This window comes from Elephas maximus, chromosome 3, assembly GCF_024166365.1.
Source record: "Elephas maximus indicus isolate mEleMax1 chromosome 3, mEleMax1 primary haplotype, whole genome shotgun sequence".
NCBI classification, from domain to species: Eukaryota; Metazoa; Chordata; class Mammalia; order Proboscidea; family Elephantidae; genus Elephas; species Elephas maximus.
In genome coordinates this window covers 64694697-64983054 of record NC_064821.1, presented here as the reverse complement: position 1 = coordinate 64983054, position 288358 = coordinate 64694697, and the positions used below count along the sequence as shown (strand labels likewise).

At 43.0% G+C, this 288358-nt stretch overlaps 4 protein-coding genes across 5 annotated transcripts; 1 reads left to right on the top strand and 3 right to left on the bottom strand.

Annotated features, from left to right (window-relative positions):
• Positions 1-23699: 23699 nt before the first annotated feature.
• Positions 23700-65446, bottom strand: RCAN3 (RCAN family member 3). Its single transcript, XM_049878274.1, has 5 exons — positions 65189-65446; positions 57282-57537; positions 30509-30682; positions 29298-29463; positions 23700-28126 (listed from the first exon to the last, which is right to left on the bottom strand). Exons 2-5 carry the CDS (start codon positions 57477-57479, stop codon positions 27942-27944), a joined length of 723 nt encoding a protein of 240 aa, XP_049734231.1. The 5' UTR covers positions 57480-57537; positions 65189-65446; the 3' UTR covers positions 23700-27941.
• Positions 65447-81809: 16363 nt separating this feature from the next.
• NIPAL3 (NIPA like domain containing 3) lies at positions 81810-148547 on the bottom strand. The gene is made up of 12 exons (XM_049878269.1): positions 148419-148547; positions 143758-144088; positions 118045-118113; positions 115570-115741; positions 113524-113583; positions 110651-110796; positions 104419-104515; positions 100906-101041; positions 98834-98922; positions 96958-97021; positions 90725-90819; positions 81810-86194 (listed from the first exon to the last, which is right to left on the bottom strand). The coding sequence occupies exons 2-12, from the start codon at positions 143848-143850 to the stop codon at positions 85995-85997; spliced, it is 1221 nt and encodes a 406-aa protein (XP_049734226.1). The 5' UTR covers positions 143851-144088; positions 148419-148547; the 3' UTR covers positions 81810-85994.
• A 1403-nt stretch (positions 148548-149950) lies between these two features.
• Positions 149951-218030, top strand: STPG1 (sperm tail PG-rich repeat containing 1). 2 transcript variants are annotated; one of them, XM_049878270.1, is made up of 9 exons: positions 149951-150001; positions 161965-162099; positions 181056-181174; positions 189136-189237; positions 193506-193676; positions 200101-200209; positions 205597-205762; positions 215849-216039; positions 217947-218030. In XM_049878270.1, the coding sequence occupies exons 2-9, from the start codon at positions 162033-162035 to the stop codon at positions 218021-218023; spliced, it is 1002 nt and encodes a 333-aa protein (XP_049734227.1). In that variant the 5' UTR covers positions 149951-150001; positions 161965-162032; the 3' UTR covers positions 218024-218030. The 2 variants fall into 2 exon arrangements, with proteins under 2 accessions (XP_049734227.1, XP_049734228.1); XM_049878271.1 differs by lacking the exon at positions 193506-193676.
• Positions 218031-236108: 18078 nt separating this feature from the next.
• On the bottom strand, positions 236109-272812 carry GRHL3 (grainyhead like transcription factor 3). The gene is made up of 16 exons (XM_049878273.1): positions 272744-272812; positions 259791-259977; positions 256960-257021; positions 255071-255416; positions 254738-254811; positions 254200-254353; positions 253872-253983; positions 251301-251395; positions 248716-248874; positions 247928-248006; positions 247667-247800; positions 246033-246067; positions 244718-244806; positions 243765-243850; positions 241217-241281; positions 236109-236732 (listed from the first exon to the last, which is right to left on the bottom strand). Exons 1-16 carry the CDS (start codon positions 272758-272760, stop codon positions 236618-236620), a joined length of 1809 nt encoding a protein of 602 aa, XP_049734230.1. The 5' UTR covers positions 272761-272812; the 3' UTR covers positions 236109-236617.
• Between the last annotated feature and the right edge of the window lie 15546 nt (positions 272813-288358).

The window sequence follows — 288358 nt, the reverse complement described above, 5'->3', positions numbered from 1 at the left end:
CATTCAACAAATATTTAATGAGTGCGTGCTATATGCCAGCAGTGAACAAAAAAGATGAATATCCCTGCCCTGAAGAAGCTTACATTGAAACAGGGTATGGTGGTTAATGCTATGTGTCAGCTTGGTTAGGCTATGATTCTCAGTGGTTTGGTGACACTATGTAATCATCTTCCATTTTGTGATCTGATATAAGCTGCCAATCAATTGAAAGTGGAGTTTCGTCAGGGGTAGGGCCTGCCTCCACTAAATAAACAGATGTTCTGGCAAAGTTCAGTCTCTCGATCCTGCACTCTTCACATTGTCTGACCTTTTGTTCTTGGGATGTGAGAAGCCTTCAGCCTGTCACCTGACCTGGGTTATCAGGCCCTACAACCATGTGAACCAGGAGAACCTTCTGCCTGCCACCTGACCTGTGAATTTGAGACTTGCCAGACCCCACAATTGTGTAAGCCATTTCCTTGAAGTAAATTTCTATTTATATCTACAATTCTCTGATTTTGTTCCTCCAGAGAACCCAGACTAAGCTATGGGGGGAGAACAATAAAAATACCAATGATCTGTTATGTTGGAAAGTTATCAGTGCTCTAGACAAAAAAAAAAGTGGGGGGGGGAGGAGGAAGTGGGATAGGAATATCTGTCCACTTCACATCACACATACACATACACACACACAAATAGGAGCCCGGGTAGTGCAATGGTTAAAGCATTCGGCTGCTAACCAAAAGGTCAGAGATTCAAACCCACTAGCTGCTCTGTGGGAGTAAGATGTGGCAATCTGCTTCCGTAAAAATTTGCAGCTTTGGAAACCCTATAGGGTGGCAGTTCTACTCTGTCCTACAGGGTTGCTATGAGTTGGAACTGACTAGAGGACAGTGGGTTTGGTTTGGCCCATCAAGAAGTGTTGTTGTGAGGATTAAATGAGTTAATGCCCATGAAATTACTTCATCAAACAGTTGTGGTCTATGCAAATACAAAGAGTAATTATATAATTGTAGGTGTACACTTTGTTTACTGAAAGAGCTTACAGTGATTCTAAAAGCCCAGAAAATGTGGTGATCCAGAACATTGGCCTGGGCTTAAACCACGGATTCAGGGCTGGAGGGGAGCCTGAATATCCTATATCCCAGGGGATCTCAGCCCTGGCTGCCCCTTAGAATCACCTGGGGGCTTTGAAAACTATCTGCTGCCCTGGCGCCCTGCAGACCCAGTGAACAAGTCTGGGGGTGGGACTAGGCATTCACAGTTTACAAGCTTCCCGAACCAACCGGTTGTCCTCAAGTCCATTCTGACTCCTGACACCCCCACGTGTATCAGAGTAGAACTGTGCTCCATGCGGTTTTCAGTGGCTGATTTTCTGGAAGTGGATCACCATGCCTTTCTTCTGGGTGCCTTTGGGTGAACTTGAACCACTAACCTTTCGGTTAGTAACTGAGTGTGTAACTGTACCACCCAGAGACTCCTACAAGGTGCTCAGGTGATGTTAATGTGCAGCAAGGACTGAGAGCCACTGAGGGCGTCTGTCATCCTGCAGATGAGGAGCCGGAGGCCCACAGAGAAGAAGTGACTTGCCCAGAGCTGACACCCAGGTGCTCTTTCCTCCTCTAGGTTGAATCTGTCCATGTGTGCCCCCTGGTACACATTCCCCACAGTGCTGAGAGCCCCAGCTGGCCTGGATGTCATCTAGTCTTCCTCCCAGATGTCTTTCTTATCTGAGGCGCAAACAACTGACAGTTCTCTTGGACAAATGAAGGGTGTGACTCTTCAGTAATGACAGACTGTTGATTATTACAAATTCAACCTCTTAAATGGTCCTGTCACAGGGCTGGGCCTTTCTGCACTGGAATGAGAAAGCATCTTGACCTGATTCTCCTGGCAGCCTGTGAATCCTATTCACCCTTCAAGGTTCAAGATTCAGGTGAAATATCTGTTCCCAGGGTACTTTGATACCCAAACTGGGGCTTACACTGCTGTGTATTATAGATACAATTGATGTTACTTTTCCTTTTCTAATACATGGTGAGCTTCTCATGTCTTATTCATCTTTAGGTCCTCACAGCATGAAGCACTGCTCTCCAAACACAACAGATTTCCAGTAAAACAATCATGATTACACTTGAACATAATAAAAATGAAAATCCTTACAAATGAACCAATGAACAACATCATGTTAAATGGCAAAGAAATTAAAGTTGTCAAGGATTTCATTCTTCTTGGATCTACAATCAATGCCCAAGAAATTAAAGTTGTCAAGGATTTCATTCTTCTTGGATCTACAATCAATGCCCATGGAAGCAACAGTCAAGAAATCAAATGGTGTATTGTATTGGGGAAATCTGCCGCAAAAGACCTCTTTTAAGTGTTGAAAAGCAAATCTGTCACTTTGAGGACTAAGGTGCAACTTATCTAAGCCGTGGCATTTTCAATCACCTCATATGCATGTGAAAGCTGGACAATGACAAAGGAAGACCAAAGAAGAATTGATGCCTTTGAATTATGGTGTTGGTGAAGAATATTGAATATACCATGGACTACCAGAAGAATGAACAAATCTGTCTCGGAAGAAGTACATCCAAAATGCTCCTTAGAAGCAAGGTTGGAGAGACTTCATCTTGTTTACTTTGGACATGTCATCAGGAGGGACCAATCACTACAGGAAGACATCACACTTGGTACAGGGTCAGCAAAAAAGAGGGAGACCTTCGATGAGATAGATTGACACAGTGGCTGCAACAATGGGCTCAGACATAGCAATGATGGCACAGGTCTGGTCAACGTTTCATTGTTTTATATATAAGGTTTTTATGAGTTGGAGCCAACTCAACAGCACCTAACAACAACAACAAAAACGATCGTGGATGAATCGATAAACTAGCTTTTCATTATCTAGAAGACATCTCCGATTACTAGGTAAGGGTGAATGATAAAATTGAAATTAAAGTTTACTTTTATGGAGCATATATGATGCACATTATCTTATTTAATTGCCCAAACAATCCTATGAGATCGATACTATTATTCATCACATTTTACAGATGAAGAAGCTGAGACTTGAACTAGCCATAGAACTTGCCCAAGGTCATCCAGATAGCCTGGCCCCAGCGCTTTCAGACTTACCCACTATGGAGTTAGTGCTATGGTAGGAGTTCAACCAGAAAGATCCACCACCTTCAGGGAACACATGCCCTAAGCATGAATCCGCTAACACTTGTCCTCTGTCCGTATCCTCCTGGGCATCACTCACTGGCCTTGCCCTCTTTCCCAGCCTTATCTAGACTCCTCCCTCCCCACACCCACCACCACAGCCCCAAGGGCGACTCCTGTTCCTCAAACATGCCTTTGGGTCAGTGCCCATGTCATTTATACTGAGAAACGTGCCTTGTGCCTTCCTGCCTCTCCAATCCACCAGCGGCCCGCTTTCAAGATCCCATGTACAACCAATGTCACTGAACAACTTGTGTAGAAATTGTTGAATGGGAACCTAAACTTCTCTGTAAACCTGAACTGAAAACACAATATTAAAAAAAAAAAAAAAAAATCCCATGTATGTCCTGCTGTGAAGCCACCCAGTCAAAAGTAATGTCCCCCTCAGCACTGAGTCTACACCTGAACCTCCCCCACCCCCCCAAAGACACCCCATTGCTGTCCAGTCGATTCCAACTCATAGTGACCCTATAGGACAGAGTAGAACTGTATCCAAGGAGCGGTTGGAGAATCCAAACTGCCACCTTTTGGTCAGCAGCCATAGCTTGCTGTAGCTCTTAACCACTGTACCACCAGGGCTCCCCACCTGAACCAAAAAACCAAACCTGTTGCCGTTGAGTCAATTCCAACTCATAGTGACACTAAAGGACGGAGGAGAACTGCTCCATAGAGTTCCCAAGAAGCACCTGGTGGATTTGAACTGCCAACCTTTTGGTTAGCAGCCATAGCTCTTAACCACCATGCTGAACAAAAACAGTAGCCCCTAATTCCTGTCTTATACTACAGCTGCTGTCTGCAGATCCCTCTCCCTGGCTGTGTTGTAGGCTCTTGGAGAGCAGGGGCTGGAGTTTATTTTGTATTTCTCAGAGCTCTTAATAGGTTTTTAAATTGTGTTTGATTTGCAAAGTGAACTCACTTGCCTTATAGCAGTGTCTGCCTTTTTTATGGACTGTGACCTTCTCCTCACCTGTGGACATGGCAGGGAGAGGTGGCTAGCAGGATAGGGCTACATGACTCTGGTGCCACTCCTGGGAGTTGCTGATGGCTTCTCTTTTGCCTAGAGTCCTTGGGTGGTGCAGTTGAAGCTCAAATCCACCCAGAGGCACCTTGGAAGAAAGGCCTGATAAACTACTTCTTAAAAATCAGCCACTGAAAACCCTATGGAGCAGTTTTACTCTGACACACACGAGGTCACCATGAGTTGGAATCAACTTGATGGCAACTGTTTATTTTCTCTTTTGCCTAGAATGGCTCTGGCTGGGGACACAAAGTGTCACTCCAGTGAGAGGAAACCCTGGTAGAGGGGTGTCCAATACTCCCAGGATCAAAGGACTTTGCCCGCTTTTTGTTCTGGGATCTACTCACCAGGCACCAAGAGAATTTAGAGGTGGAAATCACCTTTGTCTTCTGTCTTAGTTGTCTACTGCTGTTATAACAGAGATACCGTAAGTGGATGGCTTCAACTAACAGAAGTTTATTGTCTCATAGTCTAGAAAGCTAGAAGTCCGAATTCAGGGTCTCTCTGTCAGCTCTGGAGGAAGGTCCTTGTTATCAATATTCCCTGGTGGAGAAGCTTCTCAGTGCAGCCATCTCAGGTCCAAAGGACACAATATTCTCCTGGTTCTTGTTTCCTGGTGGTATGAGGTCCTCAGGTCTCTCTGCTTGCTTCTCTCTTTTATATCTCAAAAGAGATTGACTCAAGACACAATCTAATCTTGTAGGTTGAATCCTGTCTCATTAACATAACTGCCACTAATCCCATCTCATTAACATCATAGAGATGGGATTTATGACACATAGGAAATTCATGTCAGATGACAAAAAGGTGGGCAATCACACTATACTAGGAATCATGGCCTAGCCAAATTGACACACATATTTATGGGGGATGCAATTCAATCCATAACATCATCCAAGGCTGCTAAAGATCACAGAACCCCTGGCTGCCCCCTGGTGCAGATATTGTGGGATTTTCTGGAATGATCAGTATATCCAGGGGTCTGCTCCCAAGATGGGCAAATCTGAGAATTTGCTTGGATTTAGTACCTTATCCTGCTCGTTATCCCTCCCTACAAGGTGACCTGAGTTCATGCACAGTGCAGGGAGAACCATATCTGCAGCCATCAAACTAAAACCAACCAACAAACAAACAAACCAAACCCATGGCCGTAGAGTTGATTCTGATTCATAGTGACCCCGACTCACAGAACAGAGTAGAACTGCCCCATAAGGTTTCCAAGGAGTGGCTGATGGATTTGAACTGCCAACCTTTTGTTTAGCAGCTGAGCTCTTAACCACTGCACCACCAGGGCTCCGTATCTGCAGCCACCAGCGTGGTTTAAACGAGACCCTCTGCTTCTAGGGCACTTGTGCAACTTAGCCAGCTCTTTCACCCCGTTAGTGTGAAAAGCCGAGGGCTCAGGAGATGGGTCAAGTTCAGAGCTCTCTGACCCTGACCAGCTGTGGTTGCCAAGTGCCTTCTCACTCATGATGTTGTTGATTCTTACCGTTAACCTAGGCGGCAGAGGGGATCATTGCCCTGGATGACACAAAACCATAGCCCACAAAATGGCTTACCGCGATGTCAGGGAGGAGGGGAGACTTTAGTTACAGTGATTTATCCCAATTTCTTTCCATTTTTTTTTTTTTCTTGTGGTGACGATATACACACCAAAACATTCACCAATACAAGTTTCTTCATTTATAATGCAATGACATTGATTGCATTCTTTATGTTGACAATCATTTTATCACTCTCCTTTTCTAAAGTACTCCACCACCATTAACATAAACTCAGTGCCTCCCAAACCAAACTCCCCCTTTCCCCTCCCTCCCACCCCCGGAACCATTAATGATCTTTGGTTTCTATACATTTGCTTATTTCATGTAAGTGAGATCATACAGTATTTGTCCTTTGGGGACAGATATTTTGCTCAGCATAATGTTTTCTAGGTTCATCTGTGTTGTGGCATGCATTAGAACTTCATTTCTCTTTAAGATTGAGTAGTATCCCATTGTATGTATCTACCACATTTTGTTTATTCATTCATGTGTTGGTGGACATCTTTCCAAATTTTATACACACAAATCCACCAGCCTGCTCCTCGCCTTCCCTGCCCCTCAATATCCCCTTAATGCTGTCAGTCCTGCATTTATGGGGAGTCAGCCATTCTTCTAGATGTCTTCTCAGGCTTTGGCATCTAGTCCAGCTTTTTCCATTCTGCAGAGGAGAAAGGTGCCGCCCAGAGGGGACAGGTCCTGGTCACCTAGGAAGCCAGCAGGGCTCAAGGTTAGAACTCGGGCTTCTGGCTGGCTCTTTCCTCCATAGGTGTCGGGGCAAAATCCTATGGCCAACAAAATCAGAGCCTGTACCACGTGTGTCAGAGCAGTACTGGGCTCCATAGGGTTTTCAATGGCTGATTTTTTTAGAAGTAGATCACCAGGCCTTTCTTCCGAGGCACCTCTGGGTGGACTCCAGCCTCTAGAGTGTTTGCAGCCGAGTGCATTAACCTGTCGCACCACCCAGGGACTCCAATCCCTACTTCAAAGTAAACCTTCTTATTCCCATTTTATAAATGAGGAAACAAGACTCACAGAGGTTAGGGTTAAGAATCTTGCCCCAAATCACACAGTGCTGAGTTGGGATCCCTCCCCAGCTCTGACTCCAGAACCTGAGTTCTGTGATCCCCTGCAGCAATTCTTACCACCTCCAGTCCGCTCAGGGATTTATCAGAGTCTCCTGCCTGGGCTCCACCTCCCTTCTCTCCTGGTTGCAGGGCATGGTGCCCACTTCTGCCAGATTAACTGAAGCCCCACCTTGCACACAATCCTCCTTCACTCCCACCCTTCCTGCAAACCGCAACACCCTGCAGGGTAAAGTTCGAACTCTGCCTGACGTTCTGTCCTTTGCAAATGGGGCTCCATCCGTGCACCTCTAGCCTATTTCCCTATTTCCTGGGCAAATTCTCAGCCAGGCCAGTTTAGCGACTCGGCTCAGGCTCTTCTTTCCTGCTCTTTGCAAGATCTTTCCTCTTTATCTCTGCTCACCTGAAGCTTTTTCGTATTTTGAGTGCCTTCCAACCTGAGGGGCTCATCTTCCTGCACTATGTCAGACAATGTTCCACCGCTATTCAAAAGGTTTTCACAGACCAATTTTTCTTAGAAGTAGATCTCCGGGTCCTTCTTCCTAGTCTGTCTTAGTCTGGAAGCTCCGCTGAAACCTGTCCACCATGGGTGGCCCTGCCAATATTTGAAATATCAGTGGCATAGCTTTCAGTATCACAGCAACATGCCAGCCACCACAGTATGACAAACTGACAGGCAAGTGGAACCTACTGGCCTGCACCTAACAACAAGAACAACCTGAAGCTTATGCTTTCTTCACAGCGCATCCCACCCTCCTCTTTCCAGAGGACTTTCTTGCTGAGTTCAGTTCTCAGTATCTCTCTGCCCTCAGGATGGCCATGCCATTCATTCATTCATGCACTCACCATCCAGAGCTGACCTATCGTAGGCAGGGTACAGCCACTGGAGATAGAGACATAGTTTTAACTCTAGAATTAACACAGATAATTATAATGCATTTCAACACGACTTGACAATTTCAAGTGATGATTTGTGCCAAGTACAAAGAGAATATGGTGATGAGTAAGATAGATCACTGATTCTGGCCCCAGTGGGCTGACAGCCTGGAGAGGGAAGCCTCCAGTGCAATTCAGCTAACAGGTGGGAGGGGCCCTAACCTGGCCTGGGGGATCAAGAAAGGCTTTGAGAACCAGGGAATATAACATCTAGCTCTGCCTGGATGGTTCTAAAAAGATTTCTCAGTGTAGACAGCATTTAAGCTGAAAATTAAAGATGAGAAGGAGTTTCCTAGGAGGAGTAGAGGAGGAATTTCATTCTGCGTGGAGGGGGAGGGCATGCCACACAGAGTGACTGCATTTGCAGCTCATGGAGTCAGGGGCAGGCAGGTGAGTGTGGCTGAGGTGACATCAGGGGAGACCAGGTGTGAGAGATGGGTTGAGCTTGGTTGACAAGGAGTCTTGCTTGCACAGTCTGCTAAAACACATGGATTTTATCTTCTAGGCCAAATGGCTGGCAGAGGACATTTCAGTAAGGAAGTAATTTACCAGACTTGTTTTTCAGCAGAGTGATTTTGGTGGCAGGATGGAAGATGTACAGCAGTGGACAGGGGGTGGAGGCAAGGAGAACAGTGTGGAGACAGGATCTGAAACCGAGACAGTGGTAGCAGGTAGCCAGAAAAAGGACAGATATGGTGTAGACATGTGTCTTAGTCTGGGTGCTCCAGAGGAATAAAACCAGTGGGGCTTATATAAATAGAAATATATGTATAAATATATTTGTTGTTGGTGTCGTTGAGTTAGGTTCTGACTCACAGTGGCCCTACATACAACAGAATGAAACACTGCCTTGTCCTGTACCATCCTCACAATTGTTGCTATGTCTGAGCCCATTGTTGCAGCCACTGTGTCAATTCATCTTCTTGAGGGTCTTCCTCTTCTTTGCTGACCCTCTACTTCACCAAGCATGATGTCCTTCTCCAGGTGTGGGTCTTTCCTGATAACATGTCCAAAGTACATGAGAAATTTACTTTAAGGAAATGGCTGATGCAATTGTGGAAGCTGGCAAGGCCCAAATTCGTAGGTCAGGTGACAGGCTGAAGACCTCTGCTGGTTCACAGGGTTGTGGGGGCTGGTGAATCCAAAATCTGCAGGTCAGGTGGCAGGCCAGAGACTTCTGCTTACGTCCTAAGACGTGGAGGTCCACAGATGAGAAGAGTGCAGGGTGGAGAAAGAGAGTGAGCTTTGCCAGAACATCCATTTATATACTGGAGACAGGCCCGACCCCCAATGAAACTCCTATTTCAACTGATGGGCTCCTCACATCATATTGCAAAGTGGAAGGTGATTACATGGTGTCTGCCAAACCACTAAGAATCATAGTCTAGCTAAGTGGACACATAACATCAACGATTGCAGCATGACAAGATTTTGCTTATGAGTTTGAGTTGGAGAGAGAAGTCATAATGGCTAAAAACCACTAAATTATGCACTTTAAAAGGGTGAACTTTATCGTATGTGAATTATATCTGAATTTAAAAAACACTGAAATTGTGAAATCTTTGTTGTTGATAGTTGCCATTGAGTTGGCTCTGACTCACGGTGAGAGCCATTACCCGGTCCTGTGCCATCTTCATGATCATTGGTATGTTTGAGCCCATTGTTGCAGCTATTGTGTCATCTGACCTTCTACTTTACCAAGGATGATATCCTTTTCTAGTGATTGGTCTTTCCTGATGATGTGTCCAAAGTAAACAAGATGAAGTCTCGCCATATTTAGAGGTGATTAATAAATGTCTCCCACATTTGGGCAAATCTGATCTCTTTGAAGCATTAAAAAGCAAAGATTTCACTCTGAGGACTAAGGTGCATCTGATCCAAGCTGTATTTTCAGTCACCTCATTGGCACATGAAAGCTGGAGAATGAATAAGGAAGACTGAAGAACTGATGCCTTTGAATTATGGTAGTGGGAAAGAATATTGAATATACCATGGACTGCCAGAAGAATAAACAAGTCTGTCTTGGAAGAAGTGTAGCCAGTGTGCTCCTTGGAAGTGAGGATGGTTGAGACTTTGTCTCACATACTTTGGATATGTTATCAGGAGGGGTCAGTTTCTGGAGAAGGACACCATGCTTGATAAGGTAGAGGGTCAGTGAAAAAGGGGGAGACCCTTAATGAGATGGGTTGACCCAGTGGCTGCAACAGTGGGCTCAAACATAGCAACAATTGTGAGGACGGTGCAGGACTGGGCAGTATTTCATTCTGTTACACATAGGGTTGCTATGAGTTGGAATCAACACAATGGCACCTAACAACAACAACAATAAATGTCTCAGGCTTCTCCCCTCTATTCTTGCTCTGGCTCTAAGAGAACTGCTGAGAATTGACAGATATGAACTAATGAGCTACAGAGACTTTCAGGTTTCATTGACATTTTATGGTTGTAACTGCAGAATCTTCATGAAGCTCTTATGAACTTTTTTTTTCAAAGCACGTTAGCAACTACAGTAGAGCCAAAGAAATCTCTTCAGAAATCCCCCTTTTTTACCTTCTCCTTGTAAATTTTGGAGCTGTTCATGTTCAAGGCATGTTCATCTATATCCTTTGAAAATGTTCATTTTGATTTGGCACCCCTATATGGGAATTTCTGTTTAATCTATCATAATTTAAGGGTTTTATTTATTTATTTATTATTGAACTTTAGATGAAGGTTTACAGAACTAGTTTCTCATCAAACAGTTAGTACACGTGTGGCATTGGTTAACAACCCCACTACATGCCAATGCTCTCCCTTCTCAACTCTGGGTTCCCTATTACCAGCTTTCCTGTTCTCTCCTGCCTTCCGTAGGCAGGAAAGAGGGGGGAGGTTGTGATAAGCAAAGGAAGAAAGAGAGAGAGAGAAAAAAAGAGTGCTAAGGGAGCTTGCCATTGGAGTGATGAGAAACCGAGAAATGGAGAAAAGCAAAAACGAAAAAAAAGAAAAGAAAAAGGGGGAAAAGAAGAAAGAAAATAACTAGATAAAAATTTGGAAAAGTACAAAAGAAAAGCCCCCAGGAGTCCCAGAGTCCCACTTATGGGGCTGCTAAGACAGGGGAAGTGGCTCCCACTCTGCACAGTATAGCCTGGCTAGAGGGGGTATAGATGTTACACAGTACCAGGTACTTGGGGGACAGGAAAAGAAGATAAGTGTAGAGAGAGAGAACTCAGAAATGAAGACAGACAGAAAGAGGGAAAGAGACAGAGAGAGAAAAAAAAAAAAGAGAGATGCCCCCAGGGATCCCACCTGTGCAGATTCGGGGAGTGGCTCCTAAGCCGTGCAGTGCAGCCTGGCTAGAAGGGGCTCCCAAGCTGCAAAAGGAAAAAGAAAACAAACAAACATAACAGAACAAAACAAAAAAAGGCAAAAAACAAAACAAAACAAAAAAACCCTGGGGGAGTGGTTCCCCAGTCCATTGTGGCTTCACAGTCTTTCAGGAAGAAGCAAAGGTGTCACATGGAGCCAGGTGTTCTAGAGAAAGGAGGGGGAGGTGGAAGGAAGCACAGAAAAAAACCAAAAGAGACAAAAAGAACCAGCACCAGTTCAGGGGCCTGGCCAGTGTGGACAGGGCAAATCCAAGCAACCCGAGGCCAAAGCAGTTGCCCCTGGGCCAAGAGACTGTAGCTGGTGGGAAGGACAGGAGGCTGAAGGGGAGGGGGGAAGAAAGGGGGGGCGTATATCGCTCCTTACCGGGTGCTCTGTCTCCTGCTGGGAACTTCGTGAAACTGCTTTCCTGTACTCCCTGTCCAATGATTTCTGACGTGTGTCGGGTGAGTCCAAGTGGCACCGACGCTGCATTTCCCGGCCAGCCAAGCCACCACAGCCAGCCTGCAAGCTTGGAGATAGAGCAGAAGGGAGAGAATGAGGGGGGCGGAAAGCTTATATCACTGGTTACCCGGTGCTCTGTCACCTGCTGGGAGTTTCAGGAAGCTGCTTTCCCGTGCTCCCTGTCTGCCGATCCCCGACTGGAGTCCAAGATGGTGGGTCCCTGCTGCGTTAGCTGATGGGCCCCTGCGCACGTCTCTCTCCTCGCTTTCTGTCCTCTGTCAGTTTCTTATTCCATTTGGTGCTTTGCTGAGTTCTCCCTCTCTTCATTTGGCATTTCAGGTTCCAGGAATGACCTTTGTCTCTGTTTTACTTAGTTTTTCAGGTCTTTGCTGTGGAGGGAGGGCGTGGTGCTTCTGCCTATGGCGCCATGTTGGCCAGAAATCTCAGTTTTTATGAACTTTTTCCTTAATTTTTTAAGAAAGCCGTGAAAGTGGTACATACTCGTTACAAAAATTCGAGCAAAGTATACACAAAGTAACAAGTGAAAGCTTTCCTCCAAATCACCGTTCCCTCCCACTTCCCAGAAGAATCCTCTGGATTTATTTAATTTTTTTTAAATTCAGTTTTATTGAGTTACTATTTATTTACAATAAAATGCATGTATTTTAAGGTTGTAGTTTGATTTTGACAAATATATACATCTGTGTAAACACTGCCACAATCAAGTTGTAGAACATTTCTGTGACCCCAAAAAGTTTCCTTGTGGCCCTTTGTAATCAACCCCTACCCCCCGCTTCTGGCCCCACTAATCTCTCTGCCACTAAAGATTTGATTTGCCTTTTCTATAATTTTATATAAACAGAATCATACAGTATGTACTCTTTTCTATTTGCCTTTTTCAGACAGAATTTTTGAGATTCATCCATGTTGGGTGTATGAGTACTATTTTAAATTTCAAGTAGCATTCCATTGTATGGATATACCATAATTTGTTTATTCATTCACCTATTGATGGATATTTGAGTGGTTTCCAGTTTTGAGTTAATATGAATAAGGCTGTTATGAACATTTGTGTACATTCATGTACAAGTCTTCATATAGACATATGTTTTCATTTCTCTTGTGTAAATACCTAGGGATAGAACTGCTAGGTCATAACATAGATAATTTTATGCTTAACTCGGTAAGAAATTGTCAAATTGTTTTTCACAGTGGTCATACCATTTTACATTTCCACCAACAGTGTATGAGAATTCCAGTTGCTCCATATCCTTGTCAACACTTGGTATAGTCAATTTTTTTTTATTTTAGCACAAATGATATCTCATTATGATTTTGATTTGCATTTCCCTAATTACTAATGATGATAAGCATCTTTTCACGTGCTTATTGTTCATTTGCATTTCTTCTTTTGTGAAGTGTGTGTTCAAATCTTTGGCCATTTCTTCTTACTTGCTTCTTATCATTGAGGTTGTAAGACTTCTTTATCCATTCTGGATACAAGTCCTTTGTCAGATATATGTATTGTGAATCTTTCTTCTAGTCTGTGGCTTATTTTATTTTATTGACAGGACATTTCAATGGAAGAATTAATGCCTTTGAATTATGGTGTTGGAGGAGAATATTGAATATACAATGGACTGCCAGAAGAACGAACAAATCTGTGTAGGAAGAAGTACAGCCAGAGTGCTCCTTAGAAGCAAGGATGGCGAGACTTGTCTCACATACTTTGGACATGTTATTAGGAGGGACCAGTCCCTGGAGAAGGACATCATGCTCGGTAAAGCAGAAGGTTGGTGAAAGAGGAAGACCGTCAATAAGATGGATTGACACAGTGGCTACAACAATGGGCTCAAGCATAACAAGGATTGCAAGGATGGTGCAGGACTGGGCAGTGTTTCATTCTGTTGTTCAGAGGGTCGCTATGAGTGAAAGCAACTTGATGGCATCTAACAACAACATTTCGATGTGCAGAAACTTTAAATTTCAATTAAAGTTTCCCCACATATTTTGTTCAGTGTTCTAGTTTTTTAACATGGGAAGGAGAGTATGTCTGATCTTAGTTACTCCGTTAGGCCTTAAGTGGGAATCTAACTGTTGGTGGATTTTTTTTTTTTAAATACTGCTGTGATAGAATAAACTGAGCAAAACATTTACCATTTCAACCATTTTTATGTGTGCAACTCAATGACATTAATTACATTTATTGTGTTGTGCAACCATCACCACTATCCATTTCCAAATTTTTCATCACCCTTAATAAAAATTCAGTACCGCTTAAGCAATAGCTCTCCGTTTCTCCCTCCTACATGTCCTTGGTAACTACAAGTAAACTTTGGTCTCTAAGTGTTTTCCCATTCTAGATATTTTGGTGAAATATAGTTCTAGTTCTTTGTCAATTTTTTGATTGGATTGTCTTTTCGTTGTTGAGTTGCAGGAGCTCTTTATATATTCTGGTCAGTAAACCCTCATCAAATACATGGTTCCCAAATATTTTCTCCCATTCTGCAGGTTGTCTCTTCACTTCGTTGATAACGTCCTTTGATGTACAAAAGACCATTGGTGTTTTAATGTATATCTTTCCTGACCTTTTTCTATGCATATCAAACCCAATACATAGAACACTCAATGAAGACACATTTGTTACTTTAAAAAAAAGACTTCATACTATACATATTGTATGCAGCTTGCTTTTTGTTCACTTAATATATCCATGTTTATATTTTCATGTCTGTGTAAGTAGACATAATTCATTTTTATGGCTGCATAGTATTCCACAGATGGAATGCAATAATTGGTTTCAATATTTCCTTATTAATGATATTCAATTTTACACAACACACATTGTGTTTTTAATTATTTTATTGTGTTTTAGGTGAAAGCTGATAGTCCAAATTAGTTTCTCATTCAAAAATCTCTACCCAAATTGTTTTGTGACATTGGTTGCACTCTCTGCAATGTGTCAGCATTCTCCCCCTTTCCCTTTCCATCCTGAGTTCCCCATTTGCATTCATCCAGTTCTCCTGTCCCTTCCTGCCTTCGCCTCTTCGCTTTTGGACAGGTGTTGCCCATTTGGTCTTGTATAGTTGATTGAACTAAGAAGCATGTTCCTCACATGTGTTATTGTTTGTTTCTTAGGCCTGTCTAATCTTTGGGTGACAGGTGGACTTTGGGAGCACATTACTTTCATTAACAGGCTGCAGCGAACCTTCTTCTGTATATATGCCTCTGATACATATATACCTCTGACACTCTTACAGTGCTAGTAGTTTTGTACAAGGACATTTCAGGAGCAAAATAACTAAGACAACAGTTATATACATTTAAAAATGTTGACAAATACAGTACCATCAAATTGTAGAAAGGCTGAACCAATTTATGCTTTTAATAACAGAGGCTCTGCCTCCCCAAACTCTCTCCAACAATGAATCTTATCAATTAAAAAATTTTTTTCTGTACACTTGTTTTGTAATTTTTTAATTTTAATATATTAATATAATTTCAAAATGGTAGAAAAGTTTCAAAAATAGTACAAAGAATACCATATTTTAATAATCTTGATCTGGAGTCACCAGAAATTTTTATTTTGATCCTTTCTTACACACACACACACACACACATACATTGTTCTCTGAACCATTTGAGAGTAAGTTGCACACATCATGCCCCCTTACTACTAAATAATACAGGGTGTATTTCTTAAGAATCAGGACATTCTCTCCTGTAATCACAGTACGATGATTAAATAAGGAGGCTTAACATTGACAGAATACTATTATCAAATCCACAGTTCCCGGAACACTTTGAAATTAAACTCTCTCTCTGCCTGATCTCTTGCTCTGGGGTAAGTCAGCTTCCTTGTCCTGTGAACAGCCCGAGGACTGCTTCCGCATCATGTGGCAAGACGCTGAAGCCTCCTGCCACTGGTCACGTGCAGGAGCTTGGAACCAGGTTCTCCAGCCCCTTCAGGCAATGGTAGCCCTGACCCATGACTCGATAGAAACCCCGAGAGATCCTGAGCCAGGACCACCCAGCTAAGCCACTCCCAGATTCCTGACTCTCAGAAACTGTGAGATAAACGTCTTGTTATTTTAAGCTGCTAAATTTGATGGGTAATTTGCTATGTAGCAATAGATAACTAATACACCCCTAGGTGGTGGAAACGGTTTGCACTCGACTGCTACACTAAAGGTTGCCAGTTCGAGCCCACCCAGCATCACCGAGGAAAAAAGGCCTGGTGGTCTACTTCTGTTGATTGTTGTTGTTGCTATGCGTCGTCAAGGCGGTTCAGACTCATAGCGACCCTATAGGACACAGTAGTAGAACTACCCCATAGGGTTTCCCAAGCTGTAATCTTTATGGGAGTAGATCTCTAGGTCTTTTTTTCTGTGAAGCCGCTGGGTGGGTTCGAACCCCTGACCTTTTGGTTAGCAGCTGAGCACTTAACCATTGCACCACCAGGACTCCTTCCGTTAAGACTACACCCAAGGAAATCCTACGGAGCAGTTTTACTCTGTAATGCATGAGATCGCCGTGAGTCAGCATGAACTTGACAGCATCCAACAACATCAAGGGAAACTGGAGACCTGAAGGGAGTAGGAGAGGGCGGCTCTATGCCCTTCCACGATGGAATTCACTAGCATATCTAAATTAGTGGGTTACAGTGGCAAATCACTCCGTGCCCAAGGCATTGTTGCTTCTCGTTTGCAAAGGAGCCAGGCCTCTATTCCAGACTGTTCAATGGCTGTTAGCAATTTCTACTGGGAGAGAATAAATAGCCTGGGAAATGACTAGTTATCAAGGAAATAAGTAATAGAATACTAGTAAATCTGGCCCATAAAAGACCTTTTTATTCACAAGGCTCACTTGGGCAGCCTCTGAGAAATCCTTTTGGTTTAATTACCTCCCATGGGGATAAGGAGGCTGGATCAAATCTCCCAGGACAGAAAATTGTATAATTTTCCATCAAAGCTCTCAATTATTCAAAAGACATTGAAGAAAGATAGCCTGGGCCAAGGGTAAACTTGATTGCTTCTTTGAAGCAAAAAGGAATGTGAATCTAGAGTCAAACCACACGCGATGCTTATTCCTTTGCAACTTGGAGAAGAGTGAATGGTAGGCATATTTGTCCCATCCATATGTGGGTAAATTTAATAAGCAATCTATTTAACCTTACTTGGAAAAAGCATTTATATATACACGTCTAGCACAGAAAAGGCAAGTCCTTGATACTTTTTCTGAAATACTTGGCCCTCAAATTAAAGGCATAAATATCAGCACTAAAATCTGGATATCATTAAACAAATAACAACAAAATATTTTCCTCTACAACAATAGTAGTGAAAGCTCATTGAGCTCGAGTTGATTCTGACTCATAGTGACCCTATAGGACACAGTAGAACTGCCTCATGGTATTTCCAAGGCCATTTTTTTTTAAATCTTTACTGACTCATGGAAGCAGCAGTTGAGAAATCAAACGACATATCGCCTTGGGCAAATCTGCCACGAAAGATCTCTTTAAAGTGTTAAAAAGCAAAGATGTCACCTTGAAGACTAAGATGTGCCTGACCCAAGCCATGCCATTTTCAATTGCCTCATATACATCAAAAGCTGGACAATGAATAAGGAAGATCAAAAAAGAATTGATGCCTTTGAATTATGGTGTTGGAGAAGAATATTAAATATACCAGGGACTACCAGAAGAATGAATAAACCTGTCTTGGAAGAAGTACAGCCAGAATGCTCCTTAGAAGCGAGGATGGTGAGACTTCGTCTTACATACTTTGGACATGTTATCAGGAGGGACCAGTCCCTGGAGAATGACATCATGCTTGGTAAAGCAAAGGGTCAGCAAAAAAGAGGAAAACCCTCAACAACATGGACTGACACAGTTGTTGCAACAATGGGCTCAAGCATAACAAGGATTGTGAGGATGGCACAGGACTGGACAGTGCTTCGTTCTGTTGTACATAAGGTCACTATGACTCAGCACCAACTCAACGGCACCTAATAACAACAATCTTTAAAGGAGCAGAGTGCCACATCTTTCTCCTGTGGAGTGGCTGGTGGGCTCAAACCCCGAACTTTTCGGTTAGCGGCTGAGTGATTAACCACTTGGCCACCAGGGATCCTTTAACACAGAAAAGTTAGAGAAAAATGACATGTAATTTTTAACTGACATTAACGTAGAATCAAGGAATGAAAGAGATAGACATATTAATAGTTTCTTGAAGTCTATACAAAGTCTAAGGGTCAATCAGACTTCTGAGTTCCTGGTACATTATCATCATTGATCCATGCAAGACATCTTTCGTGGATGTATGAATGTATGTGTTTAATGTTTACCTTTTTGTTTATATATACTCTCGCACACTCTATTACTGCCTTTGTATTTCAATTTACGTAATGCAAGTGTTCCACATCTCACTGATTGTTACTTTCGTCACGCAGGTGTTTTCCAGATTCAATGTTTACAGTTACTCTGCTGCTGCGTAGTTTTCCGCAGTGTTTGACCCCATTCGTGGGCACCCGCTTGTCTCTGTAAATAATGCTGCAATGAACATCCTCAACATGTCTCCTCGTGGACCCGTGAGTTCGTTTTTATTTATACGACTACGTACTGCCAGATTGTTCTTCGGGATGACTGCACCAGTCTACACTCTCGCCAGCAGTACGTAAGTCTCCTGTACCTCCACTCTGTGACAATACTTGGCATTATTCACTTTTCACATTTTGAGATACCAATAGGTGTAAAGTAGCTTCTTTATAAACTATGTTATGCCAGTTGAGCTCGATGTTCCCTGAGACCATGGTCCCCACAGCCCTCAGCCCAGCAATTCCATCCCTCGAGGAGTCTGGATGTGTCTGTGGAGCTTCTATGACCTTGCCTTGTACAAGTTGTGCCGGCTTCCCCAGTATTGTGTACTGTCTTACCCTTCACCAAAGTAGAGTGGCATCTTGTTGTTTAATTTGCACTTGTTTGATTACTGAGTACCAGAGTCTCGTTATAGGCTTTTGTATTTCCTTTCCTGTCAATTGCTATTCATACCCTTTACAGTCCCTTTCCTACTGGGCTGATTCTCCTTGTTGATTTGGTAAAGCTCTCTGTATAATTCTAGCTATTGAACCAACCAATCAGTCTGGAAGAAGTACAGTCAGAATGCTCCTTAGAATGAGGATGGTGAGACTTTGTCATCAGGAAGGGAGCAATCGCTGGAGGGCATCATGCTTGGTAAAGGAGAAGGTTAGTGAAAAAGAGGGGGACCTTCAATGAGATGGGTTGACACAGTGGCTGCAACAATGGGCTCCAACAGCCACAGTTAGGAAGATCATGCAGGATACATAAGGTTGTTATGATTCGGAGCTGACTTGACAGCACCTAACAGCACCCGTATTGCAAGTTATCTTCTCCCTATTGCCTGTTAACATTGTCTATGGCATTCTTCATTGAACATAAATCATTAATTTTGATGTAATCAAATTATAGTTTTTTATCTTATGGCGTATGCTCTTTAAGTTTTATTAAGTCTTTCTCTCCCTCTAGGTTACAATGATTTTCTCCTAGATTTTTTTCTATTAACTTTATAGTTTTACATTTTATATTTAGGTCTTTAATCCATCTGGAGTCCACCTTATATGTGGTGAGGATCCATTTTCACTTATCTACATACACTAAGCCTGTTTTCCCAATACTATCTACTAGACAATCTAGCCTTTCTCCATTTAGTTATGGTGGCACTTTATTGTATATTAAATTCTCATCTAGACATTGGTTGGTCTCTATTGTTTTTCTTTAGTTTGTTATTGCACCCATCTCACATGGTTTTGGAGACTGTCTTAAATTTGGTAGAGCAAGAACTTCATCTTCAATTTTTCAAGATTATCTGAGCTGTTTGTGTTTCCTTTTTCTTCCGTAAACGTTTTAGAATATTAATGAGTTTATTAAAAAAAAAAAAGCAACTGGAATTTTGACAGAGAGTGCATTGGTTTTACAGATTCGGAGAAAATTTGACATCTTTATAGTATTAAGTTACCCCACTCCAGAGCATGGAATCTGCATGTACTCAGATAATTATCTACCTTCTCCATTAGTTTAACAGTTTGTTTCCACTGATGTTTTGTTGCAATTACGAATAGCATCTTATTGCGTATAATTTTGTCAATGATGGTGTAAAGAAATGCTGCTGATATTTCTAAGCTCTTCTTGTGTCTGGCAGATTATAGATTCTAATATTCGATCAACTTGATTTTCTTATTAATGAAACCAGAAAGGCTCCCTCTGGTGGCTTAATCTAACAACTCTACTCTTGCTTAGAGAAATTAATAAAGGAACTTTTATTCACAAGCCTATCCTTTAACTAGACTTCCAAGTTGAGATTGTAGTAGAATATTTCTCTAAATGTTCCCTGAGCACCAGTGCAATGAGATGCTCATGGGTACGAGGGCTCCACGGTTTACAAGATTTGAGGAACACAGTATATCCTCCTGGAGACCTGGAATGTGCATTAGCAAATTAAAAAGTTCCTAGAAAGACTGCAAGACAGAAACTGTTGAACTCTTTCAATCATTTCAGATCACAAGCTTTCCCCCAAATAACATGCTTTGAAATGCCATATTTAAATGTCTACAAATTACTTGTATTTCCATCTTCTACATCTCAGAAGACCAGGGGAAGTCTGTCAAGATTTGAGATCTTTCCTATGTGAATGAGTCCCAATCCTTTCTCCTTCTAGATTAGAACTATGTTATTATTTTAAAAATTGTTTTACTTTTTGTTGTTGAGAATATACACAGCAGAACACACCCCCATTCAATAATTTCTACATGTACAATTCAGTGGCATTGATTACATTCTTCGAGTTGTGCAACCATTCTTCCCTTCCTTTACTGAGCTACTCCTCCCCCATAAACTCAATGCTCCCTAAGTTTCCTATCTAAACTTTCCAGTGCGGTTGTCAGTTTGATCCCATATAGATAGATCTTTAAAGAGCACAATGCTCAAGGCAGATATTCTTTATTAATTAAGCTAAACTGTTGTTTGGTTTTAAGAAGACTTCAGGGAATATTTTTGGTTTAGGTTTAAAGATTATCTCAGGGCAATAGTTTTGGGGTTCATCCAGCCTCAGTGGCTCCAGAAGGCCTGGACTCCATGAGAATTTAAAATTCTGTTCTGTAATTTCACCCTTTTGATCAGATTCTTCTATGGAATCTTTGACCAAAACATAGGACTATGTTTTTTTTTTTTAAATAATTTTTATTGTGGTTTAAGTGAAAGCTTACAAATCAAGTCAGTCTCTCACACAAAAACCCACATACATACCTTGCTACACACTCCCAATTACTCTCCCCCTAATGAGACAGCCTGCTCTCTCCCTCCACTCTCTCTTTTCATGTCCTTTTCACCAGCTTCTAACCCCCCCCACCCTCTCATCTCCCCTCCAGGCAGGAGATGCCAACATAGTCTCAAGTGTCCACCTGATCCAAGAAGCTCATTCCTCAGCGGCATCCCTCTCCAACCCATTGTCCAGTCCCATCCATGTCTGAAAAGTTGGCTTCGGGGATGCTTCCTGTCCTGGGGCAACAGAAGGTCTGGGGGCCATGACCACCGGGGTCCTTCCAGTCTCAGTCAGACCATTAAGTCTGTTCTTATAAGAAATTGGCGTCTGCATCCCACTGCTCTCCTGCTCCCTCATGGGTTCCCTGTCAGGGCAGTCAGCAGTTGTAGCCGGGCACCATCTAGTTTTTCTGGTCTCAGGATGATGTAGTCACTGGTTCAGGTGGCCCTTTCTGTCTCTTGGGCTCGTAACCACCTTGTGTCCTCGGTGTTCTTCATTCTCCTTTGATCCAGGTGGGTTGAGACCAATTGATGCATCTCAGATGGCTGCTTGCTAGCGAGAACTATGTTTTGATGTGTTCACTGAAGGCAGGAAAAATAGTTACTGCTCACTCCTACTACCTATTTTAACATGTTTTAACACGTGTGGTGATAATAGGGCTCTGATATTTAGATTGTTACATTTAACTTTTTCAGTCTAACTTTATAAGGAGTTCCTGGATGATGCAAAAGTTAATGTGCTCGGCTGCTAAGTGAAAGGTTGGAGTCTATCTGGAGGTGCCTCAAAGAAAGGCCTGATTACCTACTTCCAAAATCTCTGCCACTGAAAACCCTATGGAGCACGGTTCTACTCTGACACACATGGGGTTGCCACAAGTCGGAATCAACTTGACTGCAACTTTTTTTTCCTTAATCTTTATAAGGTAAATTACTTAAATCTTTAATCTTGTATTTTCTCTTCTGGACTTGCACCCCCCCTCCCCCCTTAGGTTATTTGCAGTGGTATTTTTTTTTTTTTAAAGCCAAGGATTCCTTAGTTTAAGTGAACTCTTATGCTAAGACCATTATGTTTAAGAAGTCCGAGCAGAGTTGACCCAGGAGTACCAGGCTCCAGTACCCTGGAAGCTCAGCTCCACCTTGAGGCAGCCCCACAGAACAGTTGAGAAAATTATTTCCTGTTAAGATTGGAATGTTCCCAGCCACTCTAACTTGCTACTGAAATAAACAACTTTTGAACCCTAATACACTTTCTCCTGAGAATTAAAGATTCCATTTTACCAGACTAGTGTGGTATAGTGGGAAGAACCTGGGGTAGAGGCAAGAAACCTGAGTTCTAGTTCCAGGTCGGCTACCATGCAGATGGGGGTGAATCTGGCAATGCCTCTCTGGACCAATCTCTTGTTCTGTGGAATAAAGGTGTGCATGTGTGCATGTGTGCGGGTGAGGTGAGGTGGGTGGGTATGGAGACCGCTGAAATCCACTAGCGTGTTCTGAACTGTTCTGAGAAGCCCTGACAGGGGTCGGAGGATAAACAGATGGAAGGAACTTCAGGCCCCCTACTCCTCTCCCACTGCCTTCAATAGCGCAGCTCTGTGTATTTGTTGGTAATCAGTTTTACATTGGGCTTTATGAAAGACTTCGTTTGAATGAAGAGCAGAGCTCCATGGCTCAAAAATAAGTATAAAAAAATTATTCCACTAGGTAATCTCTATAATCATTTGCAGTCATCTCCAGCTTCAAAATTTTAATTTGGAGATTAAAAGTTTCTTTAACCAAGATAAATAATAAACCTTTACCAGGAATAAATCATTTTTCACCGAACAGCAAACCAGGGTAAAACTTTCCTTGGTGAAGAACTCAAATTGTAGGGCTTTTTTTTCCTCCAGTCGGCAGAGAATCACCACCTTGAACTGTGGCACAGTAGCACTAACGCTCCACAGGACTCTTACTAAAGGAACAAACATTTCCCTTTTCTTTTTTGTGTTATTACCTAAATATAAGTGACGCATATTGAAGATACTACACAAAGAACACAAATCAATGGACTGATTTTAAAAAAGAACAGGCTAATTTTATTTTTATGTTTTAAAAACAAAACTTGTTACAAGTAATCACAAAGCTTCCAAAAAATTACATTTTGCTGTTGTCACCTTAATAGGGCAAGGAATGTCCTTGAAACACAGGGTAGTCAAAGCTGACGAATAACAAATGACTACAATCATGGATTGCCACTTCAGCACACTAAAATATGAAATACATGTATATAAATTACAGGCAGTTTTCTGAAGTACCATGAGTATTTACTACAGCTTATAGTACCAGGAAGGTAAAAGGCCCCAAAATATAACACAAGACCACAAACATGTTCAGATAAAATAATAAATTCAACTCCAGGGTTCAATTAAGATTGAGATGAAATGGCTGAGGAAACTTGTTAAACTTAGAGGACACGTACGATACGGTGGATGTCAATCAGTACTCACTATGACTCCCACTTGGGGTTGAGAAACATTGGGAAGAGTCTGGCACAGTAACAAGACTAGCCACTTTTATCCTCCTCAGTCCCCCATTTGAAATAGGAAGACTCGGGAAGTGGGAAGACAACATGTATTATCTGCATAGCTGTAAATCTTCCATTATGACAAGGACGAACATTCAAAGTTCTGCAGGAATTCCAAGAATTAACAGGACACGATTTTGTTTTGAAAGAAAACACAGGTTTACAAGACAGAACACGTATCTAATTTAGTCAAAGGTCCGAACTGTCGCCTTTGTTTAAACAGGTAGAGACCCTCTGACTCAGCCCAAGGTAAGTTCTTCTTGATCTTGGCTGGTAGCTTCTATTTTAAACACGACCATTTTTACCATCTTTTTGGTCTATGAACCTATTAGCTGTTGTAGTTTTCAGTTGCTGCTGCCTGTGTATTTGGCAACAACAGCAATACTCTATTTATTAACATTTTTTTTCTTGATTCACGATTAAAGAAGACAATGGCATTCCTACAAAGATGGCTGCTGACTCTTAACTCCAAAGTGAGTTTAAAAAGCAAACAAGTATCCAACAGGACCATAAATCTTATCTTTAAATTTATTTAACTTTTTAAAAGTATAACTTCTACAACATGGATTTATCTCCCCAACTAGAAGACAGATATTTCCCCAAGTCTCTTGTCCCTTTACACTGTCACACTTATTGTAAGTAATTGGTTTCCTTTAGCACAGGAAGATGTAAATGCAAGAAGTGTGAAAAAGGAGCACGCTGAGAGGGAGAAGGAAACGCTAGCCAAGTTCACCTGTGTGATAGGTATAAGGTACATAACTCTGGGGAAAAGAGAAAAACCCAGCAGACAGTAAACCTCATGCACCACAGAATTTAGTATGTTTTCCATTGCTTAATTATGTTGGAGATGTTTTTTCCCTTTAAAACAATGGTCTGTAAAATACTCTGTAAAAAAGAATGAAGCATAGATCAGTCTTCAATTTTTAATAGGACTCAATTTTACAAGGGCTATAAACTCTTCCCAAGTTATATCAGATCTCATTCTGAGTCACATTTTAAGTATGATTATTTATATTTTAATCCCATTACTATTAAAATCTAAGAAAGCCTACACAGAATGTCAATGCATTTGCTGGCTACCAAGATAACATTATTAAAGCAGATTCCAATTCCAATGGTTTAATGAAAACAGAAGCACAAAATAGGGAACACCAAATTCACTGATTAAAATGACTAAGTCACTGCCTCCATCAGGTAAGATTTTTCTTATTCAGTACATCCTATTAGGGGAAAGAGGATTTTTTTTCTTATGATAGGAGTTAGTATTCAATGCTTTCAAGGTTAAGAGGCCAATGCAAGAACAAGCAGGAAAAGCACTAGCCCGGGAGTTAGGAATGCTAACTCTAGTCCCCAGGCTGCCGCTGCCTTGCTGCAGACTACTAAGTGAGTCACATAACTTCAGTTTTCTAATCTGTGTAACGTAAGGATTGGATTATATAATTTCTAAAGTCGCCTTCAGCTCTGTAACTGAGATTCTAAGAAAACCAAACCTTTTCATTTTATATCATGGCATTTTAAAAGATGGAATATGAATGGGAAACAAACAAGACTGTGTCCTTAAAGAATCAAAGTACCGCATCTGACCTCTACCTCCAGGTACCTCTTCAATCCCAGCATCCCACAACGACTGCAATGCTCTGTTGAAACCTTTACCTACAACTTAAAAAGTTCCTAGTCTTTTTTAACTCTTAATCACTGACAAGTTTTAGTGTATAACACTGAAAAGAAGCAGAATGGGAGAAGACCAGTTTGCTTTTCCCCTGATTTTCAGCTGTCCGAGAGAAGGGAACTGTTCTTACCCATTTCTGCCTCTCAGCACCTTGAACGTAGTGGATGCTCACCAGTACACTTTTTAAATTGATTTATCTTGTTCCATCAGCTGGGTATGTTAAAGAATCTAGAACGTAAGACAATACATTGCAGCTTCTGTCAACTATCCTTATTAAATGTCATGGTTTTCTTTTCTTTCACAGATGTTTTTTCCTAATGCAAAGCATCATTTTCTTTCCTCACAATTTACTGAATAATTTGATTCCCCAAAAAAGGTTATAATTGCTAAGGAAAACATGGTTAGTATATGATGCAAGTTGAATCCAAGTAATAATTCAATTTCAAAGAAGAAAAAAAAGTAGATGAATTTACAAAAAAAAAATGCAAAAAAAAAAATGCATGGAGACTCATCTCTTGCTATATGGTTACATGAACTGGGCATAAAGTAGCCAAAAAAGGATAGAGGCCATAGTACCTGCAGAGATTCTGGTTGATTCCACAATATTAAAAAGTTGATGGGCATTTAGTAGTTTTTCTTTTAGAGTTCACCATATGGAAATATTATACTATAAGGAAAATATTAAACAACTCAATATGTATTTTTCAAATTTTGATTTAAAATTTTCTCCAATTAATTCAATACTCTTAAAAAACAAGCAAACAAAAATAGATTTAAAAAATCAGGTAATTTGCACTGTTTGATTAAAAAAAAGGTTTTATATTTTAGGGTTACAATATTCCTCAATTGGCAGGTAGAAAATGAAAGCCAAACCAGGTAAGACATTACGGGTTTTCATCACTTAGAAAATCATAGTGAATCAACGTTCCCTGATGGAAATTAAAAGAATCCCCAACTGTTGAAAATACGTACATTTCCCGATACACGTGCCCTATTCTGCAATGATAAACTGGTGCGACTAGGTAAGACCAGAAACTAGCACACTGCTGAGTCTGGACCTACAAAATAAATTTATTAAGTGGCTGTCAGGGGAACTAGCAAATCATGATCTGAATTAAAAAAACTGCTTACGGAATGGCAAAGTTCAACTGCATTTACCCTGGGGTTTGCAGTGATGGATATATACAAAGAGAAGAGTTTACCACTTCAGAGTATTTAAGGGCAAGTAAAATACAAAAAAAACTTAAAAGATTTTTGCAATATAGTTTAAACCCAAATAAATAAATTCTACCATACTAAGCACAGCTAAACTACAAAAGCACGTTACCAAAAACATACAAACACCACGGCCTGAATTTCTTTCTTTGCGAGGGCAGCCACATTGGTTTATCAGTCCAAACGCGTATGTACAACTCCTGCCCAGACATGGCCAGGGAGTCCCGGACATTTGCCATACACAGAAAACAGCACAACAAGGAGAGAATCAGCAGACCCACTGGACCAAAAGCAAAGCATTCTAAGTTATGATACATTTCTATAAAATGGACTTCTAAGTCTGAACAGACTACAAAGGGTTAAAAAGATGCTGCTTCTAATTTAGAGGCTCAAGTATACAATCTAAAACACAGGCGAGAAACAATTCTGTTTTAGTGAAAAATGCCAACTGTAAGGGTAAAAAATTGCACCAAAAAGAAAGGTATGACTGATGAAATGATGTCCTCCCTCTTTCCCTAACTCACAGGTGTAGAATACAGGTAACTTGTCTTTCAAAGCAAGCTGAAAATGTTTAAATGGACAATTTAAAAATGGTCTTCAGAAAATCTTACCATTACCTTTTAAATTCTAAAGTCTATGAGTAACATATGGAAATGTACATACAGCATAGAAAAGCTCAAGAACTAGTGGTTGACACAACACTGGAAAAGGTAACAGGATGAAAAACTGGTAGCTAAAGACAGCTCTTTACAAGCTAGAACATGGTCACAAATGGCAGAACACAGGAGCGATATGAAATCATAATCGGCCGAGCTTACTGGTGGTATATCCCACCTTTGAAGCAGCCATTCCTTCCGGGCAGCCTGTCTCTGGAAGGGATGACTGTGGAATGATGGTCTGTGCGTCACTTCCCTCTGACTCCAAGGAAGAGAACAACACGCACACAGATTTGTGCCATTTCATTCTGATAAAGTGATTTGGCAAGTCTTCCCCAAAGCTAAAGAAAAAAATACTTCAGAAAAATCACTTTCTATAGATTTCTCTATTTCAGATTTCTTTTCGTGCGAAAAATTTCATGTATACTGAACAATTAACCTTTGATCAATAGATTAGCTAGAAGCTATTATATCAGTACAAAAATACCCACGCTAGATTATGAAAATTGTAAGTCTATTTTTAAACTCATAAAAATGGGACTGCACTGGATGACTGTAGTTCCAGTTTTTGGTACTCTGTGCTATATGGAATCAGAGAAACTAACAATGGCTGGGGAGAGGGGAGCCATTTCCCCAATATGCTAGTATTTAAAAATGGACCAGAGTTGCCACAACTTTGGGGTTAATCCTTAAATTTAAAGTGCCATTCAGAACATCAGTTAGAATTTGGAACAGGTAAAATCAGCTGCTACTCTGTGCCAGCCCGTCAGCAGCCCAGGCTTGGTGAAAAGGCCTGCGCACAGTGCTTCCTTCACTCCTAGTCTCACCTACATTTAGCAGCAATGTATCTGCAGTGGTCGGGGCCCAGGTCTCCACCGCTGAAGCCCACGGCAGATGCCTCGCACCTCCATCAAAGGCCTCACAGTGCACAATCGAAGGCCTGGGGCTCACTCAGTGCTGTGGTCGGAGGGTCGGGGCGCCTCGTCTGGGTAATTTTCTGTTTGGGGTTTTTTGTTTCTTCTTCCTCTTCAGTTTCACTTTCACAGACGTGAACCACCACGCTTGGTGTCGACTCAGTTCCTGCATGAAGTTCATATTTCTCTCCTGTGGAGGTAAAATAAGACACACAGCAAAAGCCTCGTCTCCAGCAAGAAGTTTTCTGCCTCTTGCAGTTTCTTGTTCCACTTATATTTTAATTACACATTATTATTTTTTAAATCCTCACAACAGAGTACTTTAGCTTGCTTTGGTGTTAGAGGCCTGACACTTTAGGTTCTTATAAAATTTTGCAATCTCAAGAAATTAGCTGGGGAGGAGTACCGAGGTCTTCAGAACTGAAATGTAAATATTAACTACTGTTTTATAAACAACGCAAGTGAACCTACTTAACTTCATAATGGTTTCAGTTTTTCCCTCAGGAGACACTTGTGAAGTCCCAGGCAGCACGGGCAACTTCTCGGCTTTAGGACCTCAGACATCCAAAATACAGAGCTGCTGTGTAAACATGACGCTAAGCCACTTGTAAGCCATGTGAAGACATAATGCTGTCTGGGATGAACAACTAGACTGAATCAGTTTGGTATTAAGTTCTTAAATTATTCTGAAGAGAGAGTTACAGATGTGAAAGAGTGGGAAAAGAAGGAATGGGAAACACATAAAGAAGAATTTGCAAGGGATGAAACAGCGTCATTACCAATCCTTTGAAATACTATTCAACATAGGAGTTGCCCGTCGGTAACCTGAGGAAGCGGAAGAGGAGCCAACTAATATTCACTTACTATGTACTGGTAAAAATTACAGTTGCATTTATTATTATGTATATATATCTTTTAATCCTGAAAAGTTGATATTCTCTAGTTTATAGATGATGAAACTGAGGCTCAGAAAATTGACGCTAAGTAACATACTCAAGATTACAAAGATAACAAATGCCACAGATAGATTTATGTGACTTCGAGCCTTGATGGCACAGTGATTTAGTTTCTTGTCTGCTAACCAAAAGGTCGGCAGTTTGAAACTACCAGCTGCTCCGCAGAAGAAAGATATGGCAGTCTGCTTCCGTAAAGATCGCAGCCTTAGAAACCTTATGGGGGCAGTTCTACTCTGTCCTATAGGGTCGCTATGAGTCGGAATCAACTTGATGGCAGCGGGTTTTGTGAGACTTTACCTGTCACTCTAATCATGCGGCCGCTAGTTGGCTAGAACGCAAATTGCTGAATATGGTCTTCAATACAAAAGTTTCTAGGGGAAAAAAAATAACATGTAAGTTTGTTACCTGGTCCCAACTTGGAAACAGCACAAAGTAAATCATAATTTATCATAGGCATTGCATCTTCACTCTGCTTCCACCCCACTGGAGGGGAGGCTGGGGGCGAGATGAGGAACTGTTTGGCAGGCTGCGGCGGCAGTAAGTACGATTTGTCCCGTGTCTCACTGGACATCTGTACCCGAAGGGAAAGACAGACTCAAAGTCAATTAGCGAACTAGGCTAATTTTTCTTCATTTTTACTTGCTATGGAATTTTTAAAGTAAGCATTACATCTTTTTGGAGAAAATTAAAAATTTCTCTTCAGCAGGCTATAATCTGTAAGAGCACTCAGGTGCTCAGTAAGTACTAGCTAAATTAAAAAAAAGGATGACTAGATGAATGAACAAATGAATGGTAGTAACTATGAAATTCTATTCTTAGAAGGGGTTAGGTTATGCCATCTTATTTCATGCTCCATCTCAAGTGACTCCTCCTGGACACCTCTTTCATTTAGGTTTTCACTTGCAATGCAAGACAACATGCCTCTGCCTTTTTTAATTTGAAAGTTAAGACCAAGGGAAAAAAACACACTCTTTCGAAAATAAAATAGCACAAGTAATACACAAATAGAGGTGTAATAACTCCATTTTGCCAATTCTTCATAGAAGAAATTGGTTTCTCAAAGAGCAACATCAATGTAGGATTAGAATAAATATAGCCAAATTCTTGGTAACCCACAAGGTCCTCTGCAATTTCAAAGTCTCAGACAGCCTTTTTGCACACAGCTCTATGCCACCTCCCTGGCCGTCCCTTCGTGCAGCAGCCATTTTCAACGGGGCTCCTCGTATGAATCACAAAAAATGATCTGAGAAAGTATTTTGTCCATTCACCCAAGGATGGTACATCGCTGGCGCTATCCTAGATGTCCAGAGGTTAATTCACTCATCTTAGGGTGCTAGGGCTTAACCCTCGCGGGACCCCAGTTAAGAAAGGCTGCCAGAGGAGTTAGTTCCTTTAATTATCAGTCTAAGTCCAAGCTTAGGAGGGTGAATATGCTTAATAAAGAAATAAAACTGTACCTGTAAAACAAAAGAAAAACTATTTTTAGGTTATTTGCTGATGGGGATGGTTCATTTCAAAGATCTCCGATAGACAATATAGAAGACGGAGAAGTGAACATGTTTCCAGGTGGAGAACTAATTTAGAAAACAGTGTCATCTGTACTGTGAAATAAATACCTGTGCGAAATACAGCTTCAGCTTCTGCCCGTTGAAGTCTGTTTCGTGGAGTTCTATCCGAGCTCTTGCTGCCGCTTCAGGTTTGCTGAAACTGATTCGGACTCTTCTAAAGCTTTTAAATGACTGAAATGTAACCTGGTCATCATAGACGGTGAAAAGTGCTTCAAATCTCTCCTACACATTGAGGAGCAGCAAGACAGAGAACATGGGCGGGGGGCGGGGGGAGAAAGAAAAACCTTTAGTGGAAGGAAATTCAAATAATAAAATACAAGTAACGGGGTGTGCTAAGTATACCTTCTTGCAGACTTGTTATATAGCCTATTAATCCATATGCTAAATGTGGCAGTTTACATTTATTTTAAAAATAATTGGCTTTGCTCTGTATTGTGTAGACTCGAAAGGTTATAAAATAAATGGAAGGTATAATAAATGATACAGTCATGCTTAACTGTAGAAATAAAACATTACTAAAGTCTTGAAATCCCCCGTGTGCCAGCTGTTTTTCCCCCATCCCATTCCCTTCCTCTTTCAAAGTAGCTATTTCCAAAATTTTGTGCTTATCATTCCCTTGCTTTACTTTATAGTTTTACCACATTTACTTGTATTCCTAAAAATATGGCCATGTTGTATATATTCTACATTTTGCTTTTTCCCTGTAAGATTTTGTTCGTAAGCTTCTTCCTTATGCTGTGTAACCACACGCCATTCTTCTTCACTGCTATATAGTATTCTACCACAGAGCCATACTACAATTTCTCCATTCTCTGTTGCCAGAATCTGGACTGCCTCCAGTTTTTTGCTACTGCAGTGCTTTGATGAACATTCTTGTGCATGCCTATTGCTACCCACTGGCAAGAGCTTCTCTGATGTCTACAACTAAAATTGGAATTCTTTATCCTTATAGTTTGCACATCTTCAACTTTAATTGAATATCAAATAGTTTTTCAAAGTGTTGGTACCAATTTACTAAGAGTATGTAAGTATTTCGGGTGCTTCATATCTTTGCCAACACTTGATATAGTTAGACTTTTAAATTTTTACCAATGGGAGGCAGGGAATATGAAATGGTCTCTTAATTTTGGCTATAATGCACACTTCCCCAAATAATAATAAGGCTGAGTTTCACACTTAGCCGTTTGGGGTTCCTCTTGATCTAATACGCTGTTCATAACTTTTTCCATTTTTCTACTGGGCTCTCTTTTTTACTGATTCATGGGAGCTTTACAGTGACACTAACCAAAACCAAAAAACCAAACCCATTGCTGTCGAGTCACTTCTGACTCATAGCAACCCTATAGGACAGAGCAGAACTGCCCCATAGGGTTTTCAAGGAGCAGCTGGTGGAAATGAACTGCCCACTTTTTGGTTAGCAGCCAAACACTTAACCATTGCATCACCAGGGTTTCTTTTGAGAAATAAATGCTTTAAATTTAGATGTTACTAAATTTATCAATCATCTCCTTTTGTGTTTTTATGTCTTAAGAAAATCTTTCCCTTGCTTTACTCTATAGTTTTACCACATTTACTTGCTAAAAATATGGTCATGTTGTATATATTCTACATTTTGCTTTTTCCCTGTAAGATTATACTCTGAGATTATAGTGTTATCCTAGACAGCCTTCTCAAAGTTTTATGGTTTTGCCTTTCACATTTAAGTCTTTAGTCAACATAAAACACTTTGCAACCACTGATCTTTTGTCACTACAGATTAGGCTGCATTTTCTAGAATTTTATATAGTAGACTCATATAGTACTTTTTTTTTTTTTGGAGGTTGCAGGGGGTCTAACTTCTTTCGCTGAGTGTAATTATTCTGAGATTTATCCATGCTGAAGTGATCCTTTTTTCCTTTTTATTGCCAAGTAGAGCTCCACTGTACGGATGTTTACCCATTCGCCTCCTGATGGGCATTTGAGTTGCTTCTATTTTTGAAGCATTACAAACAAAGCGGCTATGAACATTCATGTACAAGGTTTTACGTGGATACACAATTTCATGTTTTTCAGGTAAATATCTAAGAGTGGAGGGGCTGAATCATATGATAAGCGTATGATTAACTTTATAGGAACTAATCAAACTGTTTTCCAAGATGGCTGTCTCATTTTAAATTTCTAACAATTGTGAATAGATTTCTAGTTGCTCCACATTCTTAACACTTATTATGGACAGTCTTTTTAATTTTAGTCATTCTACTGGTGTGCAGTGTTATCTCACTGTGGTTTTAATTTGCATTTCCTAATAACCACTGACACTGGGCAACTTTTCATGAGCTTATTTACTTCTTTGGCCAAGTATCTGTTCAAATCTTTTGTCCATATTTAAATGAGGCTGTCTTCTTATTACCATATTTTTATACAAATAACGCATGCCTTCTGCATTTCTTTGCCAGCTGCACCCTCCCCCCAGGACGCACCCTCACAAGCACCCCCGAGCCAATTCTCATCCACATGTTGCTGTAAAAAAAAAATTAGCATAGCACGCTTATGAAAAGACCTTGCAGAGGGAGGGCACGGCAGTAAACAAATGCAGAAGGTGTGCGTTATTTGGGTAAAATACGATAAAACTGTAAGAGTTCTTTAAATATTCTAGATACAAGTCATTTGTTGAGTATATAATTTACAAATATTTTCTCCCAGTCTGTAGCTTCCATATTTCATTTCAGGACAGTGTCTTTGAGGAGCAAAAGTTTTTTATCTTGATGAAGACCAATTTGTTGACTTTTTTTATATTTCATGCTTTTTGTGTCATATTTAAGAAAATTCTGCCATACCCAAGGTCACTAAGATGTTCTCAAATTTTTTCTAGATGTTTTATACCTAAGTTCTTATATTTAGGCCTATGATCCACTACAAGTTAATTTTCATTGATGGTATGAAGCAAAGGTCAAAGTTAATTTTTTTCAAATATCTATCCATTGTTCCATCACCAATTATTGAAAAGATTATCCTTTCCCCTGTGTACTGAAAACCATAAAACGTGACTGAGAGAAATTAAAGATGCAAATAAATGGAGAGATACACTTTTCCCCTGGGGAATCATTTTTTGACATTATTGGCCCTCTCTACTGTACATTTTATTTCATTAATTTTGCTATTGTCTTTACTCTTTCCTTTGCATTTGTTCTTTTTCAATATCTTTAAATGGATTATGGTTTATTAATTTATCAGCTTTTCTTCTTTTCTAATACAGCATTTACAGGATATATATTTCCAAGTATCACTTCAGCTGTCCCCCACAAATTTTGATATATATTATTTTCATTATCATTTGATTCTATATATTTTCTAATTTCCATTACGATTTCTTATCTCATGAATGAGAGATGTTTGGTTATCTTTTTAATGTCTAACTTATGTTCACTATGCTCAGAGGAGGCTGTCTATAATAATACCAATCCTTTCACATTTTTGAGACTTGCTTTTGGTTAAGTATGTCATCCATTTTCATAAATCTTCCATGTGTGCTTGAAAAGAATGTGTTTCTGCAGCTGTTGGGTACATGTAAACATGTCTAGTAGATCAGGCTATGTTCTTTGAAAGTTTATATCCTATTTTTTGTTTTGCTTTGTTTTGTTTTTGTCTATTTGAGCTATTGATTACCAAGACAGGTCTATTAAAATCTTCCACTGTTGGTGCTAGCACTACCGGATATCCATTTGTAAAAAAATGAAACAGGACCTGTACCTCACATCATGCACAAAAACTAACTCAAAATGGATCGAAGACCTAAATATAAAATCTAAAACAATAAAGATCGTGGAAGAAAAAATAGGGACAATGCTAGGGGCCCTAATACATGACATAAATAGTACACAAACCATAACTAACAATGCACAAACACCAGAAGAGAAACTAGATAACTGAGAGCTCCTAAAAATCAAACACTTATGCTCATCAAAATACTTCACCGAAAGAGTAAAAAGACAACCTACAGACTGGGAAAAAATTTTTGGCTACGACACATCCGGTAAGGGTCTAATCTCTAAAATCTGTTAAGATGCCGTAACACCTCAACAACAAAAAGACAAACAATCCAATTAAGAAATGGGCAAATGATATGAACAGACATTTCACTGAAGAATACATTCAGGTGGCTAACAGACACATGAGGAAGTGCTCGTGATCACTAGCCATTAGAGAAATGCAAATAAAAATTACAGTGAGATACCATCTCACCCCTACATTACTGGCATGGTTCAAAAAAACAGAAAATAACATGTTGGAGAGGTTGTGGAGGGATAGGAACTTTTATGCACTGCTGGTGGGAATGTAAAATGGCACAACCACTTTGGAAAATGATATGGCACTTCCTTAAAAAGCTAGAAATAGAAATACCATACAATCCAGCAATCCCACTCCTAGGAATATACATAAGAGAAGTGTAAGAGCCATCATATGAATAGACATATGCATACCCATGTTCACTAAAGCACTATTCACAATAATAGAAAGATGGAAACAATCAAAAATGTCCATCAACAGACGAATGGATAAACAAATTATGATACATACACACCATGGAATACTATGCAACAATAAAGAACAATGATGAATCCATGAAACATCTCACAACATGGATGAATCTGGACGGCATTATGCTGAGTGAGGTAAGTCAGTTGCAAAAGGACAAGTACTGTATGAGACCACTATTATAAGAACTCAAGAAAAGGTTTAAACAGAGAAAAAAGCATTCTTTGAAAGTTACCAGGGTTGGGAGGGAGGGGGAGTGGAAATCACTAACTAGATAGTAGACAAGGATCAACTTCAGTGAAGGGAAGGACAACACACAATACAGGGGAAGTCAGCACAACTGGACCAAAGCAAAAGCAAGGAAGTCTCCTGGACACATCCAAACACTCTGAGGGACAGAGTAACTGGGGCTGGGGCCTGGGGACCACAGTTTCAGGTGACACCTAGGTCAACTGATATAGTTTATTAAGAAAATGTTCTAGATCCCACTTTGGTGAGTGGTGTTTGGGGTCTTAAAAGCTTGTGAGCAGCCATCTAAGATACATCAATCAGTCCCATCCCACTCGAAGCAAAGGAGAATGAAGAAATCCAAAGACAGAAGGAAAACACTAGCCCAAAGGACTAAAGAACCAAATGAACCAGAGACTCGAACTCGAGACCAGAAGAATGAGATGGTGCCTGGCTACCATCGGTGATCGCCCTGACAGGCAATACAACAGAGAGTCCCAGATAGAGCAGTAGAAAAATGTGTAACAGAACTCAAATTCATGTAAAACCACCAGACTTAATGGTGTGACAGAGACTGGAGGAGCCCCCAAAACTATGGCCTCTGGATGCACTGTTAACCCAGAACTGAAACCACTTCCAAAGTCCACTCTTCAGCCAAAGATCAGACAGGACTAGAAAACAAAAAATAATATATGTGAGGAATGCACTTCTTAGTTCAATCAGATATATGAGACCAAAAGGGCAGCTCCTGTTCAAAAGCCAGATGAGAAGGCAAGAAGGGACGGGAACTAGTTGAATGGACACAGGGAATCTGGGGTGGAAAGGGGGAGTGTGCTGTCACATTGTGGGGGCTGAAAAAATTTTAAGAATTATATAAAAAAAGATTGTTGGAAGATCTGCTTATATGATTCAGAAGTCAAAATAAATCTATGTTAATCAAAACAAAAAAAACTTCCACTATGAGGTGGATTTGTCTATTTTTCCTTGTAATTTGGTCACCCTTACTTTATACATTTTAAGGCTATGTTACTGTGTGCATACAAATTTAGAATCGTTTTCTCTTCCTGGTGAACTGAACCTTTAATTACTAGGTTCTACTATGTCCTATAGGGTCGCTATGAGTCGGAATCGACTCGATGGCACTGGGTTTTGTGGGTTGTTAACCCTCTTTATCTTAATCTCTCTAGGAATGCCTTTTGCCTTTAAGTCTATTTTGTCTGAAATTAACATAGTGGGTGTAGTTTCCTTTTGGTTTTATATTGCATGGAAATCAATTAACAAAATTTCTGTATTATTTTTTAAAAATGTCTTTCATAAGGAGAAATACATACACATATATACGTGTACACACACAAGTATATACATACTATATATATAAAAATCCAGTTTGACAATCATTGTCTTTTAACTGAAGGAATTAGTCCATTTTTATTTGTTGTGATTGCTGATATTTCTGGATTTTAACCATCTTATTTTATGCTATTTGTTTTTTATTTTGTCTATTTTCTATGTTCATTTTTTCTCTTTTCTTCCTTCTTTTCAATTAATTTCTTTTTCTATTTCCCCCTACTGAATGAATTTTCTATAAAAGATGTTGTCTTACTTATCTAGTGTGCTATAACAGAAATACTAAAAGTAGAAGTCTTTAACAAAGAGAAATTTATTCTCTCTGTTTAAATTTATTCTTCTGTTTAGAAGTCTGAACTCGGTACCAGCTCCAGGGGAAGGTTTTCTCTGTTGGGCCTGGGGGAAGGTCCTTGTCATTAATCTTCCCCTGGACTAGGAGCTTCTCAGCATAGACATACTCTACTCCTGGCACTTTCTTGGTGGTATGAGGCCCCCGTATCTCTGCTTGCTTCTCCCTTTTATATCTCAAAAGAGATTGACTTAACATACAACCTAATCTTATAGATTGAGTCCTGCCTTATTATCAAACTGCTTCTAATCCCGCCTGAATAACATCACAGAGGTAGGATTTATAACATATAGGAAAACCAGATCAGATGACACAATACTGAGAATCATGGCATAGCCAACTTGACACACATTTTTGAGGGACACAATTTAATCCATAACATTCCACTCTTTGGTCCCCCAAAATTCATGTCACTGCCACATGTAAAACACATTTACGCCATCATGTCATAGCAAAAGTCTTAAATTAACTCCAAGTGCAAATTCTATCCTGAAGCCAAATTCCTCTTCATCTGTGAAATCTAGGATACAGGGTTACCTGCTTCCATAGTACAGTGGGCGAAAAGGCATAAGGTAGACACTTCCAGGGAAAAAGGGGTAACAGGTAACAAGCAAGTCAAAAGAACACATTATGTTAGCTCTTAAGGCTCTGTTCTCTGAGACCATTTAGACAATGGCCCTGGCCCTCCAGACTCTGGGTGCTGGCTACACTCTCCAGATCCTGGGTGGAGGTCCCTCAGCCCTGGGGCTCAGCTTTGCCTTCCCGGGCCACTGGAATGGCAACATTTCTCCTGCATATTTGAATGGCCCCATTCTCCTAGTCCATCTGAAAGCCGGCTTTGCCCCCTTGGCCCCGGCAGGCCCCGTTTTTCTGCCTCTTGGGCATGGCAGCCCTGCCCCCTCAGCTTTGGGCAGCAGATCTGGCCCCACCTCACTGGCACTCATGAAAAACCATGCCACACTCTGGAACAGAGTTGGTGAAAATCTGACTTTGAAACCTAGGAGGCTGTGGTCCCACCCTTAGAAACTCTAGAAGCTATGGCTCCACCTTTTGAGACTGGGGCAGCTCTGTATCTTGTGTTCCTTGTTGCTATAGCTTCTGCTTCCTGATTCCTTGGCCTCTTGTCCCCTCGAGCCTCACTGCCCAAGTCTGCCCTGCTGGGGGAAGTTTTCCAAAGCTCTGTAGCACCACCGATAAGTGCCTATTCTGCCAATAAACTTCGGGTGGAAGGCACTCAGCTCTCTCGTTCTGTGGGCTGGCAAGCCTAGCTCCACCGATAAGTGCCCACAGGCATGCCGCTCTGCCAGGAAGCCTCCTGCACAAAGGTACTCAGCTCTCTAGCTCTGTGAGTTGCCTCCAGCGCTGTGTTGCGCTGGTCTCCTGGTTCTACTGCTGCTGTTTCTCTGCTGCTGCTTTTCGCTATCTGCCCCATCTCCAGTGTAACAACTCTCCTCACTTCCTTCTGAGTCCTCACCAGAAATGTCTCTGATGTTCATAATTCCACCAACAGTGTCTTCAAGACAATCTAGACTCTTACCATTAGACACTTTAAAACTCTTCCAACCTCTACCCATTCAGTTTCAAAACTGCTTCCCACATTTTAGGTATCTGTTAGAGCAGCACCCCACCCCTGGTATCAAATTCTGCCTTAGTTTATCTAGTGCTGGTATAAGAGAAATACCACAAGTAGATGGCTTTACCAAAGAAAAATTTATTCTCTCGCAGTCTAGGAGGCTAGAAGTTCGAATTCAGGGTGCCAGCTCCAGGAGGAATGCTTTCTCTCTCTGTTGGCTCTGGGGGAAGATCCTTGTCATCAATCTTCCCCTGGACTAGGAGCTTTTCAGCACAGGGACCCTGGGTCCAACGGGCACACTCTGCTCCTGGCACTCTTCCTTGGTGGTATGAGGTCCCTCTGTCTCTCTGCTTGCTTCTGTCTCTTATATCTCAAAATAGACTGACTTAAGTCACAACCTAATCTTGTAGATGGAGTCCTGCCTCATTAACATAACTGCCTCTAATCCTGCCTCATTAACATCAAAGGTAGGATTTACAACACATAGGAAAACCAGATCAGATGACACAATAATGAGAATCATTGCCTAACCAAATTGACATATATTTTTGGGGGACACAATTCGATCTAAAAGAGATGCTAATGTACATTTAGCACTTTCTGTAAAGATACAATGAGCCCTGGTGGCGCAGTGGCTAAGAGCTCAGGCTACTAACCAAAAGATTGACAGTTCGAATCCACCAGTTGCTCCCTGGAAACCCTATGGGGCAGTTCTCTGTCCTATTGGGTCACTGTGTGTCAGAATCAACTCAATGGCAACGAGTGTTTTTGTTGTTAAAGATACATAATTCCCTATAACCATAGTTCCTCTTTTACAAGGGCAAAACGATAAAACCCTTTGCTCAAAGTTCATATTGGGGTTATGTAATTCCACTAAAAAAAAAAGCATTTTTTTTTTTTTTTTGTAAAAAGTAAAATTAGATGTATACCCTAAGTATTTTGAAGTGGAATAGAGCAGGAAGGTGGGAGAGCAATATTTGGATCATTCTATGAGGCTGAGAAAAACATTTTAAAGACCTGTTCTCTTCCCATTTATTAACGAACGGGGATAATGAAAAACCTTACTTCAATTACCGCAAGAATAGCAACATTAGATTTTCTTTACTGGTCACTTTTATGTAATAGCTTAAGAAATTAAAGGTAACAGAACAGGCCTAAGGAAATTCTCAATACCTTTAGAAATACTCCTTAGGCTTGCCAAGGGTAGTAAGAAGAAAAAAAAAAAAGAAAGTAAGAAAAGGAACCTGTAAATTTGCTTTCTTTTTCCTTGGCCTATCAATTATTCTGGCCTATTAATTACTTTGCTTGGCTTATCAGTTATTTGTTGATATTGAGATAGAAACCATGCACTCCCTCATTTATTAACTCCTCTCAATTTGAACATTTACTTACCATGTTGCAATATTTCTATCTGATAAAATAATTAGTACACAAATATTTATTCTTCTAATGTTCAAATATCCCTCCATTATTTAGTGTCATTTATCCTAAAAGTCATAATATTTTCATCCACTCTTTTTTAAAATACATATATATTTGGCAATCAACTCCAGGCCTTGTTGCTAAGTGCTGAACTTCCAATGTATGACTACAAGCTGCTTCAAAGGGAGGTCAGGTTTAAGATGAATCCTATTTTTTGCTGTATTATTTCTACATATAAAAATAACAGAAATAAGTAAAATATAATATGTATATTAAGAATTTAAAAACAGCATGTCAGTTCTTAAAAAGAAATCTGAAAATATAAATACATTAAATATTAATAATTATTAATACTTATAGGTGCATTTCATAGTTTCCTCAGCATCTATTTCAGTGATGACTGGCTTTGTCACTTTTATAAAAATTAGGATTGAGATTCTATGAGATCACATTCCACTAAATTCTTGGTAGGTATTGTCTTAGAAATGTTCTGAATACTAAGTACATATTAAAATTCCCACATGTGACAATTAAGAAACATCAACACTGAACACAATGGAAATGAAAACTAAGGAAGAACTAATTAAGCATGGTATATAGGTTTTTTTTTTTTAAATAGGTTTATAAAAGATTAGTATTTTGTAATTCTGTATACTAAGAAGCTTTCCTTGCCCAGGGTAAAAGGATCATACATTTACTTATAATTTCCCACCACAATGAACACTTCATGGTAACAATGCACTGTACAGCACGAGCTATCCTGCAAACTAAACAGCTACTTGATAATCATATCCTGCTGCCTATTTCTCTTCAAAACAGTTTTTTTCTGTATTTCACTGTAACTGAATATAACATGCAGATGACAGCAATGGATTAGATGGTTCTCTCTTTCTAAATTCTAATACCTGTGAAGTGATTAGCAATTACACAAAAATAAAGTCATGCAATAGTTGATTAGTGACCTTTTTCTAAGTTTTATGTTAGTCCTTTCCCTCTTTCACACTCAGTTTCTCCCTTGATGTAACATAAATATGGCTTCTAAAATATGTGACTTTCAGCTGTGAGGTACCCTTGAAAGCTATGGCTGTTTTCTCTTTGTGGAAGGAAGTAGGAGCCCTTTGCTGGTAGCTCTGCTCTTCAATGAATCCACATAAATCAGCATGTGCCTTCCTGAAGCTGCCCTGACAAGCTAGCATTAGCACATGAGGGATTCAGAAGACTGCAGACAGGAGGTAGGGGACGTAATCTATGAACATGGACTGAAATAACTTGTGACAAACATTTAAGAACCACGTCCCTGTTCACAATTCACTGAGAAGCCAAATGATTTTTCTCCTCATAATTGTTCCAGAAATAATTCACTGTTAAAAGTTTCTGAATTCTCTAATGATATAAAGAGGTGAACCACCAACTTGTGGGTTAGCAGCTGATCACAAACTGTGCCACCCAGGCTCCTAGGATGAGGAGAAACAATTTCACTGTTGAGATGAAGCAATGCGTCAATCCACTCAGCAGTGAAATTATCTTTGGTGTCCTAAGGCAAGAGATTTTTTACATTCTATGTCTTTCTGTAAATCTGAAATAGAAAATTCCACCTCTCCAGTGCTCAGAAGCTGTAGGTTCACCAATGTCATAGGCAAGTCCTCTGTTTCTGCCTGGCGACAGGCAGAGTGCCCTTGGTTCTCCTCAGTATCACTGCTAACTAAAACAGTCAGAGGGATGGACTTCTTGGACCAGAAAAAAAGCATACATACAGCCTTGTACAGTAACTAAAAAAACTTTACTACGCTAATCTGAGCACTTAAAAAGGTTCTGGGGCCAAAATTCAGAAGTGCTAGAGGGGAGCAGTACCTGCACAAAACTTAAAAAACTTCTAAAACCATTATTATGTTGCCTTCAATACCCTCCCACACCTGAAAGAAGCATGAAACTGAATTAAAGTTCAAGACTATGGATTATCATCTATTCAGTATTGATTTTTATGCTTTAATGTGTTTATAAATACATACTTTGCCTTACTGGAAAATATACATTTTTAAAGGATTATGATTTTTTCCCTCAAATCTGTAATATTCCCTTTACCACGTATAAGAAAAGTGGTCAAATCAGTAAGGTCACTTTTGATGGTAACAAACCACAGATTGGTATACGGGTTGGGGGTTGGTTAAAACTAGCTGTTGTTCAGTTGATTCCAACTCATGGTGACCCCACGTGTGTCAAAGTAGAACTCTGCTCCAGAGAGTTTTCAATGGCTGATTTTTTAGAAGCAAGGCTTGGTGATGGGCTAGAACCTCAAAGCTTTCAGTTAGTTGTTCTTGTTAGGGGCCATCGAGTCGGTTCTGACTCATAGCGACCCTATGCACAACACAACGAAACACTGCCTGGTCCTGCGCCCTCCTTACAATCGTTATGTTTGAGCCCATTGTTGCAGCCACTGTGTCAATCCACCTCGTCAGTTAGTAGCCAAGCACATTAACCATTTGCACCGCCCAGGGACAGAGTGTTGATTACATGGGTATATATTGTCAAAACCCATCAATCTGCACACCTGAAACCTGTACTTTTTAGTACACAGATGAGTTTTGCTAAATTAAAAAAAAAATGTTCAAGGGAAAAAAGAAGGGACGGAATGCACAGCTGAGCAGCCGGCAGCAAAGCTGGAGGTAGTGCATGGGCCCTCACCAACACCAAGCACAGCCTGTGGGGTCAGAGTCCTGCTTTGTGAGTGTCAGCCATGAACCTGGCTGTGAGCACAGTAAGGCTGACTTTGGCCACCTACTATGTTCCATCTTCAGTTAGGACAACACATCCCTAGTTGCTGGTAATAATTTTGGTTATAAAAATTTCCTCCTTTTTCTGTGGCTAAACCAGAAAAGATCTATGATTATGCTTGAACAGAAGATTGCACACAATGCAGAAGACATTCTCTGCAGCTTGGTGGCCAATGCCCTCAAACCCCTAGAAAAAAATTTGCCAGGAGGCAGACACAGGAGGGGAATGAGACATGCAACCACAGCTACCACTCAATTACAACATTAACAATTAAGCTGGTTAGGCAGCAGGCAGGCCTCTACTGGAGTCTCTAGACACACACACACACACACACACACACACACACACACACACGCATGCTCAGTTTTTGAAACAGAAAGCTACTGCACTCAATCAAGGACACTCCTCAAAATCCATCAATAAATACAAATAGTTTTACTTGGATTTTCTGGGGAACACCTGTTGAAAAGGTACAAATCTTTAAAGCCACGCGAGGACTTCTAATGAGATCCCAGCTCTCGACAGTCCCCGAATAGCAGCACTGGCTTTTCTTTCTTTTTTAACCTAAAGCTTGTTTGGCTGTTTACTAAAAAGTGCAGAGAAGTCAGAGGATTAGATTACAAGGCCCCCTGGAGGGAAGAGCAGATGGAACAAAACTGGGGAGAGAGCAGACAAATGGTGGAAAGCAGAGAATTCTCTCTCCTGCTCAACATGTCCTCTTAATCCAAAACCTCGAAATGGCACATGGAAAACTTCAGGCTAGCAAACTCATCCAGGCAGTTGGGCTCAGACACATAGTCTTGCTCTAAGACGTGACAGGTGAGAAAAACCACAAAGGTGAGTTCTCCCTTTGCAAATCATGTGATACGCCCAGGAATAAGTACAACTGTTTCCGTCGTCCAGATTGCTGTTCCAAGTACTCAGGCTTCATCTTTACTTCTTCTGTCTTGTTCTCCCCAACCATGAAGTAGGAAAGATTAGGAAAGCCCAGGCCCAGCTGGAGTTTCATGTCTAGTCATCAGCTTCTACCAGAGTTAGGAGCTACCTGCCGTGTACACTTCTCGCCAGCAGCAGGAGGGCAGTGTAAGCCAGCCTGAAGATGTTCTGATGGCCCAGTCAGAGACAATGTTGCCATTATGGTAATCTCTCTTCTGTGCCTTCGGTGGCTGAGCACTGTCTTTGATGAACAAGTACCCAACCCACCTCTATTCTGAGAAGGGAAATATGAGTAGACAATATTCATTCCTGAGGACCAGAAACTCTCTGTCCTTTGGCCTTTGGCATGGGTAAAATACTCTTTTCTGCATCCAGTAACAGAGACTGTTCACTTCTTCAAACATGGGACCACAAAAGAAAGACTTCAGGAGGAATCCACCACCTGGACACGTAACTTCAAGGAGATCTTATGGCTTCTTCCAGTCATTTGTCTTCTCAAATAACAGAACTCTGAAACCAGATTGCCTGGGTTTGACATCTGGCTGTATTATATAGCTATGTGACCTTGGGTAGTTCAAGTGGTTTGTAATCAGCTACTAAGCAAACAGTTGGCAGTTCAAACCTACCCAGCAGTGCTGCAGAAGGCCAGGTGATCTGCTTCCATGAAGATTACAGCCAAGAAAACACTACGGAGCAGCTCTACTCTGTAACACATGGGTCCCATGAGTAGGAATTGGTTTGATTTTTGGTTTTGGTGACCTCAGTCAAGTTACTTACTCTTGCTGTACTTATACTTCTTTACCCATTAAATGAGGATAATAAAAGCACCCACTTTGTAGGATTGTTGTGAAGACTAAAAGAGTGAATACTTAAAGCTCTTAGAACAGCTCTAATGCACAGAAAGTACTATTACTAACAGAAACAGGGTAGAGCTTTTGCAATAGTGATCACAAAAAAAAAAAAAAAAAGCTGCTCTTCTGTACAATGTGTATTCCCCATGGAGGCGAATGCACGATGACAACACGATATGAGCTAGACAGCAGGCACCATGGAGATCAGTGATGGAAAATCAGATTCTGTACCTCCTGATACTCTTTTACTCATTCAGATCCATTGTACTGCTAGAGCAGCCACCAGGAGACATGTCCTTCCCAGGTGATGCAGAAGTGGTGAGTGACACTTAACTGGAACAGAGAGACACTGCACCATTGATGAAATCTTCCCAGGATTCTTCAGAAAGACTCAACAACCTACGACCTCTAACCCTCTGAAGCAGAGAACACTGCTTCTTTGGTATGACACCAAGGATTCTGTGTTACTCGGCTATTAACTTTGACTTGAATTCAGGGAGAAGATAGCAGGGATTTTTAAAATTATTATTGTAGCTATAGTAAATTCTACATATTGAAAAAATGTACTGTTTTCACTTCAATGGCTTTTAATATTGCTTACTTATTTTATTTTTTGTTTTGTTTTCTATTTGTTAAAATTGGCTGTTGGATGACAGCCTTGAAACTGCTTTGCTATGCATGTATTCATGGTACCCAGCTAGCACAGGAGAATGAAAAGCCACTTAAAACAAAGGGAAGTAGCTGATATGAATTTACTAAAGTATATAAGGAAAATGTGCAGTAGTCAGCCAGAGCTGTCCTTCGTTAGACGCAAACACTTTGCGTTCAACTACTGTCCTAAAAGCTGATGGTCTGAATCACCCAGGGGACTTGTGGGAGAAGGGCCTGGCCATCTGCTTCTGTAAAGATTACAGAAAATCCTAAGGAACCGTTCTGCTCTAACACATGGGGTCATCATCAGCTGGAATCAACTCGATGGCAATGGGTTTGGCTTTTTGTTTTTATGCACAAAGATCAAGAAATGTTTTATGCTTTGACTTGCCCATCTGCTTAGTGGCTGACAGTGACTTGTGAGATAAATTCTATTTCTTTGGTCTCTGCTGGGTGTTTTTATGTATTTTTTAAAATTTCTTCTGAATATCCATCCATTTACTCATTCAGTAAGGCCAGGTATTATTATAGGTGCTAGGAATGGCGACCTTGTGTGTCAGAGTAGAACTGCTCCATAGGGTTTTCAATGGTTGATTTTTGGGAAGTAGAGTGCCAGGCCTTTCTTCTGAAGTGTCTTTGGGTAGATTAGAACCTCCAACCTTTTGGTTAGCAGTTGAGCGCATTAACCATCTGTGTGATTTCGCCCAGGGGAGAAGTGTTCTTTCTTTCTGGTGGTGTTTCTTCATGAGGATTAGTGGGTGAAGGTAATTTTTAAAGTTAAGAACCCATCTTTCCAAAGGCATGTAAACTTTAAAGAAAGTCAAAAACAACCAGGGAAAGGAATATAAATGCACTATTTGTTCTTAAAAACAGAATATGACATCCTTTCTCTACCTGTATATTTTCACCAAAAGCCGTTAGGTGGGGCCGAATAAGAGAGGTGTTATAAAATGGTGGGAGTAGTAGCATGGGAACCTGTCTAATTTCAGTGGGAATAATTCGGATCAAGATCAGCCCAAGGCTGACCCTATGAGGCGGAGGTCAGACATACCTCCACTGTCCAACCTTTTTACCAATTCTGACACCATCCATCTCCCCACAGCACTACTTCTCTTCTGGGTGCGATACTCTGCTGCAAAGGCCACACAGGAATCAGACCATACTTACAGTTAAGTGGCTTAGTAAGGAAGAGGGTACAACTGTGGATCAGGATTACGAAGCATGTAGGCAAAGTCTCCCTTCTTCAGTGCAGGACAGCTCTCTTAGCTCCTCTCGACCTTGCAGGCCTCCTCTCAGCCCCCTCAGGACAGGTTCCTCTTGGCCCTGCCTCCTGTCACTTCCGACTCTGCCGCTGGGCCCCTTCTGCACCTCTAGCTTTCTTCAGTGTTACAGCCCTTGACCTGTGTTACAGCTCCTTTAGGAAGTTCCTTGCTTTCTCTCTCTCTCTGCTTCTTCCTGTCTCTTTCTGTCTGAAAACAACTGTGGGGTTGGCTGTATATATATGCAACTCCCTGTCAATTTCAAGGTCTGGCCCCTCCCAGTGGGGGGCCACAAACTGACCAATCTCCTCTTGGTAGGCCACTGACACTTCAATTGCATAGTAGGCTACAGTCACTTCATTTGCATGACTATATTGGCCAATTCCCACAAGGTGTATGCCAATCACAGGGCATGCTGCAGCCCAGGGTTAGACAAAAGGTACCAAATCAAGTAGTTTACCGCTTACCCAGGAAATGCAACAACGCTGGGGGGGTGGGGGAGGGGTAGAAAACTAGGTGCTAGGGCAAAAATCTCTCAAGTGTTTTTTTTCAAAGAACCAAGGCAAAAGTCTACATAAAGGAACTCATTTCACCATGGGTGTGCATCCTCATGGAGGCTGGGGGCAAGCTGCAGCAGCACAAAGCAGGGTGTTAGGGTCCACATGAGACACAAGTGGGATGAAGAGAGAGGGTATCCCAGCAAAAGGACAGGCTAACACAGTGTCAAAGACCAAACAAGGGGAGCAGGGCAACCACCTAGGGAGGTGGTCTAGTGCATGCCATTAGAGCCTAAAACGGTGAGCAGGGCATTATGTAAGCAGGCAACCCAGGGTGAGTAGGGTGTGTGTGCAGGAGGCCGACGTGGCACAGGATATTGGATCCTGAGCAGGATAAGGACAGCACCAGAGGGGGTTATTAGAACCCAGGTAGGGTGAAGAGGACTTGTGTGTCATGGTTGACCGGGCACAGGGATGCTTCCATGGGAAACGGGGAGGCAGCAGTTACATTCAGGGGGTATGATTGAGTAAGTAAATTTAGTAAGGATAAGGAAAGCTAGTCTTCATTCTAATTTTCTCTGTAGTCTGAGAAAAGAGTTAAAAATTTGAAAAGGAAGAAAACTAGAATCAATCCTTTGGTGGTAGACTGGAGTTGGAAGCATAAGTGTAAACTCATGGCTTTCAATATCTATGTATAGAAATAAATATGGATGTAAATATGTGTATTTATCTATATACTTCCTAGCTCTGTCTACTGAGTGGCCCAGGATCAGTGATACTACAAGAACTATGAGCTCAGCTAACTCCCATATCTTGGTTTCTAAATACCATTCTCCACTGAAAGGAATAAGGGCTCCTTCTTTGGATAAACCACCACCCATCTGTCAGTTTCTTATACTACGGTGGCTTGCATGTTGCTATGAGGCCGGAAGCTATGCCACTGGTATCTGAAAGACCAGCAGGGTCCCCCACAGTGGACAGGTTTCAGCAGAGCTTCCAGACTAAGATAATTAGCAGGGCCTAGTGATCTACTTTCAAAAACTAACCAATGAAAACCTTATAAATCAGAACAGAATACTGTCCGATATAGTGCTGGAAGGTAAGCCCCCAAAGATGAACTCAAAATACACAGTGACTACAACAATGGACTTGAGCATACCAACGATGGTAAAGTTGGCGCAGAACCAGGAAACATTTCATTCTATTATACACGGGGTCAGAAGTGACTCGATGGCAACGAATAACCACGGCCTTGGAGGAACGGCTGATTCCAGGAACGTGGCAGAGGAATATCCTGTTGTGCTACACAGTAAAGAGGTACTCAAAGAATGATGGGTCCATGGTAGACATGGCAAAAAGACACAGACACCATCTCTAAGAGGAACCACGGGACAAATCTGAGCATCAAAATAATGACAGTAACAGATTATAACCAATGAGTAAAATAAAAAAAACATGAACCTCACTGATATAAATAAATGAATACATTAAAAGTCTGATGAGGAACAGAGTGTTTACATAGTTTCAAAGCATCTCCCCACAATATACTTATTAATTACAAAGGGAAATAGAGAAATTTGACAGTGGGGAAACTTGGTGGACACTGCCTTAATCAAGGGATCAAAGTAAACTTCATCAGTCATGGGACAAACTGAAATGCACACCACCTGAAAGAACACAGTGAGAAGACCAGAGGTACTTCTGTGACATTCCTCTCTAGCATGCAGAACCTAATTCTAAGGAAACATTAGACAAACCCAAACTGGGAGACAGGCTACAGAATACTTAGCCTGTAATGTTCAAAACTGTCAAGATCATGAAAGGTAGACTAGGAATTCTTTCAGATTGAAGGAGACTAAATGCCAATATGTGACACTGGATTGGACCTTTTTGCTATAAGGGACAGTACTAAGACAACTGATGAATCCCAAATGGGGTCTGAGCATGAGAAGGGAGTAATGTATCAATGTTAATTTCCTGATTTTTGGTGTTTTTACTTTGGAGAATGCCCTTGTTTGTAGGAAGTACACACTGAAGTACTGGGGGGAGAGTCATCACTGTTGGCCACTTAACTCTTAAAATGGTTCAGGAAAAAAGATTCTTTGAATTAAAAAAAAAAGTGGCAATTGAAACTCACTTCTGAGGGCTCCGCATAAACACTGGGAGTGTTGATATCCTAACCCCTGTAGATTATTTTCCCAATCTTTTATTCAACACACATTTAATGACTAGCAAGGCACGAATGCTGTGCCAGGCAGTGTGACAGTGACACGTACCTACTCCAAGCTCGCTCACTCTCCAGTCACCCCACCCCCACCATGAGAGCACCCTGCTTTGGAGAAGTTAGGAACACATCAGTGTGGGTAATCTAGCTGTTTGGTAGAGCCTAAGAGCTTTGATTCCTACCTTGATTTGGGGAGTGACAGATCTTTTCCAATTGAAGTTGAGCTTATTGGAAAATAAAGCTTTGATGTGGCTTTATTTTCAAAGATGTTTTACCTTTGTTTTGATATATGGAATCTCGATAAATCAAGATTAAAAACTATAAGGCATTTGATGACATAACAGGTATGCATATGTAATATACATACACACTAGAAAAAGTAATTTGAATTACATTAGGATGAATTTCAATCAAGTTATAGGAAGCCAAGGGTTATTAAACTTTATACTGGTTCTTTCTCATTATTCAGATCACCTCAAATGTTACTCCTTCAGACAGGACTTCCCTGACCACCCTAGCTGAAAACTGGCACCCATCAAGCCACTACCTATCTCACTCACTCAACACAAAGGCAGGCTCTTCATCTTGTTCACCACACTGGTCTCTAGAATTTTAACAGTGGCTGGCACAATGCTTAACAAATATTTGCTGACTACATGAATCGAGTGAGAATGTGGAATCTGTAAGCCAATTATCTCTAAGAACACGATGGCCAACCCTATTACCTGGCAATATGTTAATACTGCTGATAATAGGGATCCCCAACTAAATGGCCTAACATCCTTCGACTCTTGATTTTGAGATACAGTACTCACAATGGAAGCTACACATACATTGAAGTAAGGGAAGATAGCTTTTTTTTAAATTTCAACATCTATTAATATATTTCAAAATCCATAATTGTTACATATGATACGGTCTGAAGGCCCAGTGCTAGTCCGTGAACTTTGCTACCGGTCCATGGTTCAGTACAGAAACTGAGAGAAAAGTGCTCAGAAACTTTTATAGCAAGTTTACATGAGATTTTAAAAATATTTTATAAAAGCATTGTCTGTGACAGTCTGGGGGAAATAAACTGGTCCTCCACCAGAGATAAGTATTAGTAAAGCTTTATTTCTTAAATTGGGTAGGTGTTCTTTGTTTTAGTCTTTATCCTTTCTGTATAATCTAAAAATTGCCTTTTTAATATCCAAACTCAGATGTTATTTACCTGTATCTTACCTGGGCTTCCTGGAAAAGCAGAGGCCAAGGCAAGGACACACACACAGACAGTTTGTTTTGGGAAGTGACCCCAGAGACAAGAGTGGAGGCCTGGGAATAATGCAACAGGTAAGGTGGGAAAGCCAGTCTTCCTTCCTTTCACGTTGTGTTGGCAACCTAGTTGCCTCTGTGGGCAACTGGTCCTGCTGGAGTCCTCTGAGGAGCAAAGGAGAGCGCGCCTCGGCTGAGTGTCAGAAGGTGGGGGGACTCATTCACTGGCTTCAGTCTCCAACTTGCCAAAGACTGTCCTATGGGATGTTAACTCCCTCACACTTCCATGTGTGCACATACACCAATATGCCCAAGCAACTTCACACAGGCAGCGCAGCAGCACTGGGCCAGAACGAGAGACCTACACAGTATAGCTGAGGCCAGCTGTTATCAAGTTATACCTGTTCATGGCTAGGTGCTATAGCTACAGTTGGAATGAAACAGTGAGCCAAGAGGATGTAAAGTGGGCAAAAGAGGTGTCCAACACATACATACAAACATATATGTGTGTGTAAATATATAAAATATATTACAGAGAATGTTAAAGTCAAGAAAAATGGGTTCTAGACTAAGCTCTAATACTCAGTGACTCTGAGCTTACAGGATAAAACACAAAGACTTGACTAGTATTTTTTTCTAGTTTGAAAATTCTTCTTCTCTAGTATTTAATCTAGCCTCAAAGCTAAGTAAGTTGTACTAATCCTTGGCCAGAGTGGCACTTGTAAATTCAATTAAGTAAATTCTACTGAAATCTTATTATGTTCCAAAAAAAAAAAAAACCCCAAACCCGTTGCCATCGAGTCAATTCCAACTCATAACAACCCTACAGGACAGAGCAGAACTGCCCCATAGAGTTTCCAAGGAGTGGCTGTTGGATTCAAAGTTCCGGCCTTGTGGTTAGCAGCTGAGCTCTTAACCACTGTGCCACCAGGGCTCTGGGCACTGTTAAGAACATAGTAACAAAAATATTCTTCCTGTAAATCCTTTCAATTCTTAAGTTTAAAACAAATCATTTTTCTCAAAGAATTTTACTTCTTCTGAATCGAAAGTTGTGCCAGAACCATCTAACAATTGATTTAGTCTGAAAACCGGAGAATTAACTCATTCCATTAACTTCCAAATATCATTTGCCTTCTTAAATAATTTTCTCCATTATTTAAATGAAGTTATAGACCCAAATGCTTGAGTGAAAGGCTCAAACAGTGCCTATGATTACACAAACCAGAAATCAGTGTATCTGGGATCACAATTTCAGATTAACTCTGCATACAGACTACTTGAAGCACGTACTAATGAAGATCAAAGACCACGGCCTTCAGTATGGATTGTACCTCAACATAAAGAAAACAAAAATCCTTACAACTGGATCAATAAATGGAGAAAAGACTGACGTCAGAATTTAATTTTATTTGTACTCACAAAGACCATGAAAGCAGCAGTCAAGAAATCGCTAAGATGTATGGCATTGGGCAAATCTGCTGCAAAAGACCTCTTTAAAGTGTTAAACAGCAAAGACGTCATTTTGAGGACTAAGGTGTGCCTGACTCAAGCCACGGTATTTTCTTTTTTTAAATTTTTGTTGTGCTTTAAGTGAAAGTTTACAAATCAAGTCGGTCTCTCACACAAAAACTTATATGCATCTTGCTAAATACTCCCCCCATTGCTCTCCCCCTATTGAGACAGGCTGCTCCCTCCCTCCACTCTGTCTTTTCGTGCCCATTTCGCCAGTTCTAACCCCCTCTACCCTCTCATCTCCCCTCCAGGCAGGAGATGCCAACATAGTCTCAAGTGTCCACCTGACCCAAGAAGCTCACTCCTCACCAGCATCCCTCTCCAATCCATTGTCCAGTCCAATCCCTGTCTGAAGAGTTGACTTTGGGAATAGTTCCTGTCCTGGGCCAACAGAAGGTCTGGGGGCCATGACCACCGGGGTCCTTCTAGTCTCACTCAGACCATTAAGTCTGTTCTTATGAGAATTTGGGGTCTGCATCCCACTGGTGTCCTGCCCCCTCAGGGGTTCTCTGTTGTGTTCAGGGAAGTCATTGGTTGTAGCCAGGTACCATCTAGCTCTTCTGGTCTCAGGCTGATGTAGTCTCTCGTTTATGTGGCCCTTTTTGCCTCTTGGGCTTGTAATTACCTTGCACCCTTGGTGTTCTTCATTCTCCTTTGATCCAAGTGGATTGAGGCCAATTGATGCATCTTAGATGGCCAGTTGCTAGCATTTAAGACCCCAGATGCCACTCTCCAAAGTGGGATGCCGGATATTTTCTTAATAGATGTTATTATGCCAATTGACTTAGACATCCCCTGAAACCATGGTTCCCAAACCCCCGCCCCTGCTACACTGGCCCTCAAGGCATTCAGTTTATTCAGGAAACTTCTTTGCTTTTGGTTTAGTCCAGTTGTGCTGACCTCGCCTGTACGTGTGTTGTACCTTTCCCGTCACCTAAAGTAGTTCTTATCTACTGTCTAATTAGTGAATACCCCTCTCCCACCTTCCCTCCCTCCCCGCTCTCGTAACCATCAAAGAATATTTTCTTCTCTGTTGAAACTATTTCTCGAGTTCTTATAATAGTGGTCTTATACAACATTTGACCTTTTGCAACTGACTAAATTCACTCAGCATAATGTGTTACAGATTCCTCCATGTTATGAAATGTTTCACAGATTCATCACTGTTCTTTATCGAGGTGTAGTATTCCACTGTGTGAATACACCATCATTTATTTACTCATTCATCTGTTGACGGGCACCTCGGTTGCTTCCATCTTTTTGCTATTGTAAACAGTGCTGCAATGAACATGAGTGTGCATATATCTGTTTGTGTAAAGGCTCTTATTTCTCTAGGATATATTCCAAGGAGTGAGATTGCTGGATCGTATGGTAGTTCTATTTTTAGCTTTTTAAGGAAGTGCCAAATTGACTTCCAAAGTGGTGGTACCATTTTACATTCTTACCAGCAGTGTTTAAGTGTTCCAATCTCTCCACAGCCTCTCCAAAATTTATTGTTTTGTGTTTTTTGGATTAATGCCAGCCTTGTTGGAGTGAGATGAAATCTCCTTGTAGTTTTGATTTGCATTTCTCTAATGGCTAATGATCGTGAGCATTTCCTCATGTATCTGTTAGCAGCCTGAATGTCTTCTTTAGTGAAGTGTCTGTTCATATCTTTTGCCCATTTTTTAACTGGGTTATTTGTCTTTTTGTAGTTGAATTTTTGCAGTATCATGTAGGTTTTAGAGTCAAGCACTGATCGGAAATGTCATAGCTAAAAACTTTTTCCAAGTCTGTAGGTAATCTTCTTACTCTTTTGGTGAAGTGTTTGGATGAGCATAGGTGTTTGATTTTAGGAGATCTCAGTTATCTAGTTTTTCTAAGCCATGGTATTTGCAATCACCTCATATAAAAATGAAAGCTGGACAATGCATAAGGAAGACCAAAGATGAATTGATACCTCTGAATTACGGTGGTGGTGAAGAATACTGAATATACTATGGACTAGCAAAAGAATAAACAAGTCTGTCTTGGAAGAAATACAGCCAGAGTGTTTCTTGGAAGAGAGGATGGTGAGACTTCATCTCACATACTTTGGACATGCTAGTAGGAGGGACCATTCCCTGGAGAAAGGCATCATGCTTGGTAGAGGGTCAGCGAAAAACAGAGGAAGACTCTCAAAGAGATGGACTGACACAGTGACTACAACAATGGGCTCAAACCTAACAATGATCATGAGGATGGCATAGGACTGGGCAGTGTTTTATTCTGTTGTACATAGGTCACTATGAGTTGGAACCGACTCAACGGCATGTAACAACATCATCACCATACTCCTTTAGCTTTGTTCAGCTCATTGTTCTGTTCTTGATCACAGCACTACATTACTAATCCTCAACAACCACCCTATAGATCCATTAACCCAACAAATATTTAACAGGTGGTACTCTGCACTGGGAGTTCTATTAGGTACCGAGTGTAAATGATCAAGTGAAGCCCAGGTAAAACACAGGTAAATAACATCCAAGTTTGATTATTAAAAAGAGCAATAAAGATGTCTCAGTATACCCCAACCATTATCGTTAGAAAAACAACTCAAATCACTTGTCCTATGGCAGCAGGTCAGTAGAAACCACTTTCTACACAAAGGCCACACTTTCTGAAGGGACTGTAGCCCAAAAGCCATTTAAAGAATCAGTCCTATCTAGACTATTGCTTCGCATTAAATTTCACCAAGTCCCCTCAGACACACAGACCTATGCAAAGCAGAAAGAAGAAACGGTCCTATTTCTTCTAACACAAAACCTAAATTGTGGTTTGAAAACTCCACATGTTCAAATCAGAGGCAAGCCTTAATTGTCCTTATTTAGGAAAGGGAAAACAACAAACAAGTAAATACAATCACGCTGGGATGAATCCAGGTCTGTCCGAGGAGCTCCTGCAAACCTGAGCATATGGAGAACTAACAGCCATGCTGCTGCAGAAACAGGAACCGCAACGATAAGCCTCTTCCTCACTTGACTGGTTTATTATTCTCTGTTCTGCCTCACTCCACTTTTTGATGGAAGCATAGAACCAAAATCCAGCAACTGAAAATAAAGATTTATCTTTACATGAAAATGGCACCTGCAATCTTTTGTCTACTATTCAGAAGAACGTAAAAGCTTGTTCCATCAATTAGTAATAAAGACCAAAACCTTTTAAAGTCATGGAAAAAACTGAAATTCTTTTGAAAATAAAGTGTTTTAATTGCAATTGGGATTAATCTGCCTATAAACCACCAGATTTTTTTTTTCTTTTTTCACTTATGTGGATGACCTGCATAAAACGGTTATTCCAGGAAAAATCAAAGCAAAATAAGCCACGTACAGTGAGGAAAAAATGTAAAGAAAGCATTTTTGTTCTGCTCATGTTTTATATCTGCTTAATGATCCACAAATAATATTATAAAATAAACCACATTTTATATTTTGCAGTGTCAATATAGCCAAGGCTATTACAAAAAATTTACTATGATTAAGAATTGTACATAACCTAAAAGTCCGAGACCATTTCCAACATAAAGTAGGTTAGATATAACCCTTAAATGGTTTTAAAACTAAAAACCAACAAGAACTAACCCCTGGCAAGTCAAAAATTTTTCTTGGCTACAATTAAAAACAAGAGGGTGAAATAGATAAGACTGTGTAATCTCTGAAAGAATTCTTATGAATACAATTTGAAGATAAACCAGTAGTACATATGGCTTCTAATAATAACAAACAATGAGATTAATTTATTTATAATATGATCACTTAGAGCTCTTTAAAAGTACGAGAAAAGTAGAAGAGTGATTTCAAAAATTCTAAGTTAACGGCTGACTTGAGAAAGAAGATTGCATTTGTAAACAAAAAAACAAGCTCAAAAGGTACAAAATTGCAATCTCCCTCCCATGCTCCACATGGAGGCCTTCAGGTCTTCATCATCTCCAGACAGGTTTACTGCAAGAGCACCATCCTAACTGGCTCCCTGCTTCCCGTCTCGCCTCCCATCACTCTGGCCTACACACGCTGTCAGTCAGCTGGTCTGCCTGACGTGTAGCTCTGATTATCACTCCTTTGCTCGGAAGGGCAAGCTCCAAGCTTAATGTTCAAGGTGCTTTGTAAGACAGCACCACACTCACCTTTCCAGCCTCATTTTGCTTAACTTTTGCTACATATCATCAGTGTGACAGCCACCTGGAACTGCCTGCTTTTCCATGAAATGGCTCATACTCTCTCTATCATTTTGTTCCCTTTGGCGGAAATTTTCTTTCCTTTTCCTGCTACAATCCTACCCAACTTTCACAGCTCTCCTCAAATGTCACCTCCTCCTAAGATCTTTTATTCCAACTAGATGTCATCCTCTCTCCTTTGGTAGCTCACCGTACCTTCAAATGTCTCTAAGGCCATTAATATTCCATCTTATAATTATCTGTCATCTCTCAACAAGACTACACTATCTGAGGCAGAAACCATATGATTCATTCTCTGTCCCCTGAAGCAAGTGGCATAGTGCCTTATATACCACATTGTAGGCACTCAAGTATGTACTGAGTTAAACTATACTGTACTGGGTTCTGCTCCAAGAAAGTCACTGGAAGGAAAACACTCCTAGGGCACAGATAGAAAATCAAAGGGCTCATGATAGTATTTTGAGAAAAAGCCTCGGAACATGTAAAATGTACAACCAATGGCAAAAAAAAAAAAAAAAAGCTTCAGAACATGTAAAATGTATAACCAATGGTAGGACTAAAACCTATAGGCCTTTGTAATGTCATAATGGAAGAAAACACACAAAACATCTCCCTTTCCAGGTAAATAATAAATGAACTAAAGAAGAGTAACCTTTAAAGATAAACTCAACCATTTTTCCCCAGTCAAGTAAGTTACAGACAGCAATATAAGAAATGTTAAAATTCTGTCACAATAAAATCATAAATCGTCCTAACAGGCTATAATATATGTAGTTAGCTCAAGAAAAAAGTTTAGAACAATTCCTTCTTTAAAAAAGCAAATAACTCCTTCTTTTGTGAATTTACTCCCAAGTAATCGGGAGTCAGGCTAAAGATCACTAGCTTCTCTTTAACCACAGACTCCACAAATGAGCAGATGAATGACTAAATGAACGGATTTACTAAGACTTGATTCCGAGTTCGCCACATGCGACTACTTCTCAAAATATTTGTGGAAACCAGTTTTTTAGTCCTATCTGTTGCAGACTGATGCTCTTATAAAATACAATGCATTATTTAAAAAAAAAAAAAAAGGGAGGGATTGCAGCAATGTCTACAGACTGACATGGGCCTTCTGTACTTCACTGTCACGGACCAGTAACGAAGTTCATAAATGGGCACTAGCCTGCTCTGAGCTTTTCCCTGAACCCGCACACATTCAACATGCTACCAAATGACAGGAAAGGTAGGGTCCACGCCTACCTTCTGCTCCTGCACCTCAAACACTGCTTCATGGACACTGCAAGCAAAAAGCGAGGTAGGCAGGTCACTTAAATCCATCATCTCTTCCAAGTCATCTTCATTTTCACCAAAAACCATCTCTTCTTCCTCTTCTTGGTCACTGCTACAGAGATCTGGCTGGTTATCATTCCAAGACTTCACAGTGTCTCTTAGCATCATCCCCTGGAAAGCAGGTCTCTTCTGTTTTTAAAGTTCTAGGATGTCTGCCAGGCACCTACTGTTAACAAAACAAAACACAGAGATAAGGCTTTGATGGCCAAATACTATTCCCATCAATCAAGTTCCCAAGACAGCAATTCATCAAGTGAAGCAATTTTATTCACGAAAGATAAATCAGCATTTAAATCAACTCCTTACAGTTCTCATAAATGAATTCTATATATACTAAGTTGATTTGCTTAGCATATTTTATGTAATATGATTCACTGGCAATAATAATACATTTTTTAAAAGGCAAAAAGTTTTCTAGTGAAATTGGAGAAAAAAAGTATAATACAAAATGAGATGTATCAATATGTACACTAGTTTACTGGTAGTAGGAGGAAAAATGTGAACCAGAATTGCCTTCACATATTTGTTTTGGGTTTCAGGATACAACACTGAAACTGGCGAAGAGAATAAAACCCACACTGATTCACTTACCATCTGTACCCTGAAATATGGTCTGTGATGAACTGACTTCACCTTTCTTAAGCAATTTCTTCATCTTGAATACACTCTGAGAGAATGAAGTGACACAGAACCAAAAGTTCTATATAAAGACTTAGTTAATGTTACAAATACCTACAGTGGGTAAAATTTACATAGAAGGCAATCAAAAAGGTATCCTTTTCTGCTCATTAAAAATCACTAATTTTAACCCTAAGGAATGGAGCTGACAGTGTCCCTCTTGAAATAAAGGAACAGAGTCTGTCTTCTATGGGCTATCTGTGTGCACATCTGTCTCCTCCAGTGAACTGCACACTACACCCACCAAGCAGAGTGTCTTAAATGTAACACTTTTCAAGCTACTGAAAACCGAACTGAAGAAATACCTATCAGGCCCAGAAAAATTAAGTGATCATGATTACCTCAGTATCACATAATTTGTGATTTTCCCTTTTATTTCAAAGAACACAAAGCTGCAAATATATTGCTTATATACAGTACAGAATGACAATCGTAGGATAAAAATGGTTGTGTGTGTGCTTTCCATTATTATACCAATCAGTAGAGACACTAATTCTAAAAAGTAAAATCTTTATACTCGTTCTCATCAACACTTTCTGAATGCCTGCTGCACTGGGGGATTCTGAATGAATAAGACATAGTTATCACCCTCAAGCAGCTCCCATCAAAGCAATAATGTCTCCTTCTCAACAACCATTTCACTCTCCTAAAGGATCTTGCCCCATTGATTGTCTCCTTTACTTTCAATTGGAAACCCTGGTGGTGCAGTGGTTAAGTGCTAGGCTGCTAACCAAAAGGTCAGCAGTTCGAATCCACCAGGCACTCCCAGGTAACTCTATGGGGCAGTTCTATCTGTCCTGTAGGTCACTATGAGTGGGAATCGGCTCGGTGGTAATGGATTTGGTTTTGGGTATACTTTCAATTTTTCCTTGTCCACATTTTCTTTCCCTCAGCTAACACACATATTCAAGACCCACCTCCATCTCAAAAAGAAAACCTTCCATTTGGATTATCTCTTCGCTCAATCTACTTTTCTGTCTCACTTTCACCTTTCCTACCAACTTCCTATATTTGCTGTGTTTACTTCCTCAACTCCAGTCACTCCTGCATTCAGGGCAGTCGGGGTTCCACCACAACTGTTTGGTTGACACTGCCCTTAATACGGATGCAACAGTTTCCTAATAAACGGCACCTAATTTCAGGCCTTGACCTATCTCTGTAGCACACCACCTTGCTGTCCATTCCATTCATTCTCAGGCCTCTCAGTGGCCCTGCCTTCTGGGTCTTGGTTTTCCTCGCTCTCCTTTCTCACCAACTCTGTCTTGTTCACTGGTTCCTCTTTCTCTACTCACCTTTATAACTTAGTCTCTTTGAGGTTTTAATTCCCATCCTCTTTTCCTCATCTTACTCTTCCTGGATGATTTTTATCCACGCCCAAATATTTATCTTTTCCCCTATTTTCCTGCCGTTCACACATACATGCAGATATCACTACCGTCTCTCATTTCACACAATGATTCTTAAGCTGAGAAGGATGTCATTGAAGTTGAGGGGGAAGCACAGCAGAATCTTGGGGAATAAAGCAGAGGGGCAGGTTTGGAAAAGGTAACATGTCAAGAGATTCTGATCTGCCCCTCCGTCTTTTCTGCTTACACTCACTGAAATTTACTAATCCATGTGACTACTTCCAAATTTATATATCCAGACTCACCCTTCTCACCTGAGTTCTACACTTGTATTTTTAGCTTTCTAATGAACATATCTACCTGGGTAGTCCATTGGTACATTAAAAAAAAAAAAAACTTATTCCTTTAAATATTGTGCCAGAAATCTCCAATCTGGAAGAGGGGTATCTGGCGGGAGGGCGGGGGGCACGGCTCTCATTGTAATCTTTTCTTCACGACTAAGTTGTTAGGTAGCATTTAGCTCTTGCAGCACTCTGCTCCTTTCTGTTATATGTTTACATCATGATCATTTGTGTATAATCATTCCCGCTACCAGGGTGCCTCTGAATCCATGGTCCCTGGCACAGTTTCTAGTTTATGCTTAATAAGGGTATTATTAACATTGCTGAGTGAAAGCAGATAGCATTGTGTTTTCGCCACTGATATGGCTGCACAAAGGAAAATTTATTTCTGCATGGGATTAGAAAGAGCTCCCCAAAGAAGGGTATGGTGAGACAACAGCAATTTCAGCAGGAAGAAAGTGGAGTACATTGCAGGCAAAGCAAACAGTACATGAACGAAGGTAGAAAGACAGAAGGATTAGCATGCACAAAGATCATGTGACCTTGTGCAGCTAGAGGGTAAGATGTTTGGTAGGAGTGGCATAAGACAAAGTTAGAAAGGTAGGCATGGGTAGCTTGAAAGCAGGATAACAGAGTTCTGACAAAAAAAATCAGTCAATATCAGCATGCCATTGAAAGTTTTAGGCAGGGAAATAATATAAGCAACCCAATTTAACTTTCAGTGTCAGTAAAAGTGGGTAGTCTTTATGTCTTATCTCTTGGGGCACTAATGTTTTTATCCCCTCCAACCAACCCATTAAGAGGTGAGGAAAATACTGTGCTTAATTTTTAGGAGAGTTGGGGAGCTCTGAATAGGTAGATCTTAAAATTTGAGAGATCCCACCTATTTTTTATAAGATTTTTTTTGTTTGTTTCAAGTTCCTTCCTCCAACCCCTAAAAAGAAACAGAAAAAAAAAAAAAAAAAAATCAGAGCACAGGAAACAAATCCTTCATTTGACTTAAAAAAATAAAATTCTTAGAATGTTATACCCTTGCTTCCTGTTTTCTCTTTTCATTTTTGGGTAGCTTTTCTTTTGCTATCGTTTCAAACAGAAAAGTTGTGAGAATAGTGCAAGAACTCCTGTATACCCTTTACCCAAGGTTATCAAATACTTAGATTCTGCCCCCCTGCTTTATCATTCTATTTTTATACATTTTTTTTAACCATTTGAGAGTATACCTCTTTACTCCCAAATACTTCAGTATGTAATAACAAGATCATTTTCTTACATAACCACAGCACAATGATCAAAACCAGGAAATTTAACATTGATCTAATACCATTATCTAATCCACATTTGACTACATCTAGTACAAATTTGACTATATCCAAATTTTGGCATTTATTCTAGTAATGGCCTTTATAGCTGCCTTCCCTCTAATCATTTTAGATTATTGTTAAAATACTTGCCTTTTGCCTCAAGATATTTCACTAAGCATTAGGCTACAGCATTACTACCTTTTCTTCATTTATACATTATTGTACATTTGTTATACTTTAAAGGGATGGATTGCTGAAATACCGTAGTAGCTACATACATGTCTGAATAATCCTTGAGTATACCCAGAAAGATTGAGGCTCCGTAAGGGACTTTACAGATTTGAATTCTGTCTCCCCTACTACTCTACGTTAAGGAAATTACTTGACCTCTCAGAGTTTCTGTTTCCTCAACTATAAAATAGGGGATAATACTACTACTAACCCAATAAGGATGCTAAGAGGATTAAATGACAAACTACATGCTAAGTACTCACAAAAATGCTTTTCGTGAAGTTGGTGCGCCAACAGTGAATTATTTTTACATAGCATGATCTACATGAATGCTTTGTTGGGTTCAATGAACCTCAATATATCAGAACCATTGGCGGAACTGATGTTAAAACAATACAATGAGAAAAATACACCCCCAAATTATCCAATTCCAAGCAGCAAAAGGGCAACAAAAACAAAACTAACACTTTGTGCCATTTCAAGAAAACTACTCAGCAGCAGACATATCAATAAGATGGGATCCAAAGCAGTAATACAGCTTCCGTATGAAAATATCTCAAGATTTAAATATAGATGTTTAAATAGATTAAAAAAAAATAGATTTAGCTAGATTTAAATAGATTTAGCTAGCTGAATAAAGGCTAAACGCCATGTGCCTTTTTATGGGCCTCATGGAATTTTATGCTGTAATGCAGTGCGTACTTTATTATAGACGTCAAAATTCAGATGATGGTTCTCTTGCTAAAGACGAGCAACTAAATTTTTTTAGATACAGCTTAAGTCAACACTGTCAACTTTTTCATAATTTTCTGACATCATAAATGTAGTTAAATTTGAAGAGAGAGATATAAACATCGGCCAATGGAAATGACAATCCTAGCATGCTTGTAAGAAAGCTAGATTGGCATTTCAAAGGTAACTCAGTTTTACCAGGGCAAAGAAAAAAAATTACGAAAGTACACTGGTCCTATGTAGTTGTTCTTACTGGAGCTTTTGCTGGCTTTGCCCCATCTGGCCCGTAATATCATAACGAGACTAAGCTGTGTAACCCAAGGAAATACCGACTGGTTCAGCAGAAAGGGCTGAACCAATATCCTCCACCTTCTGTAAGCCAAGGTCTGTGCTAATCAGGGTTTAGCATCATCTCCAGCGCAACTGTAGCTGTGGCTGGCTTCTGGCAAATTGTTTCTTCATGGAAACATCAAATGAGTGGAAAAGCTCCAAGTAGCATGACCATCTGCTCTGCTACAATAAGCCTTGTGACAAAAGTAATCCATCAAGGCAAATGCCAGGCACATGGAGTTGACTTTGCATTTTAAGTTCTGATCAGGAAAAGGTAGACTCCTCCTTCTCCAGTATTTTTCTTTAAATAAAATTTCAAAATACTATGCTTCTAAAGTTGGTACATAAAAGCTGCTATGAGTTGGAACCAACCTGACGGCACCTAACAACAACAAACTTGGTAAACATTTCCAAATCCCAAACAGTACTTCAATACCTTACCTAAATACATCTTGTTATTTCTTGATGTGTTCAAAATGCTACTGAATAATCCTGGAAGCAAACAAGTATTTCATTGCCACTCTGCAAGTGTCTTGCTAGATGTCCTTGGAAAAGTCATTGGCTTCTCCATGTTTGTTCCCTCATACATAAAATAAGGAAAATATTCACAGATGCTGTTAAACTGCCAAATTCCTTTAAAAATTTTTTCTAAATTATAAATTTAGACTAAATTTCTCTTTTTAAAAAATCCAAGATTGTCAATGTTGGGGGTTCTGAGTGGCTAACGTGCAAGCTGCTAGCTTCCACTCCCTCATTTCACCACTTATAGGTAGGATTTTACTATTTCTTAGTACCAAAAAAAAAAAAACCAAACCCACAGCTGTGGAGTCGACTCAGATTCATAGCAACTCTACAGCACAGAGTAGAACTGCCCCATAAGGTTTCCAAGGAGCCCCTGGTGGATTCAAACTGCTGACCTTTTAGTTAGCAGCATAGCTCTTAACCACTACGCCACCAGGGTTTCCATTAGTAGTTCTGGTAAAAAGTATGGTACCTCGACAGCAAAGTAAAACAGGTGAAAATTAGATTTTTGTATTCTCTGTGTTTTAATGACCTGCTTCCTATTTTCATAAATAATCTAGAATTGGTCCTATTACAATTACTAAGATCCAATGACTCACCAGGAATACAGTATTTGTTAGCATGAGAAGATAAAAGAAACAAATATAAAAACAACAAATCCACTGTCAGAACACAGGAAAATAATAGACCTTAAACAATAATTGAAGTAGAAATAAAAGCAAAACAAAACAAGAGTTGCCATGGAGTTGATTCCGACTCATAGCGAACCCATGTGTTGCGGAGCACAAATGTGTTCCAGAGGATTTTTCAAAACCATCACCTCTTGGAAGCAGATCGCCAGGCCTTTCTTCTAAGGTGCTAATGGGTGGGTTCAATCCACCATCCTTTAACAATCTGTGCCACCCAGGGACTCCAGAGATATAAAAGTCTGATGCTATTTGTTTTGCTGTATATCCTTTATTTTTCCTCAACACAGCCTCTACATTTTAAGGGGAAAACGGAGATCCACTGTGTGACCTCCACCTTCCATGATTTTTTTTCAGGTCTACCAACAAATGGCATTCAACTTGAGGGCTTCCATTATTTTACGGGCTTCCATTATTTTACGGGCTTCCATTATTTTACAGGCTTCCATTATTTTACAGGCTTCCGCCTAATGGATTCCAACTCACTACTTTTCATGATATTCTGCTTAACTCTTTCAACCCATAGCTCCTCCAGCCACCATACTAAATTTGTTTTCATTTCTGTCACCTCAACATTCACATGTACAAAATGCTTTACAAATGTTACAATAGTGGGAAAAATCTTGTTTTCTTTAAAAGCACTGAAATCTTTCTCTGAGCTAAGAAAGGTCTGTCAATACTGTAAAGCTAATCTCATGGCTAAAGAACGGACTCTTTATTTCAGGCCTTTCACTGTCTTCCTGCATTAAAAGTCCATTTCTAGAATATAAATATAAACTGTCACCAAAAAGAATGAATTTGTGTGATAAACAACTAGAGTCTCAATACTGCGTGGTTTTATAAAACACTGAACCAGAGCTAATGAAAAAGTCTTAAAAGAAATTCTTACTACATGTAATCACTGCTACAGTTGCTTCTCTTACCAAACAGCACATCAGAGACTTTCACGAAATATTTAAATAAATGTGGTGCATTCGGTAACTTTCAGTAAAAGGGAGTGAATATTTTTGGCTTTAAGCACTACACAAAAACATTAATAATCCTAATGTGTATCCGAAAACACGTATCTGACCTGCTCCCTAAAGTAGATTCCTAAAAGGGATGATCAGATTTTGCAGGGAAGCTGGAACTGAGGAACCTGGCGACAGACCGCTGTGGCTACCTGTCGGGGCAGGGCAGCAGATGAAAGCTGATACACAAGTCTCAAAAGTCACAGAATAAGTAAAGCGACGGTGATCCAGTACGGGGGGCGGGGGAGCCAGGCAGAAAGAGAGAGGGGCTTCCAACTTCTGGCCGTGTCTCTGACCCACTGCTCCTTTCCTGCCTGCAGGAACAGGCTGGGCCTGTCGGCTTTTGAAAAAGTCCAACAGCTGGAGAAGATTACTGGTAGGAAGGAGGAAAAATTTTTATTTTGGTTTTGTTTTCCAAGACACCACCCGAGAGGCTGCCAAAGAAGACCCTGGGCGGGAGTGGGGGTGGGCCCGGGGGACAAGCGACGCTGCAGCATCACTGGGGTCTCGGGCATCTCCGGACGGTTTCTTTCTTTTTTTGTTGTTAACTTTCGCACCCCCTTTCCCTTCCCTTCCGAACCGGCTGCAAACCTGCTGCGAGATGCCGGGCGCCGGCCCCACCCTGCCAAGGGGGACTCACCTGTGCGCTTTGCCGCTGCAGGAAGGAAGGAAGGAAGGAGAGAGAGGCCCGGGGCGGCCCGACGGGGCTACGAGGGAAGCGGGCTGCCGCGAGGGCCGGGCTCTCGGGGAGACACAGGGGCGGCGGCCGGGGACGACGGGAGTCGGGCCGCCAGGGGCCGCGGGTAGAGTGGGGTGCGGCGCCGGCGCCAGCAGTCTCACCGCCACGCCCTCGACGCCTGCTGGAGCAGCAACCTCGGCGCGGACGCGAGCGGCGCCTGGGGCCGAGCGAGGCTGCCGGCGTCGCGCGCGCTCCCGAGCCGCGCTCCCGAGCCGCGCTCCCGGCCCTCCTCTGGCGGGGCGCGCGCGGCCGCTCAGTCACCCGAGGCCCGGGCGGGGCGGGGGCGCGCGGGGCGAGCAGGCCCTGACGCCCTGGCAGGAAGCGGCCCGCGGGGCGGGGGTGGGGCCGGGCCGCGCGCGCGCGCTCTTCACGCCGCTCGGCTCGGTGTTAGTCTCTCTCTGCCTGTGAGGAACTTGGGCTGTTCCACTGACGCGGGGGCTTTAGCTACCCCCGGAAACAGGGTCTTCGGCTATCTCCTGGTCTTCCATCGTGACCAAAAATAGATTAGCTCTTTTTCCCGTTAGGCCCATTGTGTCAGTCACAAGAATAGTTAATAGGAATATTATTAACATTTACTGAGGGCCAGTTACTATGTACACTGTGCCGAGTGCTTTGCGAGCTTTACCTCATCTAACCTCACAGTACTCAGCAAACCGGATATTATTATCCCCATTTTATAGATGAGGCGGGGCCTCCATGTGCTTAATTGCCCGAGAAGAGGCAGCGAGTAGGTAGCTGAGCTCTAGACAGCACCCAGGTGTGCGGCTCCATATCCCAGACTCTCCGCCATTGTGGCACACTGCCTCCTCCTATTCACTCTATGCTTTATGTACAATGTTAATGATACTTACATTCTTAAATCCTTATTGTCAGTTTACAAAACACTTGCTCGCACAGTCTTGATCCTCTCAGAAGCCCTGGGAGACGAGTGGGGCATGATTATGCTTATTTTGCAAATGGGAAGAACAAGGGTCTAAGCTGCTAGGTGTTACCTAAAGAACAGTGGTAGGACTGAGGCTTCCGTTGGCAGGCATGGCTGCTACTATTATTTTTACAAGACACCTGAGCCAAGCTTGAAAGGGAGCCGGGACCTTGTCCCTTAGCTCAGGAGAGGGAAACATGAACAGAGCAGGAAAAGGACTTGTCTCAGCTCCCATCTTTAAGGGTGTGCAGTTAGAAGAAAATCAGCTCTCATTACCCTCTCACTGCTCTCTTAGAGGCAAAACAAAGGTTACTGAAGGTCAAAATCAAGGGAACAGTGTTGTCAGGCACTTAGCACCCTATCATGGGGCAGGAAGAAGGACTAAAGTGTGTAGAATATGTCTAGTCTCAGATTTAAACTAAGGAAACTGGGTTGGATTACGATCTCAATCTCTCTCACAATTGACCTCTAGCACCATCATGGAAGGAGCCCTGGTGGTGCAAACTGTTTAGAGCTCAGCTGCTAACCGAAAGGTTGGCAGTTCAAACCCACTCAGCGGCTCCACAGGAAAAACACCTGGCAATCTGATTCCGTAAAGATTACAGCCAGGAAAACCCTATGGGGTAGTTCTACTCTGTCACGTGGGGTTGCTGTGAATACCCAGCAACAACAACACACCATTATGGAGATGTGTCCAATACATCACCCCCTTCGCTTCCAGCTTATTTCATCTGTTGTTTCTGCTGTTCCCTGCTCCCCGTCCTAACCTAAACAAGTTCTTCACTTTGATTCGTTTAACAAATTGAGAGCCATTTCTTTGTCAAGTTCACCCGAAGAGCCACAGCAATTTTTCTTCTCTAAATTCCTCTAACACAGCACTTTTGCAAAAATTGAGTTGTTTGGTCAGATGAGTTTGGGAACTGCTGCATTCTATACCCGTGCTTGGGGATCCACGGTGCACAGTAACACAAAAAGGGCTCTCAGAGGTCCTGAAGTAAAAAAGACCGGATTAGCTGTGCTTAACCCAGAGTTCCCCAAGGTATTAGGCCCTTTCCTGAGCACTGGGCTTGCCAAGGTAAGATCCACACAAATCTGCCATGTGAGGAGCACACTGTTAGGAAAGATAGATAAGCAAGCAACTAATTGTGGTACAATTTTGCATGTACACTAATAGAAGTATTTGCAAAGTGCTGACTGACAAAGCAGAGGAGAGGTAAGCAACTCTACCTTTGGAGGGCAGGGAAGGCTTCACGGTTAGAGGATATTTGAGTAGGAGCTTTATAGGTAGAAAAGATGGGCAGAGCATTCCATATAAATACCAGCATATTTAGAGGTACATACGTACACTTTTGAGTTGGTCTCTGGGGTATTAAGATTTCTTTCTCCTTTTCTTTTTTTTTTTTCATGTAATACACCACTAAAACTGGGTTAGGCAACAAATGGAATTCATTGACTCTTGTAGCAGAAAAGTTTAGGGCTTCAGGCTTGGCTGGATCCAGGGGCTTAATCGATGACATCAAGACTTATTTTCTCCCCATTTCTTCTGTTTTTCTTTGTGTTGACTTGTTCATTTTCAGGCTGCTTTTCCCCATGAGATGGCAGATTGGCTGCTTACATTCTCAAATCACTTCCTTGCCAGCAGAAAGAACCTCTCCCCACCCCCATAGTATCAACAAAAGTCCTGGAACTGCATCTCATTGGTCTAACTCGGATTACTTGTACACCACTAAATCACTCTCATGAGAAGGGTTGTGTTATGTTCTGACAGCCCAGGCCTGGGTCATGTGTACATCTCTGTTGCTGAGATGAGGTCTGCTCCCCTAAAATCTCATGGACTGAGAATTTAGGAGAGGTGGCCTTCTGTACTAGGTATTTTCTTTTCTTTCTTTTTTTTTTCTTGTGCTTTAGATGAAGGTTTACAGAGCAAATTAGTTACTCATTAAACAGTTAATATTGCTTTGTGACGTAGGTTGCCCACACCATGTCAACACTCTCTTGACCTTGGATTGTGCTAGGTATTTTCTGTTGATCCCTCCAGATCTACCTTCCACCCTTTTCCTTTCTGATTTGTGCTTCAGGAGGCTAACCTTTTTGGACTGCTTCAATGGGTCACTTGCCCTCTCACTTCTCAGGTGAATTCATCCATAGAAGACGTCGGAAAGAGATCAGAGGGTTGTAGGAGGATAAAGTTGGGGTATTATTCCACTGGCCTTTTCTCTTGCAGGTCACTGCAGGTTGGCTACATACATTTACTGAAGCTTCTGTCAAGTGATCCTCTTCACATAGATGCTTTTTCCCGGTAAATTCTCCTTTCTTTTGCCCTAGGGGTGGTAATGGCTCCCCTCTGTTGCCACTCTTAGGGTATCATACCATCATTCTTGGTTGTTTCTCTCAGCCTTGCCTGCACATTTGTATATAACTGTTACTACAGTCTCCTCAAATTAACCATGTACTGGGCACCTGATGGTTACATTCACAAAGGATCCCTCGTTCCCACAAAGGAAATCCAAGTTTCAATTAACAGGAGTCCTTGGGTGATGCAAACAGTTAACATTCTGGGCTGATACTCGAAAGGCTGGAGGTTGGAGGTTTGAGTCCACCCAGGGGCATCTCAGGAAAAAAGACTGGTGATCTACTTTGAAAAACTCAGCCATTGAAAACCTTATGGGGCACAGTTCTACTCTGACACATATGGGGTCACCATGAGTCAAAATCAACTCATCGGCAACTTTTTTTTTTTAGCAGAAGAAGGGGACCTGAACAAAGAGCAGGAAAAAGCAATAGGATAGCAATAGTGGTTTGATAGAACTCTTGCAATAATGCAGGCCAGAAATGATAACGGCTTGGACAAAGATATTAGAAGTGATAAAACCAAAAACCAAACCCAGTGCTGTGGAGTCGATTCTGACTCATAGCGACCCTATAGGACAGAGTAGAACTGCCCCATAGAGTTTTCAAGGAGCGCCTGGCGGATTTGAACTGCTGACCCTTTGGTTAGCAGCCATAGCACTTAACCACTATGCCACCAGGGTTTCCTTAGAAGTGATAGTGGGGAGAAATAGTAGGATTCTGGTTGTATTTCAAAGGCAAAGTTAACACGATCTACTGATGAGTTTTATGTAAGTTATGAGCAATAGAGAGAAGCTGAGGATGGAAGCAGTTGGAAAACATAGGTTTGGAGACTAGGAGTGGGCTCAGACTAGGCATGGTGATTTAGGAGGTGGGTATGGTGGTTAGTTGAAATCAAGGGCTCAGATGAGATAACCTAGGAGGAGCATGTAGAATAGAACACAAAAAGGACAAAGGGCAGAATCCAGAAGAACATCAGCTGTTACGTGGCCAGGAAAGGCAGAGGCGACATCTTGTATCTATGAAGTAGATTACGAGCAACTCAAGAACAAGAGCAGAATATTCCACACCCTCCATCTTCATCACCGTGCGCAGCAAAGCGCCAGATACGATGGTGTAATAAATGCTGGTTATGAAGGAACTTTATACAGTTTCATGTTTCTAATACTCCCTCCTTCTCCTTATTACCACTGTGAGGTTTGAGTTATTGCAGAGATAAAAAAGAAAGAGAGAGAGAGAGAAATTGATACCTTGTGGCTTGATCCACTGAAACCTGTGCCAAGACTGATAAGCATTTTTGCTGTCCTGGAAAACTTAGGTAGAAACTGTCAGATGATGCTACCGATCCTGAGTAGCAGTCTCTCTTGACTTTCAGAAGAGTTTCCAGACGGGTGATTTCTTTTCAGCTTTGGTTATTTTCATTTGGGTTGATTTAAAAGTCAGTAAGTTAAAAAGTCCTATTAGGTTTGTGCTGTGAAAGTAATACAAGTGGTGAGAGATTTTGATCACAGACCCATGAGTTGCTGGTGGAATGTAGAAAGATACAACCATTTTCAGAAACTGCTTACCAGTTTATCAGATTAAACCAGTAACCGGTTGCTGTCAAGTTGATTCCAACTCATGGCAAGCCCATGAGCTCTATAGGGTTTTCAATAGCTGATTTTTCGGAAGTAGATCACCAAAACTTTCTCCAAGGGCGTCTCTCGGTTGACTTGAACCACCAACCTTTTGGTTAGCAGCTGAGCATGTTAACCGTTCGCATCACTCAGGATCTCTGCCCCACCCCTACAACCCAACATTTCCACGCCTAGCTATAGCTATATACTCAAGAGAAATGTAAGCAAATGTTCACAAAAAGGCTCATACAAGAATGCTCTTCGAATATTTTATTCATCATAGCCCTGAACTGGAAGTATCCCAAAAGTGTGCCAAGAGGAGAATGGGTAAACAAAGTATGGTATATATAAAAAATGAAATACTACACAGTAAAAAAAAAAAAAAAAAAGAAGAAGAATGAAGAACTGAAGAGTAAAAGAGTTGAACAGAAGATTTCAAAGAGCAGCTTGAGAAGACAAAGAAAGTATTATAATGAAATATGTGAAGACCTGGAATTAGAAAACCAAAAGGGAAGAACTCCCTTGGCATTTCTCATGCTGAAAGAACTGGAGAAAAAATTCAAGCCTCGAGTTGCAATACTGAAAGATTCTGTGGGCAAAATATTGAATGACACAGGAAGCATCAAAAGAAGATGGAAGGAATACACACAGTCACTGTACCAAAAAGAATTGTCTGACGTTCAACTACTTATAGGAGGTAGCATATGATCAAGAACCATGGTCTGAAGGAAGAAGTCCAAGCTGCACTGAAGGCATTGGCAAGAAGCAAGGCTCCAGGAATTGACAGAATATCAGCTGAGATGTTTCAACAAACAGATGCAATGCTAGAAATACTCACTTGTGTCTATGCCAAGAAATTTGGAAGACAGCTACCTGGCCAGTCCACTAGAAGAGATCCATATACATGCCCATTCCAAAGAAAGCTGATCCAACAGAATGCAGAAATTATTGAACAATATCATTAATATCACTCCCAAGCAAAATTTTGCTGAAGATAATTAAAAACTGGTAGCAGCAGTATATTGACAGAGAACTGCTAGAAATTCAAGCCAGTTTCAGAAGAGGACATGGAACCAGGGATATCCTGATGTCAGATAGATCTTGGCTGAAAGCAGAGAATACCAAAAAGATGTTTACCTGTGCTTTATTGACTATGCAAAGGCATTCAACTGTGTGGATCACAACAAATTATGGATAACATTTCGAAGCATGGGCATTCCAGAACACTTAATTGTGCTCATGCAGAATCTGATCATAGACAAAGAGGCAGTCATTTGAACAGAACAAGGAGATACTGTATGGTTAAAAATCAGGAAAGGTGTGTGTCAGGGTTATATCCTTTTACCATACTTATTCAATCTGTGTGCTGAGCAAATAATGCGAGAAGCTGGACTATATGAAGAAGAATGGGGCATCAGGATTGGAGGAAGACTCATTAACAGCTTCTGTTATGCAGATGACATAACCTTGCTTGCTGAAAGTGAAGAAGACTTGAAGCACTTACTTATGGAAATCAAAGACCACAGCCTTCAGTATGGATTACACCTCAACATAAAGAAAACAAAAATCCTCACAACTGGACCAATAAGCAACATCATGATAAATGGAGAAAATTGTGACATTGTCAAGGACTTCATTTTACTTGGATTCACAATCAATGCCCATGAAAGCAGCAGTCAAGAAATCAAAAGATGCGTTGCATTGGGCAAATCTCCTGCAAAAGACCTCTTTAAAGTGTTAAAATGCAAAGATGTCACTTTGAGGATGTCATGGATTGAATTGTGTCCCCCAAAATATGTGTATCAATTTGGCTAGGCCATGATTTCTGGTATTGTGTGATTGTCCACCATTTTGTCATCTGATGTGATTTTCCTATGTGTTGTAAATCCTATCTCTATGATGTTAATGAGATGGGATTAGTGGCAGTTATATTAATGAGATAGGACTCAATCTACAAGATTAGATTGTATTTTAAGTCAAACTCTTTTGAGCTATAAAAGAGAGAAGCAAACAGAAAGACGGGGGGACCTCATACCACCAAGAAAGTAGTGCCAGGAGCAGAGCGTGCCCTTTGGACCCAGAGTCCCTGCTCTGAGAAGCTCCTCGATGAGGGGAAGATTGATGACAAGGGCCTTCCTCAAGAGCGGATAGAGAGAGAAAGCCTTCCCCTGGAGCTGACGCCCTGAATTTGGACTTGTAGCCTACTAGACTGAGAGAATAAATTTCTCTTTGTTAAAGTCATCCACTTGTGGTATTTCTGTTATAGCGGCACTAGATAACAAAGACAAAATTTGGTACCAAGAGAGTGGGGTGCTGCTCTAACAGATACCTAAAATGTGAAAGCAGTTTTGAAACTGAATGGATGGATGCTGAAAGAGTTTTAAAGTGCCTAATAATAAAAGCCTAGATTGCCTCTAAGAAACTGTTGAAGGAATTATGGACGTCAGACAATTCTGGTGAGGACAGGAGGAAGTGAGCGGAGCAGATGGCAAGAAGCAATAGCAGAGAACCAGCAACAGTGGAACCGGGAGACCAGCACAACACAGAGCTGGAGCCGACTCACAGAACTAGAGAGCTGAGTGCCTGTGTTCAGGAAGCTTCCTGGTGGAATGGTGTGCCTCTGGGCACTTATCAGTGGAGCTAGGCTTCCTGACTCATGGAGCAAGAGAGCTGGGTGCTTCTGGCCGAAGTTTACAGGCAGAGTGGGGTGCCTCCAGGCACTTAACAGTGGAGCTGAAGAGCTTTGGAACACTTACCCCAGCAGGGCAGATGTGGGCAGAGAGGCCTGAGGAGCCAAGAGGCCAAGGAACCAGGAAGCAGAAACTGAAGAGACAAGGAACACAGAAAGCAGAGCTGCCTCAGTCTTAAAGGGTAGAGTGAGTTGCCACTCAGATGGACTAGGAAAACGGGGCTGCCCAAAGCCTAAGAAGCAAAGTTGCCATTCCAGTGGGCCTGGAAGGCACAGCTGAAGCCCAGGGCCTAGCAGCCTGAACCCAGAATCAGGAAAATGTGGCCAAGACCCAGAGTCTGGAGGGCAGGGCCATTGCCCAAGTGGTCTCAGAGAACAGGGGATTATTTTCAAGACTTGAGGGCTAATGTAATGTGTTCTGCTAACTTGCTTGGTGCCTGTTATCCCTTCTTTCCTTCCAATTTCTTCCATTTGTAATGGAAATATCTAGCTTGTGCCTGTTCCACCATTGTACTTTGGAAGCATATAACTTGTATTCTAGATTTCACCGTTGAAAAGGAATTTTTGGATTTTGAACTTGGAGTTGAATTAAGACTTTTGCTATGATATGATGGGGAGGATGTGTTTTACATGTGGCCAGGACATGAATTTGGTGGGGGGGGGGGGGAGGGTAGAATTTCATGGATTGAATTGTGTCCCGCTAAAATATGTGTATCAATTTGGCTAGGCCATGATCTCCAGTATTGTCTGATTGTCCACCATTTTGTCATCTGATGTGATTTTCCTACATGTTGTAAATCTTATCTCTAGGATGTTAATGACCCACGCATCTGTCAGTTTGTCATACTGTGGGGGCTTGGGTTTTGCTATGATGCTGGAAGCTTTGCCACCAGTATTCAAATACCAGAAGGGTCACCCATGGAGGACAGGTTTCAGCTGAGCTCCCAGACTAAGACAGACTAGGAAGAAAGACCTGGCAGTTTACTTCTGAAAATAATTGGCCAGTGAAAACATTATGAATAGCAGGGGAACATTGTCTGATATAGTTCTGGAAGATGAACCCCTCGGGTTGGAAGGCACTGAAAATAGAACTGGGGAAGAGTTGCCTCCTCAAAGTAGAGTCAACCTTAATGACATGGATGGAGTCATTCATCTGCTGATGTGGCATGACTCAAAATGAGAAGAAACAGCTGCAAACATCTGTTAATAACCGGAATGTGGAATGTATAAAGTATGAATCTAGGAAAACTGGAAATCGTCAAAAATGAAATGGAACACATAATATCCATGATATCCTAGGCATTAGTGAGCTGAAATGGACAGGCACTGGCCATTTCAAATCGGACAATCATATGGTCTACTACGCCAGGAATAACAACTTGAAGAGGAATGGCGTTTCATTCATCATCAAAAAGAACATTTCAAGATTTATCCTGAAGTACAACACAATCGGTGATAGGATAATATCCCTATGGCTACAAGGAAGACCAGTTAATACGACTATGTTTCAAATTTATGCACCAACCACTAAGGCCAAAGATGAAGAAATTGAAAAATTTCTGCCAACTTCTGCAGTTTGAAATTGACCAAACATGTCATCAGTATGCTTTGGTAATTACTGGTGAATGGAATGTGAAAGTTGGAAACAGAGAAGAAGGAGAGGTAGTTGGAAAATGTGGCCTTGGTGATAGAAACAATGCTTGACAGAATTTTGCAAGACCATTGACTTTCTCACTGCAAATACCTTGTTTCAATGGCGACTATATACATGGACCTCACCACATGGAATATGCAGGAATCAAATTGACTACATTTGTGGGAAGAGACAGCAGAAAAGCTTGATATCATCTGTTAGCTACCTGAACGTCTTCTTTAGTGAAGTGTCCATTCATATCTTTTGCCCATTTTTTAATTGGGTTGTCTTTTTGTAGTTGAGTTTTTGCAGTATCATGTAGATTTTAGAGATCAGACACTGATCAGAAATGTCATAGATAAAAACTTTTTCCCAGTCTGTAGATAGTCTTTTTACTCTTTTGGTGAAGTCTTTGGATGAGCATAGGTGTTTGATTTTTAGGAGCTCCCAGTTATCTAGTTTTTCTTCTACATTCTTTATAATGTTTTGTATACTGTTTATGCCGTGTATTAGGGTTCCTAATGTTGTCCCTATTTTTTCTTCCATGATCTTTATCGTTTTAGATTTTATATTTAGGTCTTTGATCCATTTTGAGTTAGTTTTTGTGATGGAGTGAGGTATGGGTCTTGTTTCATTTTTTTGCAGATGGATATCCAGTTATGCCAGCAGCATTTGTTAAAAAGACTGTCTTTTCCCCATTTAACTGTTTTGGGGCCTTTGTCAAATATCAGCTGCTCATATGTGGATGGATTTATGTCTTGGATTCTCAATTCTGTTCCATTGGTCCATGTATCTGTTGTTGTACCAGTACCAGGCTGTTTTGACTAATGTGGAGGTATGATAGGTTCTAAAATCAGGTAAAGTAAGGCCCTCCACTTTGTTCTTCTTTTTCACTAATGCCTTATTTATCCGGGGCCTCTTTCCCTTCCATATGAAGTTGGTGATTTGTTTCTCCATCTCATTAAAGAATGTTGTTGGGATTTGGGTCAGAATTGCATTAATTGTATAGATTGCTTTTGGTAGAATAGACATTTTTATAATGTTAAGTCTTCCTGTCCATGAGCAAGGTATGTTTTTCCACTTATGTAAGCCTCTTTTGGTTTCTTGCAGAAGTGTACTGTAGTTTTCTTTGTATAAGTCTTTTACATCTCTGGTAAGATTTATTCCTAAGTATTTTGTCTTCTTGGGGGCTACTGTAAATGGCATTGATTTGGTGATTTCCTCTTCGATGTTCCTTTTGTTGGTGTAGAAGAATCCAACTGATTTTTGTATGTTTATCTTGTATCCCAATACTCTGCTGAACTCTTCTATTAGTTTCAGTAGTTCTCTTGAGGATTCCTTAGGGTTTTCTGTGTATAAGATTATGTCATCTGCAAATAGAGATACTGTTACTTCTGGATGCCCTTTATTTCTTTATCTTGCCTAATTGCTCTGGCTAGGACCTCCAGCACAATGTCAAATAAGAGCAGTGATAAAGGGCATCTTTGTCTGGTTCCTGATCTAAGTGGGAATGCTTTCAGGCTCTCTCCATCTAGGGTGATGTTGGCTGTTGGCTTTGTATAAATGCCCTTTATTATGTTGAGGAGTTTTCCTTCTATTCCTATTTTGCTGAGAGTTTTTATCATGAATGAGTGTTGAACTTTGTCAAATGTCTTTTCTGCATCAATTGATAAAGTCATGTGATTCTTGTCTTTTGTTTTATTTATGTGGTGGATTACATTGTTTTTCTAATATTGAACCATCCCTGCATACCTGGTACGAATCCCACTTGGTCATGGTGAATTATTTTTTTGATATGTTGTTGAATTCTATTGGCTAGAATTTTATTGGGGATTTTTGCATCTACGTTCATGAGGGAAATAGGTCTATAATTTTCTTTTCTTGCAGTGTTTTTACCTGGTTTTGGTATCAGGGATATGGTGGCATCATAGAATGAGTTTGGTAGTATTCCATCCTTTTCCATGCTCTGAAATACCTTTAGTAGTAGTGGTGTTAACTCTTCTCTGAAAGTTTGGTAGAACTCTGTAGTGAAGCCGTCCGGACTAGGGTTTTTTTAATTGGGAGTTTTTTGATTACCTTTTCAATCTCTTCTTTTGTTATGGGACTATTTAGTTGTTCTACCTCTGTTTGTGTTAGTTTAGGTAGGTAGTGTGTTTCTAGGAATTCATCCATTTCTTCTAGGTTTTCAAAATTTTTTAGAGTACAGTTTTTCATAGTAATCTGATATGATTCTTTTAATTTCAGTTGGGTCTGTTGTAATATCGCTCACCTCATTTCTTATTCAGGTTATTTCCTTCCTCTCCTGTTTTGCTTTTGTCAGTTTGGCCAGTGGTTTATCAATTTTGTTGACTTTTTCAAAAAACAGCTTTTGGTCTTGTTAATTCTTTCAATTGTTTTTCTGTTTTCTATTTCATTTAGTTCAGTTCTAAATTTTTACTATTTGTTTTCTTCTGGTGCCTGTGGGTTTCTTTTGTTGCTCTCTTTCTATTTGTTCAAGTTGTAGGGATAATTCTTTGATTTTGGCCCTTTCTTCTTTTTGGATGTGTGCATCTTTTGATATAAATTGGCCTCTGAGCACTGCTTTTGCTGTGTCCCAAAGGTTCTGATAGGAAGTGTTTTCATTCTCATTGGAGTCCCTGAATTTCTTTATTCCATCCTTAATATCTTCTATAATCCAGTCTTTTTTGAGCAGGGTATTGTTCAGTTTCCAAGTGTTTGATTTCTTTTCCTGTTATTGATTTCCACTTTTATGGCCTTATGGTCAGAGATGATGCTTTGTAATATTTCAACGTTTTGGATTCTGCTAAGGCTTGCTTTATGACCTAATGTGTGGTCTATTCTAGAGAATGTTCCACGTGCACTAGAAAAGAAAGTATACTTGGTTGCTGTTGGGTGGAGTGTTCTGTGTATGTCTATGAGGTCAAGTTGGTTGATTGTGGCATTTAGATCTTCCGTGTCTTTAATGAGCTTCTTTCTGGATGTCCTGTCCTTCACCGAAAGTGGTGTGTTTGAGTCTCCTACTATTATTGTGGAGCTGTCTATCTCACTTTTCAATGCTGATAGAGTTTGTTTTACGTGTCTTGCAGCCCTGTCATTAACCAAAAGCCAAACCCAGAGCTGTCGAGTCGATTCCGACTCATAGTGACCCTACAGGACAGGGTAGAACTGTCCCAGAGATTTTCCAAGGAGTGCCTGGTGGATTCGAACTGCTGACCCTTTGGTTAGCAACTGTAGCACTTAACCACTACACCACCAGGGTTTTTGCCGTGTCATTGGGTGCATAAATATTTAATATGGTTATATCTTCTTGGTGTATTGTCCCTTTAATCATTATGTAGTGTTCTTCCTTATTTTTTATGATGGATTTAACTTTAAAGTCTATTTTGTCAGAAATTAACATTGCTACTCCTGCTCTTTTTTGATTGTTGTTTGCTTGATATATTTTTTTCCATCCTTTTAGTTTTAGCTTGTGTCTCTAAGTCTAAGCTGTGTCTCTTGTAGGCAGCATATAGACGGATCGTGTATTTTAATCCATTCTGCCACTCTCTGTCTCTTTATTGGCGCATTTATTCCATTTACATTCGGGTGATTATGGATAGGTATGAATTTAGTGCTATCATTCTGGTGTCTTTTTTTGTGTGTTGTTGAGTTTCTTTTTCCCACTTAATTTTATGTGCTGAGTAGATTATCTTTATGTATTGTCCTTTTCTCATATTTGTTGTTGATTTTGTTTCTGCTGAGTCTCTATTTTTTTCTTGTATTTTATTTTGATGAGTAGGATAGCTTGTCTCCTTTGTGGTTACCTTATTATTTACCCCTATTTTTCTAAATTTAAACCTAACTTTTATTTCTTTGTATCATTGTATCTTCCTATCCATATGGAAGGTGTATGATTACATTTCTTAGACCCTCTTTATTATTTTAATGTTGTCTTCTTTTATGTAATAACATCGCTGTTACCCTGTTTTGAGCTTTTTTTTTTTTTTTATAACCTTGCTTTGTTTTTTTGGATTTTCCTGTCTGGGTTGACTTCTGGTTCCTCTGCCCAGTGTTCTAGTCTTGGGTTGATACCTGATATTATTGATTTCCTAACCAAGGAACTCCCTTTAGTAGTTTTGGTTTGGTTTTTATGAATTCCCTAAATTTCTGTTTATCTGGAAATGTCTTAATTTCACCTTCATATTAAAGAGTTTATTTCCTTCAATTTTTTAAGTATGTCATCCCGTTGTCTTCTTGCCTCCATGGTTTCTGCCGAGTAGTCCGAGCGTATTCTTATTGGCTCTCCTTTGTAGGTGACTTTTCGTTTATCCCTTGCTGCTCTTATAATTCTTTCCTTATCTTTGGTTTTGGCAAGTTTGATTATAATATGTCTTGGTGACTTTTTTTTAAGATCTACCTTATGTGGAGTTCGATGAGCATCTTGGATAGATATCTTCTCATCTTTCACGATATCAGGGAAGTTTTCTGCCAACAAATCTTCAACAATTATCTCTGTATTTTCTGTTGTCCCTCCATGTCCTGGTACTCCAATCACTCATAGGTTATTTCTCTTGATAGAGTCTCACATGATTCTTAAGGTTTCTTCATTTTTTAAAATTCTTTTATCTGATTTTTCTTCAAATATATTAGTGCCAATTGATTTATCTTTGAGTTCAGAAATTCTAGCTTCTACTTGTTCAATTCTGCTCTTCTGACTTTCTATTGAGTTGTCTACTTCTATAATTTTATTGTTTATCTTCTGAATTTCTGATTGCTGTTTGTCTACGGATTTTCTAGCTTATTAAACTTTTCATTATGTTCCTGAATAATCTAATTTCTTCAATTGCTTTATCTGTGTGTTCCTTGGCTTGTTCTGCGTATTGTCTCATTTTCTTCCTGATGTCTTGAAGGGTTCTGTATATTAAACTTTTGTACTCTGCATCTGGTAATTCCAGGAATGCACTTTCATCTAGAAGATCCCTGGATTCTTTGTTTTGAGAGCCTGTTGAGGTGATCACGGTCTGTTTCTTTATGTGACTTGATATTGACTGTTGTCTCTGAGCCATCTGTAAGTTATTCTATTAGTTTATGCTTGCTTACTGTGTCATAATTTCTTGCATTGTTTTGTTTTGGTATACCCCTATGGATTGCTTGAGTGAGCTTGCTTGATTATTTTCGCCTTTGGAGCTCTGACGTCCTGTCCCCAGATGGCTAGAGCTGTTATCCGGTATACCAGTCTAGGAGTCCATTCAGTTTTCTTGTATGAATTCAGCTCAGGTTTCCAGGTAGCTGATCATCAAGTGTGTGGTACAGGCTCTGTCCTACAGTCTTAGAGGGGCAGAGATGATTGGCATATATACCAGTATCCGATTGTAGCAGGGGGTCAAGCTCTGAACAAGGCAGGGGGCTGAGAACCGATCCCCAGGTGTCTCTGAGGAAAGCATATCCCTGTTCCCTAGAGCATGCGGGTGGGTGGGTTCTGCAGAGGGACCGTGGGCACCCAAAGTTTTTGGTTGTAAAGACTGGGAGATACCAGTTATCTTTGGACTCCTGTCGCGGGTGGCTGGGTGACCTGAGTGGAGCTACCAGTCCTTGGGTCCCTGATGTGGGTAGGTGAGGACCTTGTTTAATAGGCAAAGCAATGTCAAACATCAAACACCCACCTCTCTACCGCACAGCTGAAATGGTTGGAGTCTGCCAACAAGGGCCTATTCTCCCGAAATAGGCCCACACAGGTCCATGCAGAAGGGAAAGGTGCTCAAAGTCCATGGACGGTTTATGCCTGGATAGGAGCTGCTTCTCTCCTTAGCTCCCTAGGTTAGTGGAGCTAGCGAATTATCTTTTCCTCCAATTGCAAATTTTTTCCTTCCTCAAGGCTGGGAGGATGGCTCTAGGTGCTCAGCAAGGCCTATCTCAGGCCCAGGGAATTCAGCTGCTGAAGCCGGCTTGGGATGGGGGGCTGTGGTAAAATATACACAAGTACTTAGATTTTGCTGAGAGCACCGTTCTTCTAAGGTTTTGGAGGTGTGAGTGGGCTGTGTGGCTGGCTGCTTCTCCCCGAGGAAACTGTGGCCAAATGCTAGTACCAGCCTGCTGCCGCAGCTCCAGGAATGACACCTGAGGCTCCCCACGATTTAGGTCCAGTAACTCCTCTCAGCTTCTGAACGGTCTCTTCCTCCCCCTGCCCCTCAGTTCATTTTCTAAGCTTGCCTGTGAAGCTCAGGGCTCCCAGCTTGTCACAAACATACTCATTTCATTTGTTTTTTTTTTTGGTCTTTGTTGTAAAGAGGGCTCACCGGAAGCGTCTGACTATTCTGCCATCTTGGCTCTGCCTCCCGCTCACAAGCTTTTAAGATCCCAGACACTACTCACCAAAGTAGGATGTAGAACATTTTCTTTATAAACTATGTTATGCCAATTGAGTTAGATGTTCCCAAATACCATGGCCCCCAGCCCTCAACTCAGTAATCTGGTCCTCAGGGAGTTTGGATGTGTCTATGAAGCTTCTATGACTTTGCCTTGGCCAAGTTGTGCTGACTTTTCCATATTTTAAAATTTTACTGTTTCCTGATTTCATAAAGTCTGAGAATCATGGATGATTCTAAAATCCCCTCCAGCTCTATGACAGACTGAATTTTATTTGTCTATCTAGCTGGCAGTTAGAAGTGAAGCCATTGCAAACAAGATCCTCACTCAGTTGATGAGCTTCTGTTCTTCAAGTCTGCATCCTCCCTCAAAGCTACTGCCCTTTCCCTTTCAGCCAAAGGTGAAGTCCTAATGCATGGCAAACCATATCCCCACTGAAATCCCACTCAACCATATTTGGAAAGGCAGCACAGCAGAAGGAGTTACAAGCTTGAGTTTTGAAGTCCGGCAATCTTAGACTCAAATCCTGGCTCTGATGTTTACCAGCTATATGACTTTAGTCTCCGTTTCTTCATCTGTCAAATGGGATAGTATTAGAACTTATCTCATGGAATTGTTATAAAGGAGGATTGAAGTGTACATGATATAGTGTGTGACATACAGTAAGTGCTCAATAAATGCATGCGTATGAGTATGTATATATTATTGTATGTACATATATAAAAATTAAATATAAATTTTTACTAAGTATATATAAATTAAAATATACACGACATATATTTATGTATAAAATGTATTTACATATTTAATATAACTGTATACATTTATATAAATATATAGGCACTATACCACACCCTGCCTTTGTAGATTGGAAACTCAGAATGAAGAGAAACACTTGTGTTCAGAATTGCTCAATTAAGAAAAATCACAAATGTTCATTATAATTAAAAATTAATAAGTAAATAAAGAAGGAAACAATTGGTTCAATATAATACAATGTCCTGATGGGATACTGGACATAGTTTCAAGACTTTGCATCTATTAATTCATCTGATTCTCATAATAGCCCTGAGGTAAATACAATGCCACACAGCTAGTCAATGGTAGAGCCAGGAATCAAGGCCAAGCAGTCTAGCCTATGCTCTCGACCACTGAGGAAAAAGTCCTCAGTTCAGCCTCAGCTGTAACCGTGGGCATCTGTAGCTCTGCAGTGTCAATACGGCAGTCACTAGCTACATGTGGATATTTAGGTTTAAATCAGTCAAAACCAAAAAAAATAGAAAATTCAGTCCCTCAGTTACATTAGCCACATTGTAAGTGCTTGATAGCCACATGTTGATACCATATTAGGCAACACAAAGAGCATTTCCATCATTACAGAAAGTTCTATTGGACAGCGCAATTCTAGATAACTCTAGAAAGTATTAGCCAAACGTAAGACTCAAACTCAACAGGTATCGCAAGAATTTTTTTTTAATTAAATATCACCGCATGTTATTTGCACTAATACACACATTTTTTGAAAAATAAGACATGCCATTATTAGTCACAATGTTAATAAAATACAAGCATCCACATAGAATATATTCTAGGGTGATTTCATTTGTACAGCTTCTCAGAGACACAGGTCAATTTTTGTTGTCTGTCAGTCAGTGTTGGACTAGATTTGGAATTCACAGGGCTGCAGGGCAGGCTTCCCCAACACTACCCAGATGGCTATCACATCTGCACAGAGCCATCAAGCCAGCTGATTTCCACCAAAAAAGCAACGGAGATGCTACTCCTTCCTTCCTTACCCAGCTTTCAGTTCCACACGGCAAGGCCCCCTAGTGTGACCTGAAGCTTAATGTGATGGCATCATCCAACCTGAGGCTTCATGGGAAGGGTTGGGGGCCCAGCACTTGTCAAAACCCATAGGCACAGTCTGCAAAGAGCATGTTCTGATCTCTAATCTGGAGACCAGAATCTCAGCCTTTAGAAGAGGGGAGCAGAGTGGGGTGGAGAGAGGAAGACCAGCAAACAACTGAAAAGTTGAAACCTAAGTTTGGTAACCTTGCTTTAGGTACCTGGTTGCTAGGAAGGAGATGAAGGTGTGTTTTTAATAGTGCTTGGGGCATTCAGCAGGACTTGGGGATGTCAGAGCCATGAGAGAAATAAAGCATCAGGATCATGAGTGGAAAGTTGATTCTCCCTCTCCCATCCTAACAGCAAGTGCTGTTTATCTATCACCAGCAAACTGTTTATTTTGGGGACAAAGACCTGGAGAAGCGACCCCGAGACAGATTCAGAACTCTGGAGACAATGGCTCCATGTGACTTGTTCTTCCCAAGAACCCAAGTGGCCCATCCCTGGCTTCCAGTCAGGAAATCATCATGCAACCTTCTGCTCAGACTTCTTAAAACTCAAGTTTGTAGGATGAGGCCACTGCTCCAAATCTGAAGGAAGGGTCTGCCTGAGTGCCAGCAGCAGGTTCCTGGGCAACACTGCCCCCATGATCTGTAGCAGAACCCATATTGCAAAGCACTTTTATCTTTTTTTTTTTTTTTAATCTACTCATCTAAAGAAAACTGGCTAGTCTGAGTCTAAAGCCTCTTAATAAAGAGAGGAAGTGGGGGCAGAGTAAGGCTGGGAACACATATTATGCCAAATTGCTGCTCACTTGGGTTTGACACATTTAAACGCCCTTCCTGCTCACCTTCCCTTCGTCCACTTTGCCATCACTCTGTGTCTCACAAAAATCACTTGGGAAATGAGGAAAATCTGAATAGCAGTGAAAGCCTGATTTTAATCCCCCCTCTTTTTTGTTCTTGCAAGCTTGGGGCTTAATCTCGAAAGGTGACTTTTAGTACCACTTCTGAAACTTCCTCCACACTGTACACGGGCTCCTTTCCAATCAGTGTTGATCTTGCCATTCTCTCCCTCATGAGCCATCAATGGCTCCCATGCCCTATAGGCATTCAAGGTCCTCCATGATTCGGTCCCTGCATATCTTTCCATATTCATCTCCCACACTTTCCCTGGCTTTCTCCTTTCTCTGTGAAGCTCCTCTCCCCATCTCTGTGTCTTTGCAAATGCTGGTCCCTCTGCCTGGTGCATGTCTACCCTCCCTTCTACACTTTGCTCAAATCCCAGCTAGATCTACCATCTGCCTGTGAGTTGGACCAAAGTCACCTCCAATTCTAAATACCCTGTGCCTGAACCAGGGCCTCTATAACTATCATTTATGGTCAGCCATTGCACTTTACACCGGTCACAGCCTGCCCTGCAATACAGTGCGCTGGGTATTTGTGTCTCCCCCTGCTGGCCTGGAGGGCAAGGACTGGATTGTATTCTTTGTAGCCTTCACCCTCCCAATGTTTAGCACAGAGTGCATGCCTCATAAATATTGTTGAACTGAGCTGATGTCTATCCTAAGGAGAAAAGCTCATGGTCTGTTGCCTTCTTAGGTATTTAAAACACAATACAGAATTGGTTAAAATGTTACACACTTATCACAGGCAACAGACTTTGGAGGTTTTCAAATCAAGGTACTAAATTGGTTCTAAGTACAATCCATAAAGATTAATGATCTATCAACACTGGTCTATTAACACTGTTATCTTGTCTATTAGTGAAAGGCTGCCTGGGGGAGCAGCAAGTGTAGTTCTAGGTAGTAGACACTGGAATGGACAAATGCCACAGATCCTATAGGGATTATCTGACCTACCGAAAGAACTCCAGAGAGGAAACAAGGAAGGCTAATTCCGACTTTCCAACGGTGGTGCGTAGGTCCCTGGGTATTTTAACAGACCATCCTTCTCCATCGTTAGGATTTCTTTGCTTGATCCCTGGACTACCTGCATCAGAATCACCTATGGTGTCAGTTAAGAATGCAGACTCTTGGGCTCCACCCCAGGCCCACTTAGCCAGAGTATCTGAGTTTGGGATATAGGAATCTGCATTTTAAATAAACTCTCTAGGGGATCCTTATGCTCATTAAAGTTTGTGAACCTTTACCTGCCATTCTTAGAAGTATGCGGTCAGGCTCAGGGAAAGACAAACATGTATGCAGCCAGAAAGAATTCAGCAGCCCTATATCCAAGAATGCTTGCTTCCCCCGGACAGATGTGCATGGGGATGCGGACCCAAAGAGTCCCTACTGACATCAAGGAAATAAACAATTCAAGCTTGGCTTGTCTACCTATAGAGGAGAATGTGGAGGAGAGGCGAGTAAGGCCATCCCTGAAATAAGTACCCCCAATTTGCCCCAAGGTAAACTGGGGGGCAGAAAAAAAAGTAACCCAGGAAACAGGCAGATTTTCTGCCAGTCCTTTTGTAAGTGATGCAATCACCTTTTGTAAGATTAAAAGAGATTTTTTATTTTTTTCCTTTGTGGGCTGAAGTATCACCCCACCTCTGCTTCAATTCTTCTTATTCTCCCCCTTTTCTACTTCTTAACTTCCCTGTTCCTTTGGGGAGGGAGAAGGGAAGCGGGAAGTAATCAGGTAGTTCCTGGAATCAAAAAAATTTTCAGAGTAGATGCAATATAAATACACTGAGCATAGCTTCTTTGGAAGAGCACAGACAACTGGAAGGCAGAATTTCACCTCAGGTACATTTCATATGTGGGAACAATAGAATGTTCCACCCAGGGTTGGCCCACGATGCCATGTGAAGGCTACACGAATGTCATCACAAATGCAAAATCATGAGTGTGATGGGCAGAGATCTGCCATGCACTCAAGGTGGAGGAAGACTAGATTTAGAGGTCCCCAGCCTTTCGTTGGATCTGAAAAGTGAGAGCAAAATCTCTGCCTTGCTTTAGCTCTGAAGGATGTGGTAGCCTTTGGTCATTGACAGGGGAAGCTCAGTTATCATCCTCAAATATGCTTTCCACATCCTGTTGGGGTAAACCTGGCAGAGGCTGGGTTCCATGCTGCCTACCTGGAATACTGCTTTCCTCCTTCCCACTCCCCATCATTTGAAATTTTTAAGACCAAGATAAATGTATTCTTTGCCAGAGACAGAGGCCTTCCAAGATCACTTGTCTCTAAGAGTTCTCAGTTTAAAAAAATAAAACTTGAAAGGCAAGTTCTAGAATGAAGGGTGGAACCACTGGGGGCATGGCTTGAGCAGTTATAAATCTAGGAAAGGTAAGTCCCGTCAAGGTAGGCTCATTCCTTCTTGGTGTGCTCCAGTACTCGGTAGGGAACCCCGGAGGCAATTCTGGAGCCATGTTCTTCTTGCATGACGGGTAGTGTGGCAGGAGCATAGATCTCAGAAATGCTGTCGTGGTTTTCCAGGGCCCCGTAGGAAAAAGAAGCTTTGAGGTCGGGCTGGACTGCCATCCCCTTGTCATGCATGTTCTGCATACCTGAAATGAAATCCATTTTCCCCAAATGATTATGTGCTGAGGGGGCCAAAGGAGGTTGCATCTTCTTCTACCCTGCCACAGACTAATTATAGTGCTCAGGAGCTAATCATGTGCATTGTCAATTTCCTGAATGCTTCAGATTTAAAAGAGAACACCCATAAATATACACTAGAAAAATGACTGTTGCTAAGCAACAGGGATGAATGTTCAGGAAATATGCACACAGACCAGCCACTATCAAGAGAAACCATCAGTTGGCCTAGAATGCGGTGGCAATGTCTGTTTGGGCCAAAGGTGGAGTGGAATTAGGGCTGTGTTTTGAACGTGGTAGATGCCAACCAATACTTTGCTGCTGAATTAAGAATCCAGGAAAACCTCATGATACTGTTGAGGAAAGAGGGTAACTTTGGGGTCATGGACACACGGCAGTGACAGATGCATCATGACACTCAGAGGGAATGTCGGCCTTTAACATTTAACACCCCTGACCCACATATAGGTTAGGGTGCCATTTTAAAGGAAAGTTTTATTATTGAATAAGCATTAAACCAAAATGTGATACATCACAGGCAATCCACTACTGCCATAAGGTATGATTTTACTCATTACTTCTGGGCACATCAATGTTGGAGTCCTGCTTACATTGGAGAGGGAGAGCAAAAGCCTTTAATCTTTAATTCCTCTAACCTTATTCTACAATTCTCCTATGTCAGGTGGGACCTGGTTCGCTCTGAGACCGACTCTTCTCTTGCCTGGGAATTAAGACCCTCCAGATTCTCCTGTCCCTAGGCTGAGTCATAAGAAATTGAAAGAGCAGTGTCTTCCATAAAACTGTGTTGATAACACCTGACATCTGACTGCATATGCCCTAGGCACTGGGCTGAGCACTTGAAAGAGTAATAACAACTACAGCAATAATAATAATAAGTAACATGTATTGAGTGTTTAGTTGCTGTGGGTACTGCTCTGAACATTTTTATAGTTTTATCTCATTTGACCCTCACGCCAATCAATGAGAGAAATGAGGTGGCTAGTGGCTAATCAGGAGTCCCTGGGTAGCACAGTTGGTTAAGCAACTGACTACTAACCAAAAGGTTGGCGGTTTGAACCCACTCAGTGGTGAACTGGAAGAAAGACCTGGTGATCTGCTTCTGAAAGGTCACAGCCTTGACAACGCTGCAGAGCTCAGTTCTATTCTCCACACGTGGGGTTGCCAGGCATCGGGGCTGCTTGACAGGAACTGGGTGGTTGGTTGGTTGAAGAATCCATGGTTTGGATTTTTTTTTTTTACCTGAGGTCACAGCTAGTAAGTGGCAATGCCAAGGGTCAAGCCCCGGCGATTTAAACTCCAAAGCCCACACTCTTAAGCAGAATGCTGTGTGGCCTCCCTATATCCCTTCACTTAATTGTCAAAGAATCCATGACAGATGCTTTATTATCTTCATTTTCCAGATAAGAAAACAGATTCAGGGAGGTGAAGTAACCTGCCCAAGGGCACACAGCTAGTGAGAGACAGAGCTGGGATCAGATGCCCATAATCTCATCTGCAAATGGCTCAGGAAGACCATTTCAATGGAAGGCCCTTGGCCTCCATAGTGCATGAGCCTTAGCTGATGGTCATTTGAAGGGCATGATTTAAGAGCCTGGAGTCCCTGGGTAGAGCAAACCCTTAACATTCTTGGCTGCTAACAGAAAGACTGGAGGTTTGTGTTCACCCAGAGGTGCCTCGGAAGAATGGCCTGGTGATCTACTTCTAAAAAAAAACCAACCATCGAAAACCCTATGAAGCACAATTCCACTCTGCACACATGGGGTTGCCACAGTTGGGGGTCGATTTGACAGCAACTGGTTGAAGAGTCTGTGGTTTAGAGTTTTGGGGGCAGTGGGGAGGGAAAAGGGTACTGAGGGGTACCTGGCCCTCAAGGGAAGAAAGTTAGCTTATCAGTCATGATTTAACTTTTGGATTCTGTTAATACCTTCCAGCCAAAGACCACTAGGAATATACCTATAGTTGAATAGATTTGGTTTTATTGACTCATTATAATGAGGAAGATGTACACCAGGAGGAAGCGTGGGTATCTCATAAAGAGAGTGTTAAAAGGACTTACAGGATTTGGGCTTGTTAGTTGATTATGGAGAGGGTTCAAGGAAGTGAGGCTTTCTTTTGGATTAGATGCTGTCAGGAAGTGGTGATAATTCTATTAATTGGGGGATCTTAATACGTCTTATCTAGGAGAGAAGGCTGGACTGAGACTAAAGCTGTGATTAGTGAAGAAAACAGCAGTGACTCATACTAACCAGGATAAGAGGATGGCTGGTCATTTTTGTGGTTTGGACCATGTTCATGTTTTGTCTGTGTTCAAACATGATTACAGAGTGGTCTTGTTTGGGTCTTGATCTGTCACGGTCACAGAGTGGCCTTGGCTGATGCTGGTGATCTGTGAAATTGTTTATGTTCAACCGGAGAACACCAAGGCCCAGCTCTGTTACCAGGGGCTGCTTTTCTGTTTCTCACTTTTTAGGAGTCTTCCAGGTGCTAGAATTACTTAAAGCTTCTCCCAGTCCCATGGAGTGAAATTTTAGAATTTGAAGGCCACTTGAACAGCAACTACTGCTCTGTGGTGAAGCTATCAATCTAGGTAGGCCAAAAGCAAGGTCTTGATGCTGACCAGAAACAGAGGCTAGAAAAGCAACTCTGCTTAAGCATAGATTATGAAGCAGTTCTCGTGTTCATGTCCTACCTGTCATCAGGTCAAATAAGTATTTGAAATTTTCAAAGTATTTTTTTAAATCAAAGGGAAACAAACCCAAATTTAGCAGGCATCTACCGTGTCCCAGACACTGAGCCAGGGGCCTTTACACATATTATCCCACTAACCTACAGGAAGGAATTCCAATTTACATGTGGGGATCAGAGGCCCTGGGAGGTCTTGGCATGTACGCAAGGTCACACAGTGGGTAGGAGATAGAGCTGGGACTTGAACCCAGGTCTATCTGAACTCCAAGCCCAAGCTCTTCACAGTACAGAACACCTGTTTAATCAGAGGTTGTCCCAACAAGCCACAACAGTAGGGCAGGGTCTCCATTCTTCAACATTTGACTTCCCCACTGATCACAAGGTACAAAGAGAGAGCCGAGAGCTACACCCACAAACAGACTACAGAATGTTGATATCTAAGTTACCTTCTATGTCCCACCAGAAAATACATCTTTATATACGTATATACAAGTACTTATACATACACATATGTACACACATACATACATATTTTATAAACACACAAACACACATACACATACCACATACTTGCACACACACAGAGTTGACACCTCACCTATCTGGAATTCAGCTATCCAGCGCCCTCATCTATCCGGGACACAGCCGAGAAACAAGGAAGTAAGCAAAAAAGGCATCTGAGCAGCCAGATTAGATGTTTAAAAAGTTCATGCACTAAAGCTCATGCACTTAACTCGTAGGAGACACCTAAGGCCCCCAACTCAGACCTCATTTATTTTGATTTTACACACACTTCTAGCAAGTTGGGCCAGCTAAGAAGATTGACATGGAGCAGTCTGGCAACAGCAAGAATGACAGACAACAGCTTAATAGCAAGAGATGAGGAAATAAAAAGTAGACACATAAACCCTGGGACCATTTAATGTAGGGGCACCTCAGTCAGCCCTGAGAACAACCTGCATCAAATCCGCAGGAATACCATCTAAAAACTGCCCTTAATTAAGCAGTGCCCTATGGCATCCATGTGTTTACATTTTGTTCATTGCATTGCGTTAATGAAGGGTGAGGCATAAATGTCTTGGGAAGAGTTCCACCATATATATTCAAAATAAAAACTAATTTTGGGTTAGTCAAAGTCAGTGGTCAATAGGAACCTACAGAATTTAAGTCAGCAAATCTAGAAGGGGTCAACTCAGTGTCATAACTTTTCTACATCTGAGTCCCTTTTGCCCGGATAGGCACTCTTCAGTTCTCCACAGGCCCCACCATTCCCTATTGGGTGTCACATATTTATATTACTGTCAGGGCTTGAAGGCATTTGAGTTTGGGCCCCTCAGTGTGAGCCCTTAGCTCCCTGGAAACTTAGGCTTTCCAGAACAATCCACTTCCTGTGGAATCCAAGGAGCAGGGTTATAGCATTTGAATTTCATTAAACGAAATCATTCCATTGCAGCTAGATGAATGGGTTTTCCCTTTTGCAGGCATGAAGCCTGGTGCTGCAGAACACAATTATATCCAGGGTGAATCAGAATTTTCCTGAAGAGGCCCTGAAACAGACATGGAAGCTGTCAAGAAGTGCTCAAAGCCAACCAGGTGCCTCAGCAATAGCCCCTCTTCTACACACGGAGATTAAAAAAAAAAAAAAAAAAGACTGAGAGAACAGTCACACCATAACGGCACAGCACACCTTTCCAGTACCAAGCCCAGGCGTTGATTGTCTGCTTTGAAATGGGAAGTAGCAGTCATTCTATATGGATCGGCTGGCCAGCTGGGCACGGGGGTTTGAACTTTACCTGGCATTGCATCCATGGAAATATAGGGTTCGAATGGAATGGCCTTCTTCCTGTTACGTGTGATTAAGAAGACGCCTAGGAATGCAATGAGGCACCTGAGGAACAGAGATTAAGGAGGAAGAGAAACAAGGTCAGGACAATGTCAGGGAGGGACTTTCAAGCCCAGGTGGTGAGGAAGAGGTACAAGGAAGACTTGCAGGCTGCGGAGGAGGGTTCACGGCCAAGCCCACCTGAGAGGCTGCTGGGCCTGAGGTCAGCAGGGAGCAGCCGCAGTAGCTGAGTAACAACAGCCCACGGAGCCCCACAACCCGCAGCTCTGCACAAGCCCTCATCAGAATGAATTAGACTTTCCCCGACAAAACTCTCAAGGTGCTTCTCTTCCACCTGGTCGGTAGTCTCAGAACCCTGCCTTAAAAAATGTTTTGTTTTACTATGGGTGATGGTTGTACAACATGATTAATGTAATTGATATCACTAAACTGTACACCTGAAAAATGCGGAATTGACAGATGCATTATATATATATATATATTTGGCAACTTTAAAAAAAAAAAAAAAAGCCTTAGGGTGCATAGTTCTACTCTGACAGACATGGGGTTGCTATGAGTCCGAGCCGGGTAGATGGCAACTGGTTTTTGGTTCTACTAAAAAAAAAACAAAAATTATTTTTTAATTAAAAATTCTGTATGCCTCAATTCATTTAACATAGAAGTACAGAAAGTAAACATTAGTAAAAATCGGAAAGGCCTGTACTCCCCCAGTCCCAACCCCCAAAGTGGGTGTATTCTGGAATTTTTTTTTTCCCTCTTGTCTCTCCCTAGCTTCTATAAACATGCACACTTTCCAAAAATTGAGATATAATTTACATGCAGTAAAATGCACAAACCCTATAGCTTGGTGAATTTTACCTGTGCATAGCTCAGGTACTCACTACCCAGGTTAAGACAGAATTATTTCTATCCTCCCAGAATGTTTCCTTATGACCAAACCCATGCCAAGCCATTCCCAAAGATAACCACTATCTGACTTCTATCACCACAGATTAGATTTGTCTGTTTTTTAACTTTTTAACTCCCCATTCCCCATTCCTGACATCTCCTGGTAACCACTAATCTTCTTTCGTCTCAATGGATTTACCTATTCTAGATACAAAAAAAAAATTTTTTTTTTAGATATTTCATATAATGAGATCATACAATACTTGTCTTTTTGTGTTTGGCTTATTTTACTCAGCATAAGGTTCATCCATGTAGTAGCATGAATCAGAACTTAACATTTCTTTTCATAGGTAATAATACTCCATTGAATGAATAGATCACGTTTTGTTTATCCATTCATTTCTGGATGGGCTATTTCCACCTTTTGGTTATTTGTTGTCCTTGAACTTTGTGTAAGTTAAATCATATAGTATGTATTCTTTTGTGTCTGGCTTCTTTCACTGATAAAATGTTTAAGATTCATCCATTTTAATACATGTATTAGTAGTTCACTATTTTTAATTGTTGGGTAGAATTCCATTGTTTGAATATACTACAATTTGTTTTTCTATTCTCCTGTTGATGAACATTTGCATCTATTAAAATAAAGTTACTATAAATATTTATGTAAAAGTCATTTTGCCAACAAATGTATTCACTTCTTTAGGGTACATACCCAGAAGTGGTATTGCTGGATCATAAGGTAGACCACACTTAAAATGAAAAGTTTGCAAGTTTTTTTTCCATTTAAGGTATCCTAGACATGCTTCTATGTGAGTACCTCCAGACTGGCCTCAATTTTTCAAAATGGCAGCATGCTACTTCATTATAGGATATGTTGTTGTTGTTAGGTGCTGTCCAGTTGATTCCAACTCATAGTGACCCTATGTACAACAGAATGAAACACACTCATAGCGACGCTATATACAACGGAATGAAACACTGCCCAGTCCTGAACCATCCTCACAGTCATTGTTATGCTTGAGGCCATTGTTGCAGCCACTGTGTCAATGCATCTCATTGAAGGTTTTCCTCTTTTTCGCTGACCCTCTACTTTACCAAGCATGATGTCCTTGTCTAGGGACTGGTCCCTCCAGATAACATGTCCAAAGTATGTGAGAAGTCTTGCCGTCCTTGCTTCTAGTAAGCATTCCAGCTGTACTTCTTCCAAGACAGATTTGCTCATTCTTTTGGCAGTCCATGGTATATTCAATATTCTTTGCCAACACCATAATTGAAAGACATCAGTTCTTCTCTGATCTTCTTTATTCATTGTCCAGCTTTCACATGCATATGAGGCGAATGAAAACACCATGCCTTGGGTCAGGCACACCTTAGTCCTTAAAGTGACATCTTAGCTTTTTAATACTTTTAAGAGGTCTTTTGCAGCAGATTTGTCCAATGCAATACGTTGATTCCTTGACTGCTACTTCCATGGGCATTGACTGTGTACCCAAGTAAAATGAAATCCTTGACAACTTCAATCTTTGTTCATCGTGATGTTGCTTATTAGTCCAGTTGTGAGGATTTTTGTTTTCTTTATGTTGAGGTGTAATCCGTATCGGTCTGTGGTCATCGATTTTCATCAGTAAGTGCTGCAAATCCTCTTCACTTTCAGCAAGCTAGATTGTGTCATCTGCATATCGCAGGTTGTTGATGGGTCTTCCTCCAATTCTGATGCCATGTTCTTCTTCATGTAGTCCAGTTTCTGAGATTATTTGCTCAGCATACAGATTGAATAAGCACAATAAAAGGATACAACTCTGACACACACCTTTCATAACTTTAAGCCACACAGTATCCTCTTGTTCTGTTCGAACAACTGCCTCTTGATCTATGTGTAGGTTCCTTGTGAGCAGAATTAAGTGTTCTGGAATTCCTGTTCTTCACAATGTCATCCAATAATTTGTCATGATCCACATAGTCGAATGCCTTTGCATAGTCAATAAAACACAGGTAAACATCTTTCTGGTATTCTCTGCTTTTAGGCATGATCCATCTGACATCAGCAATGATATTCCCCATTCCACGTCCTCTTCTGTATCCAGCTTGAATTTCTGGCAGTTCCCTGTTGATGTACTGCTGCAACCACTTTTGAGTGATTTTCAGGAAAATTTTACTTGTGTGTGATATTAATGATATTGTTCAATAATTTCTGCATTCTGTTGGATCACCTTTTTTTGGAATGGGTACAAATATTTATCTCTTCCAGTCGGTTGGCCAGGTAGCTGTCTTCCAAATTTCTTGGCATAGATGAGTGGGCGCTTCCAGTGCTGCATCTGTTTGGTGAAACATCTCAATTGGTATTCCATCAATTCCTGGAGCCTTGTTTTTCACCAATGCCTTCAGTGCAGCTTGGACTTCTTCCTTCAGTACCATCGGTTCTTGATCATATGCAACCTCCCGAAGTGGCTGAACGTCAACCAATTCTTTTTGGTACAGTGACTCTGTGTATTCCTTCCATCTTCTTTTGATGCTTCCTGTGTCATTCAATATTTACCCCAGAGAATCCTTCGATATTGCAACTGGAGGCTTGAATTATTTCTTCAGTTCTTTCAGCTTGCGAAATGCTGAGCATGTTCTTCCCTTTTGGTTTTCTATTTCCAGATACTTGCATATTTCGTTATAATACTTTGTCTTCTTGAGCTGCCTTTTGAAATCTTCTGCTCAACTCTTTTACTTTTCCATTTCTTCCTTTCACTTTAGCTACTGTATGTTCAAGAGCAACTTTCGGAGTCTCTTCTGACATCCATTTTGGTCTTTTCTTTCTTTCCTGTCTTTTTAATGGCTTCTTGTTTTCTTCATGTATGATGTCCTTGATGTCATTCCACAACTTGTCTGGTCTTTGGTAATTAGCATTCAATGAGTCATACCTATTCTTGAGATGGTCTCTAAATTCAGGTGGGATATACTCAAGGTCATACTTTGGCTCCTGTGGACTTACTGTAATTATCTTCAACTTCAACTTGAACTTGCATATGAGCAATTGATGGTCTGTTCCACAGTTGGTCCTGGCTCTTGTTCTGACTGATGATATTGAGCTTCTCCATCACCTCTTTCCACAGATGTAGTTGGTTTGATTCCTGTGTATTCCATCTGGCAAGGTCCATGTGTATAGTCGCTGCTTATGTTGTTGAAAAAGGTGTTCGCGATGAGTAAGTTGTTAGTCTTGCAAAATTCTATTGTGTGATCTCCAGCGGCATTTCTATTACCAAGGCCATATTTTCCGACCACTGATCCTTCTTCATCTCCAACTTTTGTATTCCAATTGCCAGTAATTATCAATGCATCTTAATTGCATGTTTGATCAATTTAAGACTGTAGAAGTTGGTAAATATCTTCAGTTTCCTCATCTTTGGCCTTAGTGGTTGGTGTGTAAATTTGAAAAATAGTCATATTAACTAGTCTTCCTTATAGACGTATGGATATTATCCTATCACTGACAGTGTTGTACCTCAGGATAGATCTTGAAATGTTTGTTTTGACAATGAACGTGATAACATTCCTCTTCATCATTCCTGGTCATGGATTGAATTGTGTTCCTCAAAATATCTGTCAACATGGCTAGGCCATGATTCCTGGTACTCTGTAGTTGCTCACCATTTTGTCATCTGATGTGATTTTCCTATGTGTTGTAAATCCTACCACTATGATATTAATGAAGCAGGATTACAAGCAGTTATGTTAATGAGGCAGGACTCAATTTACAAGATTAGTTGTGTTTTAAGTCAATCTCTTTTGAGATATAAAAGAGAGAAGCGAGCAGAGAGATAGGCAAACCTCATACCACCAAGAAACCAGAGCCAGAATAGCACATCCTTTGGACCCAGGTCCCTGGGCTGAGAAGCTCCGTGACCGGGGAAGATTGACTACAAGGACGTTCCCTCACAGCCAACAGAGAAAGCCTTCCCCTGAAGCTGGCACCCTGAATTCGGACTTTTAACCTCTTAGACTGTGACAGAATAAATTTCCCTTTGTTAAAGCCATCCACTTGTGATATTTCTGTTATAGCAGCACTAGATAACTAAGACACCTGGCATAGTAGACCATATGATTGTCTGGCATAGTAGACCATATGATTGCCTGATTCAAAATGGCCAATACCAGTCCATTTCAGCTTACTAATACCCAGGATATCGATGTTTATGTGTTCAATTTCATTTTTGATGACTTTCAGTTTTCCTAGATTCATACTTTGTACATTCTACCTTTTGATTATTAATGGATGTTTGCAGCTGTTTCTTCTCATTTTGAGTCATGCCATATCAGCAGATGAAGGTCTCCAAAGCTTGACTCCATCTACATCATTAAGGTCGACAGTAGTTTGAGGACGTAGCTCTTCCCCAGTCATATTCTGAGTGCCTTCCAATCTGAGGGGCTCATCTTCTGGCACTATATCAGACAATGTTCCCCTGCTATTCGTAAGATTTTCACTGGCCAATTTTTTTAGAAGTAGACTTCCAGGTACTTCTTCCTAGTGTCTTAGTCTGGAAGCTTAGCTGAAACCTTTCCACCAAGGGTGGTGACCCTGCTGGTATTTGAAATACCGATGGCAAAGCTTCCAGTATCACACAAGCCCCCACCGTATGACCGACTGACAGACATGTGGTGGATTATAGGATATACCATAATTTATTTAACCTGTGTCCTACCACTGGGCATTGATTTAGGGTGCTTCCAATTCTTTGCTAATACAAATTTTAAAATACATAACCTCGTAATGTGTTTTTGTGTCACCATTCAAGTATTCTTCCCAAGACAAATGATTAGAAATGGAATTCTGACTCAAAAAGTATGCTCATTTAAACTTTTTACTAATATTCTGTCTGAAGTGCAGTGCGAAATGTCTCCCCACACTAAAGTGCTGTTAACAGAGTGGCAGAGTGCTGGTCTCCTCACCCTCTTGCTAACATGGAATATTACCAATCCTGTTATTTTTTGGAAAATGAGCTGTGAAAAAAGGCATCTCATGCAGCTTCAATATGCATTTCTTTGATCTGAGTTGAGGTTGAAAGTCTTTTCATGAGTCAAAATGTGATATTTCAGAGATGACTAGGAGCCTGAAGCCCAAAAGAGAATGAGATAAAGCCATTCTGGAAGGGATGCTCACTTCTGGAGACAAAGCTCTAAATCCTAGAAGCCCACTTAGCATTAAAGGATCGTCTGAGGGTTTGAAGCAATAATGGGGAAAGAGAGACAGCCTGCCATGGAATCCCATATAGAATGCCCTGGGGCCAGAGGCAGGAGGGCACTCACCCCAGTGCAAACATGCAGATGTGAAGCGCGTCCTCCCCGATGAAGTCCAGGTAAAATACTGCGCCTGCAGCAGCACATAATAGAAAACACAGGTCAGCCGTTTTCAGATCACCCATTTGCCAGTTTGTCTAGGCTTCAGCTACACTCTCTTCCCTGCAGCAGAACCAAAATTATCAAAAATATTATGACTGTGTCTGCTAAAAATATGAGAAGAATGGAATAAAAGCCATGTGAGAGAAGAGATTATTACCTTTTTTTCTTTCCCCTAGGCTCCTTCTTATCTCCACCTTTCTTTTTAAAATTTTTTAAACCTTTTGTTTTGAAATAACTTTAGACTCACAAAAATAATAAAGAGTTCTAATGTGCCCTTCACCCAGCTTCCTCCAATGACAATGTTAAAACCAGGAAATTGACCGTGGAACAATATTCTTAACTAAACTACAGATCTTATTCACCGGATTTTATCAGCACTCATTTTTCCTTATCCTTCTTAAGATGGATAAATAAGTCTTCATGTTAAAGTGGTTAGCTTTCTAACTTCAGGTGGCCAGCAGACAGTAAGCCTGCAGGTCCATTCCCATGATGTAGAGTGACATGGGCCTGCCACTCACTCCCTGCAGCCAGCCTCTCTCTGGATCATTTCACCTTCATGGGCCTCACGCTCTTGCCTAAGCTCCTGATTCCCTGCCTTAACTTCTGTTTCTGATTCCAGTGTGGTACTTGCTATTCCTTTTAAACTTGAATGGCTTTCACTCTTCTTGGCCATGGCTTTTGACCATGACTTAAATCTCAGCATTAGGTTAGCTTCTGGCTGCTCTGGGTCATTGTGCCACCCGACCCCTGGTACTGTTCACAGTGCTGGCCCTGGAAAAACTGTGTGGCCTGCTTGTTGCTACTTCTGTGAATGGGACCTGGGCATCACTTGTCTAAGTACAGTGTAAAGCATATGGCTTTACAGCCAGGCCTTCTTCAAAGGGAGGCACACTGGTTCTCATCAGCTTTTTACTCTGAAGATTTAGTCATCATTACCAAAAAAAAAAAAAAAAAAAATCAAAAAAACAACAGGAGGTCCTGGACAGAGCAGGAAAAAAATGTAGACCAAAATTTGAATTCACACACACACACAAAAGACCAGATTTGCTGGTCTGACAGAGACTGGAGAAATCCTGAGTATGGCCTCCACACACTTTTTTAACTCATTCCTGGGGTTCATCCTTCAGCCAAAGATTAGACAGGTCTATAGGGCCAACAATAACACACATGAGGGATGTGCTAAGAAAAATTTTTAAAAATTAAGAAAAACAAAACGGAAAAACTCTTTAATATGCCTTCAACCTCAAAGCCACCTCAGAAAAAAATTTTAAAAATTTAGGAGTGAAATAAAAGAAAAGAGGAATAGGATGAAAAATGATTGCTTTTTGAGGGCCTGTTTTGTTGCAGATGCTTCATGCAGTCACGATCTCTGATGATATGTAGAAGAGATTCATAGCCACTTGGCTAGAGGCAACTGTGTAGCTAGCAGATAGTGCCAAAAATTGTTAAAGAAACCTTGCCCAGGACCTACAAGTGATACGGAGTAGGGGACATTAGGATTGTACTTATAGCAATACCAGAAAGTAAGTATTATTAATCTCATTTTATGAATGTGGACTTGAGGCTCAGAGAGGTTAAGTGGTTTTCCCAGAGCCTCACAACTAGTAAGTATCAGTGCTGGGATGCAAACCCAGGTCTGTGTGGTTCTAAAGCCTGCACTTTCTCCATGAAACCACAGGCAGAGCAAGTCAGCAGAACTGGCCTACTGACCTCCCCTTCATACTTGGCTAACGTCCCTGATGGTAACGTAGAAAACAGAGATCTAGCAATTGGCCACTCTTACCTGCTGTGATAGCAACAGTTGTGGATAGAATGTAGCCCACGCTGGCGATCAAAGAGGAGTCATACATCTGTGAGGCTTGACTTAAAAACCTTCAATACAAGAGTGCTCAGGTCAGTGGACTGTAGGGGATGTCAGAAAGGTGAAAATGATGACGGGAGACTTTGGTTTGAAATATGAAGATGCACATGAAGGAATGTTGCTTGGATTTATAAAAGCGCCACCCTCATTACAGGGCACCATGTACTTCTGGGCCTGGGACCCACACTGCTTCCATTTTTCCCCTAGATGCACAGCCTGAGGTGTATTCCCATCCCCAGCAGCCATGCCTTCCTGGTCTCACACCTTTGGCCACATGGTCTTATCCCCTGAAATGCCCTTTTCTTCCCTGAATCCCTACTCCACTAAAGAGCCATGCCTGGTCTCTTACACACACAAAGAAACTCTTCTAGCACATAACACATTATGCCTAGTGCTGTCATTTTTTTTTTTAAAACAAAGTTTCTTCTTAATTAAAAAGATAACGTGATTACAATAATAAATATACAAAAAAAAAAGAGAGAGAAGATCAGTCATTCCTAATCTCTGTATCTAGAGATAAACACTGCCATCTTTTAGGAATGTATTCTTTGTTTTGTCTTTGAGTAGCATTTTAATTATTATTGTATAGTTGCTTACACCATAACAACCTTGACAGCCAGGACTTAACTACTGAATTGTAATCGTCTGTTTGGTTGCTCCACACCCTCCGCCCCACCTCCCCCCCACCCCCACATCACTACTACCAGGGCTGGGGTGCCTCGAGGGCAGTGACTACTGCTGATCATCTCTGTGTCCTGAGGGCCCAGCATGCAGTAGGTCTTCAGTGAATGTGTGCTGAATGGGTGAAGGAGAAGCTCCCAGGAATTGGGCAGGGGCATCTGGTCATCTTTGTAAACCTTGCAGTGCTTGGCCCAGAGCCTTGACTTACCACGGGCTGGGTGGAGATGACTGGAATTGTTGTAGTATGACTAAAAACATTATCATCGGAATAACAATACTAATAACAATGATCATAAAAGAAGCTAATTATTTCCTGAAGGTTATCCTGGGGACTGGGCTGAGAGCTTTACATGGCTCCACTTAGGCAGGGACTGCTATTATCTTTGTAGATGAAGATTCGAGTCTTAGAGAAGGAGACAGTGGAGCACAGTGGTGAGGGGCGTTGGCTGGGAGGCAGATGCCTGGTTCACATCTCAGCTCTGCCACCAGCTAGGCTCTTAACTTCTCTGCCTCAGTTCCTCATATGCAAAATAAGGATAAGATATCTGCTTCAAAAGGGTGTTGTGAGGATCAAATGAGTCAGGTCCTGCCGCGTGCTGAGAAAAGAGCCTGCCTCATACTGAGTATCCAATCAAGAGCAGTTATGCCTATGTTCCTCAAGGCCACATAGTTGGCTGATGGTGAAGCCAGGCCTGAGTGCAGAGCCTGACCTTCCCAGGGTGAATCGGCAAGTCACCCTCCTGTACCCACGCAGGTATGTCACATACAATATTCACGGAGCACCTGCTCTGCTCCTGGCCCCCTGCTGGACACAGGCCTTGCCTAAGGGAGTTCCAGGCCCAGTGAGGGAGACTGGCTATAATCCCCTTTCCTCTACACAGCTGAACCTCAGTATTGCTACTTTTTACTTAACTCTTACGCTGAGACAGTCACCTCGCTTGTCTACTAGGGAAGACTTGAGGGAGATTGTTGGAGGACAAGAGATGTCAACTCATGGTGAAAGCCTGGCTTCTTCTGAGATGCCTGAAATGGAGGCCCGCCTTCCAGAAGATGGGGAACGAGGCTGCCTCTGATCCTGTATTCTCATGCTTTGAGGCAGAGGGAAAAAACACATCCAATCCAGGCTTCGTCTTTCAAGTGGCACGAGGCCCTGCCTGTCACAATTCAGCAAATTAGCAACTCGCCTCTCCACAGTGGATACCACACCCTGGGGGTACACTCCATCTGCGTGTTCAAAAACAAACGGAACCAGGCCCAGTAAGTGGAAGACACCCACCAAGTGAGGCCCAGCAGGAAAACAATTTGCAACTCACGCGGCTTGGTAGATAGCGGTGGCCACCATGCACACAAACATCACGTAGAAGATGGGGTAGTTGAGCTGGAGATTGCCTTGTATTGACAGGACTAGCATCCCGGCCACAGCCTTCACTGTCACTACCGTCATCGAGCCTGCAAACGAGGGCATGTGGAAGCCTCAGGGACATGGAGTGAGTTAGACCCTGAAAGTCAGTTTACAACCCCAAAGAACTTGCTGAAAAAGACAAAGGAACACTGGCAGATTCACCCCTATAACAAAACAGTGAGAAGATGCTGTTTGTACTGGGTCCTTTGTACTTCTCCACAGATCACCCATGATCTGTGCTAATACATCAAAGAAGAGAGGAAAGCAAAGCACTGACAGGTTATTTAGAGAATGTCACTTCTAAACTCTACCAAGAACGGGTGGTAAGTGCGGGCCTCTGAGTCCCAGGGTGCCTAGTACTGTGCTTGGAACACGGTGGGATACAAAACAATCTGTGAATGAATAAATAAACTTCTTGAGTATCACTCTTGTGGCAATCACATGAAAAATGTGTGGCGTATAAAGATCTCAGGTTTTTTCTTTTTTTAATGCTCACGCACTGTGTTTTTAGAAATATTTCTCGAGACCAGAGGTCTCCGAACGTTTTAGAATGCACACCCTTATGCTATGTGCATATATTTCCAATATGTGTGTTTATTTATTTAAAATCCTATTCATGTAATACTGTACTTATATGGTGTACATATTATAAAATATAAGCAGTATATATAATTTAAAAGGTAGAGATAAAAATAAATTAAGTTCTGGTGATGGTTGAACAACATGATGAGTGTAATTAATGTCACTGAACTGTACATGTGGAGATTGTAGAAATAGCAAATGTTTTGTGACCTATGTATTTACTACAAAAAAAAAGTTCTTATATTTTCTTCCCCTACTCTCCAGTAGAAAGGGGCCCTGGCGATGCAAATGGTTAAGCACTCAGCTCCTACCTGCAAGTTTGGCAGTTCGAACCCACCCAGCTGCTCCATGGGAGAAAGACCTGGTGATCTGCTTCCATAAAGATTACAGACAAGAAAACCCTAAGTGGCAGTTCTACTCTGTCGCATGGGGTCACTATGAGTCAGAATTGATCCGACGGCCCCCAAAACAATAATTCTCCGGTAGACCACCCTGTTCACCTCACTTTAGAGACACTGTTTTACCCAGTGGTACTGAAATGACTTTTAATTGTAAGTTGTCAACACCCCTGTCAAAATAGGAGTTAAACAACCCCCCAGGAACAGTACAAATTAAATTCCTGTTTTGGCTATATTGCTCTGCTTTCCTTTTTTTTTTTTTTCCAGCTTCCACTTATTTCGCTTTCTCCTGCCAACAGCCCTTCACACACAGTGACTTCCAGGCCCCTCTGTTTAGCTTGGACAACAGCTACTTTTGGCACAGTTTTCAAACACTGGAAGCCACTTAAGGTAAGACTTTCATCAGGCACTCCTTGTTAGTAAGAAGGAGATAGAAGGGAACCAGCCACTGTGTCTCAGCACCTTCTGACCCCCCTACTCACAAAGAGAAGACATTTTAGGACCTTAATCCTCCCATTCCACTCTGAAAATAAAATCACCAAGGAATGAAATACCGATACATGCCTACAACATGGATAAACCACAAAAACTATGCTAAATGAAAGAAGCCAATCACAAAGGACTGTATTATTGTATTATTTCATTCGTGAGAAACATCCAGAATAGGCAAATCTATAGCGACAGAAAGTAGTTTAGTGGTTGCCGGGGGCTTGGAGAAGGAGCCGTGATGGCATAATTGTTAAGCACTCAGCTGCTAACCGAAAGGGCAGCAGTTTGAACTCACAAGCTGTTTTGCAAGAGAAAAGACCTGGTGATCTCCTGTAAAAGTTATAGCCTTGGAAGCCCTGTGTGGCACTTCCACTCTGTCCTACAGGGTGGCTATGACTTGTAATTGACTCAACGGCACACAGCAACAACAGGGGCTTGAGGACAGGAGAGCAGGGGTGGGGAACAGGGAGTGACTGCTCGTGGGGACAAAGCTTCTTTTTGAGGTGATGAAAATGTCCTAAGATCATAACGATGGTTATAATCTTACAACTCTGCAAATATACTAAAAACCAATGAATTGCTTATTTTTAATGGGTGAATTTTATGGTATAAAAATTATATCTCAATACAGCTCTTTGAAGAAAAAAAAAATGATCCAACTATGTCCTATAGTGACACACATCTGTGTGGTTTTATTACCTGCTGCTGGGGTTGAGGTTTGCCCTGGGAAGGACAAGGGAGAAATAACATGCTTTGGGCACTCGTGTTCATGTCATTTAATCCCTCTGTCTGTCACGTGGTGGGGGCAGTGGTAGAATTCTCACCCACCATGCTGGAGACCTAGATTTGATTCTCGGCCAACGCACCTCATGTGTAGCCATCACCCGTCTGTCTGTCAGTGGAGGCCTGTGTGTTTCTCTGATGCTGAACAGGTTTCAGCAGAGCTTCCAGACTAAGATGAACTAGGAAGAAAGGCCTGGTGACCTACTTGCAAAAATCAGCCATTGAAAACCCTAAGGATCAGCAACTGATCGCGGGGATGGTGCAGGACCAGGCAGCGTTTTGTTCCACTGTGCGTGGGGTCACTACAAATCGGGGCTAACTCCACAGCAACTAATAGCAAGAATCCATCCTGTGATTTGGGTATTCCCATATGACTATTTTTATTTTTTATTATTTTTTTAATGACTATTTTTAGAGAGAAGGGCAGTGTAGCTTAAAGAGGAAGTCACCAGCCCAGGCCACAGAATCACTCAGAGTCACGTCTCACTCCAAGTCTACTTCTCCTCTATCCCACTTCTCTTCCAGCAGAACAGGTGTTTCTCACAGCTCTCTTTACTGTATCAAACTATATGCACGGTTACATCCTTGCCTCAGCCAGATTTAGGAGCCATTTCCCCCATGCCACCCATTTCTCTAAAAGGAAAAAAAAAAAAGAGCAAAGTCAAATCTTGCCTTTGAATCCCTAACCTCTGACAAGTTTTGCATGGATCTCTGAAGGGCTCAATTATTGGGAATCGCTCCATCTGACTTCTCTCTCTGAAATAACCTCTTCAGCCACCTCACCCCCTTGCTCTCCTTTATTCTTACCCATTGTAATCGTGACCGCCCAAAATTGTATTAGTTTTGCAGTGGGCTACTTGTTTCCTCCCCTTGGAATGAAGGCTCTCTGAGGGCAGGGGTTTGTCTGTCTTGTTCCTGCTGTACCCGCAGGGCCTAGCACAGTTCCTGGCACTCAGTAGACTCAGTATCTGAGCAAGAATGTGAACAAAGTCAGCAGCATGATACGACTGACGGGAGATGCCTTCAGTCAGCAGGGACCCGGCTCCCTGCATCTGATGGAGAGAGACCAACCTAAGCAGGCCCAATCTCACCACAGCACCATAATGAAACCCACATTTCTTTTTGGTGCCACTTGGTGATGGCAAAACTCAATCATCCAGACCCCCACTTACCAAGTAACGCCACCAAGAGAAGAATCACGACGATGTTGTTGGCATTCTTCTCCTTGTAGAAGTACAGCAGCAAGCAGAACAGAATGATCTCCACGAGCTACAGAAAGCAGTGGGGCGGGGGACGGGGGGCTCAGTGTGGACCAGAGGAGGCAACACTGGGTAGCCCTGGTGGACTGGGCCAGAGCTTATACTGCTGATTTCATCAAAATCATAGCCCCTCAGAGTTGAAAGGGAATTAAAATACCCAGCATTTCCCAAACTGGTAATAGCTATCATATGGAAAATAAAATGCTGAGTGAAACTTTCTAATCCCTGGACAATACTGAGAAGGAATTCACCGTTCACCTCAGGGTAGAGCTTCACATCCACCCTGTCTTGGATGGATAAGACTCATTGGGCTGAGACAGTCTCTTCCTACTTCACTGCTCCAGGGGTACCCTCATTAAAACTGGGTCAGTCAAAGAGGGAGACCCTTGTTCACCAAGGAGTTTTTTTGTCACGCGTACACATAGCCACACTCCCCTCACCCCACTAAGCAAGCCTTCCATGTATGTGGCTTGGCAGAGTACAAAGAGGATGGCATTTGAAGTTAGGGAGGCCCAGGTTTGAACCTGGATCTGTCTCCAAGCTAGTTGTGTTACCCTGGGCAAGTCACTTAGCTTCTCTAAACCTCAGTTACCTCCTCTGTGAAACAGGGATAATAATTGTTACTTTGCGGAGCCATGGTGAATAATACTAATGGTAGTTTACAATTTTGAACTTTCATGTACACTTATATTCCAGGCACTCTTCTAAGCATTTTGTCACTACAAAACTCATTAAATTAGCACAATAATCCTATGAAGTAGGCACTATCACAATCTTGAGTAAATGGCAGAGTCAGGATTTGAACCTGGGGAGTCTGGCTCCAGGGCCCCTGCACTTTCTCACTACGCTTCACAGAAGAAAGGAGACCCAGTGCCTGGTGTTTAGAAGACACCCAATCAGCAGAAACTTCTTAGACACTGGCAAGTCTGAACTTTGAGAAGCTTCCCCCTTTGCATCAACAGCTTGTCCCTTCTACCCCTTAGCGCTGCAAACATTTGCAAATACTTTCCCAAGAAATTAAGCCAGCCCTAAGCCAGTGAAAGCAGAAAGCTTTGACAATGGCTCACTCCATATGCCTACCCAGCTCCTACCAAAGTTTATTTATTACAACAATGACACAGAAACATTAATGGAATTTTGAAAAGAATTTAAAGAAAATTCCTCATAATCAGAGTACCATAAAACACAGCTGTTTTCATTTTCCTGTTTCTTCCTTGTCTTTGTTCCAGTGAACACATGTTTCATTTAGTTGTCATCAGAGTCAACGTACGATTTTGTATCGGGCCGTTTTTAGTTACCATAAACAATGTTCATGTTTTGTGAAGTGTCATAATGATCTTTAATTGCTGTAGAATGCTCCATCAACCAGATGTATAGTCACTTGTCAACACTGCCAACCACTGGGCATATATTCAGTTGGTCCCAATTTTTTGGCCATTGTTCCTGAGTTCTGTAAGCATGTCTCCTTTATTTTTTCTTTTTATATCCACAGTTTCTGGCACTCAACAGACACTCGATAAATATTTATTGAATTTGGCTTGGCCAAATCTCTCTTGCTGGTAGCAGTGTCTCACAGTCACCATCAAGTAAGATAAACCTAATCACTTACTGAGCATCTATCATGTGCTGGGTGATTCAGGTGTCACCTCATGAATCTCTCTAACAACCTGGGGAAGAAGTCCAGTGATTCTTGCCATTTAATGAGGATTGACTTAACTGGAGCTTCTGGTTCAGTGACTTGGTCAAGGCCACACAGCAGGTAAAGGGTTTGAGCGCAGGACTCCCTGAGTGACAAGCCTGTATTCTGGAGTAAAGCTTTTCCTGAGAAGGTGGGTCTTTAGCTCTGTCTCACTGACACTTCTCCATATCCACCAGGTTCCTTCCAAGGCAGCTCCACAGTAAACTCTGGAGCTGGTTGGTGGTAAGGAGATGGCACAGTCCAATCTTGGGAAAATCAATTCTTTGCTATTGGGCAATCTGAGGAGGAGAAATGTTCTAGGGCCTCTAGATTCCATTAAGGCACAGGCAACTTGTGTCTGAGAGAAGACAGTGAACACCTCCATCAGCGAGGCATGGTGGGAGGAGGGTGGCCCCTGAGGTCAGGTGGGCCTGGCCTTCAAGTCCAGCTCTGCTCCTTATGGGTCCTGCAATTCTGAGCAAGTTACCTAACCTACCTGAGCCCCAGTTCTCTCATCAGAAAATGGGGAGACCTCAACAAAATTCTAGCCAACAGAATTCAACAACATATCAAAAAAATAATTCACTATGAACAAGTGGAATTCATACCAGGTATGCATGGATGGTTTATCATTAGAAAAACAATTAATGTAATACACCATATAAATAAAATAAAAGACAAGAATCACATGATTTTATCAATTGATGCAGAAAAGGCATTTGACAAAGTTCAACACTCATTCATGATAAAAACTCTCAGCAAAGTAGGAACAGAAGGAAAATTCCTCAACATAATAAAGGGCATTTATACAAAGCCAACAGCCAACATCACTCTAGATGGAGAGAGCCTGAAAGCATTCCCACTGAGATCAGGAACCAGACAAAGATGCCCTTTATCACTGCTCTTATTCAGTATTGTGCTGGAGGTCCTAGCCAGAGCAATTAGGCTAGATAAAGAAATAAAAAGCATCCAGATTGGCAAGAAAGAAGTAAAAGTATCTCTATTTGCAGATGACATGATCTTATGCACAGAAAATCCTAAGGAATCCTCAAGAAAACTACCAAAACTAACAGAAGACTTCAGCAAAGTATTGGGATACAAGATAAACATACAAAAAGCAGTTGGATTCCTCTACACCAACAAAAAGAACATCGAAGAGGAAACCACCAAATCAATACCATTTACAGTAGCCCCCAAGAAGATAAAATACTTAGGAATAAATCTTACCAGAGATGTAAAAGTTCTGCAAGACCAAAAGAGGCCTACATAAGTGGAAAAACATACCTTGCTCATGGATAGGAAGATTTAACATTATAAAAATGTCTATTCTACCAAAAGCAATCTATACATTTAATGCAATTCTGATCCAAATTCCAACAATATTTTTTAATGAGATGGAGAAACAAATCATCAACTTCATATGGAAGGGCAAGAGGCCCCAGATAAGTAAAGCGTTACTGAAAAAGAAGAACAGAGTGGGAAGCCTCACTCTACCTGATTTTAGAACCTATCATACCGCCACAGTAGTCAAAACAGCCTGGTACTGGAACAACAACAGATACATAGACCAATGGAACAGAATTGAGAATCCAGACATAAATCCATCCACATAAGAGCAGCTGATATTTGACAAAGGCCCCAAAACAGTTAAATGGGGAAAAGACAGTCTTTTTAACAACTGATGCTGGCATAACTGGATATCCATCTGCAAAAAAATGAAACAAGACCCATACCTCACTCCATGCACAAAAACTAACTCAAAATGGATCAAAGACCTAAACATAAAATCTAAAATGATAAAGACCACGGAAGAAAAAATAGGGACAACACTAGGAGCCCTAATACATGGCATAAAGAGTATACAAAACATTACTAACAATACAGAAGAAAAACTAGATAACTGGGAGCTCCGAAAAATCAAATACCTATGCTCATCCCAAGACTTCACCGAAAGAGTAAAAAGATTACCTACAGACTTGGAAAAAGTTTTTAGCTATGACACTTCCGATCGGCACCTGATCTCTAAAATCTACATGATACGGCAAAAACTCAACTACAAAAAGACAAATAACCCAATTAAAAAATGGGCAAAAGATATGAATAGACATTCACTAAAAAAGACATTCAGGCTGCTAACAAATACATGAAAAAATGCTCACGATCATTAGCCATTAGAGAAATGCAAATCAAAACTACAGTGAGATTCCATGTCACTCCAACAAGGCTGTCACTAATCCAAAAAAGACAAAATAATAAATGTTGGAGAGGTTGTGGAGGGACTGGAACACTTCTACACTGCTGGTGGGAATGTAAAATGGTACAATCACTTTGTAAGCGATTTGGCGCTTCCTTAAAAAGCTAGAAATAGAGCTACCATAGGATCCAGGAATCCCACTCCTTGGAATATATCCTAGAGAAATAAGAGCCTTTACACAAACAGATATATGCACACCCATGTTCATTGCAGCACTGCTTACAATAACAAAAAGATGGAAGCAACCAAGGTGCCCATCAACAGATGAATGGATAAATAAATTATGGTATATTCACACAATGGAATACTACGCATCAATAAACAAAAATGATGAATCTGTGAAACATTTCATAACATGGAGGAATCTGGAAGGCATTATGCTGAGTGACATTAGTCAGTTGCAAAAGGACAAATATTGTTTAAGACCAATATTATAAGAACTCGAGAAATAGTTTAAAGAGAGAAAAAAATATTTTTTGATGGTTATGAGAGGTGGGAGGGAGGGAGGGTGGGAGGGGGTATCCACTAATCAGATAGTAGATAAGAATTACTTTAGGTGATGGGAAAGACAACACACAATACAGGAGAGGACATCACAACTGGACTAAACCAAAAGCAAAGAAGTTTCCTGAATAAACTGAATGCTTTGAAGGCCAGTGTAGCAGGGGTGGGGGTTGGGTGGCCATGGTATCAGGGGACATTTAAGTCAATTGGCATAATAAAATCTATTAAGAAAACATTCTGCATCCCACTTTGGAGAGTTATGTCTGGGGTCTTCAATGCTAGCAAGCGGCCATCTAAGATGCATCAATTGGTCTCAACCCACCTGGACCAAAGGAGAATGAGGAACACCAAGGACATGAGGTAATTATGAGCCCAAGAGACAGAAAGGGCCACATAAACCAGAGACTACATCAGCCTGAGACCAGAAGAACCAGATGGTGTCCAGCTACAACCAGTGACTGCCCTGACAGGGAACACAACAGAAACCCCTGAGGGAGCAGGAGAGCAGTGGGATGCAGACCCCAGATTTTCATAAAAAGACCAGACTTAATGGTCCGAGTTAGGCTAGAAAGACCCTGGTGGTCATGGCCCCCAGACCTTCTGTTGACCCAGGACAGGAACTATTCCCAAAGCCAACTTTTCAAACAAGGATTGGGATGGGCAGTAGGTTGGAGAGGGATGCTGGTGAGGAGTGAGCTTCTTGGATCAGGTGGACACTTGAGACTATGTTGGCATCTCCTTCCTGGAGGGGAGATGAGAGGGTAGAGGGGGTTAGAGGCTGGCGAAATGGACACGAAAAGAGAGAGTGGAGGGAGGGAGTAGGCTGTCTCTTAAGGGGGAGAGCAATTGGGTGTATGTAACAACGTGTATATAAGTTTTTGTGTGAGAGACTGACTTGATTTGTAAACTTTCACTTAAAGCACAATAAAAATTAAAAAAAAAATGGGGAGAAAAACACTTTATAGAGTTGTTGAGGCGATGTGAGGTAAGACTTAAAAAAGTGTTTGGCATGGAACGGGAATATACCAGCAGCTTTATCAAATACCTTAGATATTTTCCTTAATCAATTTATTTGCAGAACTAAAGCAGGATCAGGTTGGGGCAAAGGATGGAACTCCGGCTGGGGCTGGGTGGCGGGGGGCGTGGGGCACAAGAGACAAGGTTTCCATCAGCTTCCTTAGCTCTGTGGTACTAGGCAAAAAAATACAAAATTCTATGCCTGTTTAAAATTTTAACTTTTTTTTCTCACCATTAAACTGTTAAATGATCACTGTAGAAAATACGGATGAAAGGCAAAGAGGGAGTAAAAACACAGTCATAATTCTGTCTCCCAGAAAAGATGACTGGTGGTTATTACTGTGTTTTTCCCTCTAATCCTTTACAGATATGTTCTATATCTGTAGAGGGAACTATATCAGATATGTTCTATACCTATATTTGTATGTTCTATATCTGTTCTATATACACAGTACCTGTACCTCTAAAATAAATAAAATTAGCATCATACTGTATATTCAGTTGCAGACATTACTCACAACATAAGTGAAAAAAGTATTTCCTCATGAACCATGTACTCTTCACAAGCCTGGCCTTCAGGGTCTGTGAAGTATGACACGACTCATGAATCCCCTATTGCTGGATATTCAGGTTTCTAGGACTCGATCCCCCATCCTGCCATCTCAGGCAGAAGGACCAGAAGCTTCTCTTACCATGTACAAGAGAAAAGGCCAGCTCACAAGGTGCCTGGTGATGTTCTCGCCCGTCATCTTCTCGTGGCTGTTGGGTGCAAATGTCACCAGCAAGTATGTGCCCACAACTGCCAAACCACAGCCAACAAAGGACAAGACATAGCGCCCTGCAGGTAGGGCGGAGAGAGGGTGTCACAGGACTCACTGCAGGAGATGTGCTGTTAGCAATCAAAGAACAGGCTTCTGGTTGTTCTTTTTCTTTACTTTAAAAAACAGATTATCTTCCTTAATGTTATTATTTTTTTTAACTTTAATGATGTATAACATACATACAAAAAAGTGCTTGATGAATTCTACAGAGGAAAGACACTCTTGTAATCAACACCCAGAATAAGAAAGAGCACATTACCAGGATCTCAAAAGCCCCGAGGTGCCCTCTTTCGATGCATGCTAAAACCACAATGCAATATCAGAATGGCTAAAATAGAAAAGACAAAATACAACAAGGGCTAACAGCTAACACTATCCTGACTTCTAAAGGCCGTAATAGTTTTGCCTGTTTTCATACTTTAATAGAAATACAGTATGTCGTTTTGTGTCTGTGTTCACTCAACATCATGTTTGTGAGATTCATCTGGGTTGTGGTGTGTAGCGGTAGTTCATTTTCACTGCTGTATTGTGTTCCATTGTGTGAATGTGACGCCATTTATTTATCCATTCTACTACTGATGAGCGTTTGAGCAGTCTCCAGGTTTGGGTTACCACAAATAATGCTGATATGAACATTCTTGTACACGTTTTCTGGAAAACATATGTATGTATTTCTGTTGGGTATAAAACTAAGACTGGAATTGCTGGGCTATAGGATATGTGCATGTTTAGCTTTAATAGTTACTGTCAAATGGTTTTCCAAAGTGGTTGTACTAATTTATATTCCCAACAGCAGAGTCTGAGAGTTCTGGTTGCATCCCTGTCAATACTTGTTAAAAGCTGTCTTTTTGTTTTAGTAATTATGGTATTATATTGTGGTTTTAACATGCATTCCACAGGGAACATTTTAAAGCTATGAGCCATCTTAATAATCAATCAGTCAACGAATAAAACAAAACAGGACAAGCAAAGTTTCAGAGCCTACCATATACCTTTTTAAAAATTACCTAATCCTTTCCCAACTGGCTATTTAACCTACTCCTGAGGGAACTATCTACATACTATCAATATTCCAGAATGACAGAGCTTTCCGAAACTGTTAGTGGCCCAGGAGGCATGCTCCTGAGTGAAGGGTAACAGCCTCCTGCCTCTTCTCTGGGGTCCTCTCACACCCCAGCTCAACCATATCAGTTGATGAAAAGCCTGTCCAACTCAGCCTCAGGAAGTCGAAGAGGGCTGAGAATTCTGAGTTGTACTTATGGGAACCAAAGGCCACTGGACTTTTCTAAAATAGTTCTGACCACACCTATTTTATCCCACTGTCTGCACAAAATACGATACCATATTACATGTCTTTAATTTTTATTCTCAGCACAGGGCCTACATTTATGAGGCCCAGTGCTTAGATTGAAAATAAAAGACATTTGATTTTTATAAAATAGTTGTTCAATTGTTCAATGAATGAATGAACCATGGTTAAATTCAACAGAATAAATTCTGTGCTAAGATGTCCAAGCCTGATGTCTTAGGCAGGAATGGGTCTTGCTCATCTCCATGCCTGCAATGTCCAGCATAGGTCTAACACTGAGTCAGTGTTTGCTGAATTTAATGGAACTAAAAAAAAAAAAAAAAAAAAATTTTTTTTTTTTATATAGGGGTCCTGGTGGTGCTGTGGTTAAGCATTTGGCTGCTAACCCAAAAAGGTCAGAAGTTTGAATCCACCACTCTATTTTCTCTGAAGTGCTCACTGTGATCTAAGATTATTTTATTTAGTTGTTCATTTGTTTATTGTATTACTCCCTTTCCTCCCCCCAGTACATACATACTAGACTATAAACTCCACGAGAACAGAAACCCCATCTGTGTATCCCTGGCACCTACAATAGAGGCTGGTACTTAGTAGGTGTTTTTTGGGGGGGACACTTCTTTCCCATTCCATGGGTTTCCATGTGGAGGGACCACTAGTCATGCGACACTTTTGTCTCTTGCTCCATTGGTCCACATTTCTCAACTGGCTAGTTAAGAGCTATGGCTGCTAACCAAAAGGTCTATAGTTTGAATCTACCAGCCACTCCTTCGAAACCCTATGGGGCAGTTCTACTCTGTCCTATAGGCTCGCTATGAGTTGGGATCAACTCAATGGCAACAGGCTTACAGGTAATCTGTCAAAAGAATTTAAACACTGAGGCACTGCTTTCTTTTCTTCCTTTTCCACCCCAGTCTACACGAGGTAATAGTGCTGCATGTCTCCAGATGCAGTAGTGCTGCAAACCCAAATGCTCTCCTTGGTAGGGCGGCCCCAAGGTCCAGCCTGGGTGCTGAGGGGTACGGAAAGAGAGTGTGAGCAAGTTCATTTGGTCGCATATCTGAGCCACATGCTCCAATCTAGTTTTCATTTATAATAATATATAACTTCTGATCTCCTGTGCTGTCTCCTGTATTTATCTCCCATTGCTTTAGAAATCAGTCAAGGAGAGATGGTGCCTTTTACTGGGCCTTCTAATATCCCAACAAAAGATGCTGAGTAAATATTGATGGAATGGAATGAACGAAAGTCCATTTTTAAAAGCATTACCGATGATTCTGGTGGTTTGGGAACCACTGTTTGAAAAACCCAGCTTTCAGAGGCCCATTGAGGAGGGAATATAGAATCACAGAGGCGAGTGGGAGACAGAAGATCTCTAAATTCAAATGAACAAAAAGCATAAGCATAAAATTGACAGGGCTCAAATCACTGAACTTACTCAGAAAATCTTTAGGTTTCCATTTTTCTTTGATAAATATGATTCCAATGATGGCACTAGCTGTTTTTAAAAAAAAAAGGCACAAGGAAAAGACAATTAAGGCTGCTGTCAGTCCACTGAGGTCCGACCACCCATGCCCTTCGGGTTGACTCATTTGCTCTGGATCACTGTACTGCCTAACCTCTCACTCATGCTCTCAGTAGCTTGTTTCCCTCTAGTTCCTCTGATATTCCATGTCAGAAAGGAAGGCCCCTCTCCAAGCCTTCTTGAGGACTTCCTACAAGGTCAGGAGTGCCATGTGTTGAGTATCTGTTGTGCAACAGGCTATTTATACAAGTTATTTTTGGCACGTCCAGTCTCTGAAGTGGGTACTATTATCATTTCCATTTGACAAATGGGGATACTGAGGCTAAGAGAGGTGAAGAACCCATCCACGATCACATAGCTGGTAAGGGAAGGCACGACTTGAACCCAGGACTGTTGGATGCCAGGCCTTTTATTCCTTCCATGGCAACACATCCCTTTCACATTTTCCCTCTGGTTCCTTTCTCTCCCTGACTCCCATGTTTACAGATGTCCTCAAACTCCCTAATAACTGTCATAAAGGATAGGGCTGTCAATCACTATGGACAGGGTGGAGCAGGAGAATTAGACAGGGGAGCTCTGGCGGCACAGTGGTTAAGAGCTACGGCTGCTAACCAGAAGGTCAGCAGTTCGAATCCACCAGCTGCTCCTTAGAAACCATATGGAGCAGTTCTACTCTGCCCTATAGGGTCGCTGTGAGTCAGAATTGATTTGACAGCAATGGGTTTGCTCTTTTTGGTGTTTTCCTGAGATACAAGCAATGGGCAAAATAGAGAGATAAGGGCATAAACCTAAATACCTATAGCGGCTGGGTAGTAACATAAATGTGGAAAGAAGGTCAGATGTAGAAAAACTGGGAAAGGTAGAGACTGTGGCAAACTAATTTCCTTAACTAAAGGCATTCAAATTACAATTAAAAAAAAGACTGTGGGTGGTAAAAACAGCATATTTGAAAGCTTCATTCACCTCACAGGCTGCCAGTTTACCAACCCTGGTCAAGAAAAAGAGAGCCCTATAATAGGATCAGGGAACACAAGTAGGTTTCTGCTCTTCTGTCAACTCTAGGTAATTGATAGTGGCCCCGTCAAGGCTTGCTGGGAAGGAGTGCTATAACTGATTAATGATGTCTGCCTTGGGCACAGGAGGGGACACAGAGTCACCAGGCCTCTGCCATCTCTGGTGTAGAAGAGACTCCTCTTAACTCGAGGAGGAATACAACCTGAAATATTACTTTCTCCTTTAAGTGCAGGGAAGAGCTTCCAGGCAGTGCTTGTTAGCAACACCGAAAAGAATCGTTTCAAAGCAAGTTCATTGTCCCAGCCTCTCTGTACAAAAAGCTGTTGTTCACTAATCTACTAACACCTTTTATTTAAGAAGAATTTTTTTTTGTTGTAATGCTGTCTTATGGACACTAAAGTTCCTTTGTCTTTCAGTTGGTTCAAATGCTCTGCAATACCAGTTCAGTGATTACAAAAGTCATAGAACAATGGCAGATAAGAAAGTTAATGATGTTTTAAAAATGGTATCAGTTGACGTAAAAAGCTCAGAGAGTAAGGTGAACATGTCTTTGTTAGAGGTGTTAGATACCTCAACCCTAGAAATAAAAAGCAATTCCGATAAACTTCCGAATATTAGAATCTGGAGCCAGATAGCCTCATTCGTATCCCCGCCATTCACTAGCTGTGTGACTTTGGGTAACTTCATCTCTCTGGGCCTCAGTTTCTTCATCTGTGAAATAGGGATAGTAACAGTAGCTCCCTCCTAAGGTTGTTCGGAGGACTAAACGAATTAACATCCATGAAGTGCTTAGAACAGGGCCTGGCGTTTCTGAAGGCCTGTGTGTCAGCTATTATTATCAGTGCAAGAACTGGTTTAATGAGTATCTTTGAGCCGGGTGCTGACACTGTGGTCACGCAGGTAGGCGGGTCCTGGAAAAGAGGTAGAGTGGGGCGCTGGTCTTACCTATCACGGAGACTGCACCGAGGGGAACGATCAAGGAGAGCGGAGCAAAGGCGTAGGAGGCAAACACGCTGAGCTCGCCCAGAAGCATCAGGAACAGGCCCAGCCACCATGTCTTGGTCCTGAAATAGGCCCGTGGATCCTTGGAGCCTGCCAGGCGGATGTGGCAGTACTTCTAAAGATCCAAGAAAGAGTGTGATTTGCCCAGCCGGCTTGGGGAGAAAGGCTCTGATGCACAAATCCTGAATTCACACCCTCCTGTTCCCACTTTAAAAATTAATTGGAGAAAATTTGTTAAGATTTTTTGGAGTCCGTAGATAGGAATAAAGCAGTAGTAACTGAACTACTGGATTGTTATTCTAAGGTAAAAACCCAAAAACCATTGCCATCAAGGCAATTCTGACTCATAGTGACCCTACAGGACAGAGTAGAACTGCCCCATAGAGTTTCCAAGGAGCATCTGGTAGATTCAAACTGCTGACCTTTTGATTAGTAGCCATAGATCTTAACCACTATGCCAGCAGGGTTTCCATTATTCTAAGGCAGTAGCTCCCAAACTGACTGAGAATCTGTAAAAATTTCCTGGGATGCTTTGAAAAAAATATGCCTGTCTGGGCCCCATCCTCAGGGTTGGCCTCTGTAGGGATAGGTCAGGCCTGGAAGTCTGCATTTATAACACACATCATGGGCCACATGCAGCCTGGGGAAGGAACCCTGGTCTAAAGACCCCCACGTTAGCCTGGCCCTGGGCCTGAGCATCTCCCTCTAACTGTAGCTCCCAGGACTTCTCATATCTGGGATACCCACTTAGCCACCCTCTCATGTCAAAGTGCTGGTGGCTTTTGCTGGGCAGCCATGTAGGATCTGTGGACTTTGCCCTCACTGGGGTAGATACGGAAGCCCTGGTGGTGGTGTGGTTAAGTGCTACGGCTGCTAACCAAAAGGTTGGCAGTTCAAATCCACTAGGCACTCCTTGGAAACTCTATGGGGCAGTTCTACTCTGTCCTGTAGCGTCACTATGAGTCAGAATCGACTCAATGGCAATGGGTTTTTTTTTTTTTGGTTTGGGGTGGATACCTGGCTCAAGCAAGGCCCGTGTTCTTTCTTCTGGAAATGTGGACTGGGACACAGAAACCGAAGCAGTAACTACAGAAGGTGAGGAAGCCATGTTGACTGAGAGGACCAAGTTGGCCATTTGGGGAGGTTGGTAATGGGGGCTCTCTTGGAAGGAGTACAGGCAGAATGCTCCTTAGAAGCGAGGATGGTGAGACTTTGTCTCATGTACTTTGGACATGCTACCAGGAGGGACCAGTTTCTGGAGAAGGACATCATGCTTGGTAACATAGAGGGTCAGGGAAAAAGAGCAAGACTCTCAACGAGACAGACTGCCATAGTGGCTGCAACAATGGACTCAAACATAGCAACAACTGTGAGGATGGTGAGGTCTGGACAGCATTTAGTTCTGTTGTATGTAGGGTCCCTATGAGTCAAAACTGCCTCAACGGCACCTAACAACAACGTAATGGGGCTGCATGGAAGCAAGTAAATAAGCAGAGATGCTGGTCTGTAGGGAGAAAGGAATGAACCAGACAAGCAGATAAGAGTCAATGCAGCTTCACAAATACATGGAAACACACACATGAGCTGAGATGTATAAGGTACAGATGTGCAAGGAACACACACATGTTCATACAGATTACAGGCCACTGCCTGGGCTGGTAGAGGGGACTTGGCCAGTGTGCTACGAGACTTTATCCTTTGAGCAGGTGTCAAGAGTTTGGGTTTCCCAGAAGCAGTCTCGGAGACTTAGATGCAGGTAGCTTATTTGGGAGGTGATTTCAGGAAGCACAAATAAGGGAGTGGGGAAGTGAGACAGGGAAGGGAGAAGAGCCAGTGAAAAGTGCATTCATTAATAAGCCATTTACCACTGGGGACAACTGGGCTTCATCCTGGGCCCTCTGAGAAACCCTGTGAAACTAGCCTCACAATCATTCTACCAGAGGATGGAGCCTGGAGCATTTACTCCTTAAGCTATCAGCTCGCTCAAAACCACAGCTGCAGGGGAACTCAGGTGGGCCCAGGGGATTTGGTGAGGTGTATCGACAGCATCTGCTAGCCAGCAGGGCATTCCTGAAGGCTTTTAAGTAATGGAGAGTGCTATAATCAGAGTTAAGTTTATAAAAAGATAATTCTGGGTAGCCTTGTATAAGGCAGATGGGAGGCCAAAGAGGAGGTCACTGTAATAGCTCAAAGAGAGAAGGTGAGGACCTGAGCTAGGGGGTGATAGTGGGCAGGGTGGGGCACGGGGGTGCACAGAATCAGGAGAGATTCTAGAACAACACACAAGGTATTGTTACAGGCCCAGCCCAGGGATGAGTAGGCAATGTCCCACAGAGAAGAGGCAGCTCGACTGGGACAGGATACCCAGACCTACCCCCTGTATCTCTGCCCCAGACAGTGCTGGTGGCTGGAACTTACCTGGAGGTTAAGTGCAATGCTGACCACGAGGTGTCCGAAAATTGCCAAGAGGGCGCCAATCAAGTTTTCCTATAAGGAAAGTTCACAGGAGCAGGCATGAGTTAGACCTAAGCCAAGGTGTCCCGGGGCACATTTGAGACCCAACTGTTTGCTGTCCCAAAACAAAACCAGAAAAATAATATCCATCTCAAAGCCACATCCCACATCCTCTATTGAAATTTTACTACCCAAGGTTAATCTGGCTGCCTTGCTGGTTTATAAAACACTGTCCCAAGATGGAAACTTCCAGAAGCACTATCCTTTGGCTGTCTCACCACAATGACCCGATGAGATTAACCCATTTCACTAGTCCCCTTAAGGTGTTGCCCTGTCACCATCTAGTGCAAAAACACAACATTCAGAAATCAAAATTTACAAGAGAAACACAGGCAGGGAAACCATTTGCCATTTTATCATTAGATTGTTTGTGTTCCCAGAGGGGTCTCAATGAGACTTCTTCAGCTGGCTAATTGCTTAAAAAAACTGCTTAGGACCTTTAAAATTATTTAATTTATAAAAACTTAATCTACATCACCTTAAGAATTCCTTAGCATGCTATTTTTTCAATTTATAAAACAATTACCATATACGCATTCATTGTGGAATAATTAGGGAATATAGAAAAATAAAAAGAATAACAACAACAGCAAAGAGAAAACCACCAGTAATTTTATAACCTAGTAGTACATGTTTATTACTACAAACATTTTGGTTCTTATTCTGATAAACTTTTTTCTTTTCATAAATTTAGATGTCAATCAAAATGTTAATTCATTTTACAAAAATAAGATTACCATCTGTTTTATAATCTTTTCTTTTACTTAACATATTGTAAGCACATTGCTCTGTTAGATGTGAATTGGATATCTAATTCATCATTTTTAATAAATGTAAAATAACTCATCTTATGGCTATATCGTATTTTATATAATTGCTCCTTTATTATTTTATATTTAGGCTGTTTGGGTTTTTTTCTTTTTTTGTACCAATATTGTGATGAATATTGTCATGGATTGAATTGTGTCCCCCAAAAATATGTGCATCAATTTGGCTAGGCCATGATTCCCAGTATTGTGTGATTTGCCATCTAATGTGATTTTTCTATGTGTTGTAAATCCTACCTCTGATGTTAATGAGGTAGTATAGGTGGCAGTTGTGTTAGTGAGGCAGGATTCAGTCTACAAAACTCGATTGTGTCTTGAGGCAATCTCTTTTGAGATATAAAAGAGAGAAGTGAGCAGAGAAATGGGGGTGGAGGGGTACAACCTCATACCACCAAGAAAGCAGCACAGGAGCACAGTGTGTCCTTTGGATCTGGGGTTCCTGCGTGGAGAAGCTCCTAGTTCAGGGGAAGATTGATGAGAAGGACCTTCCTCTAGAGCCGACAGAGAGAGAAAGCCTTCCCCTGGAGCTGAGGCCCTGAATTTGGACTTCTGGCCTACTGGACTGTGAGGAAATAAATTTCTCTTTGTTAAAGTTCATCCACTGGTGGTATCTGTTATAGCAGCACTAGATGACAAAGACAAATATCTTGGTTCATCTTTGTATTGATTATTCTGTTGGAATAAATTCTTAAAATTGGGTGAAAGCTTAGCATTTAAACCAAAAAAGTAAGGTTTTGGGGCTTCCAAGTTCAGGCCTTATAGCTTCTGCTTTTGCTCAGAAGAGAACCCAGCCACATGTAAAGAAATCCAGCCTATCCCTAACGAGTGAGGGAGGCCAAGTGAAGGAGAGCCAAACAGAATATAAGTAGGACAAGCTGACATCAAGAAAGAGAAGCTCAGCCATTTCAGCCAGCTGCCAGTTGATTAAACTATTTCAGCTGCAGCGACAGATGTGAGTGAGGCCATCTTGGATTTTTGAGCCCCAGTCCCAGTTGAGCACTCCAAATGATACCACATGGAACAGAGATGAGCCATCTTTGCTGAGCCCTGCCCAAATTCTTGACTTACAGAGTCAGGAGCAATAAAATGGTTTTTGTTTTAAGCTACTTAGGTTTTCGGTGGTTTGTTACGCAGCACTAGCTGATACGCCATTATTAGTGGACCAAAGCTGTTGAATGATCCATCAATTTTTGGCCCAAACTCAAGATCTGATTCTTTTGCAGCCACTTATTAATGGGTAGCTTTGATCTTCTGTCTGATTTGCATATGAATCACTCTACCGATTGGTTGGTTTCCTCCCTTTTGGGGCCCAGTTAAGGCATTTTTTATCTGGCTCTAAAAGCTCTTTAAGGTCATTCCATGAACTCAGCATACATTTATTTAACTTTTCATTACTTTTTTTTAACGAGATAAAATTTATATAACATTAAATTCACCATTTACCCTTTTCAAAGTGTACACTTTGTTAGTTTTTGGTATATTCACGATGTTGTGCAACCATCACAACTATCTAATTCCAGAACATTTTCATCATCCCAAAAAGCAATCCCGTATTCATTAGCAGTCACTCCCAATTCTCTTCTTTCCCCATTCCCTGGTAACCACTAATCTACTTTCTATTTCTATAGATTTACCTATTCTGGACATTTCATATAGATGGAATCGTACAATATGTGGCCTTTTGTGCTTGGTTTATTTCATTTTGCGTAATGTTTTCAAGGTTCATCTATGCTGTAGCATGTATCAGGACTTCATTTGTATGGCCAAATAATATTCTATTGTAGAAACACACCATATTTTGTTTACCCATTCATCAGTCGGTAGATGTTTGGGTTGTTTCTCCTTTCTGGCTATTGTGAATAATGCTGCTATGAATATTTTTGTATAAGTTTCTATGCAAACATGTTTTTAATTCTCTTGGGTATATACCACTTGGAATGAAATCGTTAAGTCACACGGTAACTCTATGTGCAACTTTTTGACAAACTTACAAACTGTTTTCCACAGCAGCTGCACTAATTTACATTCCCACCAGTAATGAAGTTTCCCGATTTCTCAATATCCTTGCCAACACTTGTTATTGTCCATATTTTTTAATTTTAGCTGTTCTAGTGGATGTGAAGGGAGCCTTAGCGGTACAATGGTTAAGCACTTGGCTGCTAACCAAAACGTGGGCAGTGTGAAACTACCCAGTGGCTCCATGGGACAAAAACCTGGTAATATGGTCTGGTAAAAATTACAGCCTAGAAAACTTTATGGGGCAGTTCTACTCTGTTACAACGGGTTGCTACGAGTTGAGATCAACTTGAGGGCACCTAATAACAACAACAATGGATGTGAAGGAGTCCCTGAGTGGCACAAAGAGTAAAGTCCTCTATTTTCTAGCTGAAAAGTTGGTGGTTCAAACCCACCCAGGGGCACCTCAGGAGACAGGCCTGGAAATCTGCTTCCAAAAGGTCACAGCCGTGAAAACCCTATGGAACAGAGTTCTACTCAACATACATGGAGTTGTCAGGAGTCGACTGATGGCAACTAACAGCAATGGGGTGTGAAGTAGTATTTTATTGTGGTTTTGATTTGCATTTCCCTAGTTACTAATGATTTTGAGCATATTTTCATATTCTTACTGAGTATTTACATATATCTTTGGAGAAGTGTTTATTCAAAATTCTTTGTTCATTTTTTAATTGGGTGCCACTCCTAAGCAAAATGAACAACAAGGTGCATTGCTTGAAGTTCTGCCCCTGGGAGGACTTCCCTTCACTGCTGTCTCTCAGGGATGTCCAAGAATGGGGCTGCAGTGCTGCAGCTGTCCACTTTCGGGGCTTGCATATCACACAGGACCATTTGTAAACCAAAAAATACCTACAACTAGACCAATCAACAACATCATGATAAATGAGAAAGAAATTGAACTTGCCAAGGATTTTATTCTTCTTGGGTTAACATCAACACCCATAGAAGCAGCAGTCAAGAAATCAAATGACACATTGCATTGGGCCAATCTGCTGCAAAAGACCTCTTTAAAGTGTTAAAAACCAAAGGTGTCACTTTGAGGACTAAGGTGTACTTGACACAAGACATGGTCTTTTCAATTGCCTCATGTGCATGGGAAAGCTAGACAATGAATAAGGAAGACCGAAGAAGAATTGATGCCTTTGAAATATGGTGTTGGCCAAGAACACAGAATATACCATGGACTGACAAAAGAACAAACATGTCATCACGAGGGACCAGTCCCTGGAGAAAGATATCATGCTTGGTCAAGTAGAGGGTCAGTGAAAAAGAAGACAACCCTAAATGAGATGGATTGACACAGGGGCTGCAACAATAGGCTTAGACACAGTAACGACTGTGAGGATGGTGCAGAACTGGGCAATGTTTGTTCTGTGGCTATGAGTCAGAGCTAACTTGACAATACCTAACAACAGCAACAATTTCTCCTACAACTACATCAGTTATTTTTTTTAGTTGTCCTGGGGATTATTATAAACAACTTAATTCATAACAATCTGATTTGGATTAATATCAATTTAATCACAACAGTATATAAAAACTGCTCCTATATGGCTTGCCCTACTCTGCCCCACCTCCAAATATGCTATTATTGTGAAAATTTCTTTAACACCTTTTAAAACTTAATCACTTGATATGAGTTGACATAATTCTGCATTCTTTCCACTTAAAAATGATATCCAGTTGGATTCTTCATATCTCTCATCTTTGGTGATCCATACTAGGTACTCAGTTTATGTTCCTGAACAAATGGCTTAATCTGAATACAAATAAACAACAATACAAAGAAGAATGTGAAACATGTCGTAAGAGAGAAATACTGACATAGAGATGGAATTTCAAAGGAAGAATTCATTCTGGGCATGAGGTCTGAACTACTTGGCTCAATGTCATGTGGCAAAGGGAGTAGAAGGGCCGTAACTAAAACCCAGACTCTAAGACTTCCAGCCTGAGTTTTTTCTAAATGCCTGGCATCGTCTTCTGCCTCCACACAGCACCCAGCCCAAGGATGCTCATACCCAACACTCCACCAACATTTATAGACAGCAGATGGCAACCTGCAAGGGACAGGATTTCCTTCTAATTTTGGGATGACGTCATACTCCTAAGGAACTGCTATAGCACAAGAAATGGGTGGGAAGGTGATTATTAAAATGTCAGGCTCTGGCGTTAGACAGACCTCGGCTTGAATCCAGTCTCCATGACTCATGACAACATGACCTGGGCACATCTCTGAGCATCTGTTTCCTCATGATCTATAAAAATGCAGCTATTAAGATTACTTACCCTCAGGGTAGCTGCAAGGGTGAAAAAAAGATAATCCGGTGGAAATAACAGAGCACAGTTCCCGGCACAAGTCACAGGGATCAGGAAAGCAGGTTTCTTTATTACAGGATTTCTCAGAGCCTTCAATAAATATTAACTATCTTAGTTAGGAACACATCCATCAGCCAACGATGGGATGTCGTGGGAACCTCCTATGTGCCAGGTATGTGCTAGTAGGAGGTGTCAGCTCTATTAGAGAGAGTTCAGCCTTCAGAAACCAGTGGAGCAGGCTGGTTGTAAAGATTAGAAATGATGATGACAGTGACAGTGACAAACATTTACTGAGCATTTACTATGTGCCAAGTATTATTCTAAGTATTTCATATTTCATTTAATCCTCACAAGAACCCTATGAGGTAGACACTATTATTATCTAATTTTATAGTGAGGAAACTGAGGCACAGAGGGTAAGAAAAAACTGGTAACTGGCTGAAGCAGGATTGGATCACAAGCAGCCTGATGTCAGAGCCCATGTTCTTAACTGTTATGCCAAACTATGCAATATATAAAAAGTTCTAGGACAGTGCCTCGAACAGAAGAGGTATTCATAAATAGTAGCTATTATCGAAGTCCCTGGGTGGCACAAGCTGTTTGTGATTGGCTGCCAATGTAAAGGTTACTGCCTTAAACTCACCCAGAGGCTCTGTAGAAGAAAGGTTTGCCAAACTGCTTCCATAAAGATAACAACCAAGAAAACCGTACATAGCAGTTCTACTCTGTAACACATGGGGTTGCCATGAGTCTGAATCAGCAGGATGACAATTTTTTTTTTTTTTAAATCAGGGGCTGGGAAATTTATGCCTGACCCTACAGCTCCCAGACTAGTGCAGAATATAGATACTTAGAATATTAAAATGTATTACAGGTGGTATAATTTGTCTTACTGGATGTGTTGCTGTGCTGTTGGAAGCTATGCCACCTGGTATTTCAAATATCAGCAGGGACACCCATGCTGGACAGATTTTGCTGGAGCTTCCAGACTAAGACAGACTGAGAAGAAGGACCTGGCAATCCACTTCTGAAACAATTAGCAAGGGGAAAACCTTATGGATAGCAGCCGAACACTGACAGATATAGTGCCCAAAGATGAGCCCCTCAGGGTGGAAGGCACTCAAAATAGGACTACGGAAGAGCTGACTCCTTAAAGTAGAATTGATCTTAATAACCTGGATGGAGTAAAGCTTTCAGGATCTTCATTTGCTGATGTGGCATAACTTGAAATGAGAAGAGAAGAAACAGCTGCAAACATCTGTTAGTAAAGTGGAATATACGAAGTATGAATCAAGGAAAACTGAAAGTTGTCAAAAATGAACTGGAATACATAAAGATCAATATCCTAGGCATTAGTGAGTGAAATGGACTGATGTTGGCCATTTTGAGCCAGACCATCATATGGTGCTGCGAATGATAAATTGAAGAGGATGGTATCGAATTATCATCAAAAAGAACATTTCAAGATCTATCCTGAAGTACGATGCCGTCAGTGATAGGGTAATATTTACATGCCTACAAGGAAGACCAGCTAATACCATTATTATTCAAACTGACACACCAACCACTAATACCAAAGATGAAGATATTGAAGACTTCTACCAACTTCTGCAGTCTGAATTTGATCAAACATGCAATCAAGATGCATCGATAATTACTGGTAATTGGAATGCAAAAGTTGGAAGAAGGATTGGTAGTTGGAAAATATGGACTTGGTGATGGGAACGAAACTGGAGATCACATGATAAAATTTTACAGGACAATGACTTATTCATGGCAAACACCTTTTTTCACCAACCTCAACAGTGACTATACATGTGGACCTTGCTAGATGGAATACACAGGAATCAAATTGACTATATCTGTGGAAAGAGATGCTGGAGAAGCTCAATATCATCAATCAGAACACAGCCGGGGCCAACTGTGGAACAGACTATCAATTGCTCATATGCAACTTCAAGTCAAAGCTGAAGAAAATTAAAACAAGTCCATGAGAGCCAAAATATTACCTTGACTGTATCCCACCTGAACTTGGAGACCATCTCAAGAATAGATTTGATGCACTGAACACTAATGACCGAAGACTAGATGAGCTGTGGAGTAACTTCAAAGAATTTACATGAAGAAAGCAAAAGGTCATACATGAAACAAGAAAAGCTCATTAAAAAGACCAAAATGGATGTCAGAAGAGACTCTGGAACTGGCACTTGAACACAGAGTAGCTAAAGCAAAAGGAAGAAATGATGAAGTAAAAGAGATGAACAGAAGATTTCGAAGAATGGCTCGAGAAGACACAGTAAAACATTATAACGAAATGTGGAAAAACTTGGAGCTAGAATACCAAAAGGAAAGAACACACTTGGCATTTCTCAAGCTGAAAGAATTGAAGAAAAAATTCATAATGGTGCTCATGAGGAATCTGCACATGGATCAAGAGGCAGTCATTCAAACAGAATAAGGGGATACCATGGTTTAAAGTCAGGAAAAGTGTGCATTGGGGTTGTATCCTTTCACCATATCTATTCAATCTGTATGCTGAGCAAATAATCTGAGAAGCTAGACTATATGAAGAAGAACGGGGCATCAAGATTGGAGGAAGACTCATTAACAACCTGCGTTATGCAGATGAAACGACCTTGCTTGCTGAAAGTGAAGAGGACTTGAAGCACTTACTGATGAAGATCAAAGACCACAGCCTTCAGTATGGATTGCACCTCAACATAAAGAAGACAAAAATCCTCACAACTGGACCAATAAGCAGCATCATGATAAACAGAGAAAAGATTGAGGTTGTCAAGGATTTCATTTTATTTGGATACACAATCAACACCCATGGAAGCAGCAGTCAAGAATCAAAAGACACGTTGCATTGGGCAAATCTGCTGCAAAAGACCTCTTTGAAGTGTTAAAGAGCAAAGATGTCACCTTAAGGACTAAGGTGCACCTGACCCAAGCTATGGTGTTTTCAATTGCCTCATATGCATGTGAAAGCTGGACAATGACTAAGGAAGATGGAAGAAGAATTGACATCTTTGAATTGCGGTGTTGGAGAAGAATATTAAATATACCACGGACTGCCAGAAGAATGAACAAATCTGTCTTGGAAGAAGTACAACCAGAACGCTCCTTAGAATCCAAGGATGGTGAGACTATGTCTCACATAATTTGGACATGTTATCCAGAAGGAACCGTTCCTTGGAGACGGACATTATGCTTGGTAAGGTAGAGGGTCAACGAAAAAGAGGAAGACCTTCAATGAGATGGATTGGCGCAGTGGCTGCAGCAATGGGCTCAAGCATACCAACAATTGTGAGGATGGCACAGGACCTGGCAACGTTTCATTCTATCGTGCATGGGGTCACTGTGAGTCAGAATCGTCTGGACAGCACCCAACAACAACAACAACATCATTAATATCACATGCAAGTAAAATTATCCTGAAGATAATTCAAAAACAGTTGCAGCAGTACATTGACAGGGAACTGCTGGAAATTCAAGCTGGATTCAGAAGAGGACATGGGACAAGGGATATCATTGCTGATGTCAGATGGATCTTGGCTGAAAGCAAAGAATACCAGAATGATGTTTCCCTGTGTTTTAATGACTATGATAAAGGCATTTGACTGTGTAGATCATACCAAATTACGTAACATTGAGAAGAACTGGAATTCCTGGACACTTAATTGTGCTCATGCAGAACCTGTACTTAGACTAAGAGGCAGTTGTTTGAACAGAACAAGAGGATGCTGCATGGTTTAAAATCAGGGTCATATCCTTTCACCATACTTGTTCAATCTGTATCCTAAGCTGGACTCTATGAAGAAGGACATGGCATCAGGACTGGAGGAAGGCCCATTAACATCCTGTGAGATATGGATGACACAATCTTGCTTGCTGCAAGTGAAGAGAACTTGAAGCACTTATTGATGAAGATCAAAGACCACAGCCTTATATAGATTATACCTGAACATAAAACAAAAATCCTCACAGCAGGACCAATAAACAACATCATGATAAACAGAGAAAAGACGGAAGTTGTCTTAGTCATCTAGTGCTGCTATAACAGACATACCACAATTGGATGGCTTTAACAAAGAGAAATTTATTCTCTCACAGTCTAGTAGGCTACAAGTCCAAATTCAGGGCATCAGGTCCAGGGAAGGACTTTCTTCTCTCTGTCAACTCTGGAGGAAGGTCCCTGTCATCAGTCTTCCCTTGGTCTGGGAGCATCTCAGTGCAGGAACCTCAGGTCTAAAGGACGTGCTCTGCCCCTGACATTGCTTTCTAGGTGGCATGAGGTCCCCCGTCTCTCTGCTCACTTCTCTCTTTCATATCTCAAAAGAGATTGGCTTAAGACACTATCTAATCTTGTAGATCTCATCAATACAACTGCCACTAATCCATCTTATTATATCATAATGATAGGATTTACAACACTATGAGTTGTAAAAAAAAAACTAGCTATGAGTCGGAATTGACTCGACGGCACTGGGTTTGGTTTTTTTTTTAGGCAAAGCACATCAGATGATAAAATCATAATCATATAATCATACAAGGAAATCATGATCTAGCCAAGTTGACAGATACTTTTGGGGAACAAAATTCAATCAATGACAGTTGTCAAGGATTTCGTCTTATTTGGATCCACAATCAACACCCATGGAAGCAGCAGTTAAGAAATCAAACGATGTATTTGCATTGGGCAAATCTGCTGCAAAATAACTCTTTAAAGTATTAAAAAGCAAAGATGTCACTTTAAGGACTAAAGCATGCCTGACCCAAGCCATTGTATTTTCAATTGCCTAATATGCATGAGAAAGCTGGACAATGAATAAAGAAGACCAAAAAAGAATTGATGCCTTTGAATTCTGGTGTTGGTGAAGAATACTGAATATGCGATTGACTGCCAGAAGAACCAACAAATCTGTCTTGGAAGACGTACAGCCAGAATTAAAAGCATGGCTGAGAGTTTGTCTCACATACTGTGGACATGTTATCAGGAAAGACCAGTCCCCGGAGAAGGACATCATGCTTGGTAAAGTAGAGGGTCAGCCAAAAAGAAGAAGCCCCTTAACAAGACGGACTGAAATGGTGGCTGCAATAGGCTCAAACACAGCAACAATTGTGAGGATGGCACAGGACTGGGCAATGTTTCATTCTATTGTGCAGGAGGTTACTATGAGTTGGAACCAACCTGATGGCACCTAACAACAACAACACAAGAGCAATGGCAATACAGAGGATGGAAGAAATGGCATTCTAGACATTCATTCATTAGTTCATTGCCTAATATGCAGCATTCCCTGTCTCTGTCCTTATGGTGTGTAATGGTTAAGGTTGTGTGTCAACTTGGCTGGGCCACAATCCTCAGTGATTTGATAGCGGTATGATGGTGTGATCACTTCCATGGAGAGATTTGATATTATGCGATCACCACCACGATGGGGTCTGCTGTGAGTAGTCAATCAGCGAAGGGGGAGTTTCCTAGGGCATGCGGCCTGAATTGAATATAAGTGGATATTCCGGCAAGGCTTGGGGCTTTTGCTCATCCTGGGTCCGGCAGATCCTGTTCATCTGATCTCAGGTTCTTGGGACTTAAGCTGGCGATCTTTGGGATTCGTTGATCTTCACGGCCTGTGAACAAGAGCCCTGCTTCTGACCTGCTGACCTCGGGATCACCAGTCTCTGTGGCTATGTGTATCAGGAGAAGCCTGACCCACGAACTCAGGAAGTTCCAGCCTCTACAACCACGTGAGCCATTTCCTTGATATAAATCTCTCTCTCTATATATATATTTATATGCTTTACTGGTTTTGCTTTGCTAGAGAACCCAGCCTAAGACATGGAATATATATTAAACAACAGATTATTTAATCACAGTGCAGTTAGTGCTACTTAGGAGAAGCACAGGGCACTCAAAGAATGTATGACAGGGGCCTGATCTAGGGTGCAGGCAGATCGAGGGTCACGGGAGGTCAGGGAAGACTTCTCTGAGGAATGACCTCCGAAAGGAGACCTGAAGGATTAGAGGGGTAGGGTGGGTTGGAGAAAGCCATTTCACCAACAGTCCCTGGGAAGCTCCCGAGGTGGGAACAAACATGGTGGCTCTGAGGAACAGAAAGAAAACCAATGGGGAGACAAGACCCAGGAAAAAGCGAGGTCAAAAGCAAAGAGAGGTAAAAGAGGGATATGTGTGAGAGTTTGAGGTCGGATAAGGGGTTCTATGTGGCTGGGGAGGGGTCTGGTAAAGATATATGGAAACCAGAGTACCCAGGGTGAAGGCCTAAGGGATGGGCCCCAGATTGGGGGGAGTCTCCTTTCTTATCCCAATGAGTCTGGATGTGGGCTTGAAAGTAATAGGGAGGCTCTGAGTGATGTCATCCTGACTATGTTTCTAAAAGAGAAATCAAGTTGGCAAGGACTAGATGGTCATGTCTGTCAAACTGGGGGCCCCAGAGATTTTTCTCTCAACAAGGGGTTTGCTGATACTGCCAGTTTTAAAGGCTTAATCACCACATCCTCATTTCTATCTCTGCTCTTTGCTAGCTTCCAGTAGCGCCCCTTTCCCACCTCACCCTTCACTACAACTTTCTCCCACTTTATCAAAGGATGGTTTATCCTTCAGTCATCCTAGAATCTTACCCTGGTACATTGCTCCAAGTTGTAAAAACCACTAGGAAACCAAGGGAAATTTAGAAATTGTTTCCCAGGACATTTCTTTAGTGATAATCAAGGTACTGTAATACCAGTTACAGGGATTGCTATTTTTTTTCTCTGTCTCATATATTCCTATTAAGGCATGATATCAGAATTGGCCCTTGTTGGGATATTCTGAAACTAGAGTCTGATTTGACTGATGGTTAGCCAATGAGGCCTAGTTTTGTTAATTAGATTATTAAAAAACAAAACCAGTTGCTGTTGAGTTGATGCCGACTCACGGCAACCCCATGTGTTTAAGAACAGAACTGTGCTCCACCGGGTTTTCGATGGCTGATTTTTTGGAAATAGACTGTCAGGCCTTTCTTCTGAGGTGCCTCTGGGTGGACTCCAACCACCAACCTTTTGGTTAGCAGCCAAGCATGTGAGCCATAGGTACCACCCAGGGACTCCTAATTTGATTATATTCCAGATATATTACATCAGTTGAATGAGCCAAATCTGCAGTTTCAAGTTTAACAAAAATATATTCAAAGCATGCAATGAAAGCGTTCTACAGTTAAAACATATGGATAAATATTTGTATTATACTTATTAAATTAGATATACAAACATATGTATTAAGATATACTACAGGCAAAGATGTAACAAAAGTAACAACATTTCAATTTCCCCAACTCTTTCTGTATTATCAGTTTAACGCAGGGTGCCTCTAAGTGAAAAATGTATGGACATAATCGATCATGCCTTTTTGTAAGCTTTACAGAAATCGTGAAAGTAAAATAAGTTATGTTGTAAATTAGGTGTTTCTAATACTTTGCTTTGAATGGAAACGAAGGAGGCCTTAAACATATTGTTAGCCAATAGACTGATAAAAATAGTTTATTACTCTGATTTTTAGCACAAAATTTGGAAGGAGTTCAAAGAATGTAGTGACACTGCTATAACACTGTCTATTCCAGCCATTTATTTACGTGAGCAAGGTTCTCAGTATTTCCAGCTATAAAAACAAAACTTGAAATAGAACTGATGCTAAACTCTATCTCATTCTAGTAATCAGTAATATTTGCATTGAATACATGAACTAATTTAAAAAAGCCCCATTTTTCGGTTCTAATAAAATGTTGGGTTTTTTTTTTTTTTTTTTTTGCTTAATAATTATTATAAAACTGTATATGGCTTCAATTGCTTTGGTTCAATTGTACTAATAAACAACTTTTCTGGATTAAATTAACATTCCTAAACCTTATGTCAAAGGAAATTTTAAAAAATGAAATTTGATTTACATACTCTACATTTTTTCTCGGAGAGAAGTATGACAGTACACCTGTTATGGCAGATAAAACTTTAGTAGATAGTAGTAGAAATAGATAATAGATAGGCCCATAAAACAAAATGAGACTAAATGGGCACACCAGCCCAGGGGCAAGGATGAGAAAGCAGAAGGGGACAGGAAAGCTGGTAACAGGGAACCCAAGGTAGAGAAGGGGAGAGTGTTAACATGTTGTGGGATTGGCAACCAGTGTCACAAAACAATATGTGTATTAATTGTTTAATGAGAAACTAATTTGCTCTGTAAACCTTCATCTAAAGTATAATTTAAAAAAAAGATAATAGATAAAATTTTTAAGTGTTAAAAGATACATACTAGGAATAAAATTCAGTGGGGAAATGGAAGGGAAATATGAATTCGAGGAGAAAAAGGAATGATGTAAAATTTCCAACTTCTAAAAAACAGCCTTCTTACATATTTTTTAAAAAGCTGATGGTGGGTATCAAACAGTCTTTATAGGGGTTTCAGTATAGAGTGGGTTAACAGTTTTTTTTTTTAATGTCAATACTTAAATATTCTAGAAATTACATATCTTGCAAACATCTAAACTTGTGGTGAAAAATATCAACTAAAAGAATGTGTGAGGAAATACATGGTTTTTCTTTAGAGGGTGGTCAGGTTTGAGGACCCCAAGGAAGCCCTTCATTAAATCTGGTCCTTAAGGAAGATGCAATACAAGCCTCCACGGGAGGCTCCCAGCAGATACAGTTTACTTATGGTAACGAGGAGGAACTGTCGTTAGTTGACGTATAATTGGCTCCTACCCACAGCGAGCGACCTTATGTGTAACAGAAGGAAACACTGCCCGGTCCTGCATCATCTTCATGATCACTGGTACGTTTGAGGCCACTGTTGTGGCTATTGTGTCAATCCATCTCATTGAGTTTCCCTCATTTTCGCTGACCTTCTTCTACTTTACCAACCATGACAACCTTTTCTAGTGATTGGTCTTTCCTGATGATGTGCCCAAAGTAAGCAAGCTGAAGTCTCACCAGCCTTTCTTCTAGGGAGCATTCTGGTTGTATTTCTTCTAAGACTGATTTGTGTATTTTTCTGGCAGTCCACAGCATATTCAATATTCTTCGCCAACACCACAGTTCGAATACATCAATTCTTCTTCTGTCTTCCTTTTTCATTGTCCAGCTTTCCTATGCATATGAGGTAAATGAAAAGACAATGTCTTGTGTTGGGAGATCCTTACTCATCAAAGTGTCATCTTTGCTTTTTTAACACTTTAAAGAGGTCTTTCATAGCAGATTTGTCCAATGCAATACATCATTTGATTTCTTGATTGCTGCTTCCATGGACATTGATGGTTGATCCAAGTAGAATGAAATCCTTGACAACTTCAATTTCTTCACCATTTATCGCGATGCTATTTATGGATCCAGTTTTGAGGATTTTCATTTTATGTTGAGGTGTAATTCATACTGAAGGCTGCAGTCTTTGACCTTCACCAGTAAGTGCTTCAAGTTGTCTTAGTTTGGGGCAAGCAAGTTGTGTCATCTGCATATTGCAGTTGTTAATGAGTCTTCCTCCAATCCTGATGCTGCATTCTTCTTCATATAGCCCAGTTTCTTGGATTATGTGTTCAGCATACAGGTTGAATAAGTAAGGTGAAAGGATAATTGTTAAAAAGAGTTAACCGGCAGTGAGTTAGGAACTGCCTCAGGGAGGTAGGATGTAAAAGGACTCTGGTTCCAGCTCCAACGTCACATCAAAGCCCTTTGCAGTCTTTATGGGAGAGAAACGAGAGGTGGAAATGGCTCCAGAAGTTCTGCAGAAACCAAGTGGATGGCTGCTCAGAGGACACATGGGGGTAACAAGGATGGCCTTGGGGGACTTCTCTAAGCCTCAGTTTCTTCCTCCTCTGCTAGTCAAGATGACAATGCCTCCCTCTGAGCTATTATGGGGACTTCCTGAGATAATTTGGGGGACACACTTACCTCAGTGGTTACTACTGGGGAGAACCATAAGAAATTGCTGATATTTGGCCATTTTTGACCTATAACAATTTCATGTTTTAACCTATGACTCGTGGCCACTATTTCATTTTTACCCAGAGAGACTGAACTGCCCTCTGATAAGATCTTGACTAAATCCACAAGGTTAGGGGTATTAATGCCTGAGAATGTGTTGTTAACAGTTTGCCCCCAAGTGCAAGTGAAGAGATAAAGAAGGGGAATGAGCAGTAACAGCCATGTGCCACCGCCACCACAAATTGCCATCCAATCGGTTCTGACTCATGGTGACCCCATGTTCCACAGGGCTTTCAATGGCTGATTTTTTGCAAGTAGATCACCTGGACTTTCTTCCAAGCTGCCACTGGGTAGACTTCAACCTCCAACTTTTAGGTTGAAACCAAGCCCGCTAACCATTTGCGATACCCAGGGACTCCTAAAGCCAGTTCCCGTGGAGTTGATTCTGACTCACGGCAACAAGTCAATACTGCTCTGGGTGGAGAGGGCTGAGGGGTGGAATCTAGAAGCGAAAATTGTAAAAATTCCAAAGATAAACCAATCTAAGCAGCAAAAATACTCATGGCTAAAAGGTAATTATGAAAATAAAGGCTGATATTTACAGAGCACTTACAATATGTCAAAGTGATCGACTGCAGGTTAGCAGTTTGAAACCACCAGCAGCTCCACAGGAGAAAGATGCGGCAGTTTGCTTCCACAGAGATTTAGTCTTGGAAACTCTACACGGTCTCTGTGAGTCGCAACTCAACAGCAACTCAGCAGTGGGTTTGAGTTTGGTTTACAATATGTCAGGCACAGTGCTAAGCCCTTTCCATCTATCACCCTCCTTTGGGCTACAAACAATCCTTTGAGGCAGGTACTACCATGACTCCTATTTTTAGCACATAACTTGGAAGGGGTTTATAGACGAATAAAGTAAGGCTCAGAGAGGTGAAATGCCTTGCCCATGGTGAGGAGGTAAGGCCTGGGAATTAGAAGTCTGACTTCCAGTCTCCTGATGGTAATTACTCCTCCAGACTGACTCCATTGTGGTCTCTGAGGTGTCCTTCAAAGATGGCAAAATAAATTAGGAAAAAAACAGCCCCACCTTTTAAGTGTTACTTTCCCGCTAATGACAGAGGGAGCCGAGGTTTCTTTTAAAAAGCCTTCTGTATCATTTCCACAAGCATATTTATCTCCACACGTAACAGCTGGTTACTGACAGACATGACTGGTACCAACGCAATATAATTAATGCCCTTTCATCCAAGAGTTTCAAAGGGTTTCATTTACACCAATTATGCCACAAAACCCTTGTGAAGTTGTGATTGGTTCAATTTTACGAGCATTTACAGTCAGGTAAAGATGTTGCCCCCTGCCCAGGGGTTACACAGCTTGAACTCACACTTATTAGCCGCCCTCAAGGGCCTGGTGTGGGGCAATTCAGAGTTTTAGACAAGAAGCCAGGAGGACTCCTAATGGTAAGTTCCTACTTCAAGCCTCAGAGCTGGAAAACTAAAATTAGGGTGGCTAGTCAGCAGGGGTAGTGGTGGTTCAGTGGTAAAATTCCTGCCTTCCATGTAGGAGACCTGGGTTTGATTCCCGGCCAATGCACTCCACTTCAGGCACAGCCACCATCAGACCGTCAATGGAAGCTTGCATGCTGCTGTGATGAGGAACAGGTTTCAAAGGAGCTTCCAGACTGAGAAAGACTAGGAAGAAACGCCTGACAATCTACTTCCCAAAATCGTTTGTTCTAGTCTGCACTTCTTAAAGGATACAGTCACTGATTCTGAGGTAGAATCTCTCAGGAGATGCTGTCACAAGTGAGTCAAAACAGGAAGAGGTATTCCACTAAAGTCTCAGAAAGCAAGGCCAGGAGGAAAATCTCTAGGCACCCCCGAAGCAGCTGGAGGAAATGTGATGTGGTGGATGTCCCCATGGAGCCAATGAAAACGCCACTTGGTTGCACAGACAGACTGGTGTCTGTGTTCATTTAGAAAACATGGACTATGCTGGAGTCAGGGAAGATCCTCGATAGCAGGAAATTAGATCACAAGGGTCCGATACCATTGGACTTGCTGGCAGCTAAACAACAATTCTGCTGGCAGGGATAGAAGTAAAGGGGCAGTGCCTGGCTGGTCAGCTTCCACCTCTAGACACCACTGGGGCACCTTATCAACCCACCTCCCCCCAAAAAACCCTTTTGCTGTTGAGTCGATTTGGACTCATAGCAACCCTGTAGGACAGAGTAGAACTGCCCCATAGGGTTTCCAAGTATCAGGTGGTGGATTCGAACTGCCAACCTTTTGGTTAGTAGCCAAGCTCTTAACCACTGTGCCACCTGGGCTCCATCAACCCACCATGCCTCTCTTTTTGTGGGGAACATTCCAGTTGTTATGTGTTTGTAAGCAAGCATGATCAGTGAATCCAGAACAGGGATTCTACCTCAAATCAGTGACTGTCCCTTAAGAAGTGCTCACTGGAACAAACGATGTCTGCACCGAGAGGCAGTACTCTCACCCAGCTGTACCAGAGACTGCCTTGAGGTAGCCTTGGGCTGGCGTCTTCACCTGTAACATCTTTGGTTCTCTAGTTCCTTCACTGGCAGTGTCAGATTGGGGCTGATTCTTCCAAGGCAACACCTAATTGGGTTCCCGACCGACTCTCCCTTACTGGGCAGAGCCTAGGCCTTAGCCTAAATTGGGCAGAAAGGGAGGGGAGGAGGAAGGCCAGGGCTGCCCTCATTTCAAAGACAGATACCTCAAGAGGGCTGCTTTCCACTGGAGATCTCAGTAACCAGAGAAGACCCAAGGCTTGGCCAATGTCACAGAGCGTGCAAGTGGCAGGGCCAGACAGGAACACAGGTCTCCCCGTACTACATTGGTCCAACCCATTTTGTGGGTGAGGAAGTAGCGAAGCCTTCCAACATCAGGAGTCTTATACTTAGGGTAACCATCTATCACCCAAATCCAGACACTTTGGGAATGAAAGGGGGCTCTATTAACATATGTGGACACAAGGCATAAACCAGGACTTAAGGTCACTCTACTCATAGCAGAGTCTCCAATGGGGAGCGTTACTGGTGAGGGAAGTAGGGTGAAGGCAAAACTATAGGTAAACAGCAGGGTTTCAGGCTTAGCTGCTTCTAGCCACGCCGCCAACAGACCTAAATGTGGGGGGGGCAGGGGAGTGAATCCAAAGTCACTTCTCTGTTTCAGCTTCCCAGAGTGGACTTTAAAGATCAGCAGACCTGGGCTGGAGTCCCATCTCTGCCCCTTATTGCTTTGTGACTTCAAGGAAATTACCTTACCTCTCTGAGCCTCCGTTTCCCTATCTGAAAAATGGAGATGATCATAAACCCTCACAGGATTGTTATGTCAAATGAAGTAGGCATATGTTGAAACATCACCCACGTGTAATACTAAGACAATTCTAGCAGTTATTATAGTTCATTTTTATTATCATTATTATCAGCAATAGCTCTAAGAGTCCTTCTTGGCATCACTATTTTATGATCCAAGAATTGATATCTTACCAGTTATAACTCTGCAAGAAACTGTTCCCAGAAAAGCAGCAGAAAACCTAGCTTGGTCAGAGGCAGGAAACCTTGCTTGGATATAAGTGTCCAAGTGAAACTTCAGCTGGATCTCCTCTTCCCAAGGTCTGCTTTCCTTCTGCCAACAATGCCTCTACTTAAATATCACGGTGACAAGACCAGTCATCGCGTGCTATTTAAAGTCACCTCCCACAATCCTTTGGGCTTAGAACTGCAAGGAAGTAAGTATAAATTCCTCCATCCTGGCTTGCCCCCAGAGTTACACCCAAATTACAAGGGATGCAGCAGTATACCCAGGCTCTGCTACACCTGCACCTGGTGTACTGGGTTTGTCCCCCAAAGATGAACAAGAGTCCCCGGGTAGTGCAAGTAGTTAACATACTCAGCTGCTAACCAAAAGGAGGGAGGTTTGAGTCCATCTAGAAGTGCCTCGGAAGAAAGGCCTGATGATCTTCTTCCAAAAAGCCAGTCATTGAAAATCTTACGGAGCACAGTGCTATTCTGACGCACATGGGGCTGCCATGAGCTGGAGTCAACTTGATGGCAACTGGTATACTGGTACAGATTCATGTCTACTTGGAACCTCAGAATGTGGCCTTATTTGGAAATAGGGTCTCTGAGGATGTAGGAAGTTAAGATGAGGTTGTACTGGATGAGGTGGGCCCTAAATCCAATGACTAGTGTCCTCATGAGACGAGAAACAGAGATAAAGACACACAGATACACACAGAGACAAGATGGCCGTGTGAAGATAGAGACAGAGATTTGAGCTATGCTGCCACAAGTCAAGGAATGCAAAGGATGGCTGGCCATCACCAGAAGCTAAAAAAGGCAAGGAAGGATTCTTCCTGAGAGCCTTTGGACGGAGCATGGCCCTCCCTGACACTCACCTTCTCTAGTGGGTGAGGGATTACTTTCCCCACAATTGTCATTTCAACATTTAATAACCAGCAGGAAGGGGCTTGCAGAGCACCTGATAACAGTGTTGGGAGTGGAGAAAAAAACACCAAAGCCATTGCTGCCAAGTTGATTTCGACTCATGGCAACCCCATGTGTTACAGAGTAGAGTTGCTCCATAGGGTTTTCTTGGCTGCAATCTTTTTTTTTTTCCCTTTATAATTTTTATTGTGCTTTAAGTTTGGCTGCAATCTTTACAGAAGCAGACTGCTAGGCCTTTCTTCCGTAGTGCCACTAGATGGGTTTGAACTGCCAACCTTTAGGTTAGTAGTCCAATGCAAACTATGTGTGCTACCAAGACCTTGGCATTGCATAGATTTGATTTGAATCCCAGCTTTACTACTTGATAACTGCAGCCTTGAGCAAGTTAAGGAACCTCTCTGGGCCAGTTTCTTCACATGTAAAATGAGCTTGTAATAGTACCTACTAATGGGGCTTTTGTGAGGATGAGCACAGTCCCTGGTATGTGCTATTATTATTATTACTACAGTAATTATTAGTTGGCTGTGGAAGCCTGGATAAAGGACCTATACTTTCCTGGCAGGAAGACTGACAAAGGTGTCATGGAAAAGGTGACATCTGAGCTGTAGCTGGAAGGCTGGGTAGGATTTCCACAAGTGGAAAGAGGGTGGTGAGGGAAGCTTCAGTTTTTTCATCTATGAATTCAGCCATCCTCATAACCACCCTATGGGATGATTTAAAAGTGACCTGCAGAGGGGTTACATGACTTGCCCAAGGTTATAATGCTAGAAAGTGACGGCACTGGGATTTGAAACCAGGTCTGTCTGACTCCAAAGTCCATGTTCTTAACACCCTGCTGTATCTCTATTCTTGCCAAATTTTGTTGTAAAGTGTGGCTATTTGTGGACATGCCTTTCCCCACCTCCCTCCTAGACTGTAAGCTCCCTGACGGGGGACATATTTCAATGATCTATATAGACCCTGTCCCACCCAGCATAAGCAAGGATATAGTAGGTGCTCAGTTAAATGCCTATTTGCATAGTAGAAGAAACTCAGGCTTGACTCTTCCAGTATCAGTGGCCTCCTGCGCAGCTCAGCCTGTTAGTCCCTCTTCAACAGAGTCCCCTTCTCCCCACCACACACCCAAAGAATTCACACCCTGGTGGAAGAGGCAGGGCTGCAACTGAAAGGCAAACTGCTTGCTGCTAGCTTCAACCCACGGATCAAATTGGACTTGGGGCCTCTTAACTTATTACATGTCCCAGAGGAAAGAGATGACTCGGGGGGCATTCTGCCCAGCAATGGAACCTCAAAAACCATGTTTGCAGGATGACCCACCCTTTGGCCATCACCACCTCACCCAAGCTGAGCAAATCAGATCTTTCCTCTTTTGAGGGTGTGGTGTGAGTGCCAGCGTCTTCCAAGTCTCACTGCCCTTCCTGTCCCTGGGTTCCATGAGCTACCCTGTAGCTTTATCATAATTTCCCCTTTTGCCTCAGCTTCTCTGATATGGATTTTTACTCCTTGCAACCAAAATAACCTTAATACAATCAATAAGCAAGGAGACAACTTGCCCTTAGAAATCCTCAACCCTCATTTCTAGCCAGAATTCACTAACCTCCCTCTGTGCCTGTGCAGCTTCACCTGTTCCTCTCTGTAACCACATGGCATTTTGGAGTTGAACACTTCCTGCATGCCAGCATGTGGTGCTAGGTGCTTTTCCATTGACTCACAGAACCATGAAAGGGAGGCGAGGAGGGACGTATCACTACAGGTAACAGCAGCTCCCAGGAGTTAAGGCCTATGTCCAAAGTCACACAGCTAGGAAGGGGCAGGGCTGAGATTTGAACCCAGGGCTTCTTCCCTCTACCCCACTGGTACTTCTCAGCCAGCTTATAACCATTTTGTTCACACGCCTGTCTCTCAATTCTTAAGCTCCTTGAACCATCACCATGATGTATTTCTCTTTGCCCTGGCATGAAGATATTATTCTGTGATAAGTAACTGAATTGAACTTATGATTCAAACGGAAACTTGTCAGAAATTTCACCAGGGAGAGGGCATGTTTCTACAATGACATTAAAAGTGGTATTAGACTCTGGACATCAAAAAGCAAAATGGAATATTCTTACTACTTTACAGAATTAAGGCACTTAGGACCTATCAGATGTAAGGCCCTGGTGGCATGCATTCGGGCTGGCCCGGGCTCCTGGAATTCCTCCCAAAGTTAAGAAGAGGGCCACTGTCCACACATTTTCTGACTTGACAGGAAGGTGCTACTCCTGAGGGGAGGATAATGGCTGGGAGGCAACACGAGGAGATTTTTGGCTACTAGTTCTATTTCTTGATTTTGGCGTCAGTTACATGATTTGCATGCTTTTCTGTATGTATGGGCCATGGATTGAATTGTGTCCCCCAAAAATGTGTCAACTTGGTTAGGCCATGATTCCCAGCATTGTGTGACTGTCCTCCATTTTGTGATTGATATAATTTTCCTACGTGTCCTAAATCCTAATCTCTGCCTGTGGGTAACAAGACAAGATTAGATTATGTTAAAGAGGGTTAGGGTGAGATGTAACACCTCAGGTCACATCCCTGATCCAATGTAAAGGGAGTTTCCCTGGAGTATGGCCTGCACCACCTTTTATTTTACAAGACATAAAAGGAAAGGGAAGTGAGCAGAGAGTTGAGGACCTCATACCACCAAGAAAGCAGTGCCAGGAGCAGAGTTCCTCCTTCGGACCTGAGGTTCCTGTGTGGAGAAGCTCCTAGACCAAGGGAAGATTGATGACGAGGACCTTCCTCCAGAGCCCACAGAGACAGAAAGCTTTCCCTTAGAGCTGGTGCTCTGAATTTGGACTTCTAGCCTCCCAGGCTGTGGGAGAATAAATTTCTCTTTGTTAAAGCTATCCACTTGTATTTCTGTTCTAGCAGCCCTAGGTGACTAAAGACAGTATGTTAGATTTCAATATAAAGTTTATCAAAGAAAAAACCAAACCTGTTGCCATCAAGTCAATTCTGACTCATAACAGCCCTGTAGGACAGAGTAGAACTGCTCCATAGGATTTCCAAGGCTGTAATCTTTAGGCAAGCAGACTGTCACATCTTTCTCTCATGGAACAACTAATGGGTTTGAACTTTCGATTAGCAGCCGAGCAATTAACCACTGTTCCACAAGGGCCACATATATATAAAGTTTAGTTATGTAAAATGTTTTTTGACTTGAAACTCTACTTCATCTTGAATAACGCATTCTGAGGCATACTAGTACCTACAAAGGTGATACGGTAATACTACCCCATTGGAAAGAGTTTGTTTTGCTTGCTATATCAGTGAACCTTTAGTCAGCACCTACAAATGTGACTAAGACATGGTAGCCTGGGATCTTGATTTCTCAGGATGATAGAGTTGGTGGGGAGGGGACCTTAGTAGATCATCTGGTCCAGAAATTCCCCCACCTGGCTGATCCTGACTTACCTGAGGAAGTTTTTTAAAATGCAGATTCTGGAATTCTATCCTAGATCTTCTGAACCACTATTTGCAGGGGTGTGGTGATGAGGGGGTAAAAGGGTGAGGGCCCCAAAATCTGTATTACTTAAACCCTCCCCAGGTAGTTCTGGTGGTCAGCTGGGTTTAGGAACCATCCATGAACTTCACCTATTCATTCCACAAGGCAGAACCTGAGGCATAAAGAAGGGACAAGACTTGCCCAAGGTCACACTGCCAGTGATGACAGAGCTGGGCCATGAATCCAGGCCTCCCAGTTTTCAGCCTGACCCTCTGCTCATCATAGCCCTAGAAGAATATATTAGCTACACAGGGAGGAAAAAGAATAGGCTTTCATAAAAAGAAGATCAAGGAACAAGATGTCGACATTGACAAAATCACGTCACTTTGGCTCTGAAGCTGCTGTGGCTTTGGATGTTAACTACCAGGTCCTCCTTGGCATGACAGATTCTGCTGTGAATACTATCGTCAATTGTTGTTCTTGAAGAAGTCTAACTTCAGACAGATTTTCACAATATTCTGCCTGGAAACCCTGATGGCACAGTGATTAAGTGCTAGGCTGCTAACCAAAAGGTCAGCAGTTCGAAACTACTAGGCACTCCTTGGGAACTCTATGGGGCAGTTCTACTCTGTTCTATAGGGTTGTTATAAGTCGGAACCGACTTGACAGAAATAGGTCTGTTTTTTTTGTTTGTTTATTTGTTTTTTTAATATTCTGCCTAGCTGGTCAGATAGATTTAAAAAGATACAAGCCCTTTAGTTTACCCTTTGCGGAAGAAGCCCTGAGCACACCCTTCGGAACAGATGGGGGATGATAATTATCAGAATTCTCAGAGAAATGTGGTCACCGAATAAATAAACACTGCCCCAATTTGGTCCTTTCGGCTTTGTCCCCTTCTTTGGTATACTGTCGTGACTCGTCATGCTAGAGTGTGGTATAGCGGAAAGAGCACTAGATGAGGAGCCAGAGACCAGGGAGGCAGTGCAGTGCAGCGGTTAGGAACATGGGTTCCATAGTCAGTCTGATCCAGCTTTAAATTCTGTTTCCACAGTTTAGTAGTAGGGGCAAGTTACGTAACCTCTCTTTGTCTCACTGTCTTCATCTGTAAAGTGGGGATAGAAATGATAGCAAGCTCTTGATAAACATTGACTGTTATGTGTGGGTTATTGTTTTAACTGCTTTACATGGATGAAGTCATTTGATCCTCACAACCATGCTAGAAGCCAGCATCCTCATTTTATAGATGAGGAAAACCATATCTACTTTATAGTATTACTGTGTGGATGACATGAGAAAATGCATGTAAAGAATAAGCACTGTCCTTGGGATAGAATAACAGCTCAATAAATATTAGTTATTTTTACATCATTATTATCTAAAACTAATAATATTGTAAGGAGTCCTGTACTGACAAACGGTTAAGTGTTCACCTACTTGCCCCAAGTTTGGCAGTTCGAACCCATCCACAGGCACCCTGGGAGACAGGCCTGGCAATCTGCTTCTGAAAGGTCAGAGCCTTGAAAACCCTATGGAGCGCAGTTCTACTCTGACACACACGGGGTCGTCGTGTCTCAGAATCGACTCATTGGCAACAACAACAAAATAAGATTCCAGCTCTGCCTCTAAACCTGCTACACGATCTGATGTATGAATGTCACTTGCCATCTCTCGGCCTCATTTTTCTAATCCATAAAATGAGAGGGTTTGATGACCTGTAGACTAAGGCTTTCTTCAGCTCTAAGGTGTTATTAGTCTCTGATCGAGAAGGAAATTATTTTAAACAAATCCAAGTATTCATATGCCGCACTGACAGGTGTTTAGAAACATGTGTTTGTGATATTAAAAACCCCTGATGTTTAAAAATATTCATTCCCTTTGACCTATTAATCACAGCTCTATGAATATGCTTAAGAAATATACTCATCAGAGATAAGGACAAAGATTTACATACTGGGACATTCACTGCAGCACTGTTCACGGTCACTCCAGACTAGAAAAAGCCCAAACATCCAACAATAGAGGATTTGTGGGCAAATTTGGATACAGCAGTTTGATGGCATTTTGGGACACCATTAAAAAGCCTGCCTTCGGTCACGATTTAATGACATGGGGGAATATTCCATGAATAAGGTTAAATGAAGCAATCAAGACACAGAACATTATGTACGATGTGACCCCAAGTTTGCCATATCAGAAAAGGACAAGAAGGAAATATACAGAAATGTAACCACAAGTTGTCTCTAAGTAGTGGAGTCATTGTTAAAGAATCAAATATTTTAAGTAGGAGTACATTCCTTTTTTGTTCTGTTAAGATGTTTCTCTACCTCCCTTTTTATGTATTTTAATGAATATTTCCTTTGACTGCATGTTCTACTCTGTGTATACATGAGTGTATATGTGTAGGGTTTAAATGTTTCTGCAACGATAGGCGTGCAGAGCCTGGATATATCTGTTAGCCAATGTTGCACTGTATTACCTTCTTATCAGAAAAAGACAACAAACCAAAACCAAAAAAAAGCCCTTGCCTTGTAGGAGAAGGTAACCTCGCTGACGGTGATGGCACTGCTTGTGGGCAGGAGCTGCTGTAGCTGCAGACCCACACTGTGGCGTCCCTCCATGGTGGTCTAATTGCACATCCCATCAGTCCCGGCTTGGCTGTTGGAGCTGCTGCTAAGTGGGTCAACGCTGGAAGCCATTTCTGCTTGTGGTGTTCACCTCCTTCCACCAGCCATCTCCTCCTCAGTTCGAGGCTCTTTTTGCTGATTTGTAGCCTTTTCTCAGCTTCACTCAGAGAAGGGCTGATTCTTTCCCAAGCAGACGACAGATGAGGGTGCGTTTTCTGATTCTTGTGGTGCTCTAGAGTGGGGGAGGAACATTAAAAATGTATGTACAATAAAACATTGAGCCCAGTTTTGTTACTTGAGAAGAGAATACTGTTAGAACAAAGCACAACTGGCATGAGGAGTCAGGCTATTTTAAAAAATTATATCATGCATTTGGCCCTGTGAATAAGGCATGACTCATCTACTTCAAAATCGCTCTCCCTGGCCCTTAAAAACCCCCTTCCCTCTCCCATTCTGCTCCTTTCCTCCAATTACATCCTAATTTAAATCCTACTTTCTCCATAGGCTCCTGAGTATAACAAGGAGATGTTGCCTAGGTCTACTTCCTAGGCACACAAAAATAAATCCCATGGCCATAAAAATAGAACCATCTGGTGGCTAGGGTCAGGAAGGAAACAATAATAAGAAGAAGAAGAAGAAAAAAAAAGCTATCTTCATGGAAGGAGGAAGAACTGGCCTGCTACGGAAGATCAGCCTGGCATAGGAGAGGTAACACTGGACTGGGAGGTAGAAGACCTTTGTGATTGGGTCACGTCACCTCTCGGAGACTCAGTTGCCTCACCTGTAAAGTGGGGTTAATAATGTAGCCTCAAGTAAAACTGAAAATGATAATTCCTGTTGACTTCATTGGACTGATTATTTTCAGTGCTTCCTAAACTTTTGTACTAAATAGCTGAAGAAAGAGAATGTAAGCCCCCAGTGTTCTGAGAAGCATAGCCAAAACACCCTATCACAAGTGCTAAGGGTTTCTTTGAGGTCTTCTTATGTTAAAAAGAAAAAGTAGAATCATACTGTGTGGTAATGAATTACTTTACCTAAAATAAATTGGTCTGTTGTCCCCGGTTCCTGAGAGATAATCTTTGGAATTTCCTGGGTAATTGGGGTGACTTTGTTGTCTAAAACTGCCAGACAACACTTGAGAATTTGTACACATAGGTGGGGGGCTGACCAGGTTACAAAGATCATCCAATCAACTAACTTCAAGAACAGAGGAGGGCAGGATTAAATCATGTATATGCAGTGAGGCCCCAACGATGACTATGCAATGAGATCAATAAAAGGCTCTAAACATGAAAGTTCCCTGGGCTTCCTAGCTGGCCAAAACATCTGCTCTCAGGAGTGTTGTGTATCCCTGGGGCACATGGAAGCTCCACTTTGGGACCCTCTCAGACTTCACCCTATGTGTCTCCTTGTTTGTATCCTTTTTGATTATAATAAATCAGTAACCTTTAAGTATGGTACACTTTCCATGAATTCTAAGTCATTCCAGAGGATTATCAAACCCAAAGGGGGCAGTAGGAGTCAGCAGGTCAGAAGGTTGGGGTGTCAGGTGGACTCCCCAAGCTTGCAGCTGGCGTTTGCCTATTTGGCAGTCTGAAAGACTGTGTCCTTTTAACTTGTGTGCTCCGACCTAGCTCCAGTTGGCTAGGGTCAGAGAAGTGCTGCATGGGCAGGTGCTCTAAAGGATGATGTCCTTCTAACTTGTGAGTGCTGACCCAGCTCTGGGAGGCTAGAGTCAGAGAGAGTGCTGCTTAGGCAGCTGTAGATGATGGAGAAATGGGTAGGCGGGGACTGGATTCATGCTGATCCTTGCCATGCAGTTAGCCACTAGGGTGGGATTTAACAACTGTGTTCCTATTTAGGAGCCCTGGTGGCGCAGTAGTTAAGAGCTTGTCTGCTAACCTAAAGGTCAGTAGTTCGAATCTACCAGCCACTCCTTAGAAACCCTGTGGGGCAGCTCTACTCTGTCCTATAAGGTCACTATGAGTTGGAATCAACTCCACGGCGATGGGCATGGCTTTTGGTTCCTATTTACTGCACGTACAAATTTGAATTTTACTGCATTGTCTATGTCTATATTAACATAAAAATGTTTTAAATGGCTTTTGATCTGCCGTGTGCTACCTATTTTACCTTGTCCAAGTCATTTGACTTCGCAACTAGTTTCCGTGGCTACAAAACCTGAAGAATAATATTCCAATCCCACAGGGCTGTTATGAGAGTTTGATGAACTAATGTATGTAAAATACATGCTTAGGGCAATCCTAAGTACAGTGAATAATAAATGAATGTCAGCTATTACTAGTATTAATTTTATTCTTACTAGTTTAATTACTTAATTTACCTGCAAATATTGCTTTCTTTCTCTCCTGCATTCATTCAGTAAATATTTATTAAGGGCTCACTATGTCAGACAGCTGCCTCTGGTCCCAGGAGTTCTGCTTCCTTGGTGTGAACAACACAGTCATCTCATATGGCTAACTCCACACTTAGTAGATAGAAGACACCAGATGCAGGGCTTATTATGGGGGCAGCCACGAAGACCATTTGGCCCAGGTATCACTTTCTCAAGGGTCCTTAAATTTAAATCATTACTACTGCTTCCAGATGAGGTTATACATTCAGTTCCAGAGAGAACACTCATCAGACAACTTTGTCACTCTTGTCCTATAACCAGATTGCCCTGTCTATAAAGCTGCAGGAATATTTGTTTAGGATCTTATGAAAAGCACAATTATTCTTCACCATGCTTTTGTGTGTGTTTGAAAAGCATTATTGTGTTACATTTCTGTATCATTGGTTTAGCATTTTTAATATGAGAGCCTTGGAAACAAAAGTGGCCCAGGGCTACCTTTACCTCTGAGGGGCCCTGGGAAGAGATCAACCATGAGTTCAAGGGGCACTGGAGCACAAACTTTGGGAAGGTGTTTGCTCCTTCATGAGATCTAGCCCAGGGCCTGGCGCAGTGACCTCCGTATATACCCACCCACTGACTAAATGCAGACCTTTTAGGCACCTTGAGCACTGTGACCACTTCACAGTCAAGAATGCCTTATTCAGGCCTAATCACCCATACTCCATAGCTACAACAAACAGGTATACCGAGGCCCACCCACACGATATCAGAGAAAGCAAACAGGCCTTGGGAACATGCCAAGGGGTGGTGGGAATCCAGCAGAGCTTCGCACAGATTAGTTCTGGTTCGAACCCCTGCTGAGAATTTGTATTTCCACCCCAGATATACTGAATCAGAATCTACAGTTTACCAAGATCCCCAACCGATTCTTACGTATAATAAATTTTGAGAACCGCTGCTCTACTAATGGTTCTCAGAATCAGTCCCTAATCAGTAGCATTAGCATCACCAAGGAACTTGTTAGAAATGTGAATTCTCAGCAGAGGTTTGAGTGGAACAAACTAACTGAAAACCCTGGGACCAGGCCTCTCGAAACGTCCTGTAGACCAGCTGATTTGTCCAGGTGGTATTTTGTTATTGCTTCTGTTTGTTGGTGTTGCTGCTGTGTTTTAATGAGCTTTTAAAAAACAGCTTCCCTCTGTGCCTCAGAAATGCCCAGGCCTCTGAAGCATCTTCTGCAAGGATAGCTGTCCCTCAGCTGGGTAGGTCTTTGGACTAAGTGCCTCGGAGGAACTCATTGCAAGTTGTGCTCCCTTATAAGGCACACAGTCTTTGCTTGGTGACTCTCTTTTCTTGATTTCAAAGCACTCTTCCAGGACTAACAACTGCCAAATTGGCAAGCAACCAATTCGATGCTGCCAACCGTCTCAGTTGGAGACATAGAGCCACTGATTCTAGAATGGAAAGATAATCCACTACGTGCTTTCTTCCACCCCCCCACTCCACCTCCCTTATCTCATAGATTTATTTCACCAATCCTCCAATTCCACAGAGCAGGTTTTACAGATTTGAGAACCCTGGCTCCAAGATGTTAAGCAACCTGTCTGAGGGCATATGGCTGGTAAGAGTAGGGTCTGTATTAAAATTTGATTTTATCTGAAAAAATAAATAAACATGCCCTTTCCTGCCACCTGACAATTCAGCTACTGGCTGATGAGTCTGTGACATGCCAAGCGCTTTCCCTTTCCTGGGCTTTGGCTCACTAAGGGTTACACTCTTCAGTCTCCTCCTATTGAGCTGGAAACTCAACAACCGGGAAGGCAGCGCCTTTCCTCCATCAGCCAGGGCTGACCAAGAGTGCTCCCTTCATCTCACCTGCTAACTCCACCATCTGCTATGGCCAGGAAGCCCGAGTCTCGCAGGTAGACGAATAATTTTGGCAAAGTTACTCCATTTCACTTCCTGATTTGGTAAATCCTAGCATCACCCTCATTAAGGCAAATCCATACCTCTTCACCTCTCACCCTCGATGCAAAAATTCTGAGGCAAAGGGACCCAAACTGACAAGGCTGGCGACAGCAAGAAGGAAGAAACGGGTATTTGTACTAGGAGACGTCACATGATTACAAATGTATGCGCTTTTCCTTAAAAAAAAGGAAAGTTGAATTCAAGCCCCTCTCCCCCCCAGTCTTAATGACTAACTCACCGATGGCGTTTCTTCTAAGGTCCACCCGTCAGAGGGCTCTGAGAAATGACTGGGACTCTCCGGTGCAACCCGGAGGCAAAGCCTCCTTAATCCTTCCCCAGTTTAGAGCTGCCAGGGCGCTGCAGTAGTTTGCTTTCAAAGACCGAGACTTGATTTGCCAGGCTGCCTGCCAGTTAGAAGCTCGCAGGGACTTCGCGCAGGCGAGTGGCTGCGAGAAGGGAGTGGGCGGGACAATGCGCGCGTGTTGGGTGCGCTGCAAAGCTTGTTTGAAGCGTAGGAGAGCGACCTGGGGAGGCGGAGCCGGCTGGAGCCTTGCGCTCACCTGGAGGGATCCCCTCTAGCGGCCAAAAGAAGAACATTGGAACAATGTCCTTCACCCCGCCTCTGATCCCGAAGGGCTCAGGTGATTGGTTACCTCCACCTGACCGACAGGTGAAAGCTTGGCCAGGAGCCCTCCCTTCCTGCCCTCGTAGCCACCCTACCTCTGGGGCTTTGCTCCTGCTGTTCCCCCCACCGCACACTCTCACCACGTATTCAGTCCTAAATGTACCCTCAAGGTCTGGTTCCCCCTAGAAAGGCTTACCAAGAACTCTCCTTCCTGCCCTCCCATAATACCTGCTAGCTGTGCTATACCAAACCTTCCAGTACGTCCGTAGCTCAGCAATACTTAAGGTCTTACAATGAGCCTAGCACTTGATTTATATTTCCACAATGTATAATCGTAATAATCAACGTGTGTATGGAGCTTTACAGATGACAAAAAGTTTTCCATCACTGACGTTGATCGGATTCCATTTCTGATCCTCACAGCTCTGAGTGAAGTATTGCTAAACTCATCCCAATTTTACAGATGAAGAAATGACATTTAGGCAGAGACCAAATATGGCTCAGATCCTGAGGCAGAGAGAGCTCAGGAATGAGGTTGCCTTATTTTAGGAGCTACCCGAAAGCTACCAGTGTGGTTGATGAGAGGTTATTGTTGTTAGGTGGGGCGGGGGGAGGCGGTGTAGGAGACGGGATCAGAGGGACTGGCCAGGGAGAGCTTATAATAAGATGCCTGGATTTCATCCTAAATTGAAACGGGAGCCACTTAAAACTGGAGGATTTTAAGCAGGGAAGTGGCAAGACTACCGTGACTGCTCTGAAGCTGCCCTTGTATAGTTGCATCCATCTTTTTTTTTTTTTATTCAATTATAAGCAGCTGCTTGGATGAATGTTATTAATTCCCTTAATTTTAATAGTTTTAATCCTTGAACTAGGTTTGCTGAGTGAGCAAAGGCCTAAGGCTTTTGGTCTATTACAAGGTTTTTGAGAGATCACCTAGAAAAGCACCCATTTCCCCAAGAATCCTGACCTAGGAAGCTTAATCTGAGCTCTAAAATTCTGGCAGCGTCCTTGCGATTTTTGAAACGCCTCTAACGATTGGCCAGCAACTTTTGACAAGCTAAAGAAACAGAGGATACTATTGGCTAGAGTTATTCAGGCGGCGAACAGGAGGGGGACTCCTGAATGTTAGGCCCGTGGTTGCCATAGCGACGAGGAGATTGGACTGGGTCAGATTCAGCCCCCCGGGACCAGACCAGGTAGGAGGTAGTTCCAGCTGGGGACAGACCCATTAGGTCGTGGGGAGGAGGACCTGAGCCACCCAATGGGCCCACTGGGATTAGGAAGCCCACTGAGGCCCCCTGCCAGCCATCCCGGTGGGTGCAGAATTCCCGCGCGGAGCTAAGCTGTTCCCTGAGGGTGGATAGAAGCCACCTTGGGAGGTGTGGGGATTGCGGAGATCTGAGGCCCTGCCCCTCCCTGGCGGTGTGCCCTCAGTGTCCAAGCAGCCTTCTTCACACAGCTCCTGTGAGGGGCAAACTTTTGTGGAGCCCATGGGCTGGCAATGCGTGGACTGCAAATCCCAAGTTCACTCCCAGACCTTGGGTGTTTCTCAGCAAATACCTTCCCTGCTCTGGGCCTCGGTTTACCTGTCTGTAAAATGAAAGGATAAGATTAGAATCTACCCTGGCGGCTAAATCTCCTCTAGTTCTCTGACACACTTTGTCAGCCTATGAAAAATATCAAATTCGTTATTTACATGAGAGTGCTTTGAAAAATGGAAATGCTCCCAAGATGCATGATAGCATTATTACTGAAAAGACAAAACTGCATATAGTTAAGATTACTCATACAAATCCCATAAAATTGCATGCAAAGTAAAATAGTATACCCGTTGCCATTGCCAGTCGATTCCAACTCATAGTGACCCTACAAGACAGAGTAGAACTGCCCCATATGGCTTCCAGGGAGCGCCACGTGAATTTTAATTACCAACCTTTTGGTTAGCAGTCATACCTCTTCACCACTACACTACCAGGGTTTCCTGCACAATAATATGTACCTATATAAAAAAATTTTTTTTTTATAAATACCAGAAGAACTAACAAATCTGTCTTGGAAGAAGTACAGCCAGAGTGCTCCTCAGACACAAGGATGAAGAGCCTTAGTCTTAGTACTTTGGGCATGTTATCAGGAGGGACTGGTCCCTGGGGAGAGACATCATGATTAGTAAAGTAGAAGGTCAGCAAAAAAGAAGACCCTCAACACAACAGAGAACACCTGAGGGAGCAGAAGAACAGTGGGATGCAGACCCCAAATTCTCATAAAAAGACCAGACTTAATGGTCTGACTAAGACCAGAAAGACCCCGGTGATCATGGCCCCCAGACCTTCTGTTGGCCCAGGACAGGAACCATTCCCAAAGCCAACTCTTCAGACATGGATTGGACTGGACAATGGGTTGGAGAGGGATGCTGGTGAGGTGTGAGCTACTTGGTTCAGGTGGACACTTGAGAGAATGTTAGCATCTCCTGCCTGGAGGGGAGATGCAAGGGTAGAGGGGCTTAGAAGCTGGCAAAATGGTCACGAAAAGAGAGAGTGGAAGGAGGGAGCGGGCAGTCTCATGATGGGAGGGAAGTAATTGGAAATATGTAGCAATCGTATGTGGGTTTTTGTGTGAAAGACTGACTTGATTTATAAACTTTCACTTAAAGCACAATAAAATTATTAAAAAAAAAAAAAGGAGACCCTCAAGGAGATGGTTTGACATAGTGGCTGCAATAATGGGCTCAAACATAACAACAATTGTGAGGATGACACACACTGGGCAGTGTTTCGTTCTGTTGTACATCTGTTGCTATGAATCAGAACCAACTCCACGGAACCTACCAACAACAGAACAACAATAAATACATAAATATGTAATAATACTGTTGTTGTTTGTAATAAAATAGGCTTTTTTTCTTTTAAAGAGAGATGCTAGAATGAAAAGTTGTAATCACGTAAGTTAAATCCTTATAGAATGTAACTTCTGAAGGAAAGAATTGTACTGTGAGCACATTTAAACACATGCTATTGCTAAAATATGTCTATCCTGACCATTCATTCATTCATTCCACAAATATTTGTTGAGCAACTACTATGTGCCAGGAAATAGACTGGGGGTTCAGTGATGAACATTTCTACTGGGGGAGATTATAAACAAATAAATAAATACACAGTATAATGTTGGGTAGTGAAAAGTGCTCTGAAAAAAATAAAGCAGGGTAAGGGGCTAGAGAGAGTTGGGGTGGTATTTCTTAAGAGAAGATGGTCAGAGAAGTCATCCCTGAGGAGGTTTGAGTAGAGAACCAGATGAAAGAGGTGACAGTACCTGAGAGTAATGCTCAATATAGTGCTCATGGGGGAGGAGCCCCCATGCTACCAGAAGGTATTACAGAACAGTCACACAGAACAGTGACTTTCAAACTTTTTGGCCGTGACTCATGGTAAGAAAAAACATTTTATATTGTGATGCGCATGCATATAACTGAAACAAAGAAACTTCATAAAGGACTACAGGCTATGATATTGATTTTGAAAACCACTGATGTGGAAGAAGAGTGAGACTTATTATGAGCTGGTTCCAAGAGTAGGGATTAGGACAAATGCAGAGAGAGGAAGAGGAAGAATCAGCTTTGATACGGGAAGGAACTTGCTAGCAATTAAAACTGTCCAACAATGTACTCCTCAAAGATTTTCAAACTGAGTTCTGGGGAACGCTAGCACTCTGTGGAGATTCAAGGCAGCCTCAAACCTTTGCATTTTGTTTTGAAAACTATACATAGTATCCCAATTTAAAAATGTGTGTGGAAGCTTGACAATGACTAAGGAAGACTGAAGAAGAATTGATGTCTTTGAATTATGGTGTTGGTGAAGAATATTGAATATACCATGGACTGCCAGAAGAATGAACAAACCTATCTTGGATTTATACAGCCAGAATGCTCTTTAGAAGCAAGGATGGCAAGACTTCATCTCACATATTTTGAACATATTATCAGGAGGGATCAGTACCTGGAGAAGGACATCATGCTTGGTAAAATAGAGAGTAAGCAAAAAAGAGGGAGACCCTCAACAAGATGGATTGACACAGTGGCTGCAACAGTGGGCTTAAGCATAGCCACTATTGTGAGGATGGCGCAGGATCAGGTGGTGTTTTGTTCTGTTGTAAATAGGGTCGCTATGAGTCAGAACCAACTCAACAGCACCTAACAAAAGCAATCTAATGACAATTTAAGAAACCAACCATACCAACTCCATCACCACCACCCATTGCGATTGAGTGCGAAATGTCCGATTTTAGCATGTTGGGGGCCTCCATCATTTATTATGTGCTGCCTTCATTGTTGTTATAGTGCTTGAAAGTAAGCAGGAGTCAAGTGCCTGGTTTCAAAGCCTGATTCCACCACTTACTGTCTGAATGACCTTGGGCAAGACACTCAACCCTTCCTTCTATGCTTTAGTTTTTCTTTTCTATCTGTAACATGGAGGATTATACCTCACTGGATTGTTGTAAGAATCAAATGAAATACTCTTTACAAGGCATTTAGGGCTATAAGGGCTCAATACAGTATATCTATTATTTTAAGATGTTAGTATAATATCTCTGTACATGTATTAAAACCTATCATTAATAAATGCCTACTGCAGTCTAGGCAGCATTAACTACTTTGTATGGATCATTATATTCAATCCTCACAACTACCCTGAGAGGAAGGAACTGTTATCATTTCCACCTTATAGATGAGGAAATGGGCTCAAAAGGTGACTTATCCTAAATCAGAACTTTTAAGTGGTAGAGAATGACCTTGAACCCAAGACTGGACACTTTTGACCACTGCACTGGCTTCCACCTAGGAATTTCTTAAAACATATGCTGTTGATTAGGAAGGTGGTATATCTGCACTATTCTTCCTTAGATTCCAGGCCCATCATGTCCTATCAGGAACAGTTGTACAAGCAGGTGCACCAGTGTGGCACACCTGGGAAGAGCTCCATTCACACCTAGGCGGCATTTGCTCTTATCCTGGCTTCACGGGCATGCAGTACAAGACTGGAAAACATTAACAGTATTGTGACAGGATTATGGAAGTCTTGGTGGCACAGTGGATAAAGAGCTTGGCTGCTAACCAAAAGGTCAGCAGTTTGACCCCACCAGCTGCACTTCACAGGAGAAAGATGTGGCAGTCTGCTTCTGTAAAGATTTCAGCCTTGGAAACCCTATGAGGCAGTTCTACTCTGTCCGATAGGGTTGTTATATGTTGGAATCGACTTGGTGGCGGTTGGTTTGGTTTTGGGATAGGATTATAAATTGTTTAAAATTTTCTGCAATTTCTTTTATTTTCCAAAGTTTTGAAAACGTGCATATATTACTATTATAATATGAAGCTAAAATTTTTTCACTAAACATCCATAATTCTAACACACTAATGTGATTTTTTAATAATAGCCTTATTAAAGCTAGGGCATTAAATGTTTCTTACTAAGACAGCAACACAGCACTGAAGGCTGGCAAGTAGATAGCAGCTGTTTTTATAGAAACCAAAAGACATTCTTATACCATAGTTGTGATTGTGCTGTAATCACTATTGATTTGTTTCTGTTGTTTTGGGTCTCTTAATTTCTTCAAGTGTACTGCCAATAATCTGTTAAATATTAAATTTCAAGTATAGATTCTCAACCAAAAAAGATTTTGAATTACTTCTGTGAGAGTGACACAATAAAGTAAGGAACAAATTACTGAAGGGGAAAAGACCCAGTAGAGAATAAATAAGGCCTTCATTTATTCACTACTTTATTCATTTATAAATGGTTGGTTAGTGGGAAAAAAAGTGGCCAAAATAAAGTTCAACTCTGCCATTGAAGGATTAGCTGCTATGAAAATTAAATTGTGCTCCTGCCGTTAACAAATAAAAATAAACAAAATATGAAACAACAGTTTTTAGTCATTTGACAATAGACAGCATAGGTCTGCAAGCCCCAAGAGAAGAAAAACAAATAAGGTGAGTCCTACAATTGCCCCAGACTAGTGCTGAGAGCAGTTTCCAGATCATAGTGCAGGGAGAGGGGAATCCACACAAAGCCTAACTTTCTGAGTTGAGATGATAGAAGTCAGAGTTCAAGAAGGCCTCAGAGGCTAGAATTTACAGGCAGAACACCAAAGAGGAGGAAGCTTCACAGAAAGAGTTCAAAAATATGAAAAGAGATCTCCTCAAGTCTTTGGCTGAGTACCGATTTGGCCATACCTAAGAGGAAACTAAGACTGAGGAAAGACCAACAGAAAGCAGTAGGCTGAAAATAATCTGGGGTTTACACAGAACCGGGAATACACCCTCTCCCACTTATCAACATGGCATTATGCAAAAATAGAGGATGATCACATCATATCATATCACAAAATGTAGGATGACTACATCATTACATAACTGCCAAACCACTGAAAATCATGGCTCAGCCAAGTTGACACATAACCTTATCCATCACAGCCAGCATTACTTTCACTTCGCACCTTGACATTTGATACTGCCGAATGTATGTCGTTATTGTGCAAAATAGTTGGATAGTAGATTTTCTACTATCGTTGTAAATGCAAAACGTCAGATAACAAGATAGTAAGTGAGGAGAAGGTGTATTTCTTTTTCCCATCAACCACAGAGGAGGGATGCTGTACTAAATGGGGGCTGGGTAGAATCCATAAAAGGGTCATGCCTTAGTAGTGAGGATAAATAAAAGCTGTTGCAGACCTGCCATAACAAAGCTCAAAAGTTTGAAAGGATTAAATGTGTGCCAGAAAAAAAAAAGAAAGAAAGAAAGAAAGAAACAACACCCTTTATAGAAATACATCAAAATTCAGCACCCAACACTGTAAAATGACAGTGTTCAGCATCTGGTAAAAGATCATCAGACATGAAAAGATGCAGGGAAATATGATACCCAGGAGAAAAACCAATCAATAGAAACAGCCCCAGAAATGACAGAGATGGTAGAATTAGTAGAAAAGGACCTTAAAAGAGCTAATAAAAATCTTATAAATATGCTCAAAGATATAAAGGATAACATGAACACGACGAGAATTGAAGATATAAAAAGAACCCAAATGTAACTTCTAGAAGTGAAAAATAAAGTATCTGAAATGAAAATAACAGCAGATTAGACACTACAGAAGAAAAGATTAGTGAACTAAAAGATATGACAATATACACCATTCAAATGAGCAGAGAGAGAGGAAAAAAAAAAAAAAAAAAAAACCCCAAACAGAACCTCAGGAACCTGTGGGAAAACATCAAGTGATCTAACATACACATAATTGGAGCCCCAGGAAAGAAGCAGAGAGAAGACAGAAAAAAAATATTTGAAGAATGGCCAAGCCAACAGATACATGAGAAAATGCTCTCGATCATTAGCCATTAGAGAAATGCAAATTAAAACTACGATGAGATTCCATCTCACACCAACAAGGCTGGCATTAATCCAAAAAACACAAAATAATAAATGTTGGAGAGGCTGCGGAGAGATTGGAACTCTTATACACTGCTGGTGGGAATGTAAAATGGTACAACCACTTTGGAAATCTATCTGGCATTATCTTAAACAGTTAGAAATAGAACTACCATACAACCCAGAAATCCCACTCCTCGGAATATACCCCAGAGATACAAGAGCCTTCACACAAACAGATATATGCACACCCATGTTTATTGCAGCTCTGTTTACAATAGCAAAAAGCTGGAAGCAACCAAGGTGTCCATCAACGGATGAATGGTTAAATAAATTATGGTATATTCACACAATGGAATACTACGCATCGATAAAGAACAGTGACGAATCTGTGAAACATTTCATAACATGGAGGAACCTGGAAGGCATTATGCTGAGCGAAATCAGTCAGAGGCAAAAGGACAAATATTGTGTAAGACCACTATTATAAGATCTTGAGAAATAGTAAACCTGAGAAGAACACATACTTTTGTGGTTACGGGGGGGGGAGGGAGGGAGGGTGGGAGAGGTTTTTTTTTATTGATTAATCAGTAGATAAGAACTGCTTTAGGTGAAGGGAAAGACAACACTCAATACATGGAAGGTCAGCTCAATTGGACTGGACCAAAAGCAAAGAAGTTTCCGGGATAAAATGAATGCTTCAAAGGTCAGCGGAGCAAGGGCGGGGGTCTGGGGAACATGGTTTGCGGGGACTTCTAAGTCAATTGGCAAAATAATTCTATTATGAAATCATTCTGCATCCCACTTTGAAATGTGGCGTCTGGGGTCTTAAATGCTAACAAGCGGCCAACTAAGATGCATCAATTGGTCTCAACCCACCTGGAGCAAAGGAAAATGAAGAACACCAAGGCCACACGACAACTAAGAGCCCAAGAGACAGAAAGGGCCACATGAACCAGAGACCTACATCATCCTGAGACCAGAAAAACTAGTTGGTGCCCGGCCACAATCGATGACTGCCCTGACAGGGAGCACAACAGAGAACCCCTGAGGGAGCAGGAGATCAGTGGGATGCAGACCCCAAATTCTCATAAAAAGACCAGACTTAATGGTCTGACTGAGACTAGAGGAATCCCGGCGGCCATGGCCCCCAGACCTTCTGTTGGCACAGGACGGGAACCATCCCCAAAGACAACTCATCAGACATGAAAGGGACTGGTCAGCGGGTGGGAGAGAGACGCTGATGAAGAGCGAGCTAATTATATCAGGTGGACACTTGAGATTGTGTTGGCAACTCTTGTCTGGAGGGGGGATGGGAGGATAGAGAGAGAGGGAAGCCGGCAAAATTGTCACGAAAGGAGAGACTGAAAGGGCTGACTCAAGAGGGGGAGAGCAAGTGGGAGTAGGGAGTGAGATGTATGTAAACTTATATGTGACAGACTGATTGGATTTGTAAACGTTCACTTGAAGCTTAATAAAAGTTAATAAAAAAAAAAAAAGAATGGCCAAATCTTTTACAAATTTGATGAAAACTATAAACTCACAGGTTCACAAACAGAAAAATCTTGAAGAAAATAACAGCAAGGCAGTATCATAATCAGATTGCTAAAAAACAGTGATAAACAGAAGTGCTTAAAAACAGCCAGATTAAACAGACATGTTACTTACAGTCAAAGCAAGATAAGAATTACAGCAGACTTCTCATCAGATACTATGAAAGTCAGAATAGAACGAGTATCTTTAAAGTGCTGGGGAAAAAACTACAGACACACACACACACGCGCACACACACACACACACCTGTCAATCCATGATTCTATCCCCAGTGAAAATAACTTTCAAAAATGAAAGAAATATAAAGACTATTTCAGACAAACAAAAACCTAGAGAATGTATTATCAGGAGACCTGCACTACAAGAAATGTTAAAGGAAGCTCTTTGATAGAGGGAATACAATACCAGACAGAAGCTTGGATTTACAGAAAGAATGGAAGAGTAGAGAATGTGTTTTGCATGTATGAGGCCCTGGCTTTGATCCTCTGCACCTCTACACTTGGAGACTTGGTGGCACAGTGACTAAGAGCTTAGCTGCTAACCAAAAGGTAAGCAGTTTGAATCCACCAGCTGTTCCTGGGAAACCCTGTGGGGTAGTTCTACTCTGTCCTATAGGGTCGCTATGAGTCAGAATCAACTTGACAGCAATGGGTTTGAATTTGGTTTCTAAAAACGGGAACTATAAAATACAGTTTTTCTTATTTTAATCTCTTTCAAAGATAATTGACTGTTAAAAAATAACGATGTATTATGAGATTTATAATATATGTAGAACTAAAATGTATACAAAAGCAAAAAAGACAGAAGGCAGGAAACAAATATACTACTGTAAATTTCTTATACTATATGTGAAGTGGTATATTATTTGACTGTGATAAATTAAAGACGTATAGTCTAAACCTTAATGGAACACTAAAAATAAGTATGGCTTATAAATCAGTAAATAATAAAATGGAGTCATAAGAAATACTCATTTAACCCAAAAGAAGGCAGGAAAAGAGGAACAAAGACCAGATGGGATATGTTAGAAAAATGGTAGATTTAAATGATGAACAGGTTTCAACAGAGCTTTTAGACTAAGATGAACAAGGAAGAAAAGCCTGGAGATCTACTTCTGAAAAATCAGCCAATGAAAATCTTATAGATCAGAATGATCTGATCCACAACTGATAATGGGGATAGTGCAGGACCAGACAGTGTTTTGTTCTGTTGTACACAGGGTTGCCGTGAATCAGTGGCCAACTTGACAGCAGCTAACAACAATATCAACTACTTCATTAAAATGTAAAAAGTCTAAAGATGCCAGTCAAAAGGCAGATACCATTAAATCAGATAAAAAATGAAGACCCAACTATATGTTGTCTTTAAGAAAGCTCCTTTAAATATAAAGACATGGTTTAAAAGTAAAAGTATAGAAAAAGGTACACTGTGCTAACAAGAATCGAAAGAAAACTGAAGTGATTATGTTAGTATGAGAAGAAGTAGACTTCAGAATAAGGAATATTTTCAAGGATAAGGAGGGGTATTTCATAATGATAAAGGGCACAATTCATTAAGACGACATTAAAAAAAATCCTATACTTAAAGTAATAATCGTACTTTAAGTCCCTGGGTGACGTAAATGGTTATGCACTCTACCAGCTGAAAGGTTGGTGGTTCAAACCCACCCAGAGGCACCTTAGAAGACAGGCCTGACAATCTGCTTTCAAAAGGTCACGGCTGTTGAAAACCCTATGGAACAGTTCTACTCTACATAGGTCACCACGAGCTGAAATGGATTCAATGACAGCTAACAAAAACAGCAACATTCACACAATGGAATACTATACTGCAATGAGAATGTTTTATCTACAACTATATCTAACAATAATAGTACTTCAAAATACATAGAGCAAAAATTGACAAAACTGAACAGAGAAATAGACAAATCTACAATTATTATAAAAAGATTTCAACAATTCTTTCTCAGTTTTGATAGAATGAATAAACAAGAAATCAGTAAGGATATAAAATCTTATAAAAAAATCTCTATTCGACAACAGCAGGAAAGCTAGAAATCAATAACAAAAAGGCATCTGGAAAATCCCTCAACTATTTGGAAATTAAACAGCAGACTTTTAAATAAACCATGTGTCAAAAAGAAATTACAAGGGAAAATAGAAGATATTCTTAAACTAAAAGAAGACAAAAATACAACACATCAAAGTGTGTGGGATAATACTCAAAGAGTATTTAGAGGAAAATTTATATTAAATGTTTGTATTAAGAGGAAAGGTCTAAATTAAACGATCTAAACTTCTACCTTAAAAAGCTAGGGGGAAAAAAAAGCAAATGAAGCCCAAAGTAGGCAGGAAGAAGAGAATAATAATATAATAGTAGAAGTCACTGAAATAGAAATCAGAAAAATAATAGAGAAAATTAATGAAATCAACAAGCAGTTTTTTTTTAAGATCAATAAATTGGCAAACCTCTAGCCAGACTTATCAACAGCCAAAAAATATTAGATGCAAATTACAAATATCAGGATGAAGGAGGTATGCCACAACAGAACCTACAGATATTAAATGGATAGTAAGAGAATATTATGAGAGATTTTATGCTAATAAATTTGATGACACAGTTAAAATGGAAAATGTCTTTGAAAAATACAAACTACCAAAGCTCACTCAAGAAGAAATAGATAACCTGCATAGCTCCATAGCTAATAAACAAACGGACTTGGTCATTAAAAAATCTTCCTACAAAGAAAACTTCAGGTCCAGATGGCCTCACTTATCAATTCTACCAAACACTGAAGGAAGAAATAATACCAATTCTACACAAACTCTTCCAGAAAATAAAAAAGAAATACTTTTCAATTCATTTTATGAGGCCAGCATTTCCCTGACACCAAAGCTGAAGACATTGTAAAAAAAAAAGAAAGCTGCAAATCAATATCCCTCATCAGCATAGATGCAAAAATCCAGCAATATATGAAAATGTTAATACGTCATGACCAACTGGCATTCATTCCAGGAATGCGAAGTTGGTTTAACATTTGAAAATCAATCAATGCAATAACCAACTAATATATTATTTTTTTAGTATATTAGCAATATATCAGTATTACCATGTATCTATAGAAAGAATGACTATATGATCATCTCCATAGATGCAGGAAAAGCATTTGATAAAATTCAACACCTATTCCTGATAAAAATTCTCAGGAAATTGGGATTAGAAGGGAAGTTCCTCATTATAAGTTGGAATTGACTCAACAGCAAGGAGTTTAAGTTTGAACCTCAGTTTTCTCATGTGTAAAATGAGGTTAATAAATCTTGCCTCACGATTTAGTTTGCAAATTAGATGAAAAAATGTGTGGGGAAATATGTTGGAAACAATAAAGCATGAAAGCTTAAAAACAAACTGTTAAGAAAATGAAAAGGCAAGCCTCAGACTGGAAACAAATATTTGCAAAACATGTATGTGATAAAAGGCTTGTATCCAGAATAGAAAAAGAACTTTTATAACTCAGTAATAAGACGCAATCTGCTTCTGTAAAGATTATAGCCTTGGAAACCTTATGGGGCAGTTCTCCTCTGTCTTATAGGATAGCTATGAATCAGAATTGATTCAAGGACAATGGCTTTGGTTTTGGTTTTAATTTTGGTGGTATTTAACACAACTGTAAATATTTGTGAAAACTTAAAATTGAAAAATTTTATCCTATATAAGCTATAGCTCAATGAGGCTAAATTTATAAATGAAAATAAAATTCAAGCCTTCAGTAGCTCTGTAAGCAAGATCAATAACATTGTCATTGAGTCGATTCCGACTCACAGAAACCCTCCAGGACGGAGTGGAGCTGCCCCATAGGGTTTCCCAGGCTGTAAATCTTCACGGAGGTGGACTGCCACATATTTCTCCTGAAGAGTGGTTAGTGAGTTTGAATCATCAACTTTTCAGTTAGCAGTCAAGCGATTTAACTGCTGTACCACCAGGGTTCCTCAAGCAATATCAATAGTGAACACTTACTGAGTTCCTATTACCGGCAGGGCAATGTGCTTAGACATGGAGACAAAGAGCTTGGTAAATCTCAGCTTCTACCCACGAGACTTCACAGTCTATTCCGCAGATAGGAGTAAACCCAATCAAAAGAATTAACAGTAATGTGAAATGATGCCAGTGAATGCTGTATTTTCTTGTTTCAGGTGGTTAGAAGAACATGTAGTAGAGCTTTTCATCAAACGAATGGAACGTGTCACTGAACTTTGCTAACATGGACGAACTTGCACAAGAAGATCAAAACCCTGGCAAACCCAGACATGCCAACAAAGTACAGAAAGGTCTAGTGAACTTCATAACATGTCTTTGGGAAGAGGACAGAGCTCCTGACATATGTTCATTTTAGTTCATAAAAGTAAATTTTGAGGAAATATAGTTTAAGTCCTGGGTTATACTACAGGACTATCCTTGAGGCATTTCAAATAGATTACTTTGGGGGTTCCCCATTGTTTCAAGTATGAATGGTAGGGACAAAACTATGGCAAGCAAAGATGGGAGAAGGGGGGAAGAAGAAGCCTAATCAGCAAAAAAAAAAAAAAAAATGGTAGGCTTGTTATTATCATGTATCTGGTAAGAATCCCAGTCCTGAAACTTAGGTATGTAAGAAGTCTTACTTTCTTTATTTCCTGATACACTTATTAGGTGGTGATGGTGGGAGTCTGTGGGCAGGGGGTAGGAAAAAGGTCAGGTGTGCTGAGGTCATTGGTTATCTATCCACACAGCCTACCACTAAGACTTTCACTGTCACAGCCCGTTTGCTCCCTTTCGTTTTGTTGGTATTCCCTAGTTCTGGGCCATCCCTGAGGTACAAGAATCATTGCTGAGGTTGGAAATCTCATTCCAAGGTTCTCATATACCCCACCACTATTTCTTTCTGGGGTATTATTTTCAGAGTCCCTGGGTGGTGCAAATGGAAAGGCTGGAGGTTCAAGTCCACCCAGAGGCACCTCAGAAGCAAGCCCTGGCAATCTACTTCTGAAAAAACAGCCATCGAAAACCCTCTGGAGCACAGCTCTACTTTGGAGCACAGCTCTACTCTGGCTCACATGGGGTCGCCATGAGTCGGAATCAGCTTGAGAGCAGAGTCCCTGCTGCTCTCAAGCCCGGTGATGGACCTCTCTTTCTTCCTCCCATCTTCTGATTTTATGCTCTCTCTTTTTCTTTAATAATTTTTTATTGATGAATAAATTCTGAATCTATGGTCAGAAAAAGTGCACAAATTGTAATTGTACAGCTTAATGAATATTCAAAAGAAAACGCCACCCATGGAATCACTACTCAGACCAAGAAATAGAATGTTAACAGTATCCCAGAAACCCTTGCTTTATTCCTTTCCCAGGCATTACCCCTCTTCTTTGCAAAGGTAAACACCACAGCTATCTTGACTTTTAATACCATAAATTAATTTAGTATATTTTTGAACATTATATAAATTGGAATCATACAATATGAGCTTTTTTTCTTCAACTTTTGTTTGAAATATTCAACTTCATGGTGTTTCATTTACTGGTAATTTGTTTAATTGCTATGAAGTTTTTCTTTATTTGAAAATACAATTTATCCATTCTGCTATTGATTTCATTTTTTTATAATTGTATTTTCGATGAAGGTTTACAGAACAAACTAGTTTCTCATTAAACAGTTAGTATACATGTTTTATGACATTGGTTAACAACCCCATGACATGTCAACGCTCTCTCTTTTCAGCCTTGGGTTCCTGCCTTCTAGTCCTTGTCCCTGGGCTGGTGTGCCTCTTTAGTCTCTTTTTGTTTTATGGGCCTGTCTAGTCTTTGGCTGAAGAGTGAACCTCAGAAGTGATTTCATTACTGAGCTGAAAGGGTGTCCTGGGGTCGTACTCTCAGGGTTTCTCCAGTCTCTGTCAGGCCAGCAAGTCTGGTCTTTCTTTCTGAGTTAGAATTTAGTTCTACACTTTTCTCCAGTTCTCTCCAGGACCCTCTATGTGATCCCTGTCAGAGCAGTCAGTGGTGATAGCTGGACACCATCTAGTTGTACTGGACTCAGTCTGGTGGAGGCTGTAGTAGATGTGGTCTGTTAGTCCTTTGGACTAATCTTTGCTTTGTATCTTTAGTTCTCTTCATTCTTCCTTGCTCCGGAAGGTGAGAGACCAGTGGAGTATCCTAGGTAGCCGCTCACAGGCTTTTAAGAGCTCAGACACTACTCACCAAAGAAGGATGTAGAACATTTTCTTTATAAACTATGTTATGCCAGTTGAGCTAGATGTTCCCCGAGATACTGTTTTCATTTTACTTGGACCCACTATCAGTGCCCATGGAAGCAGCAGTCAAGAAATCAAAGGACATATTGCATAGGGCAAATCTGCTGCAAAAGACCTCTTTAAAGTGTTGAAAAGCAAAGATGTCACTTTGAGGACTGAGGTGAGCCTGACTCAAGCTGTGGTGTTTTCAATCACCTCATATGCATTTGAAAGCTGTACAACGAATAAGGAAGACCAAAGAAGAATTGATGCTTTTGAATTATGGTGTTGGTGAAGAAAATTGAATATACTATGGACTGCTAGAAGAATGAACAAATCTGTCTTGGAAGAAGTACAGCCAGAGTGCTCCTTGGAAACTCTTTGAATTGCAATTAATGTCACATGACAATATGTGTATAAACTTTGTATGAGAAATAACCTTGAGCTATAAACTTTCACCTAAAGCACACACACAAAAAAAAAAATACATTTTTTTAAGTAAAAAAAAAATTGCTAGATTGTAGGATATGCTTTTGATCAGCTTTAGTTGATACTACCAGATTTCCAAAGTGGCTGTGCCAATTTTGCTTCCCACAAGCAATTTCTGAGAATTCCAGTTGCTGCACATCCTTGCCAACATTTTTATTTCATAATGGTTTTAATTTGCATTCATCAATGAGATTCAACTCCTTTTCATGTGTTCACTGGCTATTTGGATATTCTCTTTGGAGATGTGATTGTTTAAGTATTTTGTCCATTTCTTTCTGCTCCTTTATTATTTACAGGAGTTCTTTAATTATTCTAGAAAGGAATCATATGTGGGCTATAAAATATTTTCTCCCAGGCTGTGACTTCCTTTTTTACTATCTTAATGGAATGGTGTGTTATGAACAGGAGTTCTTTATTTTAATATAGCCTAGTTTATCAATCTTTTCCTTTATGGTTAGTGTGTCCTATTTAAGAAATCTTTGCCCACCTCATGATTATTTCTTTATTATTTAACCTTTCACATTTAGATCTACAATTCACTTGGGATGTCAAAGTCTGTTGTTTTCAATAGGCATACTCAATTGGCCTAGTACTGTTTATGGAAAAGGCTGTTCTTTCTCTACTACTTTACAGTGCTATCTTTGTTATAAATCAAGTATCCATGTCCATGCAGGTCTGCTTCTTGATTCTTTATCCTGTTCAAATGCCATGCTATGTTACTTATTGTAACTTTATAATAAGTTTTTCTTCAAATAAAATAAGTTCTTCAACTTTGTACTTATTGAAATTTATCTTGGTGCTTCTTGGCTCTTTGCAAGTCCATATAAATTTTAGAATCAGCTTATTAATGTCCTAAAAAGCAAAAACAAAAAAACCTACTGTCATTTTTTATTTGGTTACATTCATTCTAGAAATGAATTTAGGGGCAACTTATATATCTTTACAATGTTAAGTTCACCGATCTATGTATATTCTTTATTTGAGGTTTTTAATCTTTTCTCAATGATGTTTTGTAGTTTTTTATGTAGAGATCTTGCATAAAAAAAATTTTTTTTTGCTTCATTATATTTATTCTAGGCATTTGATTTTTTTATCCTGTTATAAATGGATAAATGGTAATATTTTTATTTCATTTTCTAATTATTGCTGATATATTGACTTTGATTCCAGTGAGCTTGCTAAATTCAGTTATTACCTCTAATAGGTTATCTATAGATTCTTTCTGAAATTTCTCCATGCATAATCTTGTGATTTGGGAATAATGAGAGCTTTGTTTCTTCCTTTCTAATTCATGTATTATTTGTTTTTCTTGACTTTTGTACTGACTAGGGACCTTCAGTACAATGTTGAATAGAAGGATGAGAGCAGTCATCCTAGTTTCATTCCCTATCTCAGGAAAAAAGCTTTTAGTATTTCACTATTCAGTGTCATGTTTGCTATAGGGTTTTGTTATGGATACCTTTTATCAGATTTTGGAAGTTTGCTTCTATTCCCAGTTTGCTAGCAGTTTTTTTTTTTTTTTTTAATCATAAAGAAATACTGGATTTTATGAAATGCTCTTTCACTATCTATTTAAAAGACACGTCATAAAAAAAGATATGTAGATAACAAATACCAAACCCAAACCAAACCCATTGGTGTCAAGTTGATGCCGACTCACAGCGGCCTTATAGCAAATAAAGCATATGAAAAGATGCTCAGCATCATTAGTCATTACAAAAATGCAAATTAAAACCACAGTGGCATACCACTACACACATAATGGGATGACTGAAATTAAAAAGATTTTCTATACCAAGTGTTGATAAGGATGTGGAGCAACTAGAATTCTCATATACTACTAGTGGAGAGCTAAAAAATTACAACTTTGGAAAACAGACAGTTTCTTAAAAAGTTAAAGAAATGATCCAGCCATTTCGCTTGTAGGTATTGTGCTCAAATATTCATAGAAGCTTTCTCTGTAATAGCCCAAAACTGACTACAGCTCAAATTTCTAGCAGCAATGGATAAAAAACTGTCATATATCTCTACAATGGAATACTACTTAGCAAGGAAAAGCAATGAAGTATTGATACTCAAACAACATATACAAATCTCAAAACAATTACTCTGAGTTAAAGAAGCCAGACAAAAAAGAGTTTGTATTCTATGATTTCATTCTGTGTCTATTGAGATGATCACATGGTTTTTCTTTTTCAGTTTTTAACATGGTGAGTTACACTGATTGATTTTTGAATGTTAAACTGTCTTTGCATTCCTGGGATAATATCACTCCATCATGATGTATTATCTTTTTATATATTGCTGGATTCCTCTGCTAAACATTTTTTAAAGAATTTCTGTCTCCGTCTATATGAAGGCTACTGATTTGTAGTTTGTTGTTGTTGTGTGCCATCGAGTTGATTCTGACTCATAGTAACCCTATAGGACAGGGTAGAACTGTCCCATAGGGTTTCCAAGGAACGGCTGGTGGATTCGAACTGCCGACCTTTTGGTTAGCGGCCTGAGCTCTTAACCACTTCACCAGCAGGGGTCCAATTTGTAGTTAGCAGGGTTTATCTGGTTTTGGTATTAGGGCATCCCTGGCCTCATAGAATGAGTAGGGAAATGTTTTTTCCTCTGCATTTCTCTGGAAGAGGTTGTGTATGACTGTTAGGTGGAGTGTTCTATAAATGTCAATTAGGTCAAGTTAGGTGAAAGTGTTGTTCACATCTTGTATAGCCCTACTGATCATCTGTTTACTTGTTATTTAAATTCAGAGAGGGGTTTTGAAATCTGATTATAATATTGGACATTTCTATTTCTTCTTGCAGTTCTATCAGTTTTTGCTTCATGTATTTAGAATCTCTGTTATTGGGTGCATCAGCATTTAGGATTATTGTGTTCTCTTGAGGAATTGATCCTGTTATCATTATGAAAAGACCTTTATTACAGGTTTTTTTTTTTTGCTCTGAACCTACTTTGTTGTTAATATGTAGGTTTCCTTTGATTAGAGAGCCCTGGTGGTGCAGTGGTTAAGTGTTCAGCTGCTGATGAAGGGGTGGTGGCTTAAACCCTCAAGCTGCTCCGATGGAGAAAGATTTGACAGTCCACTTCTGTAAAGATTTGTTGTTGTTAGGTGCCGTCAAGTCAGTTCCAACTCACAGCAACCCTATGTACAATAGAACAAAACACAGCCTGGTCCTGCACCATCCTCACAATTGTTGTGCTTGAGCTCATTGTTGCAGCCACTGTGTCAATCCACCTTGTTGAGGGTCTTCCTCTTTTTCATTGACCCTCTATTTACCAAGCATGATGTCCTTCTCCAGGACTGATCCTTCCTGATAACATGTCCAAAGTATGTGAGATGTAGGTTCACCGTCCTTGTTTCTAAGGAGCATTCTGATTGTACTTCTTCAAGACAGATTTGTTCAGTCTTTTGGCAGTCCATGGTATATTCAATATTCTTTGCCAACACCACAATTCGAAGGCATCAGTTCTTCTTTGGTCTTACTTATTCATTGTCCAGCCTTTGCGTGCATATAAGGTGATTGAAAATACTGTGGTGTCTTAGTTATCTAGTACTGCTATAGCAGAAATACTACAAGTGGATGACATCAACAAGCAGAAGTTTATATTCTCTAGGAGGCTACAAGTCCAAATTCAGGCCGTCAGCTTCAGGGGAAAGGCTTTCTCTCTGTGTCGGCTTTGGAGAAAGGTCCTTGTCATCACTCTTCCCCTGGACTAGGAGCTTCTCAGTTGCAGGGACCCCAGGTCCAAAGGACACGCTCTGCTCCCGGCGCTGCTTTCTTGGTGGTATGAGGGCCCCATGTCTCTCTGCTTGCTTCTCTCTTTTATACCTCAAAAGGAATTGATTTAAGACTCAACCTAACCTTGTAGATTGAGTCCTGCCTCATTAACGTAACTGCCCCTAATCTCACTTCATTAACATTTTTTTTTTTTTTTTATAGAGGTAGAATTTACAACATATAGGAAAATCATATCAGGTAACAAAATGGTGGACAATTACCCAATACTGGGAATCATAGCCTAGCCATGTTGACAGGTATTTTGGGGGACACAATTCAATCCATGAAACATGGCTTGGGTCATGCTCACCTTAGTTCTCAAAGTGATATCTTTGCTTTTCAACACTTTAAAGATGTCTTTTGCAGCAGGTTTGCCCAATGGAATATATCATTTGATTTCTTGACTCCTGCTTCCCTGGGTGTTGATTGTGAATCCAAGTAAAATGAAATCCTTGACAACGTCTATCTTTTCTCCGTTTGTCACGATGTTGCTTATTGGTCCAGTTGTCTTCTTTACGTTGAGGTGTAATCCATACTGATGACTATAGTCTTTGATTTTCATCAGTAAGTGCTTCAAATCCTCTTTGATTTCAACAAACTGAAAATTTTCCAAATTTGATAAAAACTATAGATTCCCAGATCCTACAGGTTCAATGAAGCTGAAGCATGAGAAACATGGAGAAAATCACATTAAGGCACATCATAATTAAATTACTTTTAAAATGTGATTACAAATTTTTTTAATTAGGTAGAGAAAAAATTTGTGTCATTTGCATTTTGCGTGTGTTTTTCCCTTTTGATTTTCTAACTCCAGGCCTTTGTACATTTCATTATAATACTATGTGTTCTCTAGTCGCCCTTTGAAATCTTCCGTTCAACTCTTACTTCATCATTTCTTCCATTTACTTTAGCTATTTTACATTCAAGAGTGAGTTTCAGAGTCTCTTCGGACATCCATTTTGGTCTATTGTTTCTTTCCTGCCTTTTTGTGACCTTTTGCTTTCTTCATGTATGATGTCCTTGATGTCTTCCCACAATTTGGCTGGTCTTTGGTCATTAGTGTTCAATGCATCAAATCTATTCTTGAGACGGTCTCAAAAGTCAGGAGGGATATACTCAGGGTTGTACTTTAGAGTAGTGTACTTTAGAGTAGTGGTCAGTAAACTTCAACCCTTGGACCAAATCTTACCCACTGCCTTGTTTTATAAATAAAGTTTTATTGGAACATAGTCTCATTTGTTTATGTATTGTCTATGGCTGCTTTCATTCTATCATGGAAGAATTGAGTAGTTCCGACAGAGATTGTATAGTCTGGAAAGCCTGAAATATTTACTGTCTGACTCTCTATCATAAAAGTGTTCTGACTCCAACTTCAGAGTTTATACTGCACATCTTTAACTTGTCACAGTCTACCATCGAGTGATATTATACTACTTCGTATATAGTAGAAGGATCTTGTTGTTATTGCTGTTAGTTGCTGTCCAGCCAGCCCCTGACTCATGGTGACCCCACGTATTACAGAGTAGAACTGCTCTATAGGGTTTTCTTGGCTTTATAAAAACAGGACTTTCTTCCCTGGAGCCACTGTGTGTGTTCAGATCACCAAACTGTAAGTGAGCAGCTGATTGCAAACTGCTTGTGCCATACAGGCTCTTTTAGAAGGAATTTTCTGCAGTGTTTTTTTTTTTTTTTAATTAATTTTTATTAAGCTTCAAGTGAACGTTTACAAATCCAATCAGTCTGTCACATATAAGTTTACATACATCTTACTCCCTACTCCCACTTGCTCTCCCCCTATTGAGTCAGCCCTTTCAGTCTCTCTTTTCGTGACAATTTTGCCAGCTTCCCTCTCTCTCTACCCTCCCATCCCCTCTCCAGACAGGAGATGCCAACACAGTCTCAAGTGTCCACCTGATATAATTAGCTCACTCTTCATCAGCATCTCTCTCCCACCCACTGACCAGTCCCTTTCATGTCTGATGAGTTGTCTTCGGGGATGGTTCCTGTCCTGGGCCAACAGAAGGTATGGGGAGCATTGCCACCGGTATTCCTCTAGTCTCAGTCAGACCATCAAGTATGGTCTTTTTATGGGAATTTGGGGCCTGCATCCCACTGATCTCCTGCTCCCTCAGGGGCCCTCTGCTGTGCTCCCTGTCAGGGCAGTCATCGATTGTGGCCGGGCACCAACTAGTTCTTCTGGTCTCAGGATGATGTAGGTCTCTGGTTCATGTGGCCCTCTCTGTCTCTTGGGCTCTTAGTTGTCGTGTGGCCTTGGTGTTCTTCATTTTCCTTTGCTCCAGGTGGGTTGAGACCAATTGATGCATCTTAGATGGCCGCTTGTTAGCATTTAAGACTCCAGACGCCACATTTCAAAGTGGGATGCAGAATGTTTTCATAATAGAATTATTTTGCCAATTGACTTAGAAGTCCCCTCAAACCATGTTCCCCAGACCCCCGCCCTTGCTCCGCTGACCTTTGAAGCATTCATTTTATCCCGGAAACTTCTTTGCTTTTGGTCCAGTCCAATTGAGCTGACCTTCCATGTATTGAGTGTTGTCTTTCCCTTCACCCAAAGCAGTTCTTATCTACTGATTAATCAATAAAAAACCCTCTCCCTCCCTCCCCCCTTCGTAACCACAAAAGTATGTGTTCTTCTCATTTTTTACTATTTCTCAAGATCTTATAATAGTGGTCTTATACAATATTTGTCCTTTTGCCTCTGACTCATTTCGCTCAGCATAATGCCTTCCAGGTTCCTCCATGTTATGAAATGTTTCACAGATTCGTCACTGTTCTTTATCGATGCGTAGTATTCCATTGTGTGAATATACCACAATTTATTTACCCATTCATCCGTTGATGGACACCTTGGTTGCTTCCAGCTTTTTGCTATTGTAAACAGAGCTGCAATAAACATGGGTGTGCATATATCTGTTTGTGTGAAGGCTCTTGTATCTCTAGGGTATATTCCGAGGAGTGGGATTTCTGGGTTGTATGGTAGTTCTATTTCTAACTGTTTAAGATGACGCCAGATAGATTTCCAAAGTGGTTGTACCATTTTACATTCCCACCAGCAGTGTATAAGAGTTCCAATCTCTCCGCAGCCTCTCCAATATTTATTACTTTGTGTTTTTTGGATTAATGCCAGCCTTGTTGGAGCGAGATGGAATCTCATCGTGGTTTTAATCTGCATTTCTCTAATGGCTAATGATCGAGAGCATTTTCTCATGTATCTGTTAGCTGCCTGAATATCTTCTTTAGTGAAGTGCATGTTCATATCCTTTGCCCACTTCTTGATTGGGTTGTTTGTTTCTTTGTGGTTCAGTTTTGACAGAATCATATAGATTTTAGAGATCAGGCGCTGGTCGGAGATGTCATAGCTGAAAATTCTTTCCCAGTCTGTAGGTGGTCTTTTTACTCTTTTGGTGAAGTCTTTAGATGAGCATAGGTGTTTGATTTTTAGGAGCTCCCAGTTATCTGGTTTCTCTTCGTCATTTTTGGTAATGTTTTGTATTCTGTTTATGCCTTGTATTAGGGCTCCTAGGGTTGTCCCTATTTTTTCTTCCATGATCTTTATCGTTTTAGTCTTTATGTTTAGGTCTTTGATCCATTTGGAGTTAGTTTTTGTGCATGGTGTGAGGTATGGGTCCTGTTTCATTTTTTTGCAAATGGATATCCAGTTATGCCAGCACCATTTGTTAAAAAGACTATCTTCTCCCCAATTAACTGACACTGGGCCTTTGTCAAATATCAGCTGCTCATATGTGGATGGATTTATATCTGGGTTCTCAATTCTGTTCCATTGGTCTATGTGCCAGTACCAGGCTGTTTTGACTACTGTTGTTGTACCAGAACCAGGCTGTTTTGACTACTGAGGCTGTAGAATAGCTTCTGAAATCAGGTAGAGTGAGGCCTCCCACTTTCTTCTTCTTTTTCAGTAATGCTTTGCTTATCCGAGGCTTCTTTCCCTTCCATATGAAATTGGTGATTTGTTTCTCTAACACCTTAAAAAATGACATTGGAATTTGGATCGGAAGTGCATTGTATGTATAGATGGCTTTTGGTAGAATAGACATTTTTACTATGTTAAGTCTTCCTATCCATGAGCAAGGTATGTTTTTCCACTTAAGTAAGTCCTTTTGAATTTCTTGTAGTAGAGCTTTGTAGTTTTCTTTGTATAGGTCTTTTACATCCTTGGTAAGATTTATTCCTAAGTATTTTATCTTCTTGGGGGCTACTGTGAATGGTATTGATTTGGTTATTTCCTCTTTGATGTTCTTTTTGTTAATGTAGAGAAATCCAAGTGATTTTTGAATGTTTATTTTATAACCTGAGACTCTGCCAAACTCTTCTATTAGTTTCAGTAGTTTTCTGGAGGATTCCTTAGGGTTTTCTGTGTATAAGATCATGTCATCTGCAAATAGAGATAATTTTACTTCCTCCTTGCCGATCCGGATGCCTTTTATTTCTTTGTCCAGCCTAATTGCCGTGGCTAGGACTTCTAGCACGATGTTGAATAAGAGCGGTGATAAAGGGCATCCTTGTCTGGTTCCCGTTCTCAAGGGAAATGCTTTCAGGTTCTCTCCATTTAGAGTGATGTTGGCTGTTGGCTTTGCATAGATGCCCTTTATTATGTTGAGGAATTTTCCTTCAGTTCCTATTTTGGTGAGAGTTTTTATCATAAATGGGTGTTGAACTTTGTCAAATGCCTTTTCTGCATCAATTGATAAGATCATGTGGTTTTTGTCTTTTGTTTTATTTATGTGGTGGATTACATTAATGGTTTTTCTGATATTAAACCAGCCTTGCATAAAAAAAACAAAAAAAAAAATTTTTTTTTAACCTGGTATAAATCCCACTTGATCGTGGTGAATTATTTTTTTGATATGTTGTTGAATTCTATTGGCTAGAATTTTGTTGAGGATTTTTGCATCTATGTTCATGAGGAATATAGATCTGTAATTTTCTTTTTTTGTAATGTCTCTACCTGGTTTTGGTATCAGGGAGATGGTGGCTTCATAGAATGAGTTGGGTAGTATCCCGTCATTTTCTATGCTTTGAAATACCTTTAGTAGTAGTGGTGTTAACTCTTCTCTGAAAGTTTGGTAGAACTCTGCAGTGAAGCCATCCGGGCCAGGGCTTTTTTTTGTTGGGAGTTTTTTGATTACCGTTTCAATCCCTTTTTTTGTTATAGGTCTATTTAGTTGTTCTACTTCTGAATGTGTTAGTTTAGGTAGGTAGTGTTTTTCCAGGAATTCATCCATTTCTTCTAGGTTTGCAAATTTCTTAGAGTACAATTTTTCATAATAATCTGATACGATTCTTTTAATTTCAGTTGGTTCTGTTGTGATGTGGTCCTTCTCGTTTCTCATTCGGATTATTTGTTTCCTTTCCTGTATTTCTTTAGTCAGTCTAGCCAATTGTTTATCAATTTTGTTAATTTTTTCAAAGAACCAGCTTTTGGCTTTGTTAATTCTTTCAATCGTTTTTCTGTTCTCTAATTCATTTAGTTCAGCTCTAATTTTTATTATTTGTTTTCTTCTGGTGTCTGATGAATTCTTTTGTTGCTCACTTTCTATTTGTTCAAGTTGTAGGGACAGTTCTCTGATTTTGGCTCTTTCTTCTTTTTGTATGTGTGCATTTATCGATATAAATTGGTCTCTGAGCACTGCTTTTGCTGTGTCCCAGAGGTTTTGATAGGGAGTATTTTCATTCTCGTTGCATTCTATCAATTTCCTTATTCCCTCCTTGATGTCTTCTATAACCCAGTCTTTTTTCAGGAGGGTATTGTTCAGTTTCCAAGTATTTGATTTCTTTTCCCTAGTTTTTCTGTTATTGATTTCCACTTTTACGGCCTTGTGGTCTGAGAAGATGCTTTGTAATATTTCGATGTTTTGGATTCTGCAAAGGTTTGTTTTATGACCTAATATGTGGTCTATTCTAGAGAATGTTCCATGTGCGCTAGAAAAAAAAGTATACTTTGCAGCAGTTGGGTGGAGAGTTCTGTATAAGTCAATGAGGTCAAGTTGGTTGATTGTTGTAAGTAGGTCTTCTGTGTCTCTATCGAGCTTCTTACTGGATGTCCTGTCCTTCTCCGAAAGTGGTGTGTTGAAGTCTCCTACTATAATTGTGGAGTTGTCTATCTCACTTTTCAGTTCTGTTAAAATTTGATTTATGTATCTTGCAGCCCTGTCATTGGGTGCATAAATATTTAATATGGTTATGTCTTCCTGATCAATTGTCCCTTTTATCATTATGTAGTGTCCTTCTTTATCCTTTGTGGTGGATTTAAGTCTGAAGTCTATTTTGTCAGAAATTAATATTGCTACTCCTCTTCTTTTTTGCTTATTGTTTGCTTGATATATTTTTTTCCATCCTTTGAGTTTTAGTTTGTTTGTGTCTCTAAGTCTAAGGTGTGTCTCTTGTAGGCAGCATATAGACGGATCGTGTTTCTTTATCCAGTCCGAGACTCTCTGTCTCTTTATTGGTGCATTTAGTCCATTTACATTCAGCGTAATTATAGATAAATAAGTGTTTAGTGTTGTCATTTTGATGCCTTTTTATGTGTGTTGTTGACAATTTCATTTTTCCACATACTTTTTTGTGCTGAGACGTTTTTCTTAGTAAATTGTGAGAACCTCATTTTCGTAGTGTTTGACTTTATGTTTGTTGAGTCGTTACGTTTTTCTTGGCTTTTATCTTGAGTTACGGAGTTGTTATACCTCTTTGTGGTTACCTTATTATTTACCCCTATTTTTCTAAGTAAAAACCTAACTTGTATTATTCTATGTCGCCTTGTATCACTCTGCATATAGCAGTTCTATGCCTCCTGTATTTAGTCCCTCTTTTTGATTATTGTGATCTATTACATATTGACTTCAGTGATTCCCTGTTATGAGCATTTTTTTTTTAATTAATCTTAATTTGTTTTTATGATTTCCCTATTTGAGTTGATATCAGGATGTTCTGTTTCGTGACCTTGTGTTGTGCTGGTATCTGATGTTATTGGTTTTCTGACCAAACAATATCCTTTAGTATTTCTTGTAGCTTTGGTTTGGTTTTTGCAAATTCTCTAAACTTGTGTTTATCTGTAAATATCTTAATTTCGCCTTCATATTTCAGAGAGAGTTTTGCTGGATATATGATCCTTGGCTGGCAGTTTTTCTCCTTCAGTGCTCTGTATATGTCGTCCCATTCCCTTCCTGCCTGCATGGTTTCTGCTGAGTAGTCTGAACTTATTCTTATTGATTCTCCCTTGAAGGAAACCTTTCTTTTCTCCCTGGCTGCTTTTAAAATTTTCTCTTTATCTTTGGTTTTGGTGAGTTTGATGATAACATGTCTTGGTGTTTTTCTTTTTGGATCAATCTTAAATGGGGTTCGATGAGCATCTTGGATAGATATCCTTTCGTCTTTCATGATGTCAGGGAAGTTTTCTGTCAGGACATCTTCAACTATTTTCTCTGTGTTTTCTGTCCTCCCTCCCTGTTCTGGGACTCCAATCACATGCAAGTTATCCTTCTTGATAGAGTCCCACATGATTCTTAGGGTTTCTTCATTTTTTTTTAATTCTTTTATCTGATTTTTTTTTCAGCTATGTTGGTGTTAATTCCCTGATCCTCCAGATGTCCCACTCTGCATTCTAATTGCTCAAGTCTGCTCCTCTGACTTCCTATTGCGTTGTCTAATTCTGTAATTTTATTGTTAATCTTTTGGATTTCTACATGCTGTCTCTCTGTGGATTCTTGCAACTTATTAATTTTTCCACTATGTTCTTGAATAATCTTTTTGAGTTCTTCAACAGTTTTATCAGTGTGTTCCTTGGCTTTTTCTGCAGTTTGCCTTATTTCATTTCTGATGTCTTGAAGCATTCTGTAAATTAATTTTTTATATTTTGTATCTGATAATTCCAGAATTGTATCTTCATTTAGGAAAGATTTTGATTCTTTTGTTTGGGGGGTTGTAGAAGCTGTCATGGTCTGCTTCTTTATGTGGTTTGGTATGGACTGCTGTCTCCGAGCCATCACTGGGAAACTAGTTTTTCCAGAAAATCCACTAGAAAAAAATGCATTCAGATCCCTATCAGAACTGCCTTTGGATTATAACCGCCACCTTGTTCCCTGTAAGGATGAAAGTCTGAGATTTGGATCATATATGCTTGGCTGTAGCTGGCTCTGTGTTTTTAGTCCAATTAGGGGTGGATTTTTGGTCCCAGGGTTTTTTGTGTTTCCTTCTCTCAGGCCAGAAGAGTGGGTTAGGAAAAGACCAAAAGAAAAAAAAAAAAAAGGTGGGGGAAAAGCAAAGCTGCCTCGGAGCCGGAGCCGTTCTCCCTCTGGCTCAGGAAATTCCAATGTTAATGAAGCCTTCTGGGGAGGGTGGGGGAGGGATCAGATAGATAGGAGAGTAGCACCTCAGAACATAGCCAGAGTTGCTTGTCTTGCTTGGAATGACTATTTTATCTGAGATTCCTGAGGGGCGTGTCACCTATGTGTGCTGGCTGTGTGGAGATTGCCCCCGGGGATCTGGCCCACTCTAGCCGCGGTCAGATCCTCCACTGCCAGTCCCACGCCCAACGTCAAGGTTCCCCTGCTGGGACGGTGCTCTCCCGACTCCAAAATCAGTTGCTGCCTCCTGGGGACTTCTCCTCCCGCCGGCCGCGTCGTTGCGCCACTCCCGCGGACCGGCTGGGCCCCCTCCCGGGGTGAGTTCAGGGGGGTAGGGCTGCGCCCCTTGTTTGCGCCGTCAGCTCCCCTGAGCCCTGCCCTAAATCGGGCGCCAAAAGTTACCTGACTGGGACGCTGGCTCCAGGCTCCGAAAACAATCGCTGCTTCCCCGTATTTGTTCGTTTTCTGTCTCTAAATCTGTGTTTGTTGTTCAGGGTTCGTAGATTGTTATGTATGTGATCGATTCACTTGTTTTTCCGAGTCTTTGTTGCAAGAGGGATCCGAGGTAGCGTCTACCTAGTCCGCCATCTTGGCCCCGCCTCTTCAGCCAATTTTTATTGAAAAATTTTTCCGTTCCCCCTCTCCTCTCTCTTCTTTGCTGGGAAGTCCAATTACATGTATGTTAGGCTGCTTGAAGTTTTCTCACAGCTCACTGATACTCTGTATTTTTTAGTCCTTTTCTCTCTGTGCTCTATTTTGGATACTTTCTATTGCTATGTCTTCAAGTTCACTAGTCTTTTTTTCTAGTGTCTAATCTGCTGTTAACTCCATCTAGTGTGTTTTTAGCTCTGACATCCTAGTTTTCATCTTTAGAAGTTTTATATTGATTTTTTTTATATCTTTCATGTCTCTTCTTAAAATGTTTAATTTTCTCTCTAGTTTCGTGAACATATGGAATAGTTACATTAGCTATTATAATATTCTTGAACATTAATTCTATCACCTGTGTCATTTCTAGGTCTATTTTGATTGATTATTTTCTCCTCATTATGAATTGGATTTTCTTCCTTCTTTGCATGTCTATTAATTTTTATTGGCAACCAGATATTTTGAATTTTACCTTATTGGGTGCTATATTTTTGCATTCATATAAATATTCTTGTGCTTTACTCTGGGAGGCAATTAAATTACTTGGAAACAGTTTGATCCTTTTGGATCTTGGTTTTCAAGCTTTGTTAGGTGGGACCACAGCAGTAGTTAGTCTAGGGATAATTTTGCCGTATTACTGAGGCAAAAATACTTTGTGTGCTCTGTCTGATGTTTTGTTCTGTTATACATAGGGTTGCTATGAGTCAGAACTGACTCAATGGCATCTAACAACAAGAAACTGATGTTCCATAAATTATGAGATTTTTTCACTCTGACTTGTGGGAATAGGACATATTTCTGGCCCTGTGTGAGCCTCAGGTATTGTTCACTCTGATCCTTTCAGATGGTTCTTTCCTTAGCGTTGGGTAGTTTTCTCACATGAATACACTGATCAGTACTCAAGTAACTGCTTGAGGGGAACGCTGTGCAGATCTCTAGAGCTATTTTTCTGTGTAGCTGTCTGTTCTCTGGTACTCTGCTCTGTGAACTCTAGCCTCCTGGCCTTTCTGGACACCCTGATCCATTTATTTGACTCAAGGAGACTACCAGGATCCATCTGGATTCCCTCTTCCTGTTCTTAAGCCTAGAACCTTTTTTCCAGGCAGTAAGCTGAGGGCAATTTTGCTACTAACTTCATTGATTTTCCATCTCTCAGGGGTTCTGCTCCTTTTTTGACTGATGTCCAATATCTTGAAAGCCATTGTTTCATATATTTTGTTCATCTTTTTTGGAGCCTTGGTGGTACAGTTGTTAAAATACTCAGCTGCTAACCAAAAAGTCAGTGGTTCGAACCCACCAGCTGCTCCATGGGAGAAGATGTAGCAGTCTGCTTCCATAAAGATTTACAGCCTTGGAAGCCCTATGGGGCAGTTCTACTTCATCCTATAGTGTTGCTATGAGTTAGAATCAACCCAATGGCCGTGGGTTTGTTTTTGGTTTGGGTTCATCTTTTAAGTTTTTTTCAGGTAGGAGGATGATTCTAGTCCCTGTTACTCCATCTTTGGCTGAAAGTGGAAAGCAAATTAGCCAGAGTTTTTGTTTTATAAATCCTATTATTCTGGTTGTTCTCATCAAAAGAACATCATCAAAAGGGTTGTTCTGATACATACCATTCCACTAAAACCATAGCCAAAGCATATGATCTCTTTTTCAGTCCAGGAGAAACCTTCCCTTCCCCCAGGGAAATGTCCTTCTTTATAACTCTCTTCTTTTCTGCCTCCGTTACAAACTCTTTCAGTTCTATTGACTTGGGCTTTTAGAAGTAAAAGCTAGGAAGCTCTGCGGCTACTTTGGCTTTCTGCTTTGCTATATACCTCCCCTAAAGCAAAAAATGCATAGCCAGCCACCTACCTAAATGGGGTGGGGATGGGGGGCAGGGGTGTGAAGGTGAGGAAAAAAGATAAATATACCATGTATAGATATCTCCCAAGTATTTTCTCACCAAACATATATTTAGCTTCTTTTACTTGGTACATCTTCAACTCAGGCAAATCAGACTAGGTCGTCCTTCTCCCTGTAATTTCATTCATTCGTTTATTGAGTACTTACTATGAACCAGGCCCATGGAAAAGAAGCACAGTTTAGAGCTTAAGAACTTTACTCATTAGACAAATTGGGTTCAAACCCCAGATACTAGCTGTGCGATTTGAATGAGTAATTTAATCCCTGTAAGCCTCAGTTTCCTCCTCTGTAAAAATGGTTCGTAATAGTATCCCCTCAGTTTGAAAGGCCCTTGTTGGCATGAGGCTTCCCTCTATGAAAAGCAGTTTTGATTTAAAAAAAAAATTTAGAGACTAAGAAATGGGCCTTAAAGATCGTTTCCATGCAATAACCTTGTCTTTTTTTTTTTTCTTTCGCTTGACCATTGTTTTTCCAATTTATGCACATATTTTCTCTCTCAGAATTAGGACTCTTATCCCGTGATAACTTGGCATACCGTTGTAGTCATCCACAGAGTCTGGATGGAACCCCACCCAAAATTTGGTTTGAGGCTGATGATGCCACACATACCCCAGGAGGACATAAAAGGGTTTATTACTCACATGGAAACCCTGGTGGTGTAGTGGGTAAGAGCTATGGCTGCTAACCAAAAGGTCGACAGTTCAAATCCACCACGTGCTCCTAGGAAACTCTATGAGGCAGTTCCACTCTGTCTTAAAGGGTCACTATGAGTTGGAATTGAGTCGACGGCAACGGGTGGCAGGCATTACTCACATAATGAGGCTTTCTGGGGAAAGCGGAACCAGGCTTCCCTGGTCCAAAAATGACTTGAGAGAGCAGGGAAAGGAGACTGGTGTGGGGTTTTTATTGTGGCAAGGGCAGAGGCCTACATGGTTTGACCTACCAAATGACACAAAAGGCGGGAGCATATGGGCTTTCTCATAAGCTCACTCAGATGTGGGGCAGGAGGCAAAAAGGGAGGGGTGAAGCTTAAAAGCTGTCAGCAGTCAGACATCAAAAAATGGAGTCAGACTCTATTACACTCACAGTTTACAGTATGTAATCAGCCGCTATGCAGATAGGTGCTGCCTGTGGAGTCTTAGCAATCCTGGACAGTCCCACATGTGGAGAGAGTGGGAGGAGGGTGCTGGGAGGTGAATTTACATATCATTTATACGTGTATACGTCACAACCCAGACATAAAAAATTTAACTTGACTTTCTATAAATGATCCCCTCCTGCTTTTTAACCCCTTATCTACTCAAAGCAGGAATTTAAACTTGTAAAAATCGCCTTGAAAAGTAAGTCCCAGACTGGGATTTCCCTTACCTTGCTGCGTCTTTATGGCACTCTACTGATGTCTGACCTGGCCGACGGGGCGTGAGGGCTCTTGCTGTGTTCCCCTGTCCCTCTCCTCTCCTGGGGGCTGTTCCCTCGAGTTCTAGAATGGTTTTCGGAGTGCCCTCCTGACCGGCAAGAACATCTCCCCTGTCATATCCTTCCTCTTTCCTGGGACAATACACTTTAGTCATGTGACCAAGTCTCACATTAGTTCAAAAGCTAGAGGAGGGGGGAACCCAATGAATAAACCAAGGGAAAAAATAAAGGAATACTTAAAAAATTCCAGTTTCATATTCACCTCCTGTCAAAAGGCATGTTTCTCTTTTACTGTATTTAAAATGAAACTTTAATATACCACTGTGTGTTTAATATACTACTCAATGTCCCAAGGCATTGTTTTGTGCTGATTTTTATTTTATTTTTGTTGTTTATAGGTTTTACTGCTGCATATCCAACGCAATCCTCCATTCCTTTTAGATTTCAGACTTTGGAAATTCCAAGTTCAGAAAGAAAAGGATTTAATAGTCAAACCAAGAGATTTTGTTATAAAAAGGTAATGACATTGTCTTAGAGATTCTTTTAGTCTGACTTTTAACCTCATTGTATTTGGCCCCATAGGACTTTTTAGTTTGGTTGGTGCATTTGTCCTTGTGAACAGTAGAGGGCAGTGTTATCTAAGGAGTCACAGCATCCTCGCCGATGTGTACTAATGAGCTTGAAAATCCTAAATCCGTGTCTGGACTAAAACAACCATGTCTGGACTTACCATATAGTACCACATTGAACCAAAAAAATTTTTAATAAGAAGGTGTATTTGAAAAAACTATGATAAAAATGAACAATCCAAAGACTGTAAAATTCTTTTCTCCCCCTTCACCAGCCTTCACCAGCCTTCCTCCCTAAAATAACCACTTCCTTTCCAGATAAGCCAGAGTCTAGTAAGTTTAGAATTGCCTTGGACTTGAGGCTCTTTTCTAAACTTCTTTCAACAATTTGTTATCACTAGTCCTGTATTCTCTCCACCCCCACCTCTCCCCTAAATTTCTGTTTCTTTTCTTCTCCCATCTGCAAAGTTCCACTTGGCTCCTGGCGGGCCCTTGCTTTAATCTTTGGGATTTCGTGGATCCAGGCCCCTGGAGTATGACCTTCTCCTCTCTCACCGGCAGGGGGCTGAGGCGACCCACAGAAGTCCTCAGAGTCTTCTTTAAAATTTTTATTCCTTCACTCATTTATCCAAGACCTTTAGAATAAACATTCTTTTGGAGAAGTCAGTATCTCAGTAACCTTTTGCTGCATTCTAAAAATGTGGTTTTTTATGCTACCGCCTTGCCGAGATGGCGGAGATGGAAGGAAGAGGTCTGGGTTCTGAATGCAGGTGAGTCACGAAGGCAAGCAGCCCTTTGGCCCCTCCTTTGTAAATGAGAACGCTGAACTAGAGAATGTCTAAGTTCCTTCCACTTCTGATATTTTAGAATTCTAAGATAGCAAATTAAAAACCCTGGTGGTGCAGTGGTTAAGATCTACAGCTGCTAACCAAAGGTTGGTAATTCAGATTCACTAACCACTCCTTGGGAAGCTTATGCGGCAGTTCTACTCTGTCCTATAGGGTCGCTGTGAGTCAGAATCAACTCAACAGCCGTGGATTCACGTATATATAAAACCCAATGCTGTCAAGTCGATTCCAACTCATAGCGACCCTATAGGACAGAGTAGAACTGCCCGATAGAGTTTCCAAGGACGACCTGGAGCATTCTGTCGACCTCTTGGTTAGCAGCCACAGCACTTAACCACTATGCCACCAGGGTTTCCTCACACATATATATGTGTATATATATATATATAATTTCTTGTAGGTTTCCGCAAAGATAATAAATAAGACATTTCCTCAGTTTTCTCTCTTCTCTCTCTTGTCTCTCCGGCTATGTCTTAACTGTCTTTTTGCCTCTGTGTCTCTTTTCTGACTGGTTTCTCATATGTCCATTTAATGATAATATATTCCTTCTCCAGGATACTTGTAGCCCCAACCAAAAAAACCAAACCCTCTGCTGAAGAGTTGATTCTGACTCACAACAATCCTATAGGACAGAGTAGACTGCCCCATAGGGTTTCCAAAGCCGACCCCCACTGAGTGCTTTAATCACTGCACCACCAGGGCTCATATTTGCAGCCCAGGTTCCAATAAAAATAATAGCAACCACCATTCACTGGTCCTCTACGATGTGCCAAGTCATTTTTGGACCATATCTCTAATTCTCAGAACAACCCTAAAAAACACTAAAAGGAAGGGTTTATTGTCTTAATTTAATAGAAGAGGAAACCGAGGCTGCCCAAGGTCACACAATGTCTAACACAAGGTTTGGCACATAAGAGGCCCTCAATAAATATTTGCTGAATTAATGTTGAAAGAATTAGGCCTCAAACTCAGGTCTAGCTCACTCCAAAGCCTCGTCTTACTTCCACACGCTGCACCACACCTCCCTCAGTGGCCTGCAAAGCTATAAATTTGGTTTATGAAAGTCAGCGTGTTTCCGAAAGGGCCTAAGCAAAACAGACCAAACTTGATAACAGGGGAAGATGTCAACTAATGTGCGTCGGCACTGTAGAAATATGATCTGGTTCTGAAGACTCAAATCCAGACACTAAATGGGCTGAGTGCTAAAGTTAGCATTTAAAAAAGCTATGGATTTTCAGAAAGTTTTTTGCTCAAGGAGCCACAGCCGTGGCCAGCCCAAACTACAGACAGCATCAAATAGAGAGAGAAATAGCTGAGAAATTGGATTCCAACTTTTTGAAGGTGCTCACATTGGTTTGTCAGTGCGAGAACTTTCATCTACATATCTGAAAGCATTTTGTAAATCAGTGCAGAATTTTATGGAAAGGGCATGGGATCCATAAATCAGGTTCCCTATCCTCTTTCCTGTTCCTAGCTATGTTACTTTAAACTAGTCATTTAACTTTTCTGGGCTCCAGTTTCCTCATCTGAAACATCAACTTTAGATTATGTCATTTTTGAGGTCTCTTCAAGCTAAAAAAAAAACAAAAACAGAGAAAACCCTTCCTATTCCATGCTCATTGTTCTCATTTTTCCTGAGGGAAAAGGGCACTGAGAAGTTAAGTATCTTGTTTAACATCACCCGATAATTTAGTGAGGCAATACAAATTAAAAACAGATTTTAAAACTCCAGTACCTCACCACCCTTCTTAAAACATTAATCATACACACCCTTGCGCCTGCCTGTTCTCATAGCGTGGTTGTGTCCTCACATTCATTCTGTGACCCACTTAGCACATCTGTGACAGAGAACCAGTGCTCTCTGAAACGTGTACTTACCTGAGCAGTCCAACTCTATAGTGAACCGTCAGGGCCTCGTTGCCCAGCTCATGTTCCCTGGAAGAGTTGGACTGCTGGGTCCGAGGAATCCTTCACAGAGCTCAGTGCCTGGACTGGCAATTTTGGTTCTAGAGATGAAGTCTGCTGCACGTTGTACAATTATTTACGGTTGTGTAGGTGACTTTGCATACATGAAGTGACACGCCTAGCCCGTGACAGGACATAGCCCAGTGGCCCTTCAGACATTTTCTTCCCCCATACCCTCTTCCGCCCCCATGCCACCTGAGTTGTGGCCACTGTTTCCCAAGCTGTGTAACCCTAAGGACCCACTAATGTCTTTGTACCTCCGTTTCCCCATCTTAAAAATAAGGGTGTTACAACAGGTAGGCCCTTGCCAGGGATTACGATTCTGTGATTCTAAACTGGATCCCTTCCAGGCTCCAAAGAACGAACACTGGTGGAACCCAGGCACCATGTCCTCTTGATGGGGCACAATTTTAAACTCATGTTACTTTCATACATAGTCCTTACAGTAAGTCCACCTTCCCATGTGGTAGTCAGGCCAGTATTTAATTTGTAATGAAACTGTACAAAGTTAATACTGTTCACTTATTAACTTGATAAAACACCGGAGCAGGGATATTCCAAGTGTCAGGGATCTTTAAATGAAAGCAAATTCAGTTCACAGAGCTTAGCATGTTCAAGGGAACAGGTACCCAGGTGTGCACTCAGCGGCATATTTGAACCACGATGGGGTCTGCCCAACCAGGCTGCTCTGTGAAGCCTGATTCTCTGTGTCAGTCCCCAGTCCCCCTTCCTAAAGGGTCTGCAGGACACATTCCTGGAAATAACCAACACTTGCCTGGCACTGACAGTGCAGCAGCACCCCTCGAAGACCTTTACCTTTATTAGCTCATTTAATCCCCATAATGATCCTGGGAGCTAAGTCCCATTATTATCCCCACTTTTCAGATAAGGACCCTGAGACAAAAAGAGGGCTAAGTAACTTGCCCAGCAGAGCAAGGTTGAACCCAGACAGCAGCTCCTGGTTCCCAGACACTGCTGCCCTGCAGCTGGTCCGCACAGCGTGGCCAGTGTCTCCCCCACCGAGGGGAAGGGAGCATGTCCTCCTTTGAGCTCCTGCAGGCTTGTCTTACCTTATACCATTGACTGCTTTCTGCCTGGCATTACCATAACGTGTGAGCACATTTTTCCCCCATAGTTGCTTTACCGTTTCTTTTTCTCTTAATTGTTGTGAAAATATATTCAGCAAAACATTCACCAATTTCTACATGTTTAATTCAGCGACATAATTACAGTCTTCTTGTTGTGCCACCATTGTCACTACCCTTTTTTGTGAGGGCATACCCATGGGGGACTCCTGGGGCCGAGTCCTTGGAGCTCCCAGCCCTACACCCTTTCCAGACCCTTTAAACCCTTCAAAAAGGGATTGAATGAATGACCCCAACTCAAGTCTCTGCATTTTCATCAAATTACAGGAACACATCTCAGCCATTTTATGTGGTTTTGACGTGTCTCCTTTGTCCCATTACTAGAACTTGTGAGCCACTAACAGGCTGTGCCTGTATCTTCAGTCTTTAGCACACGGCACATAGTAGGCTTCAATAAGTGTTTGTTGAATTGGTACCAGACTTAAGAAACAAGGAGGGCACTGGAAAAGGGAGCTGTAGGTATTCTCGAGGACTGCACTGATTTTCTCCGATGCCTTAAAGATATGCGTTTCGCTTCTCTTGTCTGACTGTGTTTCCACTGTAGCGAGGCCAGTGAGGGGTCCCCATCCTCATCTGCTCAGGTGCCCAGTGTCACAGCTGCCCCTGCTTTCCCACACCTTCCCTTCACCTGGGAGACTAAGAAATACTCTTTGAGGAAATGATCTCCTCCATAGACCTCATTCTCATTTTCATAATTGCTCCCTTAGCGCTCCCAGGGACCTTCGGTAGCTGGCATTCCTCTTCTGCACCCCATTCCGAACAAAAAGTTGTATTTTCTCTCTCAGAGTACAGTTGCTGGCTTTCCTTTTTCAATAGTCATCAGAGGTGTGGAAATGGTATGATATAAGTGTATGGGGTGAGGACAAGGGGGTGGGAGGAGGCACCTCGGAGGGGAGAAAGCAGAAAGGAGGAGGGGCATCTTAGAAGGAGTACACCCCAGAGACACAGCCAGTTTTAACCAGAAAGACCTGGGAGACCCCTGAGTCCCTGGCTCAACAGAGAGGCCCTTCCTGTGACAGCGTCTCATGCTGAAGCCTGCCTGTCAAATGTGGCGAGGCAACTGCTAGTTGAGGCCGCCTCTCCTGTTCCTGTTTCCCCGTGTCACCTGGAGGCAGTGGTGTACTGGTAAACCAGCTCTCCCTCCGACAAGAAAGCCCTGATTTATAGCACTTGCCAATTTCCATGGTGTATATACTCCCACTCTGGCTGATTTCAAGCTACAAATGGTTTAACAACAGACTAGCAAAATTTATGAACATTAACAATCACCCTTGCAAGCTGGCATTGGCCATCTTCAGTCTGCTACTGTCTGGAGGACCTCTCCTTGGACATTCATTAAGAGCAAACAGGCAGCACTCCACCCCTCCAGGCTAAGAGGTGACCATTCACCAAGTTCCTTCCTATTTGCCCTGGACCCAAACGTGGAATAAAAAATAAACAGAAATAAAACATGACTAAGGCCCCAGAAGGGTTGCTAGATTTCGCAAATAATAAAAACAAGAACACCAGTTACATTTGAATTTTAAATAATTTTAACATAAATTAAAAAAAAATTTTTTTTTTTTTAGTATGCCCCAAATGTTGCATGGGATGTGTTTGTACTAAAATAATTATTTGTTGTTCATCTGAAATTCAACTTTAACTCAGATTCTTGCATTTTATCTGGCAATCCTAGCTCCCCAGACACATGTGGGTGCCTAGGAAATTCGCTGGCGATGATGAGAGGGTGGCGATGGACCGGCAGCTAGAGATGTGTGTCCTTACTGTCCACTGTTTAAACTAGAAAAGTAGTGGTTGCATTTACTGTTTTGGCTTTCTGTAGATTCTGAGACTCTGGAAACTAAAAGGCACCCCAAGGCATTAGTCTAACATTTTCATGTGACGAATGAGGAGACTGAGGCCCAAAGAGGCAACTTTTTCAAGGTCATTCAGCTAGTAGCAGCACTGAGACTGGAATTCCAGGTTCAAAACTCAGTGGAGTTTGTTTCTTCTTTATCCTATACAATCTCATTTGAGAGTTAGTTTGGTTTTGTGGTTAGAAGTAGACTCTGTTGCCAGACTGCCTTGGTTCAAATTCTGACTCTGCCATTTACTAGTTCTTTGATGCTGGGCCTTATCTTTTCATCTTTAAAAATGGAGATTAAATAAATTAGTGCTACATGTAAAGTACTCAAAGGTCCTAAGAGAGGTTCCTGGCTCCACTGAGGTTGTTGTGGACGATGCAGAGAGTTATAATGCTGATAATAATGGTGCCATGCATCGGCACCATTGTAGCCCTTTCACGTGTGTTGACTCACACGATGCTCACAACGTGAGGCAGGCAAGGAGGCAACGGGCATAGTGCCCAACAGTGGCTGGTGCTCAATACAGCACTGATAAATATGAATTCTTTTCCCTTCTCCCTCGCCCTGCCCAAAACAGTACCTGGCACATCACGAACACTCAATAAATGTACACTTTCCCTGCCTCTAGAAATACCTCTCTCTTGTTTCCCCATTGCCTTTTGAATCTGCACCCACGTGCCAGGGTTTTTCTGAACTCTTGTCTTCAGGTGCTCCTGGACTTGGTCCTGCTGTGTCTCTCGAAGTCTGCCTCAGTCTCCCTGCCAGTCGGCTCCCCCTCTGTTCACAAGGCGTCATCATCAACTATAATGCAGGAATCAGCTTTAATCAGGCTCAAAGGATTACTGCATTTAAAACTCAGCACAGAAGAACCTGTTAATAACACTTAGGACCCTACCCCTTATGTTTAACTGTAATCACACTGCAACAGCCAGACTGGCAAGTTCTTGAAGGCAGCACTGATAGTGTCTTAAGCTTTCTGTCTGTCCTAAGGAAGGCAGTAGAGATGGCGGAGAGAGGATGAGCCTGGGCGATGGCCATTGGAGACAGCAAGCTCAGGAGTCAGACTGCCTGGGTTTAAATCTGGGCTTTGCCACTTACTACTACAGCCCCAAAGTCTCTGGGCCTCACTTTCCTGGATCTACTAATAGTCCCACTGCAAAGGGCCTGTGTGAGGAGTAAGGGAGAGAGTACACACCATGGCCTTAGCACTGAATTTGCGTACTGCCACTTGCAAAGCAGTGAGACCTTGGAAAAATTCATCTTCCTGTGCCTTATTGTCTCCATCTACAAAACGGGTACAGTCATTTCCTTCTCATGGGGCGAGGGTGAGGATTAAACGAGAACCTTTGAAAAGCTCCCAGTAAACTCCTAAGACGGTGAATCATCCTCAGCATTTCATGCTACTTGCTTGACCAACTCGTGTCAATGTTTACTTCCCCCTGGTAACTGGCATGGGAAATGAGATGAAATCTTGATTAACTGCAACAGCAGAGATGAGCTTAGAAGTCACGCTTTGGTTTATTCTACTCTAACATCCCTGCATCGTTTAGCACTTGAGCCCCATGAGCCTGCCTCTTTTTGTCTGAGAGTTAGAAATGGTCTTGTTTGGGATGAAGGTTGTTTTTGTTTCATTTTGCTTTATAAACAGAAACACTCCCTGATTTCTGGTCTGAAAGGCTGAGGAGAAAGCTGAGTCAGGTGGGGCGCGGTTGACATGAAATCCGTCACCCTTCCCTTACTGTGGGTTTGGCTTACCCAATCAATATACTTTGACTTGCATATCGGCCACGTTTAGTATCCCAAATTATGCTCATTTCTCTAATGGCATGAAAAAACAGCCTCCTTGTGGAAGGCGGTACTGCATAGTGTAAAGAACTTAGGCCTCAGCAATCTCAGAGCTGGGTTGGAATTCAGCCTAGTGCTTTGTAACTGAGACCGTGATTGAGCAAGTTAAGAAGTGGTGGAGTCAGGCTGACATCCGTGAAGTGGAGATGGTGCCCATCCTATAGGATTGCAGTGAGGCTTAGTGTTAATGAATGTAAAGCTTGCGGAAAAGCACAATGGAATTGAACGTATCCCAATGATGCCACGTTCTTTTCCCTTTCAGGATGATATCCCAGGTCCTGGGTTCTACAACGTCATTCACCAATCTCCAGTGTCCAACAGCGTCTCATTGTCTACGAAAGGAACATGCACTTTTCCTTCTATGGTGAGGACTCCTTCTCTTGAGGCAGGATGTTACCTGGCCAGTAATTGCCTTCATTCATTGAGTAATCACATAGTGGCCATCTGGTCCTTTCTCTCCAAAGGCCTGTAGTTCTAATTAGGAGAGTAACCACCTCCTCAAATTTCTTACAGGTAAATTGGAACCTGTGTCTTTAAGTAATTTTTTCTTACCGCCACCTATTACCAGAGTGGGAAATGAAGCTGGAAGAATATTTAGAACTTGATCATGCAAAACCAACTTTGGCATCACTGAATGGACTAAGCAAATGTTTTCCTGAGATTTTTAGGCAAACCAGGAAATGAATGCTGGTCTTATACATCTCACCCTGATATGATCCTTACACTGCTTAATCTAACCTGGTTATTCAAATTATTGAGACATATGACTGGACCAAAAGAAAAGCAGGCAGTGCGCCTGAAAATTAGTGATTTCCTCTTTTATTCCTCTTTTTTGTATGATGTAGGAATGTATTTTTGTGGAGTGCTCTAACAATAAAACAGCCATGACCATGACCAGACTTGGGGTAAGGATATTCTTTATGTGAATATTTATAAATTGGCAAGAAAAAGAGATACAGCATAGGAAAAGAACCCAACTAGGGTAACCCTGGTGGCATAGTGGTTAAGTGCTACAGCTGCAAACCAAAAGGTCGGCAGTTCAAACCCACCAGGTGCTCCTTGGAAACTCTATGGGGCAGTTCTACTCTGTGCTATAGGGTCACTATGAGTCGGAATCTACTTGATGGCAATGGGTTAGCTTTTTTTTTTTTTAGGGTAGGGGTAGCTGTGGTAGAAAAGTGAAGAAAAAAAAAAAGCACACCCAGACTCTAGCATTAACAAAACACATACGCTTTTCTGTTCCTTTAAAAGTTGTTGCGATCTCTTGCAAAGATTTATTATGATCCCTGACATCGGAATTGATTTTTTCAAAAAAACTACACAAAGGGACTATTTAAGACACACTGATTGCAACCACTTCTAGTTGGAATTCGAGTTTGGCAGAGCTGAATACACAAGGAAGAAACCAACCTTGGCGTTAACTCTCCATCACCAAAGAAGTTGAGATTGCACATGCCCAAATAAATTCACAAAACAACCACACCTCTACCTATTTTTCTGCCCCAAGCACTGCTAGTAAAGAGACTCAAAAGCAGTTGTCAAAAGAAGTGCCGTCTCACCACATCTTGGCACTGCAGACAAGAACTAAGACCTAATCCTGACTCAGCTGTAGATTCTCGGTATGACCTCAAGCACGTCACCCTTCTGTGTCCTGGTTGCCTCATAAAACGTGGAGACTCCCTAGAGGCGCTGGGCAAATTAACATTGCAATGGGTGAAATAGTCTTTGAAACTGCATAGCATTATATACATTTGAAATATTATGATTGTTACCACCTGAGTCATACGTAATACTTCCTGCAACACCTAGGTTTTCTCTTCGAGAACTTCTTTGCCAAATACTGGCACTGCCCATTCCTGCTTGGTGCCAAAGAAGGGACTGAATCACAGGCCACAATCAATTCACTACTAAACTTTATGTATGGTAACTTTCCAAATGCCTGTCTCTGAGATGAGGCCGGACGCCTGGAAGAGAAGAGCCCCAAGGAAAGATCTGAGTGTTACAGAATCTAATCAGGCCTTCTAGGTCTTAAACATTCAGACCGAGCCAAAGAGAAGGTAGACAATGAGTTCTTCAGGCTTCCTCTTTTCCTCCTTTTATTAATATGGGGGTTTATACTTCTATTCATAGGAACACTTAGGTTCCTATATCCTTGGGCAGGGGCCATAAGTGGTTGATGGAAATCTGTCTGGAGACTCCCACATCTTACCTAGTTCCTTTCTGCATTGGATGTGAATTCCATATCTTTACTCTTTTAGTGACTTTCACATTTAGCACCTCCCTCACTCTAGGCGCCACGCCTCTGAGGGAGTCAGAAGTAGCCCCCATCAGAGGAAGATTGGAGACCTCTGCCTTACTGACACTGCTGTGCCCAGGAGACATGTGATTGTGGGTGGGTCTATATATGTTAGAAACTTCCTGTCGATTGCCGGAACAGCTACACCCAACCTTTTGAGAGGACCTGTCATCTCTCTAAGTCCAAATGATATGAAGAGCTTCGTTAATGTCACCCAACTTTTTGCTCCAGAGTTATGCACAAGGACTGACTGGGAAGTTAAGTGGGGGCAGCGGGGAGGAGACTTTGATGGCCTTTCTATATTTGCACAGTGACAGAAATTATTCTAGAACAGTTTGTATGTGCTGGAGACAGGCTCATAAATGCCACCATGTGGCCAGGTTGGAGACCATGGACTTGGCAACTGAAAGAAAGCCAAGGGGGCCAGGGGGATGAGGGATGGTGGACAAAGTTTCCTGCAGCTATACCCTGAGGATAATTCTGTTGTGATAGCAGTGCTCTATGAACCTTTGCCCGTAGTGGAATTTTTTCAGAACAATGTTGCCCAAAATCTATTACGTTAACAGGCATTCTAGGCCAAAAGGATTCTATGATCTAATAAGTTTAGGAAAGGCTGGTTAAACAAAATTAAACAGATTTCTTTACTTAGAACTTGGATAATTTAATATGCTAATGTGTATTACGAATCTTCAAAATGAGGACACGGTATGAGGGTTTCCCAAATTTATTGGACCCTGGGATTTTCTTTGCTGCCACCACCACCACTACAACCCTAGCACATTACAGAACTGGTATGCCAAGGCACAGACTTTGGGAAACAGTGCTTTAGAAAAACATGTTTGCCCACTCTATTGTATGACTCAGGATAGACATGCAATAAACAACTCTCCCAAGGAAGGGTTGACCTTGCCACCTTTCTTCCCTGGAAGTTAAAAGGCAAGAGCACAGGTGTGGCCTTTACTATTAGGCAAAGGAGATGTAGGGTAGTGGTTCTTACTGAATGAAAGCCTCCCACAGTCATTTATCAGGTGCTCGTCTTGTAAATCAAAGCACATGTTGCTATTACTGGGGGCCATGTCTCTCGACACAGTCCTCTTTAGAATGGGGTATCTGATACCCTCATTTCATATAGTGGAGGCAGACTGCCTGGGTTGGAATTCTGGCTCCACCACTTAACGAGCTGAGGAAGTTAAGTTTCCTCATCTGTAAAGTGGGATAACAATAATATCCACCACTCAGGGTTGTCATAAGGATTAAATGCACCATCCCATGAAAAGCACTTGGTTCACTATTGGCCAAAATGCAAAGTCAAAGTGTGTGTGAGGCTGGGGTGACCTTACTCCTGGGAATATCAGTGACTCCTTATAATTAGAAGCAGGCAGAGGTGGGGCTTGAACCCAGATTAGACTCTGAACAACTGAAGCTCTGCCCAAGAGCACTACTGCTTCTGATGTTGCACCCACCCACATACCAGCAGTGGCCCATAAACCATGTGTTGAAAACCATCACCACCAAGTGTAGAGTGAAGTGGGGGAGCCCTGATGGGCCTTTCAAGCAGACGAAACTCAGGGCAATATTCTCAAGCTTTCGACCATAAAATAATGGGAATTTTTTTTTTTTTTAATCTGAATCTAAACTGGCCATACTATCCTAGGGTAAAATGATGTTATCACTAGTTTCTATAGCTTTTGTCCCTTTTCACTTGGCAAACATTGATTCTGTTTGTTTTTTAACTGGAAATACTTTATCGTGGCTTCCTGGAAGGAGTGGGGTTGGCTCTGTTGAACAGCAAAAAATATTCTAGGGTTTTATGAAAACAGTAAATTAGGTGGGAGGTGAGAGGCATGGGTGGACAGTAAACCCTGTGGACCCTCGTACCCTTGAAGATGTTTGGACCAAACTGGCTGTCCCGGGCATTCAGATCATTTGACCTTAGGAACAAGACGTGAGGCTTTACTCAGAAGAAAAACCTAGGTTGAGAGAAAAATGTCTAAAGCTTCCCATCACGTAACTTACCAAACAGCTGGTGAGTCAGGTGTAGGTGGCCTGGAAAGGGATAGGGTAGAAAAGCATTTATGGTGAAAATATTTTTGCCAAGTCCCAAGCATAAAATGAATAATTGGAGTTAGTTTACAGAAGTTAGAGCAGGTCTGAACTTGCTTTTTCCAAGAGCAAACCCTCAAAGCCCGAAGCCAGTGTATCAGTGTTACCTGCTAGAATTTCCCATTTTATAAAATGTTTTTAGACCTGGTGTTGGGCTCCATTTTTTTAATATCTGTCCTTCAGAGCCACGAGATTATGTGACAACGCTGATTCCTTTGTCTTTCTACTCACAGCGTGCCCGATGGGACACCATCATTCCTAAATATCCTGCAGCGAATGCATATTCTATCCCATCATATATTTTTTCAAAGAAAGACTTCAGTAATTCCTGTTCCAGCATGTTCCAGTTGCCAAGCTTTGCCAAAGCTCTCAAATTTGAAACTCCTGCACCAAACCATTACAATGTAAGAACATTGCATGTGCTCACTAAATATATATTGAAGGAATGGTTTACTAAAAGAAAAGTAAGGAAGGAGAGGGTTGGGAAATAACATTTTAAGGGAATTGGTAAAGTAGTTAGCATTTGTTAACTACCCAGTGGGTGCATGAAGCTATGCAAGATTCTTAGAGAGAGTCTGCAGAACCCAGAGAGAAATATGGCAACATGAAGTCCACTATGGAGTAGTGGGAAGACCATTACCCTGGGAAATGCTTATCCTAGTCACTTCTGTCATAGAACCTTTCTGGGACACAGTTTTCTCATCTGTAATAAGGGCATATGACTATCTGCAGACACTATTCATTTACTTTTTAGGTTCTTATGGAGAAAATAAACTTCATCTTTCCATGTCAGAAAATTGTATTTTTTTTTTTTAACAGTAGTGCTCTGCCAATTAATAATTGCGTTGTTTCCACTGAAGCAGAATAGTATAATTAATGGTTAAGAGATGGATTCGGGGAGGTTTGATTCAAATCTTGGCTCTGCCACTTTCTGTGTGGCCTTGGGTAAGTCCCTTAACCTTTTCAGAACTCAGTTTTTTGATCTGTAAAATGGGGTTACATGTCTACCCCCCGGTGTTAAGGCAAATATTAAATGAGATCATCTAAGCTGAGTGCTTAGCACAGCTACTGGCACGCAAGAACTAGACAAATAAAGGGAGGTTGATAGGGCTGCCTTTGAGCAAATCATGTTATCTCTCTTTTTTTTTTTTCTTTTAATTGTATTTTAGTTGAAGTCTTACCGAACAAGCTAGCTTCTCATTAAACAGTACACATACTGTTTTGTGACATTGGTTACCAACCCCAAGACATGTCAACACTCTCCTTTCTCCACCTTGGGTTCCCTGTTACCAGTTTTCCTGTCCTCTCCTGCCTTCTTGTCCTTGCCCCTGGGCTGATGTGCCCCTTTAATCTCCTTTAGTTTAATGGGCCTGCCTAATCTTTGGCTGAAGGGTGAACCTCAGGAGTGACTTCATTACTGAGCTAAAAGGGTGTCCAGGGGCCATATTCTTGGGGTTTCTCCAGTCTCTGTCAGGCCACTAAGTCTGGTCTTTTTCTGTGAGTTAGAATTTTCTACATTTTTCTCTAGCTCTGTCTGGAACCCTCTATTGTGATCCCTGTCGGAACTATCAGTGGTGGTAGCCGGGTACTATCTAGTTGTACTGGACTCAGGCTGGTGGAAGCTGTGGTAGTTGTGACCCATTAGTCCTTTGGACTAATCTTTTCCTGTGTCTTTGGTTTTCTTCTTGCTCCCAATGGGGTGAAACCAGTGGAGTATCTTAGATGGCCGCTCACAAGCTTTTAAGACCCCAGACGCTACTCACCAAAGTAGAATGTAGAACATTTTCTTTATAAACTCTGTTATGCCAATTGAGCTAGATGTTTCCTGAGACCATGGTCCCCACAGCTCTCAGTCTAGTAATTCGGTCCCTCAGGGAGTTTGGATATGTCCAAACTTACATGACCTTGCCTTGTACAAGTTGTACTGGCTTCCCCAGTATTATGTACTGTCTTACTCTTCACCAAAGTTACCTTTTATCTATTGTCTATTTAGTGTTTTTTCCATTCCCACCCTCCCCTCCCTGGCAACCATCAAAGGTTATTTCTTTTTGTGTTTAAACCTTTTCACGAGTTTTTATAGTAGCGGTACAATATTTGTCCTTTTGTGATTGACTTATTTCACTCAGCATAATGCCTTCCAGATTCATCTGTGTTGTTAAATACTTTGAAGATTCATCATTGTTCCTTATTGTTGCGTAGTACTCAATTGTGTGTATGTACCATAGCTTGTTTATCCATTCTTCTGTTGATGGGCATCTAAGTTCTTTCCATCTTTTTGCTATTGTGAATAATGCTGCAGTGAACATGGGTGTGCGTACGTCTATTTGTGTGACAGCTCTTATTTCTCTAGGATATATTCCTAGGAGTGGGATTGCTAGATCATATGGTATTTCTAGTTCTAGCTTTCTAAGGAAGTGCCATATTATTTTCCAAAATGGTTGTACCATTCTGTATTCCCACCAGCAGTGCATAAGCGTTTCAATCTCTCTGCAGCTTCTCCAACATTTGTTATTTTCTGTTTTGTGCCAGCAATGCCAGGCTAAGTCGATTATAAAATGGAGTTAATAATACTCGCCCTGCAGGGTCATTGTAAGAAGTAAATGAGATAATCAATATGAAAGCACCTGCACTGCATAAGATATGAATTGTACATAAGGTATTAATATTATTATGCCATATTTCAAAATATTTTGGCTTTAGAATACTTCATTTTCAATTGCCTTTTTTATTTTATAATATCTAGAAGTTATATTTATTTTTATGACTACAAAGACTCTGCCCACCTTCTTTGATTGATTCAATTGGTTACGCTCAAAGCAATATCGGTGCCTACTCGACCAGCGCAGTCCACGTATGTAATTTAAAATGTCCTAGTAAAAAAAAAGTAGCCACATTTAAAAAGTAAAAAGGAACACGTGAATTTTAACAATATATCTTTAACTCAATATATCAAAAATATTATCATTTCCCAACTAATCATTATAAAAATTATTCATTTGATATTTTACATTCTTTTCTTAATACTGAGTCTTCAAACTCCAGTATGTATTTTACACCTGTAGTGCATTTTAATTTGGGCCAGCCAGTGCTCGACAGCCACATGTGGTACTGTATAGAACAGCACAGCTCTAGGTAGCCTTTCCCTGGCGTAATCGGGAACCTGAAAATAATAATGATGACATTGATAAAGCACTTTTCATGGGCAGTGTTCTGGTCTAAGAGTTATTTATTCGTCATCTTATGCAATACTCACATATAATGAGGTGGATTATCTTATTCCCAGTTACAGAAGAGGAAGCTAAGGGTCAGAGAGGTGAAGAGACTTGCTCAAAGTTACCCAGCTTGAAGGCACCATTTGCATAGGTGCCATCACCGAACACAGGTGGATAGAGAGGCAGAAAGCTGGGCAGTGTTGGGAGTCACCCTGTTCCAACTCTTCATGAGTTCTGTGGTTACTCTGTGCCAGGTGGGTGACACAGAGGTGTCCTCCTGAGTGCAAATTCCAGTGGAGAACACAGACAAGAACCTGTAAACAGACAAACAAAATAATTACAAACTATGATCAGATGTGAGGGAGATAAACCAGAGCTTGAGAGAGAGAATGCTGGGGGAGAAGAGTATTGCAGTACCACTTCCTCTAGACTGAGTGGTCAGAAAGGCTCTGAGGTTGAGACTCAAAAACTGAAGGTGCCAGAGTTAGGGAGCAGAGGGAATAGCATGTGCAAAAGTCCTGGGACAGCAAATCCCATGCGGAACTCCAAGAAGGCCAAATGGCTAGAGTCATGTGACCTAGGAGGAGAGGGGAAGAGGTGAGGCTGGGCAGGTAGGCAGGGGCCAGTTTATGCAGTGCCCTAAAAACCTGGGAGGAGCCCTGGTAGTGCAGAGGTTAAGAGCTCGGCTGCTAACAAAAAGGTCAGGAGTTGGAATCCACCAGCTGCTCCTTGGAAACCCTATGGTGCAGTTCTACTTGGTCCTGTAGGGTCACTGTGAGTTGGAATTGACTTAATGGCAACGAGTTTGGTTTTTTGGTTTAAGGACCTGGGAGGAAGTTTGAATTTTGTTGTCCGTACTAAGAAGTCTTTGAAGTGGGGTGGAAGGTGTGGAGCCATGTGATCAGATGCACTTTTTTTTTTTTTTTTAACTTTTATTGTGCTTTAAGTGCAAGTTTACAAATCAAGTCAGTCTCTCATACAAAGATTTATATACACCTTGCTATATAGTCCTAGTTGCTCTCCCCCAATGAAACAGTACACTCCATCTCTCCACCCTCTATTTCCATGTCCATTCAGACAGCTTCTGTCCCCCTCTACCTTCTCATCTCCCCTCTAGACAGGCACTGCCCACATAGTCTCATGTATCTACGTGAGCCGAGAAGCTCACTCCTCACCTGTATCATTTTCTATCTTATAATCCAGTCCAATCCCTGTCTGAAGAGTTGGCTTTGGGAATGGTTCCTGTCTTGGGCTAACAGAAGGTCTGGGGACCATGACTTCTGGGGTCCTTCTGGTCTCAGACCATTAGGTCTGGTGTTTTTACAAGAATTTGAGGTCTGCGTCCCACTGTTCTCCTGCTCCTTCAGGGGTTCTCTGTTGTGTTCAGGGCAGTCATCTGATGTACTTTTTAAAAGCTCCCTCTAGCTGTTGTATGGGGAATGGATTGCAGTGTGGGTTCCATAATTAGCGTTTCATGTGTCTGCCTCCCCAACCCCACTGCCTGTCCCTCCACCCAGCTTCATCTCTTCAATGCCCACCACGGGTCACGGTATGCAGAAAGCATGCAATAAATGTTTATGAAATCAAAGGAATAATTTCCCAGGAGTAGATGGTTGTTAATCTAGAAATGACTGTTACCGAAGTCAGAGTTTTGGATCATTTTTAGGTGCGTGCTTTTTGTTCATTATTGTTTTAATGTGACTCTAGAAATAATACTTGCTCATCATAAAATATGAAAACATTCCGGAAATGTGTGAATTCGAAAGTCCCTCATAATGCTATTCCCCAAAGCAAGCCACCATCAAAAACCAGAGGCAATTTCTTCCATATTCTCTCCTTCCCTCCAGTATCAGGATTGTGTTCTGTGCATTTCCCACTTAACTGTGTTTTGGATTTCCACTTGTGGTAATATAAGAAATCCATTTCATTTTTTTTTTTTTTAAACCACCAGTAGGGTTGAATGTTTTCCTAGTCTAATAAGAAAAATCTTGCAGTGACACACACTCAGTGTGGACAAAAATGCCTCCCTTGTCAGTTGCTTTCTGTCTGGGCGAGGAATAAAGCTGAAGGACTGTTTTGTCTACAGCAGGCTTTTTACAAACCGGGAGAACAATGGTTGAGTCAACTGGCGAGGAGTAGAAATGGGATAATCCTGTTAGCCACACCGTGCGTGGGGGTCTGCTGGGCTTTCTTTCCCTCTGCTTGCCGTGATCCCCTACTTCTCTGTTCGAATCCTTTTCCTTGGTACCGTGTTATTATCTCCTCTCAGCAACCTGGCTCCTCTGCCTGTGTCCAGTAATTAGCCTGCTCCATCTGATCTTTTTGTTTGTCTTCTCTGCCTGCAGTCTCGCCATTAGGACCCTGGGAAAAGCTAAATTCCTCCGCCTTTGTAAACACAAAATCAAAATGCCATCTGTGTTTCTTGAGAAACTTTTTTTTTTTTGACAAAGGAGTATCACAGAAAATCAAACCATCCTGGCCCCAGCAAATAGTTGCCCTCGTTCAGTAAATATTCTCAGCGCTAGCTGGTACAGTTTTTATTGCACCTTTTATCTACTGAATACAGGGGAAAGACCTGCAAACTGGCATCTAAAATATTTATGATTCATGTGTAATGTAAGAATGATCTCAGGGTTCTTATTTTTGCTATCCTTTTTAGATTTCTGAACACATCGGACATTTTCAAATGTATATTGCATGGATTCGACAAAATTCTTTATTTCTGGTTAGTCCAGAAAAGCCAAGACAGAGAGTGCTGATCATAACCTTAAATTATACAATTCGCTTGTATGCCCCAAATCCTGCATTTATAGAAGGGCTGTTTGAACAGTGAGGAATGCACCCTAGGGACCAGGGTGGGGGTAGGCAGGACTAAGTGTCCTGAAAAAAATAATTGTTGTTAGTTGCCATCGACGACCCCACACGTACAGAGTAGAACTGCTCCACAGGGCTTCCAAGGCTGTGACCTTCGGAAGCAGTTCGCCAGGCCTGTTTTCTAAGGCACCCCTGGGTGTGTTCAAACCATCAACCTTTTGGCTAATAGTCAAGCGCAAACCAATTGCTCCACTCAGGGAAGCCCTGAAAAGAATAATAAGAATAGAAAAAAATGATAAAAATAATTTTCATGTGTAGCATTACATGTCTTTCCAACAACTTCCCTGTAAATTATTTCTGTTGACTCTCCCCCACCCTCAACGACCCTCTGCGGCAAATAGAGTAAGGGTTATTTGATTCGTTTTACAGATGAGAAAACTCAGGCTCAGAGAGGTTAAACAATTTGTGCAGGATTACACAGCCTGTGCGTGGCAGAAGCAAGCCTAGAAGCTGGGTCTTTAGGCTGTCTCTTCTACTTTTTTTCTCTTCCACTGTGCCACTGTCCCTGTACCATGTTGGGCTAACAGGCATTTGCTGGTGATTACAAACTCCCAGACCATTCGAACTGGGGCTATGATGAAGGCACAGGCAGTGGGACCTTTTCAGCTCATGTCAATTCATTTTCTGAGAACAGGTTAAAATTTGTGTTTTTTCCCCCAAAATTTGCCACTTGTCCAGGAATGATGGCAGAGACCAAGAAAGGGAAGGCACTCAGCACATTGTGGGTATTTTCTCCCCGCAGGCCTCTATCTCTTGCTGCAAGCTGAAAAACAACGTCTGTGCCCGAGCCGGGTTTATGTCAAAAACCCAAAGAGGAATTTTCACTATTACTGAAACAGGACCTGCTCCAGGTAACCAGCTGTCTTGGCCTGGCTTTGACCCAAGAATTCATGCACTGGTGTGATTGGTAGGGCACCCATTCCTTCACAGAGAGTCTCTTTGGAAGGAGCTAGGCTTTTGGGGAGTGGGTGGCAGGGAGGCTGGTATTGAACAAAGAGGAGCAGAGTAAGGATAAGACCAGCTTTCTCCTTTTGGGGAAAATGACTGGCAGCGCTCTGGAAATGGTTCCCCAAAGCAGTCTTGTTGGCCTTGTCTTTTCCTGACTGGGTACACCTGCTCTGGGCAGCCAGGTCAGAAAGTGGCTTCTACCTCAGAGGTGTGCAAACTCACATACCCCAGGTGCCGTCACAGGCCACTGGAGGGTGGAAAGGGAGAGAGGGTAGGGGAGATGGCCATACATCCAGATTGTGTGAGGCTCAGCTGCAGTATTCCTTTTCTCCTGTGCCTAGAGGTGACTTCATCATCTAGTCATAAAACCATTTACTGAGCTAAGTATTTTCCATTCAGTCTTCACATGCTTGTCCTCACAGGCTCAGACTCCTAGCCCTGCTATTCAGATGAGGAAACCGAGGCTCAGAGAGTTGAAATGACTTGCCCAGCATCTCACAGCTAGTAAACAGCAGACCTAAGCCCCAAGGTGTCTGGCTGAAGAGCCTGTTTCCCCCCATCATTCCACTGTGCCTTTTGAAACCTCCAGGTCTTAGGAATACACAAGAGCTTGTCTGCATGCCCACTGGGCATGGGCAAAGGCATTGCTCTCAGACCTCCTACTGCCCCCTGCCAGCCTGAGTGAAAAGTTTCCAAAGAGGTCTGGTTCTGCAGCAGCCTACAATCCAGAGGCACTCACTATATTAAAACAAACAAACAAACAAAACACCCAAACCAGTTGGCTGTCGAGTGGATTCAACTCATGGTGATCCCAAGTGTTGCTTGCAGAAGAGAACTGCACTCCACAGGGTTTTAAAGGCTCTGACCTTTTGGGTTTGAACCATCAACCTTCTGGTTAATAGTCAAGTGCTTAACCATTTGCACCATACAGGGTATCTCACTTGTATTCTTGTCATTATTTGGTGCCGTTGAGTCAGTTCTGGCTCATAGCAACCCTGTTCACAACAGAACAAAACACTGCCCAGTCCTGCACCATCCTCATGATCATTACTATGCTTGAGCCCCTTGTAGCAGCCACTGTGTCAATTTATCTCATTGAGAGTCTTCCTCTTTTTCACTGACTCTCTACTTTACCAAGAAGGATGTCCTTCTCCAGGGACCAGTCCCTCTCGATAATGTGCCCAAAGTATGTGAGGCCAAGTCTCGCCATCCTTGCTGCCAATGGGCATTCTGGCTGTACTTCTTCCAAGACGGATTTGTTCGTTCTTCTAGGAATCCATTCAAAATTCTTCACCAGCACCATAATTCAAAGGCATCGATTCTTCTTCAGTCTTCCTTATTCATTGTCCAGCTTTTGCATGTATATGAGGCGATTGAAAACACCATGGCTTGAGTCAGGTACACATTAGTCCTCAAGGTGACATCTTTACTTTTTAACACTTTAAAGAGATCTTTTGCAGCAGAGTTGCCCAATGCAACGCATCATTTGATTTCTTGACTGTTGCTTCCATGGGTGTTGATTGTGGATCCAAGTAAAATGAAATCCACTCGTTGTATTAGACCTTCCCAAGTGGGTCCCGGAGATCCTCCCCCACAGGAGCCATGGCCCCTGACCCAGATGAGAGGAGCAGGAAGGTTTGCTCCAGCAATCTCCTCTTGGAGGGGGGTGTGGATTAAATTGCTTTGCTTGTCAAATTTCAGCAAATCCAGATTAAAGCTAAGAAGATCAAGCTGAAGCTGAATAACAAAATCAGCCCTAATTAGGAGGCTCAACCCTGCTTAAAACTCCCCTGCCTTGGATCACCCATGGAGCAGAACCCCACCTTGTTTGTTTATACAGGAGACAAAGATGGCATCCGTGATCTTGGCCAGAGTCCCTGTCAGTGCCAAGAGTGTGGTCACCCTCACAGCTGGCCACACGTGCCCACTCTGTCCTGGAGGGTCCCTGGCCCCTTTTTAACACAGAGCAGGAGGGAGAGGTGGGGCCTAGCATCTATTAAGGCCCTACTGTGTGCTAGGAGGAAACCCTGGTGGCGTGGTGGTTAAGTGCTATGGCTCCTTACCAAAAGATTGGCAGTTTGAATCCACCAGGTGCTCCTTGAAAACTCTATGGGGCAGTTCTGCTCTGTCCTATAGGGTCGCTATGAGTTGGAATCGACTCAACGGCAACAGATACAGGTGTGCTAGGAGCTTTAGGTTCACTATTTCATCATATGCTCTCAAAATCCTATGGAGCATGCACCTGGGACTCAGAAAGTATGAGCTAGTATTATTATTTTATCCCCATTTTACAGACGAGGAAAGTGATACACAGAAAGTGAGTGACTAGTCCAGGGCCCTACTGCTGGATTTGATTCCTGGCCCACTGGGTCTGAAGCCTGGTACTCTTCAGAGGCCCCCTTCCCCTACTTTCCTGGGAACTGCCAGGGCCCAGAGCCTGGGGAATCCACCCCTTTGACCTTCGGCCAATCCTTTCGGCTCTCTGGAGAGGATAACACTGGCTTGTGTTCCATCTACCTGCAGTTATGAACAAAACTCTCACCTTTTACACCTTTGTGAGTTGAATTTTCTGAAGTTTAGATGTGCCAAGCACAATTCTAGCCACCTTACAAATGCCCCCTTTATTTCCCCTGCAAAAAAGATGATTAAAACACGGGGAAATGCCTGTGTCAAAGTGTCACTTAAAGACACAGGGTGAAGATTGAGCCCATACTATGAGCCTGACACTGGAACAGAATCCAGCTACACTGAGGAAAGACAGACAGTGGATACACCGAAACCTCAGCAGTGGTTCTCTCTGGGCTGTGGGACTATGAATGACTTCTTTTTTTTCTTTCCTTGTTCTGCTTTTCAGTATTTTCCAAATTTTATCATTTAAGTGTTGCTTTAATCTTTAAAAAGAAAAAAAAAAAGGCTTTTTCCATTTTATGAAAGTAGCAGCATTTCAGATCTTTTGAAAACAGATTTTTAACAAATTATGGTAAATCCAGCATTCAAAGCAAGGTGGCATGTTAACATCTTAGTGTGTATCATATTATCTTTCTGTTTCTTTCACTCATAGATATATATATTTCTACCATAACGAGGATATTATAAATGCTATTATACTGAAAGAAAAAAAAAATCCACTGCCATTGAGTCGATTCCAACTCATAGGACAGACTAGAACTGCCCCATAGGGTTTCCAAAGAGCAGCTAGTGGATTCAAACTGCTGACTTTTGGGTTAATAGCCAAGCTCTTAACCACTGCACCACTCTGGGCTCCAAATGCTATTGTGAATCTGTTAATCACACATTTGCTCTTTTAAACTTAAGTACATGCTAGGAACATTTTTCCATGTTATTAAAAGTTCTTCTAGAATGTAATTTTTAATGGATCTATAGTATTCCATAGTATGGTAGGACCGTGAGTTATTAATGAACAAATGCCCTCTTGTAGAAAATTTTGGTTGTTTTCAATTTGTGACTAATATAAACAGAGGGGCAGTGAACACTCTTGTAGCCAACGATTTGTGGAGATCGTTTTCTTATATAAATTGCTTAAAGTGAAATTGCTAAGTCAAGAGGTATATAAAATATTTAAGGCTTTTGATATTTGGGGCCAAACTGCCCTTTAACCCAGTGATAAACCCTGGTGGTATAGTGGTTAAGAGCTATAGCTGCTAAACAAAAAGTCGGCAGTTCAAATCCACCAGGCACTCCTTGGAAACCCTATGGGGAGTTCTACTCTGTCCTACAGGGTCACTATGGGTCGGAACCGACTCCACAGTAACAGGTGTTTTTTTGCTTGGGTGAGGGGCCTGTTTCCTTCACCTTCACTATCACTGTGTAATATCATTTAAAGAAAAATTTTGCTAATATGTACCTTGTCATTGGTTTTGGTACTTTTGCAATGGAAAAATAAGTGTTACTTAAAACAATTAAAATCAACTTTACAGTGTTAAGAAAATCTGAAAGATTTTTCCCACCCACACCACCACCACCCTTATGTAACGATTTCCATTTCTCTGGGCTCCCACCCTCTCTTTCTTCAGATACATTCATTTGTACACAGACATCGTCATAGCATATGTGGAATTTTATGTCTTATTTTACTTTTTTCATTACCTTTATTTAAAAGAACAAATTTTCAGGTGTCTTTATGATCTTTGATTTTGTCAGGACTGATATTCTGAGACTGGGTTGTGTTTCTTATAACTCTGCCCTGGTTCTTGGACTTTTAGGCTATTTATACTTTGTTACAAGTAGTCCTGGTGGCACAGTGGTTAAGCACTCAGCTACTAACCAAAAGGTTAGTTGGTATGAACTCACCCAGCAGCTCTGTGGGGAAAAAAACCTGGAGATCTGCTCCCATAAAGATTACAGCCGAGAAAACCGTATGGAGCAGTTCCACTCTGTCACATGGGGTTGCTAGGAGTTGAAAGTCCACTGACAGCACCGAACAAAACAATATACTTTGTTACTATTGTGGGTATTACTTTATGCACATGTTTGTGCTTATAGCTTTTCTGTTCTGTTGAATAATTAACTTCTGAGTAGTGGAAAGCCTGGTCAAAGTGTTCAGACATCTCAGTGACTTTTGCTCAGTACTGCCAATTTGCCCTCCAAAACCCCTGTACCCATTTACAAGACTCCCACAGTTTAGGGGTGAGACTGCTTCCTCTTCACCCCAGCTCAGGCCGTTCTCTTCTTCCTTGACACTTTGCACATAATCAAATTAATTTTATTCTGTCACAGTTTCTAGAGACAAGGCCTTCTGGCATGGTGGAAAAAGCATGGGCTTTGGAGATAGGCAGTCCTGTCTCCATGTAGTAGGTGCTCAATAAATACATGTTGATTGTACAATATTTATTGAACAACCACTATATGCTGGGACCTTAAAATCATATTCAACTGTCATAATAACCCTGTTGTTGTAAGAATTAATATCCTTACTTTATAGAGGAGAATGCTGGGCTTCAGTGAGGCTGAGAGATTTGTCTAAGTCCCTGGTTAGCTGGGTGTCCTTTGGCAAGTTGTCTCCAAGTCTCAGTCTCCTGGTGTGTAGATTGGAGGCACTAATACCCATCTTGCTGGGGTGCTGTGTGCTTAAATGAGCTAGTAGGTAATGCACGTGGCACGTGTTCTCTAAATGGGATTGTTTTTAGTTTGTTCAAGCAGCCCTTCCATCTGACCATCCTGGAGTGATATTGCCTTATACTTGTTAAGTGTATTCTTAGGTATAAGGTACCACTTTTTATTTATTTGAGAAGAGTTCCTTATTTTGTTCTAAAATTTCTCTTTGCTTTAGGGCATTATAATGTCAACGAATCCCTTGTGAAGCAGTCACCAAAGATATTAATGTCTTGTTTTAAATCAAAAACTGGCCGCGGATTAAAACTGATGTCAACAGGCCCAGGACCCGGTTCTTACAACCCTAATGACCACACCAAAGTTCCTAAGAAGTCTCTTATCCCGTGAGTGCTGCTAATTCTGATCTTTCTTCTGAAAGGTGGTGCTGAGGAAGGGCCCCAATATTGCAGAAAAGGCAGGGGTATCACAGCTTGACAGACACAGTGCCAGGTCACTCTCCAGGGGCCCCTGTGGACACACGATCAACACATACACAAGAAAACTTGCTGAATGCTAATATTTATTGCACAACTACTATGTGCCAGAAATTTGAAGTCTTACTGAATTATCACAACAACACTGTTCTAAGAATTATTATTCTCACTTTATAGAAGAGGAAGCTGGACTCTGGTGAGGCTGAGAGATTTACGTAAGTCTACAAAAGCTAACTTGAGGTGGCACTGGGAATCAGGCTCAGAACTGTCTAGATCTTTCTACATTCCCCATGATACTACACTGTCTGGGTGCTGAAATTATTCTATTTTTATAACATAAAATTGCCACTGGGGTGGTAGGACATACAGAAACAGTGAAGCTTTTATAACTTTTGCACTGATAGGGGTTAAAAGCTCAGACTTTGGAGTTGGTCATACCTGCTCCAAAAGGATTTGAATTCCTGCTCTTCTGCTTTCATGCTGTGTGACCTTGGGCAGGATATTAACCTCTCTGAGCCTCCATACCCTCATCTGTATAGTGGAGCTAATTCATGCCTTATACGGTTGCTTTTAGGATTAAAAATATATGTCTGGCATGTGGTAGATGCAAAAGATGACTTGATATTAGCACAGATTTAAAAAGTAGAGATAGGGATTTGTGTTGCCATTTTTAATATCCTGCACATTTAATGTTACTTTCATTTGAGGTTCAAAAACTCACTGTGCTCAAATGGTTAAGAAGGGTGCCTTCTAGAACTTCTAGAATTAACTGAGGTTAAGGTCAGCCGAAATTTAGAGACTATCTCGAGAATAAATTTATGCATTGAACACTAATGACCAAAAACCAGACAAGCTGTGGAATGGCATCAAGAACATCATAGATGAAGAAAGTAAAAGGTCATTAAACAGGAAAGAAAGAAAAGACCAAAATGGATGTCAGAAGAGACTCTGAAACTTGCTCTTGAATGTAGGAATAGCTAAAACGAATAGAAGAAATGATGAAGTAAAAGAGGTGAACAGAAGATTTCAAAGGGCAGTTCAAGAAAACAAAGTATCATAATGAAATGTGCGATACCTGGAGTTAGAAAACCGAAAGGGAAGAACACGCTCGGCATTTCTCAGGCTGAAAGAACTGAAGAATAAATTCAAGCCTCGAGTTGCAATATTAAAGAATTCTATGGGCAAAATATTGAATGACGCAGGAGGCATCAAAAGAAGATGGAAGGAATACACAGAGTCACTGTACCAGAAAAAATTGATTGACATTCAGCCATTTCAGAAGGTATGATCGAGAACCAGTGGTATTCAAGGAAGAGGTCCAAGCTACACCAAAGGTATTGGCAAAAAACAAGGCTCCAGGAATTGACAGAATACCAACTGAGATGTTTCAACAAGTGGATGCAATGCTGGAAGCGCTCACTTATCTATGCCAAGAAATTTGGAAGACACCTACCTGGCCAACCAACTGGAAGAGATCCATATTTATGCCCATTCCAAAGAAAAATGATTCAACAGAATGCGGAAATTATCAAACAATATCATACACAAGTAAAATTTTGCTAAAGATAATTCAACAGGGAACTACCAGAAATTCAAGCCAGATTCAGAAGAGGATATGGAACCAGGGATATCATTGCTGATGTCAGATGGATCTTGCCTGAAAGCAGAGAATACCAGAAAGATGTTTACCTGTATTTTATTGACTATGCAAAGGCATTCAACTGGGTGGCTCATTACACATTGTGGATAACACTGCAAAGAGTGGAAATTCCAGAACACTTAATTGTGCTCATGAGGAACCCGTACATAGAGCAAGAAGCAGTCATTCAAACAGAACAAGGGGGTACTGCATGGTTTAAAATTAGGAAGGGTATGCATCAAGGTTACATCCTTTCAGTCTTATTCAGTCTGTATGCTGAGCAAATAATCTGAGGAGCTGAACTATATGAAGAAGAACGTGGCCTCGGAATTGGAGGAAGACTCATTAACAGCCTGTGTTATGCAGATGACAAAACCTTGCTTGCTGAAAGTGAAGAGGACTTGACGCACTTACTGATGAAGATCAAAGACTACCGTCTTCAGTATGGATTGCACTTCCACATAAAGAAAACAAAAATCCTCATGACTGGACCAATAAGCAACATCATGATAAAAGGAGAAAAGATTAAAGTTGGATCCACGATCAATTCCTGGTGAAGCAGCAGCCAAGAAATCAAGTGACATATTGCACTGGGCAAATCTGCCGCAAAAGACCTCTTTAAGGTGTTTAAAAGCAAACATATCACTTTGAGGACTAAGGTGCGCCTGACCCAAGCCATGGTATTTTCAATCACCTCTTATGCACTTGAAAACTGGACAATGAACAAGGAACACCAAAGTAGAATTGACACCTTTGAATTATGGTGTTGGCGAAGAACATTGAATATACCATGGACTGCCAGAAGAATGAACAAATCTGTCTTGGAAGAAGTACAACCAGAATGCTCCTTAGAAGTGAGGATGGCTCGACTTTGTCTCACATACTTCGGGCATGTAATCAAGACGGACCAGCCCCTGTAGAAGGACATCATGTTCAGTAGAGGGTCAGCGAAAAAGAGGAAGACCCTCAATGAGATGAATTGGCGCAGTGGCTGCAACAATGCACTCATCCATAGCAACGATTATGAGGATGGTGCAGGACTAAGCAGTGTTTTGTTCTATTGTGCATAGGGTTGCTATGAGTCCAAACTAACTCGACAACGCCTAACAACGTCAGCCCTGTCCCCATCTGAGCCCTCACTCCTGTGTAGTCCTCTGCAGGCAGGGCTGGTTGTTGGGAGGGCTGACTAGCAGGCCAGGATTGAGCGAATAGACACCTGGGCACCTCCAGAGAGGACAGTCAGGTGGAACCACAGCCACAGTGGAAGGCTGGCAGCATTGGGCACAATCTGACCCAGGGGAAGGAGATGGGAGTTGGGGAAGTTATGAGTCTACCAAGTCAAACTTAAGGTCTGTAGAAGAGATTCAGAAACCAGATAGAGTCCACTAGGTAAGCCCCATCTGCCCTTTGGCTCTTGGGTTCTGCAGGTTGACCCTTCACCAGCTCCAGGGTTGGGGACTGGGGCAGGAAAGTCACCAGAAACAGGATCTCTCCAGACGTCAGGAACTTCCTGTTTCTGGGCCAGGAGGGAGTGGGTAAGGGTATGGCTTTTGGAATTAGGCAGACCTGAGTATGAAGCCCAGCTTTGTCCCTTTCAGATTGACTTCTCTTTGAGCCTCAGTTTCCATGTTATTAAGTGGGGATAAGAATCTAATCTCACAGGGAGTCTGTGAGGATTAAATGAGAAAGTACTTGAAAATAGGTATTACGGGTTAGAGCTACTATTACTCATGGGCACAGTAGTTCAAGAGTCGAGCCTGAGTCTGGAAGCTTCTTAAGGAAAATGGCAAAATAGGACAGGAGGAGGAGAACACTCAGTTTTTAACTGCTTTACTTAGAGAAGTGTCATTTGGCTTTTGGTCAAGTTTGGATGAGCACTTTGAAATGGTTCTCATTTTATGATATTTGCATCTGCCAGTCAACAGGCTCCGTAGCTTTCTGGTTCTGTGCTGAATACTGTGGGGGTGCTCAAGTGAATAGAAGACTGTACCTCCGGCCAGGCTCACCTGAGCACAACGCCAGAGCGAGGCAGAGGAGTGTGCAAGAAAGTGCTGGACTGTGCGGGCCTCATGTTGCATGGCCACACATGTCCCCAAGGGCAGTCCTTCCAGTTGGGGACAGTGCTGTGAAGCCACCTGTCTGGGGCTGCCTGGGGGTCGCTGGCCCTGTATAAGGCTTTGTGAATGAAGGATCCTTGGCTAGTAAGTCTGGGGAGCACTGCACACTAACCCCCTGCCCCTCGGAGCATTGCAGTGCACACAGGCTTATTAAAGGCTCTGAGAAGGTCTGCAGTACAGGAAGCTGTTAAATCCAGTGCCTCCAAACTTGAGTTCACCCTTGTGAGTGGATAGAACCTGGGCTTCACGGCAGGACGTTAACTTTTTCTGTGGTTTGGGTTTGCTCTCGGCACCTCTCTGGGCATTCATTTCTCTATGTGTAGAAAGAGGGGGACTTCCTATTCCTGACACTTCATGACCCCAGGTTTGCTTGCCCTGTCGCTCAGGAGAGCAAATATGGGTCAGTAAACGTGGAGCCAGCCTGGACCCTCAGAGGAGGTCCAGAATATATACACTTGATTTGACGTGGAAAAGACGAAGCTGAGAAATCTATGATTTCACTAAAAAAGCAAGAAGATAAAACTGAAGTGTGTTTTGGGCTATATCCTAAAAAGCACCCATCGGTTTATGTTGAGTGATGAAGAAACTGATATAATATAAAGAAAAAAACACAACTGAATATTGGTGTCTTGAGGGAGACTCCAAACTCTGTCCCTCAAATCCAAGTGTTGGCTCCCTGGAGGCTCAAGAGAGGCAGAAGTAGCTGGGGGAGGAGGCACGTACTGGGGTTGTCAGGCCCCTGAGAGTATCTGTGTTGTTTCCTCCTCATCTACATGTGATTTTCGTTGAGATTTTGTCCATGTCAAGCCTGACTTGGTCATATTCAGATCTCCAGGGCAGCGTGGGGCGGGGGTGGGGCAATCCAACAACTGCCCGTGTTGTTTCTTTTTCTGAAGTCCACACAGCCTGGGGTACCTGGCTTCACCTGTGTATGCGACATGACGTGGGCCCTGCCTTTGTTGTCCTCCACTGGAATTGCTTGGAATTTTTGGGTCAGCTTACAGCTTCAAAATAAAATTCTGGCTCTGCCTTCCTCAGAAGCCAGGAGGAAACAGGAGGTGTTCAGTATCCCTGGAGTTGTTATCCCCACGTTACTGATTCAAAGCACAGAGAGGCGAGAGGTTGAATGATATGACAGAAGCACTCAGGAAGCAGTGGCAGGGCTGGGGATGGGCTGGTGGTGTCTCCTGGGGAGACTGTGGAGGCAGGGTCACCTGGTGGGTATAGCACAGGCTAGTCAGACTTCCAGCCAAGCCTCCGACAAAAGTCATTCTCATAATGAGGTTTGCAGGGTAAAATAAGAATACCCACATAACTCAGCAGGTCTGGCATGTGGTAAGCTTTTGATAAATGGTAAGGGTCCCCAGGTGGCACAAACGGTTTGTGCTCATCTACTAGCCTAAAGGTTGGCGGTTTAAAACCCACCCAGCAATGCCCTGGGAGAAAAGCCTGGTGATCTGCTTCTGAAAAGATCACCGCCAAGAAAACCCTATGGGGCAGTTCTACTCTGTAACACGTGGGGTCGCCGTCAGTCTGAATCAACTCGATGGCAGGGGACTTGGTTTTTGGTTTTGATAAATGGTATCTCGTATTTTCATCAAAGTGTGTGAGTGGCTACCCTGCACTCAGCTGATATTTCTTGAGTGGTCCCTGTGGGACAGATGACCTGCTAGGGGTTGGGGTGTGTTTGTACCAGCGCATCTGGGCTCTTAGTTGAAGAACACGTCGTGGGGTGTATCTGTGCTATGGCCACCTTGCTGGTGCAACAGCTAAAGGATTTATCAGCTTCCAGGCTGTCTTTAGAAGAGAAGAAAGTGTCAGCCACGGTTTCACTTCCTGACGGCTTCAGTATCCGTCACAGCAGTGACTCAGTGGGTTCGGGTGAGTCAGGAGGAGGGTTTTTGGAGATCAAAATAGTTCCTCCTAGGGGCTGCCTCCCAACTCACGCTTGCCAGCCAGGAGGTGAACCACCCAGCGACATCTCTCTAACCCTGGGTCTACTTCCTGGAGTTTTTAAGCCATTGGTTTTGCACAGACATGCCACCCTGTCAGAGCCAGAGCCCAAGAATCCAGCCCCGTTGGCCCCGATCCAATTTGCGTAATTACATTGGACCCACCTAAGGTTCCCCTGGGATTTTCAATTAGCTATGGGATACTTCTTCCTGAGCGCCTGTCATCTGTCACCCGCTACCCTGTTAAACAGATACTACATTCCACCCCAGAGGCAATCGGCTGCCCTTTAATGATGGGAAAAAAATTGCTCCTTTCTCCCTCCCAACCCTGGGAATCCCTGAGGCAGAGAGGATCTGTGCCTGGGAGTGTCCTGAGGGTCTCAGATGCCTTCCCTGGGTGACCTGCTGAGTCCTCTGAGACCTTCATTATTCTCGGGCGATTTGCAAACAACTCACATTGGAAGCTGCAAACACACTTAATCCGGTTGTGGCCAACTCAGAGCCTTTGATAGATGTGTTCTTTCCACGGGGCAGGACCAGGTGGCTTTTATAACTGAGCAGTGAGGCTCATAAAAAGCCTGGTCACAATGCACTGAGGGCCACCCTGGGCTTGATCTGGTCTGACTTTTGTGATTCGCCTAGCCCCACCTGACGTGGTGGCACCAGCCCTGGATGATGACAGACTGTCTGGTGGGGGTCAGGATGTTGGGGCTCACTTACCTGCTTGTTATCAACCCGCTGCTTTTCTCTGCAATCCCTATGTTCCTGGAACAGGGCTGGAGCACTCAAAGATAGGTAAAGTCCAATCCCCTCAGCACGGAAAATCTAAGTGTTATGTGCAAAAAAAGAAGAGTAACAATCATAGCCAGAATGTGTCGAAGGCCTGGATGCACTGAGCTAAGAGCTTTTACAGAGGTCATCATCTATCATCATCCTTCCAACTCCCCTGCTGATCAGTGTTCTTATTTTTACTTCATGGGTGAAGTGGTGACTTGCCAAGGTGGTAGTGGAGCTGGGATTTGAATCACAGAGGGGAACACCTAACCCAGTCAGGCAGACAGGGAAGGGGGCGTAGCCAGAGAAATTTCCCTGAAGGAGGTGAAGAATGAGTAAGAGTTGGCAGGGAAAGTAGGTGTTTCTGGCAGCAGGAACAGCATAGCAAAGACACGAAGTTGCTGAGCAGTGTTGTGCTGGCTGGTTCTGGAAGGTAAAATGGGTCCAGAGGAACATGGGAGATGAAGCTATTGCCCTTGCTGTTCCCTCTGCTGGCAACGCCATTCCCACCTTTTCTGCTTGAAGAATTCCTGTTCACCTTTCAGGGCAAATGTTGCCTCTTCCAGGAGGGATTTCTGGATTCACCTGTTGGAATTAGTCTTTTTTTGGGGGGAGGAGCTGCACTCTCAATGCACAGAATTTTTACCTTTATTCTAACATATCATGTCTTCTAAAAATAATACTGGTGCTTTACTTTTAACCTCCTTAACAACCCTGGGTGGCAGTGTTATTACCCACCCTTTTACAGATGAAGAACTGGGGCTTAGGGAGGCTAAGAGACTTTTCTAAGGACACAGCTATTGAACGGGGAAACAGAGATTCAAACCCGAGTCTGACTGCAAAGCCTGCGCTTTTGTCCACTCCAATGACTGCCTTGGGTTATCACTAGTCATGGTCTTGTCCTCCTCTTGCAGTGGACTGTCAAGTACCCTCGGGGGCGTTCAGTACAGAATAGTCTGGACTCCCCTGAGTGCCTGGCACAGGGCCGCACACATTGTTGGTACTCACTGAAGATCCACAGAGCTGGGCTGAAGGTGCCAAGCTTTCCTGGCTGTGTTGATGGAGTGGAGGGGGAGGGTCTAACCCATTCTCACCAGTAACTTTGGTGAGATGCTGACTCATCCTGCCCCAGCCTCCTGCTTTGGGAGGGAGCCACCTCAAGGTCTTCTCAAAAAATAGGGTGGGAATCTCGGGCTTGGGGATGACCCAGGCCAACAGGGCTAAACAAGGTGACCTCATCCAATGGTTGGCTCATCCAGCCCTAGTTTCCAGGAGTCAAACCCATCTCGATGATGCCAGTCACACACTCAGCAGATTTCTGGGGGTGCTTTGAAGGGGGAGCCACAAGCCAGAACAAGGAGAAGTCAGCTTTTAGTTAGAAGGTGGAGAGGCTGTTGATCACACACAATAACCAGTTCTTCCATGCATACTGGAGGGGAAGAAAGGAGGTGACTTATTTTCCCTTTTCCTGTGGATACCTTTCTTCTAGATGCAGCCAAGCCACACGAGGTCGAGAAGGGGAGAGTGTTGACACATTGCGGGGTTGGCAACCAATATCACAAAACAATATGCATATTAAGTGTTTAATGAGAAACTAATTTGCTCTGTAAACCTTCATCTAAAGCACAATTTAAAAAAAAAGAGATGAAAAAGCATAAATAAATAAATGTATCCATGCTAGTTTATCCCATCACAAGACGTGAGCCTCAAGGATATTTACGATGGCTTTCAACGGCTTCCCCGGGGCAACTCTGGTGTGAGTGGCCCCTAAAACTCCCATTCCTGAGGCTCGGTTGCTCCCTGCAACCAAGCCGCAGGTGGTGGTGCTGCAGGGATAAAACAAACAAACAAAAAAAAAACCCACTGCCGTGGAGTCAATTCCGGCCCATAGCTGCAGGGATAGTAATACTAAAAATAACAGCTTTTATTGAGCACCTACTATGTACTGGCACTATGCTAGGTACTTTACATACCTTTCTGTTTTTATCATAACTCTCTCATAAAAAGTGGGTGGTATTTCACCTTACCACAGACACTGATACGAAGTACAGAGAGGTCAGGGGATTTGTCTGAGGTCACATAGCCAATAAGTGGCATGACTGGAATTCAGACCAAGGTCTGCGTGGCTCCAAAACTCACTCTCCTCTGTAATGATGCCTTCCTCAAATTGTTAGGCACCAGGAGACTTGAGTTCTAGAAAAGGAATTACCACCAACTTGCTGTGTGACTTTAGGTGAATTACTTTCTCTCTCTGGGCACCAAATTCTTTGGCAAAATAGGGAGGTTGGATGAGACATCTCTAGGTCTCTCTTAGTTCTCTGAGTTTAGGAATACCTTTGTCTTAGGAGGTGTTGCCCAAAGGGCAGCAGAGAGTCCCAGTGACCAGGAATCCTGGGCCCTTCTTGTCCATGGATAGACTGCTTCTAGATGGGATAAGGCTCCCTTAGCCATTCAGTGCTGTAAGAACCTTCCCTTCCCTTTCAGTGAGATACCTTAGAGGAAGATCCAGGCCTGAGGCAAAAGTAGGCAGCCTTTCTATTGCACAGTCCAGAGAGTAGCATGACTCCCACAGCAATCCCAGAATTCCCTGGGCCAGCCCAGTGGAACCTTTGGAATCAAGGTCTGACAAAAGGTCACGGCTCAAAGGGATCTCAGGTCATCTTGTCCAACCCCTTCATTTTACAGATGGGGATACTGAACTAGTGACATGAATTAGTGACAGAGCTAGAGCTCGAGTACACATTCTATTTATTCATTCTTACATTTGTTCCCTCAATACCAGAGATAAAAGATAGACTCCTTTTCCTGAAGAAGGGGGAGACAGACCTGAAAACAGACAATTACAAGTCATGAGTGTTATGCAGAGTTCTCTTGATTTCCAACCCAATGTGTTTACACTCTGGCATCCTGCCTCGACAGGAAGGTTTTTAGTAGAATTCTGAAACTTCAAAGCTGGAATGGCCTCTAGGGATCTTCTAGTCTTGAGATGGCAAGTTCCTGGAATGTGAGTTGCCTTCTTCCCTTCCCTGACCCATGGCAGACATCACAAGTGGATCACCAATGCCTCTTCCCGTTGAGCCTATGTGATGCCTCAGAGTTCTTGACACAGAGCTCCAGCCAGACACCACCAGTCGATCAGAGCTGGCACGTGAGATAAATGCTGTCTGCCATTCCTGATAAACTCAACAGCAACATCTACAACAAGGAATGTGCACTCTCTCGCTGTGTGTCAGGCCCTGTCCTGAGTACTGTGGTTTAGGTGTATCATCTCATTTAATCTTGATAACAAGCCTAAGAGGTAGATACTGTTATGACCACCAATGTGCAGACAGGGAAACGGAGGCAGGAAATCCAGAGGCCCCCTGCTCACTAGCAATGGAGTCAGGGCTGTGTCCAAGGTCTCCTGGTGCCGTGTCCAGACTGGACTTGGCTCTGTCCCCATGGCTATGTTCTAAAAGCTGGCATTTCCGCAATAGATTGCTCTCGTGACATCTTCACATTGTCTTTTCTGAAGGAAAAACCCCATCCTGAACTTCTCTGCCCAGCCTTTGCCTCTCCCGCCAAAGCCGCCTTTCCCAGGCCCTGGTCAGTATGACATCGTGGACTACACAGGGCCCCCCAAGCATTTCATCTCAAGTGCGTCGTTTGTGTCCAACACCAGCAGATGGACAGCGGATCCGTCCCAGCCGGGACTACCCGGTCCAGGTCAGTGATTGTTTTAAATGATTGTAAAAACCAAATATTCTAGAATTGTTTGTCATTCCTGGGCAATCAGATGCCACTGATTTATAGGCTGTTTGCCCAGCAGGTTACAGGGGTTAGAGTAGATTGAGAAGAGTTATCAGTTCACATTCTCAGAGTACACTGTTTTTTTTAAATTGAAAGGGATTTTCTAGATAACTGAAACCAGAGATTCACAGCCGATGACCATGAACCTCCAAGAGGCTCAAAGATGGGCTCTGGGGAATCCGGCCTTAACATTTCATGCAGATTTGGAACATATATTCATTTTCTGAGGAGGAAAGGGGCCAGAGCTTTTTCAAATCCTCAAAAAGGTTCATGCTCTTTTTTTTTTTTTTGCTGTTATCAAAAAGTATATATAACATGACATTTGCCAATTAAAAATTTTCAGGTGTACAGTTTACGGGTCCATGTTCTCACAAGTGTTTACCCTGCTGGTCTAATCTGGTCAAACCATTTTACAGAGGTGGAAGACCTGGGGAGCAAGTTCCCCACAGAGCCTCTGAGAGTTAGTGGCAGGGCAGAGAGCCAGGCGTGTTTCCCCTCTCTGCCTTGTTTGTTATGAAATAAACCAGAGAAGATTCAATGGAACACTTCTTTTGAGCCATCTAGTTCAATTCCCTTTTCACAAATGAGCTTAAACAATGACATCCTGTTACCTTTGGGATCTACCTGAGGGCTAACTCACCCTGGTGAGTGGTCTCTGTACTTACCTACCTATCTGTAGCTCTCTAAAGAGTCCCTTAGCTATTTACCACTCCCCTACAATGTCCAGAGTGGGTGGCATTGGGGACTGACAGCTATGCAGGTGGCATGGGAGGAGGAAGACAGGTCTGAGATGGCTGCTGCTGTGTCCACTGAATTCTGCATTTCACTGAGCATTGAGGATGCTTCCACCCAGGGCAGACGAAGATGAATTAGACCTGGGGTTTGCTGCCCAGAGCCTAAGTCTGGTGAAGAGACATGCTCCCTGACACACACGAAAGTAAAGGTAGAACAAATAGGGTGAATGTCACTCTCATAGCTTTGGCCTTGGAAATGAAGTGATAATCAAACAAATAAGACTACAGAGGCTTGACCTTGGGGTACCTGGTCAGTCCAGGGAGAACTCAATTTCGATCACGCTCCGCATGAGTGGTGAGCTCCAGGAGGCCTGGGGACAGGCTGAGCACCCTTGTTTAACCCTGTTCAGCCCCGTACACTAGGGCTTTTTTGGAGTGCCTTCTCCATCCCATGCCTGGTGCTAGGATCCCAGAAGACAGGTGCAAGACAGTTCCTGCTACTCTGCCCTCCTAGGCCCAGGTGGGCTTCCCTGACGGACCTCCTGGGCATACCCACATGCAGGCATCTGCCCTCTTGGCTCCCAGTGGGCACAGATATACCTGGGCTCCCATGTGCTCCCATTGGCAGCTTCCCAGGCACACCAACAGGGAAGCCGTTCACAGGACTCTCGTTAACCGAATCAATGTCAACATGGGAGACTCCAGTCTCCTCAAAGTTTTGGTTCCCAGCCCTGCTTTGTCATGGCTGCTCATCTCCTAGAGAACTGTGTCTGCAATTGTCATTGCTTCCACTTTTCTGGAAATTTCTGTAATAACAAAATCCCACCAAGTTAACACCTTGCTTTTTAAGAATACTGCTTTCCTCAGTATTTTTGCAAATTATCTGCTGTGGGTTTAAAGAAAGCAGGGTAGAGTTCAAGTCCTGCCTCGGCCAATCAAGAGCCCTGTGGCTTTGTCTCCCTGCATGTCAGATGTGGGAGCTGGAACAGGCACCCTGCTGGCCTTTCCAGTTCTGATGTAGAATGCCAGAGAGTCAGTCACTCCAGCAGCTGGCTTTGCTCTCACAATGCTGTCTCTCTCTCCTTGCAGCCACGTACAAGCCAGAATTCCCAGGAAAGCAGTCCTTCCTCTACAACGAGGACAACAAGTGGATCCCGGTGTTGTAGTGACGTCACATGAGCTCAGGGAGAACCCTGGCTCCAGCCTACCCCACCCAGCTTCCCCATGACATTCATAAAGAGAATCTGTATTTCCCGTGTGACACTTGATGACCTGGGGACAGCTGTCCCATCTCAGCCTGGTGTTATATCTGGGATTACTCCACAGACTCCAGTGGTTTCCTGAGTGGGCAGAGCTTCCCTTGGTTACTGCACCATGCACCAGTCTGGCTTCTGGTGTGCCTCCCCACCATGGACTCCAGGGAGGAAAACCAATCCACCACAAAGCCAACCATGGCGGATTCCCAGCATGGAAGACTGGCGGCTGAGTCAGGGCTCTGGCACCTACAGTTTACCCACAGAGTGTACAGCCGAAAGCTGGGGACAGGCATTACCCTACTCTTCTGGCCTTGGCTTCCAGACTCTTTCTTGAGTTCTAGGAGCAGGGAAGGCCCAGAGGTACCTGTGACCGAGACACAAAGGTTGTCTGGGTGCCTTCCCCCAGCTAAGCCTTCATATCTTGCCTTCAGAACAATACAGATGCTGTAGAAGCTAGTCTCCATGGTCACTTGTACTCAACACCCACCTTCTGCAGAGGCTACCCCATCAGCTTACAGGCTCTGCATTCAACAGCAGACATGGACAGGACCCTGTGGGAACCAGAGCCCTGGACATAGTGGTTCTAAGGTTCAGAGAAGCTGTGCTCTGTGCAAGCGTGCCGGTTCTTCCTTTCCCCTGACCTTTCTTTCCCTTTCGCTGGCCTGGGGCTCTGTCCCCTGCCTGACCTAGTGCTCCAATGTCACACCAGGGAGAGTCTTGCTGACCAAGTTTGACTCAATCTTTAAAGGATCTTTTCTGGCCTGCTGAATCGTTTCCCCTTGGCAAGAGGAGGAGATTCCCAAATAACCGAGAGGATGTAGAAGTAACCACACGCCCCTGTTTCCCAAATATTGATGCAATTTTTCACTCTTATGAGTCTCTTGTGCGGTCTCTCCCACCCCTCCTCTCCGCCATCTAGATCCCTCTCCTCTCCCCCGTGTCCCCTCCCTGCTCCCCCACAAGGCCTCTCACTTCCCCTTGGCTCTCTCCTTTTACTTTTTGCTATGACGTTTTATCCTGGGCCTTCAGGTCAGAACTGACTCCTGATTGGCTCCCTCTTTGAGGAAGCCACGGTGAGGAAGAGGGAGGGAAGAACATGGAATAACATAACCCATTAAACTGAATTCTCACAAAAGCTAGGCTTTTTGTCGTCTTTAGATTCCCTAAAGGGCCCTATTGATCTGGGATGAAATAAGAGGCAGTCTGGAGCACTGCGCAAGGAGCAGTGGGTCAAATCTGAGCGCTCACTGCAGCCGGGGACCTGGAGAGCCCACTGTGTCCTCTCACTAAGCCCTGGATTTAAAGCAGAAACACTTGTGTTTCTATCCTCATGGGACCTTAGCTTCTCTGTGAAGACTTGGATTAGAATCCAGGGGCCCCAAGGTCAAATAGTTCCAGGGGCTGGATGGGCAATGCATGGAGCGAAACAGGCCAGGCGGGGAGGGACGTTCTGAGAAGATGGGGCTGCTGCCATTTCCAGGGCCCTTCCAGCATCACTCCGACTAATTGTTGCCAGGCCTGCAGGTTTTTGCAGTATGATCTGGGAAAAAAATTTAATGTGAAATCTCCTGATTTAAAATGATGACAACTAATATTTCAATTAATTTTGTTGTTGTTGCTGTTTCAGCCAAATGAGACCCTCCTATGGGCCATCAGTTGGCCACCTTGGTGCTGGAAGTTCTGGAGACCCTCTGAAACTGACAGTTGAAGCTGTCCCATTCTTTGGCCCCAGACTTCTTGCCAATGGGGTCAGATCCTGAAGCCTTGGTTTTTAGGTTGTTCCGACCCTGGGGAACCTTAGCAGTCCATGGGCTGGAGGCAGCCAGGCCCCGGGCCACAACAGGCAGAGGCTGGTGGTGATCCATCAGGAGACAGTGACAGGCCTCTTCTTGCCCCTGAACAGCCAGCCACCACCAGGTAGGGAGCTTTTGTCCACACAGGTATGGACTCAAATCAGAATCCAGGTCTGCAAAAGATATGGCTAGAGCTGAGGCCCTGAGCTAAGTAAGACAGTCTGTCTTGATTGTTTCCAGCCCTACAGCTTCATCCAGACTCTTCTTAGTTTTTGCTGCATCCAGCCCAGTGACTCTCAACCCTGGATGGATACTAGGTTTTTTTCAGGAGCTGTGACAGAGATAGTCTGCCCAGGCCCCAGCCCTCAGAATTTCTGGTCATTTGCTCTGAGGTGTGGTCTAGACACTGGTATCTTGTTTTAAAGTTCTCGGTGTGATGGTAATACGCATCTAGCTAGGGTTAGGATAAATGATGGTTTAATAAAGTCCTTCCCGAATTTTAATGTGTATGCAAATCACTCAGAAATCTTGTTAAAATGCAGATTCAGGGGAGGAGACTGAGATTCTACATTTTTAACAAACCCTCAGGTGAAGCTTATGCTGCTAGTCCACGGACCACACATGGGTCTGATACACTTAGTTGTTCAGCTCTTTGTCTGTAGGTTCATGTGTTTATCCTCTTTCCTTCCCTCACTTCTTCCTTCCCTCTTTCCTTCATTTCTTCCCCTCATTCTCTCATTCATTCATTCCCTCATTCCTGCTTTCCTCATTCACCCCTTTTCTCCATCACTCACTTGGTCTAGGTTTACTGGTGATTAAAAAAATCATGGTTTTAAAGATAGGCTCAGTATTACCGGTGTTACCTCTTGCCTCAGCCTCCAAATGGAGCACTATCTGCAGTCGGGTGATGTTTTCATAGAGCAACAGAGCTACGTTTCTGCAGTGAGCCCCGGTTTGGAAAGGGCTTTACTTATCTTTACTCCTCTCACCATCTGATCTTTTTCAGAGTGGGAGATAATCTCAAAATGGCAGTTGTCAGCTCAGGAGTTGCCCCCTTTCCCCTTGGCTTTCTCTGAGGACAGAATCAGGTTCCTCAAGGTTTGCGGGGCTCTGCTTGGGGTCCAAGTGGCCTTTACTAGGGATCGGCAGCCCTCTCTCTTTATGTGAAGGGGAAAGAGAAATGTGCCCTGGGGGGCTTTGCTGGAGCTGCCCAGATGTGCGTGCATGTGCGTGTGTGTGTGGAGGGCAGGGGTGCCGAGGGAGCTGCTCTTCTGGTCCTGAGCTTTTGGACAGGGTGTGCACTGACGCTGACAATTCCTCATGTGGGTTAATCCAGCCCAGCACTGATAGAGCACAAAGGCTTCAAGGCCTGTATAGTAATTATGGCCTCTTTTTTAGAGCCCTGGTTCTCAGCCTTGATTGTACATTGTAACCACCTGGGGAGCTTTAAAAAGTACTGTTTGTTGCCTGGGCCCCACCTACAGAAATTCTGATTTAATTGCTCCAGGGTAGAGTCTCAGGGGGTGGGGTGGGGGGTAGAGTGGGTAAAAGCTGCCTGGTGATAACAACCTGCAATCAAGGTTGAGGAGCTTTGCCTTCCCCCTTTTCCAGCTGGCTCTGGGGGGCGGGGGGAGCAGGGTAGCACCTACTGTGCACCTGGTACTGTCCATAACCTGTCGTTTAACACTCACTCACGAGCTTGCAGCTTCTCCATTGCAAATATGTTTTTTCAACAAGATAAACAGCAACTGTAAATACATGTGGACCTTGCCAGATAAAATACACAGGAATCAAATCAACTGTATCTGTGGAAAGAGATGATGGAACAGACCATCAATTGCGCATATGCAGTTTCAAGTTGAAGCTGAAGAAAATTAGAACATGTCCATGAGAGCCAAAGTACGACCTTGAGAATATCCCACCCAAATTTAGAGACCATCTCAAGAATAGATTTGACGCATTGAACACGAATGACCGAAGACCAGACAAGTTGCGGAATGACATCAAGGACATCATACAAGAAGAAAGCAACAGGTCATTAAACAGACAGGAAAGAAAGAAAAGACCAAAATGGATATCAGAAGAGACTCTGAAACTTGCTCTTGGACATCGAGTTGCTAAAGCAAACAGAAGAAATGATGAAGTAAAAAGCTGAACAGAAGATTTCAAAGGGCAGTTCAAGAAGTTAAGTATTATAAATAGTAAAGTATTATAATGAAAAGTGCAATGACCTGGAGTTAGAAAACCAAAAGGGAAGAACACTCTGGAAATTTCTCACACTGAAAGACCTGCAGAAAAAATTCAAGCCTCGAGTTGTAATATTGAAGGATTCTAGGGGAAAATATGAAACGATGCAGGAAGCATCAAAAGAAGATGGAAGGAATACACAGAGCCACTGTACCAAAAAGAATTGGTTGACATTCAGTTATTTCAGGAGGTAGCCTATGAGCAGGAACCATTGGTACTGAAGGAAGAAGTACAATGCACACTGAAAGCACTGGCGATAAACAAGGCTCCAGGAATTGATAGAATACCAACTGAGATGTTTCAATAAACAGATGCAGGGCTAGAGGTGTTCACTCATCTATGCCAAGAAATTTGGAAAACAGCTACTTGGCCAACCAACTGGAAGAGATCCATACTTGTGCCTGTTCCAAAGAAAGGTGATCCAACCGAATGTGGAAATTTTTGCTGAAGATCACGCAGAAGTGGCTGCAGCAGTATATCCACAGGGAACTGCCAGAAATTCAAGCCAAATTCAGAAAAGAATGTCGAACCAGGGATATCATTGCTAATGTCAGATGGATCCTGGCTGAAAGCAGATAATACCAGAAAGTGTTTACTTGTGTTTTATTGACTATGGAAAAACATTCGACTGTGTTGATCATAACAAATTATGGAAAATACTGCGAAGAATGGGAATTCCAGAACACTTAATCACGCTCATGCAGAGCCTACAGATAGATCAAGAGGCAGTTGTTTGAACAGAATAAGGGGATACTATGTGATTTAAAATCAGGAAACGTGTGTGTCAGAGTTGTATCCTTTCACCATACTTATTCAATCTGTATTTGTTGTTGTTGTTAGGTGTCGTTGAGTCGATTCCAACTGATAGCAACCCTATACACAACAGAGTGAAACACTGCCCTGTCCTGTGCCATCCTTACAATTGTTGTTATGCTTGAGCTCATTGTTGCAGCCACTGTGTCAGTCCACCTCATTGAGGGTCTTCCTCTTTTCCGCTGACCCCGTACTTTGCCAAGCATGATGTCCTTCTCCAGGGACTGATCCCTCCTGACAACATGTCCAAAGCATATAAGACACAGTCTCACCATCCTTGCTGCTAAGGAGCATTCCAGTTGTACTTCTTCCAAGACAGATTTGTTCGTTCTTTTGGCAGTCCATGGTATATTCAATATTCTTTGCCAACACCACAATTCAAAGGCGTCAATTCTTCTTCGGTCTTCCTTATTCATTGTCCAGCTTTCACATGCATATGATGCAATTGAAAATACCGTGGCTTGGGTCAGGTGTACCTTAGTCTTCAAGGTGACCTCTTTGCTTTTCAAAACTTTAAAGAGGTCCTTTGCAGCAGGTTTACCCAATGCAATGCATCTTTTAATTTCTTGACTGCTGCTTCCATGGCTGTTGATCGTGGATCCAAGTAAAATGAAATTCTTGACAACTTCAATCTATTCTCCATTTATCATGATGTTGCTCATTGGTCCAGTTGTGAGGATTTTTGTTTTCTTTATGTTGAGGTGCAATCCATACTGAAGGCTGTGGTCTTTGATCTTCACTAATAAGTGTTTCAAGTCTTTTTCACTTTCAGCAAGCAAGATTGTGTCATCTGCATAACACAGGTTGTTAATAAGTTTCGCCTCATTCTTCTTCATATAGCCCAGCTTCTTGGATTATTTGCTCAGCATACAGATTGAACAGGTATAGTGAAAGGATACAACCCTGACGCACACCTTTCCTGACTTAAGCCAATCAGTATCCCCTTGTTCTGTTCGAACAACTGCCTCTTGATCTATATAAAGTTCCCTCATGAGCACAACTAAGTGTTCTGGAATTCCCATTCTTTGCAAAGTTATCCATAATTTGTTATGATCCACACAGTCAAATGCCTTTGCGTAGTCAATAAAACACAGGTAAACATCCTTCTGGTACTCTCTGCTTTCAGCCAGGATCCATCTGACATCAGCAATGACATCCCTGGTTCCACGTGCTCATCTGAAACCAGCCTGAATTTCTGGCAGTTCCCTGTCGATATACTGCTGCAGCCGTTTTTGAATGATCATCAGCAAAATTTTGCTTCCGTGTGATATTAATGATATTGTTCTATAATTTCCTCATTCGGTTGGATCACCTTTCTTGGGAATAGGCATAAATATGGATCTCTTCCAGTCAGTTGGCCAGGAAGCTGTCTTCCGTATTTCTTGGCATAGACGAGTGAGCACCTCCAGTCCTGCATCTGTTTGTTAAAACATCTCAACTGGTATTCGGTCAATTCCTGAGCCTCGTTTTTCGCCAATGCCTTCAGAGCAGCTTGGACTTCTTCCTTCAGTACCATCAGTTCCTGATCATATGCCACCTCTTGAAATGGTTGAACATCAACTAATTCTTTTTGGTATAATGACTCTGTGTATTCTTTCCATCTTCTTTTGATGCTTCCTCCATCATTTAATATTTTTCCCCATAGAATCCTTCAGTACTGCAACTCGAGGCTTGAATTTTTTCTTCAGTCTTTCAGCTTGAGACACTCTGAGCGTGTTCTTCCCTTTTGGTTTTCTATCTCCAGCTCTTTTAACATGTCATTATAAAACTTTGTCTTCTTGAGCCACCCTTTGAAATCTTCTGTTCAGTTCATTTACTTCATTATTTCTTCCTTTTGCTTTAGCTGCTCGACATTCATGAGCAAGTTTCAGAGTCTCCTCTGACATCCATCTTGGTCTTTTCTTCCTTTCCTGTCTTTTCAATGGCCTCTTGCTTTCTTCACGTATGATGTCCTTGATGTCATTCCACAACTCGTCTGGTCTTCATTCACTAGTGTTCAATGTGTCAAATCTATTCTTCAGATGGTCTCTAAATTCAGGTGGGATATACTCAAGGTCATATTTTGGCTCTCATGGACTTGCTCTGGTTTTCTTCAGTTTCAGCTTGAACTTGCTTGTGAGCAGTTGATGGTCTGTTCCACAGTCAGCCCCTGGCCTTGTTCTGACTGATGATATTGAGCTTTTCCATCATTTCTTTCCCCAGATGTAGTCAGTTTGATTCCTGTATGTTCCATCTGGCGAGGTCCATATGTATAGTCGCCATTTATGTTGGTGAAAGAAGGTACTTGCAATGAGGAAGTCGTTGGTCTTGCAAAATTCTGTCATTCGATCTCTGGCATTGTTTCTATCACCAAGGCCGTATTTCCATCTGTATACTGAGCAAATAATCTGAGAAGCTGGACTATGTGAAGAAGAATGGGTATCAGGATTGGTGGAAGACTCATTAACAACCTGCGTTATGCAGATGATAGAAATTCGCTTGCTAAATGTGAAGGGACTTGAAGCACTTACTGACGAAAATCAAATACCACAGCCTTCAGTATGGATTACACCTCAACATAAAGAAAACAAAAGTCCTCACAACTGGACCAGATAGCAACATCATAATAAAAGGAGAAAAGATTGAAGTTGTCAAGGACTTCGTTTTACTTGGATCCATAATCAATTCCCATGGAAGCAGCAGTCAGGAAATCAGCCGACACTTTGCATTGGGCAAATCTGCTTCCAAAGACCTCTTTAAAGTATTAAAAAACAAAGATGTCACTTTAACGACTAAGGCGTGCCTGATCCAAGCCGTGGTGCTTTTAGTTGCCACATATGTATATGAAGGCTAGACAATGAATGAGGAAGACCAAAGAAGAATCAATGCCTTTGAATTATGGTGTTGGTGAAGAATATCATATATACTATGGACTGCCAGAAGAACGAACAAATCTCTCTTGGAAGAAGTACAGCCAGAATGCTCCTTAGAAGTAAGAATGGTGAGACTTCATCTCATGTACTTTGGACATGTCATCAGAAGGGACCAGTCCCTACAGAAGGACATCATGCTAGGTAAAGTAGAGGGTCAGCAAAAAAGAAGAAGGTCCTCAATAAGATGGATTGACACAGTGGCTGCAACAATGAGCTCAAGCATAGCAATGATCATTAGGATGGCTCAGGACCAGGCAGTATTTCGTTCTGTTGTTATAGGGTCCCTGTGAGTTGGAACTGACTCGACAGCACCTAACAAGAACAATATGAGCTTGCCCTGGCATCTCAGGTGATATCGCTGTAGCAGTGATGGCTTGGGTGGGCAGAGTAACTCTGGATGCTCCACAGGGTCCCTCCAGGCCATGTTGGGAAAGCCATGTTGGAGGCTGAAGCAAAAGGAAATACTAATAACACTGATCCTGTCTTTAAAATCTTGGTATTTTTTGTTCATTACAAATTTTATTATTATTATTATTTTATTGTGCTTTAGGTGAAAGTTTACAAAGCAAATTAGTTCTCATTCAAAAATTTATACACAAGTTTTTTGTGACATGGGTTGTAATCCCCCATTGTGTCAGCACTCTCCCCCTTTCCCTTTACACTCCTGGTTTTCCTGTCCATTTATCCAGTTTTCCTGTCCCTTTCTACCATCTCATCTTTGCTTTTGGGCATGTGTTGCCCATTTGGTCTCTTATACTTGATTGAACTAAGAAGCATGTTCCTCACATACGTTATTGTTTGCTTTATAGACTTGTCTAATCTTTGGCTGAAAGGGGATTTGGGAGTGTCTTCAGGTCTGAGTTAGCAGGGGTCCAGGGACCATACTCTCAGTGGTTTGTCTAATCTCTGTCAGGCCAAGAAGCCAGGTCATTTTGTGTGTGTGTGTGTGTGTGTGTGTGTGTGTGTGCACTTCAGGTGAAAGTTTACGGCTCAAGTTAGTTTCTCATCAAAAATTTATGCACATATTGTTATGTAACCCTAGTTGCTCTGCCTATAATGTGACAGCATATTCCTCCTTTCCACCCTGGATTTCCCATGTCCATCCAACCAGCTCCTGTCTGTTTCTGCCTTCACATCTCACCTCTGAACAGGAGCTGCCCATTTAGCCTCATGTATCTACTTGAATGAAGAAGCACACTCCTCATGAGTATTATTTAATGTTTTATGGTCCAATCTACTCTTTGTCTGAAGAGTTGGTTTCAGGAATGGTTTTAGTCCTGGGTTAACAGAGAGTCAGGGGGCCATGTCTTCTGGGGTTCCTCTAGTTGCAGTCAGGCCATTAAGTCTGGTCTTTTTACACGAATTTGAGTTCTGCACCCCACTTTTATCCTGAAGCATCAGGGACTCTCTGTTGTGTTCCCTGTCAGGGTGGTCATTGGTGGTAGCCAGGTACCATATCGTTCTTCTGGTCTCAAGCTGATGGAATCTCTGGTTTATGTGGCCCGTTTTGTCTCTTGGGCTAATATTTTCCTTGTGTTTTTGGCGTTCTTCATTCTCCTTTGCTCCAGGTGGGTTGGGACCAATTGATGCATCTTAGATGGCTGCTCACAAGCTTTTAAGATCCCAGACACCACTCACCAAAGTGGGATGCAGAACGTTTCCTTAGTAAACTTTGTTATACCAATTGACCTAGATGTCCCCCGAAACCAAGGTACCCAGACCCCCACCTCTGCTACTCTGTCTCTTGAAGTGTTTGGTGGTTTTCAGGAAACTTCTTAGCTTTTGGTTTAGTCCAGTTGTGCTGATTTCCCTTGTATTATGTATTGTCCATCCCTTCACCTAAGATACTTCTTGTCTACTGTCTAGTTAGTGAATTCCCCTCTCCCTCCCTCCCCACTCTTGTAACCATCGAAGAATGTTTTGTTTGGTGTTTAAGCCGTTTCTTGAGTTCTTATAATAATGGTCTCATACAATATTTGTCCTTTTGAGACTGTCTAATTTCACTCAGCATAATGCCTTCCAGATTCATCCATGTTGTGAGATGTTTCACGGATTCATCATTGTTCTTTATAGTTGCATAGTATTCCATTGTGCGAATATACCATAATTTGTTTATCCATCCATTCATCCATTGATGGGCACCTAGGTTGTTTCCATCTTTTTGCTATTGTGAACGGTGCTGCAGTGAACATGGGTGTGCATATATCTACTCATGTGAGGGCTCTTATTTCTCTAGGATATATTCCAAGGAATGGGATTGCTGGATCGTATGGTACTTCTATTCCTAGCTTTTTAAGGAAGTGCCAAATTGATTTCCAAAGTGATTATACCATTTTACATTCCCACCAGCAGGGTATAAGTGTTCCAGTCTCTCCATAACCTCTCCAACATTTATTATTTCGTGTTTTTTGGATTAATGCTAGTCTCGTTGGGATAAGATGGTATCTCATTGTATTTTTGATTTGCATTTCTCTAATGGCTAATGATGGTGAGCATTTCCTCATGTATCTGTTAGCCACCTGAATGTCTTCTTCAGTGAAGTGCCTGTTCATATCCTTTGCCCATTTTTTTAATTGGGTTATTTGTCTTTTTGTTGTTGAAGTTTTGCAGTATCTTGTAGGTTTTAGAGATTAGACCCTGATCAGACATGTCATAGCCAAAAATTTTTTTCCCAGCCTGTAGGTTGTCTTTTTACTCTTTTGGTGAAGTCTTTGGATGAGCGTAAGTGTTTGATTTTTAGGGGCTCCCAGTTATCTAGTTTCTCTTATGGTGTTTGTGCATTGTTATGTTTTATATTCTGTTTATACCATGTATTAGGGCTCCTAGCATTGTCCCTATCTTTTCTTCCATGGTCTTTATTGTTTTAGATTTTATATTTAGGTCTTTGACCTATTTTGAGCTCGTTTTTGTGCATGGTGTGAGGTATGGGTCTTGTTTCATTTTTTTTTGCAAAAGGATATCCAGTTATGCCAGCACAGTTTGTTAAACCCACCCCCTCCCCCCCAAAAAAAATCCTAAAGAGTAGAACTGCCCCATAGAGTTTCCAGGGAGTGCCTGGTGGATTCAAACTGCCAACCTTTTTGTTAGCAGCCACAGCTCTTAACACTACCCCACCAGGGTTTCCACCATTTGTTAAAGAGACGTCTTTTCCCCATTTAATGGACTTTGGGTCTTTGTCAAGTATCAGCAGTTCATAGGTGGATGAATTTACGTCTGGATTCTCAGTGCTCTTCCATTGGTTGATGTATCTGTTGTACCAGTACCAGGCTGTTTTGACTACTGTGGTGGTACAATAGGTTCTAAAATCAGGTAGTGTGAGCCCTCCCGTTTTGTTCTTCTTCTTCAGTAATGCTTTTACTTATCCAGGGCCTCATCCCTTCCATATGAAGCTAGTGATTTGTTTCTCCATCTCTTTAAAAACTGTCGTTGGAATTTGGATCAGGATTGCATTGTATCTGTAGACCACTTTGGGTAGAATCGACATTTTCACAATGTTGAGTCTTCCTATCCATGAACAAGGTATGTTTTTCCACTAATGTAGGTTTCTTTTGGTTTCTTGTAGTTTTCTTTGTATAGGCATTTTATGTTTCTGGTTAGATTTATTTCGAAGTCTTTTATCTTCTTGGGGGCTATTGTAAATGGTATTGATTTGGTGATTTCATCTTAAAAGTTTTCTTTGCTGGTGTAGAGGAATCCAACGGATTTTTGTATGTTTATCTTGTATCCTGATACTTTGCTGAAATCTTCTAATAGTTCCAGTAGTTTTCTTGTGGATTCTTTGGGGTTTTCTGTGTATAAGATCGTATCATTTGCAAATAGGGATATTTTTACTTCTTCCTTACCAATTTTTTGTTGTTGTTAGGTACTGTTGAGTCATAGTTTTGGCTCATAGTGACCCTATGCACAACAGAATGAAACACTGCCCAGTTCCTTATCAGTTTGGATGCCTCTTTTTTCTGTTTCTTGCCTAATTGCTCTGGCTAGGACCTCCAGTGCAATGTTGAATAAGAGTAGTGATAAAGGGCATGCTTGTCTGCTTCCCATTTTCAAGGGGGACTCTCTCCATTAAGGATGATATTGGCTGTTGACTTTGTATAAATGTCCTTTATTAAAAAAAAAAATGTTGAGGAATTTGCCTTCTATTCCTATTTTACTGAGAGTTTTTTAAAATCATGAATGGGTGTTGGACTTTGTCAAATACTTTTTCTGCATCAATTGATAAGATCATGTGGTTCTTGTCTTTTTTTTTTATTTATGTGATGGATTACATTGATCGTTTTTCTAGTGTTGAACCATCCCTGCATACCTGGTATGAATCCCACTTGGTCATGGTGAACTATTTTTTGATATGTTGTTGAATTCTATTGGCTAGAATTTTGTTGAGGATTTTGCATCTATGTTCATGAGGGATATTGGTCTGTAATTTTCTTTTTTTGTGTTGTCTCCACCTGGTTTTGGTATCAGGGTTATGCTGGCTTCATAGAATGAGGTAGGGAGTATTCCATCCTTTTCTATGCTCTGAAATCTCTTTAGGAGTAGTAATGTTAACTCTTCTCTGAAAGTTTGGTAGAATTCTCCAGTGAAGCTGTCAGGGCCAGGGCTTTTTTGTTGTTCTTGGGAATTTTTAATTACCACTTCAATCTCTTCTTTTGTTACAGGTGTATTCAATTGTTCTACCTCTGTTTGTTTTAATTTAGGTAGGTAGTGTGTTTCTAGAAATTTGTCCATTTCCTCTAGGTTTTCACATTTGTAAGAGTATAATTTTTCATAGTATTCTGTTATGATTCTTTTAATGTCAGTTGTGTCTGTTGTGATATTGCCCATCTTATTTCTTATTTGGGTTACTTGCTTCCTCTTCTGTTTTTTATCTGTCAGTTTGGCCAATGGTTTATCGATTTTGTTGATCTTTTCAAAGAACCAGCTGTTGGTCTTGTTAACTCTTTCAATTGTTTTCTATTCTCTATTTCATTTAATTCAGCTCTAATTTTTATTATTTCCTTTCTTCTGGTTCCTGAGGGCTTTTTTCTATTTGTTTGAGTTGTAGGGTTAATGTTTTGATTTTGGCCCTTTCTTCTTTTTGGATGTGTGCATTTATTGACATAAATTGACCTTCGAGCCCTGCTTTTGCTGTCTCAAAGGTTCTGGTAGGATGTGTTTTCCTTCTCATTTGATCCTGTGCATTTCTTTATTCCATCCTTAACTTCTTCTATAACCCAGTAGTTTCTGAGCAAGGTATTGTTCAGTTTCTATGTATTCGATTTTTTCCTTTGTTTTTTCTGTTATTGATTTCTAATTTTATGGCTTAATGGTCAGAAAAGATGCTTTGTAATATTTCGATGTTTTGGATTCTGTTAAGGCTTTCTTCGTGGCCTAATATGTAGTCTACTCTGGAGAATGTTCCACGTGCATTGGAAAAGAAAGTATACTTGACAGCTGTTGGGTGGAGTGTTCTATATATGTCTATGAGATCAAATTGGTTGATTGTGATATTTAGATCTTCTGTGTCTTTATTGAGCTTCTTTCTGTATATTCTGTCCTTCACCAAAAGTGGTGTGTTGAAGTCTCCTACTATTATTGTGGAGCTATTTTTCTTTCAATACTGTTAGAGTTTGTTTTGTGTATTTTGGAGCCCTATTGTGTAAATATTTATTACAGTTATATCCTCCTGGTGTAATGACCCTTTAATCATTATGTAGTGTCCTTCCTTATCCTTTGTGGTGGATTTTGCTTTAAAGTCTATTTTGTCAGAGATTAGTATTGCACTCCTGCTCTTTTTTGATTGCCGTTTGCTTGATATATATTTTTTTCCATCCTTTGAGTTTTAGTTTGTTTACGTCTTTGAGTCTAAAGTGTGTCTCTTGTAGGCAGTATATAGATGGATAATATTTTTTTTAATCCATTCTTCTACTCTGTCTCTTTATTGGTGCAGTTAGTCCATTTACATTCAGTGTAATTACTGATAGGAGTTTAGTGCTGCCATTTTCATGTATTTTTTTGTGTGTTGTTGACAGTTTCTTTTTTCCATATAATTTTCTGTGCTGATTCATTTTTCTTCATGTATTTTCTTTTCATCTTTTTGATTTTGTATTTGCTGAGTCTTTATGTTTTTCTTCTTTTTTGTTTTGATGTGTAGGATTTTTAGTTTCCTTTGTGGTTGCCTTAATATGTACCCCTATTTTTCTAAGTTTAAACCAATCTTTTGTTTCTTGATATCGCCTTGACTTCCTCTCCATATGAAAGTTCTATGACTACATTATTTAGTCCTTCTTTTTTGTTTTAGTGTTGTCATCTTTTACATATTGATGTCTGTTTCCCTATTTTCAGTGTTTTAGCTTTGATTCTCTTTTGTGACTTCTCTATCTGGGTTGATATCTGGTTGTTGTTCACTTGTTTTTTCTGCCCTGTGTTCTAGTCTTGGGTTTTTATCTGATGTTATCGATTTTCTAACCAGAGGACTTCTTTTCGTATTTATTGTAATTTTGGTTTGGTTTTTACAAATTTCCTAGACTCCTGTTTATCTGGAAATGCCCTAATTTCGCCATCATATTTGAGAGACAGTTTTGCTGGATATATAATTCTTGATGGGTAATTTTCCTTCAAGGCTTTATATATGTCATCCTATTGCCTTCTTGCCCTCATGATTTCTGCTGAGTAGTCAGAGCTTAGTTTTATTGACTCTCCTTTGTAGATGTCTTTTCATTTATCCCTGGCCGCTGTTAAAATTCTTTATCTTTGCTTTTGGCAAGTTTGATTATAGTGTCTTGGTGACTTTCTTTTGGGATCTATCCTGTGTGGGATTTGATGAGCTTCTTGGATAGATATCTTCTCATCTTTCACGATATCAGGGAAGTTTTCTGCCAACAAATCTTCAATAGTGCTCTCTGTATTTTCATTATCCCCCCATTCTGGTACTCCAATCACTTGTAGGTTATTCCCCTTTATAGAGTTCCACACAATTCTCAGGGTTTCTTCAATTTTTTAAATTCTTTTATCTGATTTTTCTTCAAATAAGTTGGTGTCAAGTGCTTTTTCTTCAATCTCACTAATTCTGACTTCCATTGCCTCAATTCTGCTCCTATGACTTTCTATTGAGTTGTCTAATTCTGAAAATTTTATTGTTAATCTTTTGGATTTCTGTTTGCTGTCTCTCTATGGATTCTTGCAGCCTGTTAAATTTGTCATTATGCTCTTGTATAACTTTCTTAAGTTCCTCTCTTGCTTTGTCTGTGTGTTCCTTGGCTTGGTCTGCATCTTGTATGATCTCCTTCCTGAGCTCTTGCAGAGCTCTGTATATTAATCTTTTGAATTCTACCTCTGGTAATTCCAAGAAATTATCTTCCTCTGGGAGGTTTCTTGCTGAAGCCATCATGATCTGCCTCTTTATGTGATTTGGTATTGGCCGTTGTCTCTGAGCCATCAATAAGTTATCATATTTAATTTTATGTTTGTTACTGTGTCCTAGCTTCTTATTTTGTTTTGATTTGATACACCCAAATAGGCTGGTTGTGTGAGCTGTGTTGATTATTGGTGTCTTTGAAGCTCTCATATCCTGTCACCAGGTGGTTAGAGCTGTTACTAGGCATAAGCCCAGGAGTCCATTTACTTTTCTTGTGTGGATTCAGCTCAGGTGTCCAAGTGGTTGGTCACCAAGTGTGTGGTGCAGGCTCTCACCTATAGTCCTAGATGGGCAGGGGTGATAGGAGTAGGCACAGGTATCTGCTGCAGTAGGGGGTCATGTGCTGAGCAAGGCAGGGGGCTGACAGCTGCCCCTGAGTGCCTGGGTGGAAGATGTGTCCCTTGTCCCTAGAGTGCATAGGTGGGTGGGTATTTCAGCCAGATTTTGGGCACTCAGTGCTGTTGGCTGTAAGGACCGGGAGGCACCACTTATTCTCAGATCCCTGTTGGGGGTGGCTAGGTGGAGTGGGTGGAGCCACCAGTCCTTAGGCCCCTGATGTGAGTAGGTGAGGACCCTGCTTAATGGGCAGGACAGTGTCAAATGTCATGAATCTGCCACTTCCCCTTAGCTGTTGCAGTTGAAAATAGGCTTCAGGTGTATACCCTGTTGTACGGTGCTAATGAGGGCCTACACTGTTGAAATGGGCCCACACAGGTCTAGGCAGGGGTGAATGGCTTTCAAAGGTCATGTACCTCTTATGTCTGTGTGTACGCAAGGGGGCTGTGCCTGCCCTGAGTTCCCAGTTTAGGGAAGCTGGCAGATTATTTTTTCTGTTTGTTAATTTGTTCCCTCTCCAAAGCGGGGAGAATGGCTCGGAGCACGTGACTAGTCCTACCTCTGGCCCGGGGGTGCAGCCATTGCTGAAGCTGGATTGGGACCTGGAGCAGAGCAGGGAGGGGGCAGGTAAATGGGAAAGAAGCATTTCCCAAGGGGGGAAAAGAGGTTTTTTGATCTGTGCAGTAGGTTAGATGCTTGTACTTGTCTTTCGCTGATTCAGTGCCACTTTTCCTGGGTTTTGGAGGTTTTAGCTGACTTTCTGCTGCTTGGTTTCTCCCGATGTGGAAAAACCGTCCCGAGTGCTACTGCTTGCCTCAGCCCTCGCGTGCCAGCCAATCGTGCTGGCCAGGTCAGGTCTAGCAAATCCTCGGTGCTTCTGAACTGTCTCTCCCTCCCCCTTCTGCTTAGTCTGACCCCTCAACTTTGTCTTTGATGTTCAGGGCTCCTAGATTGTCATATATAATCAATTCACTTGTTTTTTCAGGTCTTTGTTGTAAGATGGGCTACAGAAAGCATCTTACTACTCTACCATCTCGGCCCCACCTCCCATTATGAATTTTTTGACATTATTTTTGTTTTGTTTTTTTAAATATGGTGTTTAATTATACTATCTTGATCACCGAGCTCTTCAGCACCCCCTTAAATTTTGCATTTGAGATGAGTGCTTCACTTGCCAGACCCTAGTCCCAGCCCTGACCCCAGGCAGGGGCTTGGTAATTACGACCAGAGTAGCTGTCAGAACCAGGAGGCCAATAGAGATGTCCATGGTTTTCAACTTTTTAAAAAAATTTTGTTCAGACAAAAAGTTTACAAGAAACTGATATATAAACAGAGAAACAGCTGCTATGACTGAAGTTGGAGAAGGATGTTCAGGGACCTACCTGCCGCCCCTTCCTGTTTCTCCTAATCAAGGTGGCCTCTGAGACCCCCCACTGATTCCTGAGGACCTAAGGAGAACAGTTACAAACAACCAATGTAAACCATAGTCCCTCCCCCCACCCCCCATTTTATAGCCAAAGAAACTGAGGCCTAGAGGTGGTAGTGTGCTGGTAAGCTAGTTCTCCAAAAAAAAAAAAGAAAGAAAAGAAAAACAGCCCTGATCTGTGATTTGTTCTCTAGAGGAAATAAAACCCTGATTTGTAGCATCGTCAATTCTTGTGGTGTAAATATTCCCACCATGGCCCATTTCAAGCTACCAAATAATATCAGGGACCTCAGAGTTAACAGATGCATGTATCACTTTTTTTTTTTTTTTGTGAGCTGGAGCCAGCTCCGGGGAAAGTGACTTGGCCCAGAGTTAGGAGCAGAGCTGGCGCAAGAACTCAGTTCACATGGCCCCCAGCCCTGGGCTCTGTCCACTGAGCACCTCCATTGCAAGGTGCTCATCAAGGTCACCCTGGACCTTTTCCCAAGACTTATCGTTTTTAGTCAATGATCCTAAAGTCCTAACATTCAGTCTTGTGGGACTGTCATAGATCTGGACATCAGGATTCTGCTGCCTTCAAGGGTGGGCACACCTCTGCCTTGCCAATGCCTACAAGTCTAGGACAAACCACTCACAGGATACAGCCAGAGGGCAAGGAGAGAGAAGGACAGAGACTTCATAGAAAAAGACTGAAAAGAAGCCTCGTCTACATTGGCCCTCTCTAAAGATTTTCACAAAAGGAACAAGTATACCATTTGAAGTAATACATAGGTATAATTTTATTACTAAATACCATATGAGTATACAAAATGCATAATTGTATAACAGCTAAAAAAAAAAAGTACAAGAAATGTGAAATACACATTTTTTGAAATGATAAAAATGTATCCATGAAAAATATAAAATGTTGCACGTATATACAATATATTTATATATATATATAACATAAATGAAAATTGTAAACAAGAAATGTATACAACAGTGAGTGGGCATGGGGGAGTTTTACACAGCGGTCACTTTGTTCTAGGAGATCAGCTCTAGTATTTACATCGTGCATTGAGGAAGTCCATGAGAAAGAGGATATTTCCATTGTAGTGTCTTTAAAAGTCCTTTGCACTGAAAAACAAGAGTTTTCAGGTTAACTGGCCAAAAGGTGAGAAACCCTTGGTCTGAAGCTGATGGAAGAACTGAGCGGTCGGCGGGTGTTGCATTGCTGGGAGAGAGGATATGAAGTTATTACCACCTAAATAGGGAGCCTGTAGAAGATCTGCTGCAGGAAATGGTCTCTGAGGAGGAGACAGGCTGTTGGGAACCTGTTAACCAGGAAGGCAGAGTCCCTGGTGAGCAGGCACTGGCAGGAAGCTCAGGAAGTCAATTCAAGCATGAGATGGGGGTTCAGATCAGGAGACCGCCAAGGTCTGACATCTATAGGTTCGTGACTAGAGGGTCTCTTCCCTCAGGGAGGGCATTCAAGTAACAGCGCTGAGGCATGTGGAGAGGCTGTGTGTGGCACAGGGCCACTTTCCAGCTGCTTGGCTGGAACCTACACCGACAAGGTCCAAGGGCTTGGGAGCTTGGGCCTCACAGCTCCTTAAGGATGATCTGAATCTTGCCATCCAGCTCCCCCATGTCCAGCAGGAAGGCCACGTGGTTGCTGTAATGCTGAATGATGTTGTTGTCCATGTTGACCAGGATTCTAGAAGAGAGGAGGCGGCGTGGTTGGAATATGGCAGCTTCCCCCCACACCCACCCCAGCCGTCTTGTTTTCAGACCCTCTGAATGACAATGACGATAGGGATGGTTACTAGCTGTGGGGTGCCCCCAATATTTCAGGCACTTCTCAAACATTCTCTCTAATCCTCATAACAACCCAGCCAGATGGGTATGCACAGCCCCTCTTTACAAGGGGACACAATGCCTAAGTGGCCAAACCGCGGCGCAAACCCAGGCCTTCAATCACCATGCCCACCACTGCTTGCAGATTGGCTCTCTCCTAATGCACAAAAGCATGGACATTTCCGAGCAACTAATATGTTGATCTAGGAGAGATGCAGTGCTCTCTGGCCACCAGGCCATATAGAAGAGGACTTGGACACGGAGTGTAAGTTCAAGTCCAGGAGGTATGGTGGGTAAACAGTGCAGTTTAGGTTAAGCAGGAGGCTGCGATGTGTCATTCAGGGGTGCCCGCCTGAACCAGAGGCAAGGGCCACACAAGCCCCCTCTCAGTTCCATTCTATGAAGCCAAAACCTCGTGGGGATGGAGGGGCTTAGCCCTCCCTCTTTCCACTCTCTCCTGGCTAGGACCTGGGGCCAACCAGTAGCAGACAGGATCTCCAAGGCTGTGGTTCTCTGCAGGGGGTCAAAACCAGGGTTTACCCCAAAAGGCACACCTCTAGGTGCTACCTGACCTGATCACATTAGCTTCGCCTTTGTCTCTTCCCTGCTAAGTCATCTGGGCATGTAATGGCCTGGGTATCACCATCCATACACCCATCACCCATTCATCTACCTGTTCTTCTATTCATTCACCCCACTAGCATTTGCTAAGGCCTTTCCATGTGCAGGGCCCTGTTCCAGAAACAATGGCCATATAGAGAGAGGTGAATTAGACCTAGACTACTTAGAATCTAGTAGGAACGGGAGAATGAATTTTTATAAACATATTACCCTAGTTCAGAGATGGGAAAGCTGAGGTTCAAAGAAACAAGGTCACTTGCCCAAGATCAGAGAGTTAATAGATGGCAGAGCCAGGATTTGAAAGGAACAAAAAAAACCCCTATAAATACAAGTTAGGAAGTGCCATGTACGAGGCAGGCAGGCTGGGAGAGAGTTTGGCTGATGGGGATATTATTTTCAGCAGGGCAGGAAGGGGACAAGAATCTCACCAACTGCCTCCTGGCAGGTAACCCAGTACCCAGTGCCGTCGAGTCAATTCCAACTCATAGCGACCCTATAGGCCAGACTAGAACTGCCCCACAGAGTTTCCAAGGAGCACCTGGCGAATTCGAGCTGCTGACCCTTTGTTAGCAGCCATAGCACTTAACCACTATGCCACCAGGGTTTCCTCCCGGCAGGTAGACGACTGCTTTTACAAGGACCCCACAGGAGAGGGGAGGGGTGGTTGTGGCCTTGCACCCCCAACTCCCATCTCCCAGATGGGATAGAGGGAGACATCGGTGAGCCAAAAGCCTATGGCCTACGCAGTTATCTCTGCCAGTATCAGCCAAGCAGTGCCTCCTTCAGGAAGATGGTCTGAGCTCTGGGCCCCCAGAGGCCTGTGTGCTGCCTGCCAGCATTTAATTACAGGATCCTGTTTCCTCAGGTCCTGTTTGGAGTTCCTTCCTTTCACAGAGGCATCTTTGTCTGGGGACTGGAGGCAGGATGCAGGCCAGAGGAGACCAGGGCTGGGGCTGAGGGGCTGGCGCTTTGTCAACATCAGGTTTTTTTTGGTCTGTTTCAGATAGTGACATTTATTGGTGCTTCTAGGTGCCAGGCACTGGGTGCCTGACATGAGCCCATTGGATGGCTGACTCCTTCCCCTCCCCCAGCACAGCTTCCCCAGGCCAGAGCTCACGCCTATGCAGAAGGGATCCCAGACAGGCCCTCGGACACTGTCACGTTCTGAGGTCAATGCCAACTGAGCCCTGGGGGCCAGGGCTTGTCAGGAACTGCTGTCACAGAGCGCAGGCCTCTTTTCACTCTGGTTTGCACTAAACCCCTGGCCAGCTGCCAGCAAAAACAGTATATTTGCTAATCTTCCAAGCACTCAGTGGTGCTTGTAAAGCTGATTGTATCTACCTTTGTCCAGAGGACTCTTGAGAGGGTTTTAAGAAAATAAACTAGGCCACTGATGAGAATTTCCTGTTCTTCAGATGAGGAGTCAGACTCCCAGGGAGTCCTCTCCTCTCCCAACAGGGTTTTTGGGGAATATTCTCATTCAGGCTTTCAAACAATTCTAGTGCTGAGGTTTTCATGGCTGGGGCGGGGGGGGGGGGGGGGTGCGGGGCGGAGCGTGGAGGGGTGAGGTGTTGGTGCTCATCCAAAGGGCCGCTGAGTGATGCTAGCTCTGCCCTGGGCTGTGGGACCAGGCAAATAAACTGGCTGGCCTGGTCACAGCCTTTACTTGCTCACAGCCTTTATTTGCACATTGCTTAGGAACCAGCAGGAGGCCTGATAAAATAGTGGGTGTCTGCACAGGCTCCAGACAGGCTTGGATTCTTTCTGCCAGTTACTAACTCTGTGACTCTGTAACTACTTGGAACCTCAGTTTCTTCATCTGTGAAAACAGAGACAGTCATACCAACCTCAAAGAGTCAATGAGATGGTACCTGGGAGTTACCGAGCCCAGTGCCTGGCATGTAGGAATTGCTCCATAAATGGAAGGTATTACAACTTGATTTGAATAGCTGGCAACTCAGCCAGTGTGGCTGGGGTGGGGGGCATCCTTCTGTGCACCCCTCCCGCTACACGCACACGCACACACGCATGCACGCACGCGCACACACACACACACACGGCAGTTCCTGGCCCCTTAGCCCAGCCTGTGGTAGTGGGATCTGTAGGGGAGGCACTGGCACCGAAGGGGGAAGTGGGGCTGGGCTTGTCTGGGCAGAGCCGAGCCTGCCCTCAGCCACAAGGTGGGTTCAGCTAGAGATCTGTGAGCCCCAGTTTGAAACCAAAACTTGGAAGAAAAAAAAACTAGACATGCACATAGCCAAAACCAAAAAGGAGCCCTTCCCAGGGGCTGCAGGGATGGACACCTCCCCTCTAATCTGTGGGAAGCTGGGTGGGGACCAAGGAGGGGGACAGGAGGGAGAGAGAGAGGAGGAGAGGAGGGAGGGAGGCAGGGCCTGGCCTGTAGGAAGGAGGCCTAGCCCCTGGGCCTGACTAGATGGAGCCACAGGTGAATACAAACCCTGCCTACTCAGCAAAGTCTTCTGAACAGGAAAACCCACAGGGCAAATTCCTGATCACTCTCCTGGGGCTACTAGCAAGTATAGCTGGAGCTAGACTGTCCTTCTTTTTTTTTTAGACTGTCCAGAGCAGGGCCTGATGACAGGGGGCTCAGGTCTAAGCTGTGGGCCTCAAGACCAGGAGTATTTCCTAGGCCCTGGGGCTGGGAATGGCAGTGACAACTCCACACTGCCTGGGGCTTCCTGCTGGGTTGTGGAGTGACCAGGAAGGAAGGGCCTTAGGACCCAGCTCACTGGCTCTGACCAGAGGACTGAAGCCTAGGAAAGAAGTCACTACTCAACCTTCCCTCCCCCAGCCAAGGGGCAGATAGCAGAGTGCCCTGGCGCTTACATTAATCTCCAAGAGGGTCACTATGTATCCCTAAGCACTAATCCCAGGAACCCCTGGCAGCAGCCAGGCACTGCCTGGCCCCCTGAAGGGTGTAGCTTTACTCCCTCCTGCCTGGTCTAGACCTGAAGGTGGAGGAAGCTAGGAGCATCCCTGATGGCCTCCCAGCAGGTAGATGTCAAAACCAGGCCCTATCACAATACTCTTCCCAGACTCATTACAGCCAGTAAGTAGCATGAGCTTCCTGGACCCTCCAGCTCAGCCAGTAGCAGCACTGCTGAGCCCTCCTGCCTCTGTGCCTTTGCTCTGATGCTTCTACCTCCTGAACATCACTTACTTCTTCTGAGCCTGTTTCCGTATCTGTAAATTGCAGCTGGTGGTATCTGCTTCATAGTGTGGGTGAGGGTTCTAGGAGATGTGCTTAGTACAATATCTGCCACATAGTTGGTCTCAATTGAATGCTAGTCACCATAACTATTACCATTATAATCAAATGACTCGCCCAAGGTTATCCAGCAGCCTTGGGACTTAAACCTCGGTCTTCTGACTTTGGCCTTGTACTTCCCCTCCACTCAAGGAGTTCATGTATGAAGGCCCTTCCACCTGTCTTTCATGCCCATCCTTGCCAATAGTGATCAACATCTGGTCTCTGTAGGTGGAGGGGTGACCAGTGGCCTCAGCCTGATTGGGGGTTGTCCACCCCAACTCCTTATCCCCTGGGCCTTTCCACCAAGGCTGAGTATAAACACTCGCCAGCACTGAGCATCAAGCCTCTGCTGGGCAGAAAGAACCTGCTGGGAACTCCCTGAGCCATCACTTAAGAGAGAAACAGGTAGGGTGGGGCTGTGGACAGGACAGCTGTACTGGGCTGGCACTTACCCTCGCTTGCATTTCTTGTAGACTTTGTAAATGTTCTCTTCAGGGAACCCATACTTCTCAGAGATCTGGAAGAGACCGGTCGAGGATTCACTGCCTGCTGCCAAAACTGTTTTTTTATTTTTTGAAAGTGTATTTTTTTTTATATCATGATTTTTTATTCCCCTATTATAAAGGTAATATATGTCCATATTGTGGAAAAGAACAAAGAAGAAAATCACAATAATCTATAATCCTGTTTCTCAGAGACAAACACTAGTAACATCTGCGTGTATTCCTTACCATCGTTCGGTCTCACATAAAGACATTTTTATAGTCCAGATCATTGTTACATAACTTTTTTTTACTTCACATTGTGTCATAAGGTGTTCTACATCACAACAAACTCTTGCCAAATAGCATTTTTAGTGGCTGTAAAATACCCTAAAGAACATCTAACCCACTTCCCTTAGCCCCTGCCCATTGTCAGACGCGTGAATCGTTCCAGTGCTGAGGGCCCCACCATCCCCAGCTGGGCAACCTTGGCCAGCTACTTAAGGAGATAGTAAATAGTGTCCACCTCATAGGTTCCTGGAAAAGTCAAATGGATTGATCCATGTGAAACACTTAGGACAGTTCCCGGCGGTACTAAGACCTCAACAAGTGGCCATTGTTATTATTTTAGAAGTGGAGCAATGGGGATGCTCCTTGCCCTGTTACCCAAATGTTTCCCCTTCTAGGCAGGAATTATTATCCCCATTCGATGGGTGAGGACGCTGAGCTCCAAGAGGATAAGCCAAGTGCTCAAGGTCCAGACTAGAACCCAGATTCCTGACTCTATCACATCCCCCAAATGTTAGTGTTTAGTCTACAGATGAGGAAACAGTGGCTTAGGGGATCGCTGAGTGACCTGCCCAAGCTCACACAGCCAGAGTCAGCCCAGCTCTCCCAGAGCTCCCAAAGTTTCCACTGGGGCAGACAGGTCTGTGCTGCTCCCAGCTCCACCAACTGGAGTTGTGGAACCTTGAGCAAGTCATCTTGCTTCTCTGAGCCTTGGTTTCCTCATTTGTAAATGGGATGCAGTCACAGGCTGTACACGCAAGGGTGGATCTGCACATGAATTGAGATGACTATGTAAAGTGCTCAGCCCAGGTCCTGTCCCATAGCATGAGTTCAATAAAGTCAGTGCTGGTGTTTAGTATTGCTAGCTGCCTTGTAGCTGCAGCGAACCTCAAGCCAGGGGTTTCAGGTTAAGGTACTTCAGGAAGAGGAGCAGGTCCAGCTGTGTTTCTCCCCCTGCCTTGACCGAGACCCCTCCAGGTATGAAAAGTCCCTAGACTTTATTTTAATGGTGATGTGGATGGAAGCTACCAGGAAGAAGACCTCAACTCAATCTAAGGAAGAATTTAGGAGCTTTCTAGCTATTGGTTGTACAAAGACAGCATAGGCTGCTCTATAAGGTAGTGAGCTCTCCATTCTGGGGGCATACAAGTCAAGGGTAGGTACCCACTCGTAAGAGCTGTTGGGGAGAGAGCTCAGGCACCAGGTGGGGAGCCGACCCTTTAAGGTACTATCCAACCTAAAGATTCTGAGTCTATATTCAAGTGACATTACTGGCGTTTTGTGAGCCCAACTTCCTGGGGCTGGTGCCAAGTAGGGCTGACAATATGTAAAGAGAATAGAAAAACACAGCAGAGTGGAGACAGCACGGGCTGGAATCCCAGCTGTGTCACTTCTAGCAGAGTAACCTTGGCAAGTCACCTGACCACTTGGAGGCTAGTTTCCTCAGGGGGGATGTGGCAATAGGAGCAGTACCCACCTCTCAGGGTTGCTAAGAGAACATGAGGAGATAGTAAATGCAACATGCCCGAGAAAATACCTGGCACGTAGTGGGTCTTCAAGAAAAGGTAGCTAATGTTGTTTGATTCTTTCTTCCCTTCCCCAGCCTGAGATCTTGGAACCCTCTGGCTTTCCTGAGTGGTTGGGCCTTTAAGCACAGCTGGCCCTGGTGGAGGTTGTTTGCTCAGTTTTTAGCTGAGCCACAAAGCTGGCTGTGGGTTTTGTTCAGGACTGGGCTGTTTCACCTGCTCTCTGGCGGTTTAGGGGGCTGGGAAGGCCTCCTTGGGTCTCACTGCCCAGACACCACCTTCAGCCACCCCTGTCAGTGCCCCAGCCAATCACAAACAGGAGGCAGTGAGGCCCCCTGGAAAGAAAAAAAGAGTGCGTCTGGGCCTGGCCTTTTTGGGTTCCATTCCCATTAAAACAGAAACAGGTTTGCAAAGCCAACAAAAAGCCCTGGCTTGTCAGACAGCAGCCATCAGATTAAGTAGATTTATGGTGTGTGTGACTCCCAGGGCTGGGAGATAACATCACAGAGGTATACAACCACCAGCCAGCTCCCCGTGTTCCCCCAAAACAGAGTGGGACAGGTTGACCACCAGAAAGCCAAGATTCCAGGATATTCCTTCCCAAGCCTTCCTATGGGAAATTAGAGCTGCGTGGTAAAGATTGGGAAGAGGGACACCAGAGCGGGGCTGGCCAGGGCAGGGTGGGGGTCCGGAAGGCCTCTTACCGCATTCCTCAGCCCCTTCAGGTCTGGAGTCTTCAACATGAGGGCATCAAACACCTCCTCTGTCTCTCTCCGCACATACAGCAGAACTGAAGCGCAAACGGAGAGCTTTTCGTGACGCAAGGAGGATAAACAAGCATGGGGCTATCTCAGGGAATGGGGGAGCTTAGCGTTATTTTAACAGAAGGTTATTTTCTGCAAAGAGGGCAAATCAATGCTGAGGGTCTGTGCCCAGCTGGGAAACATGCCACCTGGCTCTGCAGGTCCCTAAGTGCCTCCTTAGATTCTGTGCTAAATTTGGTGGGTTTGAATACCCGCCATCTATGTAACCTTGAAAGAGTTCTTTTAAAATCATGAGCCTCAATTTACTCATCTGTAAAATGGGGGCTCTGCCCACACTCTCACAGAGTTGTTGTGAGAATCAGTGACATGATATTTGGAAAGCACCAAAGGCACAGCAAGGCTCAAATCATGGTTGCTGTAAGCTTTTCATCTTAGCTGCTGGCTTGGTTTTGTCCTGATGGCCATCTGTAGCCCCTGGAGGTCTGGCCCAGGAGGTCAGCTAAAGTCACAGATCAGAGCATCAAAGCTAGAAAGCCAGATGTCTATATCCCACCCACTTCCACCCCCATTAGAGAAAAGTACGGGGGACTCGGCCAACACCACAAGCCTGCTGCCTTTACCAGCTGCCCCAGGATGCCCACGTCCAAGTGAGGCCCAAGAAGGCAGAAGCCCTCCAGCTCTGCGGTTATGTCCCCAAGCACCTGGTGCTCTCCTTTCTCCCACTCCCAAGACTTGGCCCACATCCAGCACCGAGGGGTAAAGGAGCCCCTCCTGCCCAGGCTGGGCCCTGCCATGTCTGCCTAGCCAGGATCAGTGTTTCAGGCATTGGGAACGGCCTCATGGGGTGGTGGGAGCTGGGTGGACTCAGGGAACAAATGTGAGGAGTGAATTACCTCTCTGAAGATCATCCTCCTTGGCCTGCTTGGAAGGCAGAGGCTCAAAGTCCTCAGAGAATGGGGAGCAGGTACGCTTCAGAGGCAGCCTGTTGGGACAGGAGGTAAAGGCTCGTGAGGAAGCCGTGGAGGTCCTAGAGTCCAGAGGACCCAGCTGGGCCTCCAGGGGCCCAAGAGGTGGAGAAGACCCCATGAGGGTACAGAGGCAGTAGAATCGGTTGTGGAGTTGGACTGCCTGGGTTCAAATCCCAGCCTCCACTTATGAGCTGTGTGGCCTGGGGTGAGTCTCTTAGCCTCTCAGTGTCCCTATCTATAAAATGGAGATGATAAAAGAGTAATAATGACGCTACTTCATAAAGCTGTTGTGAGGCTAAAGAAAATATTGCACATTGCTCTTAGAACAGCCTGGGCCATTATCATTATCGACATTATTCTGTTTTGGAAGAACCAGGCAGATGTGAGGCAGTGGGAGGTGGAACAACTATGGGTTTTGGAGTAAGACAGACTTAGGTTCCTTCCTTCCTTAATAGCTGTGCTGCCTTGGGCAAATCATTCCACTTCCCCAAGCCTCAGTTTCTTCATCCATAAAATGGAACTATAACCCTGCTTGCCTAACTCCCTGGGGCTGTTGTCAGGTGATAAGTGACATAATTTAGAGTGAAGGCACCTTAGGAGAGGCACAGCTGGTTTATAGGGAAGAAACTGACAGTAACAACAGATGTTCTTCATAAAGTGCTTTCCCATTTACAAAGATTCCACACACTCGCCCAACCTCTCGGCTCCCCCACATCGTTCTGAGGTTATTTGACAGATGTGTAGGCTGAGGCTCAGAGAGGTGACGGGTTGGCCTACGGGCACAAAGGCTGTGCCTGACAAAGGGAAAGAAGAGGAAGTCTTACCTGGGCCAAAGGGCCCAGGGACACGGGCCCTTCCTACTGCCTCCTGGTCTGGTGTGTGTGTTGGGGGGCAGGGGGGTTTGATCCCCTAAGTCCTCCAGCACAGCCTCTTCTCCTCACCCTTTGAATCTGCACCACTATCTCAGAGGCTTTTGCTTCCCCTCTTTACAAGCAGGTGTCTCGCCAGAGATTCGCCAGCTTTTCACATAAAGCAAACCCATAAAAACCCAGGCAGTTTCACTGAGAGAGGAGCATAGGTCTAGCCGGGGGGCTGGGGGCAGAGCCTCAGCTGCTTCTCCCGGCCGCAGTCCCTGGCTTGGGCCAGGGGGTGGGAGAGGTAGCAGGAGGAACAAGCAGGTGGGGGTAGGAGCCAAGGCGGGACAGGCAGGGAGGTAGATCTTGGCTGCTTCTCTCCATACCTGTTGGAGCTGCTGGGCCCTGCCGAGGGGACTACCTGCAAAGAAAATAAAAGACGTTTTGTGTCACATCCAGAAAGATGAGAGGGTGGAGAGGGGCATTCTTGTGGAAGGGGTGGGAGGTGTCAAAGGTGTGGTTTCGGTGCCTTTCGAGCCCATTCTGCTCAGACACGTCCCTTCAAGTGAGCTGAGATCTTGAGTCTAAAGGCACCGTCCAGCCGAAGCTGGATGAACACAGAGGAGATGCTGAAGAAATGTTGGCTGTACTGCTGCCGGGGCAGTGAAGAGAGGATGGTGGATGTAGGAAGTGCTTTATACCTGTGCCAAGGGCTACAAGAGAACTGGCTGCTCTTTCTAGAAAAGCATAGAAAACCTAGGAAAAAATACTTTTTCTAGTATTTGCTCCATAATCTACCTTATTGTTCTGAGTCAATATAGTAATCACATCTTATACACAAAGGACCCTTTCTGCAAACATTCCCACCTAAATCGTGGTGAGTTGTAACCTCAAATGAAAGGAAATGGTCAAATTGTTTAATATGGAAACGAACTAGTAGACAGTTCTGGAATCTTGAATTGGCCATTGACTTATTGTGTGACCTTGTCTAGAAAATAGGAATAACACCAGCCTGTACCTCAGAGAATGGTGTGAGGGAGAAATGAGACAATGCAGCAAAGGGCTTGGCCCAGTGCATTGGTGACAAGTCGAAGGTGCTCAGTAACCGGCTCCCAGGTGGACCCGTGGGTAGCTAGTGGTAGATGGCATGGTTTCTGAAGCCAGGCTTCCTGGATCCAAATGCTGGCTATGCTGCTAATTAACTGTATAATGTTGTAAGGTTTCTTAACCTTTCTCTGCCTCAGTTTCCAGCCCTCTTTTTTTTAATCCAAGGAGTGGAGCCCTAGTAGTATAGTGGTTAAGCATTAAGACAATAACTGAAAGGTCGAAACTTCAAACCCACCGGCGGCTCCACAGAAGAAAGATGTGGCAGCCTGCTTCTGTGAAGACTACAGCCTAAGAAACCCTATGGAGCAGTTCTACTCTGTTCTGTAGGGTCGCCATGAGTCAATTGACTCGACGGCAACTGATTAATCCAAGAAGAGTAATATTATCTACTTTATGGGGTTGTAAACCATTGCCATCGAGTCGATTCTGACTCATGGTGACCCCAGGTGTGTAAAACCATGCTCCATAAGGTTTCCAGTGGCTGATTGTTCTGAAATAGGTCACCGGGCCTTTCTTCCAAGATGCCTCTGGGAGGACTTAAAACTCCAACTCTTGGGTTAGTAACTGAGCATGTTGACCATTTGTGCTGCCCAGGGACTCCTGTAGGGTCATGGTGAGGATTACAGGAGCTCGTGTACAGGAAGCACTAGAATAGCACCTGGCACGTTGTGAGCCAGGAAGTATCGGGGCCATAATCATAACAGCAGTAGCTGTTGCAGTTATTATCCACCCAGCTTTGGGGGGCCACGTCCAGTTTGGGGTGGAAATGTCAGAAACCTCCTCCATGTGTGCCCCATGTATGAACATGTCAGTGGTTATAAAGTCCATTTTTTCACTTTCTTCCCTTCAATAGGTCACTGAAGTTATATGACCATGTATACAAGATTCCATAAAGACATGTCACGGCCCTCACCCCTCCTGGGCGCTGCAGACTGGAGAAGTGCAGGTTGGGGATGAACAGAACTGGCGGGGTCTCCAGGTCTGTCTCAGGCCGCAGGTAGGTGGTCTCGTTGCCCCGGAAGCCAGACAGCAGGCAGCCTTTGATGCCTGCTGGGAAAAGGAAGCACTGTGCCCTCAAGTCCTTCCATTCATGCCCCCAGACTAGCTGATGACCCCCACCACTTTGCCTCAGCCTGGCCCAGCCCACCCCAGGCCCTCCCAGTTCCCCACTGACCACTGTTGCTGGAGTCGGGGCACTTGGCCTTCCTCCGGAACTGCTTCCGCTCATCATCCCGCATTTTCCTCTCAGCTCCCTGCGTAAGAGAACAGGGTTACCAAGGCCTCCGGAGGGGCTGGCTGCTTTCCCAACTGCTGCTTTGCATCTTAAATGTGAGCCAGGCTTCTGGCGTTGCTTTCTTTCCAGAGCAAGACCAGGAAATGGGAAGGTACCAGTGCTTGGCCTGGCCTGGCCCTGCCTGACTGAGGTCGGTACAGGCCGTGAGACAGACAGAGACAGAGACAGAGACAGAGACAGAGACAGAGACAGAGACAGAGACAGAGACAGAGACAGAGACAGAGACAGAGACAGAGACAGAGACAGAGACAGAGACAGAGACAGAGAAAGAAATGTGGAGTGAGACAGACAAAGAGAGAAACAGAAGCAGAGAGAGACAAAGAGAAATGGAGTCAGAGACAAAGACAAGGAGAAAACAGAAAGTGAGAGATAGAAACGGCACAGAGAAAAAGAGAGAGATACACAGACAGATTTATAGAGACCAAGAAAGAGAGACAAGGAGAGAGATAGAAATGCAGAGATACAAAGAAAGATATACATAGAGAGACAGACAGACAAATGTCAACCCAGTGGAGAAAGATACATTTAGAGAGCGAGAAACAGAATGAGAGCAGCTGGGAGGACATTGGAACCAGGCCTGGCTCTTCTCCCTCCCCAGGGGCCCCTGGAAGGTCTGCCCACCCAGCTGCCTTCCTGTCCACCCGCTATGCTGCTGGCCATGCAGCCACCTTGTCACAGAAGATCTTGATCTGGCAGACGGCACGGTGTACTAGGCGCTCAGTGCCTGAGCCACAGTCGTAGGTGTCAATCTGCAGGTTCAACGGGACACCCTTTACCCCTTTCTGTGAGGAGAAGTCTGTGCTCAAGCAGTTGACTCCGATGAATACCTGGGGTCAGAGGGGAAGCAGATAAGTGGCCTGCTCAGGTCACTAGCCCTGCTGTCACACAACCCTGACCTGATATTCCATCCCCTGACCAGAGCACCTGTTTATTGAGCCTACTGTGCACCTGGTTTGTGCCCTTAATTCACACAAAGCCCCTGGAAAGCCAACATCACCACCTCTCCTCGTTTACAGATGGGGAAACCAGTGCTCAGAGAGGTGGGGCAACTTTCCCAAGGCAGCACAGGACGTGTGGTGGAACAGGAGTCTGAGCCCACTCATCATAGCCCTGGGAGGGATATTAAGGGACCCTTAGGAGCTTAAAATCCACAGCCTCATTTTTTCGTGACTCAGTACAGGGAGCTAGAGTAGGGCTAAATCTCTCTCCCCACAGCTTATGACTAAGACCGTGTTCCTGCCTAATGGGGACGCAGAGGGTGAGACAAGCCACTCTCTACGCCCAGCCACCAGCTCGAGCCATTACTGGACCCTGCAGCAAGAGGGTTCACTTCTGTCAACTCCTTTGGTCCTACCCCAGCACGATAAGGGAGCCATCCTGGTCATCCCCATTTTACAGATGAGGAGATGGAGGCTCCGAGCAGTGAGGTGACTTGCTGACATTTCCAAGTGGAGTCAGGCAGGGCTGCATACATAACAGGAGCCTGGCTGTGTGGCCACCCAAACCTAGGGTGGAAAGCTGGGCTGGGCTCTGCCACTCAAACCATGTGGCTTTGGACAAATCCTTTAACCTTGCTGAGCCTTAGTTTCCTGTCTGCAAAATGGGGATAATTAAACCCTCCTTTAAAAAAAAAAAAATTTTTTTTTTTTTTTGTGGGCTATGAGGAGTGTACCGAGTACATAGTGTGTTTGGCAGGTAATGACCACTCGGTATGTTGTGACGGTTGCTGTGAGTGGGACAGCTGAAAGGGTCAACCCAAAGCTTAGGTTGAATGATGGTAGCACAGGGTCAGTCTCAGAAAAGGTCTGAGACTCAATCTGGCAAGGTTACCTGGTGACTGTCTACCTGCTGACCCCCTCCATGGGGCTCCAGGGCCAGAGCCCCATGCCAGGCTGGGCTCTGTTCTTCAGGACATATCCTTTGGAACACTTGCCTTGGAAATCACCCTTTGCTGAACAGCTTTGGGGTGGGGTGCAGTGCCTGAGCAGACCCCCTTCCTTCCCCTGCTGTGGGGGCCAGTACCCCAGGCACATGCCAGACATACCTCCCCCTCAGCCAGCTCAGCCCCAATGCAGCCCCCACCTGAGAAAGGCCCGAGCCTGGGGGCTTAAGAGGCTGTGAGAAAATCCCAACCGAAACCCACCACTCCCTTCCCACGAAACTCTCCCCCTGCCCCCCTACACTGGAGGCCCCAGCCCCTCCCCCAGCCCCTGGCATCTGTTTGAATAATAGTAATCCCTCGCCTTTGTGCCTCCTTTTGTGTTTTCAGAGCTCCTTCACCTCTATTTCTCCAGGCAGCCGGGACCGCCCCATGAGACGGCAGGGAAGCAGGGCTCAGCCCCCCAGCCTGCCCAGGCAGAACCGTCCTTGAGATGAGCTGGACCCCACTCTCATCTAATGAGGTGAGCTTGGCCAGGGAGGGGAAGGGACAGGCCCACGGTCACCCAGCACCCAACTCCCAGACAAGTACCCTTTCCACAGTGCCTGAGATAAATATTTCCATCTAGCCAAACAGAAAACCAAGACACAGAGACGCCCATAAGCTCACAGCAAGTTCATGGCTCAAGTAGTAAGGCTGTGAAGAGCCTTAATCGCTTAATCACTGGTGTGAAAAAAACCACCAGAGGCTCCTGTTTCTCAGGCCTCTCTGATGGGCCTGGCACTGTGCCGGTCTCATTCACAACCTCATGGGATCTTCACCACAACCCTAGGAGGCAGGTGATTGTTTCCAGCTTATCTACCAGGCTCCAAAGTCTTTTTCCTGCAACACTCTGCACTAACCTGTAAGGAAACCTGGGCACCATCAGCAGCCCAGCCTCTAACTTGCTACATAACCTTGCACAAGGCTCAGTTTTCCCATCTGGTAAATGGGAGGATGGGATTAATAATAACTGCTACCCTTTATGTACCAGGGCTGTTTTCTACCTTTTATCAGTCTTTCCTGATCCTCACTACAACCTATCAGTTGGTGCTATGATTAAACGCCTACTTTACAGCTGAGAAAACTGAGGCTCAGAGGGACTAAGACACTGGTCCAAATGTCACACAGCTGGTAAGCGGAAGCACTGGGACGTAGGTCCAGCCTGCCTGACTCCAGAGCCCGAGCTTCTCCACCACTCTGTCTTGCCTCCTCCACTAGAGCCCTCATCGGAGCAACCAACTGCCACAGTCTTAAGTACAGGCAAATGTCTCCCCCAGAATGGGGGCTTCCTGCTGGCTCAGCCGCCTCCCAGGACATCCCCCCAACACTGACCTTGGCCTCCTCATTGATGTTCCACAGGAAGGACAGTGCATTATAGGCCACCTCCTCAATGTGCTGCACGGTGTTGAAGTTTTCTTTGCAGTCAGCTGCAGCCACAGGAGACCAGAAGGAGAGTCAGAAGGGAAGGGCTTTGGGGAGGAGGCACTTAGGGGCTGGGCCTCACTCCTGGCAGGGGCATGCGTCCTCTCCCCAAGAACCACATTGCAATCCAAGGAGGAAGCTGGATTATTGTGTGTCAGGTTATCGATGGGAAAACTGAGGCCCAGCAGGGGAAGCAGGCTTGCCTAAAGCCCTAGAGGGACTCCCCGGCTTTGCTGACTAGGCCAGAAAAAAGGGCCCTCCTCATTTTTAGGTTGAAGTTATACTTTTCATTGGGATTGTGAGTTAAGAGATCTACCAGGTAAAGCTGCGCTAGTAGTAATAGTAATAACAGCAGTAATAGTGGTAGTAATAAACCAAAAAAACGAAACCCGCTGCCGTCAAGTTGATTCCGACTCATAGCAACCCTACAGGACAGAGTAGAACTGCCCCATAGAGTTTCCAAGGAGCACCTGGTAGATTTGAACTGCTGACCTGTTGGTTAACAGATAGCACTTAACCACTGTGCCACCAGGGTTTCCAGTGGTAGTAACAGCAGTAGTAAAAGTAGTAGTTCCAGTAATAATAACAGTAGCAACTAGCATTTATGAGACAGCTACATTTATGGCAAGCCTTCAGTTAATCTTCACAACTCTGCTATGAATATTCAGTCTACACACGAGGAAATGAGGCCCAAGGTCATACAACTAATAGGAATCAAAGCAAGGACTGGAGCCCAGATCTGTCTGGCTCCTGAGCCCATGCCCTAACCACTCTGTTATCAGCCCTCCCAGATAAGTCATTCACTAGTCCCTCTTTGTATCATGTTCCAGAGTACACATGGCCCTGAGGCAGAAATCAGCTGGTGAGGCAGGCAGGGCAGCTGGCTTCCATTTGACAGTTGAAGAAACTAAGGCTCAGGAGAGGAAGTGACACCAGCCACACAGCCAGGAAGAGAGTGACGGAGCCAGGACCTGGGCACCCAAGGGTGGCTATGGCTCCTGTCCCTTGTGGGGGGCCAAGACAGGAACAGAAGGGCACACACAAAGGACCTTTCCCCTGCTGACTGCCTGCTGACGGACCTGGAGGGTCCCAGCTCCCAAAGCAGAACTGCCTTGCACTGGTCTGAAGCCCTTCAAATCACTGCTGCCCGCACTGTTATCTTATGCATTTGTGTCTCAATTGGCCGACCCTCCTGATGGGGACAGGCAGGCCAGCACCACAGGGGCCTATTTATCCATACTGCTCGGGTCCCCAGGGCCCTGTTTATCCCAAAGCAACACAGAAAAGAGGTCTCTGCTTCCAGTCAACAGATGCAAATCCCTGCAAAGAGCCACAGTGTTTGACCTGGAGACCAGGGCCAGGCAGGAGGTCAGAGAGGTCAGAGGGGCTGGGGAAAAGGGCACAGGGAGGAGGTCTGATGGTGTGGTTTTGTACTTCTTGTTGCTGGCTGCTGTCCGGTCGATTCCGACCCACGGTGACCCCATGTGCCGCAGAGTGGAAGGGCTTCGTGGGGTTTTCAAGGCCATGACCTTTCGGAAGCAGATCACCAGGCCTTTCTTCCGAGCTTCTTCTGAGTAGGTTTGAACCATCAACTTTTCAGCTGATTGTCAAGAGCTTAGCTGTTTACCACACCCAGGGAATCAAAGGCTTCATACTAAGGCTCCCTTATCCTGAGTGAGGGACCCTGCACTCCTGCAGAGTCAGTGACAGCACACAACCAGTCCTGGTTTGGAATTCTGTTCTGCCGCTAGCCTTGTGATCATGGAGAAGCTATAATATCTCTGTGACTTCAGTTCCTCTTCTGAAAGGTCAGAATGATCACAATACCCTCCCCACTAGGTTGGTCTGAGGATAAATGAGCACAAAGCACCCGGTAGAAGGCCAGCCCTCGAAAAATGCAAAGAAAAAATCCTGCTGCTGTCAAGTCCATCCTGACTCCTAGCGACCCAACAGGACAGAGTAGAACTGCCCCATAGAGTTTCCAGGGTGCAGCTGGTGGATTCGAACTGCTGACCTTTTCAGTCAGCAGCCAAACTTTTAACCAATGTGCCACCAAGGCTCCGCCAATAAATGAGACTGCTCTAATAATAATAATACTTCACAAATTCACATAATTATTACTATTATTTTCACCCTGTTCCACACTGAATTTAATTTTAATAAATTGTTCAAAATCATGCGGCTAAAAAGTGGCTGAGTCAGGATTTAGAATTGGATCCCAGAGTCTGTGCAGGTTTTAACCACTGTGCTTTGCTGTGAGAGACAGAAGGAGAGGAAGGCCTACAAGCCAAGAAGCACCCACGGGAATCAATTTATCTAAGAGTCTCCTGTTATAGGGGGAAACCAAGGCCCAGAGGGAGGAAGTGATGTGCTCAGGGTCCCTTGTAATGGCAGGGCTGGGATTAGTGCCCAGTTCTCATCTTCACCCTCTCCATCCAGACAGTTGTGCAGACTGGGATAGGGGCCCGGGCAGGCTCTCACCCACGTCGATGACCCGTTGCTTGGCTGTGGGCTGCCGGGAGTGCCAGTGCTTCCAGAACCGTAGCTGCTCCACAGGAACCTTCTCATTGTCAAAGACGACCATCACCACGCTCTGCAAGGACAGCAGCTCACTGTCATCTCCAGCTCAGCCCAGTCCCTTCCCAGAGCCTATGTCAGTGGCTCTGCCCTTTTGCCTCAGTTTTCCCCACCCTGTTGCAATGGGCAATTATTCAACAGCACCCACTCTCTGGGGTCCCTGGCTGGCCTACTAGCACGTGCGTTTTGTCCCATTCCACCCACTTCCCAAGCTGCTCCAGGGCCAACACACCTTGACTTTGTTGGAGGACAAGGCAAGGCCTTTGCCGCCTGCTGGGGTCCGAAGGGTGACGGGGTAGAACTGGCCCTTGTTGAGGTAAGCCATGGGTGACTCTCCTGACTTAATATGGATGGCTTTAGGGGATCCCAGGGTGTACTCGAAGTCACTGCAGGGGAGAGGGAGAGGGCAGTGAGGCAGGGCTCCCAGGCAGAAATATCTCAGAGGGCAGTGGGTAGGAGGCTGTGTCACAGACTTGCCCATGACCTTGGTAGATTTACTTTCTTGGGCCTCAGTTCCACATTTTGGGAATTTTCTTTAGTGGCATTGCTGAGCCATAGTCCACTGAACAACGAGGGCCCAGCGGTGACCAGAGAGACCCCTGACGGATGACAAAGCCACAGGGGAGACTAAGGGAAACAGAACCCCAGTTTTCTAAGAGAATGCTGAGCAGTGAGCATATGTAGATTACGCTCTGGGGACAGTGTGGGGCTCTGTCTGCAGCCCCCTCCCCACTGCCCAGGCAGCCAAGGGCCCAGAAGGGCTGAGTTACCTCTTAGGGCTGGGATAGTCCTCTGGACACAGGGGTTCCGGGGATGTTTTCAGGATATCTGGAAAGAGCAGCGTCTGCAGAGAAATACAATTCCAAGAGAATAAATGGCCACGTTCAGGCTGTTGGGACCTCTGGCTAGGGCTGCCACATACACCTAGCTGTCCATCCAGAGTACAACATGGACAACTGTACGTGACAGCCCTGCCTCAGCTCTAGGAATGTTTCTCCCATATACTGCAAAGCCCTAACCTACTCACTGTCCTCTCTCCTTCTGCACATATATACACACACCCATCCATAGGTGCTGTGCAAAGCATGGGGGTGAGCCCTCACCTCCTGTGGGTCATCTTTGAAGGTGCTGTCTGGCTGCCAGCGCTGTGTAGGTGGTGCCCCATGAATGGTCTCAAACAAGGAATTTAGGGGGCTGTTATCATACACATCACTGGTGGGCAATAGGTAGCTGTCCACAGAGCCAGCTTCCAGCTTGCTGGGGCATGGGTGGAGGGGAGTTGCCTTGCCAGGGGTGGGCACAGCCCCTTCCAGGCTCATTAGGTTGTTCTTCTTGAGCAGATCTGGGTACTCTGGGGTCCCAGACACGTTCTCAGTCAGGAATTTCATGAGGTGCGTGGGGCTCTCAAGGGGGGCGAGGTCCGTTTCATATTCCATGCCATGGTAGTACCTGGGGAGGAAGAGGAGGGCTAAGTGAGAATGTGTCTTCTCTCTGAGGCAGAGGGTTCCTGGCTAGACTGGAGGGCGACCATCAAACTGATACAATGCCCTAGGTCAGTTTGTTAAAGGGATGAGCAGGAGGGTGTCTAAGATGGAACTAGGTACAGGCTCAGGGTTGAGGGGAAGAATGTTTGCTTTACCCATTGCGGTACTTAGTAATTTAAAAAACTAAAACTTGAATTATTTCTTAGCTAAAGTCGAAATGTCTCTGCTTCAAGACAACAGTATTAAGTGAACCCACAGGAACCCAGGTGGTGTAGTAGTTAAGTGCTATGGCTGCTAAGCAAAAGGTCGGCAGTTCGAATCCACCAGATCTCTATGAGGCAGTTCTACTCTGTCCTATAGGGTCGCTATGAGTTGGGATCCACTCGACAGCAATGGGATTTTTTTTTTTTTAAGTGAGCTCATGGGGAAAAGGGGAGTATGTATCTGTGAGTATAGTTAATATATGTAGAGAAAAAAGTCTGGAAGGCTATAATCCCAAACTTTTAAGGGGGACAGAGGAGTAGGATTATAGGAAAGCTTCACTTTTTACTTTCTACATTTCTATAGAATTGGAATATTTGACAACAAACAGGTATTGCTTTTGTAATCAGAAAAACTAATATTATTTTAAAAAATTAATTTTGAGGAAGGTCCCCAGTTTCTAGCAGTGGAGGGTGCTGGCCCTGGCCCAGCTGCACTCTCACTGAGTTACGTGACCAGCTTGCCGCGCCTCTGCCTAACCAGGCAGAGAGGAGCCCAGAAGGTTTCCAAGCAGAAGCCCTAGGTGCTCATTTTCTAGAGGTCACCTGATTGGCCAGAAGGAGAAAGTGGGGAAAGAGGGTAGTGTCCTTCCCGTGCTCGTCTGGTTCTTTCTGCAAGGAAAGGAACATCAGTGCCCCGAGGCTCTAATGCCAGGCAGAGGCCCATGGGAACCAGGTTAAAAAGTATGGGAACCCAAGTGACCTCTGCCCTGTGGAGGCTGCAGAGAGGAGGGCTTTGGAGCTGGGACAAAAAGGCTGCCCCTAGGGCTTTTCCACCACTAAGGCTTTGAAGTTTGTTTTCAGTAAACTAGGGCCACATGGCCTGCAGGCATCTGGGGTGTGTGTGTGTGTGTGTGTGTGTGTGTGTGTGTGTGTGTGTGTGTGTACGCCCATGTGTCTGGCGTGTGTGTGTGTGTGTGTGTGTGTGTGTGTGTGTGTTCTGAAGCAGTCTCTCATTATGACTTTTGTGGGCCCTAGGCTCTTCTGCCTTCATGGGTTCTTTCCTCCATAAAAAATATTTAAAAATATATTTTACAATTTCATTGGTATAAAGACAAATATAATCCAGGTTAGGTCATATTCATTTTTTTTTCTTTTGATTAAAAAAAAATCAAAACATTTTCATGGACTCCTAGAAGTATTGTGGGTCCTAGGTTCTGTGCCTCCTCTGTGCCCTGTGTTAAACAGGCCCAAGCTGGAGGTGGGGTACGGCAAAGAGGCAGAGATGGTGGCATTGGTGAGCCTCACCTCTTTCCCTGGTCATTCCGGCCCCCGGTGCTGGAGGACAGTATCCGCTTCTCCTTGGGGCCCTGAGAGGAGAGAAAGAAAGGATTTATGCATGGCTCTTGGCTACAGTCTGGCTGTTAGGAGCCTCAAATCCTCCTGTGGCCTTGGCAGGGCAAAGGAGCAATCTCAGTCACGGGAAAACGCACAAGTCCTTGGAGTTGACAGGAACTCTAGTCATCATCTAGTCTGAACCTCATGTGAGGGAAATGAAAGGCCAGAGTGGAAAGAAGTACCCCAAGTGTAGCAGCTTAGAACATGAAATTTGAAGTTAGGAGGCCTGGTTTTGGTCCGAGCTTTCTGCTCAAAGATGCTGTGTGCTTTTGGATAAATGACTGCACCTCTCTGAGCCTCAGTTTTTTCATATGTCAAGTGAGGGATTATAACCAAGGGAATTATGAAGACTTATGCATAAAAAATACTCACCATTTTTTCAGAGAGAACTTCCTAGGTACTAGGTCTTATACTGTGTGTCTCCTGTGTGTTCTCTTATTTAACCCTCACCACCACTCCGACATGGCTACTAATATCATTCCCATCATATGAATGAGGGCTCAGGACCAAACAGGCTCTGTCATCTTAGTAGTTAGGACCACGGACTCTAAATCCAGGCTTGTTGGGTTCAGCTCCTACATTTGCCACATAGTGGCTGTGTGATCTTGGGAAAGCCCCTTAACCTCTCTGTACCTTATTGTCCTCATCTGTAAAAACAAGGATAACAATAATACCAACTTCAGGGGTTGTTGTGAGTGCTTAGCCCAGTACCTGGTACATGGAGAGCACTATATAAACATTACCTTTCATGATCCTAATGATATTTTTATATCTTAGAGCAACTAAGTCATTCGTCCCTACAGCTATAAAGCCAGAACTAGGACTTCAGTCTAGTCCAGTGACTCTAAAGCCTGGGCTCTTAATCATACCCCATGGGAGAAAATGAGGGGAGGCACTTGGCACAGCGCCCAGCATTCAGTCACCTTTGGGACTATGTTGTCCAAAGTCACACTGCCAGTTTGCGGCAGGCCTAGGTCTCAAACTCCCAACTTGATGCTCTCTCTACACCACCAGACTGTGTCCTCTATCCATAGGGCTGCCTCTGAATCCATAGTGCTCCCAGACTGCCCAGGGTGGGGACAGGGTGAGGAGGAAATGGATACGTATCTTACCAGGACACTCTACTTCACTAAAACACCACAGGTTATCGCCTTCAGAGCCTGTCCCCCACCATTCTGGCCCTAGGAATGACCTCTTGCCCAGGGAAGATGGTGTTGGACTTTGTTTTGTGGTCCAACTTCAAACTGTAAATCCCAGACTGGGGTTTAAACCCAGACCCAGAATTCTGGCCCCCATGAAAGCCCCAAACTTAGGTGACCAATTAAAATTCCTCTCCCATCGGCCTGGGCCCAATGTTATCAGAAGGTCAGTCTACTGGGGAGGAGGCAGAGCAGGGTGATCACACCACCCCAGGATGAGAACCAAAGCCAGAGAGAGATACTTTGGGGCCTTCTCCTGTCTGGAACTCCCCGTGGTTCTCTGCATTCATGCAAAGAATTTGCCTTCTTCCTTATGACAAGATGGACAAAATACATCTTAGGCTTGTAAGTTTGGGGGCTTACTTGCAAGGTGGCTTTAAATCTTCAAGTTCTGAGCCAGTTATCTCAACAATTGGCTATTCATGTCTCTCCATCCTCAAATCTGGGAAAGTCTCTTGGAGCAATCACCTAGCTCAAGATAGCATGTAAGTTTACTTTCTTGTGACAATTCAGATACATGGGTGGGACTGCCTAGAGCACTGGACTGAAAAAGATTCTGCAGACTCATGTACCTCAGTGGGAACGCAGGCTGTAATATATTAGCAATGTCGGCATGGGCACTGAAGGTAGGGATGATGTCATGTGTAATTTTGTATTTGTGACCACTGACTGGTTCAAACTTCACTTATCACACATGGGATGGCCGAACTCCTGACAGTCTCCTGGAGTCAAGGCCAAGGCCCCAGAAACAACTAAAGAATAATAAAAGGCAGTCTTTAGCCGTAGGAGGCATTAACATTGGATATAGTGGTATCAGGGCTGAGAAGGACATTAAGACATTCGAGAGAAGGAGAGCAAGGTGGCAGGATGGCTTCTGAGAGAAGATGGGCCTTGGGAAGAGCAGAAGGTGTGTTCCAGGTGGTGGGACTGGAATGGGACATGGGGGTGACAAGGAAACTGGTATGATCCACGAGACAGGGGCAGAAAGAAGATGGCAGGTTGGGGGGTGTTGCTGTGATGGAGTATGCTTGGCTAAGGCAGGGGCGAGTCACACTTGCATCCATCCAACCAGTACATGCTAAGCCTGTGTGGCAGGCAGTATGGGGGGATGCTGGGGACTCAGTAACGACCATGACACAGTTCTTGTCCTTTAAGAGCTCAGTGTCTCATGGGAGAAATGGAGAAATAAGTGTGAAAATGGCAAATTTCTAAGGCTCGAGTCATGGACAATGATGATGGATGCTTAGGGTGCCTGGTGGAGGTGCAGAATGGGTGGCCCAAGAAAGCCTTCCCTCCTCTCAAAGAATGAATGAATGAGGTGACACTTAGGCTGAGACCCAAAGCTGAAAGTAGGGCTTGGCTAGGGGAATAAGGGTAGAGAGGAAGGGTGCCAAGCAGAGGAGATAACATGTGCAAAGGCTCAGAGGTGAGAAAGAGCATGGTGAGGGACTAGGGGATCACAATGGGCTGTTGAGTGATGAGGCCTGAAAGTGAAGACACACATTCAGTCTCAGGGGGCATCCCCACAGGTAGCGAACATACCATGTAGTAATCGTAGAGGAAGCTCAGGGCTGCAACACTGTCGTCGTCCCCATTAACCCTCATCATGGCCTTCGTGGCGGCTGTCAAGGGGTTTTCCAGGTAAGTCTTCCAGGCTTCATCCTCATTAGCGTAGGAAAACTTCTGAAAGTTGACTGGGTCATTCTTTAGTAGTCGCACAGACCTGAAACTGGAAGGCAAATACAGAGGGTCAAACTCAGGCTGTCCCAAGGGAGGGCCACGAATGCCCAAGAATTCAGTTATCAGCCTTGCATACTTGAAGCCACTTTTCCCGCCACCGTTAGGCAGCTTGGGGCAGTGGAATGGATCAAACTTTGGATCATAACAAATGTTGCCATTTAGAAGCTGTAGACCTGGGCTCTCAGTTCCGTCATCTGTAACACGGGACCCGTAATCCCTGCCTAGCAAGGCTGCAGAGAGGAGTCAATGAAATGTTTCCATACCAGATCCCTATTCAAGGAGAATTATTATAGGACAATGGTAATAACAAGCTGCAAGGCATACAAGTTCTAGATAGCCCAGCATGAGTTCTTCTGAAGTTGTCCTCAAGACCGTGAAAGACATAGAAGGCTAGGGATCATTTCTGGTCAAGGAGAAAGCGTGGCAACTGGCAGAGAGAGCCAGGGCAGGAAAACCCTTAGGCAGAACCTGCTCTTGGGAAACGGCATTGAAGATCAACAGTTATTGTGGCAAGCCTGCAGTGGCTGCTCAGGTGCCAGGAATTGGAGTTCAGTGCTGCAGGGCACACGGAGGCAGCGAGGCCCTAGGCACTGCTAGGACCTGAAGTGTGGACGAATATAAGGCATGTGCCCCAAGAGACAAGTCATATAGGCTCAAGGGAAAGAGATCAGGGAAGGCTTTTTCAAGGAGGCAGGCATCTTATTTGGAAACAGCGCTGAGGATTATATCACTCAGAAACAGGAAGGCAGGGACGGGAGCATAATACAGAAATAACGATGATGATAAAAACAATATATAATCTTTATTGAGCACTGACTGTTTCAGGCACTGAGCTAAGCACTTTTCACGGAGTATCTCATTTAATTCTCACAACAACCCTGTAAGGCAGGTACTGTTACTATTTCTTTTTTAGAGACAAGGAAACTGAAACTCAGAGAAGTTAAGGGAGTTGCCCGAGGTCCCAGTTGAGTGAGTGACCCAGCAGGCATTCAAACTCAGACAGGATAATACTACAATCCAGAATGGTATTCTCAGAATGACTGGGAGGGCTTGTAAAAATACAGATTGCTGGACTCCATTCCTGGAGTTTCTGATTCAGTAGGTCTGGGGTGGCTGAGGAGTTCCCTGTTGATGCCGATGCAGCTAGTGTTGGGACCATACTTGGATAACTGCTGGCATAGAACATGCCCTACATCGTGAGCAAAGGCATGGAGGTGGGAAAGTTCTGGTTGTATTCACTTCAGAGCAAGAATGTGTGAGGGACAGTGGTAGGTAAAAAGATGGGGATGCCCAGGCAGGCTGGGGAGAGAAGGCCCCAGAGATGAAGTGAGCAGTGATTGCTCAGCTGGTGCCCCTATGCCTCCCTCTCTAGATGGGCCTGAGAGACGCACTCATCCATAGGACATAGGAACAATGTCAGCTACCACTTATAATAGAGTAAGCCCTCCGTATCTGCAGATTTTGCATCCATGATGTCAACCAACCACAGATCAAAAATGTTAGGGGGGAAAAAAGTATCAAAAAGCAAAACTTGAATTTGCTATGCACGGAGCACTGCACCAAATCCAGGCAACTGAGATGATGTGTAGGCATACTCGTTGTGGCCTCCCGCCATTTCACAGAGTCTCTCTCCAGCGCTCGTTGCTTGAGCATCATTTGCCGCCAAGACTAGCTTGTTTGCTACTTGTGTTGTGTGTACCCTTTGTTTCTGTGACAACAAAATGGCTCCTAAAAAGCAATGAAACCCTATGGGGCAGTTCTACTCTATCCTATAGGGTTGCTATGAGTTGGAATCAACTCGATGGCAATGGCTTTGGTTTTTGATTTAAAAGCAATGAAGTGGTCAAAGCGATCTCTCCAAAGGTAAGTGTGAGGGAGTTGAGGAGGGTGAGAGGAATGTTTCAGGCCAGTAAGGGATGGCTGGGTAACTCTGTGAAGTGCTACAGCCTCAACAACTTCAAAATCCTGGGAGAATCAGCATCAGCTGATGCCCTGGAAGCACAAGCGTCCCCAGAAGAGCTCAAGAAACTCATAGAAGAGAAAGGCTACCTTCCAAAGCAAGTCAGTTGTGATCAAACAACTGTTTATACAGCACTTACATTGTATTAAGTATTATAAGTAATCTCATATGGGAGGATTGCGTAGGTTAACGCAAATGCTACACCATTTTATACAAGGGTTTTGAGCATTGAAGGTTTTCCTATCCATGGGGGGTCCTGGAACCAATCCTCAGCAGGTACCAAGTCCCCAGGGACAAGTGTATAGATGAAAATTCTCCATCCGTTAGCTCTACTCCCTTAAACGGCACTACAAGGTAGGGAGGACTCCCTGGGTAGTGCAAATGGGTAACATGCTTGGCTGCTAACCAAAAAGTTGGAGACTTGAGTCCACCCAGCGGCACATGGGAAGAAAGGCCTGGCAATCTACTCCCCAAAAACCAGCCATTGAAAATCCTGTGGAGCACAGTTCTACTCTGACATGCATGGGGTCGCCATGAGCTAGAATCAACTCGATGGCCACTGATTACGATTACAAGGTTAGAATCATTTGCTTCACTTTACAGATGGAAAAGCTAAGACTTGGAGAAGATAAAAAAATGCCCAAGATCAGCCAGCTAGTACATGACATAGTCAGGATTTAAATTCAGGTTTGCCAAGCATCAAAGCCATGTTTTATCATAATGTAGGAGGGTAATCCTCTCCACAGAAGAATAAAGCCTTTGTAGTAGAATTTCAGGCACTGTGGCAGACTGGCATGCGGGCAAAGACCTTTGCAAATCATGCCACAGGAAGTGCCTTTCTGTTCCCCAGAAGCTCATTTCTACACTCTCAGACCCAGAGGGGGCTGGAGACAGGCTACACCCAGGTGAGGGGCTGAGGGGGCAGCAGCTCTCCCAGGGGCTTCATCCAGGCCACAGTGTCTCCCATCCCACTGGGCCTCAGGGTACAGGGCATTGGGCTCTGAGAGGGAGGGAGCTGTCACGCAGGAAAGAGAAATGACAGAAACCTTTCTGCTGCAGGGGTGCGGATAGGAAGGCACACCCCAAGTTTCTGCTGCTATAAATCAAGGGGCCTGAAGACATAGACGTGAGAAGAGGCCCCTCCTAGCTGCCTCCCAGGCCTGGGGTTAGAGGAAACCGCTGAGCAAGCCAGGGAGGCCACCTTCGCCCCATGCCCAGCCGAAGGAAACTCCCAGACCAAGGAGGCACAAGGGAAGCAGGGAAAGACCTGGTGGACCCCTGTGCCCAGATCAGCTGGAACCCCCAGAGCTTGGCACTATTTCTTGTTTGTAAAATGGGTCTCATAAAAGGACCACTGTGAGGATTAAGTGCATCAACACATGAAAAATGCTTAGAACTGTCCCTGGCACATAGTAAGTGCTTAATACATGTGAGCCATTATTGTGCTCTGCTGCCCAGCTTGGAGCTAGACATTAAGTGGGCTGCAAAGAGGCACAAGACATGGTCACACAGCAAGTCAGTGGCAAATCTGGGCCTGATGCACCAATTTGCTGATGATGGCCGTTATCAGTTGTGATGAGCTATTATCTTACCCTTTTTAAAAATTAAATTTTAGAAGACAAAGATAAAATCACGCCAGAAGCAAAAGCACAGACAATGTTTGTTGTTCACCTGAGAGAGTTTTCTAGACTACAGGGGTCTCCGATCCATCTTGTTAGGATCACAAAGTCTAGTACCATACATTAAAATTTTAATACAGACAGACACTGAGCCAACTGGTTTTCTTGTGTCATCTCATCTGCTCTTCACAACCGCCCTAAGAGATAGGTATTATGATCCCCTTTTCCAGAAGGGGAAACTGAGACTCAAATAGGTGATATCTTCTCCTCAAGGTTACTCAGCTGGCAAATGGGAGAGGCTCAACTTAAATCTGTATCTGCGGGACTCCAAGACATGCCTGTCCTTTCCAGATGCCTTTCCTCATCCGGAAATTCCCCTCCTCTGGAATATTTTTTTTTTTTTTTGGAATATACTGAACCAGCTCTCTGCTACAAGACAGAAAGGGATTGCCCACCCACATGAGGCAGGAGGGACTAAGTGAGAAAGCAAGGGGAGGACTGGAAGGGTCTCTGGCCAGGAAGAAGGAACCCTAGTGTCCTGGTCCCATTCCTGCTCACGCTACCAATCAACAATCTGTTCCAAGACTGAGCATTTGGCCTCTAGAAAATCCTAACTGTGGACGAGGTTGGCAGCGACTTATGTGCCAAATTCTGAAATTCAAGAACTTTGAGCTGTCTGCTCTCGTGAAGGCTGGAAATGAGTGTTGAGGGCCCAGTGGGTAAGAGAGAGAAGAGAGTTGTCCCAGGAGCTTATACAGGATGAATGAGAGAAGGGGTCCAAGAAGGAGTGAGCCCTATTCATGGGTGACAGAGCCAGACAAAGAGGGAAAATTCAGGGATTCCCATCCTATGAGATCACCATGGGAGGAAGTAGCACCGGGATTACAACCCACGGGTTTGGAGCTTGACAGACCCAGGTAACTGTGTATCCAGGCGCTTAACCCCTCTGAGCCTATTTCCTCATCTGTTAAATGAGTTTATTAATGCCTTCTATGTGCCAGTCCGGCACTCTTCTAGGCACTGGAGAATCAGCCAAGAACAAGCAAATAAGGCTCTGCCCCCATTTTTTTTTCCCCCCATGGAATGGAGCCTAATAGGGAAAGACAGACCATATCCAAGTAGGTAAATAGGTTAATTTTAGTTAGTGATAACTGTCACTAAGAAAATCAGAACACAGTATTGTGATGGAGTAAACCCTGGTGGCATAGTGGTTAAGAGTTTGGCTGCTAACGAAAAGGCTGGCAGTTCAAATCTACCAGGTGTTCCTTGGAAACCCTATGGGGCAGTTCTACTCTGTCCTACAGGGTTGCTATGAGTTGAAATCAACTCAACAGCAACGGATTTGGTTTTTTACTGTGATGGAAAGTCATCGGGGTTAATAACCGGCCCTATCTTGTGGGTTGTTAGAGGAATTAAGTGCACTAGGGCAAGAAAGTTCCTTAGTCCGGAGCCTGGCAGAGAACAATCACCCAGTAAACAACAGCCATCATCACGATCATCATCACTTCAGAGCCCCAAATGAGAGTTAAGGAGAGACTCTGCCTGAGGTTCTTCAAGTAACATCCTTCCTGAGCCTCCTGTCTGCGAACCAGGTTCTATGTCAAAACAAGAGAGACAGCATAATAATCCCTTGCCTTGACTTTCACGTTCATCATCTCATGGAGCCTCCCAATACACACGAGGTGTCATTATCCCTACTTCACAGACCAGGAAGTAGACAAAAGACGTTAAGTGCCTGATCCAGGGGATTGGCCAAGTGAGCTACGAAGCTGGGCAGCCTGGGACCTGGCCTGGGGATCCTGTAATGAGTCACTTTTCCACCAAACTACTCACTTCCAAGAAGAAATGTAGGAGGGAACAAAAAAGAAAAGAAAAGAAAACAGTAAGCCTGGATGGATGGTATCTATCCATCCAACTATTCAGCATCCATCACTTTAACAAATATCTATCAAGTAACTACTGCGTGCCAGACCCTGTCCTAGGAGAACAAGACAAGTCACCCCTGCTATCCCAGGGGCTGCATTTTAGTGGCAGCAAAACAGACATGACCACATAAACAAACAAGAGGCCAATATCAGATAGATGAAGAAAGCTATGAAGGAAAAGCAGCAGGAGGACTTCTGACCTGCCTGAACTCTGGCGAGCGGCTAGATGGTGGTTGAGAAGAGAGGTGGTGGGGCAGAGTGAGAATGGAGATGAGGGTGGTGGCAGGGGGGGAGACCTTGGACATTCCAGATGAGAGGGAAGGTAATGCCAAAGGCATAAGCCTGGAACAATTCCCAGAGCTTGCCTGCCTACTGTGTGCCAGGTGTGAGCCAGATGCTTTGCATATATCATCTTGTTTCAAGGAAGACCAGCCCACTGAGGAGGAAACTCAAGTCCAAGATTTGATAATCACTCACATTTGCATGGTGTGATATATATTTTCAACACGTTCTCACACATCTGTCATCACCTCTGATCCCACAATGCTCTTGTAGGTAGGGAGGGAAGGTATGACTCTCCTCAATTGATAGCAAGAAAAACTGAGCCACAGAGAGGGCCACTGACCCTAAGGCCACTCAGCTAGTACCTCACCATATCAGGCCTAGAACTGAGGTCTCTGGCTCTCAGTATAAACAACTTTTACAAGGCCGCCTCCTCAGAGCCTCCCTGGGAGAGAACTGAATACACAATCGAGGAGCTCCGGGGTCTACCTGATCAGCCTCACTTCCTGGGGCCTCCCTAGCCTGTGGGGTTGTGCAAACTGCCCAGGGGCTCTAGGGTAGGTAGAGCCTTTCCCTAGAGTTCCCTCTGGGCCCAAGGCATGGGAGGGGTGTGGTACCAGTTGCTCCTTGTCCTGTCAGCCTCTTAGGCTCCTGACTCCAACACGCATCACTCCAGGTATCAGGATGGAGGAAGCTGAGAGTGAAGTAGGACTTCACCCCAATGAGTCCTCTCTGACTCGAAATGCCCACTGCTTTCTAGCTGAGGTACTTGAAACTCCCAGTGAAGCTAATGCTTGCTCAGTTATTAGTTGAAGCCTTTAGGTATCGCTTCCTTCTCTTAGAATCCTGGCAACTTCGGGTGCAAAGAGACCTTAGAAATCTAGCTCTGGAGAGGAGATGTGGCTTGCCTAAAGACAGGTAGCAGATAACAGGATTGGAACTCAAGCCTCCTATCTTCCTATCCAGTGCTTAGTTCAATTGCTGCCCTATCTTACAGGTATCTCAATAATTCAAAGATGGAAAAGTAAGGACTTTTACTTAATTTTACAGAAGGTGGAAGAAAAGTCACCACCAAGGGAGTAGCCTCAACCTCCACCTAGGGAGGTGTCCAACACAGGGTAGATGCCAGTAAGCTGGGCCCCACTGCCCTGCAGCCTGAGGAGGAAGAGTTCCAGGGGCCGCCTGAGCTGGGTGTTGACATCCAGATACACCCAGTCAATGGCTTGCCAAACCCTGCTGTGAGCCACCCAGTCTCATCAGCAGTGGTCAATCACACGTGCTTACTATCCACAGGGAAGCCCTGCTCACGGAGGAATGATTTTCCAATCAGCCCCACACAAGGTGTTCCCTGGGCATGACAGGGGCTCTTGAGCCTGCCAGTGGCCCATCTGGTTTTCTGAATCCACAGGTTGTGAAATGTGCCTTGTCACATGGGAGGGGGGCTCATTTGAGGACGTCAAGGGGGAAACAGCAGAGCCTAGCGCATGGCTCTGTGGTTCCAGTTTGAATGAGACAGTATAAACTTATGGTTATAGGAGTGGGCCCCACAGCCACACAGACTTGGGTTCCATATCCACCTCTGCCACATACTAGCTGTGTGACTTGAAGCAAGTAACCTGACATCTCTGTGCCTCAGTTTTCTGACCTGTAAAATACGGGAAGATGACAGTACTAATCTCACAGAATTATTATGATAGCTACCGTTCATTGAGGGCTTACCAAGTGCCATGTACTGGCTAAACAAGTTATAGTCATTGTCTTGCTGGATTTTACAACAACTTTGTGAGATATTACTGTTGTAAAACAGAATGAGATAATACAGGTGAAGTGATCAGCACACTGTTGGCATGTAGTAATGTGAACTATATATTATTATTATTACTAATACTCACTTTGTGGGGTAGCCCCCAGCAAAGTACATGATAATTCACAGCCTTGCTTTCTTCTGCCTGTTTTAAAAGGGGTATCTCTTCCCAACAGGCAGAAGCAGACCTGATGCTTAGAGATTCCTAGATAGCCAACTTTGTCATCTGAATCCAGGTGGGCCAGTTGAGGGCAATTAGGCTCCAGCCAACGATTTTAGTTGCACGTAAATTAATTATGTGCCATTTTCTAATTATACCAGAAACTCACTTTCTCCCCTTTGAAATAAAAGCCTTCCCTCTATAGACATTTTTCTTTCATGCTATATTCTCCTTCTCTTGGTTTCCTGTCCAATTTTTGGGTACCTCCCTTCTATTGTTCAACTGATGCACCTCTAAACCCAGGGTGCCACATCCCTTCATTCACTCACTGATTCATTCATCAAACATTTACCGAGGGTTACTCTGTGACAGGCCCTGTGCTGGGCACTGGGGACACAGAGGTGTATACCACGCTGGCCCTGCCGTCAAGAAGTTCCCATTTCTTACTGATCTCCTGGGAAGGGCCAGTGAAATAACACCAAATATTGATAAGACAATTGCCCTTCAGGACCTTCACTAGGTTATTTGCTCTGACCTTTTTAGGAGGCAAAAGGAATAGAGAGAGGGAGGCAGCCAGCTGGGATTATCTGCCCCATTTTATAGTGGGAAAGCTGAGTTTCATGGAGGGGAGGAAAGGAAAAGGAGCTAAGTTATCAAATACAGTTAGGCCCTGTGCCTTTTCATCCTCAGATATGCCCTGTGAGGCAGATGTTAGTATTGCCATTACACACACATAGACACCAAGGCTTAGAGAGGTTAAGGCGCTTATCCAAAAATCGTCCAATCCATATGTGGCAAAGCTGGGCTCCAAACCAGTGGCGTGACTCCAGAGCAAAGCTCTCAGCCCACTGACTCTGAAACTACACTGTGCCTCCAAGTCTCCCAGTCCCCTGCACGGTCTTCTAGGCCAGTGGTTTTTAAACTTGAACGTAGATCAGAATCACCTGGAGGGCCTGTTAAAACACATATTGTGCTCAGCTCCACCCCCAGAGTTTCTGATTCAGAAGGTCTGAGGTGGGGCTGGGAATTTGCATTTCTAACAAGTTCCCATGTGATGGTGATGATGATGATGGTCCAGGACCTCATTCTGAGAACACTGTTCTAAACAAACCAACAGACTCTCTCAAAAATAATGACTAGCTCTCCTCTGGCTCTTCTCCCCCAACCCCATCTCAAAAGTAACATAGGTTTGGAAATTACAACAAATATATAAAATGTGGAACATACAGAAAAACAGGCAGCAGTAAGTAGAATTCACCTAACACTCCACCACTCAGAGATAACCATTTAACAGTGTGGCCTTCTGGTCCATGCAGATAGGAGGCAGGGTGGCGGACTAGGTGTGGTGCATTTGCTAGACCCTCAGTTGAGATCCCAGCTCTGCTGTTAAGACCTTGGACAAGCCTCAGCCAAGTCTCAGTCCACTTCTCTGCAAACCTGCCATTACACTTCCATCCCTCACTGGATTGAAGTGAGGGTTAAAGACGATAGTGTGTTTATCCAGCACTCCACACAGCGTCTGCTGTGGAGTTGGCACTCAATAAATGCTTGGCTGTTATCTTCGTTTTAACAAAACAGAGAGCTTGGAAGATGCTGTTTATGGTTGTCCTGCTGCCCTTCCTCCCTCCACCGCTTCCTAAGCGCGGGACCCCTGAGGACCAGCCTGGCTCTGGCCATACGCTGCTGAGACTGAGCTCTGTCCCTGGCGTGGGCAGGAGCCCGCGGAGCGGCAGGAGCTTGGCGCAGCAGGGCCACCGCCGCCGCCGTTAACGTTGTCTCGCAGCCTCCCTGCCCGGTCCGCCTGTTTTACAGCCAGAGCTTAATGAGGGCTTTTAACTTTTCATTCACCAGCAGCGTAACTCGACTTTTAATAACACACCTCGTGCACGACAAAAATTTGCTCCTGGCAATCATGGTTTCGACCACAAAACCGCAGCGGGGAGGCGTTCCTGGTTAACTCTTTCAGCGCTCCAGGCAGTCTGGAGCCTGTGCTCCGGGAGATCAGATAGACTGTGGGGCGGAGGCCCGTGCTGGCTGTCTGCGGCGGTTTTCGCCCCCCACCTCCCTTTCCCTCAGTGGTGTCTCTCCAAGGCTTTGGGGAGGGAGAAGGTCTCAGACAGTCGGTGGGGGCCCAGGCCCCAGAAAGAACAAGGTTGTAGAGGGGGATCCTGATGCACCTCCCTAACTTCACTCTCTCAGGCCTCCATTCTATAGACCTACTACGTGCCAAGTCCCTTACTCTCGCTGAACCCTCGTTTCCTAATCTGTAAAAGATGCCTACCTCGCAGGACCGTTGGAGGGGCGGGATGAGACAGTGCAGGGGCACCTGACACACAGTAGGCCCTCCGGGCACCGTTACAGTTAGAATTTCGAAAGGGCCTTGAGGGAACACCGAAGGTTCCTGCTCTCGAGGGGCCTCAGAACCAGGGCTAAGACGGTGGCCAGGAACCCCAATGGAGGCGGAGCGCAGGCAGTACGCAGGCGCCAGCCTAGGCAGCAGCGGCCTTCTTCGCCCCAGGCCGCCACCCCAGGATCCCTTGCTGCGGCGGCTCTAGCCCCGGGGGCCCTGCAGGCTGCGGGCTGAAGGCACCCTGAGCTGCTTGGGGAGGCCTCGGGTTGGCGACGCTCCCAGGCGCTGGGCCCGACCACATGAAAGGCCCGTGCCCGCGCCACCCGCCAGCTGCCTTGAGCTGGTTTCTGACTACAACGCCTTGGCCTCCATGCTCCTGGAGGTCCGGCCTTCGAAGTGCCGCCGTCCACCTGAGGCCTAGCAATCAGGGTTCTCGTTTCTGGAGCTCCTACTCTGAGCTCGGTGGTTCACAAACCGGAATTCATGCTTTCCCCTGCCAGGCAGTGTTTGTAGTCCTCAATTTACAGGTGAGGAAACCGAGGGTCAGGAGAAGGACAAATTAACCACGATCACGCACCTGGAAAGTGGTACCACTTAGAAGATGCAAGTCCGTTTTTTCTCACTACACTGAGGACTGGTAAGAGTTGGTCATCATGTCAGAGCTCAAGATGTACTCCAGGACCAGTACTCTTAACCTCGGCACTTTGGGGAGGAATGTGGCAGCAAAGACTTGGCCACAGCAGCAGCAGCAGCAGCTCAAGAACGTGCAAGTGAAACACTTAGTGCCCCCTTTTTTTGTCAGTAGAGGCAGCTGAGCCCCAGGCCCTGAGACCCTACCATTGTAATCTCAAATGGTGGCCTCAGAGGCTGCCTGCAATTCCTCAGCAGGCGCGGGCTTCCCTCACTCCACCCTCCACTCACATTTACCCTGAAATTGCCCTTCCTTTAAAAAAGGATCCACAGAGAAGCCTCAACTGCCAGCAGATCTGACTTCAAACCCAAGTCATTGAGAAAAGCAGGAAATATTTCTGTTCAAGTAACCCAGCTTCTGGACACAGCCCCTAAGGGATAGTGATTAGTAGATTCTGTTTGCAGGTTCTGCAGTTTTAACCAGTAGATCATAAGTGATATGGAGACACATTATAAGCTTTTTGGGGGGGAGGGATGGGGGCGCGGGTGTTCAGAGTATGGAAAATAGAAGCCACAGGGTTTGGAAATGTTCATTGACTGGTTATTTTTATATAAAGTGGAATTATCAGCTTGCTCCTTACCAGACTTTAAACCAAACCAATGCTCTTATCTCCTCGAATCACCAACAACTGCATGAGGTGGGTACCACCATTGGATGCAATTTACACATGAAAAAAACTGAGGCTCAGATAGGTGAAGTGACTTGCCCAAGGTCATACAGCTAATGAGAGACAGAGCTGGGACTTGAACCCAAGTGCTCCAATGTTCCTGCCCTTATTCTGATTGTATGTGTCAACCCAGGGAATTCATTCACGAGACATATGATGCCTGTTAACCTCAGTGACTGTACTGTGAAATAGTTGGTTAACCCAGGAGAACCTAAGAACTAGCATCATAGAATCCTGTCTGCAATCAGGACCCACCAACTGCTGTGTTCTGTAGGTTTTCAAGTGCTTAAAACATCCCTTGAGTAGACAGAAGAAAAAAGAAAATGTTCAACTCATCTCTGTCCACTCACCTCTGAGGGTGGCAACAAGAGGAAAGTCTATTGTAGAAGCCTGGTTTCTCCTGCTAGCTACCAGAACCTAGGCTAAAGCAACCCAGAAGTCCAGCTTCACCCCACCATGGTGAAGGTCAGCATCAACCAGTTGAGATTCTAAATCCAGATGTGGGCAGAAGGCACCTGCATCCTGCCAGGCAACAGATGACCTCACCGAAAACCACTTCCCAGCTTCCCCAGCCTTGGAACTGCCTCTAAATGAAACACCTTATTGAATGCATCTTAAGACCCTGACTCCGTGCTAATCATTTTACAGCCTCTATCACACTTATCACACTTCTTAAGAATCCTACAAAGCAGTCTTGTACCCATTTTCCAGATGAAGAGAATAAAGCTCAGAAAAGTTGAGTGGTTTGTTCAGTCACACAGCCTGTGAATGGCAAAGCCGGGATTTAAACCTAGGTCAAGCTGACTTCAGAGTGCACATTTAACCACTACGCTGTTGCTTTTCCACTCAGGACTGTTCCAGCACAGCAAATAAGCTCCTTTAGAGAAACCCAGCTCTCTGTCTAAGACAGCTTTTAGAACCACCTCAAAGAGGGTCCTTTTGGCAAGAAGACAAAGACCCGATTGGATTGGGGGTGTCTCTGATTTCAGCGGCCCCTTCAGAGTATTAGAAAGTGGTGCCGAAACCTTTACAGTTTCAGTCCCCTGTTTCCCTCTCTGGCTCGAAACTGTTCAGCAGAAAGAGAGAAAGAAAAACTATTTTCCCAGGGAAACACTCAGCCCTAGCCTGAGACCGGGGCCTGCCTCGACACGCCAAGGTGAGATCGTCAGCCCATTCATTTACCCTTACAAATTGCTCTGTGAATCCTGGCGCCGGCCTCCCTGCTCGTCCCCCTCCTGGAAACCCCATCCAGCCTCCATGCTCGGAGAGTGCCAGGCATCCACCGATGTTTACTCACTCAAGTTCATTCGACATCTTCCTGCTCCCAGGCTCCAACGACCGGCACTAAGGCTCTGCTGACCGCTCGTCTCTAATTCTTGCCTGACACAGACATTCCCTGCCCAAGGAAGTGTTTGATTTATGTTGAGGTTTGGGTGTCGGGATTTTGCTGACAGGTAAGTTCCCGGCAGTGCCAGCGCTGATTGGCTGTGAGGACAGGTGCCGGCGACAGCAGGTATACCTCAGCAGGTGCAGCTGTTAACTCTTGGCTTGCCTCGTACGGGCGGAGCCACAGGCCTGCTGGGTGGAGCCGGCCAATTCCTTTCTTGGTGAGGGGGTGGGGGGTAGAGAGGAGGGAGGAGGGAGGGAGGGAGAAAAAAATGTTGGAAAGAAGCAAGATAGCTAGAGGAAAAGTACAGGGACAGATACTTGGCTTAAAGGAAAGCTCGATTCCTGTTTCTAGTTAGTATCCTGAATGCCTAGGAGTAAAAAAAAAAAAAAAAAATTACTCTCCCCAAATTCTTTTGCCCTCTCCTTCTCTAAAAAAAAAAAAATTCTACCCAGCATCAAACACTACATGGATACTGGGGAGTCTCAAATCAAACATTTTCTTATGCAGAAAATGTCTGAGTCTTTCTTTAGTCATCTCACTCCAAGTCTGGCTGCCCCTGGAGCTGAAGTCAGTTGCCTCAATTCAATACTCACTGAACCCCTACCATGTGCCAGGCCCTGCTCTGGGTTCTGGGGAAAGCAGAGACTAAAAATACAGGTTCACTGCTCAGGAAGAGTTTACAATCTAGGGGTGTGTGTGGGAGGCGGGGGGGGGGGGTTGCTTTTTTTTGGCATGATACCCATCTGAATGGGATGTGGGCAAACCACATACCTCTCTGGCCAGCACAGAAGGGGTAGAAAAGTTGAAGTTGGCCACCTCTGAAGCCTTAGTTAGCTGGTCATTTCATTAACTCCAAGTGCTGTGTTCCACACTGGGAACGTGGGAGAACTAAGAAGTCTGTTAGACTAAGTAATTGTGGAATAATTGCCGTGAGCTATCGTCTATAAAGAACAAGGTTGGTAAACCCAGTAGATCCACAGACACAAACAGGAGAGTGCTAGAGCTTTTCTCAGAGCTTCCTCCAGGATTAATTCGAAATTAAATCTAAGCCAAAGATCTTGGTATCTTTTTTTTTTTTTTTAAACTCTCCTTCTGCTCTCCCTCCCCCCAGCCCCCTTCCTTTTTGGCAAATTATCTCTTTACTGTCTTCCTAGGAGCCTCACCATGGCCCACTCCTTTCTCTCTCTGAGGTAGGCAGGGTTTCAGCTACTCCTGCCAATTTAATGGAGATTTTCTGAGTAAAGCCAGAATCCAAAGGAGCTCTGTTAGATTGGGCTCAGGCCCATGGGGAGGACCTCCTGGGACTGAGAAGTGCCAGGGGCCGGTTTCTCACTAGAGGCTGTGTTGGGGGAGCCCAGGGGTCCCTGACAAATAATAATAATAGTGCTAATAAAGCTACCTCCTTGCAGCAGCCTCTCCAGTCACCCTTGTTAAAGTAAACATTCTGTCTCCAAACCCAAAAACCTGTTGCCACTGAGTCAACTCTGACCCTGTAGGACAGAGGAGAACTACCCCATAGGCTTTCCAAGGAGTGGCTAATGGACTCGAACTGCCGACCTTTGGGTTAGCAGCCGAGCTCTTAACCACTGTGCCACCAGGGCTCTCGTTCTGTATCACACCACTTTATTTTTGTTCTCTTCAAAGCCCTTCAGACTTATATATGTATATGTATATGTATATTTTTTTTTTCCTAGTGTTATTTCTCTCCCTTTCCTCTGGAAGGTGAATTCCATAAGAGCGGAGACTTTGTTCACTGCTGAAACTCCAGTGCCTACTACGGTGTCTAGCACATAGTAGGTGCCCAGTATACTGCTTGCATTAGGTATTATGCTAAGCCTTTACATGCATTATCTCATTTAATCCTTACAACAGCTGTATGAGATATGCAGTTACATTATCCCCATTTTATAGATGAGGAGACTGAGGTACAAAGTGAATACATGAGCTGCTCAAGTTGCACAGCAGAGAAGTCATAGAGCTAGAGCTGAGATTTGATGCCAGAGCACAGCCTGAGTACCCAACCACTTCACAGAGGTTGTTGGTGACAGGAAAGCCATTTGGTGCCAACTGTGACTGCAAGGCTTAATGCAGCCCAAAGGATGGCACACTTCTCCATGTGTATCTGTCTGCCTCTCTCTGTGGAGTTTCTGTCAGCCGTGTTGCAATGCACAGGTGAAGGGCTATGAGGGTGACTCACACTGGCTGGGCTCAGGGAGCCTGGGATTCCAGATGGCGTGTCTGTGCTCGCTGGGCCTTTTTAAATGGGTCCTCTCCCTCTACCTCTGGGCCCTGCCTCTTTAATCACCCGCACCCATCTGCAGAGATCATCAGAGGCTCAAATCAGGGGGCAGAGGGTTTGTATGTCTCCACATAGGGGGAGGTCCCAGAGTACACCCTGGAATGGGATTGAGAGATGGGTGGTCTGGGGTAAGTGGGCAGGGATGCCATAAGCCAGTTTGCAAGGTCCTCAGGCCCCTCCAGCAGAAGTTATACTTCCCAGTTGGGAGGCACGAACTATACCAGGCCTTCATCGAATGACTCAGCGAAGCCAAAGTTTCCGAGAGACACTACCCAAGCTTAGCTCCCACCCCCTTCCTGCTCCTGTGTAGCACAGGCATGGCCCAGGGCTATGCTGGGCTGGCACCTCTTCCCCTTGGATGGAATCAGTTCTTGGTTTCTTGGCCAACCAATCACATATGACGTAATAGTTATATTCACAGTAATAATAGTAAATAATAATGACTGCAATTTATTTAATGCTTGTAGGTTGCAAGCACTGTGCTAAGAGATTTACCTGTTATCTGATAGTATTGTTCTGAGACTGACAGGTCTGGGTTCGAATCCCAGCACAACCAGTTACTATGTGATACTGGGCAAGTGACTTCAAACCTCTTTAAGCCTCAGTTTCATTAAAATGAATATAAAAATAGCAACCTGCCCCTCACAGGGCTATTGTGAGGATTAAATGAGATAACACATGTGAAGTGCTTTGCACAACACCGGCACGTACCAGTTGCCATCAAGTCAATTCCAACTCATAGCAACCGTGTATGTGCCATCAGCCCTGGCACATAGCATTAAATAATGGTTAGAAAAACTTTTTTCTCATTAAATCTTTATTCAATTCTCATTTAAACCTAATAAAGAAGATGTTACCTCATTTTACCAATGAAGAAGCTGAGACTTAGAGAGGTTAAGTGGTTTGCTGAAAGTCTGACCCCTGGCTACTTACTAGCTGTGTGATTCGTGAGAGAAGTTAACTCTCTTCTCTCAGAGCCTTGGTCTCCCTCTCTTTAACGAAAAACCAAAACCAAACCTGTTGCCGTCAGTCACTTTCGACTCACAGCAACCTTACAGGACAGAGTAGAACTACCCCATAGGGTTTCCAAGGAGCGGCTGGTAGATTTGAACTGCTGACCTTTTGATTAGCAGCCAAGCTCTGAACCACTGTGCCACCAGGGTTCCTCCCTCTCTATAAGACTAGATTATTTAACCACAGTTGTTGTTAGTTGAGTCAATTCCGACTCATAGCGACCCCATGTAACAGAGTACAACTGCCCTGTAGGGTTTTCTAGGCTATAATCTTTATAGGAGCAGATCACCAGGTCTTAATACGGTAGAGCTGCTATGTGAACTTGAATCACCAACCTTTTAGTTAGCAGCCAAGTGCTTAACTACTGGGCCGCCACGGCTCCTTAGTAAATCACTACATGGGTGGAATTGCATATTAAAATCACCTAGGTTTTCAGAGTCTTATGTTCTTCCTCCAGACATTATGCTCTGCCCCCCGCCCCCCCGGAGGATGGTGCAGGCTTTCATCTCTCTTCATCTTACCATGGTTATGGCTGTCCATGAGCCACTGTTCCAGAAGACAGTATGTCACTTCCCCTTGGCATGTTGGTAAGGAATAAAGATTAAGACCAGTGGGCTAATTAAGCCCTCAGAGCCAGGGCCACTTTGTATGTCTGCGAAGCCTGTGTACTACACAACTACAGTGCCATTTACAATATGGGACTTGCACAAGTGGACATGGTGGCCTTGCTAACAACCCTTCCTTTTCTAACACATTGAGACTTCGTGAGTATTCCAGACTCTCAATGAAAGTCCATTGACCTATATATACATACTGGAAAGGACATAAATCCAGCGTCAACAGTAGTTCTCTGAGGGTATGGAAGTGACAGGATTTTCATTTTTCTTTCCACTGTGAGTTTGCATTGCTTTTGTAATTCAAAATTTTATACAAAGCCCCAGTTTAAATGTCATTAAACCAAAATAAATGCCCGTCGACTGAATGGTCATTGTGTCCCCATCCATGCTGGGGCAAAGATAGGAACAGATAGTGAAGATTCCAGGTCTTTACTCAGTGCTTCTCTGTGAAGTCCATGTAATTGGGAATGGGGTTTACCCAACCTGCAGGCTAAGCAGCGATCTTGACTTTATAATTACTACCACTTATTGAGCACTTACCCTGTGATACTTGGTTTTAGATGCTTTATCTCATTCCGACCTATAAAATAGGGTCACATAACCTACCCCAGATGGACTTGACTCCTGGAGTATTGGCCAAGTTGCTAAGGATGTAAGCTCTGGAGTCAGACTGCCAGAGACCTTAAACAAACAGCGTCATCTCCTCTTTACCTCAGTTTCCTCTGCGGTGAAATGATTCTATGAGGATTAAATGAGATAACACAGGGTCCTTACTATGTGCCAGCCATTCTCCTAAGTGCTTCACATACATATCCTGTAATTCTGCTAAGAGTCCTATGACATAGTTGCCACAATTCCCATTTACAGAGGAAGAAACAGGCAAAGAGATCTGAGGTAACTCATATAAGGTCACCTGGCTAGCCACTAAGTGACAGAGAAACTACGGTCTGCCTGACCCCAAAGCCTAGGCTTTTAACCTAGCCTCCTGAAGTCCTTTTTCAAACAAGGCTTAGGGTAGATGGGTGGATGGGTGGAAGGAAGGAAAGAAGGTTGATTGATAGGATTTGTAAGCTTCTGGAATACAGAAACTGTATCTTACAAGGAAAATTAATCTCACACAGCAGTTGCCCCGGGTCTCAACAGGTGTTCAAAAATATCTGTTGAATGAATGAATAAATGAAAAATGGATGAATGAGTATAATTTACACAAGACATTGACATTCTGGGCTAATCCGCTATTGCCTTATACCCCTACCCACAAGGGAAGGCCTCCAAAGTTTGAATCCCTACTTCCCCTCTCATTAGCATATATCTTTGGACCAGTGACTTCTCTAATTTTCCATTTCCCCATCATCTCTTAGTGGGGTTGACCTGAGGATTAAGTGAGATCTCTATGCAAAGCCAATGGCAAATAGTAGGTACACAATAAAGGATAGCTGGTGTTGTAGCTTAGCACCTAGCTTAGAAAGGAGTCTCCAGCCACTTTCCATTGCAGGCCTCAGTACACAGCTAATTCACAGCACTAAGCACGTTCAACCTCCCTTAAAAAACAGCCCCTTCTATGTGTTGAGTTCTTTTCAGTTTATGTTTTCCTATCCTTTATCTACTCTGATAAAGGATATCAATTGGCCCCATTGGATAGATTAAGAAACTGAGGTTCAGAGAAAGTACCCCTACTTAAAGCAAAAGAGTTTAGATCGGAATGTCTGATTTTGGACCCAGCATCATCCTACATACCCTTATGGATCCCAGCACGTCCCGGAAGTACTGTCCTGGGCATACACCTGAAGTTCTATAAATGTTTCATCATAATATTCTTCTCTACCCCATCACTGGACTTAAGTGGAGGGATAGGCCACATACCTTACATAGAGAATATGGCCTTTCTTTTGAGGCATGGAATGACCTGGAAGTTGTGTGCATGGAGGGCCAGGACATGGAGTGAGCAGCCCCCAGGCCCTTTTACACTCTGTACTTTAGATTGTTATCACAGCTTGGCCAATGACACCACCTACATTCCTTCCTTCCCAGAGGCTCCTTGGACATGAAGAATCATTATGAGGTCTAAAGTTCCCCTGAAAGTTCTGCTTAAAAAAAAAAAGAGAAAGTTTCTGAATACCCTGAGAACAACCAAGCAGTTGTCTTTTTTTCATATATCAAATTGATAAAGATTAAAGAAACCTAACCCCCCATTGCTGGCAAGGGTCAGGGAAAACTGGCTTTCTCCTTGCTGGGAGGACTGTGAATCAGTCCAAACATTGGATTTAGATGTTAGCTCATCTTTTGCTTCAGCGATTTCAGTAGTTGGAATTTAGTCTGAGGAAATTATCTCTGGATGCAAAGAGTTGTCTACAAAGATATGCATCAGAGCGCTGTTTATAATCCTGAAAATTTAAAAATTAATATAAATACTCTCCAGCAGAGGTTCAGTGAAATAAATTAAGATACTTGAATGTATTCGCATACTGAGCTGCAATTGAAAAGAATGCTACAGAAACCTCGTCAGTGCCATGGAAGTTATTTACTGATGGGACAACTGTTGGCATTTAGGAGTCCTCACCGTGTGCCAGGAGCTGGGCTCGGTGTTGAATCTCAATTAATCCTCAACAACCCTCTGAGGTAAGTGCTATTATCCTTACTTTACAAATAGAGAAAGTGAGGTAAAATGAATTTCCCAAGGTTGTTTCCAACGAATCTCCAAGTTGGGACTTGAACGTAGGACTCTGATTCTCCTTTGTTTTTCTCTCACTCTACCTTCCGTAAACTAGTACATACCTATTTTTAAAGCTATTTATAAGAATAGAGAAAGGACAGGAAGGAGCCACACTAGGGAATATCATGGATAATGAGATCAGGGTGCTTTTTATTTTATTCTTTATGCTTCTCTGTTTTTATTTCTTCTGTTAGTAGAAAAAAGAAACTATTTACAATTATTAAAAAGTAACAAATCAGAGAAGGCTCCTTGCACCCAGAAGGAAGAAGCAGGCAGGGTGCTGTCTGAAGATTCTTCCTCTGTGGCCAGGAACCAGTCAGAACAGGAGGCAGCCAGAGTGAGGGGTGCTGGGAAGAATGCACCTTCAGTCTTGAAAGGAGAGGGCCCTCTGGAAAGAACAGAAGGCAGCTGGCTCCACCCCAGGTGAGCCCTGGAGGCCCACTCTTTTCCAGGGGCCTGTGCTGCGGGCTCCAGCAGCCCTGCTATCGCTGGGCCCATCACCAGCCAGCGTCTTAAAAGGGCCATTAAACAAGACTGCCCACTTACAAATAAAAGAGCATCTCTGAGAAAAACCTATTAATCCACCACCACCACTACCATGGCAAACAACACTAAAAATGTATTTCCTCCTCTCTTTCATCCATCTGCAGGGGTCAAGTTGGGGTCTTGGAGGGTTCGAGATGAGGGCTTCCTTGAGGAATCATGGAGAAAAAATGTCCAGGGCCTGGCTTGGACAGAGACTGCCCTGGTGACCCAGTGCGGATCAGAAAGAGTGAGTGACCAGGGTCAGTGCTGCCTTCCTAGGTGAGGGTGGGGTGGGTGGGGCAGGCCCTGCTCCAGGTTCGGAGAGGCTCAGACAGGTACAATTAGCCTGTAAGGTCCTAACCATCCCTGTCCCTTAGGAGTTTTCCTCCAAAGGCTGCCCTTGTTCATTTAGATCTGATCCCACTGGAGATGGTAGGGAGGGGGAGGGCTTTGCTGGGGTCATTCTGGTATTGCACCCACCTCCCCTAGGAAGGCAGAGGCCATGTGACCTGAGGTTAAATGCCCCACCAGTGGCCTTGGACATTCAGGTGAGAGTTTTTCTGAGTCCACGCCTGACCTGTCAGAAAGATTTTTAAGGCAATCAGTTTGGGGGCAGGTAGTAAGTCACTGGGGGAGGGAAAGACATGACCCCTCTGGCTCTTACTTAAAGAAGGCAACCACTCAAAGGCCCCATCACTCTCACCACCACTCACTTGTCCCTGCCACCCTTTCAGCCTGTGCTCCGGGCAGCCTGCCCACAGTGCCTGGGCACGTGCCACACCATGGTCCTCTTCCCCTCCCACACTTGCACTCCCCAACTGCCCTGAAATCTCTTCTTCAAGATTCAGCTCTCTACATTCATGCATTATTCATTCATTCATGCATTCAATGAATATGGAGGTTTATTCGATTGTTAATAATCATAATAGCTCTCATATATTCAGCACTTATTGCCAGGTTCTGTGCTAAGTATTCTACCTGTCCTGTTCACAGGATCCTCACAACTGTCCAGAGAGTTCCATACAGTCATTACCTCTATTTGATGGATGTGAAAACAGCCTTAGAGAGAGGCTAAGGAACTTGATCAGGTCCTGCAGCTCTAGAGTGACCAAGCTGGGATTTGAATCCAGGCTGTATGGCTCAAAAGCCAAAGCCCTCAATCACCACTTCATGTTGCCTCAACAAGCAGTCATTCAATAAACACTGAGGACCTGTTGTAGCGAAGCAATTGTACGCCAGACTGGGGAGAGAAATGAGCAAGGCAGCCGGATCAACCCCTCTGCGTGGGAAAACCTTTGCTCCTCTATCTACACTGGATTTTTGTTTTATTGCAAAATTGGTTTTGTTATTTAATTTCACAGAATAGCACTGTCCAGGTAATACAGAAATCTCTTCTGCAGACTATCTGCCCCAACACACACACACACACACGATAGAGCTGGACTGCTTGAGTTCAAATTCTGGCTCTATCATTTACCACTTAAGTGACCTTGGGCAAGTCCTTTGATCTCTCTGAGCCTTAGTTTCTTCATCTGTAAAGTAGGTATAACTCCTACCTTGTAGGGTTTTCAGAAACATTAAATGAGGTAACATATACAAAACATTTAGCACCACTTGTAGTGCAGAGTAGGTCCCGATATATGTCAGCTATTATTGTTATCATTAGGGATGAGCGTATCGTGCCATCCCACTGAAACAGGGAGTTCCTTGTCTTGTCTCTTCCTTCCTTCACTCCTGCCACCCAGGGCATTCAACCCATGGCAGATGTGCTTGACGGTGGGGGTTAGTCACCAGATTCCCTTGCCTCAGAGGATGTGAACATGACTGTTCCTCTCTGCCTATGCTCCTCCGAAATCTGAATCACGCCTAGACAGCTCTCCCTTGGGAGATGCTTCCTTCAGCCTCAGCTCTCCGGGCTGCCACAATGAGCTCAGTCATTCACACCCTCATGGGTCAGGTGCAGACACCCTCAGCATTACCTATTGATGGAATCTGGAGAAACTTCCAAAAAGATAAGAGCCTCAATGAGCAGGTGACAGTGACTCTCTAGCCTGTGGCTTTGGCTGTTTGGCCACATTTCAAAATTACTAGTAGACTTGGAATCGACTGATGACCCAATACAGGGTCGTTGTATTTGGTTTGGATGCCCTTGGACTAAAATAAAAACTTGGGCCCAGGCTCATGTTCTTTCCAGTCCTTGGGGCCTCCCTGAAGCCTGTGAGGTGGCATGAGGGTGTTGAAGTTGAGGTCCTCACCTTAAAGAAAAGACTGAAAATAAATAAATAAATAAAGAAAAGACTGACTCTGCCATAGTAGTAGTTCAGTGTTAGGTAGTTCAGTGTTAATGATTGAGAGCTCCAGGGCTCAAGACAGACCTAGGTTTGAAACCCGCCTCAGCTTTTTGTTAGCTGTGACTCTGAGCTTCATAACTTGTTTCTCTGAGTCCGTTTCCTCGTCTATGAAATGGGAATAATAATAGTATTTACCGCATAGGGTGATGGGGAGGATTAAATGCATATGAAGCTCTTACTACGTTGCCTGGGACATAGTAAGTGCTCCATAAATGGTACCAGTCCCATTATTGTAGGAGAGAGAGCACTGAATCAGGAGCCGAGAGATCAGGGTTTGAGTTCCAGCTCTGCTGCTCATTGGCTATGCTGACCTTAGGCAATTTGTATAGACTCTCTCAGGCACAGTTTCTTAAACTATGAAGTGAAAGTTTCGGTTTTAGGGTAATGCAGGTTCTTTGCAGCTGAGATCTATGATCTGTGGCTTTGAAGGTGCCCTACTCCAAAAAAAAGGAAGAAAAAAGGATTAGTACCAGATGTCCTTTATCAACCAAGATCACATTTTATAAACCCCAGGGCCTTGACACCATCTTCAGAAGCCAACCCATCCAAGCAGCCTCCAGGCCGAACTTTCCCAGCCAAATGAACTGTTTGCAAGGGCCCAAGAAATTTCCTGCAGCCACACTGAGGCCTCAGGGAAAGAGGCTGAAAGGAAACTCTGCATCACAAAGGGAGCAGGCCTAAGAAAGCCAGCAGCCCCTAAACATCAGACTCTGGAGGATTAGGTCCTTTGGTGCCTTGGGCAAGAGTCTCCCACCATTTTACCTGAATAGATTAGTTTATGGCAAGGGAGGGATGTTTCCCCTGGAGCTCGGGGATGTCCTAATCTGTAATAAAACAGGCCCCACTATCTGGAAAACAGAACGTTTTTTTTTCTTTTGGCTTAGTGACCTCTGACCTCCCCTTCCTGGCCCACCTAGCAGTCTGAGTCGCTAACAGGAAACAAATGCTGGGAATGAAGGAGGTACTCAGCATCCCTAAGAATAAGGGTCCTTCCCCACAAGTGCAGTGCAGAGTCCCACTGAGTTATTCTTATTCTCTGTTTGAACCCAGAGGGGGATGAGAAGGAGACGGATTTACAGAAAATAAAAACAACTGGTTTCAACTAGTTCTACCAGTTTTTACCCCCTGCAGTAAAACATCACTTAACCATTTTAATGTAACAAATTTCCCTTTACGGAGACAGTGGGCTTTAGAGGAATTTAGTGGTGCTGACTAACAGAGGTACCTCTTATTAAGCCCTTAGTGCCCAACACCGGGTTAAACATTTTATACTGATGTAATTTACTTTTAAATTACTGGGTTCACAATTATCTTGGGGAGTGGGTATAATGAGTTTCATCTTTCAGGTAGGAAAACTAAGACCCAGAGAAGTAGAATGACATTTTTAAGATAAGTGATGGAGCTGTGATTTGAACCCAGGACCGTTATTACCCCAGAACCTCAACTGCAGCTGCGACTCCAGGTGCAAACCTGACTGAAACCATGTGGTTGAAGCTCTTCCCAGGCCCTGAAGAAACACAGATCTGCCACCTTCCACAGAAGTCTCAGGCTTTGTTTTGGGGAAGACCCTCTTGTTCATCTTCTAGTCTCTGACAGATGTGGGAATTGAAGCACAGAGAGAGGTCTAGGTCATTGAATAGGGGGGCAGAGCTCAGTGCTCCTCACTCCTCTCTCTGGAAAAGAGGCCAGTTCTGGGGGCGGAGATTGTGACAGGGGCCCTTTCCTCCCAATCGCTGTCACGTCCATGGCAAGTAACCACAGACTTTTTTGTCCTTTTTCGTCTGTCCAGCAAATTCAGGGCCTATCAGCAGCCAGGTCTGAAGTTGAGCTTGCACAGGAATTCTGCAGTACTGATATCCTTTCCAAGCCCCAGTCCAGCCCTAAGCCAGTTCCTTTACTAGCTGGAAAGTTTCTTTCGTCTTCCTACTTCCATAGATACTGCTCAAGTCCACATTCCTCCCCTCCTTTCCCTTTGATTTCCTGAGGAAATAGCCCCTCTTCTTCATAGCTCCAGGTTCTACCCTGCTGTGGCCCAACCTTCCTGGACAGTTTGCACCTTGACTGTTCTGGACCCCAACTTCTTCTTCTCAAGTCGTGTTAGTGAATTCTACAAATACATTCTGGAAAAAACAAGAAGGCCCAAGGTGCTCTAGGCAGAAAAGGTTCTGGGCTTAAAACATTTGGGAAAAGCTTTATGCCAGACCTCTTCCAGGAACTAACAATGCATAGTCACCAAGTCAAGCCTCTGAAAAGTCCTGCAGGCAGGAAACCTTTTTTTTTTTTTTAAACCCAGGTTTTCCGAAACATGACCATGAAATTATCAACCCTTAGAACCAGTGATATACTTTGGAACACACTTTGGGAAATGTTCTTTCCACCCTTCCACCAAGGCATGGAACTGACCTTGCTTTCATTGATTGAAGCCTTTCCTCTAGGCCATTACTTCCCAATCTCACATGTAAAATAATCTACGGTGATGCTTGGTAGGGCCTTCAGGAAAGACATGCTCAATGGGGATGAAGCTATTCTTAACAAGATTTGATGAGGATGTTACCCGAAAAGATCAGGATTTTCCAGAATTTGGGGAGGGAGGGATGGTTTGAAACAATCAACAAACAGGGTCTATCAAACTTTTATTTGCTTCCTAGTCAAAGAGTTAAATCCAGGGATGGAATACAATGGATAATAAAATCCAGAGTCCAGTAAATATTCTTTGGGTAAAAGAATGAATGAACAGACTGTTGACTGGTCACAAGAGGGTAGTCTTTGTGAATGAATGAATGACCAAATAACTGGTCTCCTAGCCTCTAGACTCTTCCCACTCCATTTTATGCTACTTGCTCTGGCTACATACGTATCTTCTAAAACACAGATCTCATCAGACCACTCTCCTGCCCAGGAATTCTTGGTGGATCCCCACTGCCTTCAGGATAAAGTCCACATGCCTCTGCCTAGCATTTAAACCATCCAAAACAAAACTCCAACCTATCTGCCTTTCCATCCTTCTTTTTCATTCTTCCCCATTTGGCACACCTTATTCTAGTCACACTCACCATTCCCCAAATATGTTTTATGTTTGTCTTTCTCCCTTTCTCCTTGCCTTTTCTCAAGCTATTTCCTTGGCCTCAAATGCCTTCCCCTACCCTCACTGTTGTTTATTCAGTCCTAGCAATGTTTTGAGGCTCAGCTCAAAACCTACAACTTATGTTAAGTGAAAGAAGCCAGATGCAAGAGGACATTCTGAATTCTTCCATTTACATGAAGGCCAAGAGAAGACAAAATTAATCTATTGTGGAAAAAGCAATCCAAAGTGTGGGAGTAGGAGTTGCCTAAAAGGTGCACAGGAGGCTCTCTGGGGTACAGAGATGTTCTATATCTTGATTCACACGGTGGTTACATGGGTATATACATACATTTGATAAAACTCATTGAATTGTGCACTTAAGGTCTGTGCATTTCTCTGTGCTGTAAATTTAAAATAAAAAAATCTCACCACCCAGATCTGCCTGGCAAGAATTCACCCCTTCGTCCATTATTCTCTCAAAGTATTTTGTCTATCCCCACAGCACATCACTTAACATAGACTGTCTTCTGTGAGAATTATTAACATACGGGTCTGTTTGCTTCCCCCTTGACACTGAGCTTCCCCCAGGGCCTTCGTGTAGCACGCACTGAACAAATACTTGTGCGACTGAGTTGAGGCCAGATCCATAAAATTACAGAACAGCAAAAGCCATCATATATTAAGCACCTACTATATAAAAAATATGCCAGGCTGTATGCTCAGTTCTTTACACCTTTCTCTTATGTAATTTAATTCTAATATATCGCCTATGAGATAACTGAAAACAGACAGGGATACATAACAAATGTGACCGGTTTTGTTATATTACATTATAATATAGGCAAGATAATAGGGTCTGTATTTCCAGACTTTAGGGTCACTGTGTGATTGTGTACATGTACGCGTATCTGTATTATTGTCAATCTCCATTTTGTGATGAGAAGACTGAGGTCCAAGGTCACAAAACCATGTAGTGCTGGGAATAGGATGCAAACTCGGGACTGCCTGATCCCAGAGTTACTAAGCTTGACTGCCTCCAAAGTAGTTGCTTGTGACATCACATAAATCCAGAAGAAATGTGAGATCTTTTTGGCCAAGAGACTTGAAAGCAACAGTTTCCCTGAAACTGAAAATTTACATGAAACTTGGTGTGTATGTGTGCATGCCCTGAGAAGTGTAGCCTGTCGGAGGCTCTCCATAGCTCCAAACTCTTTGAAGCCTCTAGAGGCAAGAAAGGGGTTCTTAGCGGGAGGGGGACTTGGGATTATAACCCCAACTGCAGCATTTACTAGCTGCGTGACCGTGGGCAAGTTATTTAACCTCTCCCAGCCTCAGTTCTCTCACCTGTGAAACTGGTGTACTAACAGTACCTGCTCCTCCCTCCCCTCAGATGGCAGAAACCCAGGATGTCATCCTCTGAGAGCAATTGTGACTGACAGTTTCACCATGAACAGTTACCACAGTGAGCAAAAAAGCGTCCGCTAACTCCCTGGTGGATGGTAACTCTAGGATATCCCTGGATGGTTTGGGAAGGGAGAATCTTTCCTTCGTTTTTAAAGGATCCTTCCCGCCCGCTTTGATCTTCTCCTTGCTTGCGTCATTCTGAAATGAGGTAGTTGGAAGCCTTTCAACATGTTGAAGGGAGCCACTGTGACCTGAGTGCCCATCTTTGAATTGCTGAAGAGCAGCCCTTGGAGTTCAGAGGCTGATGGGAAGACTGGAACCCACTACCTCAGACCTTTGTCCTTTGGGATTCTGCATGAGGTGGGCTGGCATCAGATGAAGTCCCCCCGGCCCCGCCTCCCCCTCCCCCCCGCCCCATTGTATGTCTGAAGACCAGACATTAAGTTTCCCTGCCCTTAGCCTGACCAACCATCTGCCAGGGAAAACTCTCTCAAGGTTTTGTTCTTTTTTGATTTGTAACATTCAACATGCCAGTACTATATGAACTAAAATAACTTTTTTTTTTTTTTCTTATCATAAAAACAACCCATGCTCATTGGGAGAAAAAAAATGAAAAAAAGTATAATGAAAAACGTTAAACACTCATAGTTTTCCACCAAAGACAACCACTGGTGTTGCAGTCTTCACTACCTTTTTTTCTGCTTCTAGAAAGATCCTTTGTAGCATGGTTAAGTGCACGGGCTCGCAGAGCAGGACTCTAATCCTAGCTTTACACACATGGGCCAGGCTCTTACACTCTCTGAGCCTCAATTTCCTCTAAGATGGGAATGAAAAAAAGACGGGAATGAAGAGAGCCAAGTATGATTTTAAAAGTTTACTTAAAATGTATTTTAAAAAAAAAAAAAGAGCACATTGGTGTTACAGGGTTGAAATAATGCCTATGAAGTGACTCAGTAAGTGTTAGTTTTCATTACAGCTAATATATATTCTTAACAAAAAACTGCCATCACACTGTAGATACTGTTTGTAACCTTCTTTTTTTCCCACGGGGCAACAACGTGAACCTCTTTCCAGCCATTAAATACTCTACACTGACCTTGTGTGGAAGACCCATGCCTCACTTAAACAGTCCCTTGTTGGTGGACTATTTCGTTTTTGTATACGATGCTGCGTGAACGTAATTCTGGCTAAATCTTAGTGCCCAGCCATAATTATTTCCTTGGGGTCAATTTTAAGTAGAATTTCAGGGTTTGAAAGGGTAGGCAGTTTCATGACTTTTGATACATGTTACCCAACTGCCGTGCAGAGAGATTATACCAGGTTTCCTTCCCAATAACAAGAAATGAGAATGACTGTTCCCCTGCACCACCACCATCGCTGGGTTTTATCTTTTTTTTTTTCAATCTCTAAGCAATTGTTCTTGAGAAATTCGGATAGACGTTCTTCTATCTGCCTGATTCAACTGGGAACTCCTGGAGGGTAGGGTGGGGAGGTAGGTAGTTCCTTCATCTCTGTGTATCTCCCATGCCTAGTGC

Bases quoted from the DNA above. Each gene is read 5' to 3' on its own strand.
- RCAN3 (XM_049878274.1), bottom strand. From the start codon at position 57,479: ATGATGCTAAGAGACACTGTGAAGTCTTGGAATGATAACCAGCCAGAT. The intron at 29,464-30,508 runs GTATTTATTTCA...CTTCGGGTACAG, and splicing joins TGAAGCTGTATTTCGCACAG to ATGTCCAGTGAGACACGGGA. The intron at 28,127-29,297 runs GTAACAAACTTA...TTACCTCCACAG, and splicing joins TGTTTCCAAGTTGGGACCAG to GAGAGAAATATGAACTTCAT.
- NIPAL3 (XM_049878269.1), bottom strand. From the start codon at position 143,850: ATGGAGGGACGCCACAGTGTGGGTCTGCAGCTACAGCAGCTCCTGCCC. The intron at 118,114-143,757 runs GCAAGGGCTTTT...CTTTCCTTATAG, and splicing joins AGGTTACCTTCTCCTACAAG to GAAAACTTGATTGGCGCCCT. The intron at 98,923-100,905 runs GTGAGTTGCAAA...CTTGTATTGAAG, and splicing joins ACCGCTATCTACCAAGCCGC to GTTTTTAAGTCAAGCCTCAC.
- STPG1 (XM_049878270.1), top strand. From the start codon at position 162,033: ATGGACGAACTTGCACAAGAAGATCAAAACCCTGGCAAACCCAGACAT. The intron at 162,100-181,055 runs GTCTAGTGAACT...TGTTGTTTATAG, and splicing joins TGCCAACAAAGTACAGAAAG to GTTTTACTGCTGCATATCCA. The intron at 193,677-200,100 runs GTAAGAACATTG...TTCTCCCCGCAG, and splicing joins CTGCACCAAACCATTACAAT to GCCTCTATCTCTTGCTGCAA.
- GRHL3 (XM_049878273.1), bottom strand. The intron at 255,417-256,959 runs GTGAGGCTCACC...CTTCCTCCCCAG, and splicing joins CGGAATGACCAGGGAAAGAG to GTACTACCATGGCATGGAAT. The intron at 241,282-243,764 runs GTAAGAGGCCTT...GGTCTCTTCCAG, and splicing joins TGAAGGGGCTGAGGAATGCG to ATCTCTGAGAAGTATGGGTT.